The 288358-nt window shown below is 42.7% G+C and overlaps 1 protein-coding gene across 1 annotated transcript; it reads right to left on the bottom strand.

Annotated features, from left to right (window-relative positions):
* Positions 1–333: 333 nt before the first annotated feature.
* Positions 334–115771, bottom strand: STX3 (syntaxin 3). The gene is made up of 11 exons (XM_073684595.1): positions 115392–115771; positions 43074–43151; positions 42823–42922; positions 42182–42256; positions 41927–41994; positions 38955–39063; positions 31857–31930; positions 17422–17559; positions 17002–17112; positions 15663–15788; positions 334–8729 (listed from the first exon to the last, which is right to left on the bottom strand). Exons 1-10 carry the CDS (start codon positions 115419–115421, stop codon positions 15702–15704), a joined length of 870 nt encoding a protein of 289 aa, XP_073540696.1. The 5' UTR covers positions 115422–115771; the 3' UTR covers positions 334–8729; positions 15663–15701.
* Between the last annotated feature and the right edge of the window lie 172587 nt (positions 115772–288358).

Raw genomic sequence — 288358 nt, forward strand, 5'->3', positions numbered from 1 at the left:
GAGCCTGTTGCAGTAAAATGTGCAAAATGTATTAAGGAATTAAGTGGCTCTTAATGGATTTGGCACATATTTCACTTTACATGCAACAGTGAAAGAAATGTACTCCAGTACATGGACTAGAATATATTTGTTGCTATAATTTACGCCAACTTCTAGCATAAATTTTGAACTTGTTGGGCCATGCTAGGCCACACCCATCAGAATAAGTCCCACCCACTGTTCAAAAAGTTGGTTGAGCCGGCATAAAAACGGCTTTGTATGGTGTTGCTGCTGCTTAATATAATAAGTTGCCCTAAGTGAGACCGATCCAGAACTGAACACACAACACACTGATGCTTTCACAAATTCTTTATTAATCAATATCCAGAATGGTCTCTTTAAATTCAGCATCTGACATCTTAATCTTGATAACATGTCCTGCGGGTTTACGTTGTTCCACATCTTAATTCAAGGGGAAAAAAAATTGGCAAAATATATTTGGTAAGAGGTCTAATTTTCAGGTCCACTATAATATTCAGTAAATGTATTTGTATTGTACATTCTCTTCACCATTCACAACCAAAGCTGCATTCAAAACATTACTACTACATGCACTACTCATATAGGTGAATAGGCAGGGACTTGTCAGTCACTGTCAGCAGAGGGGAGAAGCCGCCAGGGACTGCCTGTACGACTAGTCACCCGCTCGGCTCCATCCACAGCAGCTATTAAAGAGTATGTTTTTTGCTGAAACTCGGCACCTTTTCAGAGTTGGCTGTGATCGTCCGGCAATGGCTGATACATGCCTATGGTTTGGGCAGCATGTATCACCTGTCAGGTTCCCATTAAAGAACAACTAGTAGTAATTAGAATGCAGCTTTAGAAGTAACCAGAGAAAAAGCTGTAATGCCACTCAAGCTTTCAGATGAGCAAACTATTTTTACTTAAAGGGAATCTGTTGGCAGGTTTAATCTGAGAGCAATGTATGGGCAGAGACCCTGATTCCAGGGATGTGTAACTTGCTCAGCAGTTTGCTACGTCTACCGTCTATCAAAACTGCATCAAGCAGTCCAGTAAGTGACACATCACTGGAATCAGGGTTTCTGCCCCTACATCATGTTGCTAGATTCTATAGCAAAAAACTTGGTGATAGATTCCCTTTAACACCATGTATATAGGTGTAAAGAAGTCCCGTGACCAGGTCAAAAGTGGGCTTTTTTTTCTCCTCTTATATTCTCACTGCTCCCCTGAGTATTTAGTTTTGTCTTTTTTTGTTAAATCTGCCATCGAGTTCCAGAGATATGGGCCTTTGTATTTAATTTTTATGTTCTTTACCAAACGAGGGGGTTTGTAAAGACCAATAAAAATTAGTACTAAATAAAACGGCCCATATATCTGGAATGTATGACAGACTTTGAAAAAAGAAAAACGCAGTACTCGGGAAGAGCTGGAATAAATAAGAGGAAAAACGGCCCACTTTTAACCTTATGACAGGTCTACTTTAACAACCAAAGTCCATATAACCTAGATTTACAGGTGTATAGTATTGGCAATGCAGCTATAACGACGTCCACTAGCACATAATACATAGTCCCAATCAGAAATAACTTAATATGTACACATCTACATAAATAGTTCATAGAGCGATATGTGCTACCCCAACGCCCTCACCTCAGCCAAAGATTCCTCCGATTGTGGAAGCTGTGATGATGATGAGGATCACACAGCAAATCAGAATCATTATCTTCTTCTGCAGCATGGAAAACGTCAGAAAAGGCAAAGCTCAGAATAAAGTGACAGAACGAGACCACCCAGTCATCCACACAGGCAGCTTCAGGTTTGAGGGTCAACAGGGTCCGTGCACCAAATGGACCTCACACGGACAGCGCACTGACCTATGTCAATCAGGTTGCTACTTCATGTGAATGATTACCTTGCACTAGTCTGTTTGCAGATAAAACATGCTAGTGTGAATTGTGGCAAACAGCTTGTGAGGATCCGCAGTATGCGTAATCCCACGGCACTGCCCACAGACATAGTGACGTCTGCAATTAGTAGAGACCCGTGAATTACCACCGTCATCTAAAATCAGCCTTAACCTTTTGAAAAAATCACCCAATGCTATACTTCATTTGTTCCCTGCAGGGCAAAAACCACTGTGTGCAGGTACTTGCTCCTTCATATATCCCTGACAGATCAGATCGCATACACATATATCGTGCAGGCAAAGGTATGAATGGAAAGGACCTCTTTGAAACCTGAAAATGGTTGTGTGGACATAAAGACGAAGAATCACTTATTAAAGGGGGTTTCCACTTTGATCTCCATGGCAAAAATTAAAGGGATTATACCAACTTTGGCAGTACCTTTCCAATTGCTGGGGTTTTGACCGCTCACCAATCCAAAGAACCAGGACTCAGAAGAGCTCCATGTGCATGGAGTGGTGGTCGATCATGCGCGCCTCGTTCTGTTCATTCTTAATGGGAGTGCAGAAGAGCAGCCAAAAAAAGCTGTGCTCGGCAGTCTCCAGCGGTCCCTTAGAGAATGAACAGAGGTGCGTATGATCGACCACGGCTCCATTCACACAGAGCCCTGGTTCTCGGGATCAGTATGGGTCAAAGAGATCGGGAGGTTGATAGAGGATAACTTCCAAACTTTGTACAACCCCTTTGACAACATTCTATAGTCTATACTAGTTTATTGTATCTAAGCAAGCCCAGATAATTCATCACTGCCATGTTAGTGAAAGACACAGGAGATAAACATCCCCTTTAAAGCAAACATAGATTTTAACACCGCATACTGAGCTGAAAAAAAAAAGGCCATCTTTTTTCTCCAGAATAATGCCACTTTTGCATAGTATTGTAACTGTCAGACTGTAATACCAGGTACAACCTATTGGCAAGAGTGGCGCTCTTTCTGAAAATAAGCAGAGCCTTTTTCCTAATCTACAAAGAGAGGATTGCACAAGACTGAAGAGAAGGGGGGAGGGCTTGTTCCTTCATTTAGTATATGTTTTTATATTCTACAATATATACAAATGTACAAAAACGTAACGAGCATGGGGTTTACTGATGGGGGAAGGGAGAAATAGACTACAGATATACAAACTTCTCTTAATAGATATATTCAGAAATGGGTTCAAGTGTGCAGAGTATGAACAGTCGCACTGGACGTTGTATGTTTACCTGGCTACCTAATCTATGGCCTGGACTTTCCTGACTACTCAAATAAGGTTCTCCTTGCCTTCAAGACATTTTTTGGCCCCTAAGCTATAAATCACCAGAGGGTGACACTTGAGCTTTTCCCTAACCCTATATATCCCTGCACAGTGAACACTTTCTAAGCCAGGGTGAGTAAGGCTAGGAATACACAGCAACATGTTTATAGCCGAAGACAATAGTATGGGTCTTTACAGTTGCAATTTGGCTTGGAAAAAAAAAACACAGATATGTTGCTGGTACGTTTCAGGAGGTAGTTCTGGAGGCACAACAGGACCTTATTGACATTAAAATGTGCAATGTTTGAGCGTCACATGTAGCTATATCGCTGTAGCCTAATGTAGATGTATGGATGTTACGTTTAAAGAGAACTTGTCACTTACCCCAAAAAATGTAGTTGAATTCCTTGTAAAAATCCCTGAACTCTTTTCTGTTTTGCACTGTGTCATTACATTGGAGAGATATTCACGTTTGTGTCTTCTGGAGGGTACTATGTGAAATCTCTGGTTTGCAGTCCAGCTTGGTATTTCTTCAGAGTCTTCTCTTGGGGCGTACACTTTCACCTCTCCCTCTCAGATGCATCACAGCTTTGGAGGGAGTAGTGAAAGCGTACACCCCCAGAGAAGACTGGTTTGCAGTCCAGCTTGGCATTTCTTCAGAGATTTCACATACCGTGCTCTAGAAGAAACAAACGTGAACATCTCTGCAATGGAGCTACAGCACAAAACGGAAAAGAGAAGCAGATTCTGGGGAGCTTAGGGATTTTTCTAAGGTATTTAACTTGATTTCTTTGAGCAAGTGACAGGTCCTCTTTAAACCTTCTTCTTATGGATTAAGAGAGTAAGACTGACAAACTTTAGGAAGATATTTCTTGGTAATAGACTTCTTTGATGTAGGAGAATCAGACCCTGCAATAGGTATGGTACAGTGCAGTTTTATACAAGGTGCTCCTTTAAAGTTATCTTCATTTAAATATGTCCACAGGGTGGCGCTGTCTGTTTCTGTTGAGACATTCTATGCCTTATATAATTGCCTCAGTATATGAAAACACAGAACCGACCCTGTTTATGTGTAATTTATTGTGTAATTTGTTATCAATTGACACAGCTTAACTACAACTTACTGAATGTCTGTGAATATTAGACATAATACTTCACCTGCTAAACACCGGCAGGACTGTGAGGGTATAAAAACCCTGTCATTTTTCATTCTAGGACACAAACATCAAACAGCGCCACAGTGGCCACAATATTCCAGTCACTTGCCTACAGTGCACAACTGAAGCTCTGCTTTATGTGTATCTTATTTCCATTTAATTACTATATGGGAAGGTCAAGTAGGAGTTCAGGATTCAGCAACCTACTAATAATGCCGGTTATGTCAGTAACCCCCCATGTGTACGAGCCCAGAATGTACTACATACCATATTTCCCTGCGTGATGTGAGAGATTAGGAATGTTCACAGTAACTACTTTTATTGTCTGTTACCCTCTAACCCACCAAACCTAAAATACAGGTTATGCTAGTCTAAAAATGTACTTAACATTCCTTCATAACTCCAATCAAATATTCTAGTCACAAACAAATTAGACGTTTTCTACCCCGTTTGTTATATTACTGGCTATAATTATACTTCTTCTCTTACTAATGCCTGACAACAATATTGTGAACATGTGGCAGTAGTCCTGTCTGCTTGTCAGGTCTTGTACATGTGGGATAGGAAGGAGACCGCTACATTTACTGTAGTGTCAAAGTGTTATTGTCTTTATCCGTTCTTTGATAAAACCAGTAGCTCCCATAGTGGTCATATCTGGTCATTTGTTCAAGGGGTTATAAAATGGCCAATATTACAAGCTGCCATCCATCCTCGACACGTATCAGGATGGAGTGCTGTCTGAATAAAAACAGTTTGAGATGTGTCTCAACTGTCAGAGGAGCAGCATCATGAGCTGATCGGCTCACTCAGCTGTATAGCAGGAATCTGTCAAGAGAAAAGATTAACTTGTCCTCAGTAGAGTGAACAGAATGGGCTATGATATCTTTACTTCAGTCCTCCTTCGTGCCCAATCTCTGTGCCTTGCTGTAAATCTAAGGAGGACTGAGGCTGGAGAAAAATAGCCTGCTCTGCAGGACAAGTTTTCTTTCTGTCTTGCTGCTGTCCTGCTCCATGGCTGAGAGAGCACATCTGGCCACGATGCTGCTCCTCTGACAGTCGAGACATGTCTTGAGCTGTGTTTCTCAAGTCTGCAACCCATTCACACAAGTGACAAGGACGGCTTGCAGCTTGAAATAGGTCACAGTGGCCATTTTTATTACATTCTGGGGGAAATCTTAATGTCTAAGAAGAAGTAGGAAAAAAGTTCTATGCTGCTTTCCTAGCATTAGTAAATAATACATGAGCATTAAAGAATCTTTCACAAAACTTCTCATTAGAATGGCTATTCCCATTTCTGCCTTTCATGGCCGAAATGGGAATAACTGCTTCAAGGTACAGGCCACCAGAGGTGCAGTGTTGCCATCTTCACTTTTTGTTTTTTTCTGGACAACTTATCAAAAATTCATGGACAGATAATATTTTTTATGGGAACATTGGAAAATAATATTAAATCATTATGATTATAACTGATCCGTGTTTACAGCCCATAATTCACAGACATTGGCTGCATCATTCACTGTGAACTGTAAAATGATGATAATTACAGCCAAAATAATCTGTATAAGTTTCTTCAGCTTCAAAAAAATAACAGACGCCTTCATTTTTTTTTACGGACATGGAAAAAAGTTCCCTATTTTTACGGACTGTCCTGGAACTTTTTGATGGTTGGCAATCTAGCAGAGGTGGTGTTACAGTGTTTGTGTAGCTCCCATAGAAATGACTAGGAATTAGGCAAACAGCGAGCTATGCTGTTTTCACAACTCAGAAGTTACATCAAAAGAATAGCACACTGCGCTATGCCATTTCCATAACTCCATTCCCTACGAGTTACATGAACAGTGTACTTCAGCTGTTTCCATAGCCCCAATTGTGGTGGCCGAAATCTAGAAGTAGTTATTCCTGTTTCAGCCATGAAAGGCAAAGATGGTAATGGCTTATTAAGATCAGCCACATATTACTACTGTATCAGATGTTAATACAAGGTAAAGTTGCGGATGGCCATATTGGAACTGTAGCATTGTTGCTTGAACTAGACAACAAAAAAATCCCACTTTGGTAGTTCTGTATTTCACATAGTGCAACTAAGTAATGTGCGTAGCTTATAGGAAAGCAAATATCTATTTTGTAGTTCGCCTGCATCTTTTATAATCCACCCGTTACCTCTCATTATATAACGGCCATCATTTTCCACTTTCTTATCTATTTTGCCTGTGGTGCCGGTAACTACCGTAATGAGGCCACTCTTCACATTTGAAGTCATCAGTGTAATAAAAGACTTTTATCCCAGACTGCGAAGGATTGTCAAGCTTAATATATTTGATTGCCTTTATAGTGTAATGAGAAATAAGTGGTTCTGATTACACCCAATAATAGAATTATATCCTAGTCTTGATGATCCCTCACTACTTGGAAGAACTGGTGAAAATCTTGAATCTTTCATTGATGACTTCTGTGAAAACTGATCCTCCTTCACGAGATTTTGGGTAGAGGAAGTCAGGCCCATCCACCTCAAAAACATTTCAGGGCAGTAACAGAGAACTTAAATAGCTGAGTATATTTCCTTGCACCAAACTTTTTACGCAAATTTGTAAATTTAGACCTCAATTTGTTTTTTTCAAAGTGACTTTTCTTTTTTGTCTTTTGGTATTTGTTTTCTTTTTTTGTGACAAGTCCTTCAAAATGGTGAATCTTGGTTGGAGTATTTTGCTCAAAATCCAAGATACTTTCTTTTCTTGACCTTTTCTGAGCACAAATGTAACATGATCCTTTAAAATTATGCACATTAGTATTTAACTGTGCAAAAATAAAATCAGACAGATTGTATACTTTAGTAGGGTACTGGAGTGCAATTGCTCAAATATTTGTGTCATTTCTAAAAAGTTGTAAAAAATGATTAGACTAACACATTTGGATTGAGAAAACTGCGGCCACATTGTCGAACAAAAATAGACAGAACCAAGTGAAATTATCTTTTAAAAAAGTACAAATTAAATAATGCATATGGTGCAAAGAAAAGTCACTATTAGGGCTCATGCAGATATCCATGCAACTTGGCCTGAGCACGGACCGCAATGCACTAACTGGCCGTGGGACTCCCGACCTGAGCATGACAACCTATATTTCTATGAGGCTTTCGCGCTCAGATCAGGAGACCTGCGGCCAGTCAGTGCATTGTGGTCTGTGCTTGAACCGTGTTACATGAACGTCTGCATGAGCCCTTAGAACCATTTTTACTCCAGAATAACGGCACAAAGACTTTGGGCCACAGTCTTGCCCTATGAAGTACATTGCCAGTCCATCTCCAAGCTGTTATGTCTGGCAGTCTGGTTGCTAGGAGAAAATCACCTAATAACCACAGTTTTTACACTGCAGATGTCTTGTAGTACATACCTAGAAACTAGTCTGTCTCAGATTAGTCAGGTCTTTGGGTTAAAGGTGTATTCCCATCTCCAAGATCCTATCCCAATATGTTGTAGGTATAATAATAATACGATTAACACCTCCAATTAGGAATGTAGTATAATTTTTCTGATTTGTTCTGTCTCTTTCCTCATGTGCAGGGCATTGCAGGACCTTAGGTATCCATGGTTACGACCACTGATATAGTGACAGTTAGCTAGTTGCTAGTGGTCGTAACCATGGATACCTTAGGTCCTGCAATGCCTGCACATGAGGAAAGAGACATAGCAAATCAGAAAAATTATACTACATTTCTAATTGAAGGTATTTGCTAATATAATTATTATATCACGTACTACATCTTGGAGATGGGAATACCCCTTTAAGGCAGATTTATAACTGAACTGAGGGCAGAGACGTGTCATGAAACAACATACAGTTAAAGAAATCATAAGTAGTCTGTAGTTAAAAACAAGTCACCTCTTTCCAGGTAACTGATAAGGCTCAAAATACTAATCTTGATCAAACATATTAATAATTTAACATTTTTGCTTAACGTTACAACTTAGTCTTCACACCATCTATCACTAAAATCCCCACAGTCAATGTCCAGCATGAGAAACAGCTTCTTGTTTGGCACATGCCTATATGGTTTCCACAAAATGCCCTTAATAATTGAGCACCTTGTGGTTCAGTGTCTCTTTGTAAAATATACAGAAATAATGTGAGGTACAATGTCCTATCCTTCTCCCGCTTTATAATTCTGGACAGTAGAGAATGAAGAAGCCACAAACACAAGGAGAAAACATGGGTCCACAAGTTCCAGGTAGGAGGGAGCTTTCCCGAAGGTTGGAGCATGGATCCTTCTACTGGTGGTGAAAAAGAGGTAAACCTGGGTGGTGAAGCAGGTGAAGTCTAGGAGCAAGTTAGGATCAGTAGCATGGAAGGATTAGGTTCATGAATGGAGTGTTACACTAGGGATGAAGGAAAACAAGAAATGTTACAGAAAACTACATGACACTCTACGACATGTTTCAAGTTCTCATCTAAGATCTGTAACCTTCAAAGACCAAATAATTCTCAGGTGTCTGCATCAATGGTCTAGAAACATTACCACACTTTATTATGATGCGTTATAAATGGCAAAGAATCCATACACTTAAAGATAGGGTTACACATGACCTGTTATCAGCATCCTGACTTCAGAAAGATACATCCTTTCTTGGTGGTGGCTAAATTTGAAAGTCAGAAACCAGGTGGTGTCCAACCATCCATATTGGTCAGGGGACAATCAGGTCAGGTCTTTGGCCAGGATGTACCCTGTGCTATTTTTGCCCAACCTTACAGTTATATGAAAAAGTTTGGGCACCCCTATTAATCTTAAGCTTAATGGTTTATAAAAATTGGTGTTTTTGCAACAGCTATTTCAGTTTGATATATGTAATAACTGTTGGACACAGTAATGTTTCTGCCTTGAAATGAGGTTTATTGTACTAACAGAAAATGTGCAATCTGCATTCAAACAAAATTTGACAGGTGCATAAGTATGGGCACCTCACCAGAAAAGTGACATTAATATTTAGTAGATCCTCCTTTTGCAAAAATAACAGCTTCTAGTTGCTTCCTGTAGCTTTTAATGAGTTCCTGGATCCTGGATGAAGGTATTTTTGACCATTCCTCTTTACAAAACAATTCCAGTTCAGTTAAGTTTGATGGTCGCCGAGCATGGACAGCCCTCTTCAAATGATCCCACAGATGTTCAATGATATTCAGGTCTGGGGACTGGGATGGCCATTCCAGAACATTGTAATTGTTCCTCTGCATGAATGCCTGAGTAGATTTGGAGCAGTGTTTTGGATCATTGTCTTGCTGAAAGATCCATCCCCTGCGTACTTCAACTTTATCACTGATTCTTGAACATTATTGTCAAGAATCTGCTGATACTGAGTGGAATCCATGCGTCCCTCAACTTTAACAAGATTCCCGGTGCCGGCATTGGCCACACAGCCCCAAAGCATGATGGAACCTCCACTAAATTTTACTGTGGGTAGCAAGTGTTTTTCTTGGAATGTTGTGGTTTTTTGCCGCCATGCATAACGCCTTTTTGTATGACCAAACAACTCAATCTTGGTTTCATCAGTCCACAGGACCTTCTTCCAAAAAGAAATTAGCTTCTCCAAATGTGCTTTTGCATACCTCAGCCGACTGTTTGTGGCGTGCTTGCAGAAACGGCTTCTTTCGCATCACTCTCCCATGCAGCTTCTCCTTGTGCAAAGTGCGTTGTATAGTTGACCGATGCACAGTGACACCATCTGCAGCAAGTTGATGCTGCAGCTCTCTGGAGGTGGTGTGAGGATTGTCCTTGACTGATCTCACCATTCTTCTTCTCTGCCTTTCTGATGTTTTTCTTGGCCTGCCACTTCTGGCCTTAACAAGAACTGTCCCTGTGTTCTTCCATTTCCTTACTATGTTCCTCACAGTGGAAATTGACAGGTTAAATCTCTGAGACAGCTTTTTGTATCCTTCCCCTGAACAACTATGTTGAATAATCTTTGTTTTCAGATCATTTGACAGTTGTTTTGAGGAGCCCATGATGCCACTCTTCAGAGGAGATTCAAACAGGAGAACAACTTGCAAGTGGCCAGTGTAAGTAGCTTTTCTCATGATTGCATACACCTGGCTATGAAGTTCAAAGCTCAATGAGGTTACAAAACCAAAAAAATTGCTTTAGTAAGTCAGTAAAAAGTAGGTAGGAGTATTTAAAACAAGAAAATGATAAGGGTGCCCATACTTATGCACCTGTCAAATTTTGTTTGAATGCAGATTGCACATTTTCTGTTAGTACAATAAACCTCATTTCAAGGCAGAAACATTACTGTGTCCAACAGTTATTACATATATCAAACTGAAATAGCTGTTGCAAAAACACCAATTTTTATAAAACATTAAGCTTAAGATTAATAGGGGTGCCCAAACTTTTTCATATAACTGTATGATGTTTCACATAGAGCACAATATAATCCAACCTTTCAGTTCTCAGAGTAATATTACTTTAAGGTTCTCATATAACTAGGACATGTGGTTGCATCCTTTCCAGTTACAATTTTAAGAAAAAAAACTACAAAATGGAGAAGACTAAACTGCAATATAATTTGTTCAATACATTGTATTAAGCCATAGTGCACATTAACATCGATGAGGGATATTAAATGAAGGATGTTTGATACAGGAACAAATGTCCGGTTGTACACTATAAAACCTGGAGACCCACCATTATGAAGGTGCTGGTACATGTAAAACAGGGATGTCAAACTTAAAACACACAGAGAGCCAAAATGAAAAACTTGGACAAAGTCACAAGCCAACCAGTATACAGTATAATGGGCCTGACATAGTCCTCCATACAGAATAATAGGCCCCACATAGTCCTCCATACAGTATAATGACCCCACATTGTCCTCCATACTGTATAATGGGCCCCACATAGTTCTCCATACAGTATAATGGGCCACACATAGTCCTCCATACAGAATAATGGGCCTCACACAGTCCCCCATACAAAATAATAGGCCCCCACAGTCCTCCATACAGTATAATGGGCCCCACATATTTCTTCATACAGAATAATGGGTTTCACATAGTGCTCTATACAGAATAATGGGCTCCACATAGTCCTCTATACAGAATAATGGTCCCACAAAGGGATGGTGGTTCTGGTCTTGGGGGCCAAATATAACCACCCTGAGGGCTACATTTGGCCCACGGGCCGGAGTTTGACACGTGTGATGTAAAAAACAAGTATAGGATCATAAGTGAATCCACCAGATGAATACAATAACAACGGTGTGGTCTATAAATAATGTAAATCAAGATAAAATCAAGGATCTAAACATTCAAATAAATCTGTGTAATGTAGAGAAAATTTTAATTGTAACATGTCTGAAAAATGTATCCCCACATTTGAGCATGACGATACACTTCTAGCTTCTCAGCCTCACACTGTATTCCATACCTAGCGGCATCTTCTCCTGGCTGATTGACAGGTCATTTTCTCTGGTACATCACTATGTTTTTTTCAAGGAACTTGCTAATCAGCCATGGGAGGGTGCTGCTAGGGAACAGGGCCGGCTGCAGGTTTTTGTGGGTGCCGGGCGAAAGAGTCTCAGTGGGCCCCTTTAACACATTCATGATGCACAGATACTGCAGAGAAATGTATATATATAGTACAAGGCCAAAGAATTCACTTCTTACATTACATGAGCGATATCTATTGTAAATTCCACAATAGCTCAGAAAACTGGCGAATCGCTCCATACAGAATACTGGCCCCCATAAAATGCTCCATACAGGATACTGACCCCCATATAACGCTCCATACAGGATACTGGCCCCCATATAACGCTCCATACAGAATACTGGCCCCCATATAATATAATGCTCCATACAGGATACTGGCCCTCATATAACGCTCCATACAGGATACTGGCCCCCTTATAACGCTCCATATAGGATACTGGCCCCCTTATAACGCTCCATACAGGATACTGGCCCCCTTATAACGCTCCATACAGAATACTGGCCCCCATATAACGCTCCATACAGAATACTGGCCCCCATATAACGCTCCATACAGGATACTGGCCCCCATATAACGCTCCATACAGAATACTGGCCCCCATAAAATGCTCCATACAGGATACTGGCCCCCATATAACGCTTCATACAGGATACTGGCCCCCTTATAACGCTCCATACAGGATACTGGCCCCCATATAACGCTCCATACAGGATACTGGCCCCCTTATAACGCTCCATACAGGATAGTGGCCCCCTTATAAGGCTCCATACAGAATACTGGCCCCCTTATAACGCTCCATACAGGATACTGGCCCCCATATGACGCTCCATACAGAATACTGGCCCCCATATAACGCTCCATGCAGGCTGCGCCCCCACATAATGCTCCACGCAGGCTGTTCCCCCCACATAATGGCTTATGCAGGCTGTTCCCCCCAAATAATGCCCCACATAGGCTGTTCCCCCCTTATAATGCAGGATGTCAACCCCCCTTATAATGCCCCATGCAGGATCTTAACCCCCCTTTAATGCCCCATGCAGGATGTCACTCCCCCCCCATATAATGCCCCATGCAGGATGTCACTCCCCCCCCTTTTAATGCCCCATGCAGGATGTCACTTCCCCCCCTTTTAATGCCCCATGCAGGATGTCACTTTCCCCCTAACCCTTTTAATGCCCCATGCAGGATGTCACCCTCTCCCTCCCTCCTTTATAATACCCCATGCCTCCATATATTAAAAAAAAAAAAAAAATCTAATACTAACCTCATTTCTCACCTGCTGCCGCTGCTCCGGACTCCTCAGCGTCGCCGGCGTCTTCCCGCTCCGTGCTGTGATGGCTCAGGAGAGGGCGCAGTTTAAAGACATCATTGTGCCCTCTGACCTGAGATGTCACAGTCAGAGGACGCGGAAGACACCGGAGCTGCTGCGGAGGCACGGGGAGAGGTATGTATTGTTCAGGCTGTCAGGGCCCTGAGAAAACGGGGGGGGGGGAGCGGGTGCTGACACCGCTCTCCTCCGCTCACGGGTCCCATAGCGCGGCGGCGTACACGATGGTGAGTGGGCCCCCCCGCCTGCTCAGGACCCCAGCACTTGCCCGGGTGCTGGTGCCGGGCCTGCTAGGGAATACAGCGTGAGGCTGAGAAGCATGAAGGGCATTCACTTCCAGACAACTCCAAATGTGAGTTCCCTCTGCTGGAGCAATTCTTAGAGGTCATCAAGGGATTGACCTATTTTTTTTAAGGGCTACACAATCGTATTTAATGGTTTGAGGGGTAAAACATTCTGACAGGTTCCCTTTCAAAGGCCGAAATTGATGGTAACCACTAAGAAAATAAGATCACATAATACCAGGAATGTGGTTCACAACCAAGACCACCCCATTGACTGTAGCTTGATTTACATTAGTCATAGACCACAGCATTGTTATTTTATTCATCTGGTGGATTCCTATACTTGGACTTTACATGCACTAGCACCTATATAATAGTGGATCTCCAGTTTTATAGTGCACAACTAGACATTCTTTCCTATATCATACATCCTCGTTTTAAGCCCCTTCCCGACATAAGAAGTAATAGTTTACTGAGCCCGCACCAAACCAGGTACATGCCAGCTGTTATACAGAGAATTATATAGCCAGGTAATTTTTATTGCACAATGAATGCCGTAAAGACAAAACCCTAAAAACAATTGCACAATTGCATTTTTTGTGCTGCTTCACCGCACCTGTTTTTCAGTACATTGAATGGTAAAATGAATGATGTCATTGAAAACTATAACTTGTCCTGTATAAATACAACTTCCCATACTTCTATGTGGACAGAAAAATACAAAGGTCTTAGAAAAAGGGGAGGAAAAAACTAAAGTGCAAAAAATAGAAAATTGCTATTGTCGAGAAGGGGTTAATAACTCATTTTTTTATTATTATTTATATTACTCACTTGTATAGCGCCATTAATTCCACAGCGCTTTACAGACATTATGTGCACTGTCCCCATTGGGGCTCATAATCTACATTCCCTATCAGTATGTCTTTGGAGTCTGGGAGGAAACCGGAGAACCCGGAGGAAACCCACGCAAACACCGGGAGAACATACAAACTCCTTGCAGATGTTGTCCTTGGTGGAACTTGAACCCAGGACCCCAGCGCTGCAATGCTAACCACTGAGCCGCCGTGCTGCCCAATATATTACAATATTATAATGTGAAATATTATATTATATAATATTCCTCATTGATTTTAATCAAATTTATTGAATATATATTGCAGTATAGTCTCCTCCATTTTGGAGGTTGTTGTCTTATTTTTCACTTGGCTGGTTTGCAGTTTTAATGATTTAGGCATTGAGTGTGGGGTCAAGGGAACAAGATATGGGTGCCCTGGCCATAGAGGCAAGTTGTGCCCTCATCACGAGTGACCCTGGACAACATCAAGTGGCCGCATGTTTGATAGAGTAACACGCATTACTCTATCAAACATGCAGCCATAGAGACGTGTTCCTCATTGAAGGGACATCGCTCCTTCAAGCACATTAAGTCCCCTGATGAACCTAGCTTCCATTTCCTGGGAGAAAAGCATTGAGATGGGCTTGTTTTGTATCCTATAAGATTAAGTACACTAGCTTATCTATGTTATGGTCTGCTTTATCTATTCTAAGCTCAGATCACTTTCGCCTTTTATAACTGTGCAAGGAGATAAGTGTTAATGTGAACTTAGACTGCACATCGCGCCTTAATACAATTTTGACATAAAAGCCGGATATTATCTCTTTCTATGACTTATTATTTTGACGGCTGAATATGTCGGCACTATATTCAACTATTCTGCTGTCTCTTTTTAGAGTTCACTAGAATAGATACAAATTTACCGCCTGTTTACTCCTAGAGCCTATAACCTTGTGATATTATGGTCATGGGTCACATATAAGCTACTATGTTGCACTTTAATAGTTTAGTGATGGTGGTGGTCTTTTGTTAGTTAATCCATATTAGGGTCACTCATGGATAGCCAATGTTGAGCGGGGGCGCCGTGTCGAACTTAGGGTACAAACCTCCGTGGTAAGGTAGGGTGAATGAGGGTGAATACACTCGCCCCACCCTTTAGAATTTTCCCCTTTTATTTCTGGTTATTATACTATAAGACTGATACTAGTAGTGACCCTACTGAGCGTTTTCGGAAGATATGGTAATTTTAATCGTACAATCAAAAGTTATATTTTAGGAGTTTTTCTCCCTTTTTGGTTATAATTCTAATTATACTCCGTTGTTTATACTTTGGTTAATACCACATTCCTGCTTTCCCAAAATCCAATAAAGTTCTCTACTTACAATTGGGTTGTGTTTCCCCCAAACATCACGGTCATAATCTCACTTCTTCAGTCCCACAGATAAGCCGATAATCAGGGCAATAATTGCTAGTAGAATAATTACCACCACAATAATTATGATCATTTTCTGGAGGGAGGCAATATCATGAGAGGGATGAGTAATTGATTACAAAAATATCACTTACACCCATAGTCATGTGTCGGCCACAATTAAAAGTGTTATGTACCAGGCTGCCACTCATAGTACAAATGGTTAAAACATTTTCATTATCTGAATTTTCATGACAATTTTTGTGGATCTTTTTTGATATTTTATAAAGTAATTACTATTCAACCCTATGAGTGTAGCCACAATAATACATTGTACGAAGGTATATCTATTAAACTTTCCAACTAGAAGTATGAAAGTCAATTATCCTATTGGACACTCGTAGGTTAGATAAATTATCGGTGTGCCTACGGGCAGTCAGAGTCTTATATACAAGTGCATGGCGTGATTCATCTATAGGCCACATGTCCACTGGTCAGGGCATTCCTCACTTACGTTCAAAAACCTGGTCTAACATGTATGTCCCAGCATGCAGTGGATAGTGGAGAGAAGTGAAGGTCCAAGAAGTGCTGTATTTGCCATAGATATGATAGACAAAAGAAAACAACATACAAAATGAAGGACTGACGGAAGGAAGGACAAGCACTGCAAAGTATTTTTCCACCTAAGAGACACAGCTAGGATCTGAACCCGGACATCAGGTTAACCACATTGCAATGTGATGTCCTACTGACAAAACAAGTTGTCAAACTAGATGCTAAGGGTGTGGAGGATGTTGCTTCAGGGGAATTCTCACCCGCCTGGCCTCACTCTGGTATTTTACTGCTTTCTTTGTGTCAGCCACTGCTCGTTCCACAAAACCCACCGACTCATCCATGTTATTTTCTATGCGATCTATAAGAGCACCCTTCACGAAGGAAAGAAAGAAAAAAAGGAATAGGCAGACAAAAGCAGGAGGATAGAGGTGTACAGGAGTATGATAGAAGGATGGCGGGTACAAGACATGTGGTAGACAAGCATTGGTTAGGACAGGTAGGAAATTGTATGGAGACGTGGAAGATCCAAGGTGGTGAGCATGTGTAGATAATGAGGGAAAGGTGCAGAAGCAGGATGTAGAGAGTTAGAAGAAGAAGTGTACAAATACATAAATATGGTGAGATATTGTGCAGCCATATAACAAGGTACTGTCAACGGTCTTCTACATGGACCTTCCCTGAATCTCAAAACCCTTAGTTGTCATAAATATATTGCGGTACTATTTTGTCAGTCATCTGGCGACTCTTCTCCTCACCTTTCGTGCTTTATTCTGGTATTTTACAGCTTTTGTGGTTTCAACACGTGCTTTCTCTACATGGTCCACTGCCTTCATGACGTTGATCTCTATATTATCTGTCACTTCCCCCTGAAATAAACAGAATGCTTTAATAAATGTAGCCGGAGAATATTCATTCAGGAGAAGGAATGCAGAGAGCGACAGAAATGTAATTACCTGAGCTGTGTCGAGCCTCAGTCCCCAAGCAGAGCATTAAAGATAGAAAACAGGACACAACTGAGACATCCCACAATACATACCTTTCTAAAGGATCTTTAAGAAACAGCATTTTTTCCCCATATAGACTACCAAGAAGTTCATGTAACTTCACCCCCATATGTCATCTATGTTCTCATGGTCTCTGTCCTTGTAAATTAACACATTAACCCACATGGTTACCTGGTTCTCAACCAACATGGCAATGTCCAGGAACATATCATGAAGTTCTTTCAAGCTGCTCTCCAATCGTACAATATCATTATGCCGGGATTCAATCTCGCTTAAAGCCTGACGGGATATCTGTGAGTCATTAATTATCTGAAAATAATAGAAATAACCTTTATATTAGTGTCTACCAGTACACATGATTGAAACCATGGTCACAGAGTGATGTATTCCAAATAAAGGGTAATTCAAATATTTTTTTTTACAGTTTTCAATGCCTAGGAAAATATATTATGACTTTTTTTAGTTCTCCTAAGGGATTTGTTTTAGCTTATGAACTATTTCTTGCAATACGTTTGGATTGCAGTATATAGTGAAATTAGTCATTTCTTATGAAGCCTTGGGATCGTGCCACTTTAATACTGCTGTCAGAGATATTACAGCAATATTTAAGTGGTTAAACTGCAGCGATTCAAGCAAACTCTGATCCCTGCCTTGAGAGGCAGGCGGTGCTGGCTGTATAACACAGCTGGAACCCGTGGCTTCATACAGCTGCACCTCACGTGCACCGTACATGTACAGTCGTGGCCAAAAGTTTTGAGACTGACACAAATTTGGGTTTTCAGAGTTTGCTGCCTCAGTGTCTTTAGATCTTTTTGTCAGATGTCTCCATGGTTACTGAAGTACAATTATCAGAATTTCATAAGTTTTTACACTTTTATTGACGAATACATCAAGTTTATACAAAGACACAATATTCACAGTGCTGTCTCTTATTTTTAAAGACTTCCGTTTTTTCGTCCTGGCAGCTGGATATCAGCTTCTGGGCCAAATCCTGACTAATGACAGCCAAGTCTTGTCTAATCAGTGCTTTCAGTATATCACAATTTCTGTGCTTTTATTTCTCCACCCGCATTTTGAGGATTGACCACAGGTTCGATTGGGATTGAGCTCTGGGGAGTTTCCTGGCCAGTAACCCAAAATGTAACTGTTTTGTTCACTGAGCCCCTTAGTTATCACTTTTGCATGGTCTCTATCATGCTGGAAAAAAAGCATTAATCACTGACCAAATTGCTCCTGGATCATTGGGAGAAGTTGTTGTTGGAGGATGATTAAATACTATGTTTTATTCTTGGCAGTGTTCTTAGGGAAAATTGTAAGTTAGCCCACCCATGAATGAAAAGCCCCCACACATGAATGGTCTCAGGATGCTTTATTGTTGGCATGACACAGGACTCATGGCAGTGATCACCTTTTTTTCTCCAGGCAATCATTTTGAAGAAGCTTCATCAGAGAAAATAACTTTGCAATAAGTATAGGGATTGGACTGCAGAAGACTGAGGTAAAGTTATTTTCTCTGATGAAGCCCCTTTCAGACTCTTTGGAACATCTGGAAGAATTATTCCCCAGAACAGAAAAGGTGAGCGCTGCCATAAGTCCAGTATGGGGCTGGAGGCAAATGGAATTAGGTGGAAGCCCCTCATGACTGGGATTGGATGGGAGGGACAATTTAAATAATGCAGGGACTTCTCTTAGGGTGGCCATTGGCTATTGGAAGAAGAGGGGTATTTAGGGAAAAATGAGGGAAAGAGGGGCCATCTTGGGTCAGTGACGCTGTGAAGTGAACACACACACACTGATAACTCCCCCTCCACCGTTTTGAAGATACTTCTTGTAAAGCGTGGAATCCCTGCTGGATCAGCTGCAGGCAGAGGCAGGACTGCGGGGCAAGGTATGGCTGCGGGAGCAGCTTTCAGCCATGTTCATCGGAGGGCCGGCCCGTAATGAAGAGGCCACCAGGCAGGTGAGGAGAGCGAGGCACCCAAAGTGGCTAAGCCCCGAAGTGACACCTCGAAGCAGGCGACGGCTCAGGAGCCTCACCAGGAACCCTGAGGGCTGTGAGTCCAGGAGCGCAGCTTCCACTCGGTGCTCCTTTGGCAGGAATCCTCCCAGCTAGCCTGCTGCGGCGGGAGCGAGTAGGCCGCGGCCTGTTCCGGTGGCGCGGCCTGCAGCTTCCAGATCTTCAGTGCTGGGGACAGCAGCGGTGGACGCACCTGGCAATGCTCCGTTCGAGGCGCCCACCAAAAGGACCTGTAGAGGACGTTGCCAGGCTGGGGAATCGTGGAAGCGGGCGGGCTGCACATGGACGAGAAGGTGCGGCCTGGCTACTCCGGACGCCGGGGATCCACAGTGACAGCAGGCACCAGCGAGGATCGGCCTGGCAGGGGAACTTCAGCTGGCAGGTGCCAGCAGAGGACAGCCACGGCAGGGCCCTCAGGACATTTGGCGGGAAATTTGAATCGGGATGCTACTGGCAGAAGAAGTGGATCACGTGCACCTGCAGGGGTTCTGGCTCCTCCTGGTGGCATTGCTACCAGTGTGGGGGATCAGTATTTTCGAGTGGAAGCTGACGAGATCGATTCAGGAGAGGAACATGGGGATAAAGCGGAACATCTGGATGCTGGACCTACCGCTGGCGGGATCACAGACAAAATGTCACAAATTTTATCGAGGATGGAGGGTAGTTCGGTTGGGGGGGTCATGCTTATCCCCAGAGGTAGCATGGTTATCGACGCCAGCGGCATCAGCAATTGGGGGTATAGAGATAGCCGAGACGGTGGTAAGTAGTGAGGGGTTTCTACAGGTGTGTCAGTGTCAAGTCAGACCGAGATAGATAAATCTGACCCAATTATGCTCGACGATAGAGCAAAGGGAGAGGTTTATGTCTGTTTCGAGGGGCTATTGGGGGCACATTTAAAAAAAGAGGTGAGGGAAAAATTTGTAGGGATGATGTGGACATATTTTCACTTTTGTCTCTTGAAAAATTTAACCCAGACAAGGGCAAAAAAGATGAAAGCAAAAAGGAGGAGGAGGAAAAGCGGAGGTGGCGATTCATACCGAAGACGTTTGTAAGTTGGCTGCAGGCATTTGCAATTTTAGTGAACATGATGTGGGAAAAGGCGCCTGCTAATTGCTCAGGTTTAATTTTCTATATGGACTCCATAGGGGAGGCACACCGACCTTATGGGGGGCAAGCATGGTTAAGATATGATGAGCAGTTCAGGAAAAGGAAAGCTGTGCGGCCGAGTATTCGGTGGGACCAAAAGGATATAGAGCTTTGGTTAAAAGTAATGGCTTCTTCTAACATAGTTTTTTAAGGTTGAAGGAAGACTAAGTCCATCTAGTTCAACCCATAGCCTAACATTCCATCCTAACCGAAACAGTCAGAGTCATCTGGGTATGGGCAGTCCTTTCCCAGGAATACTAACAGTGGGAGCCAGTCAGATTCCGCAGGGGGTTCTGGTCAGGGCACACAAGGAGCTGAGGACAAGATGGGAGCATGCTGGCAGTTCAATGACGGTCAGGGCAAATACGGGACCAACTGCAAGTTTAGGCACGTGTGCTCACACTGTAGTGGAACTTCACACGGGGCAGCAAACTGTTTTAATAAAGGAAAAGGCAAGGGATCAGCCAGTGCTAGTCAAGGGGGTGACTCCAGTGAACCATCTCGCGATGGCCCCCTTTCTAAATAGGCTCCCTTTTTTAAGGTAAGTTCGTAAGGTTTTTGGATTTCGCCCCCTGGTTATCAAGTCCCCTTTTCTCTGAAAAATTTGCATTCGGCTTCAGAGTATCATTTGGTGGCTTTGCCCCTGAGCTATGCTCAGTGGTTTATACATCATTTGACGCGGTGGTGCGATGGATGCGTAAGTGCGGGCCGGGGGCTTTGCTATCTAAGACAGACATTGAATCTGCTTTTAGGTTGTTGCAGGTGCACCCGGATAGTATCAAGTTATTGAGTTGTTATTGGAACGGAGAGTTTTATTTGGACAGATGCTTAACCATGGGTTGCGCTATTTCATGTTCTTTATTTGAAACCTTTAGTTCATTCTTGGAATGGGTAATGAAAGACGATTCAGCACTCCAGTCTGTAAACTACTACCTGGACAACTTTTTGTTTATAGGTCCTCCGGAGTCGTCGGTTTGTCATAGTTTGTTGGCAACTATGGAATGGGTAGCAAATCATTTCGGGGTTCAGCCAGCAAAGGAGAAAACGGAAGGCCCCAGTACTTAGTTATGTTCCCTTGGTATTCTGACTGTTTCGGTTAGGATGGAATGTCGGTTGCCCAAGTTATGTTTGTTAAGGCTGAAAATTGAAAGGATACACAGACTACGGAAGGTAATGTTGAAGGATTTGCAATCCCTTTTAGGTAGATTACATTTTGCATGCAGGATCCTACCTATGGGCAGAATTTTTTGTAGAAGATTGGCATGAGCGACGGCAGGTGTTAGGGCTCCGCATCACTCATTTGTTTGAACAAGGAGCACAGGGATGATTTGTTGATCTGGAGGAAGTTTTTGGAGAGCTATAATGGATGGTCTTTGATTCAGAACAAGGTTGTAGACAGTTTTGATTGAGAGATTTTTGCGGACGCGGCAGGCAGCGCAGGTTTTGGAGCCTATTGGAAAGAGTGGTGGTGTGCTGGTGAATGGCCAGTGGCTTGCAAAGAGCACGGGTATCTAAAAAATTTGCCATTGTTAGAACTGTTTCCAATAGTTGTGGCTGTTTCAATATGGGGTGAAGCTTTTAGGAAAAGGAAGGTGAGATTTCATTGCAACAATATGAATGTTGTTGGTATTATTAATAGCCTTTCGGCTTCTTCTCCGCTGGTAATTAAGTTGGTTAGTGAGTTAGTTTTACGTTGTCTGGAATTGAATGCATGGGTGTTGGCTGTTCATGTTCCTGGGATTCAAAATTCCATTGCGGATGCGTCATCTCGTTTTCAGTGGGATCGTTTTTGTATGGTGGCACCCAAAGAAGACATCAATGGAGAGGAGTGTCCTTTGCATCTATGGAAGCTGGTTTTGGAAGAGCAGGTCAATTAATACGGAATTCATTGTCGACTCAGACCTGGGCTTCGTAAAAGGCAGTGTGGCGAGTGTGGATCGGTTGGGTCGAGTATTGGGGTAATGTCATATCAGACGAAGATAGGATGTTAGCAGTTTTGTTTTTGATGGGCAGAGTAGTGGATTTGGGTTTGACAGTAGCAAAGACTAATAAGTTTGTAGAAGGCCCTGCTTTTGGTTTTAAGATGCAGGGAGCTAATGATGTAACGAAGTTTTTCTTTGTTAGGCAGGCGTTGAAAGGTTTCAGGAAGGGGAGGGTGGTAAAAGATCAGTGGAGACCGATTTCTTTTGAGGTATTGGAAAAATTAGGCATAGTATTAGAAGGAATTTGTAGTTCTAAGTTTGAGGTGGCTCTTTTGGCGTTTTCTATGGCCTTTTTTGGTGCTTGTTTGGGCAGGTGGTTTGTTTGCAGAAGATGTTAACTGTTGGGTTGGGGGAATTGAGTTTTGGGTTCGTAGATTAAAATCCGATCAGTTAGGAAAAGGGAGGCATGTAGTGTTAGGAGGGGTCAACGGGGCATTGATGTGCCCCAAGAGGTGTTTAGCGAGCTACTGACAGGTTTGTTCAGGCAGAGTTGGCCCGCTTATCTGTCATGTTGATGAGGGTTATTTATCCCGTTTCCAATTCACAGCAGTCTTAAAAAGGCGTTTGCAGGAACTGGGTCTCGACCCTTCCGTATATAGTTCCCATTCTTTTCAAATTGGTGCTGCTACGGAAGCTGCAAACAGATGTTTGGGCTCTGAGGTTATGAGGCGCATCGGTAGATGGAGCTCGAGTCGTTATTTGTCTTAATGTTAGAAGTTGATTAGTCTGGGGCAATGTTAACAGTTGTTGTTGTGGTTGTTGGTTAATTGCTTAATTTTCTTTTATGGTTATTTTACAGATGTTGTCCCATTGTTAACCTGGATTTTTGGACATTGGGGGGCGTTGCGTGCCGATATCAGGCCGGACATTAGGCAACTAGGTTTCGGAAACGATAGAGTGATAATCAGGTGGTTGTGATTTAGAGGCATGGTATGGAGTAGAGTATAGCCTGAATTAAATAAAGCAGATAGATTGAATAGGATGTTTTGGTGCTGCATATGGGTGGGAACGATCAAGGGGCAAGACCAGTGAAGGAACTGATGCGCGACATCTGTTCTGATCTGCTGCGGCTGTGGACATCTTTTACGGGTGTCTTAACAGTCTGATCTGAGATCGTCCCGTGAAAAACATGGCGGCTGGCACGATCTGTAAAAGGGATCAATAAGGCCAGAGTAAAATTAAATAGGGCGATCTTGTTACAAGGAACGGGGGTATTAGTGTTCGGCACCACGAATTGGAATCTGGAGATGGGAGTTTTTGGCTCAATGATGGAGTGCACTTGAATGCAATAGGAATTGATTTGTGGGCACTTGCTCTTCAAGAAGGTATTGAAAGAGCTTTGGCGGTGGTGGGTTACTCACGAGTCTGAGGTGTCAGGACTGTTCATGGTGGCGGGGAGTGGGGGTCCTTGGAGTTGTATTATTGGTGTGGAAGTAATTATATTGGATAATTCACTCATGACTGGGATTGGATGGGAGGGACAATTGAAATAATGCAGGGGCTTCTTTTAGGGTGGTCATTGGTGGTTTGAAGAAGGGGGCGGAGGATGAAGGGGTATTTAGGGAAAAATGCTTGAAACGCTAAGAAGCTGAAAGTAAGAGGAATTGCTTGCATTCTCCCTAATGTACATGGATGCAATGTTGCAAAACGCTTATCGCAATTAGAATGCAAATGGATCTGGACACTTAATACTGTCCACCCTGTGGACTTGAATGAGATCTGCAGCTTTGCGCCATTTCTTTAATATAATCTTAGTTAATTTAATATGGTCTTGTGCAGCAATTGTCTTTCAAAACACTTATAATATATTTCTGTTTTAAATATTAACTTTTCATTCTTAGATTAGTTTTTGGCACTTTTTTCTTGTCTTGTTTCATTGTTCTTTTATTCACTTTGTTTCTTCCAGTTTAAAGGGGTTCATGAATCCTGGAAAGAATTATGCACCCATGCACTTTATGAGCAGTTCTGGTACTGATGTCTGGACCGAATTTATAGATCTTATACAATACACGGCGTGGGGAGGAATGCACTTGGCACTTTATTTTATATTTATAGTTAAATTATAATAATATATGTGTATTTAATTCATCATAGTCCCTTATATGGAAAATCAAACTTTTATATTATATATTCTCCAGTGTATACTGCTGCTTGTGAATTTTGCATGGTCACTTTAATTAATATCTAACATTGTACAGTATTGAAATTGTATTGTGTATATTTATATGATTGTATATCTGAATTTATAGTTATATTTATACAGCTTATGGGTGTACAATTAGATATTATCCTTACATTGTTCTGCATAAACATTCAATTTATTTATTTGTTGATCCCTGCTGTTTTTGTTCGCTTTGTGACTCAGTGAGAGTTGTTTTTTTTGTTTTTTATGCCCCTGCCCTCCAGGGAATAGATTACCGTGCATGTGCGCAGACCCAGTCCAGACCCGCAGGTCCTGTAGCTCACCGTGTCTTTATCTGATCCAGGTCCGTGTTACGTGACCGGGCTGCGATCATGTGACCTGTCACGTGTTTGGGCTTTGCTCGCGTCACCCGGCCTGTTCCGTCAGATGACGCGGCAGAGGGCGGGATCTTGTGGACTCTGTGACACGATCTGCGGCAATTAAAGGCGTTCCCTCCCTGACGTGGGGGCGTTTGATTTGATGGGGCTAATATATAAGGTGCCTCCTGCTGATCTAACGCCAAGCCCCCTGACGAAGGCTATGTTGCCGAAACACGTGTAGGGACCTGGCGTTGGTGCAGCAGGAGGGGATGGCTACAGGTATGTTGTTTCTTAATCTGGCTGGTTAATTATAACTGGGGATTTATTATTATATTAGTGCACTAATCATTTTGTGTATAGCACTATTAATAACATTACTATACCCCATTGTGTATTACATTTGAGCCTGGCCATGATCTATTTAATTAATGTAAACTACATCCTCCTCTGCTATCTGACGCAACAGCATTGCTCTGTGGTTACTTCCCTGTCTTGTTGATTGATTGTGTAATTTTTGCACCAATAAATTTATTTTCACCATATTGTCTTTTTTGCTTTTGGTTTCATTTTATGTATTTTAGCCATGGTTAAAAAATATTTTGCTCGACTGCCTACTTAAAAATTTCTTACACATCTCTTTTGGCGTATATTCTACGCATAAATTGGTATTATTATACCCTGTAATGTGTTGTGCCAACAGTAAAGCATCCTGAGACCATTCATTTGCGGGGGCTTTTCATCCATGGAGGGGGCTCACTCATAATTTTCCCTAAGAACACTGCCATGAATAAAGAATGGGATCTAAACATCCTCCAAGAGCAACTTCTCCCAACAATCCAGGAGAAATTTGGTGATGAACAATGCTTTTTCCAAAATGATGGCGCAACATTTCACAAGGCAAAAGTGATAACTAAGTCGCTCAGTGAACAATACATTGAAATTTTGAGTCCATGACCAGGAAACACCCCGGATTTCAATCCCATTGAGAATTTGGGATCCTCAAAAACACAGAAATTGTGATAAACGCTAAGCACGGATTAGACATGGATGGGCTGTCATCAGTAGGATTTGGCCCAGAAGCTGATATCCAGCTGCCAGGGCGAAGGGCAGAAGTCTTGGAAAATTAGGAACAACACTGTATCTATTGAGTCTTTGTATAAACGTGATGCATTTGTCAATAAAAGTGTAAAAATTGTAATTGTAATTGTACTTCTGTAACCACAGAAACAGCCGACTAAAAGATCTAAAAACACTAAAGCAGCAAACTGTGAAAACCCAAATTTGTGTCAGTCTCAAAACTGTTGGCCATGACTGTACTGCAAATGTCAAGAAGGGGTTAAGGGGATGATCTGAAGAAGGCCGCCTAAGCATGACTGCCACCACATTAGAAAGATGTTTTCTTAAACTGTGAAAAGTTGGTGAAATAACTGGTCATACTGGTTATTATTTGATATGTTATCTGTTCTATATTGCAAACTAGAGAAATGTATGCGGTTAATGTGTTTCTATAAAACTGGCCATCTCAGCTACAGTTGTGTTCAAAAGTTTACATACCCCGGCAGAATTTTTCCTTTCTTGGGCTTGTTTCAGAGAATATGAATGATAATAAAAAAAAAATTTCTCCACTCATGGTTATTGGTTGGGTGAAGCCATTTATTGTCAAAATACTGTGTTTTCTCTTTTTAAATCTTAATAACAACCAAAAACATCCAAATGACCCTGATCAAAAGTTCACATACCCCAGTTCTTAATACCGCGTATTGCCCCCTCTAACTACAATGACAGCTTGAAGTCTTTTGTGGTAGTTGTGGATGAGGTTCTTTATTTTCTCAGATGGTAAAGCTGCCCATTCTTCTTGGCAAAAAGCCTCCAGTTCCTGTAAATGCCTGGGCTGTCTAGCATGAACAGCGCGCTTGAGATCTCCCCAGAGTGGCTCAATGATATTGAGGTCAGGAGACTGAGATGGCCATTTCAGAACCTTCACTTTGTTCAATGACAGGTCGACTTGGCCTTGTGTTTTGGATCGTTGTCATGTTAGAACGTCCAAGTATGTCCCATGCGCAGCTTCCGGGCTGATGAGTGCAAATTTGCCTCTAGTATTTGCTGATAACATGCTGAATTCATCTTTCCTTCAAACTTTACCAAGTTTCCTGTGCCTTTGTAGCTCACACATCTGCAAAACATCAGCGATCAACCTCCGTGCTTTACTGTAGGAATGGTGTTCCTTTCATCATAGGCCTTGTTAGCCTCTCTCCAAATGTAACGTTTATGGTTGTGGCAAAAAAGTTCAATTTTGGTCTCATCACTCCAAATTACCTTGTTCCAGAAGTTTTGAGGCTTGAATTTCAGCTGATGTTATATGTGGGTTTTTCTTTGCATCCCGAACAATTTTCCTGGCAGTTGTGGCAGAAATTTTTGTTGGTCTAACTGACCGTAGTTTGGTTTTTACAGAGCCCCTGATTTTCCATTTGTTAATCACAGTTTGAACGCTGCTGACTGGCATTATCAATTCCTTGGATATTTTTTTGTATCCCTTTCCTGTGTTATACACTTCAACTACCTTTTCCCGTAGATCCGTTGACAATTCTTTTGCTTTCCCCATGACTCACAATCCAGAAACGTCAGTGGCTGGATGAAAGATGCAAGAGTCTGTCTGGATCCCAGAAACTCACTCAGCTTTTATGCACACACACTGATTACAAGAAAACAGGTCACAGGTAAGGATTTTACTTTTAATAGCTATTCAAACTCATTTATGTCAAATTGTGTGCATTTTATCAGGCCAAAATCACCAGGGTATGTGAACTTTTGATCAAGATCATTTGGATGTTTTTGGTTGTCATTAAGATTTAAAAAGAGAAAACATAGTAGTTTGACAATAAATGGCTTTGCCCAACCAATAACCATGAGTAGAGAAAAAGTTTTTTTGTTATCATTCATATTCTCGGAAACAAGGCCAAGAAAGGAAAAATTCTGCCAGGGTATGTAATCTTTTGAGCACAACTGTATTATGTGTATAGTAAGCCAGGCAAACCATCCAGTGGTATTTATATGCTGTGTAACCTGTTAGGGATTGTATGTAAAATGTTACAATGCCTTGAAGGGGGATTCCCTTCTAGATCCTACTCCAATATGTGGTAGGTGTAATTATAATATTAGCAAATACCTCCAATTAGAAATGTAGTATAGTTCTTCTGATAACCTGTCACTTACCTCATGTGCAGGGCATTTCTTTAGCTTAGGTATCCATGGTTATGACCACTCATATAGTGACAGTTTGTAGCGAATCAGAAGAAGTATACTACATTTCTAATGGGAGATATTTGCTAATATTATTATTACACCTACTACATACTGAAATAGGATCTTGTAGATGGGAATACCTCTTAAAACATTCTCTGCGATTTTAATGTATATTGCAAAAGATGGTTCTGTAGAGTAGCAGAGGTCACATGTGCGGGGGGCCAGAGTGTATAAGCTTGGGCTCAAGTCTACATAATAACCAGTGACCACACCTTGTGGTTAGTTGGAGGTAGTTAGAGCAGTAAGACTATGCACACAGAGGGCCTGATTAATTATTGCTTTTGTGCCTTTTGTGTCTAGTTTTTAGTGGTTGTAACCTGTTTTTTTATTTGTGCTAAATTTTTCTTTTTTTTTTATCTTTTTTATATGTGTTAACTTGTTTTTTTTGTAAATTCCAAAATGTTGGCGTGTTTTTCTTTTATTTCCAGATGTTTGTGGACAAATCAATTTCAACTTTTTAAAAAGTCACAATTTTTTTTATAATCCATTATACTGGAGTAATTTTATGCACAACCAACAGTTTTTCATAAATTTTGCAACGTTTCAGTTAAACATACGACCTTTTGTTCTACGGTGAAAAACAAAAATAAAGAGCATTATGAAGAATTTGGCGCAAAAAATAAATATAGAAAAAATGGTAAACAAAAAGACAAAAAAACGCAAATCATGATTTTGTTCTTGAGGGTTTTTTTAGGCTTTCACAAATGATACGTTATGTAGTGGAAACCACGTCATGAAACTCTTCTTTTTTTAGGAAGTATTTAAAGCATTTTTTACAAGAGTTTTTGTTTTTGAAGCATTTTTGCAGCCTTTTGATTGTGTTTAGTTTGTAATAAATTCCATCAGAAAACGATTCAAAGATATGGCATGCAATTTTCTTTAATCTACCAAGCAGTTTTTTTAAAACCTGAAGTCGAAAAAAATGTACAAAAGACTGACATATATGACCAACAAAGTGGTTTTTTATTATAAATGAAAAGGAGGTGTCTTTTAAGCAGACACGCTCCAAAAAACTCCTAAAAAAAACCTCTATGCATATACTGAGTACTGAGACTGGAGGTTGATACAGAAGCAGAGACCAGCACTGGAGATACCCTGAGGACTGCTCTAGACAGCTGTTGGAAAAATCCATGTATTGAACAGTGACCCTAACAGTAATGAATGGTTATAGGACACTCCCTGATCACTGTTGTGATTGCTTACCAAGTGCAGATATGCCTGTAAAGTGACCTGCCAAGTAACGACCGAATTGGGGGTAGAAACCCTAATGCTACGTTCCCAAGATGAGCATTTGGTGAGTTTTTGATGTTTCAGATTTTCTGCACCTATTAAGTAAATTAGGTGACTTGTGCTTTTTTTCATTGCGTTTTTGAGTGCGTTTTTTTTACTACGTTTTTAACACTGCAGATGTGTCTCTTTTCGGCATGTCATATTTTAAAGGGGTTGTCCACTACTAGGACAACCCCTTCTTGATCAACATGTTTGGCCCCTATAAAGTAAAAAAGCTTACACTCACCTCCTGTGCCAGTGCCGTTCCAGCGGTGTCAGAATTCGCGTTCCCGGGGCTCTCGTGCGGTTGTTATGACACATGAGCCTGGTGCCGAATCACAGCGGATTCTGTAGAATTGAACATGATGAGGAAGTCCGGGATCAGCTGATCTATGACTTCCTCTTCATATTCCATTCGTAAGGAAGCAGGGCCAGTGACGCCAGCGCTGATAGGGTACCGGGCTCACGTGTCATTTCAACTGCACGAAAGCCCCCGGACTGCGAGTGCTGACACCGCTGGAACGGCGCTGGCACAAGAGGTGAGTATAGGCTTTTTTATTTTATCGAGGGTAAGTGTGAGGCATGAGTAGGGGTTGTCCAAGTAGTGGACAACTTCTTTAAATAAATGCCTAAAGAGAAACAATAGGTGGGTCATCTGCGCTGATGATGGAGATCCGAAATAATGGTCCAGGATACAAAGTAGACTTCATGCGGTTTTATTATCAACACATTTCAAAGTTCTCATCCTCAACGCGTTTGATAAAGACTTTGAAACTCATTGATAATAAAACCGCATCAAGTCTACTTTGTATCCTGGACCATCATTTCGGACCTCCATCAGATGACCCACAGATGACCCACCTATTGTTTCTCGTCTGGCATCTCCACGGTTTTTCAACCTGTGGAGCTGCAGCAGCTGACAAATTTAAGCTTGATCCTTGTGTGAGACAACTACACCAGGTGAGCAATTCCCTGGACCATACTGTCCTTTATCATAGGATCAGAACCAATTGTGCTTTTTGCGCCTTCGTTTTTTCCAATAAGTTTTAAATAAAGCTGCTTTGTCTTTGTAATTCCTGGTATTTGGCTTTGACAAAACTTTATTGATACAGCCATGTGTAGATTCCATGCATTGTTAGTGCATTTCCACAGCAGAAATGCACTAAAACACATATGTATTTTTTTGGGATCTAACGCAATTCTATGGGGATAATCAGCACATAACTCAGCATATCCGCATGAGAAATTGACATTTTGTGCATTTCAAACACACGCCGCTGGTCAGTTCACGCTGCGTAAAAAAACAACACAGTGGGCATGAGAGTTCTGGAAATCCCATACGCTTTGCTAGAACTGTAAGAAGCAGCAAAAATACATAGCGTCAAAAGTTCATCAAATACTCATCATGGAAAGAAAACCTTAAAGTCAATATCGACCCTTTAATGTTCCATGCACCATGAATTAGGACAAAAAAACAAAGCAGACACTCCATTTACAGACACGTGTTTTAATTATGATTGGTGCCCCTCCATTAGGTGGCGCTAGAGTTCTAGTCCCTTTCCTCTCTGAAGAGGATATTTGCATATCTCCCAGAGCAGCATTGTATGAACTATAAGTCTCCTTACACCTGCTTGGCACTCTCCACAAAGAGAAATATTCCCACTTATACCTCCCCTGTTAGAGGCCCCTCAATTAGACAAATCAGATCTCCTTCTTCGCACTGATGAAGGGCAAAGACCCATAAGCACGTCTGAAAAATTAAGTGTCTGGTTTGGCTTATCAAAAGTTATGTGGCAAGGTTTTATAAAGGGTCGATATTGACTTTTAGTATTGCTACCCCTAATAGGTGGCACTAGAGTTCAAGTCTGAAGAGGAGATATTTGCACTATTAAAGAGTGTGACTGTCAAGCTTGCGCCCTCACTGAGTAACTGCTACTTCAAATGCACCACACAAAATATTAACCCACATACAAAATGACCTCCAATCCATCTTTAATACAGCTCATATACCAACAATTAAAGGGAACCTGCCTGAATCAGGTGCAGCTGACTCGATTTCTGGCTGCATTATTACATGCAGGTATGTGTTACAGAGTGAAAAGCTGTTCAGCGACTTTGTGTCTGTGTATCTTCCTATGTACATGGTAACATCTAAATATTCCTTTTCTGTGACTTATAGAAAACCCTCTCCAGGTGGTTATCAGTCTCAGCAATAAAAAAAATGAGTGTACAGTATATTGTGCCATGCTTTCTACATGGGAAAAACTAGTAAACCTGCCCAAGAGATACTGAAGCACAATCTGTTATAGACACAAGTCAGTGTGAGCCTGATATTATTCATCCCTTTTAAATAATCTTAGTTCTGCTCGTTAATTCTAGAGCCTCACCCCAGACGTAAAAATATTTGGATTTCCACTTTCAAGCATTTCTTCCAGTTCATCATCTGTTGTATTTTTGCCAGCTGGAAAACAAGACATAATTATAATGATATTCCACTATACATACAGTACGTATACACTATACATTCAATTATTTCCAGAAATTCTGTACTTGCATTGACAGTGTTGCAGCAGAAAAGACATGACCACTATTTTAGATTATCTCATCCACATTTTAGTTATATGGTCATAATGCTATACAAGGTCACTGTGGAGAAGCTGCATCTCACAGGCTACTATATTCCATGATGGATTCATAAGATTGAGATATATATATATATATATATATATATATATATATATATATATATATATATATATATATATATATATATATATATATATATATATATATATATATATATATACACACTGCTCAAAAAAATAAAGGGAACACTCAAATAACACATCCTAGATCTGAATGAATGAAAAATTCTCATTGAATACTTTGTTCTGTAGAAAGTTGAATGTGCTGACAACAAAATCACACAAAAATCATCAATGGAAATCAAATATATTAATCAATGGAGGCCTGGATTTGGACTCACCCCCAAAATTAAAGTGGAAAAACACACTACAGGCTGATCCAACTTTGATGTAATGTCCTTAAAACAAGTCAAAATGAGTCTCAGTATTGTGTGTGGCCTCCACGTGCCTGTATGACCTCCCTACAACGCCTGGGCATGCTCCTGATGAGGTTGCGGATGGTCTCCTGTGGAATCTCCTCCAACATGGCACATCAATGCGAGCTGTGGCATGAAGGTTTGCTGTGTCTGTCAGCGTAGTGTACAGAGGCTGGAGGCTCTACCAGGAGACAGGCCCCTACACCAGGAGATGTGGAAGGGGCCGTAGGAGGGCAACAACCCAGCAGCAGGACCGCTACCCCCGCCTTTGTGCAAGGAGGAACAGGAGGAGCACTGCCAGAGCCCTGCAAAATGACCTCCAGCAGGCCACAAATGTGCATGTGTCTGCACAAACGGTTAGAAACCGACTCCATGAGGTTGGTATGAGGGCCCGACGTCCACAGATGGGGGTTGTGCTCACAGCCCACCACTGTGCAGGACGCTTGGCATTTGCCACAGAACACCATGATTGGCAAAGTCGCCACTGGCGCCCTGTCCTCTTCACAGATGAAAGCAGGTTCACACTAAGCACATGTGACAGAGTGCCTGCAACATCCTTCAGCATGACCGGTTTGGCAGTGGGTCAGTAATGGTGTGGGGTGGCATTTCTTTGGAGGGCCGCACAGCCCTCCATGTGCTCGCCAGCGGTAGCCTGACTGCCATTAGGTACCGAGATGAGATGCTCAGACCCCTTGTGAGACCATAAGCTGGTGCAGTTGGCCCTGGGTTCCTCCTAATGCAGGACAATGCCAGACCTCATGTGGCTGTAGTGTGTCAGCAGTTCCTGCAAGATGAAGGCATTGAAGCTATGGACTGGCCCGCCCGTTCCCCAGACTTGAATCTGATTGAGCACATCTGGGACATCATGTCTCGCTCCATCCACCAATGTCACGTTGCACCACAGACTGTCCCGGAGTTGGCGGATGCTTTAGTCCAGGTCTGGGAGGAGATCCCACAGGAGACCATCCGCAACCTCATCAGGAGCATTCCCAGGCGTTGTAGGGAGGTCATACAGGCACCTGGAGGCCACACACAATACTGAGCCTCATTTTAACTTGTTTTAAGGACATTACATCAAAGTTGGATCAGCCTGTAGTGTGTTTTTCCACTTTAATTTTGGCGGTGACTCCAAATCCACGCCTCCATTGGTTAATAAATTTGATTTCCATTGATGATTTTTGTGTGATTTTGTTGTCAGCACATTCAACTTTGTACAGAACAAAGTATTCAATGAGAATATTTCATTCATTCAGATCTAGGATGTGTTATTTGAGTGTTCCCTTTATTTTTTTGAGCAGTGTATATATAATAGGCAGATGTACCACCATGGCCTGCAGCGTCTCTGGACTTGTCTTCCATCAAACAAATCTGGGATGTCATTGGTCGGCAATTGCAAAGGCAGCTGTCAGCAGCGGATCTTGATTACTTCTGTGCCCAAGTACATTCAGAATGGCCTAACATCCCTCAGACGTCCATTAGTAACCTCACTGATAGCATACCAAGGTGTGTAAGTGCGTGTATATCTTTATGTGGTGCTTGGAGCTGAGAGCTGTTTATGATTGGGGAATGAAGAAGAGGTACATGCCCCAGTGCAAACTCTCTTAGACAATGAAAATTAACTCACTACGTGCCAAATACTTTGATTGCTAATATCTCTGCAACGGAGATGCGAAATAAAAAAAAAAGTGTTTTATTCTGCTCTGCAGTCACAATTACATTATGTGTCCAGCTCAACATGAAAAATTTGGTGAAAGGTCCAGTTTAATGAAATTGGCTGTATACTGGGGGGTCATTGTACTGCTGTAGAAAACATTTGGAGCCAATCAAACGCCTCCCTGATGTTATTCCATTATGGATATGTATTGCTGAGCATTAAAGACCAGGGGAGGAGTCCTGAGGAGATAATTTGCATATTCCCACTGCATTTTGGGGTAAGTGAAGAGTCTCCGCGAGCTCAAAGAACACTGGATTTTGGCTGTTGGAGCTGAAAAGAGGACATCGGTAAACCCGGGGAGGAGTCCTGAGGCATTTTGAAGCTTTTTTTTTAAGCTTTTTTCACTGTTTTCAGAACATTAACAATAAGAACATGGAAGAGTCCAGGAGCCATTTGGTGAGCTGCATATCCTGCTACATGTTCACAGACTTGCCAGTGGAAAAGCCAAACTTCACATGCCAGAAATGCAAGCTTGTGTCCCTGTTGGAGGAAAAGTTGCGAAATCTAGAAGAGAGGTTAACTACCTTGAAAATCATTAAGGAAGGTGAAGAGTTCTTAGACAGAGCAGAATTATCTCTTCATGATTCAGAAAGAGAAGAAATTCGAACTGCACCTGACGAAACAGAGGAATGGAAGCATGTGACCCACAGAAGCAGGAGGATCGAGAGGCAGTCAGCACCCATACTGCTCAGGAACCAGTACCAGGCTCTCACACAGGAGAACCATGAAGAAATACAGCAAAATAAGACTTTGCCAGCAATGAATAACCTTGTAAGCCCTCAGAATCCTCCTGGATGGAGAAAGAAGAATGTTGTGAAGAAAAAACGGAGAGTGGTGGTCATGGGGGATTCCCTGTTAAGAGGAACAGAGGCCGCTATCTGCAGACCAGACATAACCTCAAGAGAAATGTGCTGTCTTCCAGGAGCAAAAATTAAAGATGTGTCTGACAGGATATCAAGACTCTTCAGACCTACAGATCACTACCCATTCCTGCTAATACATGTGGGGACAAATGACACCGCAAGAAAGGACCTGGAAACCATCTGCAGTGACTTTGAAGACTTAGGCAAGAAAGTGAAAGAATTGGGAGCGCAGGTGGTCTTCTCATCCATCCTCCCAGTGGATGGCCATGGAACAATGAGGTGGAATAAGATTCTACAGGTGAACAACTGGCTACGTCGATGGTGCCGTCAACAAGGATTTGGATTTCTGGATCACGGAATGAATTACCTATACGATGGACTACTTGCTAGAGATGGGGTGCACCTTACGAAGACTGGAAAACATGTATTTGGAAGTCGCCTTGCTACACTCCTCAGAAGAGCTTTAAACTAGAACAATGTGGGAAGGGAAGCAAAAGGCCAGAAAAAGCCATACAGCTGACAAATACTATTGAGATCTCTGCTACTGGAAGTGGAAAGGAAGAACAAAGACAAAACAATTTAAATAATAAAAATATGGGAGGAAGAGAAACCAATCACAAACTAAAATGTTTTTATACAAATGCACAAAGCATGGGCAACAAACAAGGAGAATTGGAACTACTAATGCAGGAAAAGGAATATGATGTCATTGGAATCACTGAAACTTGGTGGGACGATACACATGATTGGAATAAAAGGCTAAAAGGATACAACTTATTTGCAAGAAACAGACTTGATAAACGAGGAGGAGGTGTTGCATTGTATGTTAGAAAAGCGTATATATGCACAGAGATTGAAGCTTCAGAGACTGGGAGTTCTGTGGAAACTGTTTGGGTAAGAATACAAGGAGAGAACAACGGAAAGGACACCATTGTAGGCATTTACTACAGGCCACCTGGGCAAGCTGAAGATATGGATGAACTCTTTATGTATCAAATGACCAAGTTCTCCAAAAAATATGACATAGTGGTCATGGGAGATTTCAACTATCCAGACATTTGTTGGGAATCTCTCTCAAGTAAAACTAACAGGTCAAGCAAATTCTTATCCTCTCTTGCTGACAACTTTATCTTCCAAAAGGTAGGGGAGAAAACAAGGGGATCTGCTACTTTGGATCTAATCCTTATAAACAGGGAGGAAATGGTTGAGGAGGTAAAGGTGGCTGGGTCCCTAGGAGGCAGCGATCATGCTATTATAGAATTTTGGATAACTAGAGGAGGAAGACATGTGAAGACTCAAACTTCAAGGTTAGATTTTAGAAAGGCAGATTTTAAGAGACTCAGAAAGAGAATAGGAGGGATCCAATGGCTGGATGTCCTTAAGGACAAAAATGTCCAGGAAGGATGGGAAATTTTTAAAAATGAGATTCTCAAAGCACAATCGTTAACAATCCCGAAAAGTAGGAAGAATGGGAAGCATTTAAGGAAACCAGGATGGATGAACACAGAACTTAAACACATGCTAAAAAGAAAGAAAGAAATGTTTATTAAATGGAAAGAGGGAGGCATATCTAAAGAAGATTATAATGCAGTCTGCAGATCCTGCAGGGCACGTATCAGGTTAGCTAAAGCTGACAATGAATTAAGGCTTGCAAGAGATGTCAAAAGCAATAAAAAAGGATTTTGGGGGTATGTCAAAAGTAAAAGAAAAGTCAAAGATGCTATAGGATTTTTACAGGATGAAAATGGAGAAATGGTAAGAGAGGATGTTGAGAAGGCCGAACTTTTTAATTCCTATTTTGCATCTGTTTTCTCTCAGAAAGAAAATGTAACATCAACTGATCTTCACTGTCCTTTTAAAGGAATAGAGGAATCCAAGTTATCTGTAAACAGAAAGATTGTGAGGGAATATTTAGCTAACATAAATGAGTTCAAGTCTCCAGGTCCAGATGAATTACACCCCAGAGTACTGAAGGAGATCGTAGAAGAAATTTTAGAACCACTCTCCATAATCTTTGAAAATTCTTGGAGAACAGGAGAAGTCCCAGAAGACTGGAGAAGAGCAAATGTTGTTCCTATCTTCAAAAAGGGGAAGAAGGTGGACCCAGGGAACTATAGGCCGATGAGTCTGACTTCTATACCAGGAAAGATCTTTGAACAAATTATTAAACAACATGTATGTAAGTACATGGATAAGAATGAAGTGATTAACCAGAGTCAGCATGGGTTTGTAACTAACAAGTCATGTCAGACTAACTTAATTTCCTTCTATGACAGAATCACTGACTGGGTGGATCAGGGAAATGCTGTAGATATAGTATATCTTGACTTCAGCAAAGCATTTGAGAAAGTATCTCACACCATCCTTATTGAAAAAATGACCAAGTATGCAATGGACCAGGCAACTGTTAGGTGGATTCATAACTGGCTTAGTGATCGGACTCAAAGGGTGGTTGTAAATGGCTTCACATCCAGCTGGATGAATGTCTCAAGTGGGGTACCACAGGGCTCCGTCCTGGGATCTGTATTGTTCAACATCTTTATCAATGATTTAGATGAAGGAATTGAGGGTAAACTGATTAAATTTGCTGATGACACAAAGCTAGGAGGGATAGCTAATACTAGAGAAGAGAGAGAGAGGATTCAAAAAGACCTAAATAAACTGGAGCAGTGGGCAGCAACCAACAGAATGGTTTTTAACAGGGAAAATGCAAAGTACTACATCTGGGCAATAAAAATGAAAAAAGCATATACAGAATGGGAGAAATAGAGCTAAGCAACAGTACATGTGAAAAAGACTTAGGTATACTAATAGATCATCGACTGAACATGAGTCAACAGTGTGATGCAGCAGCAAAAAAGGCAAATACAATTCTGGGATGTATTAACAGAAGCATACAGTCTAGATCACGTGAAGTCATTATCGGTGTTTACTCCTCTTTGGTCAGACCTCATCTGGAATACTGTGTACAGTTTTGGGCACCACATTTTAAAAAAGACATAGACAAACTGGAGCAAGTTCAGAGAAGAGCGACCAGAATGGTGACTGGTCTGCAAACCATGTCCTATGAGGAACGGTTGCAGGATTTGGGAATGTTTAGCTTGCAAAAAAGAAGACTGAGAGGAGACTTAATAGCTGTCTACAAATATGTCAAGGGCTGTCACATTGTAGAAGGATCATCTTTATTCTCATTTGCACAAGGAAAGACTAGAAGCAATGGGATGAAACTAAATGGGAGGAGACACAGATTAGATATTAGAAAAAACTTTTTGACAGTTAGGGTGATTAATGAGTGGAACAGGCTGCCACGAGAGGTGGTGAGTTCCCCTTCAATGGACGTCTTCAAACAGAGGCTGGACAGACATCTGTCTGAGATGATCTAGTGAATCCTGCTTTGAGCAGGGGGTTGGACCAGATGACCCAGGAGGACCCTTCCAACTCTACCATTCTATGAAAGACACCATTAATCCTGACCAGATCTCCAAACTTACACCTCCATCATTCTTCACGGTGGTTAGTTCTCCTTGGAACAATCTCCCTGCTGAGTTCCTTCAAAAACTGTGTATAAGTGTAGCTAGAGGAATTGATGCTGTTTTGAAGACCAAGGGCGGTCACACTAAATATCAAACTGATTTATATTTCCCTTTTGTTCACTCACTTTGCATTTTGTAAATTGATAAAAATAAACTAACATTTCTGTTTTTTAAATCATTCTTACTTTGTAACATTTTTCTACACCTGCCGATATACAGTATAAGCAATAAGCTCTACGTTCAGTATATTAGATACAAGTAAATCTGTAAGAGTTTATTACAGAATAAGTAGCCAAAACATATGGGCAACTCACTGATTTCCAGCTGTCTTTGGATCCGTCCTTTGCTTCGCTCCCTGAAATCAACCTGAGCTTCATTGTACTTTGTCATAACATCCACAAATTTCCGGGCAAGAACAGAATGCTGTAGAGAAGACAGGCAATCAAAGTTAAACAACTGACAGATGTGTGATGCCCAAAGGGCGTAATTATAGTGGTTCCAGGAGTTGCAGTCGTACCTGGTTCCTGGAGCCTAGTGGAACCCAAAAGGTCCGCTTGGCCCATATAAGTAGACCAATTCTATTAAACACATTGATAGTTGGGGCACTGATGGAGATTTTGCAAGTTATGCCACTGCAGATGATTCCTCAATGAACTGTCACTGGCTAATGCAGCAAAGTAGCAAAGATCCGGCAGTAAGCTATCCAATTTGGAGCCAAACAATTGCAATTCTTATAGGAAATTTTACAAATACCCTATTAGATATTATTGATTACATTTTCTGTATGCTCATCCAGAGTAAGGCAAGGGTAATTGGGCAGATTAAGGGCTCTTTCACACTTCAGTATTTACGTCACGTGTGGTGACAGTTTCCATACGTACCGGAGACACTGACACGTAGACCCATTCAAATGAAGGCAGATGTGCACATATCAGTGTATTTCCACGCACCGTGTGTCAGTGTGCTCCACACGCTGACATGTCCGTTTTTGGAAGACAGCATGGATCACATGGACCCATTCAAGTCAACGGGTCCGTGTAAACACGTACCGCACGCGGATGCCATCCTTGTGACACGTAACGGCGCTTGGAAATCAGTGTACAGTTAGCGCTGTTCCGAAGCGCCGGGTGCTGAATGCTGCCCTCATCATGGTCCACTGCCGGCGCTGCAATCAGCACCAGCAGGGACAATGACGAGAGTAGTAGTCTACTCCCAATGTCTCCACCTGTAAAAATAAGAATTAAATAAAAAAACTTATACTCACCTGTCCTAAGTGTCCCCCGCTGTAATCTTTGCGACTGATCGCAATGAGGAGCTGGGTAGAATGACCGCTCCGGCGAGCGACCCCCGGAACAGCGCTCAGTTAGTGACAGGACACCGCTCATGAGATCAGCGCAGCTCTGCAGCCCGCTCACTGCAGGAGTCATTCTCCCCAGCAACTGAGTGTGAGCAGTCACATGGATTACAGCGGTGGACACTTAGGACAAGTGAGTATAAGGATTTTTTATTTTACTCTTATTTTCACAGTAGGACACTGCGGGAGCAGACTACTACTACCCTCATCATTGTCCCTGCTGGTGCTGATCACATAACATTAACAGAAATAAACACTTGAAATAGATCACTCTGTTTGTAATTACTCTATATAATATATGAGTTTCACTTTTTGTATTGAAGAACTGAAATAAATTAACTTTTTGATGATATTCTAATTTAGTGAGATGCACCTGTACATAGACTGGGTTCTCCTTTCATGCATTATAAATGCTTGCTTAGTGGCTGATTATAGATGTTATGATCTGCTACAAGAAGTAAGGAAAGATAGGAAAGCTGCCCCTACGATAGGACTAAGCTGATTCCCTACGATGCAGCGGGCAACCTGTTCCTTGTGAACAGACCCACCTTAATCCTCGGCTAGTCTGAACGCAGACCTATAGATATAAGGAAGGGGTCCCTAAAAGTACTAAGGACTGGGACAAAATTGGACACCTCCTAGCAGAAGTTGTAGCGGAGCAAAAAGACAAACAGACAAAAATACTTAGAGGTCAAATGACCAAGCAAACTATAGAGATAGGTACAAAGCACCTGGCTAGATTAAGAGTCAAAGTAACACTGAAGTCCAGCAAAGCCAGAAGGGCGGAGCTGGAATAAATAGGCCGCAGGTCACGTGACCACAAATAGAAAAAAACTAACAGGAGGGTTCTAACAATAGAAGACAGACGTGCTTGTTTGCAATGTGACTGCACCACAGTACAGACTCGCAGGACCAAGCACGCTCTGACTGCACAGCTGAGGCCATGGCACCACTATCAGTATTTGGTCAGTATTCGGTCAGTATTTTTTCTCAGGAGTGGGAGCCAAAACCCTCCCTAGGAGGAAATGTAGGAAAAGAGAACTAAAAACTATTAAGGGCATTAATGACACCTTCTGGCAGGATATTTTTAATCTAGCTGAGGCTCCTGAATGGCAACTTGTCATTACTGTGACTCCCAGAAGTTGATCAGCTGGCCACCCCTGCTATATAGTCGTATTGTATGTCTATTTCTAAGGAACCTACATAGGAACATTTTATAGACAGTGCTAGATTTAGGGATGTAATGTGGGTGACGTAGACAACTCTGCCTTTGTCTGATCAATACACGTCCTGGTTTATACCACAATAACCTGATTATAGTTAAAGGCGTTTTCCCACGAACAAAAGTTGATTTTAATCAATAGATTTTGGAGTAATGATAACTTCCACAATTGGATGTGTTTAAATAAAATGTTCCTGTGCTGAGATAATCTTATAAAATGTGCCTCTGCTGTGTACTGTGTAATGGCTGTGTCTGACTGTACAGGGACATGGTCTGATCATATCACAGCTCCTGGGCAGGGGAGGACGCAAAAGAATATACAGACAGAACAGCAGGGGATCACAGATGATTCTTTTTGTGAGGTAAAGCATTTCCCTGCCTGTTTTAAACAATGTTTAAATGTCAAAGAAAGAATCAGCTGTGATCTCCTGATGTAATGTCTTTTTTACTCTCCCCCTCCCCCCTACCCAGGAGCTGTGGTATGATCAGACCATGTTCCTGTATGGTCAGACACAACCATTACTCAGTACAAACCAGGGGCACATTTATAAGATTATCTCAGCACAGGAACATTTTATTTAAACACATCCAATTGTGGAACTTATTATTATTCCAAGATCTGTTGATTAAAATTAACTTTTGTTCGGGACAACACCTTTAAACTATACTGAATAAGACCACGATCCAGAATCATTCTTTATGTGCCATACCTGCGATTTCCGTATTCGAAGGTCGGCAGAGGACTGTATGGAGTCCTGTTCTATGGACTGTTCCATTGCTGGAAAGAGAAGATAAGAGCTTAGATTAGGCTGAAGTTCTAAAGAGGAGAACAATATATCCATCTACCTCCAATCAGTTAAGCTACATGTCATTGAGAGAACACAACAGATTAATGACTACCATACATTGCAGAGGAGGTGACATTGGCTAGCCTATAATGGTAATTGGACACACAAAGCACTCACACTTTAAACGTGACCTGACGCTGTTTGCAGCTTTCTTGATCTCTACTGTCAAGTTCTCCAATTCATCCTTCGTTTCTTCAAGAGGAAGAAAATATCAAGTTATAAATATCAAGGTGGACGTATTAGGACAGTATCAAAAAAGACATCTAGAAATCCAAAACTGACCCTCAGGTTTCTGTCTCAGATTTGTCAATAAATGTTGCATCACTTTTTTTTGTCCAGTGCAGAATTTAAGTCTTTGGGCGCAGGCAGACGGCCGTATAACACAGACAACGGAAGCATCGCAATGCTCGGACTTGCCGTCTGCTCTCCTGGCCTGAGCGTGGCAGCTGCATAGAAATACCTGCAGTCATGCTCGGGTCAGGAGAGCCAACGGCCAGTCTGTACATTGTGATGCGATCGTCGTCCATGTAATACGACCATATGACTGCGCCCTTTGGTGGAAAAATCTCCATCATGTGAACTACAGTCCAGATTTCCATTGAAAGCAATAGGAGGTAGTTTTCACAGATTTTATCCCAGAATATAACTAAGTCTTCCCCAACTAGTAAAGTGTCAGAGGTCAAGTTTTTGATCATTGAATGAGCAAGAGTCACCTAATCTGCAGACTCTACAGTCCTATATATAAGGGTATTACACACTCTGTTCAGGTAGCGGAGCTGAGAGGATCACACTGTGCAGTCTCTTCGTCTCATTAACACTCTCAGAGATCTTCTCGATGTTCTGCCGGGTCTCCTCAATCTAAAAATAGTGAACGTAGAGAACATGGGAGATTTAGTGTGAACAATAGGAAAAAATGTAACCAGGAAAATGACAGTAGATTATAAAGTCCTATATAAACCATTATATACGAGGACATACTGTGTAAGCATAAGCACAGAGTGTGTCTCACCTGAGCAAAGAAATCGTCCATAAAGGCGGCATTGTCGATGGAGATGTCAACTTCATCTGTGTCGTCTGTGTCTTGAGTCTACAATGCAAAAAACTGCAGTGTTACAGACATGCCCAGCACTTTCCAGGTAATGACAAGGGTAAAAGGACAAGAGCTATATGTGCCATAGGGAACGTGTATGTCATGTGGACGGTGAGCCAGACAGATTTGTGATAGATAGTATACAGTCATGGCCAAAAGTTTTGAGAATGACACCAAAATTATATTTTCACATGATCTGCTGGTCTCTGGTTTTTATTAGTGTTTGTCTGATGTTTATATCACATACAGAAATATAATTGCAATCATATTATGAGTACCAATAGGTTATATTGACAGTTAGAATGAGTTAATGCAGCAAGTCCATATTTGCAGTGTTGCCCCTTCTTCTTCAAGACCTCTGTAATTCTCCCTGGCATGCTCTCAATCAACTTTTGGACCAAATCCTGACTGATCGCAGTCCATTCTTGCATAATCAATGCTTGCATTTTGCCAGAATTTGTTGGTTTTTGTTTGTCCACCCGTCTCTTGATGATTGACCACAAGTTCTCAATGGGATTAAGATCTGGGGAGTTTCCAGGCCATGGACCCAAAATCTCTATGTTTTGTTCCATGAGCCATTTAGTTATCACCTTTGCTTTATGGCAAGGTGCTTCATCATGCTGGAAAAGGCATTGTTGGGCGCCAAACTGCTCTTGGACGGTTGGGAGAAGTTGCTCTTGGAGGACATTCTGGTACCATTCTTTATTCATGGCTGTGTTTTTAGGCAAGACTGTGAGTGAGCCGATTCCCTTGGCTGAGAAGCAACCCCACACATGAATGGTTTCAGGATGCTTTACAGTTGGCATGAGACAAGACTGGTGGTAGCGCTCACCTTTTCTTCTCCGAATAAGCTGTTTTCCAGATGTCCCAAACAATCGAAAAGGGGATTCATCAGAGAAAATGACTTTGCCCCAGTCCTCAGCAGTCCACTCCCTGTACCTTTTGCAGAATATCAGTCGGTCCCTGATGTTTTTTCTGGAGAGAAGTGGCTTCTTTGCTGCCCTCCTTGAAACCAGCGCTTGCTCAAAGAGTCTCCGCCTCACAGTGCGTGCAGAAGCACTCACACCAGCCTGCTGCCATTCCTGAGCAAGCTCGGCACTGCTGGTAGTCCGATCCCACAGCTGAAACAGTTTTAAGATACGGTCCTGGCGCTTGCTGGTCTTTCTTGGGCGCCCTGGAGCCTTTTTGACAACAATGGAAGCTCTCTCCTTGAAGTTCTTGATGATGCGATAGATTGTTGACTGAGGTGCAATCTTTGTAGCTGCGATACTCTTCCCTGTTAGGCCATTTTTGTGCAGTGCAATGATTGCTGCACGTGTTTCTTTAGAGATAACCATGGTTAACTGAAGAGAAACAATGATACCAAGGTACCAGCCTCCTTTTAAAGTGTCCAGTGATGTCATTCTTACTTAATCATGACTGATTGATCCATTAACACAGGTGTGGGTGTTGATGAGGACAGGGCTGGCGATCAATCACTAAAACGATGTTAGCTGCTCCTTTTAAGGCAGGACTGCAATGATGTTGAAATGTGTTTTGGGGGTTAAAGTTCATTTTCTGGGCAAATATTGACTTTGCAAGTACAGTAATTGTTGTTAAGCTGATCACTCTTTGACATTCAGGAGTATATGCAAAATGCCATTACAAAAAATGAAGCAGTAAACTTTGGAAAAATTACTATTTGTCTCATTCTCAATACTTTTGGCCATGACTGTAGATAGAGAGATGTTCTCCCCGTGTTTGTGTGGGTTTCCTCCGGGTTCTCCTGTTTCCACCCACACTCCAAAGTCATACTGATAGGGAATCTAGATTGTGAGTCCCAATGGGGACAGTGCCCATAATGCCTGTAAAGTGCTGTGGAATTAATGGTGTTATATAAGTGAGTAATATAAATAAACAAAACTCAGCACTCCGTCTAGAAGCAAAAAAGTGGAGTTTTGTTTATTCACCCATAGGGTTATAGGATCGTTTTGGCTTCGCAGAAAGGAAGGCTCAGTATTGTGTTTGGAGCTAAAACATTGCTATAACACTGCGGGGCCGATTCATTAAACTTTTACCCCAGAAAAAGTCATAAAAACTTGGAAGTGTCACAAAAAATTGGCGCAATGCAGAATTGCACAGAAAATGTTGCATCTTTTTCTGTTTTGTATAGCAGAAATGCTACTTCATTCTCTGTGTACCACCTACCGTTTTATTTTTTTAGATAGATAGATGATAGATGGATGGATGGATATATGGATAGATAGTCAGATGATAGATATATATGGGATAGATATATATAAGATAGATAGGTGTGAAATAGATATTGGATTTACAGCCAGCATTAGGGGTATATGATCAGTGTAGGACGCATCAGCAAATCTTGGTGGAAGGGACATGATTATGTCACTTAATGTATCACCTCTGTTGGTTACCGACAATTGGTGATGATAACTTGTGCTCCACGGTTTCTATATGAAGTAACCTCAGTCCTGTGATGTGTCCAGCCCAGTCACAAGCAGTCGTTCCATGACTCATGGCAGGAGTCTCGTGATCAGGGTAAATCTCCTCGTCATCCTGACGGGTTCTGACAGTGTCAGATGTGTGGTGTTACTCTAACTAGTAGCCAGTTCCTGACTGCTCCCCAGCCTTGCAGGTTGTAGTTCATTAGAAGCCTCTGCTTTGGGCCAGATGGTCAGTGGATAATCCCCCTAATACCTATAACACGTTATTAAGGTTTTTACTGTTTGGCGGGGGAAGGGATAGCGTTGGAGCTTTAAACAAAGACAGGGAACCTACATGATATAAAGAGACAAAGCTAATCATGGTATCACTCAAAATCTATGACTACAGTCTAATAAAGGGGCACGAAATGCCAGTATAGATAAATTCGCAAGTAGCGGAAGGAATGACCATGAGGATACATTTAACTTTTATCCAACAAGCAATGCAATGTAGAGCAAACAAGCCCTCCTTGCCACGCAAGCCCTCCAATCCAAGGATATGATGATCCACTCCCACTCTTATATTTACTGGTCCAACTCTACTACAGACAATGTCATATGTACAAGTTCCAGAAAAAAAGACAACCTGAATGAAAAATATCAAATAATTTTAGATTTTATGAAAATTATTATTTTTCTAGTGCCAAAGCTGACATGTTGCAAAGTACAACTTCCACTCTATTTTATCGTCATTACTTGGAGTTCTGCATTGCCGGATCCAGCAGAGGAAAATGGAGAGGATCAGGGCAGTGCCATCCAGGTAATATGCTCCGAGACATATCTACATTTCAGTCTCCTAGTAAATACGATTTTGACGATAGGTGATCACTGTTCATTATTCAGTTTTGTCTGTGGAGTTATAAATTAAGAACATCACCTAACCTGTCATTTTCAGTCCTACCAGGATCGATTATCTGTTAATTATCCTTTATGTGGAGCACACTAATGATCTTCGAAATCTTCAATCACGATCAATGTTGTATGCAAATGATTACGAACAGTTCATTGTTTAAGACACATAGAAATGCTATGCACGGGTCATGAAGAAGAACCCAAAAAACTCAAGGCATGCATAGAATTTCCATAAGGAACTCATTTTCCTGGCACTACTCACAGCATCAGTAACATTATGAGACCTTCATGAAGTAACCTTGATCATGCTTATATACAGTACTTCTCTACAAATTCAAAGAAAGTACAGACAGATGGACATTGTAACAAGCAGAAAGAGGTTCCTGGGAGCCAGTGCACTATATTGGGGAAAAGTTTAAATATAGGATGTGAAGCAGTCAGAGCTGAGGTATTAGTGCGCTCCCCAAGTGAATAATGTGTGTACATCACTGAAGTCAGAGCATCAAATTGTTTCACAGGACCTGGTCCATTGGCCGCATCAGTACTTTGTGGCAGCTGGATGGGAGTCCTGAGAACTGCCTAATACCTCCTTGTTCTTCTTTTGATTAGCCGGATTGGCACAATATCATTGCTGCGGTGTGATGCACATGTGATGTTGCGCCTGCCTGGCTAATCAAAAGAAGAAATGAGGATTTCATCAGGTAAGAGGTGGTTCTCACCACTCCCATACAAGACTGATGGACTAGGTCCTGTGAATCAATTCTCACCAACTCCAGTGGTGACAATAGACATCCTCGCGTGGTAGAGCTGAAAAGAGACATCTCAGAATAAGAGAAGAGCAAGTGGGGGACTCTTTGCTCAACCACAAGATAGCATACTCTGCAGCAACTTCAAGGTGGTTGGGATTAAGTGTTTTGTGGCTGGGATTATTTGTTGTTCTCTGAGAAATCTTACTGGACAGAACAGGAAGAGGAAATACAAGCCATGAAGGCCAAGCCCTGGCAGAAGAACCTGGCAGCATTGAGAGGACACCTGGTGTACTGAGGACACGACAGAAAGACTGTATTGCACCAACAGATAATGCTAATTAATCCAGCTCCAGAAATGCTGGAAATCCAGTTACATTTGTTATTAGAGACTTATAGGTATATAGGTTTTCCCAATTTCTGGTAGTTACCAGAGACAGATATATAGTTCTATTCTGAGACGTTTTGGCTATTGCTAAGCGACTGTGCCCAACTGTCACCAGTTGCAATATTACCGTGCTGGGTTTTCCTGAAATGCAACCATTGCACATGTATTTTTAAAGTGCTAGAAATTCACTAAAGAAAGAGTTATTTACAACCAAGCGTTCTGAGTTTGCTTAATTGACCTGTCCAATATTTTTTTACTTTGACGTAGTAAATTCTACAAATAGAGCATATCGGAATGTAAAACTTACATCATGTCTATTCTGTGTATTCTAAGTCAGCGCTGGGTGCAGCACTGTGTCTCTAGGTGGCCACACATTATACTGACACTGTAATACGTGACTGAAATAAAAAAAGCTTGATATTGCCCATTTTTCTTGTTATTTGGAATCCAATAATCTGACATCAAACTGAGTAAGGCTATGTGCTTGTGGCATCTTTCTCAGGCCATGGCCCCACTATCAGTATTTTTTCTCACGAGTGGGAGCCAAAATCAGGAGTGGGTGATAAATGCAGAATTGGTGACTTGTTTCTATTAAACAACCCCCGAGAAAAAATACTGCCCGAATACTGACCAAATACTGATAGTGGGGCTGTGGCCTCAGGCTCAGAATCCACCTGAAAAATGCCACAAAAGTGGCCCATAAAATGTACGTAATACACAGCAATGTCAAACGACATGTTCTGTCTTTTGGCACGTATTGAACCACTTCTGGGCTCAGAAACCCTGAAGTGGTTAAAAGAAGTGACATGCCCTTTCTTCCTAGCAGAAGCTGCCAGCTCTTTATATTAAATAATACAGAGTAAAAGATGATGGCGGTGGAGCTAGCAAATCCGATAATGAAGCCGCGTCAGGAAAAAGCCCTCTGGTGTTTTCTTGAAGCTGCTTCGCCTGGAATACTTGGCTGGTGCGTCACCATGTACAAGACACCATGTGCACTTAGCCTTAAAGTGCTTTTTACACATTGAGTTTTTTACCACTTTTTTACCACCAAAAATGCAATAGCAAGATATTAGCCTGAAGTTGATGAGCTAGGAAATATAGAATACACTATTCGGGAGTAAGTTTATGTGCAAACGATGCAGAAATGCTCCGGATTTTTTCTGAGCGTTTCTGCATCTCCCTGGCAGGAAAAAAACACATGCGGATTGTACATGCGGATTGTACATGCGGATTGTACATGCGGATTGTACATGCGGATTGTACATGCTTTTTCCTGCCAGGGACATGCGGATGTGAAGCGTTCTTCACTTTCATTTCCGCATGCGGGTTGACAAGCGCTTCCCAAGCGATTTTAGCATCACTTGGAAAGTGCTTGTCAACTTCACACTATATAAATCCATGCAACCGGCATGGATTTATATAGTGTGTGAATGTCAAAAAATAAAAAATAAATATATACTTTACCCTCTGATGGCCTGCTTCGCTCGGTCCCGGCTACCGGCAGTGAAGACTGAAGGAACTGCTGACGTCAGCGTCACGTGACCCGTCACATGACTCTGACGTCAGCGAAGGTCCTTCTTCATTCAACCAAGAAGTGCGGGGAATCAAGCAGGAGCGCTGAGCGGGCCGTCAGAAGGTGAGTATATATATATTTTTTTTATTTTATTCTTTTTTTTTTAATGGTACCTGGGTCTGGATGAGAGTCCTCTCATCCACACCCGGGTACCATCCGCACATTAGACCGCATGAAAAGTGCATCAACATATACAGTGATGCGGATTCCATGCGGTCTAATGCAAGTCAATGGCGCTAAAAAAGCAGCGTTTCTGCAAAATTAATTGACATGCTGCGGATTTTTGAGCGCAGCGTTTACGCTACGGAAAAATCCGCATCATGGGCACAGCACATGCGGATTTCAATTGGGGAACATTGCTGCCCTTCTACCATGCGTTTTTCATGCGTTTCCGCGGCGTTTACGCAACTGCAAAAACGCTGCGGAAACGCATTAAAAACGCATCGTGTGAACTCAGCCTTAGGCTGTGTGCCCACGTAGCATTTTTCAAGCGTATATGCTGCGGAATTTCCGCAGCGTAAACGCTTGAAAAACGCATGTAGATCCGCACCCCATGGTCCCCAATGGGATTCCGCAAGTTCTATGCACATGCTGCGGATTTTTCCGCAGCGTTTATGCCGCGTTCAAAAATCCGCAGCATGTCATTTAATTTTGCGTTTCCGCAAGCGGAATTGCCTTTATCCAATGCATAAAAAACGCAAGGCAATTCCGCATGTGGAAAACGCGTGATAAACGCGCGAAAAATGCGCGATAAACGCGTGCGGAATTCCGCATGTGTTTTTCCGGGAGAGGACTTGCATTTATGCAGCAGAAATTTTCTGCTTCATAAATGCAACGTGGGCACATAGCCTTACAGAAACAGCATGCGCTTAGCCTAAGGGTTAGTGCCCACGCAGCAGATTTGATGCAGAGCGTTTTTGCCTCTCTCTGGCAGAAAAAAACGCATGCAGATTTACATGCGTTTTTTCTGCCAGAGAGAAGCGTTTTTTCAGCGTTTTTACATGCGTTTTCGCATGCGTTTTTTCAAGCACTTTTCCAAGCGATTTTAGCATCACTTGGAAAAGTGCTTGACAAGTTGGTCACATTATATAAATCCATGCAACCGGCATGGATTTATAGTAATGTGCCCAACTTAGATGCTTTAAATGCTGCATCTATAGTAAAAAAAAGAATTAAAAAGTTAAAAATAAAAAAAACCTGTATACTCACCTCTCTGGTCTCCTCCCAGCGGCGATCCTCTCTCCTTGGCGTCCCGCGGTGTTCTTGCAGGACCTGCGGTGACATCATTTAGTCAGCTGATGGTCATGCGACCATCACCTGACCGCTGACGTCAGTGGTCGCGTGACCATCAGCTGATAAAATGACGTCACCGCAGGTCCTGCAAGAACACCGCGGGACGCAGAAGAGAGAGGAACCCGGCCGGGAGAAGACCGGAGAGGTGAGTATAGAGTTTTTTTTTATTGTTATCTTTTTTATTTCTTTTTTTCACCGCGTGGTAGCCAGGATGAAGAGCAGTTGTAGTCTCCTCTTCATCCTGGGTACCACACGCACCGCGATTACGCCCCAAATTCGCGGCCATTGAATTTAATTGAAACACAGCAAATCCACATATACCAAACGGGTTTGCTGCGTTTCAATGTTTCTCAATGGCCGCGAATTTGCGGCGTAATCGCGGTAGAAATGGTCATGCTGTGTTTTGCAAACCAATGCAAATTCCGCGCGCTAATTAGCGCATCATGTGCACAGCACATCCGAATTCACATTGCTTTGCATGGCAGACGGTTTTACAAGCGCTTTCGCGGCCGTAAAAACGCTACAAGAACGCTATGTGGGCACATGGCCAAACTCAGCTGTGAACGTAGCTCAACCTCTAGTGGGTTTTTTCTATTTATTTTTTGGGTTTTAAAGTTTATGCACCATTCACTGTGCACAGCATACATAGCATTTTATCTTTATTCTGTATGTAATTATGGTGATACCAATCTTATAAAGTTTTTTAATATTATTACTACTTTTGCACAAGAAAAATACTTTTTTCTAATAAAAAAAATTGTTTTGTGCTGGTCTCGCCATGTTTTGAGAGCTGTAATTTTAAAAATTTATTTTGTTGACAAAGGTTTTTTTCTTGACTGATGAACGTTTTTTTGGTACATACAGGTGCTTCTCACAAAATTAGAATATCATCAAAACGTTAATTTATTTCAGTTCTTCAATATAAAAAGTGAAGCTCATATATTATATAGAGTCATTACACACAGAGTGATTTATTTCACGTGTTTATTTCTGTTAATGTTGATGATTATGGCTTACAGCCAATGAAAACACAAAAGTCACTCCTGTTTTTTTGCACCCAATCCTGAGAAAAAATACTGACCAAATACTAATAGTGGGGCCGTGGCCTTAATAAGAACATCAGCTTGACACACAAAAAAACAAGCTACCACACAGCTCAATTGACAGAAAAATAAAGAAGTTACTGGTCTCAAAAAATGACAACACAAACCAAATTCATTTATTTTTTTCTACAACTTCTGATTTTTTTTTTCACCATTAAAATAAAAAAAATTATATATATATATATATATATATATATATATATATATATATATATATATATATATATATTTTTTTTTTTTTTTTTTTAAATTTATTTATTTTTTTGTAACATTGTTATTGTACTAACCTAAACACTAAACGTCATTTTTACCACACAATGAAAGCCGTAAAAACAAAACCCAAAAATCAATGACTGAATTGCAGGTTGTTGTTTTTTTATAAAATAAAAATATAATAGAAAATGTATTGCTTTTGGAACAAGAGGAGTAAAAAATTAAACTGCAAAAGCTAAAAGAAGTGATTCAGTTCACTGCAAAAAAGGGGCTGAAGCAAAACCCTAAAAGAGAACCTGAAAACATTAGCCCTCCTTCACCAAACTTTATAGTTGGAACTAGTGATGAGCGAGCACTGAAATGCTCGGGTACTCGTTGCTCGGATCGAGCAAATTGAAATACTCGAGAGCTCGACTCGAGCAACGAGCCCAATGTAAGTCTATGGGAAACTCGAGCATTTTTCTGGCGGCCCCCCGGAGGTCTGGAGGGGGCCTAAAAATTGCACAAGTCGATGGCAACAGTGCTCAAATGATATGGGAACAGCATGGGCAAGACCCCTGGAATCATCTCTGACTCCCAGGTTACTGCTGTGAACAATGTCAGAGTATTACGCCACTTTTACTCGCTCACATTAAACATACTAAAACGAAACCAAAATGGATTTTCCTGGGAAAAATGTTAAGGAACATCCTTTCCAGGGTAATGACTTGTATATAAGGCAAAATAAATAAACAAAAACAAAAATTATCCTCCACACCTTCGGCTATGTTCACACGTAGTGTTTTTGTACTTTTACATTGCTTTCAACGGTGAAAAATACATTTACCAGTAAATGTAATTTTAACATTTTACTACTTTATCTGTCCATGCGATGTGTGAGACATGATCAGACACATCCTGTTTCATTTATCAAGAAGGGACTCTGAAAGTCACAAAGCCTATTTTTATAGGGCCATCAGGCGGCCCTTACTATTGTTGAAGGGCCAGCAGTCGGCCCTCACTATTGTTAGAGGGCTATCAGTTGGCTATGCTTTGTTGTTCCAGTTAATAAGGAGAGGGTCTCCTATACTGTTAGAGTGTATGCAGTGACTTCCAGGCCTGCCCTAAATTTGGAAAAAAAAACAATACCTCTTTGAAGAGACATAGAGGGCCTGATTTAAAAAAATAATTTCTCATTATTAAGGAGCAGGTCTCCTATACGGTTATTGCATATGCAGTGACTGAAAGGGCTGCCTAAATTTTGAAAAAACCCCAATACAAATTTAAAGACACATAGAGGAGGGCCTCAGTTAAAAAAATGTTCCCATTATAAAGGAACGGTTCTGCTATACAGCTATTGCGTATGCAGTGAGTACAATGGCTGCCTAAATTTTGGGAAAACCCCAATACTAATTTAAAGACACATAGAGGAGGGCCTCAGTTAAAAAAATGTTCCCATTATAAAGGAAAGGTTCTGCTATACAGCTATAGCATATGTAGTGACCGCAACGGCTGCCTACATTTTGGAAAAAGCCTAATACCCCTTTGAAGAGACATAGAGGAGGGCCTCAGTAAAAAAAAAAATTCCCATTATAAAGGAGCAGGTTTCCTATACTGGTAATGCCCATGCAGTGACTCCAAGGGCTTGCAAAAAATTGGATGCACTCCAATACCCCTTAGAAGAGACATAGAGGAGGGCCTCAGTAAAAAAAAATTGTTACCATTTTTAAGGAATGGGTCTCCTATAAAGGTAATGTGGCTAAAAAACATTTACCCCTGGGGGTATACATGAACATACTGTATATCATACAGAATGTTAGACGTAGGCCTCTAAAAAAAATTCCTACGGGCATCACAAACACCCTTAAAAAAAATTATGTGGGTGTTGCATCACGGTCACCCTGGTGATATGGTGGTGGAGGATGAGGAGAAGGAAGACAATAATAGCCCAAATCAGGAAGTGTAAACACATGTCTGGGTGTGAAGAAGTGCATGGGAAGAGACTTCCCAAAAAAAGCCACTGGATTTGACTTTATGTTCCGCTGCTATCATCCGGTGGCTGTTGAAAAGTCTGGCCCAATCCAGCCCTTGTTCATTTTTATAAGAGTCAGCCTGTCAGCATTTTCAGTTGACAGGCGGATGCGTCTATCAGTTAGTCTATCAGTTATAATGCCACCGGCGACACTAAAAACCTGCTCTGACAAAACGCTAGCAGCAGTGCAGGCCAGGACCTCCAAGGCATAGAGAGACAGTTCATGCCACGTGTCCAGCTTGGATACCCAATAATTATGAGGCACAGAGGAATCACGGAGGACGCTGGTATGGTCGGCAAGGTACTCCTTCACCATCTTCACAAACTTTTCCCTCCTTGTCAGAATACCCCGCGAATCAGGGCCTGGGAGGGTCTGAGAAAACTGTCCCACACCTTTGACAGTGTTCCCCTGCTTCTGTTGCATCGTATTTGTATCTCCCTCTCCTGTACTCCTTGGTTGTCCAAGGAACTCTGACCTCTGCCGCCAGCGTTTTCAGATGAGAATTTTTTTAATATTCCCGCAGCAAGTGCCTTCTGGTACTGCAACATTTTACTAGACCTCTCCACCACTGGAATGAGAGATATAAAGTTCTGCTTGTAGCTTGGGTCTAGAAGTGTGACCAACCAGTAATAATTGTTGGCCAAAATGCATACAACGTGAGGGTCATGGGAAAGGCAGCGGAATATAGTCAGCCATGTGTGCCAAACTGCCAACAGCCAATTTTTCCCTGTCCTGAACAAGAGGACGACTGTCCATGCTCTCCTCCTCATCCTCATTTTCCCTTTCCTTATGCCATCCACGCCAAATAAACTGTATGAATGTGGTGTGCGTAGAACCGACTGAAGCGCAGGAAACCAACTCCTGGTCCTACTCATCCTTTTCCTCCTCCTCCCCATTAGCACCCAATCTGTGGTGGGATGAGGTGAGGCTGGCCTGTGTGGCATCACCCATCCTTGCTCCATCTCATCGTACTGCACCTGGAATGCCTCCTCTTTACTTGTGAGCAGCGAGCATTTCAGAAGACAGAGAAGCGGGATGGTGACGCTAATTATGGCATCATCGCCGCTCACCATCTTGGTGGAACCCTCAAAGTTTGGGAGGACGATAAAAATGTCTGACATCCATGCCCACTCCTCATTTCTTGTGTGCAGAGGTTGACCTGAATGCCGACGGGTGTGCTGAAGATGGTACTCAAAAACTGCCCTCTGCTGCTCAAAAAGCCTTCCCAACATCAGCAACATTGAGTTCCAATGCTTGGTGACATCACACACCAGTCGGTGAGCTGGAAGCTGCAAACGCTGCTGAAGCACGACGAGGGCGGCGGAAGCTATAGGTGACTTTCTGAAATGGGCACACACGCTGCATACATTGACAAGCAGATCAGGCAGATCCAGGTAGGTTTTGAGAAACCGCTGAACCACTAGGTTGAGCACATGGTCCAGGCATGGTACGTGTGTGAGGTTGCCTAGCTTCACAGCCGCCACCAGATTAAGGCCATTTTCACACATGACCATGCCTGGCTGTAGGTTCAGAGGTGAAAGACACAGATCTGCCTGCTCTGTTAACAACAACAACTCTTCAGAGGTGTGTGGTTTGTCCCCTAAGCATATTAGCTACAGCAGTGTCAGTTGCCGTTTGGCTGAGGCAGTGCGGCCAGTTTCCGACTGATGTGGTCATTTTGGACATAGAGGCTGAGGAGGAGGTACAAAAGATGTAGAATGTGGGGGCAACCCTGATTGACCTAGGACCCGCAATCCTCGGTGTCAAGAGGACGTGTTCCGTCCCAAGGTCCGACTGGATCCCGGCTTCCACTATATTAACCCAGTGTGCCGTCAGTGAGATGCACTGTCCCTGCCCACAAGCACTTGTTCACGTGTCTGTGGTTAGATAGACCTTCCCAGTAACTGCGTTGTTGAGGGCTCGGCTAATGTTCTGGGACACGTGCTTGTGTAATGCAGGGATGGCACACTGGGAGAAATAGTGGTGGCTAGGGACTGAGTACTGAGGGACGACCGCTGCCATCAAGTTGTGGAAAGCTTCTGTCTCCACGAGCCTAAAAGACAACATTTCGAGTGCAAGCATTCGAGAAATGTGTGAGTTTAGTAGTGTGGCCTGTGGGGCGTTGGCTGCGTATTTGCAGATGTTGCAAATGGCCTTTTTGGGGTTATCTGGACATCTCTTAAAAAACAACCAGACTCGGGAAGACCTAACAGTTGTACTGGCAACTTCCGTCGAGTTGGTGTTCCGGGAAACAGTTGCCCGCCTTATGTCTGTGGCCACCACACTGCTTGTTCTTGCCTGTTGTGGTGCTACGCCTCCCTCCCCCTGTGTGCTGCTGTCCTCGTTCTGCAGGACACCTTGCCAGGTTGGGTCAGTGACTTCATCGTCCACCACCTCGTCTTCCACTTCCGCACCCTGGTCCTCCTCCTGACTTTCTGCCAATTGTGTCTCATCATCATCCACCTCTTGCAACAGTAATTGTACTTTCCCACTGTCGCCTTCGTGTGACCGTGGCTGCTCAAATATTTGGGCATCACTACATGCAATCTCCTCTTGCCCCGCTTGAAGCTGGCCAAGCGAGAGGCCCAAATCTATAAATGGAAAAGTGAACAGCTCTTCAGAGTGTCCAAGTGTGGGATCAGTTATCTCCAGTCACTTGTCATGGTGGGAGGAAGGAGAATCAGAGTGAGGAATATGTGGTCCAGAATCACGGCTACTGAGACTTGACCGTGTGGAAGACAGGGTGGTGATGGTGGTGGTAAAGTGACTGGAAGCATTATCTGCTATCCAACCAACAACCTTTTCACATTGCTCTGGCTTCAAGAGTGGTGTTCCGCGGTCCCCTAGTAATTGGGAGAGGAAGGTAGTTTGACATGATGTGGGTGTTTGTTGTGCTCCCTCAGCAGGCACAGTTTCATCTTTCCCACGGCCACTGCGTGCACCATTATGTCCACTTCGCCGTCCCTTGTCACGCGCCCTTACCATTTTAAATGGAGTATAATATTTGGCACGTCCCACAGAATGTCTGAATTATTACCGCAGTAATATGCGATGACGTGTGACGACCACGGTTTTAGGCAGTGGCCTTGTAGAATGGTATTAGTCAGCGACCAAGAGTGAATAAGTTCAATAAAGCACAGATGGCTGACTTTAAATGGAGTTGAATATTTGGCACGTTTCAAAAATGTCTGAATTATTAATTATTACCGCAGTAATATGTGATGACGTGTGACGACCACAGTTTTCGGCTGTGGCCTTGCAGTATAGTATTGGTCAGCAATCAAGTCTGAATAGGTTCAATAAAAACGCAGCTGGCTGACTTTAAATGTAGTGGAATATTTGGCACGCTCCACAAAATGTCTGTATTATTACTGCAGTAATATGCGATGACGTGTGACGACCACGGTTTTAGGCTGTGGCCTTGTAGTATAATATTGGGCAGCGACCAAGTGTAAATTGGTTCAATTAAAAACAGATGGCTGATTTTAAATGGAGTGGAATATTTGGCACGCTCCAAAAAATTACATGATTATTACCACATGTGAATAAAATAAAAAAAAATCTGGCTGTATTCTGCTAACAAGGAAATGAAGCAGTAAAATGGAGTACTGTATTGCTTTTTAAGCAAATAATCAGGATTAAGAGCAAAAAAAAGATAGCCCTGATATGTAGGGCTATGTAGATATGTAACAGCAGCAGCAGACAGAACGTGCACAGAATGTGCAATAGACCCTATTTTGCTGTATGCACTGCCACAAACCCTGCCGGCCTGCCATGTTGTGGAATACCTATACTAACTAATAAACAAGCAATTCTGTCCCTCACTTAGCAGCACCTCTCCCTACTCTGCCTGTTTCCGGGGTAGACTGTGACGAGTATAGGGTCACCAGGTCTTATATAGACTCGATGATGCTATGCGGCCACCTAATCACTGTAATGCCATAACCAACATGGCTTCGGCATTACAGTGAGAGGCAGGCAATCCTTGCATGTTCATTGGCTCTCTAAACAGCGCCAAACATACAGGGCGGAGACCCGAGCTCCCGCCCGAGCATTCCAGAAATAATCGAGGAGCGCCGAGCATCTTGTGCAGTCAGCAATGATATTTTTCCCCCATTTGTCGAACTTGGAATAGTTCATCAGACTATAGCCACAGCCCTGGTATTTGGTCAGTATTTTTTCTCAGGAGTAGAGATGAGCGTTGTTCTACTTGAACTGTTCGCCAATCTCAAATTCGAGCTGTTTTGGGCGGTGTTGGAGCCGTTCGGCGAACACGAACAATTTGAGAAAAATTCGGCTGTTCGAGGTTATGTTCGATAACTGTTCGTGCACCAAAATCATAACTGGATTTTTTCTCAGTAATGATGAAAATTAATGTTAATACGCAGTTTGAGTGTACAGCGGGGTGGGGGGAGGGGCAGGGGATGGATCTCTGCAGGAATAATGAAGATCTCCATTTTTTTTTCTCTTTCCCGCATTTACAGTGGGGAGGTGCAATCTGTCAGACAATCAGCAGCGCACACACGGAGCGAAGTGCATTTTTTCACACAAGCAATGGCATGTGTCATTGGCAGTGTATGTCACATGTCCTTGCCCTATAAGACCAAGCCATTTTCCCCGTCGCCACCATTTTCTCACTGCTGCAGCTGCGTGTTAGACGGCACCGCTGTTGCTGTGTGCGCTATACCTTGTTAATTTCAAGCCAATTTTCGCACAAATCTACAGATAGCTTGGGAGTAGGGAATAGTTGTGATTGCAGTCCTTTTAAGGACTAGGTTACAGCATTTCCTACGACTTTTATCAGGCAGGTCTGTGCTCTTAAATAGATAGATTGTGGGAGTAAAGACTAATTGTAATTGGAGTCCTTTTCAGGACTAGGTTACATCAGTTCCTATCAGTTTTTGCCAGGCAGGTCTGTGCCAGTGCTGTGCAAGTTTTTTTCACAGCATTTGGCTGAATCTAGCAAAGCTAATCCTTTTTGGCCTATTGCAGAGTGTGTTAGTCAGTGGAGTAGCCTATCTGTGTTGCAAGATATACCACCTGTGTATAGAATACCAATTTTTTTACTGCACCTAGTGAAGTAAAATCTTTTGGGCATAGCATCATTCTATTAGTCCATCTATACTGACCTCCATCAGGTTGCAAATTGAATATAATTTTTTTCTGCATCTAGCTCTGAAAAAATATTGGGCTTCTAGCTGTGTGTGGGACTTGTTGTATTAGTCCATCTATACTGACCTCCATCAGGTTGCAAACTGCATATATTTTTTTCTTCATCTACCTCTGAAAAAATATTGGGCTTCTAGCTGTGTGTGGTACTTGTTCTATTAATCCATCTATACAGACCTCCATCAGGTTGCAAACTGAATATATTTTTTTCTGCATCTACCTCTGAAAAAATATTGGGCTTCTAGCTGTGTGTGGGACTTGTTGTATTAGTCCATCTATACTGACCTCCATCAGGTTGCAAACTGAATATATTTTTTTCTGCATCTACCTCTGAAAAAATATTGGGCTTCTAGCTGTGTGTGGGACTTGTTCTATTAATCCATCTATACAGACCTCCATCAGGTTGCAAACTGAATATATTTTTTTCTGCATCTACCTCTGAAAAAATATTGGGCTTCTAGCTGTGTGTGGGACTTGTTGTATTAGTCCATCTATACTGACCTCCATCAGGTTGCAAACTGAATATATTTTTTTCTGCATCTACCTCTGAAAAAATATTGGGCTTCTAGCTGTGTGTGGGACTTGTTCTATTAATCCATCTATACAGACCTCCATCAGGTTGCAAACTGAATATATTTTTTTCTGCATCTACCTCTGAAAAAATATTGGGCTTCTAGCTGTGTGTGGGACTTGTTCTATTAATCCATCTATACAGACCTCCATCAGGTTGCAAACTGAATATATTTTTTTCTGCATCTACCTCTGAAAAAATATTTGGCCTTCTAGCAGTGTGTGGGACTTTCTCTATTAGTCCATCTATACTGACCTCCATCAGGTTGCAAATTGAAAATAATTTTTATCTGCATCTAGCTCTGAAAAAATATTTGGCCTTCTAGCAGTGTGTGGGACTTTCTCTATTAGTCCATCTATACTGACCTCCATCAGGTTGCAAATTGAATATAATTTTTTTCTGCATCTAACCCAGCCAATAGTTTTGGCCTAATACCACAGTTTGGCCACTCAGCTCTGCTCGGTTCCCATCCATTGTTTTTTTGTGCAAACAACTCCAGAGTTGTTAATTAGTTAACCACCAAAATGAGTGGAAAAAGGCCTGCTGCTGGTGGAAAGGGGAATAGGCGTGTTGGGAAGGGGAAAAAAGGTTGTGTTCGTGGGGTAGGTGTTAAAGCAACAGTAACATCTGCAGAAGAAAGACCATCTTCCAGCCAAACTAAAATGTCTACTTCTTTTAGCGGACAATGTGATAAGATCCCTTTCTTACGGCCACGCCAATCGCTACAAATTCCAGATGAGGCACAAAAACAGCAGGTGCTTCAACGGATATCAAGTGCTCCTTTAAGTGGGCTCTCCTCCACATCAACTTCAACATCACAAATACTCCAGTCCTCAAAGGTGTCACCCCAATCGCACTTGCTTCCTCACAGCTCCCAAATCTCCAGCTGCCCGTCTGAGTATGAGGTAGAACAGATGGTTGAGTCTGCAGAGCTGTTTACTCATACTATAGCCTGGGAATCAGAGGTCGACTCCAGCGCTTCTGTGAATCCAGACGAGGAAATGATCTGCACTGATGCCCAGAATCTTTATGAGTCGGATCCAGGACCAGACGCAGAAGGTTCTGACCATAATGTAGACCCTCATTCCCAAACTGTAACTCCTGTTGGTGGAGACAATGAGGAAGACGATGATAAGACTCAAATACCTGATTGGAGCGACAACTTTAGTTTTTTGTCAGGGCAGGAACAGGTTGGCTCTGAGGACGACGGGTGTGATAACGCACAGGGTGATGATGATGAGGTTGGAGATCCCACTTACTGTCAACCCACAGTCAGCCAAGAGATGAGGTCAGCAGAGGAGGTGGAGGAAGATGCTAGTGACGACGAGGTCAGGTTGCGCCTTCCTGGACAGAGACGTAGTACTGGAAGCACGTCAACAACTGCATCCTCAAACACAACTCTGCCTCTCACCACAAGTCGTGGTGGCTCTTCAGGTCACATGGGTGCTAAGCCTTGCATAGACTGGGCATTTTTTCAGATCGATAAAGATGACCCAACTCGTGTTATCTGTAACATTTGTCAGCAAAAGCTAAGTAGAGGCCAAAAAATACATAGTTTGAGTACTTCATGCATGAACCGGCACATGGACATGAAGCATAAGTTGCAGTGGGAAGCTCAGTGTGCTACAATGCGGCCTAGCCGGCCGGGCCAACCACCGTCTGCCATATCTTGTGCATCCGCGGCCTCTTCATCCTCTGTGACTGGGGGGACAGCAGTCACACCTGTTTTGGGGCGCAGACCTGCCACCTCTTTACCCGCAACAGCCAGCGTGATTGGCAGGTCATCATTTTCTTTGGAGGTGGTAACACCAGCTGGTGTTGAGCGCTGTCCGACATCGATAGCACCACCTTTGGATCAAGGCAACCTAACATGTCCGCCTGCATCTTCCTCACAGACCGGCAGTTTGCCGGGGACACCCTTATCAACCCCGTCTAAGCACAATAGCCAGCCCTCGGTCCCTCAGATGTGGACAAGTAAAAGACCATTTCCTCCTAGCCATGAGAAAGCTAAGAGGTTGAATTTCACCATCTGCAAGTTCTTGGCTACAGAAATGCTGCCTTTCCGCCTGGTGGACACAGAGGATTTTCGAGACCTTATGTCCGTCGCAGTGCCCCAGTACCAGATGCCCAGTCGGCACTACTTCTCAAAGAAAGGTGTGCCTGCGCTCCACCAGCATGTCGCACACAACATCACCGCTTCTTTGAGAAACTCTGTGTGTGACAGGGTGCATTTCACCACAGACACTTGGACGAGTAGGCATGGACAGGGGCGTTACATGTCGCTGACTGGGCACTGGGTAACTATGGTGACAGCAGGACAAGGGGCTGCTGTCCAAGTCTTGCCGTCCCCACGAGTTGTGCGTCAATCCTCTTTATGTCAAAGTTCCTCCACTGCTTCTGCCTCCTCAACCTCCTCTCGGTCTTCCACCTGCACCCAAAGCCTGTCTGGTCATGCCACAAGCTTTCTAACTGCGCAGAAGGGATCCTGCACACCTCCTTACTATGCTGGCAGTAGGGCTCAACGTCATCAGGCGGTTTTTACATTGAAATGTCTGGGAAATGTGAGTCACACAGCTGAGGAGTTGTGGTCAGCTCTGGAGAACCAATTTCATGAATGGTTGTCTCCACTGGACCTGAAACCAGGGAAGGCCGTGTGCGACAATGCTGCAAACCTGGGTGCGGCCCTTCGCCGGGGCAATGTCACACACGTGCCTTGTATGGCTCACGTGTTGAACCTGGTTGTCCAGCAATTTTTAGCCCACTATCCCAGACTAGATGGCCTTCTGCAGAGGGCACGGTCGCTGTGTGCTCACTTTCGCCATTCGCATCCCGCAGCTCAGCGACTTACATCTCTACAGAAGTCGTTGGGCCTGCCACTTCACCGGCTAAAATGCGATGTGCCTACCCGGTGGAATTCAACTCTGCACATGTTGCAGCGACTGTGGCAGCACCGACAAGCCCTGGTGCAATACGTTCTGACGTATAGCCTGGGCCAACGAGATCCAGAGGTGGGGCAAATCACGCTGGAGGAGTGGTCTCAGATCAGGGACCTATGCACCCTTCTGCACAGTTTTGAAAAGGCGACGAAGATGTTTAGTGCTGACGATGCCATTATCAGCATGACTATTCCGGTGATTTACATGCTGGAGCACATGTTAAACAGAATTCGGAATCAGGTGGTGGCACAAGAGGAGGTGGAGGAAGTAGAGGAGGAGGAGTTGTATGCGGAAGGGCTAACATCTGCAAGGTCCAGACGGTCGGCAGCACCAAGGCGGCAGGCATGTGAGGGTGGGGGAGATGGTTTTACCAGGGCGCATGGTAGCAGCCAAACTAGTGAGGAAGGTGCAGGAGCCCAGGAAGAAGTGGAGGACGAACTGATGGAAGACTCATCAGATGAGGGAGACCTTGATCACATTTCTGTTGTGCGAGGTTGGGGGGAGAGGACAGAGGAAGGAAGCATGATTGTTACCTCGCCACCAACACAACAGGGACTTGGTGCTCCTGGATGCGCAACACACATGAGTGCCTTCTTGCTGCACTACCTGCAACATGACCCTCGAATTGTGAGAATTAGAAATAATCCTGACTACTGGGTTGCCACACTGTTAGATCCCCGGTACAAAAGTAAATTTGCAGAAATTATTCCTGCCATAGAAAGGGATGCACGCATGCAGGAGTATCAGCAGAGACTGTTGCAGAATCTTACATGTGCTTTTCCACAAAATACCAGTGGTGCACGTAGTGAATCTCACAGTTCCAACTTGCCAACCGTGGGACCGTCAAGTGTTCAGCACTCAAACCGTAACAGAACCACAGTATCTGCTGGTAACATCAATTTTGCGGAATCATTTCACCACTTTTTTAGCCCATCCTTTGCAAGGCCACAGGAGACAAGAAGTCTGACACATAGTCAACGCCTAGAGACGATGGTACAGGAGTATCTCCAAGTAAACATTGAAGCCACGACTGTGTCACTGGACCCTTGCTCTTTTTGGGCTTCCAATCTGGATAAATGGCCGGAGCTAGCCACTTACGCCTTGGAGATCTTGTCATGCCCCGCAGCCAGCGTTCTGTCTGAACGTGTGTTCAGCGCTGCTGGTGGTGTGCTGACAGATAAGCGCACGCGGCTCTCCACTGATAATGTAGACAGACTCACGTTCATAAAGATGAACAAATCATGGATCCGAAACGACTTTTCTACCCCTGTGTCATCCTGGGGAGAGTAAAAGCTTGATGATTGGTTAAAATCACCCTACCAACCGTTTTAAGCTTTCAAATTACTAATCATGTTTATCTGTATCTTGGCTGGAAAATAATTTGAGCTTTGTAGCAGTGTGCAGCACTGATTCTATTAGGCCATCTATAATAAGCTCCACCAGATTTAAAATTACTAATCATGTTTATCTGTATCTTGACTGGAAAATAATTTGGGCTTTGTAGCAGTGTGCAGCACTGATCCTATTAGGCCATCTATACTAAGCTCCACCAGATTTAAAATTAATAATAATTTTTAGCTGCATCTAGCCCGGAAAATAATTTTGGGGCTCCGAGATGCGCAAGACACATAAGTGCCTTCTTGCTGCACTACCTGCAGCATGACCCTCATATTGTCAGAATTCGAAGTAATCATGACTACTGGGTTGCCACACTCTTAGATCCCCCAAACTTTTCGATCAACCTTTTCATTTTAATAAAGACCAAAAAAATGGTCATTTTTGAAATTATAAGCATTAGCAGGTTGTTAGAAACTGAAATCAAACAGTTTTCAACTCAAAACTTTATTCTAGGTGATGTTACATTTTCACATAGGACCCCTTGTTCGAAAGGAGCTTCTGAACTCTCTCGTCCATTGAATTTGTCAGGTTTTGGATGGTTTCTGCTTCAATTGTTTTGCATGAGGACAGAATACCCTCCCAGAGCTGTTACTTAGATGTGAACTGCCTCCCGCCATCATAGACACTCCTTTTAATGATGCTCCAAAGGTTCTGAATGGGGTAGAGGTCAGGGGAGCATGGGGGTCACACCATAAGTTTGTCCCCTTTTATGCCCATATCAGCCAGAGATGCAGATGTTTTATGTGCAGCATGAGATGGTGCATTATCATGCAGAAAAATGATCTTGCTGTGAAATACACGGTTCTTCTTCTTGAACCATGGCAGGAAGTGCTGTTTGAGAAAATCCACATACATTATGGAGTTCATCTTTAGCGCCTTCAGGGATCCTAAAGGGGCCGACAATCTCTCTCCCCATGATTCCAGCCCAAAACATTACTCCACCTCCTCCTTGTTGGCGCTGTAGCCGTGTTTGCGTGGGGTGTCCATCAACCAGCCATCCTCCACTCCATCCATCTGGACCATCGAGCGCTGCACGGCACTAATCCGTGAACAAAACAGTTTTGAAATCAGTCTTCATGTAATGTTTGGCCCACTGGAGCCGTTTCTGCTTGTGTGAAGTGGATAGAGGAGGTCGACAGGATGGCGTATGCACAGCTGCAAACCTCTGAAGGACCCTGCATCTTGTTGTTCGGGGGACGTTGGAGGCACCAGCAGCTTCAAAAACTTGTCTGCTGCTATGACAAGGCTTTTTTGCCGCTGCTCTTTCAACCTGACGTAATTGCCTGTAGGAAAGAGTCCTCAATTTGCCCTTATCAGCACGCACACGTGTGTACTGTGAATCAGCTACATACTTCTTGATTGCCAAGACATTTCATCCTGATCATCGCACAATGTTGATTGTAGTCATGCCTTGACCTAAACACTCCACAATTTGTTGCTTCTCAGCAGCCGACACATCCTTTTTCTTTCCCATTTTGGCAGAAAATGTAGGCTGCTTAATAATGTGAGACAGCCTTCTTAAGTAGTCTTGCCTTTCATTGGACACACCTGCCAAACTAATTAGCACAGGTGTCTGCAATTGCTTACAGTGATATAAAGAGCTCTGACACACATCACCATCAATGAGTTTAACTGACAAACAAACAAATTCTTCCCTTATCACTCCTAAACACTTTTTGCATAATAATTTGGAACACAGTGTACATGTGCTTTTCCACAAAACACCAGTGGTTCACGTAGTGAATCTTACAGTTCTAACTTGCCAACCGTGGTCTGTATGGAGTAGTTCAATAAAGGGCCCAAAATTAAGATAACATAGATGGGAGAGGTCTCTATGAATAGGAATTCCTAAGTATTTGATACCCTGTGAGGGCCAGGCAAAGGGAAAGTTGGACTGGATGGAATCCTATATGGATTTGGGGAGGGAGACATCGAGGGCCTCAGACTTCGCTGCATTGATTTTAAAATTTGACCATGTAACAAAGTGATCTATTTCAGCCATAACAGCATGGATGGATATATGTGATTGAGTGATATATACTAGGACATCATCAGCAAATAGAGAGCACTTGTACTCGGTGCCTCCCACCTCAATCCACCTAATATTGGGGTTATGGCGAATTGATGAGAGCAGGTGCTCCGTCACTAGGATGTATAAGAGAGGGGACAGAGAACATCCCTGCCTTGTCCCATTGGTGATTGTGAAAGGTGATGAAAATGTTCTGACGCGCCCCCTGGGCCTTGGGACACCCGGAGCCGGACCCTTTTTGGTGGATGCTGGTGGTTGTAGTCTCCGTGGCGGCAACCCGGTTCCGTGGCTCACGGCGGTCAAACCAGTGGCGGAACTATTTATGTGGTTTTGATGTTTAAATGTCCGACTACGCCACCCATGGATTGCAGTCAGAGTGAACCGCCGCTCCAGGGCAGACCGCTGAGGCTGGTGTTGTGGGTGCAGCAGAGCGTAGCATAACTCCCCACGGGAGGAGTATAGCCTCAGGGCAGTGTATGCGGAGGATGGGGGTGATGGTGCAGGGCAGCAGCAGTAATGACACGGAGTCAGTGATGCAGTCCAGGGCCTTTACTCACAGTTCTTATTATCCAGACCACGTCTGCAGGTAACGGCTGCCCACGTCGTACTGTGCTCACCAGGTGAGGGGCTCAGACAACTCCCAGATAACTTTGGAGTGCTTCACAGGACCCCCTTTGTGTGTCCTTTGTCTGGCCTTTCTTACCAACCCTTCTGTCCGGCTGCCTCGGGCCTCCTCTTGGTAAACTTGGCGCCAGTTTCCCTGACCCTATGTGGTGCCTTCCTAGCGGGTGTAGCGAGGGGCTGCGCCACATAAAATGTCACAGCCTCCTGTTTCTAGCTGAGGGTCGTTTCCTGCCTCCACTAGTTTCGGGGACCGGTCTCCCCCTTTGGCCTGACCCCTCCACGCAGGTGGATTCGGGCGTGCGGTGGCGACTCGCCCGTCCACACCCCTGAGATCCCTTCGTTCCTCGTTCCTGGAGCCTTCTCCGCTCCTCTTCCTTCCTTCTCCCTCTTCCAGGCCTGGGCCTCTGTTACTAGGCCCGCCTCCGGAGCAGAGCTCATGCAGAGCCCCTGCTCCCTGCCACTTCTGCTCAGACTTCTCTGCACTGAACTAAGATGGTGCCCACCTTTTATACTCCCTTCTCAATGCACCCAGGAACTGCTTCCTCCCTGCTCCTGCAGTACAGGGTTCCCCTTCCTCAGTGTTCCCTCCCCCCACTCCAGCCAGGGACAGGGACTGTCGTGCCCATCTCAGGGGCATATTGGTCGCCCTGCCCCACGGCAATGTGGTGTAATGCATGCAGGTGTCGGGTCCTGATCCACACTACATCCTTACCTGAGAGTGAGATATCACACCTCTGGGTGAGGTGCAATACCTCTGTAGCAACCGAGCCCTCAGGGTGCTACAGTTCCATTTATCTTCAGCCTAGGTGACGTATTGCGATACAGGGCCGTGATTTTGGCTATAAAAGGGTCCCCTAGACCCCTACCTCAAGCTTTTTAAGAGAATCATATATGACGTGCCAGGAGACTCTATGGAATGCTTTCTCAGCATCCAACGAGAGTATCTAATTACAAATTTTTAACTGCATCTAGCCCAGGAAATACTTTGTGCCTAGTAGCAGGGTCTGCTAGTCAGCGGATTATGCCGGCTGTTAAGCAAGCTACACCACCTGTAGTTTGGACACTTCATTTTTTCAAAGGAAATGCTTCGGGACCACGGGATACTCAGTGAAGAGCATCAGGAGGCACCCCAAGGCATAGGGGCTCGGACTGGCAGTAGGATGCCTTGCGGTGGACAGCCGAGCTCGATCCTTATAAAAGCTTTTTAACTGCAGCAGCTTTATTGGACACTACTGGAGCTGGAATTACGCGGCTGCTGGCATGAGACTTGCCCTCCAATAGATCCTTGTAAATGGATTTAAAGTGTATTTATTCAAATTAGAGAGACAATTTAAATTAAAAAGCTTAGAGCTGCCTCCACCACAGGGGGGCTCGCTCGACCCACCAGCGGACAGGCACCAGTATTGGGAGAGGGGGGCTGGCCGTCAGGGTTCACCGCGGCTCTGGCACAAACCCGGCGACACGGAGGTGGCACGGGCAGGAGCGGACTGAACGTGTCGGCTTCTCACTTTTTGGATTTTAGAAGGGCATGACGTGCCTATATCTGTGTCTCCCTCTCCTTTTACTCCTCCACCTCTTTTCTTTTCGCATGACTATATGTACTTGTCACTTTTCCATGTGTTAGTTGTGTCTTCTGAGCAGTTTGTCAGCTTTTGGACACCTTTGAAGGTGTTTTCTATGTGTTTCTATGTGTTTTTGTTTGCCTGCCATTGGTTTTAACGGTGTTCGAAGGTGTTCGACGAACAGTTCGACGAACAGTTCGGCGAACAAACGGGTGTTCGACGAACCGAGCCGAACTCGAACACTACGGGGGTGGCTCAACACTACTCAGGAGTGGGAGCCAAGACCAGGAGTGGGTGATAAATGCAGAATTGGTGACTTGTTTCTATTATACCTTTTCTCTGATTGTTTCTCACCTGGTTTTGGCTCCCACTCCTGAGAAAAAATACTGATCGAATACTGACCAAATACTGATAGTGGTGCCGTGGCCTACCAGATAGAGAAGAGCGATTTGTCACTCCACAGAACACATTTCCATTTCTTCAGAGTCCAGTGGTGGCATGCATTACACCACCCCATCCGACGCTTTACATTGTGCTTGGTGATCTAAGGCTTCCATGCAGACATTTGACTTTGGAAATCCATGGCATGAAGGTCCCAGAGAACAACTTCTTGTGCTGATGTTAGTGCCAGACAAGGTTTGAAACTCAGCAGTTATTAGTCATCTCTCGGCAACCTCACTCGGTAACTTGACCTCCAATGAAGATGCGGCAGAAAACGATTTGCACAGACTTCCCTCACTGTTCCATTTGTAGGAGCACACTGACTCTCATCACCTCTTTTCATTTGGCGCATTATAGTTGTTTAGTCATTTGCCTATTTTTTGGTATTATTTTCTATGTTTACATCTATAGATTGAATTTCATATTTTTTGTGCAAGGGAAATTTAACTGTGTTTTTCCACAGATACCACCTTGGATTCATTTGGTATTACGAGATCTCATTTCATTGCCAACAACACTATTTACTGGCTCCTGTAAATGTGGCTCATGAGTAGTGTTGAGTAGACCCTGGATTATGGTGTTCTCTCTTATTTGGGTTTAGGCTAGATGGTATAGGCATGGGTTCATCCAGACCAAGATTGATTATATTGGATGTGCACTAGATTTTCCTTCCTTTTTAAGTGTATCCTTCTTTTTGGGGGCTTTAACTCTTTGGTTCTACACATTAGTTGCACTCCATTTTGAGATATAAATGTTGTGCCCACTTCTGTGTTGGTAGTTTGCCCATTCTGTAACATTACATGGTCTATCACTTTTACGTTGAGTTGTTTTGGATCCTGTTTGCTTCCACTTTTCAGTAAATACCACTCACTGTTGATTGTGGAATATTTAAGAGAGACAAAATCTTATTACATTACCACTCTTACATTCAGTGAGCTCTTTAGAATGAGCCATTCAATCACAAATGCTTATTACCAACAATTGTATGCTTCCAACTTTGTAAAATGCATACCTGCCTGCTTGATTTTATACAACTATGGCATGGGACTACATGAAAAACGTACATATACTGTATACAGTACAAACCAAAAGTTTGGACACACCTCATTTAAAGATTTTTCTGTATTTTCAAGACTATGAAAATTGTACATTCACACTGAAGGCATCAAAACTATGAATTAACACATGTGGAATTATATACTTAACAAAAAAGTGTGAAACAACTGAAAATAGGTCTTATATTCTAGGTTCTTCAAAGTAGCCACCTTTTGCTTTGATGACTGCTTTGCACACTCTTGGCATTCTCTTGATGAGCTTCAAGAGGTAGTCACCGGAAATGGTCTTCCAACAATATTGAAGGAGTTCCCAGAGATGCTTAGCACTTGTTGACCCTTTTGCCTTCACTCTGCGGTCCAGCTCACCCCAAACCATCTCGATTGGGTTCAGGTCTGGTGACTGTGGAGGCCTGGTCATCTGACGTAGCACCCCATCACTCTTCTTCTTAGTCAAATAGCCCTTACACAGCCTGGAGGTATGTTTGGGGTCATTGTCCTGTTGAAAAATAAATGATTGTCCAACTAAACGCAAACCGGATGGAATAGCATGCCGCTGCAAGATGCTGTGGTAGCCATGATGGTTCAGTATGCCTTCAATTTTGAATAAATCCCCAACAGTGTCACCAGCAAAGCACCCCCACACCATCACACCTCCTCCTCCATGCTTCACGGTGGGAACAAGGCATGTAGAGTCCATCCATTCACCTTTTCTGCGTCGCACAAAGACATGGTGGTTAGAACCAAAATCTCAAATTTTGACTCATCAGACCAAAGCACAGATTTCCACTGGTCTAATGTCCATTCCTTGTGTTCTTTAGCCCAAACAAGTCTCTTCTGCTTGTTGCCTGTCCTTAGCAGTGGTTTCCTAGCAGCTATTTTACCATGAAGGCCTGCTGCACAAAGTCTCCTCTTAACAGTTGTTGAAGAGATGTGTCTGCTGCTAGAACTCTGTGTGGCATTGACCTTGTCTCTAATCTGAGCTGCTCTTAACCTGCGATTTCTGAGGCTGGTGACTCGGATAAACTTATCCTCAGAAGCAGAGGTGACTCTTGGTCTTCCTTTCCTTGGGCGGTCCTCATGTGAACCAGTTTCTTTGTAGCGCTTGATGGTTTTTGTAACTGCACTTGGAGACACTTTCAAAGTTTTCCCAATTTTTCAGACTGACTGACCTTCACTTCTTAAAGTAATGATAGCCACTCGTTTTTCTTTACTTAGCTGATTTTTTCTTGCCATAATACAAATTCTAACAGTCTATTCAGTAGGACTATCAGCTGTGTATCCACCTGACTTCTGCACAACACAACTGATGGTCCCAACCCCATTTATAAGGCAAGAAATCCCACTTATTAAACCTGACAGGGCACACCTGTGAAGTGAAAACCATTTCCAGTGACTACCTCTTGAAGCTCATCAAGAGAATGCCAAGAGTGTGAAACGCAGTCATCAAAGCAAAAGGTGGCTACTTTGAAGAACCTAGAATATAAGACATATTTTCAGTTGTTTCACACTTTTTTGTTAAGTATATAATTCCACATGTGTTAATTCATAGTTTTGATGCCTTCAGTGTGAATGTACAATTTTCATAGTCATGAAAATACAGGAAAATCTTTAAATGAGAAGGTGTGTCCAAACTTTTGGTCTGCACTGTATATATATATATATATATATATATATATATACACACATACACATATATACACATACAATATTTGATATGTTATCTGTTCTATATTGCAAACTAGAGAAATGTGTGTGGTTAATGTGTTTCTATGAAATCGGCCATCTCAGCTACATACAGTTGTGCTCAAAAGTTTACATACCCCGGCAGACTTTTTGCTTTCTTGGTCTTGTTTCAGAGAATATGAATGATAACAAAAAAACTTTTTCTCCACTCATGGTTATTGGTCCACAGTGACTACTCGGCACCTGCGCAATAGAGCACTGTGGCACTGTGCTCAGCCAAACAGGCCCAGGAGGAGACAAAGTGCGCTCCCTGTGAGCCGCACTTTGCGCATGTGCCAGGAGGTCAGGGGAAAAAGCGCACGTCACAGGGAGCTATGACATGCGGGGAGGGGGGGGAAATATGGTAAACGTTGACATAGGCGGGGAATTGGTGGAATAATAAGCGGATGGGCGGGGATAGCTTGGCATCCGGGGGACGCCAAGCCTGTGAAAAGCCAAGGCGATAAAACTACATTTCTCTGCATTCAGACCTCTACTATGGGCCATACAGGTATGTATAGATTTATTTTTCTATACCCTGTATGCCCATGGTAGAGGTCTGATATCGCCCGGGGGGGGGTGACAGATTCCCTTTAAAGGGGTTCTCTGGTTTAGAAATCTCATATCCGCTATTAGGGCATTCTAGATTATTTCATTAAAGAGACAGTCCAGTGATTTCAATAATCATGCCTTACTTCATCCTAAAACTAAATTGCTAAGTCAGCAATGAGGGACATTGGGGATATTTTTTTAAGATTGTTATAATTTCTATATACAAATTAATGTTAACCAAAGCCAGCAGTTACTTACAATCTATGCGGGCTTCCCTAACACCCCCAGAGGTTGTGGTGGGGGGGAAATATGATCAGATTTTGAACTGTTGACTTATGAAGTATCCTTCTGTACACCTAATGAATAAACTGATCCAAAATCTCAAGTTTTCAAGACGGTTGGGTGTGACACAAAAATGCTCATTACAGTGTTCATGCTATTGTATGTGTGTGGACAACCATAGAGTGGCTAGATATGGGCTTTCGATTAAGTCTTTAAAAATCAATTTCATACCTCACCATAATTTGGATGTTAAAGTCTCTAAAGGGTTCCAAATTTATTCAGAACCCTATTGTAAGCAACAGATTATAAACTATTAGCAGATGGTCTTCACAACTGAGACAGAAGCTACTGACAAACATTATGCTTAGGTGTCTGTCAGCCTATCTGAAAAAAAGGCTATTGTTATGGAGGAATAAAGATTAGACAAGAATTAATTTTCATGTCTTATTCTTTTGTTTCCCCTAGAACTCTTCTTTTGACGCAGCTTTTGGGATGGTTACTTTAGTTAAGTACAACTTGCAAGAGACAATACAAGCAGGGTCAAGAATCAGACATTCTAAAATAATCTCTCTCAAAAAAAAAAAAAAAAAAATTACATATATATATATATATATATATATATATATATATATATATATATATATATATGTATATATATTACACACATCTATATGACTATATATATATATATATAGTATACATATATATAAAATATAAACTGATAGTCATCTAGAAACCTTGCAAGAACATTAATGCATATGTAATCGCTCTTTTTGCGGGACGATTTTACAAATTTCAATGCCAGATTTCACAGTATACCTTGGTTCATTGCTGCTTTCTCGAAACGTCAACAACTGAGATACCTCAAATGGTTAAGGAACTTGAATATGAACTTTCTGGGTTTCTGAACTCTTCTTTGCTGAAGTCCAGAACCAGCTCTCTCATGGATTGCAGAATAGCAGAGAACACATTTGCTTGATTATGATTTTGATGCACCCTCTTTGAGGTAGGCATTAACGTTAGACAACCTCCTAATTGCTGAGAATGTTTAATTGCCACAAAATGTTTTTAAGACATTTGTTCTTTTTGGCCGATTATATAAGAAGTAAACATTTGTATTGAGTCTCTGACCCATCTATATTTTCCAGCTCTGCTCCAAAGTAAATAATTGATAAGTTCAGTAAATAACAGTCTCCAGGTATGCAGAGTTATTGCTGGCACAATCAGTCCTGTATGAGCTCACAAGTTTCTCATTCAGGCATTTAATAAGCAGGTCTACTTATCAGTCATCAAAGTTCAAACAGTAGGAATCAATGGAAAGACGTAGGTCATTCATTGCACCAATCATCAGGTTCTACTGATCAATATACAAGTGGTTTAGTGTTTCACTATAATAAGACATACCTCCATGCCAGTTAAATCACCATTTTCGGGAAAACCATAGGCTGTTTGAAACAAGAATTTGAATTGTGACTACAAGAAAGGCAGTCTGAGCACAACTAGTACACGATAGTAGCTTTAGGCTGTGTGCCCACGATGCGTTTTTTTAAGCGCTTCCGCAGCGGCAGAAACGCTTAAAAAACGCGTGGTAGAAGGTCTGCCATGTTCCCCAATGATAATCCGCATGTGCTGTGCACATGCTGCGGAAATATCCGCAGCGGATTATCATTGCGGAAAAAAATGCAGCACTATCAATTATTTTGCGGAAATGCTGCGTTTTCGCCGCCATTGACTTGCATTGGAACGCGCCAATTCCGCAAGACTGCATCTGTACTTGTGTAATTGGCGCGTTCTAATGTGCGGATGGTACCCGGGTGTGGAGGACAGGAGCCTCTCCTCCACACCCAGGTACCATTAAAACCTGTAAAAAAAAGAATAAAATAAAAAATAAATATATATTTAACTTCTGGCGGCCCGCTCTGCGCTCCTCCTTGCTTCCCGGCACTTCGCGGTGGATTGAAGGACCTGCGCTGACGTCAGAGTCATGTGACGGGTCACGTGACGCTGACGTCAGCAGGTACTTCAATTCACCGCTGCCGGCAAGGGAGAACGGAGTGAGCGGGACACCGGGGGCCATCGGAGGGTAAATATATATTTATTTTTTTATTTTTTTACCATTCTTTACAGTCACACTATATAAATCCACGCCGGTTGCATGGATTTATATAGTGTTACCAAGTTGTCAAGCACTTTCCAAGTGATGCTAAAATCTCTTGGAAAGCGTTTGATAACCCTCATGCAGAAATGCCAGTGAAGAACGCTTCACATCCGCATGTCCCTGGCAGGAAAACGCATGTACAATCTGCATGTACAATCCGCATGTACAATCCGCATGTACAATCCGCATGTGTTTTTTTTCTGCCAGGGAGATGCAGAAACACTCAGAAAAAAATCCTGAGCATTTCTGCATCGTGGGCACATAGCCTTAGACAATTTCCCAAGTATAAGTTACTTGGTCTTGAGACTTATAGTCATATTGGTTTGCCCTATTAAAAGTTTCATAGACTAGATTGGTCTTCTAACTAAACTGGTAACTCTTCCAGTTCTCTCCCTGATAGATCTTAAGATCTATCATAAGATGTTATTGTTCTGCTTATTTGTTGTTTAGGGTAAATGAAGGTCTAGAAAGACATTCAAATAGAACTTTGTGAAAAGGCATTCTAATTCTGAAGTTACTATGTTTCCAAAGATGTACTTTTACAAGGAAAAGAAGTCCACTAGCCATCTACAGTATATCAGGTAAACTTACTAGTGGTGATCGAGCACTAAAATGCTTGAGCGCTTGGTACTCGATTCGAGCAGGTCGGACGCTCGGACGGGCTCAACTCCAGTAACGAGTATAATGAAAGTCAATGGGAAACTCAAGCATTTTTCCAGAAGACCCCAACAGGAGGGCTGGGGGGGGCAGGAAAGTCGCTGAAATGGATGGAAACAGTGCTCTAATGGAATGGGAACAGGTAGCTGCAGGGAACACTATTGCCAGAGTGTTACTCCACTTCTACAGACTGACATACAAAGCTGAAGATAACATGGATTTTACAGGAAAAAGTGTTAGGAAACATTCTTCCCTGTATAATAACTTATATATGAGGTAAAATTAAGAGAAAAAACACAAACCCCTCCCCCAATCCCCCCCAAAAAATGCCACCTCCACCCCTCATTAGTTGGGCCATCTCTCACCATATTTCCCAGTCGCCCATGACTACAGTAGAGGACATAATAGAGGGGGAAATAAAACTACACCCACCGGTAGTCACCAGTAAATGTAATTTTAACATTTTACTACATTATCTGGGCATGTGATGTGATCAGAAGGAAGAGGGACTTAAATACACCCTGTATTAGACATAAAGGAGGCCTGATACACATTCTGTTACAATTGTTAGGTAGTGAGACTCCTAGACTCATAAATAGTGTTGAGCCACCCCCGTAGTGTTCGAGTTCGGTTCGGTTCGTCGAACACCCGTGTGTTCGCCGAACTGTTCGTCGAACACCTTCGAACACCGTTAAAACCAATGGCAGGCAAACAAAAACACATAGAAACACATAGAAAACACCTTCAAAGGTGTCCAAAAGCTGACAAACTGCTCAGAAGACACAACTAACACATGGAAAAGTGACAAGTACATATAGTCATGCGAAAAGAAAAGAGGTGGAGGAGTAAAAGGAGGGGGAGACACAGATATAGGCATGTCATGCCCTTCTAAAATCCAAAAAGTGAGAAGCCGAGACGGCCAGTCCGCTCCTGCCCGTGCCACCTCCGTGTCGCCGGGTTTGTGCCAGAGCCGCGGTGAACCCTGACGGCCAGCCCCCCTCTCCCAATACTGGTGCCTGTCCGCTGGTGGGTCGAGAGAGCCCCCCTGTGGTGGAGGCAGCTCTAAGCTTTTTAATTTAAATTGTCCCTCTAATTTGAATGAATACACTTTAAATCCATTTACAAGGATCTATTGGAGGGCAAGTCTCATGCCAGCAGCCGCGTAATTCCAGCTCCAGTAGCGTCCACTAAAGCTGCTGCAGTTAAAAAGCTTTTATAAGGATCGAGCTCGGCTGTCCACCGCAAGGCATCCTAGTGCCAGTCCCAGCCCCTATGCCTTGGGGTGCCTCCTGATGCTCTTCACTAAGTATCCCGTGGTCCCGAAGCATTTCCTTTGAAAAAATTAAGTGTCCAAACTACAGGTGGTGTAGCTTGCTTAACAGCCGGGATAATCCGCTGACTAGCAGACACTGCTACTAGGCACAAAGTATTTCCTGGGCTAGATGCAGTTAAAAATTTGTAAGTAGATACTCTCGTTGGATGCTGAGAAAGCATTCCATAGAGTCTCCTGGCACGCCATATATGATTCTCTTAAAAAGCTTGGGGTAGGGGTCTAGGGGACCCTTTTATAGCCAAAATCACGGCCCTGTATCACAATACGTCACCTAGGCTGAAGATAAATGGAACTGTAGCACCGAGGGCTCGGTTGCTACAGACGTATTGCACCTCACCCAGAGGTGTGATATCTCACTCTCAGATAAGGATGGAGTGTGGATCAGGACCCGACACCTGCATGCATTACACCACATTGCCGTGGGGCAGGGCGACCAATATGCCCCTGAGATGGGCACGACAGTCCATGTCCCTGGCTGGAGTGGGGGGAGGGAACACTGAGGAAGGGGAACCCTGCAGTGCAGGAGCAGGGAGGAAGCAGTTCCTGGGTGCATTGAAAAGGGAGTATAAAAGGTGGGCACCATCTTAGTTCAGTGCAGAGAAGTCTGAGCAGAAGTGGCAGGGAGCAGGGGCTCTGCATGAGCTCTGCTCCGGAGGCGGGCCTAGTAACAGAGGCCCAGGCCTGCAAGAGGGAGAAGGAAGGAAGAGGAGCGGAGAAGGCTCCAGGAACGAGGAATGAAGGGATCCCAGGGGTGCGGACGGGCGAGTCGCCACCGCACGCCCGAATCCACCTGCGTGGAGGGGTCAGGCCAAAGGGGGAGACCGGTCCCCGAACTAGTGGAGGCAGGAAACGACCCTCAGCTAGAAACCGGAGGCTCTGACATTTTATGTGGCGCAGCCCCTTGCTCCACCCGCTAGGAAGGCACCACATAGGGTCAGGGAAACTGGCGCCAAGTTTACCAAGAGGAGGCCCGAGGCAGCCGGACAGAAGTGTTGGTAAGAAAGGCCAGACAAAGGACACACAAAGGGGGTCCTGTGAAGCGCTCCAAAGTTATCTGGGAGTTGTCTGAGCCCCTCACCTGGTGAGCACAGTACGACGTGGGCAGCCGTTACCTGCAGACGTGGTCTGGATAATAAGAACTCTGAGTAAAGGCCCTGAACTGCATCACTGACTCCGTGTCGTTACTGCTGCTGCCCTGCACCATCACCCCCATCCTCCGCATACACTGCCCTGAGGCTATACTCCTCCCGTGGGGAGTTATGCTACGCTCTGCTGCACCCACAACACCAGCCTTAGCGGTCTGCCCTGTAGCGGCGGTTCACTCTGACCGCAATCCACGGGTGGCGTAGTCGGACATTTAAACATCAAAACCACATAAATAGTTCCGCCACTGGTTTGACCGCCCTGAGCCACGGAACCGGATCGCCGCCACGAAGACTACAACCACCAGCATCCACCAAAAAGGGTCCGGCTCCGGGTGTCCCAAGGCCCAGGGGGTGCGTCAGAACATTTTCATCACCTTTCACAATCACCAATGGGACAAGGCAGGGATGTCCTCTGTCCCCTCTCTTATACATCCTAGTGACGGAGCACCTGCTCTCATCAATTCGCCATAACCCCAATATTAGGTGGATTGAGGTGGGAGGCACCGAGTACAAGTGCTCTCTATTTGCTGATGATGTCCTAGTATATATCACTCAATCACATATATCCATCCCTGCTGTTATGGCTGAAATAGATCACTTTGTTACATGGTAAAATTTTAAAATCAATGCAGCGAAGTCTGAGGCCCTCGATGTCTCCCTCCCTAAATCCATATAGGATTCCATCCAGTCCAACTTTCCCTTTGCCTGGCCCTCACAGGGTATCAAATACTTAGGAATTCCTATTCATAGAGACCTCTCCCTTCTATGTTATCTTAATTTTGGGCCCTTTATTGAACAATTCCATACAGACCACGGTTGGCAAGTTAGAACTGTAAGATTCACTACGTGAACCACTGGTGTTTTGTGGAAAAGCACATGTACACCGCGTTCCAAATTATTATGCAAAAAGTGTTTAGGAGTGATAAGGGAAGAATTTGTTTGTTTGTCAGTTAAACTCATTGATGGTGATGTGTGTCAGGGCTCTTTATATCACTGTAAGCAATTGCAGACACCTGTGCTAATTAGTTTGGCAGGTGTGTCCAATGAAAGGCAAGACTACTTAAGAAGGCTCTCTCACATTATTAAGCAGCCTACATTTTCTGCCAAAATGGGAAAGAAAAAGGATGTGTCGGCTGCTGAGAAGCAACAAATTGTGGAGTGTTTAGGTCAAGGCATGACTACAATCAACATTGTGCGATGATCAGGATGAAGTGTCTTGGCAATCAAGAAGTATGTAGCTGATTCACAGTACACACGTGTGCGTGCTGATAAGGGCAAATTGAGGACTCTTTCCTACAGGCAATTACGTCAGGTTGAAAGAGCAGCGGCAAAAAAGCCTTGTCATAGCAGCAGACAAGTTTTTGAAGCTGCTTGTGCCTCCAACGTCCCCCGAACAACAAGATGCAGGGTCCTTCAGAGGTTTGCAGCTGTGCATACGCCATCCTGTCGACCTCCTCTATCCACTTCACACAAGCAGAAACGGCTCCAGTGGGCCAAACATTACATGAAGACTGATTTCAAAACTGTTTTGTTCACGGATGAGTGCCGTGCAGCGCTCGATGGTCCAGATGAATGGAGTGGAGGATGGCTGGTTGATGGACACCCCACGCAAACACGGCTACAGCGCCAACAAGGAGGAGGTGGAGTAATGTTTTGGGCTGGAATCATGGGGAGAGAGATTGTCGGCCCCTTTAGGATCCCTGAAGGCGCTAAAGATGAACTCCATAATGTATGTGGATTTTCTCAAACAGCACTTCCTGCCATGGTTCAAGAAGAAGAACCGTGTATTTCACAGCAAGATCATTTTTCTGCATGATAATGCACCATCTCATGCTGCACATAAAACATCTGCATCTCTGGCTGATATGGGCATAAAAGGGGACAAACTTATGGTGTGACCCCCATGCTCCCCTGACCTCTACCCCATTCAGAACCTTTGGAGCATCATTAAAAGGAGTGTCTATGATGGCGGGAGGCAGTTCACATCTAAGCAACAGCTCTGGGAGGGTATTCTGTCCTCATGCAAAACAATTGAAGCAGAAACCATCCAAAACCTGACAAATTCAATGGACGAGAGAGTTCAGAAGCTCCTTTCGAACAAGGGGTCCTATGTGAAAATGTAACATCACCTAGAATAAAGTTTTGAGTTGAAAACTGTTTGATTTCAGTTTCTAACAACCTGCTAATGCTTATAATTTCAAAAATGACAATTTTTTTGGTCTTTATTAAAATGAAAAGGTTGATCGAAAAGTTTGGGGGATCTAAGAGTGTGGCAACCCAGTAGTCATGATTACTTCGAATTCTGACAATATGAGGGTCATGCTGCAGGTAGTGCAGCAAGAAGGCACTTATGTGTCTTGCGCATCTCGGAGCCCCAAAATTATTTTCCGGGCTAGATGCAGCTAAAAATTATTTTTAATTTTAAATCTGGTGAAGCTTATTATAGATGGCCTAATAGGATCAGTGCTGCACACTGCTACAAAGCCCAAATTATTTTCCAGTCAAGATACAGATAAACATGATTAGTAATTTGAAAGCTTAAAACGGTTGGTAGGGTGATTTTAACCAATCATCAAGCTTTTACTCTCCCCAGGATGACACAGGGGTAGAAAAGTCGTTTCGGATCCATGATTTGTTCATCTTTATGAACGTGAGTCTGTCTACATTATCAGTGGAGAGCCGCGTGCGCTTATCTGTCAGCACACCACCAGCAGCGCTGAACACACGTTCAGACAGAACGCTGGCTGCGGGGCATGACAAGATCTCCAAGGCGTAAGTGGCTAGCTCCGGCCATTTATCCAGATTGGAAGCCCAAAAAGAGCAAGGGTCCAGTGACACAGTCGTGGCTTCAATGTTTACTTGGAGATACTCCTGTACCATCGTCTCTAGGCGTTGACTATGTGTCAGACTTCTTGTCTCCTGTGGCCTTGCAAAGGATGGGCTAAAAAAGTGGTGAAATGATTCCGCAAAATTGATGTTACCAGCAGATACTGTGGTTCTGTTACGGTTTGAGTGCTGAACACTTGACGGTCCCACGGTTGGCAAGTTGGAACTGTGAGATTCACTACGTGCACCACTGGTATTTTGTGGAAAAGCACATGTAAGATTCTGCAACAGTCTCTGCTGATACTCCTGCATGCGTGCATCCCTTTCTATGGCAGGAATAATTTCTGCAAATTTACTTTTGTACCGGGGATCTAACAGTGTGGCAACCCAGTAGTCAGAATTATTTCTAATTCTCACAATTCGAGGGTCATGTTGCAGGTAGTGCAGCAAGAAGGCACTCATGTGTGTTGCGCATCCAGGAGCACCAAGTCCCTGTTGTGTTGGTGGCGAGGTAACAATCATGCTTCCTTCCTCTGTCCTCTCCCCCCAACCTCGCACAACAGAAATGTGATCAAGGTCTCCCTCATCTGATGAGTCTTCCATCAGTTCGTCCTCCACTTCTTCCTGGGCTCCTGCACCTTCCTCACTAGTTTGGCTGCTACCATGCGCCCTGGTAAAATCATCTCCCCCACCCTCACATGCCTGCCGCCCTGGTGCTGCCGACCGTCTGGACCTTGCAGATGTTAGCCCTTCCGCATACAACTCCTCCTCCTCTACTTCCTCCACCTCCTCTTGTGCCACCACCTGACTCCGAATTCTGTTTAACATGTGCTCCAGCATGTAAATCACCGGAATAGTCATGCTGATAATGGCATCGTCAGCACTAAACATCTTCGTCGCCATTTCAAAACTGTGCAGAAGGGTGCATAGGTCCCTGATCTGAGACCACTCCTCCAGCGTGATTTGCCCCACCTCTGAATCTCGTTGGCCCAGGCTATACGTCAGAACGTATTGCACCAGGGCTTGTCGGTGCTGCCACAGTCGCTGCAACATGTGCAGAGTTGAATTCCACCGGGTAGGCACATCGCATTTTAGCCGGTGAAGTGGCAGGCCCAACGACTTCTGTAGAGATGTAAGTCGCTGAGCTGCGGGATGCGAACGGCGGAAGTGAGCACACAGCGACCGTGCCCTCTGCAGAAGGCCATCTAGTCTGGGATAGTGGGCTAAAAATTGCTGGACAACCAGGTTCAACACGTGAGCCATACAAGGCACGTGTGTGACATTGCCCCGGCGAAGGGCCGCACCCAGGTTTGCAGCATTGTCGCACACGGCCTTCCCTGGTTTCAGGTCCAGTGGAGACAACCATTCATGAAATTGGTTCTCCAGAGCTGACCACAACTCCTCAGCTGTGTGACTCACATTTCCCAGACATTTCAATGTAAAAACCGCCTGATGACGTTGAGCCCTACTGCCAGCATAGTAAGGAGGTGTGCAGGATCCCTTCTGCGCAGTTAGAAAGCTTGTGGCATGACCAGACAGGCTTTGGGTGCAGGTGGAAGACCGAGAGGAGGTTGAGGAGGCAGAAGCAGTGGAGGAAAAATGACATAAAGAGGATTGACGCACAACTCGTGGGGACGGCAAGACTTGGACAGCAGCCCCTTGTCCTGCTGTCACCATAGTTACCCAGTGCCCAGTCAGCGACATGTAACGCCCCTGTCCATGCCTACTCGTCCAAGTGTCTGTGGTGAAATGCACCCTGTCACACACAGAGTTTCTCAAAGAAGCGGTGATGTTGTGTGCAACATGCTGGTGGAGCGCAGGCACACCTTTCTTTGAGAAGTAGTGCCGACTGGGCATCTGGTACTGGGGCACTGCGACGGACATAAGGTCTCGAAAATCCTCTGTGTCCACCAGGCGGAAAGGCAGCATTTCTGTAGCCAAGAGCTTGCAGATGGTGAAATTCAACCTCTTAGCTTTCTCATGGCTAGGAGGAAATGGTCTTTTACTTGTCCACATCTGAGGGACCGAGGGCTGGCTATTGTGCTTAGACGGGGTTGATAAGGGTGTCCCCGGCAAACTGCCGGTCTGTGAGGAAGATGCAGGTGGACATGTTAGGTTCCCTTGATCCAAAGGTGGTGCTATCGATGTCGGACAGCGCTCAAGACCAGCTGGTGTTACCACCTCCAAAGAAAATGATGACCTGCCAATCACGCTGGCTGTTGCGGGTAAAGAGGTGGCAGGTCTGCGCCCCAAAACAGGTGTGACTGCTGTCCCCCCAGTCACAGAGGATGAAGAGGCCGCGGATGCACAAGATATGGCAGACGGTGGTTGGCCCGGCCGGCTAGACAGCATTGTAGCACACTGAGCTTCCCACTGCAACTTATGCTTCATGTCCATGTGCCGGTTCATGCATGAAGTACTCAAACTATGTATTGTTTGGCCTCTACTTAGCTTTTGCTGACAAATGTTACAGATAACACGAGTTGGGTCATCTTTATCGATCTGAAAAAATGCCCAGGCTATGCAAGGCTTAGCACCCATGCGACCTGAAGAGCCACCACGACTTGTGGTGAGAGGCAGAGTTGTGTTTGAGGATGCAGTTGTTGACGTGCTTCCAGTACTACGTCTCTGTCCAGGAAGGCGCAACCTGACCTCGTCGTCACTAGCATCTTCCTCCACCTCCTCTGCTGACCTCATCTCTTGGCTGACTGTGGGTTGACAGTAAGTGGGATCTCCGACCTCATCATCATCACCCTGTGCGTTATCACACCCGTCGTCCTCAGAGCCAACCTGTTCCTGCCCTGACAAAAAACTAAAGTTGTCGCTCCAATCAGGTATTTGAGTCTTATCATCGTCTTCCTCATTGTCTCCACCAACAGGAGTTACAGTTTGGGAATGAGGGTCTACATTATGGTCAGAACCTTCTGCGTCTGGTCCTGGATCCGACTCAAAGATTCTGGGCATCAGTGCAGATCATTTCCTCGTCTGGATTCACAGAAGCGCTGGAGTCGACCTCTGATTCCCAGGCTATAGTATGAGTAAACAGCTCTGCAGACTCAACCATCTGTTCTACCTCATACTCAGACGGGCAGCTGGAGATTTGGGAGCTGTGAGGAAGCAAGTGCGATTTGGGTGACACCTTTGAGGACTGGGGAATTTGTGATGTTGAAGTTGATGTGGAGGAGAGCCCACTTAAAGGAGCACTTGATATCCGTTGAAGCACCTGCTGTTTTTGTGCCTCATCTGGAATTTGTAGCGATTGGCGTGGCCGTAAGAAAGGGATCTTATCACATTGTCCGCTAAAAGAAGTAGACATTTTAGTTTGGCTGGAAGATGGTCTTTCTTCTGCACCTACCCCACGGACACAACCTTTTTTCCCCTTCCCAACACGCCTATTCCCCTTTCCACCAGCAGCAGGCCTTTTTCCACTCATTTTGGTGGTTAACTAATTCACAACTCTGGAGTTGTTTGCACAAAAAAACAATGGATGGTAACCGAGCAGAGCTGAGTGGCCAAACTGTGGTATTAGGCCAAAACTATTGGCTGGGTTAGATGCAGAAAAAAATTATTTTTAATTTGCAACCTGATGGAGGTCAGTATAGATGGACTAATAGACCAAGTCCCACACACCGCTAGAAGCCCAAATATTTTTTCAGAGCTAGATGCAGAAATTTTTTTTATTCAATTTGCAACCTGATGGAGGTCAGTATAGATGGACTAATAGACCAAGTCCCACACACTGCTAGAAGCCCAAATATTTTTTCAGAGCTAGATGCAGAAAAAAATTATTTTTAATTTGCAACCTGATGGAGGTCAGTATAGATGGACTAATAGACCAAGTCCCACACACCGCTAGAAGCCCAAATATTTTTTCAGAGCTAGATGCAGAAAAAAATTATTTTTAATTTGCAACCTGATGGAGGTCAGTATAGATGGACTAATAGACCAAGTCCCACACACCGCTAGAAGCCCAAATATTTTTTCAGAGCTAGATGCAGAAAAAAATTATATTCAATTTGCAACCTGCTGGAGGTCAGTATAGAAGGACTAATAGAACAAGTCCCACACACTGCTAGAAGCCCAAATATTTTTTCAGAGCTAAATGAAGAAAAAAATTATTTTTAATTTGCAACCTGATGGAGGTCAGTATAGATAGACTAATAGACCAAGTCCCACACACTGCTAGAAGCCCAAATATTTTTTCAGAGCTAGATGCAGAAAAAAATTATTTTTAATTTGCAACCTGATGGAGGTCAGTATAGATGGACTAATAGACCAAGTCCCACACACTGCTAGAAGCCCAAATATTTTTTCAGAGCTAGATGCAGAAAAAAATTATTTTTAATTTGCAACCTGATGGAGGTCAGTATAGATGGACTAATAGACCAAGTCCCACACACCGCTAGAAGCCCAAATATTTTTTCAGAGCTAGATGCAGAAAAAAATTATATTCAATTTGCAACCTGCTGGACGTCAGTATAGAAGGACTAATAGAACAAGTCCCACACACTGCTAGAAGCCCAAATATTTTTTCAGAGCTAAATGAAGAAAAAAATTATTTTTAATTTGCAACCTGATGGAGGTCAGTATAGATGGACTAATAGACCAAGTCCCACACACTGCTAGAAGCCCAAATATTTTTTCAGAGCTAGATGCAGAAAAAAATTATTTTTAATTTGCAACCTGATGGAGGTCAGTATAGATGGACTAATAGACCAAGTCCCACACACCGCTAGAAGCCCAAATATTTTTTCAGAGCTAGATGCAGAAAATTTTTTTATTCAATTTGCAACCTGATGGAGGTCAGTATAGATGGACTAATAGACCAAGTCCCACACACTGCTAGAAGCCCAAATATTTTTTCAGAGCTAGATGCAGAAAAAAATTATTTTTAATTTGCAACCTGATGGAGGTCAGTATAGATGGACTAATAGACCAAGTCCCACACACTGCTAGAAGCCCAAATATTTTTTCAGAGCTAGATGCAGAAAAAAATTATTTTTAATTTGCAACCTGATGGAGGTCAGTATAGATGGACTAATAGAACAAGTCCCACACGCTGCTAGAAGCCCAAATATTTTTTCAGAGATAAATGAAGAAAAAAATTATTTTTAATTTGCAACCTGATGGAGGTCAGTATAGATGGACTAATAGACCAAGTCCCACACACTGCTAGAAGCCCAAATATTTTTTCAGAGCTAGATGCAGAAAAAAATTATTTTTAATTTGCAACCTGATGGAGGTCAGTATAGATGGACTAATAGACCAAGTCCCACACACCGCTAGAAGCCCAAATATTTTTTCAGAGCTAGATGCAGAAAAAAATTATATTCAATTTGCAACCTGCTGGAGGTCAGTATAGAAGGACTAATAGAACAAGTCCCACACACTGCTAGAAGCCCAAATATTTTTTCAGAGCTAAATGAAGAAAAAAAATATTTTTTATTTGCAACCTGATGGAGGTCAGTATAGATGGACTAATAGACCAAGTCCCACACACTGCTAGAAGCCCAAATATTTTTTCAGAGCTAGATGCAGAAAAAAATTATATTCAGTTTGCAACCTGATGGAGGTCAGTATAGATGGACTAATAGAATGATGCTATGCCCAAAAGATTTTACTTCACTAGGTGCAGTAAAAAAATTGGTATTCTATACACAGGTGGTATATCTTGCAACACAGATAGGCTACTCCACTGACTAACACACTCTGCAATAGGCCAAAAAGGATTAGCTTTGCTAGATTCAGCCAAATGCTGTGAAAAAAACTTGCACATCACTGGCACAGACCTGCCTGGCAAAAACTGATAGGAACTGATGTAACCTAGTCCTGAAAAGGACTCCAATTACAATTAGTCTTTACTCCCACAACCTATCTATTTAAGAGCACAGACCTGCCTGATAAAAGTCGTAGGAAATGCTGTAACCTAGTCCTTAAAAGGACTGCAATCACAACTATTCCCTACTCCCAAGCTATCTGTATATTTGTGCGAAAATTGGCTTGAAATTAACAAGGTATAGCGCACACAGCAACAGCGGTGCCGTCTAACACGCAGCTGCAGCAGTGAGAAAATGGTGGCGACGGGGAAAATGGCTTGGTCTTATAGGGCAAGGACATGTGACATACACTGCCAATCACACATGCCCTTGCTTGTGTGAAAAAAAGCACTTCGCTCCGTGTGTGCGCTGCTGATAGGCTGACAGATTGCACCTCCCCACTGCAAATGCGGGAAAGAGAAAAAAAAATGGAGATCTTCATTGTTCCTGCAGAGATCCATCCCCTGCCCCTCCCCCCGCCCCGCTGTACACTCAAACTGCGTATTAACATTAATTTTCATCATTACTGAGAAAAAATCCAGTTATGATTTTGGTGCACGAACAGTTATCGAACATAACCTCAAACAGCCGAATTTTTCTCAAATTGTTCGTGTTCGCCGACCGGCTCGAACACCGCCCAAAACAGCTCGAATTTGAGATTGGCGAACAGTTCGAGTAGAACAACGCTCATCTCTACTCATAAAGTCTATGCATCAAGTGCATGGGCTGCCAAAATGAGAAAGAAGAGGGACGCCGATACACCCTGTAATAGACATAAAGGTAAAAGGTAAAAGGGCTGCAAAAAATTCGAAGGAGGGACTGTAATACACAATGGAAGGCACATAGAGGAGGACCTCAGAAAACATTTCTTTTCCCATTTATAAGGAATGGGACTCTTAGACTGGTATAGCCTATGCAAGTGCTGTAAAAAATTTACTCCTGGGGTGTGTGTGTATATATCTATATATCTATATATATATATCTATATCTACTAGCTATTTAACCCATTCTACGACCGGGTTGCGAGCATTTTTATTGGTACATTTTAAATTATATTAATGGCGCCGGAGTCAGCACGTCTGCATACCGCGCTATCCTGCGCCATTTTTTAAAGACACTGTCTGCGAATTCGCATATACTGTGTCTTCAATAAACCGCTGTAGTGCGATTTGCACACATGCTGACTCTGGCGCCTCAATGTGCAGGCGCCACCCATCCCGGCTTTGGACAGAAGGACGCGTCCAGCATATATAAGATGTACTGAGAATACAGAGGGGTGTACTCACTTAAGGGAGCACTGTATATATAACGTACTGAGAATACAGGGGGGTGTACTCACCTACGCTGAGCACTGTATATATAGCATACAGAGAATACAGGGGGTGTACTCACTTACGCTGAGCACTGTATATATAGCATACAGAGAATACAGGGGGTGTACTCACTTACGCTGAGCACTGTATGTATAACATACTGAGAATACAGAGGGGTGTACTCACTTACGCGGAGCGCTGTATATATAACATACTGAGAATACAGAGGGGTGTACTTACTTACGTGGAGCGCTGTATATATAACATACTGAGAATACAGAGGGGTGTTCTCACACTGAGCGCTGTACATATAATGTACTGAGAATACAAGAGGGTGTACTCACTTACGCTGAGCGCTGTATGTATAATGTACTGGGAATACAGGGAGTGTACTCACGCTGAGTGCTTTATTTATAACGTGCTGAGAACACAGGGGGGTGTACTCACTTATGCTGAGCACTGTATCTATAACGTACTGAGAATACGTGGGGAGAACTCACGCTGAACGCAGTCTATACAAGGTACTGAGAATACAGTGGGGTGTACTCACTTACGCTGAGCACTGTATGTATAATGTAATGAGAATACAGGGGGGTGTACTCACTTACGCTGAGCGGTCTATATAACGTACTGAGAATACCAGGGGTGTACTCACTTACGCTGAGCGCTATATGTATAACGTATACAATACAGGGGGTGTACTCATGCTGAGCGCTGTATGTATAATGTAATGAGAATACAGGGGGGTGTACTCACTTACGCTGAGTGCAGTATATATAACATACTGAGAATACAAGGGGTGTACTCACTTACGCTGAGCACTGTGTATATAAGGTACTGAGAATACAGGTGGGTGTACTCACACTGAATGCTGTATGTATAACGTACTGAGAATATGTGGGGGGTGTACTCATGCTGAGCGCTGTCTATTTAACATACTGAGAATACAGGGGGTGTACTCACGCTGAACGCTGTATGTATAAAGTACTGAGAATACAGGGGGTGTACTCACTTACGCTGAGCCCTGTATCTATAACGTGCTGAGAATACAGGGGAGTGTACTCATTAATGCTGAGCGCTGTATATATAGTGTACTAATAATATGGGGGTGTACTCTTTCTCTCTCTTCCTGGACATATTGCTGTCATGGTGCCATTCTGAGCATGCTCAGTCTATAGAGGCTTCGGACAGAAGAACACAACCCCGGTTATATGAAATAGAGATAAATATATACATATATATATGTATACATATATATATATATATATAAGAGAAGTGTAGAGTTAGGCCTCATAGACATCCTGTAAAAATTATGAGGGACGGCATCATACACACCCTGGAAAAATTAAGAGCGAGGGTTGCATGATGACCCTATAAAGATGTTGAGTGAGGGCCGTCTGGTCGGCTAGGTACTCCTTCACCATCTTCAAAAACTTTTACCTCCTTGTCACACTATCCCACGCATCAGGACCTGGGCGCTGGGAGGGTCTAATAAAGCTGTCCCAGATGGGCCTGCTTCTGTTGAGTCTGGCTTGTGTCTCCCTCGTCTCTCCTCCTTGGTTGCCCAAGGATCTATGACCGGGACATAAAGTCAGTCATATATGGCAGACTCCCAACAGGCAAGACTTCCCTGTCCCCATCAGGAGGATGACTTTCCATCTCCACCTCTCCCTCTTCAGCTCAACCATGCTGAACAGACAGGATGAAGCTGGTGTGGGTAGTACTCTCTGATGCACAGGAAACCATCTCCTGTTCCTTCTCCTCAGGGTCCTCCTCCTCATTATCACCCAACCCGCGCTGAGAAGACGAGATGAGGCTGGGCTGGGTAGTATAACCCTGTGTACTTTCTTCCTCCATCTACACCTGGTCCACATCCAAAGCTTCATCTTCAGTTCTGAGCAGCATATGTTTGAGTAGACACAGAAGTGGGATGGATGATTTCTCAAAGTTTTGTAGCACCTCACAATTGTCAGACATCCATGGCCACGCGTTGATTGTTGTGTGAGGAGGCTGACCGGAATACCAAGAGGCATGTTGTAGTTGGTATTCAACTACTGCTGCTCACAAATCTGTGCCAACATTTGTAATGTGGAATTTCAGAGCGGGGTCATGTCGCACATCAGTCGGTGAGCTGGCACTTGCAAGTGCTGCTGCAGCACTGCCAGACCGGCGGCAGCTGTAGCTGACATGTGGAAATGGGCGCACACGCTGCAGATCTTCACAAGTAGCTCAGGCAAATCTGGATAGGCTTTCACAAACCGCTGAACCACTAAATAGAGCTCGTGGGCCAGGCATGGTATATGTGAGAGCTTGCCAAGCTTTATAACTGCCACCAGGTTATGGCTTTATCACACGTGACCATGCCTGGTTGTAGGTTCAGCGGCGAGAGCCACAGATCTGTTTGGTCTGTTATACCTTTCAACATCTCTGCAGCGGTGTGTTGTTTGTCACCTAAACAAATTAGTTTCAGCAGAGCCTGTTGCCGCTTCACTGAGGCAGTGCTGCAGTGCTTCCAGCTTGCGACTGATATTGAGGACGACGTGCTCCAAGATGACAATTCAGAGATGGAGGATGAGGAGGAGGTGCAGGAACTGGTTTAGGATGTGGGAAAAATCCTGATGCAAGTAGGGCCTGCAATCCTCAGCGTTGGTAGCACGTGTACCGTCCCATCGTTGGTAGAACGGGCACATGTCGGTCATTAAAAGGGTTTTCCACTATTAGGACAACCCTTTCTTGAGCCTGGCTCCCAATCAGCACTGACGGGGACAGTGAGACGCCAGTGCTGATTGAATGCCAGGCTCACATGTTACAACAACCGCAAGAGAACCCCGGGGCCACGAGTACCGACACTGCTGGTACAGCACCGGCATGGGAGGTGAGTATAGGATTTTTTATTTTATCGGGGTCAAACATTTAGATCCTAATAGTGGACAACACCTTTAAGTGGACCTTTCCAGTAACTGCATTGTTCACGGCACAGGTGATGTTATGGGACACATGAGGTGTAAGGTGCGGACGGCACACTAGGAAAAATAATGTTGGCTGGGAACCGAGTACCATGGGACAGCTGCCGCCATGAGGTTTGCGGAAAGCCTCAGTGTCCACAAGCCTAAACAGCAACATTTTCAGGGCAAGCAGTCTGGAAATGTGCCCGTTTAGTGTTTGGGCCTGTGGATGGATGGCTGAGTATTTTCGCTTGCGTTCCAAGGCCTGGGGTAGGGAAAGCTGAACACTGGACTGGGGCAAGGAATTGCACGTGGTTGCTGATGGTGCTTGCGAATGTGCAATGACAGATGCAGGGCAGGAGGCATCTGAACAGAGGATTGGCAAGCATAGCACAAGGGAAGAGGCAGTAGTGTCACCTGCAGACACTGATTGTGGATTGTGGATCCAGGCGTTCAGCCCACCTAGTCGACTGCAAAGATGACATGTGCCTGAGCATGTTGGTGGTCGTCAGGCAAGAAGTGGTCAGGCCCCTGCTGAGCACATTCTTTTATCATCCGCACTTTCTTTAAAAAAACGCTGGGGAACACCTAACCCATGGCCTGGGAACTTGCTGCGTGTGGGTGCTCTTGGGAACCGTTACCCGCCTTTTCCCTCTGGCCACCCCACTGACTGCTGCGGTTCCCTCCACCCCTGAGCTGCTGTCCTCGCTCTGCATGGCACCTTCCCAGATTGGGTCAGGGACTTCATCGTCCGCCACCTCGTCTTCAACTTCAACATTTGGTCCTCCTAACTTGTTGACTTAACGACATTACTTGTTGGCAACTGTGTATCATCATCATCTACCTCTTGAGACACTAATTGCCGTTCCCCACAGTCGTCTTCTTCTGACCATGGTTGCTGGTTGGGCATCACTATACATGATCTCCTCATGTCCCTCTTGAAACGTGCAGGGTGAAAGGCCAGAATCAGTACAGTTGAAACCAGAAGTTTACATACACTATATAAAAAGACACATATGCATGCTTTTCTCAATAGCTGACATGAAATCAGAATAAATCTTTCCCGTTTTAGGTCAATTACCATAATTTTTAATATTTGCCAAATGCCAGAATAATGAGAGAGAATGTTTTAAGGCATTTTTATTACTTACTGCAAAGTCAAAAGTTTCAATACACTAAGATTACTATGCCTTTAAACAATTCTGGACTGCCCATATGATGATGTCATGTGTTTGGAAGCTTCTTTTTTGGCAATATCTGAGTTAATTAGAGACACAACTGTGGATGTATTGTAATGTACACCTGAAACAACAGCTTCTTTGTGTAGCATCATGGGAAAGTCTAAAGAAATCAGCCAAGATATCAGGAAGAGAATTGTGGACTAGCACAAGTCTGGCTCATCCTTGGGTACAATTTCAAAATACCTGAAAGTGCCTCGCTCATCTATACAAACAATTATACGCAAGTACAAACAAAATGGGAATGTCCAGCCATCATACCGCTCAGGAAGGAGGCAGGTTCTGTGTCCCAGAGATGAACGTGCTTTTGTCCGACATGTGCACTTCAACCCAAGGACAATAGCAAAAGACCTTGTGAAGATGATGATGGAAGATGGGAAGATTGTGTCAATATCCACATTGAAACGAGTACTGTGTCAACATGGGCTGAAAGGCCACGCTGCCATGAAGAATCCATTACTCCAAAGATACATAAAAAAGCCGGATTAATGTTTACAAATGCACACAGGAACAAAGACCTTCATTTTTGGAGACATGTCCGGTGGTCTGATTAAACTAAAATTGAACTTTTTGGGCATAATGACCAAAGTTATGTTTGGAGTAAAAAGGGAGAAGCTTGGAAGCCTAAGAACACCATCCCAACTGTGAAACATGGGAGTGGCAGCATAATGTTGTGGGGTTGTTTTGCTGCAGGAGGGAGTGGTGCACTTCACAAAATAGATGGCATCATGAGAAAAGAAGATTATGTGGCAATATTGAAGCTACATCTCAAAACATCAGCCAGGAAGTTAAAGCTTGGGTCTTCCAAATGGACAATGACTCGAAGCATTCTGCTAAAATGGTAACAAAGTGGCTTAAGGATAACAATGTCAATGTTTTTCGTATTGAAAATTGATGGGCAAAGCTGAAAAGGCAGGTGCGAGCAAGGCGACCTGGATCAGTTACACCAGTTTTGACCCAAGTCATTCAGTTTATGGGCAATGGTACAAAATACTAATGAATTGTATGTAAACTTTTGACTTTGAAGTAAGTAATAAAAATGCCTTAAAACATTCTCTCTCTCTCATTATTTTGGCAAATATTAAAAATTATGGTAATCCTAGTAGACCTAAAACGGGAAAGGTTAATTCTGATTTCATTTCAGATATTGCTAAAACATGAATATATATGTCTTTTTATATAGTGTATGTAAACTTCTGGTTTCAACTGTAAATGTAAAGAGCTCCTCGGAGTGTCCGTGTGTGGGATCACTTGTCTCCTGGGACTAGCCATGATGTGTAGAGGAGGATCAGGGTGAGGATTATGTGGTCCAGACTCTTGGCTAGTGACACTGAACCGTGTGGAAAACAGGGTGGTGATGCAAAATATACTGGAAGTATTATCTGCCATCCAACCGACTACCTGTTTGCAGTGTTCTGGAGTGGAGTCTTTGGTCCCCCTGCAAAGTGGGACAGAAATCTAGGTTTCGTGGATGAGTGTGTTTGTTGTGTTCCAGCAGAAACCACACTTTCACCTGGATCACGGCCATTCCCTCGGTCTCTGCATTCACCATCAGCAGCACGTCCACTTCCCTGTCCCTCACTGCACACCTTTCACATTTTGTATTAGGTAAATAATAAATGTCAGGTAACAGTGGTTTTACTAGAGAAAACAATATATGTAGCCCTGAAAAGGACAGTTGTTTTTAGGTTTCAGCAGAAGTATAGCTATAGGACTGTAAGGCAATAAACCATGCCTATAGGGCCATTTAATAAAAAAAACTATCCAACAGCTATCCTTACACAGAATGCAGGTAAGGCTGCGTGCCCACGATGTGTTTTTCAAGCGTTTTTGCTGCGGAATTTCTGCTGCGGAAACGCTTGAAAAACGCTTGGTAATATGTGCCCCATGGTCCCCAAATGACAATCCGCATGTTCTGTGCCCATGCTGCGGAGTTTTCCACAGCGGATTTTATATGCGGAAAAATTCGCAGCATGTCCATTATTTGTGCGTTTATGCATGCGGAATTGCCTACTCAATGTATTAGAAAAACGCATGGCAAATCCGCATGTCAAAAACGCTTCAAAAACGCGTGTAAAAATCCGCACGCGTTTTTAATGGCAAGGACATGCAGAAATGAAGCGGAAATTTTCCGCTTCATTTCTGCATCGTGGGCACATAGCCTTACAGTGATTTCACTAGAGAAACGAATATATGTAGCCCTGAAAAGGATAGTTGTTTTTAGGTTTCAGCAGCAGTATTCCTATGGGAATGTAAGGCAATAAACAATGCATATAGGCTCTCTCTAAACTAAGTTCTCCCTCGTATGACAACTCTCCCTGAACTGCTTCCTAAGGACAGCATGCCGAGCATTGCATCGGCCTTATATAAGACCCCATGATGCGATGCGGCAGGCCAATCACAGACATCTCTTTCTAAATAACCAAATAAAAGTGGCACAGATATGATGAAATCTGAAACTTTCATTTTCCCACAGACTTATATTGGCACTAAACAGAGCATACATACAATGACATGGAAGTTCCTAAATAAACCATTTTCAAGCACTGTAAACATGGAAGTGACTGTTTGCTGAGAATCAAGGTGTTCCTACAAGACAGACAATAGACTGTTTTTAGGCTGACCATGATAAGTCTGTTGTTTGTATTATGGAAAATTGACACAAATTAAGGTTTTAAATTTGTTTGTTTTCAGTGAATATATATATACATTCATACATATATATTCACTGAAAACAAGAGTCAATACTCATCTTTACTAAGGAGGACATTTGATCAAATGGACAGGTAGGAGTACAACGTTGTATATAACAGTAATTTGCAACTAGCCTACAAGCCCTTCAATAGAACTGAGTGGCTGACTTTATCTTTCCATTTAGAATAACACTGCAATGTCCACCTTCTGCTTGGGTATAATAGAAAATATCCAAAAACATAGCCTATTTCATGATGTTATTTAGAAAAACTAGAGATAATCGAACCTTTTGAAATTCAAATTTGTTAAGTTCGTCAAAATGACCTCACCATAGAAACACATGGAACCCCGGTAGTAACAAATACCCCTTTTAATAACACATTGTACTGACAGTCCAAAAATTGTTAGTTATTTACAATCAGGCAGACCGTTCTTTGAAGTACACTAATTTAAGCTGACAGTGTCGCTGTCAGAGGTAACATCATCCTGCTGTGACTGAGATGAGCAATGTGTCATATATTCTATAACACCCTCCAGCTTCCTCTCCATTAATACACTTGCTGGAAGCAAAGGAGGCCAATTTTAATCGGTGTTTGATAGTATTACTGCCTGGACGGATGGTGCGAGTAGTGGTAGTTGTTCTTCTGCTGCGAAAAGCTCCCACGTTATTAGCCATGGCAAGGGTTTTTTTCTTTTACACTGCTACATTCATTGCCATGTTTTCTTTTATTATACACTTTGTAGAACATTAGAACTTACTTTTGACAATCTTTTCAACCCCAGTTATTCAACACTTAACAAAAAGAACATAATAAATGCTAGAACGGTAGATAAAAATGTGGCATAAGGCCAAAGTATAGGTGTGCTCTGTACGATAGTCAAAATGGACTACTAAAATTGGGGTGCAAAAGCAGACATGCACAGTTAAATGTTTAGATTGTTTTATTTTTTTTCTCTGCAGTATGTTTAAAACAAAATTCAACACCCTTCCTAAAAATTATGTAATAATAAATTCTATATAGGCACAAGACAAAAAACCAGCACCTGCAACAAGGCTCTGTATTGGTGTGGCATGTATGGATGTAAAATTTGATTAGTAAAATAGATGTGCAAAAAAATTTGTTTACACACACTTTGTAAAGTAGATAGTTGCAGTTAAATGTCCATATTTTGGAGAATTTTCTTTTGTACTTTTAAAAAACAATTATTCCCGCCTTCACAAAAAGAATTGCTCAAAATATGCAAAAATTCTGTACCGTCATTTTAACAAACCAGAACAACTTCTCTGACAGACAGCGACTTCAGATTTTTCTTCCTGTAAGAAACATTATGCTGCCTTGCCTCTGCTTTCAATTGCATTAATAAATGTGTAATTTTAATTTAAATGCCAACCTCACCATATCACTGATCAATCACTGTTACTGCTGATGCTAGCAGATCTCCTATCTCTCTATCCTCCTATAAATTGAATCTCTATATTATTCACGGACTGCTAAACCCATCTTCAGTGCTGCAGTTGTGCAACATACTACCATCTGGAGTATTTATTCAATGTTTTAGGGCTTTCTCGTCCTATCTCTATTGCTGAGCTGTGGTCGCAGTCATCCCCTCACTATCCTAAATAACCCTAAAGTAGCTGCTGCATTCCCTGCCTCTGCTTTCATACAGGCTATGATATTCCTTCCTGATTGGCTGTGCTATACCATGTATTGGGATGGCTGCAAGGCATTTTGGTGGAGCCTACGTGGTTGTGCCTGTGGTCATGTCAGTCATCTGTGGCTGATGCAATCTTCTGCAATGTGTAAAATGGAAGCGGGCAATTTTTTTGCGATTTGCATTAATCAAATTGCTATCTGTTTGAATTCGCCAGGACTTGCTAATTTCATAAAATCAATCACAAATTTTATTAGGACTAATTTTAGCTTAGAAAGATGCCAAAGCCATGCTATGAGATACCTAACCAACTTCATGGCATGGCTTTGCCATCTTTTTAAGTTAAAATTAGTCCTAATCATAAGTAGAAGCACAGAAATCTCATAGCAGCAGTGAAGCAATGCCAAATCAGGTTAAATAGTGAACAGTCCCTTTAAAATTTACAATGACAGACTGTATGTTTTAGTTACACCCATGTTTGTCTGTACGTATGCAGGCAGCTTTGTTTATTCAGTCAGCTATAACTGAAAACCCTCCATGTGGAATCACATGCTTCATGTGGTCAACTACATCTAGTAAACCAAGCAATACCTTAAAGGCAACCTGTCAGCTGATTTTCGTTACTCGAACCACTGCCAGCATAAATCTGGTTCCTGCATTTTAAGCATCTATGATGAAAAAGCATGGCCAGAAACAAGATAACTAATCCAAGAGGTACGTCTCTGCTGACTTCTTCCCGCACAAGAATCAATTGAGAGTAAAACATATACAGTGTCATACCCCATGAACTTTTCCACATTTTTTTTTACATAAAACCCACAAGCTTAAATGTATTTTGCATTTAGCCCCAAAAGTTCTACTTTGGTCTCATCTGACCTAAGCACCTTCTTCCACATGCTATGTAGCAGACACAGCTAGCATGCGCAAGTAGGTGCTCTGGTCAAACGAGACCAAAGTAGAACTTTTTGGGGTAAATACAAAACGCTATATGTGGTGTAAAACTAACACTTCACATCACTTTGAAAACACAATCTCCACTGGCAGCATCATGCTGTGGGGATGCTTTTGTGCAACCTGGCCTGGATGCCACAAATATAATAAAGCTGTGTCTGAGAGCAAGGGGGAGGTCCTCTAGTCAAGGACCATTAGCATGCAGCACCTCCTGTCCTAGGCCAGTAGGGGGAGCAGGCTGCCCCTATAAAAGCTGGAGCTGGGGGCAGGGTTAGGAAGAACTGGACAACCTGACTCTGGATTGAGAGGTGTCCCAGAGCAGGGACAGACAGTTGTGTTGCAGCCTAAGAGGACGTGTGGCAGTAGGAGAGCCACGAGCCAGGGACAAGAGGCGAAGTGAGCCTGTCCTGGCAGATAAAGAAACTAATCTACCAGACTTTGGTGTCTGAAGCTGGGAGGATTCCAAAGTCCTACAGCAGATAACCAGTCCACAGGGACTGTATGTTCCGTGGCCTAAGAAGCCCGGAGGCTCCGCCACAGCAGAAGGGACCAGCAAAGCCGTACCAGGCCGGGAGTAGAAAGGGACCCAAGTTGCAAGCCATACGGGCGAGAGGACACGGTGAGCTCGGGAACGTGGGCTGTTCCACTACAAGGAGGGAAATAGCCAGAAAGAGCACAGAGAGCACGGTAGGCCTACACCCTCACCCTGACCAGGGTCAGCTTCCCACTTGTTCTCAGACATCCAGGCCGCCTCCTAGCCGGGCCTGTTTCTGGGTCATTTTACCTGTTCTAATAAAGACCCTGAACGGTTTAAGAGGCCTCCGTTTCCTGGCTATCGTGGTCGGAATCATCCCCTCCATCATCCATTATATATACTGCCCTGGGGCCATACTCCTCCCGTGGGGAGTTGAACTATTCAGTGCTGCACATTTATATCAGCCCCAGCGGTCTGCACTGCAGCGGCGGTTAGCCCTGACCGCAATCTACGGGTGACGTAGTCGGACATTGCAAAGCACATAGTAGACTACCACTGGTCTGACCACCCTGAGACACGGACCGGGTTGCCACTACTACCCCCATCATTGCCCTGTTGCCCGGATCCGAGTGCCCCACGGCCCAGGGGGCAAGTCAGCTTTGGCGTAGTCGGCAGGATTGTAACCAACCTGCCACAAACGGGTATTGCGTGCCTGAAAAAGATTGTACACGTACCTGAAGAATAGGTTTCCAGCAATCCGGAGCCGTTTCCCGCCATTTTCAGCCGTCTCCCGCCATCTTCCGTCGTTTTCCCGCCATCGGACGCCATCTTCAGGACGCCGCGTGGGAAGAAGAGGGGCGTAGACGTCCAAACCGCGTGAGACCCGAAGCTCCGCCCCACGCACCGACGCTGCGCAAGGTCCTGGAAGGGAGAGAGAGCGACGCTGACGTCACCAGGACGCGACGCAAGGTCCTCGTCCGGAGCAGCACCAGCGGAGCCGCGGCCTACAGAAGAGGATCGGCGGAAGGTAGGCCACGCTTAACTAGGGGGGAGGAAGATGACGGACGCGGAGGGACCTTCTACCACCAGCGCCGCTGCAGCAGCGGTGATGCCATTTTCCCTGCCTTACATCCCTGGAGCGGCCTGGCTGCCCAAGTATTCAGGGGAGCCCCATGCACTAACTGACTTTAAGGAAAGGCTGTACAGTTTGTTCCAAGTTTACCCCCTGACAGAGGAACAGAGGATTAGCATACTGACTGTTAGAACCTTGCTCTTAGGTTTTTTTTCCTTTGCTGGTCACATGACCTTGTTGGCCTATTTGGTCCTGCTCCGCCCTTCTGGCTTTGCTGGACTTCATTGTATATCTACTTTCTAGCTAGCCTGTGCTCTGTGTCTTGCTCTGTTAGTTTGCTTGGTCTACTGACCTCTATGTTCTATATATTTTGTTTGTTCGTCTGTCTGCTACTATTTCTGTTAGGAGGTGTCCCATATTCCTCCCAGTCCTTAGTACTTGTAGGGATTCCTTCCCCACATCTATAGGTCTCCGTACAGACTAGCTTAGGACTTTAGCAGGTCTGATCGCAGGATCAGGTCCCCTGTTACATCGTAGGGATTAAGCTGAGTTCTATCGTAGGGACAGATCTCCTCTCTTTCCTTAGCTCTGGTAGCAGAACATAACAGTAAGTCCAGCCAGCAAATTCTCTAAGGAAAGATTTTTCTGTTCCATCATGGTGTCGGTTCAGGATTTGGTTCATCGCCTGCAGGGACTCTCTCTGGAGGTGGCCGAGCTCCGTCAGCACGTGAGTAACTGTCCTGGAGCACATTTCTTGGAGCCTAAGGTATGTTTGCCGGATTTATTTTTTGGTGAACACCGAGAATTTTTTTCATTTAAAAATGCTTGCTTATTGTATTTTCGTTTGAGACCTAAGTCCTCTGGGAATGAATCCCAGCGCGTAGGGTTCATAATGTCACTTTTGCGCAAAGAGCCTCAGGAGTGGGCCTTTTCTTTGCAACCTAGTGATACATGCTTCAGATCAGTGGATAGTTTTTTTTCTGCTTTGGGACTATTATACGATGATCCTGACCGTGTCGCATCAGCTGAGACTGAGTTGAGACGTTTAAAACAGGGATCAGGTAATGTGGAAAAATATTGTACTCATTTCCGTCGTTGGTCTACTCAAACAGGGTGGAACGATTCTGCTCTGAAAAGTCTATTTCTTGCTGGGCTCAGTGAAAGCATATACAGAATGGGAGGAATAGAGCTAAGCAACAGTACATGTGAAAAAGACTTAGGTATACTAATAGATCATAGACTGAACATGAGTCAACAGTGTGATGCAGCAGCAAAAAAGGCAAATACAATTCTGGGATGTATTAACAGAAGCATACAGTCTAGATCACGTGAAGTCATTATCGGTCTTTACTCCTCTTTGGTCAGACCTCATCTGGAATACTGTGTACAGTTTTGGGCACCACATTTTAAAAAAGACATAGACAAACTGGAGCAAGTTCAGAGAAGAGCGACCAGAATGGTGACTGGTCTGCAAACCATGTCCTATGAGGAACGGTTGCAGGATTTGGGAATGTTTAGCTTGCAAAAAAGAAGACTGAGAGGAGACTTAATAGCTGTCTACAAATATGTCAAGGGCTGTCACATTGTAGAAGGATCATCTTTATTCTCATTTGCACAAGGAAAGACTAGAAGCAATGGGATGAAACTAAATGGGAGGAGACACAGATTAGATATTAGAAAAAACTTTTTGACAGTTAGGGTGATTAATGAGTGGAACAGGCTGCCACGAGAGGTGGTGAGTTCCCCTTCAATGGACATCTTCAAACAGAGGCTGGACAGAAATCTGTCTGAGATGATTTAGTGAATCCTGCTTTGAGCAGGGGGTTGGACCAGATGACCCAGGAGGTCCCTTCCAACTCTACCATTCTATGATTCTATGAAAGGGTTAAAGACCTGCTAATTGCTTATCCTACACCTGAAGATTTGCAACAGGCTATGCAATTAGCTATACGGGTGGATAGAAGACTGCGTGCAAGGGTTAATGAGAGCAAATCCTCTGCTATGTCAGTTTCTGGTTATGAGAATGTGTGTACTAACAGTGGTGAACCGATGGAGATTGGATCGGTGGCACCTCGCTCTCAAGAAAAAGACCGTCGATTTTCTGAAGGCTTGTGTTTCTATTGCGGAAAATCTGGTCATTTGATTAAAGGCTGTGAGCTTCGTATGAAGAAAGAAAAAAAAATGGTCAGTCACGCCCGTATTGCCTGTTTAAATTCCAAGGGTATATTTTTAGCTGCTTCCACGATTGCTCAGAAAAAATTAATGGAATTTCGGGTGTTTGTTGATTGCGGGTCTACTCTGAATGTAATTGATGGGGGATTCGTGGAAAGACTCAATTTAAAACCTGAACCTTTATCATCCCCCATTGCTGTGGTTTCTGTGGATGGTTCCCCTTTGAAGAATATTACTCTCAAGGTCTGTGAATTTCCTCTCACTATTAATGGTGTTCACCATGAGAAATTGGATTTGGTAGTGTTGAATAACTTGCCTTCTCCAGTAATATTGGGATTGCCCTGGTTAAAATTTCACAATCCTGTACTGGATTGGTCTACCAGTGAAATTAAATCCTGGAGCCATAAATGTTATGACAAGTGTTGTAACGGGCGTATTGCAGCTTTGGATAGGGGAGAATTGCCTGTTCCTATTCAGGATTTTTGGAGAGTTTTTTCTGAGAAGGAATCGCAGGTTTTGCCTCCCCATAGAGAATATGATTGTTCTATTGAATTTGTCCCTGGAGCGACTTCCTAAAAGTCGTTTATTTAACCTTACTATTCCTGAGAGGAAGGCTTTGGAGGATACATACAGACAAGTTTGGCCGCCGGTCACATTAGGCCCTCTAAGTCTTCTGTGGCGGTTGGATTTTTTTTTGTAAAAAAAAAGGACGGCGGTTTACGTCCTTGTCTGGATTTTCGGGAGATTAACAAAATTACTGTACGCAATCCTTACCCACTGCCATTGATTCCTGATCTGTTTAACCAGTTAATGGGGGCCAAGTGGTTCTCTAAAATTGACCTTAAGGGGGCATACAATCTGTTGCGCATGAAGGAGAGTGACGAATGGAAGACTGCTTTTAACACTCCTGTGGGTCATTTTGAGAATCTGGTTATGCCTTTTGGTCTTACTAATGCTCCTGCATTTTTTCAGAATCTGATTAATGACATCCTTAGACCTTTGATCGGCAAAAATGTGGTTGTGTATTTGGATGACATTTTGATTTATTCGCCGGATCTGGAGTCTCATTGGCGGAGCGTGCGTGAGGTATTACAGTTATTAATGGACAATTCGCTTTTTGCTAAGCTGGAGAAATGTGAGTTCGCTGTACAGAGAATTAGTTTTTTGGGCTACATTATCTCCAGCAAAGGTTTTGAGATGGATCCGGTTAAGGTTCAGGCTGTGCAGGAATGGCCTAGGCCTATTGGTTTGAAATCGATACAGAGGTTTTTGGGTTTCGCCAATTACTACAGAAAATTCATAAAAAATTTTTCTAGTATTGTCAAACCTCTGACTGATCTCACCAGGAAAGGTGCTGATGCGGTTCAGTGGTCTTCTGAGGCCATTGAAGCTTTTGTGTATCTCAAGGAGAGGTTCACCTCTGCTCCCATCCTTATGCAGCCTGATGTTACTAGGCCGTTTTTGGTTGAGGTTGATGCTTCCTCTGTGGGGGTTGGCGCAGTATTGTCTCAGGATAACGGGGATGGATTACATCCCTGTGCTTTTTTTTCAAAAAAATTTTCGGAGACTGAACTGAATTACGATATTGGTAATCGGGAATTATTGGCTATTAAACTCGCATTTGAACACTGGCGCCACTTCTTGGAAGGTGCGGAATTTCCCGTTCAGGTTCTTACGGATCATAAAAATCTGATATATCTTGATGCTGCTGACGCGCCCCTGGGCCTGTGTCGCGCTGCGTTGCGCACGCGGGAGCTTACCCGGAGCCGGATCTCTTGAGGGTTGTAGTCTCGTGGCGGTGACCCGGTCCGTGCCCAGGGAGTCAAACTGAGCGGCGATGTAACAGCGGTAGATGTAGGACGACTACGCCACCCGTTGAATGCAGCTATGGAGCTGCCGCTGCAAGACAGTCCGCTGAGGCCGGTGGATGGATGGTGCAGCGTAGATGGTATAACCCCCAACGGGAGGGGTATGGCCTCAGGGCAGCAGATGTGGATGATGGGGGTAGCAGGAACCACTCAGAGACGGTGCGGTGTAATTCAGGGTCTTTACTGGTAACAACGATAGACCCTCCCGGAGTACTTTCTAGTGAACGGGGCCTGGTCAGTCCTTGAGCAGATGGGATCTCCCCTGGCCAGGCGGAGTTGTAGGCCTCCCAAACTGACTGTACTCTTCTGGCTACCTTGCTAGAAGCGGATATAAGTAGCCCACGTCCCTGAGTGTACCGTGTGGTGCTCACCCGTATGGCCGGTGACTCGGGGCCTTCTAATGGCTTCCGCTCCACGATGGCGGTGCTGGTCCCACGCGTGTGACCGTGCCTTCGGGTTTCTGGGCCTGAGGACCTGAAATCCCCTGCCGGTCGGCTTCTGCTGCTGGGTAAGAGTTAGTCCCCACAGCCTCGGACGCCGGGTCCGGTAAGAAAGCTTCTCAGTCAGGGCGAGCTCTGCAGCTGCCAGCCCCTGACTCGTAGTAGTATTGCTCCCACTGAGCTTCTGCTGTTTCTTCCTGTGACTGTTTCTTGTCTCTACTCTCCTTGACTGACTAACCCTGCCTCAGCCCAGGGTTTATACAGGGGAAGTTCTTCCCCTCCCAAGACTGGGCAGGAGGTGTGGCATGCACAGGATCCCTGACCAAAGGACCTCCCACCTGCTCTCAGACATAACATTACATTACTGTGGAAAACCAGACCCCTGGGGTGCCACACTGCCAAGCGCCTGAATGCCCGTCAGGCTAGGTGGGCACTGTTTTTCTCGCGGTTTAATTTCTCCATTACTTACATCCCTGGTACTAAGAATGTTAAGGCGGATGCCTTGTCTCGCAGTTTTTCTCCCATAGTCGGTGCTGAGAAAGAGGAGAACATTTTACAAGAAGGTGTTGTGATAGCTGCTTTGGACTCCGTTTTGGAAAATGAGATTCTTAAAGCACAGGAGAATGCCCCTTCTAACACTCCTCATGGGAGGTTGTTTGTGCCTGGGACCTTTAGGAGAGATTTGTTTGTTGAGTGTCACGAATCTCGGTTGGCAGGTCATCCCGGAATCTCTGAGACCAAGAGACTGGTGGGTCGCAGTTTTTGGTGGCCTGGATGGCAGAAGGAAGTCATTAAGTGGGTGCGTCAATGTACTATATGTGCTAGATCTAAGTCCTCACATACTCCTGCTGCGGGGTTGCTTTGTCCTTTGGAGGTTCCCAATGCTCCTTGGACACATTTGGCTATGGACTTTATAACTGACCTTCCCCCCTCTGAGGGTTTTACTGTCATCTGGGTGGTCGTGGACCGTTTTAGCAAGATGTGTCACTTGGTTCCTTTCGTCAAACTGCCCTGCGCTAAAACTCTCGCTAAGGCCTTTGTCAAGGAAATTGTCAGACTTCATGGCGTTCCTACTGACATTGTTTCTGATAGGGGTCCTCAGTTCGTGGCTCGTTTTTGGCGTGCCTTTTGTGATAGGTTGGGAGTTCATTTGTCGTTCTCGTCCGGATATCATCCTGAATCTAATGGCCAGACAGAAAGGAAAAATCAGGATGTTGAGCAGTTCTTGCGTTGTTTTGTGGCAGACAATCATGAGGGGTGGTCTGAGTTTCTGCCACTTGCTGAATTTGCTCTCAACAATCATACATCTTCTTCTGCTGGTTGTTCGCCTTTTTTTGTTGTTCTGGGAGACATCCGTCATTTGGGTCGTTCTCCAAGTTGGGATCTGCCGTGCCTGAGGAGGAGAATTTTTCCGGTGATTTGGAGAGAGTTTGGACGGATGTGCGTGGTAATCTTCAGGAGGCCAACAGAAAATCTAAAGACTACTTTGATAGGAAACGACAGGAGGTTTTGTTCGCTGTTGGTGACATGGTTTGGTTGTCCTCTAGGAATCTGCGGTTGAGGATTCCTTCAAAGAAATTGGGTCCCAAGTTTGTAGGGCCCTTTAAGGTGCTTCAGGTTGTCAACCAATCTGCTGTTAGGTTGGAGGTTCCTACCTCCTGGAGAATTAATCCGGTATTTCATGTCTCTCTGTTGAAAAAAGCTGTTGTATCGGATTGTGACGCCTCTGCCTCTGTTCCTCCGGTGGTGGAGGACGGGGAATATGAAATTTCTCGCATCCTTACCTCTAGACGGTATAGAGGTAGTTTGCAGTATCTTGTGGCCTGGAAAGGTTTCGGTCCCGAGGATAACTCTTGGGTGAGGTCGGATGATGTTTCCGCGTCCAGACTTATCAGAGCGTTTCACAGGAGATTTCCTGATAAGCCTGGTCCTAGGGGATCCGGAGGATCCTCTTAGAAGGGGGGGTACTGTTAGAACCTTGCTCTTAGGTTTTTTTTCCTTTGCTGGTCACATGACCTTGTTGGCCTATTTGGTCCTGCTCCACCCTTCTGGCTTTGCTGGACTTCATTGTATATCTACTTTCTAGCTAGCCTGTGCTCTGTGTCTTGCTCTGTTAGTTTGCTTGGTCTACTGACCTCTATGTTCTATATATTTTGTTTGTTCATCTGTCTGCTACTATTTCTGTTAGGAGGTGTCCCATATTCCTCCCAGTCCTTAGTACTTGTAGGGATTCCTTCCCCACATCTATAGGTCTCCGTACAGACTAGCTTAGGACTTTAGCAGGTCTGATCGCAGGATCAGGTCCCCTGTTACATCGTAGGGATTAAGCTGAGTTCTATCGTAGGGACAGATCTCCTCTCTTTCCTTAGCTCTGGTAGCAGAACATAACACTGACAGGGCAGTTAACTGGCGCAGCCCAGCGGGAGGTAAAGTCATGGCCCGCTGAGGAGAAAAGGACCGTAAAGGACATTCTGGCCCGGCTGCGGGGTACCTTTGATACATGTACCTCCGCTGAAATTAAAATGCGGTTCTATGGATGTAAGCAGCAGGCACAGGACAGCATCAGAGACTATGCCCTAAATTTGCAGGAAGCCTTGAGAGCCATCAAACAAGCTGACCCTGGCAGCGTGCAGGATACGGATAAGCTACTAACAGAACAGTTCATAGAAGGTCTGCTGTCTAGCGCCCACAAGACCCAGCTGTGCCTCATGTTCTTTCAGAACCCTGATCTGACCTTTGCCCAATTCAAGGACAGGGCCATAAGGGTGCTCCGTGAACCCGCAACCAGTGGCGCTATAAACCCCCGGCGCCCTGCTCTCACTTACCACCAGGAGGCGGCGCCCTCCTCTATGGACTCTGTGGGGGCCGATGCACAGGCCCTGAACCAAGCCCCGTCGAAAGATCTGCACCACCAAGTCAAGGAGCTGACCAGGAGCGTCGCGGCGTTGACCAGGACCATCCAGGCGTTACAAGTGGACCCGTCAAGACCCATCGAGTTGGCTTCAAGTCCGGAGGATGCCCCGTGGCGTCGACAGAGGAGGACCGCTACGCAGAGGATGGACAGTGCATTTGCCGTCGATGCAACCAGCCCGGACACATTTCCAGGTACTGTAATTTAAACGGGTCCAACCTGGGGCAGAGGGCCAACCCCCAGGCATAAGATCACCAGGCCCTTACAATTGGCGTAATAAGTACGTTGGGGGGTGCCCGGTTTTACCCGTGGTGCTGGACGGTATCCCCATGAGCGCCTTGCTGGATACCGGGTCGCAAGTAACTACTATCCCTTATGTACTTTTTAAGCAGTATTGGACTGATGCTGATATAACACGGTATCCAGACAGTGACTTGAGCATCATCACCAGTAATGGCTTGCCCGTGCCGCAGATGGGGTTCAAGGAGATGACCATTAAGATTGGTAAAGTTGAACTGCCGGCACAGGGAGTGATAATTGTGGACATTGACCGTCGTGAAAGTCACCCTAAAATAACTGTGGGTACTAACGTGATTGAAAATTGTCTTTCAGAGGTAATTGTAATTCTACAACAGGTGGCGGTGAATGCTAGTTCCAGCCAACAGAGAGTCCTCAACAAAGAGATAAAAGCCCTGATGAGATGGCAGCAGGTAGAACTGTCTGGTGGTGAGATCGGTAGCGTAAGAATGAGCGACCCATTCCCCATTTCCATGCCTCCCAAAAGTGAAATGATGATCTGGTGTCGGACTGCGATCGGGTTGAGAGGTAGAGACTACCAAGCCATGGTAGAACCCGTGTACTCAGACAGCAGGCCCGCCATTTTGACAGGCCGGGGGGTGGTTGATGTCCGTCATGGGAGGGTGCCCGTTCGCATTCTCAACATTGGGGAGAGGGAGGTACACTTACCCCGATACGCTACGCTTGCCAAGTTGTTTGCTGTTGAACACAGAGCTATCAGGGCCGTGGAACCTTTGCCTCCATCTCCACAGGCGGAGGGTAATGGCTACCAGAAACAAAAGGAGGACTGGTGCCAGAAACTCCATGTGGGTGCTGACTCCACTCCCCTGCACCAAAAACAGGGAGTCTACCGGGTGGTTCAGGAGTACGAGAGAATTTTTAGTAAGCACCCGCTAGACTTCGGCAGAGTAAAAGGGATAGAACACCATATCCACACGGGGAGCCACCCACCAATAAAAGAGAGACACAGGCCTGTACCCCCTGCGCATTATCAGAACGCCAATGGTATGCTGAGGGAAATGAAAGAAGCTGGGGTCATTAGAGATAGCTGTAGCCCCTGGGCAGCCCCCTTGGTTCTGGTAAAAAAGAAAGACGGCACCATGAGAATGTGCGTGGACTATAGACAAATCAACCGTATCACCCACAAAGACGCATATCCGCTGCCTAGAATAGAGGAGTCTTTAGCCGCACTAAAATCAGCTAACTTCTTGTCTACTTTGGACCTTACTAGTGGGTACTGGCAGGTTCCTGTGGCAGAGGCTGACAAGGAGAAGACCGCCTTCACCACCCCGATGGGACTGAGCGAGTTCAACTGTATGCCCTTCGGGCTCTGCAACGCACCAGGGACCTTCCAGAGGCTGATGGAATGCTGTCTAGGGCACCAAAACTTCGAGACGGTCCTCCTTTACCTGGATGACGTGATCGGCTATTCGAAGACTTACGAGGACCATCTAAAGCACCTGGCCAAGGTGTTCGAAGCCCTGGCTGGCTATGGCCTGAAGGTGAAACCATCAAAATGTCACCTGTTGAAACCAAAAGTCCAGTACCTAGGGCACGTGGTAAGTGCAGAAGGAGTAGCCCCCGACCCTGACAAGGTCACGGTAATCAGGAGCTGGCCAAGCCCCTCGAACATCAAAGAAGTGAGGCAGTTCCTCGGGTTGGTAGGCTACTACCGAAGGTTCATCCCCGGGTTCACTAAGATGGCAGCTACTATGCAGGACCTCCTGATAGGACAGTCTAAGTCCAAAAGCCAAAAGCCACCCTTCAAGTGGGATAAACCGGAAGAGGAGTCCTTCCGCCAGTTGAAGATGGCCCTCACAGGGGATGAGATCCTGGCCTACCCTGATTATGGCCAGCCTTTTATTCTCCACACAGACGCCAGTAATGTGGGACTGGGAGCCGTACTGTCACAAAACCAACAGGGCAGAGAAAGGGTGATCGCGTACGCCAGCCGGAAGCTGAGGCCCACCGAGAGGAACCCGGAGAATTACAGCTCCTTCAAGCTAGAATTCTTGGCGGTGGTGTGGGCAGTAACGGAACGCTTCAAGCATTACCTGGCCTCCGCAAAGTTCACTGTGTACACGGACAACAACCCATTAACACACCTAGACAGTGCAAGACTTGGTGCCCTGGAACAGCGGTGGATGGCCCGTTTCTCCAATTATGACTTCATGATAAAGTACCGGGCAGGCAAAACCAATGGCAACGCTGACGCCCTGTCAAGAATGCCTCACTTACCTGAAGGTGACGAAGACCCAGAAGAGCTGGAGGAGGTAGAACTCCCCGCGTTTCACCGGTATGGAGCCGCTCAATACTCCCACCGCGTGAAGGAGGAAGATTTAACAACCGTTATGATCAATCCCCTACCTCACCACAGCTGGGCCGAGACCCAAGATAGTGACCCTGCAATCCGCCTGGTGAAAGATCTGCTGACCCAGGAAGATGCCCGCTTAGATCCGGATGCTCCAGAGGAAGCCAAACAACTATGGAAAGAGAAGAGCAAGCTGTTCCTCTATGAAGGCAAGCTGTGCAGAAGACTTGTCAACCACTGGACACACGAGCTGACCTGGCAAGTCGTGGTCCCAAGGCGGGATGCAGCTATGGTCCTGGGGGCTTACCTTGACAGAGCGGGGCACTTCGGTTGGAAGAAACTGGAGTTCCTGCTAAGAGGACGGTTCTTTTGGGTCGGCATGAGAGGGGCTGTAGAGAAGTGGTGCAGGGACTGTGGCCCTTGTAACTTAAGGAGAAAAGACCGCACCAGCCAGAAGACACCCTTGAAGCCCATCGTCACCCAGCAGCCTCTTGAGCTGGTAGCTCTGGACCACATCAAATTGGCTCCAAGCCGGTCAGGATACATCTATGCCCTGACAATCGTGGACCACTATTCCCGTTTTCTAGTGGTGGTCCCGGTAAAAGACTTGACAGACCAAACGGCGGCCAGAGCCTTCCAGCAATACTTCTGACGTCCACACGGGTATCCGGAACAGGTCCTGACGGACCAGGGTCCAGTGTTCGAGGCTGAAATCTTCCAAGAGTTCTGCAACCTCTATGGCTGTAAGAAGATTCGGACAACGCCTTACCACCCACAAACCAACGGGATGTGTGAGAAAATGAACAATATAGTCATTGATCTCCTGAAGACGTTGCCCCTGGAGGAATGCAGCCTGTGGCCAGAAAAACTGCCGGACCTGATAGACTTATACAACCATATCCCGGTGAATGCTACAAACTGCACCCCGGCTTACCTGATGCGAGACAGACAAGGTAAGCTGCCCATAGACCTGGAGATGAGAGTCCTAATGCCTGAGGACACCTCCCCGGATGCGGACTGGGATACGGAAAGGCGACTGCAGTACAAGAAGGTACAGGAGGGTGTGGAGAAGAGCCTGGCCCTGGTGAGAGAAAGGCAAGAAAGACTCTTCAACCAACACGCCCCTGCTGGTCCCCTAGAACCTGGTGAGCAGGTCCTGAAGCGAAAGAGAAGGCTACATAAGTTGGACGACCAGTGGGAAAGGGAACCCTACACCGTACTGCAGTCTGATCACAACAACTCGAAGGTGTGAGTGATCACCAAGGATGGAGGAGAAACCACTAGTACCGTCTCCAGAGACCACCTAAAAAGGTGCCCCGAGCAACTCCGTAGTGCAGAAGAGGATCAAAGTGACCTTGAACCCGCAGAGGACAAGGAAGAAATGATCAGCACCATTCTCGGAGAGTTCCCTCAGTCCTGGACTCGAATAAACGATGCCATAGTGGTACCCGTCCTGCATTTCCTGCAACCGGATCAGGAACAACCTACACCAGAGCCGGAAGGTGAAGAAGAGCAAGCAGTTCCAGAGGCAGAAGAGGCGGTACCAGCAGCCCAGAAGAATCAACCCTCTGCTGACAGTGAGCCTGCCATGCCTGTGGTAAGCCAGAGGACCCGCAGACAGCTGCCTACCCTGCCTGTAAGTCTAGCCAGTGACTGTACCCTAAATGGTAGTGAAGAAAACCAGGTTAGACCACCACCAGTGGGTTACGCTGGTCAACCAGGAGCACAAAGGGGAAGATACCCGCTCGCTGGAGAATATAGGGTGCACTAAAACTGTAAACAACCCTGTTGCCAAGTGTTGAAATGTTTGCAAAGTTACATGCATGATTAGTAATTGTGTATTTCAGCTTCTTACAGTTACCGTACGGGCTCAAAGGTTATGAACTTTTAATAACCGGGACTTTGTATGGACTGCGTTTGGAGCCTGACCAAGGAATGAACTAAGACTGTAAAGGACTTGGGGCTAGGACAGACCCCCACCTGGTTAAGGCTCCCCGTTGTGTTGGTGAAATGGACACCTGGTCACAGACCACACTGTGACCTTAAGAACTCAACCTGTGCATCGTTTGTCTTTGCTTGCCTAATAATGTTTTTATGGTCATGCATATTACTTGTTTCTTGTTTAGTGCCGGAGTACTACATTTTACTAGGGGGGAATGTGTCACCCTGGCCTGGATGCCACAAATATAATAAAGCTGTGTCTGAGAGTAAGGGGGAGGTCCTCTAGTCAAGGACCATTAGCATGCAGCACCTCCTGTCCCAGGCCAGTAGGGGGAGCAGGCTGCCCCTATAAAAGCTGGAGCTGGGGGCAGGGTTAGGAAGAACTGGACAACTTGTCTCTGGATTGAGAGGTGTCCCAGAGCAGGGACAGACAGTTGTGTTGCAGCCTAAGAGGACGTGTGGCAGTAGGAGAGCCACGAGCCAGGGACAAGAGGCGAAGTGAGCCTGTCCTGGCAGATAAAGAAACTAATCTACCAGACTTTGGTGTCTGAGGCTGGGAGGATTCCAAGTCTTACAGCAGATAACCAGTCCGCAGGGGACTGTATGTTCCTTGGCCTAAGAAGCCCGGAGGCTCCACCACAGCAGAAGGGACCAGCAAAGCCGTACCAGGCCGGGAGTAGAAAGGGACCCAAGTTGCAAGCCATAGGGGCGAGAGGACACGGTGAGCTCGGGAACGTGGGCTGTTCCACTACAAGGAGGGAAATAGCCAGAAAGAGCACAGAGAGCACGGTAGGCCTACACCCTCACCCTGACCAGGGTCAGCTTCCCACTTGTTCTCAGACATCCAGGCCCCCTACTAGCCGGAACTGTTTCTGGGTCATTTTACCTGTTCTAATAAAGACCCTGAACGGTTTAAGAGGCCTCCGTTTCCTGGCTATCGCGGTCGGAATCATCCCCTCCATCATCCATTATATATACTGCCCTGGGGCCATACTCCTCCCGTGGGGAGTTGAACTATTCAGTGCTGCACATTTATATCAGCCCCAGCGGTCTGCACTGCAGCGGCGGTTAGCCCTGACCGCAATCTACGGGTGACGTAGTCGGACATTGCAAAGCACATAGTAGACTACCACTGGTCTGACCACCCTGAGACACGGACCGGGTTGCCACTACTACCCCCATCATTGCCCTGTTGCCCGGATCCGAGTGCCCCACGGCCCAGGGGGCAAGTCACTTTTCTTCAGCAGGGACAGGGAAGCTGGTCGGAGCTGATGGGAAGATGGATGGAGCTAAATACAGTGCAATCCTGGAGGAAAACCGGTTAGAGGCTGCAAAACACTTGAGACTGGGGCACAGGTTCACCTTCCAGCAGGACAATGACCCTAAACATACTGTCAGAGCTTCAATGGAATGGTTTAGATTAAAGAAGTTGGCCACTACTTTTAAATATCCATAGGATAGAGCATCAATGTCTGATCGTCTGGGATCCGGCACCCCCGCCGATCAGCTGTTACAGGTGTTGGTGGCAGCGGCTGCTGGCCTGACGTGCTTTCTTGCAGAGCTTGGCCATCTAGCTGTAGTGACCACCGTGGGATACTGCACATCTGCCTCCTATTCAATTCAATGGAGGCAGATGTGTAGTACCTCGTGGTGGCCACTACAGCTAGATGGCCAAGCACCGCAGGTAAGAACTTTCGTCAGGCAGCCACCGCTGACACCGATAACAGCTGATCGGCGGGGGTGAAGGACCTCAGCCAATCAGACATTGATGCCCTATCCTCGGATAGGGAATGAATGTAAAAGTACTGGCCAACTTTAACGCATATTCATGTGTGTGAGCGGCCCAGTCACAGACCAGGCCAAAATCCCATTGAGAATCTGTGGCAAGACTTGAAAATTACTGTTCACAGACTCTCCATCCAATCTCACTGTGCAAAAAAAAAAGGACAAAACATTTCAGCATCTGGATGTGCAAAGCTGGTAAAGACATACCCCAAAAGACTTGCAGCGGTAATTGCAGCTAGAGGTGGTCCTGCAAAGCATTGACTAAGGATGAATACAAATGCACGTCATAATTTTCAGATTTATATTTTTAAAAGAATTATCATTATCATTTCCTCACACTTCACAATACTTAGTACTTATTGTTGGTATATCACATAAAATCCCAAGAAAATACATTTGAATTTGTGGGTGTATGAATACTTTTTGGGGCGGCCTTTGATTCATGTTGACCGTAGGTCCATGCTCCACCATTTACTTCAGGAGGCCACAGGATGTCTTAGCAACGTGTCTTGCCAGGGATCCAGGGCACATGTTATTTCTTGACTCTGCCCGCACCAGGAGCAGGAAGACAGGGGACATCTTGCAGTCTGTGCCCGATGCAGGTGGCGAGCTGAAGAGATGTCACCATGTTGCCTGTGCTGGGCGCACACTGCAGGTAGTAGGAAGATCAGAAATATCTAAACTGGTTATTTTTATATATATATATTTTTTTAAATTTGCACAAATGGGTTATAGGAGGACCATTATGTGGAGCCCAAAGACAGCATGCTGTGCATGTAAGCCAAATGTACAAAGTAAGCCATTAGAAATAAGCACATAAGAAAGCATTTGAGATTAACAATTGGTGGGTCGGCTGCCGAATAAGCTTTGTCTCCCTCCTGTGGGCCTGAGGAGATGAGCTCCGGCTAGTCCGACCTCTTTCCTCTGAGCAACTTCTATAAACCTCTTTTTATGAATAATCAAAGCAACGTTGGAAAAATGGTAAATGAAGTAATGTCAACCTTCTCTAACCAAAAGGATTGGATGGAGGTGACATTTGCCAAGATGGAGGATTGTAATGATAAGACCAACACCAACAGGCCAGGTGGTCTGAATTTCATTTCTATTATAGAGACACCTTTGATTTTTGTACCATTATTCAATACTTTTTAGCTACTACACTATTAACAGTTTCCCTCACTATGAAAATCTAGTTTATAACCAACTAATCTAGAACAGCAGGGTCGTCAGGCTTTTCTCATCACATGACCACTCTGATCCAGGAGGTGGTCGGAGATCCCCTTTATCCAGTTTACTCTTGTAGATTAAATTGATTAGTAGGTCAGCTGGCCATGTGTAATGCTGTGCTCCGATACGTGATGCTCATTCTTACAAATCCACCAACAAGCCAGATATGTATATGACATTCATGACTTTTAACATTTCATTTTTTGCTCCTTTATGTAATTTTTATATAAGAGTAAATACAAATGAAATACTCTTTTTTGCTAACATGATGTGATAAATATCATCGCCACAAATTCCTCAATGGGCTGCTTTTCCCATCCCATCCACTGAAAGGCCACATATCCACACATAGCGTAAAAAAACTCCTGACAGAGTATCGCACAATTATTATTTTTTTTACATTGCTCATCTCACACCAGTCATCACAGGTTATATTGATCCATGACAAAAATTGTGGCAGCTCAGTGGTTAGAACTGCTGCTTTGCCAGCACTGGCGTCCTGGGTTCGACTACCACCAAAGACAAAGAGTTTGTATGTTCTCCTTGTTTTTTGTGAAGGATTATTCCAACAATTCAAAGACATACTGATAGGAAATGGCATATTGTGAGCCCCATTGGGAACAGTGATGAGGATGTCTGTATGGCGCAAGTACAATAAATAAAACTGCTATCTGTGGTGATAAGGAGGCAGAAACTGACGGAAAGATGACAAAAGGGAACTCTTCTCCGTTTATTTTTTCTTCTTAGGTGCCGAAATTATTATTAATCTTGACATCTAAAGCGTTAAATAGACAGGATCTAAGTTTTCTAAGGAGGAATTAAACACTGGTTGACATACAGTATTTCCTTACAGATTACACCAATGATTGTTGAAAGTCCCAGTAACACGACACCTGGTGATAAACTTACCATCTGGGCATCTAAATAGTCGAAAATCCCATTAACAGGAAATCATGAAAACAAAATTTGTAATTGAGCCATTAACAGTTTATATCGCTAGTTATTCAGGAGCTAGAGGGGAGAAGCCGAAATGTTTGAGCACCATTGGTTTTACCATTCTTACAAACAAGGTGGCTGAAGATACTACTGCATACACTCTTTATTAGGGACACCATCCTCAATACATGCTATTTGTACTATAAGATATATCATTTCTAAGTATATATACTGTATATATATATATATATATATATATATATATATATATATATATATATATATATATATATATATATATATATATATATAACTTCTATGAATCATAAAATGAACAGTTCTAGAGTAAATTCCACGTCCCTATTCTAATACATGCAAATGATTCTTGCATCTATAGTGACATTCTGCCCTAGATGGTGATGTAATGGTGCCACACACCATACTTCTCATATATCTTATCCAGGAGAACCCATCCATTTCAAGTCAACGTAACATCACTAGATGCTGCTAACTATTTAATAGTCCAACTGCAATAGAAATCAATCAGCTTTGTAAAAAATGAAGACTTGGGCAAAGCAAGAACTTGAGATGCGCTGACTCAATCTCAGCCGGCTACAGATTTAGTGGACGCAGTCATAGATGATTAATAATTGTGCAACTTGTGATCTGTGGCCGAGACTGTCTGCCTGAAGTCATCAAGTTTCCATAGCCCTATAATTTAATTGATGGACGTTGACTTGAGCAAAATTATGACTTTAAAAGATTTAAGAAATGTATAGCTTAGATATAAAGGGGAAGTATAATGAGCGGAGTGAGTTTTTACCCATTTACTGCCATATTTACTATTAATCTACAACTGGAAGAGTTGATGCTACTTTTAATGGGCAATTATGTGGGTAGATTTGTGGTATTTCATATTAGGGTGTTGTCTGCAGTTCAGGACTGTGTGGTGTAGTAGTGTCACATATTGTGACTGACCCTGGGATTTCACAGCGGCAGAACTTGTCCGACTGGTTCCCAACTGATCAGCATCAACTCCCATTCCAGGACCAGTCCATGTTTCACTCACCGCTTTCAGCTGCTCCAGTCGGTCCTTCATGGTGCTGAAGGTCTCTAGTTGGTCACTAGTTGTCTCTCTGATTTATTATGTCCAGGGACTGTCCAGGATCAAAACTTGAATGAGATGATTTGTACTCTCTGCTCCTCTATAACTCCCATTCTTCTTGACCTCTTGAAGGACCAGACAAGATCCAATCAAACAATGTCTCTCTAGGTTTCAATGTCTCTCGCTTTCGTTCTCTTTTCACAGTCTTGCTGTCTGATCTGGTTGTCCTGTGTTCAGTTAATTCCCTTGCAGTCTCTGTGTTACACTGATCTGGTGTGTCACATACACACAACTCCTCCCTAATCCTACCAGGAAGAGAGCTAGGGGGAAGGAAGGGAGGGAGGGTGATGGTGTACAGAGACTGGGAGAGATGACCTCACCTCTTACCTGAGCAGGTGTGTATGAGTGGAACCGCCCACATCCAGCCACGCAGCTCGCTATACAGGGAAGACACCGAGCTAATAATATCATACCTGGGAAATTGGGGCAGATCTTTCAGAAAGGTTACAACTGATAACTACTAGTGGCAATGAACACTCCTTTTCTTCTTCAATGCCAGTTTCAGAGAACACAGTAATTCTTCATGACGAAGTACATAATTAGGGTATGTGCACACGATCCGGACAGGCAGCGGTTTGGACGCAGTATACTTTATGCTGCATTCAAATGGCTGCGCTATACTGAACGCAGGTGAATCCGCATGTGTCACTGAACCATGCGGATTCACCGCATTCAATACATTGTACTGATCTAATTTCTCTTGCGGAGACTAGTGAGTCTGCAAAAGAAATTGACATGCTGCTGTGCTGCGGCAATATTAAGATTAAACACTTTTCTCCTTTCTTTAAAAAGAAAAATAGAAAAAAAAATTACCAAAACTGCACATATTACCTTTGAGGCCCCATCAGAATGCCACTGTCTCATGCCACAATGTGTACCCATCATGCAGAATGGAGAATTCATAATCCTCTAAAGTCCAAAAAATATTCTTTGTCTGTTTATGAACAGGAATAAATAAATAAGATCTATCTATCCATCCCATATTATCTATCTATCTATCATCTACCTATCTATCTATTGTAAGGTTTTGAACTCACTCGGCTGCGATTGAGGTAGGCACACAAAGCATTTTCGTCAGAGTATCCAGGCTGGTTTATTTTGACAGCATAAACCGTTCATGAAGCAAACACAAAACAGCCTTTTCCGGCACAAAAAGATATAGCAGAAAAAAAGTCAAAATAACAAGTCCATATACAGCACGGCCTCAGCCGTTTAAATGAAGTGCTTTTCTTGGATTTCAGCAGGTCTGAGCAGCACATGCAAGGCCCTGTTCACCTTGCAAAACACACAGAGTGAGACTGGCGCAGCTGCCTTAAATCAGACCTTACAAGACCTGGACTGGAGGTAAGTGAGCAGCTGATCCCCCCCCAGCTCTTTCAGCTGCTTGTAAAAACCCCCATTATACCTCTCAGCACTATGTGTGCTGCAGCCTGCTTTTCAGAGTTCTACATCACCAAGACTTTGTACCTTGGGGACACATACCACCCGTCCACGACCTTACATATTCCCCCCTCTTCCCAAACCCAGGGGGCTTGGCACCTTCTGCCAACATACAATAGACCCTTGACAGGGCATCAGCATTCCCATGTTGTTTCCCAGGCCTATGCTCCACCTGGAAACTAAAATCCTGTAGGGCTATGAACCACCTAGTTACCCGGGCATTGTTCCCCTTCTTTTCTCGCATCCACCTCAGTGGGGCATGTACCAACACTAATCTGAACCTTCTACCTAACAGGTAATATCTCAGAGTGTCCAACGCCCACTTGATGGCTAAACATTCTTTTTCCACTATGGAGTAGTTCTTCTCACACGCGGACAACTTCCGACTGAGGTACATTACTGGGTGTTCCTCTCCATTAATCTCCTGGAACAAGACTGCTCTCAGCCCGACATCCAATGCTTCTCTCTGGACAACAAACTGTTTGGAGAAGTTAGGCGCCACCAAGACTGGCTGTTTACAGAGGACCAGTTTTAGTTCCTGGAAGGCCGCCTCAGCTTCCGGGGACCACTTAGCCATAGCCGACTTCGTCCTTTTCAGAAGATCTGTCAGCGGGGCGGCTATCAGGGCAAAGTTAAGGTGAAATCTTCGATAGTAGCCCAGGATGCCTAGAAATACCCTGACCTGCTATTTCGAGATGGGCTGTGGCCAGTTCTGGATCTTCTCAACCTTATTTATTTGTTGCTTTATTTCCCCTCTACCAACCACATAGCCCAGATACTTGGCTTCCTCCATCCCCATAGCACATTTCTTTGGGTTGATGGTAAAGCCCGCCTTCCTTAGGGTGTCAAGTATGGCTTGAACTTTGCGCAGGTGACTTTCCCAGTTCTGGCTGAATATGATGATGTCATCTAAGTAGGCCGCTGCATACTTTTTGTGGGGTGCTAAGATCCGGTCCATGGCTCTCTGGAAGGTGGCCGGAGCTCCCTGCAACCCAAACAGCATTCTGACGGTTTGATAACATCCATCTGGCGTCGAGAAGGCCGTCTTCTCTTTGGCCTCTTTGGACAAGGGAATTTGCCAGTATCTTTTGGTGAGATCCAGGGTGGTGATGTACCGAGCGGGTTCTAGCTTTTCAATAAGTTCATCTACCCTAGGCATTGGGTAGGCGTCAAACTTCCAGACCTCGTTTAGCTTCCTATAGTCGTTGCAAAACCACCATTCTCCATCTGGTTTCAGCACTAAGACTATGGGATTGGACCAGCCACTCTTGGACTCTTCAATGACTCCTAGGTTAAGCATCCGCTTCACTTTTTTTCGAGATCACATCTCTGCGGGCCTCTGGGATCCGGTGCGGTTTTAGGTTGATGCAAATATGAGGCTCTGTGAGTACCTCATGCTCTATGACCTGAGTGAACCCTGGAAACGCCGAAAACCAGTCTTTATTTCGCTGTGGCAACTCTTTGCACTCTTTCTTTTGGGCGCATGACAGCGACACTGCCACCTTGACTGCTTTCATATCGATGTTAGCCTCAGCCACTAAACAGGGAACTTCCATGGGCTTCCTATCTCGCCATGGCTTAATCAAGTTAACATGGTAAATGTGGTAGGGCTTCCTCTTCCCCGGTAGGTGGATTTTATAGTTGACTTCCCCAACTTTCTATACCATCTCATAGGGACCCTGCCACTTGGCCATGAACTTGCTCTCTACTGTGGGCACAAGCACTTGATCTCCTTGGTTGAACTGTCTCACCCTGGCCGACCTATTATACACCCTGGACTGTGCCTCTTGTGCCTTGAGGAGGTGCTCCTTTACAATGGGCATCACGTTGGCTATCCTCTCTTGCATCTGGGCAATGTGTTCCACCACGCTGCTATAGGGAGTGGTCTCAGCTTCTCAGGACTCTTTCGCCACATACAGGAGTCCTCGGGGGTGTCGGCCATAGAGTAGTAAAAATGGTGAGAAAACTGTGGAAGCTTGAGGAACTTCCCAGATGGCGAACAACAGATAGGGAAGCAGACAGTCCCAGTCTCGGCCATCCTTTTTCACTGCTTTTCTCAACATTGCCTTCAAGGTTTTGTTAAACTCTACCAGTCCGTCCGTCTGGGGATGGTACACGGAGGTTCTCAGTTGTGCAATCTGCAGTGTCTTGCACAATTCACTCATGACCTTCGACATAAATGGAGTTCCTTGGTCTGTGAGGATCTTCTTAAGCAACCCCGTTCTGGAAAATATGTGGACTAACTCACAGGCTATACACCTGGAGGAGGAGTTTCGTAGTGGTATGGTCTCCGGATACTATGTAGCATAATCCAATACCACTAGGATATACTGATGCCCTCAGGTGGACTTGACCAGGGGCCCCACTAGATCCATAGCTATGCGTTCAAATGGGACCTCGATGACAGGTAGCGGTACTAGGGGACTGCAGAAGTGTGCCACCGGGGAGGTTAGCTGGCATGTGGTGCAGGAACGACAATATCTCATTATTTCTCTGTAGCAACCTGGCCAGCAGAATCTCTGGAGAATCTGTTCCTGAGTCTTATCTGCTCCCAGGTGACCACCCAACACATGGGAATGAGCCATGCGTCTATAGGACCCTGGCACTAGCAACTCCTCTATTATCTCACCCCTTGGCTTTGTTACTCTGTACAGCAAATCCCCATTCACAGCAAAATGAGGGAACCGACTGTTGGCCCCCGGTTCCCGAGGCACTCCGTTTAACACGGTAACATTTTTGAATGCCCCTTTCAAAAGTTAAATCCCTGAGTTGGGCAGTTCCAAAGTTTCCCTTGGACACCTCCAGCTCAGGGATATTGGCCTCAGGGGATGCTACCTCATCCTCATCGCCCACAAACACACACATGGGAAACTCATCCATTACAGCCTGTGGCGAGGTTTCTTCAGGGGTGATCTGGCTGTTGTCCGAGCAACCAGGCATCCCCGCTTTCCCCCACATGTCCCAGAATAACGCAAAGTCCCGTCCAATTATTATGGAATGCAATAAGTCCTTAACGACCCCCACTTCATGAGATGTGGTGCAACAGTCCGTGTTTACATCCACCAGGGCCACAGGATAGTTTTTAGCATCCCCATGTATACACTGGACATCCACCACCTTCCCAGGAACCAGCCGATGAGGGAGTGTGGCCCTTATCAGAGTCACCAAACTTCCTGAGTCTAACAGTCCAGACACTTGCACCCCATTTACGGACACTGAGCACACCTGAGGGCCCTCACCATGTTGAGGAACTGCGCTGCAGGTGGGACAGGCCAAATAGGAGCAACGCCGGCCTATGTTGCAGAACATTGGCCATTGGCTCAGAATTCATGGGACACCGGGCATCTATATGGCCAGGGGCATGACACCTCCAAGGATGGAATAGGCCTGATTATCCAGCTGCGATTCAGCTGCCTCCTGGGACTTTGGACGCCCACTCAGTGAAGATTTAGTCCTCTTCTTTTGGGAGCCCCAGAATGGTGACCTAACCCCTGCTTCAACACCCAGGGAATCCTCTACCGCCCGGTACCTCTATACTAGGCCCACTAGGTCGTCTGCATTTGGGGATCTCCCTGGGCAACCCAGGACTGAATTGGCTTGGGCAGTGTGTGGATAAACCAATCCATGACCACTCTCTCGACCATCTGGGCTGGGGAACAAGACTCTGACTGCAGCCACTTCTGTACCAGGCGCAGAAGATCAAACATTTGTGATCAAGGAGATTTGTCCCTGTGGAAGTCCCAGAGGTGGACTAGTTGTGCCCTGACTGCGAGGGCTACGCCCAGCCGCGCCTGGTTCTCAGCCTTAAATTTGCTATACTCCTTAGCATCCTGCAGGGCCAGATCAAAGTACGCCTTCTGTGGTTCCCCGGTCAGGTATGGCGCTAGAACCTCCGCCCATTGCTCCAGTGGTAGCCTCTCACAGTCCGCCACCCTCTCGAATATGGTCAGGAACGCCTCGACGTCATCCCCCGGAGTCATCTTTTGCAATGCCCCTCTCACGGTTTTCCTCACCTGGGTCTCGTCGCTTCGGCTTGGAGGTGGGGTGGTTGCCCTGTCACGGATCACCTTGGCTGCTTGTGCATCTGCTGCTGCTGTTTCTGCTGATGCTGCTGGAGATTAGCCTGCACTAGTTGCTTTATCAGCTCCTCCATGCTGCCGGACGACCCTTGCTGGCTGGCGGCCTTCACCCAGGACATATACGGTTTTCTGTAGCAATGATAAAAAGAAAAGAGATGCGCTGCAAACCACTCATAAAATTCCAAAAGAGTGATTCCTACCTGCCTTAGAGAAAATGGTAGTCCAAATGAAGATATACGCATGCAGCTTCCAGGGGTCCTTTGAAGAAGTCACAACTGCAACTAGAGGTGATGGACAAGTGCCGGAGTCTGTAGAACAAGCCGTGAGTGTTGCAGAAAATGGGTTCAAATGGCCGGAGATACAGGGCTGCAGAGACTCTCAGAGACTCGGGCTTTCAGGTACATGCAGCAGTTGCACTAGGTGGATACAGGAATGAAGATCATGGGTGAGAAGGACTGCAGACAGCCTGATAGGTGTGCCGGTCGGTCACACCTGCGGGACAGCTGATAATCAAGGATGTGAGCGCTTAGTATCTGTGTGACGTCACAACAGCTGCGGGATTCCACTGAGGGAAAAAAGTCCAGCGCTTATCCAACGCGTTTCCGAGGTCACGGCCTCCCTGTACTTCTGCATGTCACATTACACTTTTAGGGGACAGACGGATGCTCTTATCCATCAGGTCACCAGCAGCAGCGCTGAATACACATTCTGAGAGAACACTGGCTGCCTGGCATGACAAAACCTCCAAGGCGTGACATTTTTCCATTTTTGAAGACTGAAATGCAAAGGGGTCCAACGTCCCCCGATGGCATTGATATTGAGCGTGAGATACTTCTGCACCATACTCTCCAGTTGTTCACTATGTGTCAGACTTGTACTCTGTTCTGCTGGTGCATGGGCTGGTCTAAAAAAATGTGTGAAATGACTCACAGAAATTTCTTCTGCCAGTGTTAATGCCAGTGCATTGATGACTTGATGTTCCCGGAGTTGGAAGTCTAGAGCTGCGATGCATCCTGTGTGCCTCACTGCTGTCTTGGGGAAAACAACTCTTAAGATTGTATACCAGCGTGTTTCGATACTCCCATGAGCGTGGAGAGGGGGTGAATATTCATACCCTTTAATAGCAGGCAGACGCGATCGCCCGGCAGCAGCAGGAGCCGCGCTGCTGATACACTGTGTACCGCTATTAAGTAGCATGAAATTTTGGAGGAAAAAAGTGCGTCTTATAGTCCGAAAAATGCGGTAAGTAAATTAGAATACTTTATAACAACAGCTTGACAAATGTTTTTAAAATCCAAAATGTTGGCCTACTGAAATGTGTGTTCAGTAAATGCACTCAATGCACTCAATACTTGGTCAGGGCTCCTTTTGCATCAATTGCGGCATCAGTGTGGCGTGGCATGGAGGCGATCAGCCTGTGGCACTGCTGAGGTGTTATGGAAGCCCAGGTTGCTTTGATAGCAGCCTTCAGCTCGTCTGCATTGTTGGGTCTGATGTCTCTCATCTTCCTCTTGACAATACCCCATAGATTCTCCATGGGGTTAAGGTCAGGCAAACTTGCTGGCCAATCAAGAACAGTGATAATGTTGTTTTTAAACCTGATATTGGTACTTTTGGCAGTGTGGACAGGTGCCAAGTCCTGCTGGAGAATGAAATTTCCATCTCCAAAAAGCTTGTCAGCAGAGGGAAGCATGAAGTGCTCTAAAATTTCCTGGTAGATGGCTGCGCTGACTTTGGTCTTGATAAAACACAGTGGACCTACACCTGCAGATGACATGGCTCCCCAAACCATCACTGATTGTGGAAACTTCACACTAGGCCTCAAGCAGCTTGGATTGTGTGCCTCTCCACTCTTCCTGCAGACTCTGGGACCTTTCCAAATGAAAATTGGAACTCTAGGACCTTGTGGAGAGTGTCAATGACTGCCTTCTGGACATCTGCCAAGTCAGCAGTTTTCCCCATGATTGTGGAGCCTACTGAAACAGACTAAGGAACCTTTTTAAACGCTTAGGAAGCCTTTGCAGGTGTTTTTTGTTAATTATTGTAATTTACTGAGATAATGATTTTGTGTTTTCATTGGCTGTGAGCCATAATCATCAACATTAACAGAAATAAACACTTGAAATAGATCACTCTGTTTGTAATGACTCTATATAATATCTGAGTTTCACTTTTTTTTATTGAAGAACTGAAATAAATTATCTTTTTGATGATATTCTAATTTAGTGAGATGCACCTGTATGTGTGCCAAAAAACACCTAACTGTTTATACCGTTCAGGACGCTGTGGCCCACGCTCACGAGCCCAGGGGTATGAGTTGACGGAGAACAGTGCTGCATCACCCACTCACCAGTGTACCAGAGATCAGCTCCTGCTGCACAGTCAGCTCCCAAATCGAAGTGTGGCGGGACCAAGTGGGAGGGGAGAAGGAGACTGTCTCATCCAAACTCACTCCACTGCACTCCACCAATGTAGTGGAGATCGACTCCCACTAAACTAACCTGTGTGTTTGATTCAGCAGCTGCTTCACCAATCTGTGACCGGCCTCCTCTGCTGCATTCACCGCCCACATCAAATATCTATACGAGGATGTACAGCAGGATGTGGGCATACACAAAGGGACACATTGCTTTGTTCTGGGTATTTTGTGTTTTCGAAATAGCTGGTGCATTACCACTTTTATTTCTAATTCCACCAAGTAATTTTCGCAAACATGGAGGTTAAAGTCGGCAGTCACTCTATGTGAATGTAGACTTTTGAATCCTCACAGCAAGTGCACTGCACACTGTGAAGATTCTCTGGCGCCGGCAGCGAGGAAATATTTGCATACAAGCGGGCCCACTTTGACTAAACTTCCACGACCTCTCTCGATACAAGTGAATTGAGTGAGGCAGGTCATGTCTAGTCAACTAACCGTAACTATGCAAATTGTATTCTCCAGGTCACCTGGACACCCGCTCCCTGCACTGGCACTGGAGGGTCCTCACAGTGTGTGGTGCGCATGCTGTAAGGATTCAAAAGTCAGAAGTCATATAGGGTGACTGCAGACTTTAACCTTCAGCCTGGATAACCCCTTGCATTTTCAATTACAGTCGCCCCAGACTATATACTATAGAGCATATTATATTAGTTTAATTCTTGAATACAGGGGACAATATTATATAAAACCCTGGTTGCCTTGTGTGGTTTGTACTGAATAATGGATATTGTTAGAATGACATACATATCCTTTACAGGACATGGAACTGGTTTCAAGCAGCAACTATGGAACGTTGTGCCCGTCTGATGTGCTGGAACACCTTCTGCAACACTACATACATATTCCATGTATTTCAATTCCTTGTTTTAGTTCGGCACTATCTAAGGATTAGTTACAGAAATTTTATACAGATAATAATCACATACGATGAATTCTAGAAACAGTTCTTTTTCAGGAGTCTCATTATGTAGGAGTAGTCTTGTTATGGTGATTGGAGTATAATTGCAGTTATACTCTTATCCATAGGGAGCAGTATTATAGTACTTATATTCTTGTCTTTTGGAGATTGTGTTATACTAGTTCTATTCTTTTCCATAGAGGACAATCTTTTAGTAGGGATATTCTTATACATATGATGCAGTATTAATATAATTACATTTCTCTTCAATTCGTAGCAGTTTTAGTATTCTAATAGCTGCAGTATACTACTTTGGACCCATGAGAGACATGTATGATAGAAGGTTTGCCTTGTTGGTACATACAAATTGGTCAGTTTGTGCACTGACTATAGCAGTAATGCAGTCCAAATTTGATATTTTCAATGTCTGCACACATATTGACTCTTATAGAGGCGGCTGTATTGTTTGGTTTATATTTTATGCAGTCATAGCAGCTTGCACCTGTTCACACTTTTCTGTTAGTACCAGTCAGTGTTAGTTTTTCTTTGTTGTATACAAAGTTATATTTTTGTTCATAGAAGGCAGTATTTTTGTGGCTTGATTCCTATACATAGATGACATTAATAAAATAGTTATATTTTTAAATATATATTTCTAGTAGTTATATTCTAGAACATGAGTGCTGGTGGCTGTATTATAGAAGTGATATTTTGGTACATAAGTATTTGTCTCTGTGGATAATGGCTGCATGGGCTGTAAATTTTCACCAATTTTTAAATTTGCTAATACAGAATTATACTCATTTATTCTTTGAATACCTGTACATTCCAAATAAAAAAATATAATAATAAAATCAGTGTTAATCATATATAAATTAAATTAAATTATGAGCAAAAAGCAGCCTTGACTGGAATTACCCTTAAGCCTTTTATAGATTTACTGTGATTATATTATAAAGTCCAGTAATACGTAGACAATAATATAACACAAAAGTTCCTATTCAGCTTCCAGTTTCCTGTTATGAAGCAGCTTCCTGGACTCCTGTCACTATTTGGCCAAATGTCTTTCAATTCAGATCAGCAAATTATGAAAGGAAATGTACAAGAGCACTATTTCCTGAGCGGAATGTGTTCATGTCACCTTGGATTTTAAGTGATGCTCGTGATCATTTGTTCAGATCTAAAGGTAACTGTGCTCACCGATATATATCGAAGATGACATTTATTCTCACCTCCGGATCATCTCTCACTTCCCACCGACATTCTCCTCCTTGCCGTGTGCTGTGACGCTGCTTTTCTTCTATCCAGCTTCACCCCATGGATCTCTAGTCCCGTTTTTTATGGCTACTAATGTAAACGCTGAGGTCAAGAGCAGAGTATATAAATAAACATCAATTTACAATAATGACCCCTAACTGCTTATAGTATTGTTTTACTCTATGCCTATTGTTGCAAAATAGCTTCATCCTGTTACAAAAATAGTTTGATCACACCTCTTAATTTGGTATCTTTATTATTGTGCTTCCTGTTATCTACTTCTATTATTCTATTCTGTGTCCTTTCTTCCCGGGGATGTCCATAGGAGCATGTTCAGATCATGGATGCCTTGGCTTCATCTGACTGAGGTGGCCTATCAATCATGGTTCTCTACTTTCAGGTGATGCCCTGTTGAGTCACTTGATTACATCCCTAATCTATTTCTCCCTCTTTCTGGTGTGCTATAAGATACAGGTAATATTTCAGAAAATAATTAGTGAGGAACGAGCGTGCTCGCCACTGCTCAGTACTTGCCCGAGCATCTCACTGATCAACATGCTCGGCGAGTATTTCCGGGATGCTCGGACGAGAGATCGGGTTCCCGCACAGCCAATTAACATGCAGGAATTGCCTGCCACTTACTGTAATGCCGTAGCCATATTGGTTGTGGCATTACAGTAATTGACTGGCCGCATAGTGTCATCTGGTTTATATAAGACCTGGTGACCCTATGCTTGTCACAATCTACCCTTCAGACAGGCAGAGTAGGGAGAGCTGCTGCTGAGTGAGGGAGAGATTTGGCGGTTTAATAGTTAGGGATAGGTATTCCACACCAGGATACATATTCATCTGAACTAACAGTCCTTCTGAGGACTAATCCAGCTGCATATATGTAGCACCCTGAGGATTCGGCTGCTACAGGGGTATTACACCTCAAGCCAGAGGTGTGGTATTCCACTCCCGGGTAAGGATGGAGTGTGGAACTGAGCTAGTAGGCTGCATGCACTACATACATCCCATTTCCGGGGGACAGAACGACGGTACTCCCACCAGTATATGTGCAGGTACGACAGCGTCTGTCCCTGGCTGGAGTGGGAGGGGGGTGGAACATCCCAGTAGTGTAGGGGCAGATAGGGGGAGTAGTCTGGGTAAAGCTAGGAGCTCATTGGGTGCTGGTCACCTGGGCTCACACATAGAGGGAGTATATAAGGTGGGCACCATCTTAGATCAGGGTTCAGTTCAGGCAGGAGGAGAAGAGCAGAGGAGCTCAGCCAGGAGGGCTGACAGGGAGCTGTGGCTCCGGCTGGGCCCAGCTCCAGAACAGAGCCTGCTGAGAGAGAGAGAGAGGAGTCAGAAGGACCCAGAGAGAAAGACAGAAGGAACCCCAAGAACCCAGAAACAGACCAGAAAGGGTGAAGGGTTGGCGGACACGGGTAGCGGAACCCAAGCTGGCAGAGGCAGAAGTAAACCTTAGCCAGGAACCGGAGGTCGTGGTCGGGATCTGCCACGACCCTCACCAAATCCACCAGAAAGGCACACCAAGAATAGGGTCAGGGAACCCAGAGGAGGTTTGACCACCAAGAGACCCGAGGGAGCCGGCCAAAGGTGGATCCCTGGTGGGAACGGCCAGGAGGAAGAGAGAGAGACAGGGAAGCTCAGGACCACGCTCCGGACTGCCTGGGGGTTGGCCGAGTCCAGGACCTGGTGGACGCAGCACGGCTCGGGTGGTCACTCAAGGCCAGAGTGACTAAAGCAACATCAGTGAGTAAAAACCCTGAAACTGCATCTCCTGACTCTGCCTCTCCTTCCTGCATCATCACAACCCCCATCATCTACACCTGCTGCCCTGAGGCCATACCCCTCCCGTTGGGGGTTATACCATCACTGCTGCACATATACCACCGGCCTCAGCAGACTGCTCTGCAGCGGCGGCTTCAAAGCCGCACTCAACGGGTGGCGTAGTCGACACTTAACAACATCTACAAAGACTGCCACACACTTAGTTTGACACCCTGGGCACGGACCGGGTCACCGCCACAAGGACTACTACCCCCATACAGATCCGGCTCCGGGTATCCCCTGAACATGGCCCAGGGGGTGCGTCATAAACACTGCTCAAAAAAATAAAGGGAACACTCAAATAACACATCCTAGATCTGAATGAATGAAATATTTTCATTGAATACTTAGTTCTATACAAAGTTGAATGTGCTGACATCAAAATCACACAAAAATCATCAATGGAAATCAAATTTATTAACCAATGGAGGCCTGGGTTTGGAGTCACCCCCAAAATTAAAGTGGAAAAACACACTACAGGCTGATCCAACTTTGATGTAATGTCCTTAAAACAAGTCAAAATGAGGCTCAGTATTGTGTGTGGCCTCCACGTGCCTGTATGACCTCCCTACAACGCCTGGGCATGCTCCTGATGAGGTTGCAGATGGTCTCCTGTGGGATCTCCTCCCAGACCTGGACTAAAGCATCCGCCAACTCCTGGACAGTCTGTGGTGCAACGTGACGTTGGTGGATGGAGCGAGACATGATGTCCCAGATGTGCTCAATCGGATTCAGGTCAGGGGAACGGGCGGGCCAGTCCATAGCTTCAATGCCTTCATTTTGCAAGAACACTCCAGCCACATGAGGTCTGGCATTGTCCTGCATTAGGAGGAACCCAGGGCCAACCGCACGAGCATATGGTCTCACAAGGGGTCTGAGGATCTCATCTCGGTACCTAATGGCAGTCAGGCTACCTCTGGCGAGCACATGGAGGGCTGTGCGGCCCTCCAAAGAAATGCCACCCCAACACCATTACTGACCCACTGCCAAACCGGTCATGCTGAAGGATGTTGCAGGCAGCAGATCGCTCTCCAATGTGTCTCCAGACTCTGTCACGTCTGTCACATGTGCTCAGTGTGAACTTGCTTTCATCTGTGAAGAGCACAGGGCCCCAGTGGCAACTTTGCCAATCCTGGTGTTCTGTGGCAAATGCCAAGCGTCCTGCACGGTGTTGGACTGTGAGCATAATCCCCATCTGTGGACGTCGGGCCCTCATACCACCCTCATGGAGTCGGTTTCTAAGCATTTGTGCAGACACATGCACATTTGTGGCCTGCTGGAGGTCATTTTGTAGGGCTCTGGCAGTGCTCCTCCTGTTCCTCCTTGCACAAAGGCAGATGTAGCGGTCCTGCTTGTAGCATCGGCGTCCCAGCCTCCTGCTAGGCAGGGATGCTGTTCCCCTCACCTCTCCGCTCCGAGCCCGGCGTCCTCCTCCCGCTCTGCTGGCAGCGCGCTCCTTCCCGGCCACGGTGCTTAGGGCGCGCGAGCTCCCCCCTCTTAAAGGGGCCGCGCGCGCCGTCCTAAGGAGTCCCCGGCCAATGGCCGGAGGACTTCACCATATATAAGGCACCTCCTCCAAAATGGAGGTGCCCGAGCAATGTTGTTGCACTGTTCACTACTCTGCTTCAGCCCTCAGGTCCCGTTTCCAGTTACCTGCCAGATTGCTGTCTGATTCCTGCCTGTTATCCGCTTACCTGCTTGCTAGCCTGAGGTCCGACGGTCTGCCTTCCGACATCTGTCAGTCTGTCTATGGACCAGCTTGCCCGCTCACCTGGGAGTGCCCACCTGCTACCTGCCTGCTAGCCTACCTGGAGGCTCCGCCGTCACGTGCTGTGACCACCTGCCAGTCCAGAGACTCTTGCCCGCTCACCTGGGAGCGCTCATCTGCTACCTGTCTGCTAGCCTACCTGGAGGCTCCGCCGTCACGTGCTGTGACCACCTGCCAGTCCAGAGACTCTTGCCCGTTCACCTGGGAGCGCTCATCTGCTACCTGCCTGTTAGCCTACCTGGAGGCTCTGCCGTCACATGCTGTGACCACCTGCTTATCCAGAGACTCTCGCCTGCTCACCTGGGAGCACACATCTGCCATCTGCCTGCTAGCCTACCTGGAGGCTCAGCCGTCACAGGTCGTACCTACCCTTTACCCAGAGACTGTCCCGGTCACTTGCCGTGACCTCCTGCCCGTTTACCCAGAGACTGTCCCGGTCACTTGCCGTGACCTCCTGCCCGTTCACCCAGAGACTGCCCCGGTCACTTGCTGTGACCTCCTGCCCGTTTACCCAGAGACTGTCCCGGTCACCTGCTGTGACTACCTGCCTGTCTTCCCTGGTCGCCACCCGCTTCCTTACAAGGACCGCCCCCTTGTATAAGTTGCTCAGAGGTTCCGCCTCCCAGACCCGTTACACTGCTGCTGGGTTGTTGCCCTCCTACGGCCCCCTCCACGTCTCCTGGTGTACTGGCCTGTCTCCTGGTAGCGCCTCCAGCCTCTGGACACTACGCTGACACACAGCAAACCTTCTTGCCACAGCTCGCATTGATGTGCCATCCTGGATGAGCTGCACTACCTGAGCAACTTCTGTGGGTTGTAGAGTCCGTCTCATGCTACCACGAGTGTGAAAGCACAACCAACATTCAAAAGTGACCAAAACATCAGCCAGAAAGCATTGGTACTGAGATGTGCTCTGTGGTCCCCACCTGCAGAAACACTCTTTTATTGAGTGTGTCTTGATAATTGCCAATAATTTCCATCTATTGTCTATTCCATTTGCACAACAGCATGTGAAATTGATTGTCAATCAGTGTTGCTTCTTATGTGGACAGTTTGATTTCACAGAAGTTTGATTTACTTGGAGTTATATTGTGTTGTTTAAGTGTTCCCTTTATTTATTTGAGAAGTGTATTAATCCTGGTGATAGCAGGAGTTAGGCAGGCAGAGTTTGTGGACATTGTATACAGCACAATAGGTTCCACTGCACGTTCAGTCTGCTGCTGCTGTTAGAGATATCCATAGCCCTAGATATCAGGACTCTTATTTTTTTGCTCTTAATCCTGATTATTTGCTTAAAAAGAAATACAGTACACCATTTTACTGCTCTATCTGCTTGTTAGCAGAATACAGTCAGATTTTTGTGATTTTATTTGCATTGCTGTATAGTGGAAGCAGAGAAACTTTTTCATCATCAGACGTGATCCCATATTACTGCGGTAATAATACAGACATTTTGTGGAGCGTGCAAAATATTACACTCCATTTAAAGTCAGCCAGCTGTGTTTTGTTGAACCTATTCACACTTGGTCACTGACCAATACTGGCTAAAACCGTGGTCTTCACACGTGATCCCATATTACTGCGGTAATAATACACACATTTTGTGGAGCGTGCCAAATATTACACTCCTTTTAAAGTCAGCAAGCTGTGTTTTGTTGTACCTATTCACACTTGGTCGCTGACCAATACTATACTACAAGGCCACTAGCTAAAACCACGATCGTCACATGTGATCCCATATTACTGCAGTAATACAGACATTTTGTGGAGCGTGCCAAATATTACACTCCATTTAAAGTCAGCCAGCTGCGTTTTTATTAGAACCCTCCTGTTTGTTTTTTCCATCATGTGTTTTGCGGTCACGTGACCACCTGCCTTTATATTCCAGCACCGCCCTTTTGGCGGTGCTGGACTTGAGTGTTGTTTGACTGTTTTTCTAGCCAGGTGCTTCTGTGCCTATCTCTGTCAGTTCGCTTGGTCCTTCTGGGACCTGTAGTACCTTTTGTCAGTTTGTCTTTTTGTGTTCTGCAACTACTTCTCTGTTTAGGAGGTGTCCCATTTTTGTTCCAGTCCTTAGTTCTTTTAGGGACCCCTCCCCTTATGCTATAGGTCTTCGTTCAGACTAGCCGAGGACTAAGGCGGGTCTGTTCGCTAGGAACAGGCAGCCCGCTACATCGTAGGGATTCAGCTTAATCTTAATGTAGGGACAGTTTTCCCCCATCTTTCCTTAGTACTTTTTGCAGATCATAACAGTAAGTCCAGCCCAAAAATAAAAACTAAAGGAAAGAAATTCGGGGATCAGTATGGCTTCCGTCCAAGTTTTGGCTCAACGCTTGCAGGGATTGTCTCTGGAGGTAGCCGAGCTCCAGCAACACGTGAGTAGCTGTTCTGGAGCGCATTTTGTGGAACCCAAGGTAGGACTGCCTGATATTTTTTATGGTAAACAGAAAGATTTTTTTTCCTTTAAAAATGCTTGTTTGTTATATTTTCGTTTGAGACCAAGGTCCTCTGGGAATGAATCACAGCGCATTGGTTTTATTATGTCACTTTTGCGCAAAGAACCACAGGGGAGGGCCTTTTCTCTCCAACCTAATGATCCATGCTTAAGGTCTGTAGAAGAATTTTTTTTGGCTATGGGTCTATTATATGACGATCCTGATCGAATCTCATCTGCTGAGGCAGAACTCAGGCATTTGAATCAGGGGTGAGGTGATGTTGAAAATTATTGCACACTCTTTAGAAGATGGGCTTCAGAAGTCAAATGGAATGATCCTGCTCTGAAATGTCTATTTCTTGCTGGTCTGAGTGAAAGGGTTAAGGATTTGCTAATTTCATTCCCTGCACCTGAGACTCTGCAGGATGCCATGCAATTAGCTGTTCTTGTGGATAGGAGACTGAGATTTAGGCAGAATGAGGTAAAGACTCCTGCAATGCCAGGTCCTAGTCCCCAGAAAATCTGCTCTGACGGCGGAGAACCGAAGGAGGTTGGGGCGAAGTTGCTCTCCTCTCAGGAATGAGACCGGAGGTTCGCCGAGGGATTGTATCTTTATTTTGGTAAAGCTGACCATTTGATTAAGTATTGTGAGCTCCATTTAAGTAAAGAAAAAAGAAAGGTCAGTTACGCCCGTATAGCTTGTTTAGGCTCTGCAGGAGTATTTCTTTCAGGGAGTACTACTTTGCAGGAAAATTTGATTGAATTTCAGGTATTTGTGGATTGTGGTTCAACACTTAATGTGATTGAGAAAGAGTTTTTGGAAAAACTTAAATTGAAATCCAAACCTTTGTCATCACCTATTTCTGTGATTGCAATTGATAACACTCCCTTGAAATGTATTACTCACAAGGTTGCTGCATTTCCCCTCACTATCAATGGAGTTCACCAAGAAATTTTGGACTTGGTTGTATTAGATAATTTATCCTCTCCAGGTCGTTCTAGGATTGCCTTGGTTAAGACTGCACAATCCTTTACTGGACTGGTCTACTAATGTGATTAAGTCTTGGAGTCCGAAGTGCTATGATAAATGTTGTAATGGTCGCATTGCGGCTGTGGAAAAAGGGGAATTACCGGTACCTATTCAAGATTTTTGGAGGTTTTTTTCAGAGGAGGAGTCGCAAGTTTTACCTCCTCATAGGGATTTTGATCACTTGTTTAATCTGACTATCCCTGAAAGAAAGGCCTTGGAGGAGTACATACAGACTAGCCTGGCTGCTGGTCACATTAGACCTTCTAAGTCGCCTGTGGCAGTTGGATTTTTCTTTGTTAAAATAAAGGACGGGTGTTTACGTCCATGTCTGGATTTTCATGAAATTAATAAGATTACCGTAAGCAATTCCTACCCATTGCCATTAATTCCTGTCTTGTTTAACCAGTTGGTGGGGGCCAAGTGGTTCTCTAAAATTGATCTCCGGGGGGCATACACTTTGTTACGAGTGAAGGAGGGTGATGAATGGATAACTGCTTTTAACACTCCGGTAGGTCATTTTGAGAATCTGGTGATGCTTTTTGGCCTTACCAATGCACCTGCATTTTTTCAGAACCTTATTAATGACATCCTGAGACCTTTGATAGGTAAGAATGTGGTTGTGTATTTGGATGACATTTTGATCTATTCACCAGATCTAGAGTCCCATTGGCAGAGTGTATGTGAAGTTTTGCAGTTGTTGAGTGATAAATCACTCTTTGCTAAGCTGGAGAAATGTGAGTTCGCTGTGCAGAAAATTAGTTTTTTTGGCTACATTGTCTCCAGCGAGGGCTTTGAGATGGACCCGGTGAAGGTTCAGACTGTGCAGGAATGGCCTAGACCTATTGGTTTGAAATCTATACAGAGATTTTTGGGTTTTGCCAATTATTACAGGAAATTCATTAAGAATTTTTCTGTAATTGTTAAGCCTCTAACCGATCTCACCAGGAAAGGTGCGAATACGTTCAGTGGACTACAGAGGCCATTGAAGCGTTTAAGTATATCAAAGAGAGGTTCAGTTCTGCCCCTATCCTTATGCAGCCTGATGAGACCAAGCCTTTTTTGGTCGAGGTCGATGCTTCATCGGTGGGGGTCGGAGCAGTTTTGTCTCAGGAGAACAGGGATGGAGTACATCCTTGTGCCTTCTTTTCGAAACAATTTTCGGAAACTGAACTGAATTATGATGTTGGAAATCGGGAGTTGCTGGCTATTAAACTCGCGTTTGAACATTGGCGTCATTTTTTGGAAGGCGCTAGATTTCTTATTCAGGTTTTCACAGAACATAAGAATTTGATCTATCTGGATGCTGCCAAGCGCTTGAATGCCCATCAAGCTAGGTGGGCACTTTTTTTTTCTCGGTATCATTTTTCTGTTACCTATATCCCTGGTACTAAGAATGTTAAAGCCGATGCTTTATCTCGCAGCTTCTCTCCTACGGTCGGTGCCAAGGAGGAGGAGAGCATTTTACAGAAAGGAGTTGTGGTGGCGGCATTGGACTCCGTTTTGGAGAATGGGATTCTGAAAGCTCAAAATGATGCTCTATCTAACACTCTCCATTGGAGGTTGTTCGTGCCTAGAAACTTTAGGAGAGATTTGTTTGTGGAGTGTCATGAGTCTCGGTTGGCAGGTCATCCAGGAATTTCGGAGACTAAGAGACTTATCAGTCGCAGTTTTTGGTGGCCTGGATGGCAGAAGGAAGTCATCAAGTGGGTGCGTCAATGTACGGTGTGTGCTAGGTCAAAGGCTTCACATACTCCTGCTGCGGGGTTGCTTTGCCCTCTGCAGGTTCCTAGTGCGCCTTGGACGCATCTCACAATGGATTTTATTACTGATCTTCCTGTGTCCGAGGGTTTTACTGTCATCTGGGTGGTAGTGGACCGTTTTAGTAAGATGTGTCATTTGGTTCCATTCATTAAGTTGCCCTGCGCCAAGACACTCGCTAAGGCGTTTGTTAAGGAGATTGTCAAGCTTCATGGCGTTCCCACAGATATTGTTTCTGATAGAGGACCTCAGTTTGTGGCTCGCTTTTGGCGTGCTTTTTGTGACAGGTTGGGAGTCCATTTGTCATTTTCGTCTGGGTATCATCCTGAATCTCTTGAACAGACTGAAAGAAAGAACCAGGATGTAGAACAGTTTTTGCGTTGTTTTGTGGTGGACAATCAAGAGATGAGTTTCTCAGAATTTGCTCTTAACAATCATACATCCTCCTCTGCTGGGTGTTCTCCTTTTTTTTGTTGTACTGGGAGACATCCGTCTTTTGGTTCGTTCTCCAAATTGGGGTCGGCGGTGCCGGAGGAGGAGAACTTTTCCGGTGATTTGGAGAGAGTGTGGACTAATGTACGTTGCAACCTTCAAGAGGCTCACAAGAAGTCCAAGAAGTATTTTGACAGGAAACGTAAGGAGATTTTGTTTACTGTGGGTGACATGGTTTGGTTGTCCTCAAAGAACCTGCGGTTGAGGATTCCCTCTAAAAAACAGGGTTCTAAGTTTGTGGGTCCATTTAAAGTGCTTCAGGTTGTTAACCTGTCTGCTGTCCCTACTTCCTGGAAGATTAATCCTGTGTTTCATGTTTCCTTGTTGAAAAAGGCTGATGTATCAGATAGGGATTCCACTGTCACAGTTCCTCCTGTGGTGGAAGACAGCGAATATGAAATTTCTCGTATCTTGAATTCTAGATAGCATAGAGGGAGATTACAGTATCTTGTCTCCTGGAAGGGTTTCGGTCCCGAAGGTAACTCCTGGGTAAGGGCGGATGATGTCTCTGCTCGTAGGCTTGTTAGAGCTTTCCACAGGAGGTTTCCAGATAGGCCTGGGCCTGGGGGATCTAGAGGATCCTCATAAAAGAGGGGGCACTTTTAGAACCCTCCTGTTTGTTTTTTCCATCTTGTGTTTTGCTGTCACGTGACCACCGGCCTTTATATTCCAGCTCCGCCCTTTTGGCTGTGCTGGACTTCAGTGTTGTTTGACTGTTTTTCTAGCCAGGTGCTTCTGTGCCTATCTGTCAGTTCGCTTGGTCCTTCTGGGACCTGTAGTACCTTTTGTCAGTTTGTCTTTTTGTGTTCTGCAACAACTTCTCTGTTTAGGAGGTGTCCCATTTTTGTTCCTTGGTTCTTTTAGGGACCCCTCCCCTTATGCTATAGGTCTTCATTTAGACTAGCAGAGGACTAAGGCGGGTCTGTTCGCTAGGAATAGGCAGCCCGCTACATCATAGGGATTCAGCTTAGTCTTACTGAAGGAAAGTTTTCCCCTATCTTTCCTTAGTACTTGTTGCAGATCATAACAGTTTTGTTGAACCTATTCACACTTGGTCGCTGACAAATACTATACTACATGGCCACTGGCTAAAACCGTGGTTGTCACACGTGATCCCATATTACTGCGGTAATAATACAGACATTTAGTGGAGCGTGCCAAATATACTCCATTTAAAGTCAGCCAGCTGTATGTTGTTAAACCTATTCACACTTGGTTGCTGACCAATGCCACATCTATAAGGCCAGTACCTAAAACCGTGGTCATCAGACATGATCCCATATTATTGTGGTACTAATCTTGAAATTTTTGTGATCGTGTCAAATATTATACTCCATTTAAAGTCTGACAGTTGTGTGTTGTTCCAAACTATTCACACTTTGTGCTGACAAATACCATACTACAAGGCCATTGTCTAAAACAATTGTCATCAGACGTGATCCCATATTACTGCGGTACTAATCCTGAAATTTTTGGGAGCGTGTCAAATATTATACTCCATTTAAAGTATGGCAGCTGTGTGTTGTTGAACCTATTCACACCTTGTCGCTGACCAATAGCATATTACAAGGCCAGTGCCTAAAACCGTGGTCATCAGACGTGATCCCATATTACTGCGGTAATAATCCTGAAATTTTTGGGAGCATGTCAAATATTATACTCCATTTAAAGTATGGCAGCTGTGTTTTGTTGAACCTATTCACACCTGGTCGCAGACTAATACTAAGTGTTCTATAAGGCAAGTGGCTAAAACCGAGGTCATCAGACGTATCAGGTATTACTGCAGTAGTAATACTGAAATTTTTAGGGAATGTGTCAAATATTATACTCCATTTAAAATATGGCAGTTGTGTGCAAACCTATTCAAAGATGGTCGCTGACCAATACCGTATCTGTGAGCAATGTTGTCAGAGTATTACGTCACTTTTACAGACTGACAATAAAACATACAAAAACAAAGCTAAAATGGATTTTCCTGTAAGAAATGTTAAGAAATATTCTTTGCAGGGTCATGACTAGTATATTAGGCCAAATAAAAAAAATATATAAAAACACAGCAAGATCTTTATTATAAAAACCAGACTCGCCAATGTAACCTCTTAATTCTTGCAAGCTTCAACACAATGTTCACAAGGTAGACAGCAGCGGTGGTCGGTCCCCTAGACAAAGAGCAAACTCCTTCATGATGATAAAGGCCATCATCTCCTTAGCTTGCTGGTACTTTTCTGTGGAAATGAGCTTGTCTCCAACCAACCATGAATATCCAGTGAATGGCACGCCATGGTTTGGTATTAGCACACAGTACCAGAAGCAAAGCCATCCACAATTTCCATATCTCAGGAATTTTATTTGGTAGACTGGCTACCCAAACATTAGTTTCTCACAAAGGAGCTGGAGACACTGAGTGGCAGTAGGTGCAAGTTTCTCCAACATGACCTGTTTGTTAGATATCAGAGGGAGAACAGAATTGGGCTTTTCCAAGGTGCCAGTTTGCATCTTAAGCCTTGTAGATTGCTAAAGCCAGTCCACAGTAAAAAGCAGCCATAGAGTGTCCGGGAACCTTCACACAGACTTTTTTTTAGCCAGGACTGCTTCTCGGTGAGAGTTGTATTTCACCACAGCCATATTCTTTAGCTCAATGAAAGGACTGGCATAGATAGAGGGAAACCGTATCTACTCTGGCTGTCATTTCTCCCATGAAGTCCTCTAATGTTGCTTGTTTCATAAGCAATGGCAACCCGTCCAACATCACCTCACACTTCTTGGTGCTTCGACACACAAAGATCTTTACGCCTTGAATTCCATGACGACGGAGTTGGGCAATGGCCTGATCTTCAATGCATTTTGAGAAATAACGTGCATAAGCAAAGACACGGTTTAGGCCACTGAAGGTCATCATTAAGCGAAACTCATACAGCTTTCCTACAGGCTGAAAGAGGGGTATCAAAACTTCCAAGACAGATAAGACTTCCCTGTCCTCACCAAGAGGACGACTGTCCATGTTCTCCTCCTCATCCTCTTCCTCCTCATTATCACCCAATCCACGTTGAGATAAGATGAGGCTGGGCTGTGTAGCATCACCATGTATAGCTCCCTGCTCCACCTTCAATGCCTCCTTTTTAATTGCGAGCAGTGAGCATTTCAGTAGACAGAGAAGCGGGATGGTGACGCTAATTATGGCACCATCGCCGCTCACCATATTGGTGGAGTCCTCAAAGTTTTAGAGGACGGCACAGATGTCAGACATCCACGCCTACTCATCAGCTCTTATTGTGCGGAGGCTGACCTGAATTCCAACGGATGTGTTGAAGCTGGTACTCAACAACTGCCCTCTGCTGCTCACAAATCCTTCTCAACATCTACAACGTTGATTTCCAAAGTGTGGTGACATCGCACACTAGTCAGTGAGCTGGAAGCACTGCCAGGGTGGCGGAAGCTGTGACTGACTTTCTGAAATGGGCACACCGCTGCCTACTTTCACAAGCAGCTCTGGAAGATTTGGGTAGGTTTTGAGAAACCACTGAACCACTAAGTTGCTCGCTCATCACTAATGTGTACACCTTTATGGAGAACAATATCAGCACCAAAGAATGAAAAGATGAAATGTAGCCTGCTTTATATACCACGGTAGTAAGAAAACCAATTTCGATTTTATCATGTGTACCCCTGTGAGAACAATATCTGCACCAAAGAATTAATTTCACTAGAGTAAAGCTAGTATAATGGGGACCGAAACTTCTTCCACTACAGTCAACCCAGCAGATGGAGACCCAACCAGGAATGTTCACATTTCCCTAAATTAGGGCCTGACACCACCGAAGTGGCATCAATTTCAGTAGAGTAGAACTAGTATAATGGGGACCGACACTTCTTCCACTACAGCCAACCCAGTAGATGGAGACCCAATCAGGAGTCTTCAAATTTAAAAAAAATAGGGGCAGACACCACCAAAATGGCATCAACTTCACCAGAGTAGAAACAGTATAATGGGGACCTACACATCTTCCACTACAGCCAACCCAGCAGATGGAGACTCAACCAGGAGTGTTCACATTGCCAAAAATTAGTGTTAACATCTGCAGCAGCAGCAACAGCAGGCACAGAAGCCACACTAAAGATATCATAGACTGAAATTAAACAATATGAATGCAGCACACTAAAAACTACAACATCGACTGGCCTGTACAGTCTGTGATTGGGGTGCGAAAGTCCTTGGAGATCCATGACTTGTTTATCTTGATGAAAATTAGGCAGTCTACACTTTCAGGGGACTTATCCACTGATCCGCTTAAGTGCTTATCCATCAGGACACCACCAGCAGCGCTAAAGACATGTTCTAAGAGATCATTGGCTGCCGGGCATGATAAAACCTCCAAGGCGTGATAGGCAAGCTCAGGCCACTCATCCATTTTTGAAGACCAAAATGTCAAAGGGTCCAAACCCTCCCTGATGGTATTGACTTTGAGTTCTAGATACTCCTGCACCATCCTCTCCAGTCGTTCACCACATGTCAGACTTATACTCTGTTGTGCTGGTGCACAAGCTGGTCTACAAAATATGTGAAAGGACTCAGAAATTGCTTCTGCCATTTACATTGCTGCTGCTGCTAACATTTTGGCGTTGACAAATTGACGTGCAGGAGGTTGGCAGTGTAGAGCTGTGATGCACACTGTGTGCCTCACTTCTGTCTTGGGGAAAACCTGTCTTAAAGGTTGTATAAAAGCGTGTTTCGATAATCCAGAATTCGCGGGTCCCTTTTCAGGGCGGGAAGCATCTAGCAAAATTTACTCATAACGTGGATCTAACAGAGTGCCAACCCAGTAGTCAGCACTATTTCGAATCATAACTATATGGGGATCATGTTGCAGCAAGAAGGCACTCATATGTTGGGCTCTTCCATGAGGTTCAAGCCCATGCTGTGTTGGTGGCTGGGTAACTTTGATGCATGTTTCCTCCGTCCCCCCCCAACCGCAAACAACAGAGAGGGGATGATTATCCTCTTCATCTCCTGACAGTTGCTCGCCCATCACCTCTTCCTCCTCCTTTTGTTCCTCCTTGCACCTTCACTAACAGTTTGTCTGATATTACCAGACCCCCTCGATCGCAGCAATGCACCCTCCCTTGGCACTCTAAGATGTCGCCTACTGTATCAAGTTAGTAAGAAAAGAAAGTATTTTTTATGTGTGAATGAGGCCTGTATAACATAAAAGATATGCTCTAAACAATTTCAAACTGAGATTTCCAATCCTCTATCAAGTTAATAAGAGAATAAAGTATTTTTTTAGTGTGGATGAGGCCTGTATAACCTAGAAGATATGCTCCAAACAATTTCAAACTGAGATCTCCCCTACTGTATCATGTTAGCAAGAGAAGACAGTATTTTTTAGTGTGGATGAGGCCTGTATAACATAGAAGATATGCTCCAAACAAATTCAAACTGACATCTCCCCTACTGTATCACGTTGGTAACGGAAGAAAGTATTTTTTTAGTGTGGATGAGGCCTGTATAACAGACGATATTCTCCTAACAATTTCAAACTGACATATTCCCTACTGTAACATGTTAGTAACAGAAGAAAGTATTTTTTTGTGTGGATGAGGCCTGTATAACATAGAAGATATGCTCCAAACAATTTCAAACTGAGATCTCCCCTACTGTATCATGTTAGTAACAGAATAAAATATTTTTTATAGTGTGGATGAGGCCTGTATAACATAGAAGATAAGCTCCAAACAATTTCAAACTGACATCTAGCCTGCTGTATCACGTTAGAAACAGAAGAAAGTATTTTTTTGTGTTGATGAGGCCTGTATAACATAGAAGATATGCTCCAAACAATTTCAAACTGGGATCTCCCCTACTGTATCATGTTAGTAACAGAAGAACGTATTTTTTAGTGTGGCTGAGGCCTATATAACATAGAAGATATGCTCCAAACAATTTTAAACTGACATCTAGCCTGCTGTATCACGTTAGTAAAAGAAGAAAGTATTTTTTTACTGTGGATGAGGCCTGTATAACATAAATGATATGCTCCAAACTAGTGATGAGCGAACATGCTCTCCACTGCTCGGTACTCGCCCGAGAATCTAACTGCTCGAGATGCTCGGCGCTCTGCGAGTATTTCCAAGTTGCTCGGGCGGGAGCTCGGGTCCCCTCCCTACATGTTTGGCCCTCTTCCTTGTTTGGAGCAAGGAACCATACAGGGTGATTACACACAGCCCAGCCTCATCTCATCCCAACGTGGATTGGGTAACAATGAGGAACAGGAGGAGGAGGAAGAACAGGAGCTAGTTTCCTGCGCTATAGACGGTCATACCGTCTGTTCAGCGTGGATGGCCTGAGGACACGGAGGAGGAGGAAGAGGAGAGCATGGTCAGTCGTCTTTTTGGTGAGGACACGGAAGTCTTGCCTCTTTGCAGTCTGACACACATGGCTGAGTTTATGTTACGCTGCCTTTCCCGTGACCCTTGCATTGTCCAAACTTTGGGAGACAGTCATTACTGGTTGGTGACGCTTGTAGACCCATGCTACAGGGAAAACTTTCTGTCTCTTATTCCCTTGCAGGACAGGCCTAATGAAATGGTGCAGTTCGAGATGACCCTTGTTGCGGAATTATTAAAAAAATTCCCATCTGAAAAAGCTGGCGGCAGAGGTCACAGTTCGTTGGACAACTAAGGAATACAGAGACACAAATGCAATCCAGCAGAGGGAGGGGAACACTGTCAAAGTTCTGAGTTTTCTCAGACCCTCCCATCGCACAAGCCCTGAGGCGCCAGGTACTCTCACAAGGAGTGCAAAGTTTCGGAAGATGATGAGGGAGTACCTTGCCGACCTTACCAACATCCTCCGTGATTCCTCTGTGCCTTATAATTATTGGGTATCCATGCTGGACATGTGGCAAGTAGTGATGAGCGAGCACTAAAATGCTCGGGTACTCGTTGCTTGGGTCGAGCAAATTGGAATACTCAGGTGCTCGATCCGAGCAATGAGCCCAATGTAAGTCTATGGGAAACTCGAGCATTTTTCATGCGGCTCCCTCCGGCGGTCAGCAGAGGGCCTAAAAATTGCCCAAATCGATGGGACAGTGCTCAAATGACATGGGAACCGCATGGGGAAGACCCCTTGAAGCATCTCTGACTCCCAGATTACTGCTGTCAGCAACGTGGTCAGAGTATTACACCACTTTTACGGACTTTGTCCGTACTCGGTCTCCAGCGGCCACTATATTTCCCGTTATCGCCTGCGCCTTCCACAAGCACGGGTCCCACAACATTACCCGTGCCCTCCCCAGTGCACTTACTGGGAAGGACCGCCTAACCACAAACACGTGGACAAGTGAATGTGGCCAGGGACGGTACGGAGCCAGTCCACAACTTTTTTGGCTGAGAGTTGTATTTAGCTCGGTGAAAGTACTGGCATAGAGGGAAACCGCATCTACCCTGCGTGTCATTTCTCCCAGGAAGTCCTGTAAAGCTGCTTGCACTTGAAATGTGGCCTGAACATTACTGCTGGTACTTTTCTGTGGGAATTTGCTTGCCTCCTACCAGCCTGGAAAATTTCCAGCAAACTATGGTACGAGCAAACCATGGTATTAGCACTGCCCCCAGTACCAGTAGCGAAGCCATCCCCGATTTCCTTCTCAGGAATTTTATTTGGTAGACTGAGTGGCTGCCCAAATACATTTTCTCACAAAGGAGCTGAAGATAGAGTGGCAGTAGGTGCAAGTTTCTCCAGCCTGTTAGATATTAGAGGGTGAACGGCAGCACATTGGATCAGTGGTTAGCACTGAAGCCTTGCAGCACTGGGATCCTGGGTTCAAATCCCAGCAAGGACAATATCTGCAAGGACTTTGTATGTTCTCCTCGTGTTTGCGTGTGTTTCCTCCTCAGTAAAAAAGCAGCCATAGAGTGTCCGGGAACCTTCCCACACACTTTTCTTAGCCAGGACTGCTTCTCAGCAGGGTTGGACGGTCCCACCAGAGAATCCTCGGGTGTGCCTTGGCTTCTACCTCAGGAGAGTTCATGATAGTGCTAACTTTGCAGCTGCTATGGGGCCCTTGAGCGGGTGAGAAAGGTTAGCCCTCAGAATCAAATCCTCTGGTGGGCACAATGTTTCTCAATCTGAAACAGCTTCTCAGTGGGAGTTGTATTTCACCACAGCCATATTCTTTAGCTCGGTGAAAGGGCTGGCATAGAGGGAAACCATATCTACCCCGTCACCAGGTTCCACCCATTGTCACACACAACCATGCCTGGCTGTATGTTCAGCGGTGAGAGCCACAGATCAGGCTGCTGTGTTACAGCTTTCAACAACTCTGCTGCGCTGGGCGGTTTATCAATTAAGCATGTTATTTTCAGCACAGACTGTTGCCGCTTGGCCAAGGCTGTGCTGCAGTGCTGTCAGCTTGTGACTGATGTGATCATTTCGGAGATGGAGGAGGAGGTGCTGAACAATGTGATTACATTGAGGTTAAATTGGTGACGCTGTTTTTTTATACTAAAGAAAGATCCTATTGTTTTGGGGGTTTTTTACGTTATTTTTTAAGACAAATGCATTCACCGGGAAATGTCATTTTAACATTTTGCAACCTTATCTGGCAATGTGGTGTGTGACACATCATCAGACACATCCCGTTTTATTTATGATGGAGGGACTCTGAAAGTCATAAAGCCTATTTTTACAGGGACATCAGAAGGCCCTTACTATTCTTAAAAGGCCAGCAGTCGGCCGTAGCTATTGTTAGAGAGCCATCAGTCGGCTATGCTTTGTTGTTCCCATTATTAACAAGTGGGTCTCCTATACTGTTATTGCGTATCCAGTGACTGCAAGGGCTGCCAAAAATTTAGACGCAACCCAATACCTCTTTGAAGAGACATAGAGGAGGGTCTCAGTAAAAAAAATGTTCCCATTATAAAGGAGCGGGTCTCCTATAGTGGTAATGCCCATGCTGTGACTGCAAGGGCTGCCAAAATTTGGGAAAAACCCCACTAAGAATTTAAAGACACATAGAGCAGGGCCACAGTAACAAGGTACGACATGTTCCCATTAGAAAGGAGAGGGTCTGCTATACAGTTATAGGGTATGCTGTGAGTCCAACAGCTGACCAATTTTAGGAAAAACCCCACTAAGAATTTAAAGACACACGGAGCAGGGCCACAGTAACAAGGTACGACATGTTCCCATTAAAAAGGAGAGGGTCTGCTATACAGTTATAGGGTATGCAGTGAGTCCAGCAGCTGACCAATTTTAGGAAAAACCCCACTAAGAATTTAAAGACACACAGAGCAGGGCCACAGTAACGACAAATTCCCATTAGAAAGGAGAGAGTTTCCCATAGTGTTGGCCTATGCAGTGAATGCAAGGGCTGCCAAAAATTTGGAGGCACTCCAATGCCCCTTGGAAGAGATGTGGAGGAGGGCCTCATAAAAAAATGTTCCCATTATAAAGGAGTGGGTCTCCTATACTTTTAATGCCCATGCACTAAGTGTATGGGCTGACAAACATTTACCCCTGGGGGGTATACATGAACATACTGTATAAAAAATAAATTTTCACGGGCATCATAAACACCCTTTAAAAAAATTATGTGGGTGTTGCATCATGGACCACGGTCACCCTGGTGATATGGTGGTGGAGGATGAGGAGAAGGAGGAGAACAAGAGCAAATAGGCTAAATCAGGAAGTGTATACCCATGTGTGGGTGTGAGAAGGTGCATGGGAATACACCTCCCAAGAAAAGACACTGGATTTGAGTTTATGTTACGCTGCTATCATTCGGTGGTGTTGAGAAGTTTGGCCCAATCCAGCCCTTGTTCATTTTTATAAGAGTCAGCCTGTCAGCATTTTCAGTTGACAGGCAGATGCGCTTATCAGTTATAATTCCACCAGCGGCACTAAAAACCCGCTCTGATAAAACGCTGGCGGCAGGACAGGCCAGGACCTCCAAGTCATAGAGAGCCAGTTCATTCCACGTATCCAGCTTGGATACCCAATAATTATAAGGCACAGAGGAATAACGGAGGACGTTGGTACGGTCGGCAAGGTACTCCCTCAGCATCTTCCCAAACTAGCTAAAATCTCTCAGTATCCAGGAGCAGCATCAGGAGAATCCTCTCTGTGCTGTTATACTGACAAAATGGTGCTAAAACAACATGTCCGCTCTTTATATAGAGAGGAACATGTGATTTCAGCAGCCAGTGGCACAAGCCCTTGTGTCTGGACATTGTGGATGGTTCCTGCGCCCTGATTAACTTTATGTGTGCAAGTTGCGGCTAGCCACTTGGTTCCTGCGGCTAGCCGCAACTTGCACACGTAAAGTTAGGACTAAAAAAAAGATTACAAGCACTCCGCTCCTCTGAGCTCCTACAGCCCCTCTCTTCATCAAACACGTCCTCCCTGCTCATCATACACCACCACTATCCTACCCAAAGTGCTAAAAATACTTTAGTGGCAACGCAATAATTTTTTGATGATTTTAAGAAAAAATGCTCGTGTCACGAATTCGAATGTGCCATATTTGTGCCGTCTTTGGAACATATTCGTTCATCTCTACTAAGGACTGGCCATCATTAACAATGCCTGACACCTAAGGACTGGTAATCAGTAACAATGCCTGATGCCTAAGGACTGGCAATCAGTAACAATACCTGACGCTTAAGGACTGGCCATCAGTAACAATGCCTGATGCCTAAGGACTGGCCATCAGTAACAATGCCTGATGCCTAAGTACTGGCCATCAGTAACAATGCCTGATGTCTCAGGACTGGCCATCAGTAACAATACCTGACGTCTAAGGACTGGCCATCAGTAACAATGCCTGACGCCTAAGGACTGGCCATCAGAAACAATGCCTGAAGCCTCAGGACTGGCCATCAGTAACAATACCTGACGCCTAAGGACTGGCCATCAGTAACAATGCCTGACGCCTAAGGACTGGCCATCAGTAACAATACCTGACGCCTAAGGACTGACCATCAGTAACAATGCCTGACGCCTAAGGACTCGCCATCAGTAACAATGCCTGATGCCTCAGGACTGGCCATCAGTAACAATGCCTGACGCCTAAGGACTGGCCATCAGTAACAATGCCTGACGTCTAAGGACTGGTGATCAGTAACAATGCCTGACGCTTAAGGATTGGCCATCAGTAACAATGCTTGACGCTTAAGGATTGGCCATCAGTAACAATGCCTGACACCTAAGGACTGACCATCAGTAACAATGCCTGATGCCTAAGGACTGGTGGTCATCAGTAACAATACCTAACGCCTAAGGAATGTCCATGAGTAACAATGCCTGGAGCCTAAGGACTGGTCATCAGTAATAATGCCTGACGCCTTAGGATTGGTCATCAGATTTTGAAGGCTTACGGATACAAAGCGTCCCCCAGTAATCTCAGTACACAGGGCCATATAGAAAGTTTCCTACAGTTCTGTCATATACACAATGCTCCCTACAGTGAAAAGTAAAAAAAAAACTCCACAGTAAACAGTACAAAAAAATAGTCCTACTAAAGTGCCTTATAGTAATTAATGATACATTACTGCCTCCACAAAAACGATTAGATACAAATATATAAACATGTCTACATTTTCTTAGTATTGCTTCTATAAAATAGTTATACAATTACCAAATAACACATTCTATACTGTTACTAAACAACACTCACCATTCCAAGACCAATATACCAATAATACTACTATACATTGCAAAGTAATGCCGTCACACCAAGACCATATATTATCACCACATATAACCACCATCCTGGTACTGAGCAAAACCCACAGCACCAAGATAACTGGTTTTGCATCGCAAATCAGAAAAAAATCTGCGACGTGTGAACTTAAAGTACCTATCTCCTCCTTTGTGCGCCCCTCACACACACACAAAGATAACATGAATGTCCATCTCTGTCTCCTCCATATAATGGTTATGCTTATGACCTACTTTATGGCTTTACGTACTATAATAAAACACCTCATAGTGCAGGGATAGTGAATACAGTACAGGGATAAATTCACAGTGATGTCACAGTTAAGGGGCACTATACATAGTGATGTCACAGTACAGGAGCAGTATACATAGTGATGTCACAGCACAGGGGTAATATACATAATTATGTCTCAGTATAGAAGTAGTATACATAGTGATGTCACAGTACAGGGGTAATATACACAGTGATGTCACAGTACAGGGGTAATATATATATAGTGATGTCACAGTACAGGGGTAAAATACATAATGATGTCACAGTATAGGAGTAATATACATAGTGATGTCACAGTATAGGAGTAATATACATAGTGATGTCACAGTACAGGGGTAAAATACATAGTGATGTCACAGTATAGGAGTAATATACATAGTGATGTCACAGTATAGGAGTAATATACATAGTGATGTCACAGTACAGGGGTAAAATACATAGTGATGTCACAGTATAGGAGTAATATACATAGTGATGTCACAGTACAGGGGAAAAATATGTAGTAATGTCACAGCACAGGGGTAATATACATAATGATGTCACAGTACAGGGGTAATATACATAGTGATGTCACAGTACAGGGGTAATATACAAAGTTATGTCTCAGTATAGAAGTAGTATACATAGTGATGTCACAGTACAGGGGTAATATACATAGTTACGTCTCAGTACAGGGGTAATATACATAGTGATGTCACAGTACAGGGGTAATATACATAGTGATGTCACAGTACAGGGGTAATATACAAAGTTATGTCTCAGTATAGAAGTAGTATACATAGTGATGTCACAGTACAGGGGTAATATACATAGTTATGTCTCAGTATAGAAGTAGTATACATAGTGATGTCACAGTACAGGGGTAATATACATAATGATGTCTCAGTATAGAAGTAGTATACATAGTGATGTCACAGTACAGGGGTAAAATACATAGTGATGTCACAGTATAGGAGTAATATACATAGTGATGTCACAGTATAGGAGTAATATACATAGTGATGTCACAGTACAGGGGTAAAATACATAGTGATGTCACAGTATAGGAGTAATATACATAGTGATGTCACAGTATAGGAGTAATTTACATAGTGATGTCACAGTATAGGAGTAATATACATAGTGATGTCACAGTACAGGGGTAATATACATAGTTATGTCTCAGTATAGAAGTAGTATATATAGTGATGTCACAGTACAGGGGTAATATACAAAGTGATGTCACAGTACAGGGGTAATATACATAGTTATGTCTCAGTATAGAAGTAGTATACATAGTGATGTCACAGTACAGGGGTAATATACATAGTTATGTCTCAGTATAGAAGTAGTATATATAGTGATGTCACAGTATAGGAGTAATATACATAGTGATGTCACAGTATAGGAGTAATATACATAGTGATGTCACAGTACAGGGGTAATATACATAGTTATGTCTCAGTATAGAAGTAGTATATATAGTGATGTCACAGTACAGGGGTAATATACAAAGTGATGTCACAGTACAGGGGTAATATACATAGTTATGTCTCAGTATAGAAGTAGTATACATAGTGGTGTCACAGTACAGAGGTAAAATACATAGTGATGTCACAGCACAGGGGTAGTGTACATAGTGATGTCACAGTACAGGGGTAATATACATAATGATGTCTCAGAATAGAAGTAGTATACATAGTGATGTCACAGTACAGGGGTAATATACATAATGATGTCACAGTATAGGAGTAATATACATAGTGATGTCACATTATAGGAGTAATATACATAGTGATGTCACAGTATAGGAGTAATATACATAGTGATGTCACAGTATAGGAGTAATATACATAGTGATGTCACAGTACAGGGGTAAAATACATAGTGATGTCACAGTATAGGAGTAATATACATAGTGATGTCACAGTACAGGGGTAAAATACATAGTGATGTCACAGTATAGGAGTAATATACATAGTGATGTCACAGTATAGGAGTAATATACATAGTGATGTCACAGTATAGGAGTAATATACATAGTGATGTCACAGTACAGGGGTAAAATACATAGTGATGTCACAGTATAGGAGTAATATACATAGTGATGTCACAGTATAGGAGTAATATACATAGTGATGTCACAGTATAGGAGTAATATACATAGTGATGTCACAGTACAGGGGTAATATACATAGTGATGTCACAGTACAGGGGTAATATACATAGTTATGTCTCAGTATAGAAGTAGTATATATAGTGATGTCACAGTACAGGGGTAATATACAAAGTGATGTCACAGTACAGGGGTAATATACATAGTTATGTCTCAGTATAGAAGTAGTATATATAGTGATGTCACAGTATAGGAGTAATATACATAGTGATGTCACAGTATAGGAGTAATATACATAGTGATGTCACAGTACAGGGGTAATATACATAGTTATGTCTCAGTATAGAAGTAGTATATATAGTGATGTCACAGTACAGGGGTAATATACAAAGTGATGTCACAGTACAGGGGTAATATACATAGTTATGTCTCAGTATAGAAGTAGTATACATAGTGGTGTCACAGTACAGGGGTAATATACATAATGATGTCTCAGAATAGAAGTAGTATACATAGTGATGTCACAGTACAGGGGTAAAATACATAGTGATGTCACAGTACAGGGGTAATATACATAATTATGTCTCAGTATAGAAGTAGTATACATAGTGATGTCACAGTACAGGGGTAATATACATAATGATGTCACAGTACAGGGGTAAAATACATAGTGATGTCACAGTATAGGGGTAATATACATAGTGATGTCACAGTACAGGGGTAAAATACATAGTGATGTCACAGCACAGGGGTAATATACATAGTGATGTCACAGTACAGGGGTAATATACATAATGATGTCTCAGAATAGAAGTAGTATACATAGTGATGTCACAGTACAGGGGTAATATACATAATGATGTCTCAGAATAGAAGTAGTATACATAGTGATGTCACAGTACAGGGGAAATATACACAGTGATGTCACAGTACAGGGGTAATATATATAGTGATGTCACAGTACAGGGGTAATATACATAATGATGTCTCAGAATAGAAGTAGTATACATAGTGATGTCACAGAACAGGGGTAATATACATGATGATGTCTCAGAATAGAAGTAGTATACATAGTGATGTCACAGTACAGGGGTAATATACACAGTGATGTCACAATACAGGGGTAATATATATAGTGATGTCACAGTACAGGGGTAAAATACATAGTGATGTCACAGTACAGGGGTAAAATACATAGTGATGTCACAGTATAGGAGTAATATACATAGTGATGTCACAGTATAGGAGTAATATACATAGTGATGTCACAATAGAGGAGTAATATACATAGTGATGTCACAGTACAGGGGTAAAATACATAGTGATGTCACAGTATAGGAGTAATATACATAGTGATGTCACAGTATAGGAGTAATATACATAGTGATGTCACAGTACAGGGGTAATATACATAGTTATGTCTCAGTATAGAAGTAGTATATATAGTGATGTCACAGTACAGGGGTAATATACAAAGTATTGTCACAGTACAGGGGTAATATACATAGTTATGTCTCAGTATAGAAGTAGTATACATAGTGGTGTCACAGTACAGGGGTAATATACATAATGATGTCTCAGAATAGAAGTAGTATACATAGTGATGTCACAGTACAGGGGTAATATACATAGTGATGTCACAGCACAGGGGTAATGTACATAGTGATGTCACAGTACAGGGGTAATATACATAATGATGTCTCAGAATAGAAGTAGTATACATAGTGATGTCACAGTACAGGGGTAAAATACATAATTATGTCTCAGTATAGAAGTAGTATATATACTGATGTCACAGTACAGGGGTAATATACATAGTGATGTCACAGTATAGGGGTAATATACATCGTGATGTCACAGTACAGGGGTAAAATACATAGTGATGTCACAGCACAGGGGTAGTATACATAGTGATGTCACAGTACAGGGGTAATATACATAATGATGTCTCAGAATAGAAGTAGTATACATAGTGATGTCACAGTACAGGGGTAATATATATATAGTGATGTCACAGTACAGGGGTAAAATACATAGTGATGTCACAGTACAGGGGTAAAATACATAGTGATGTCACAGTATAGGAGTAATATACATAGTGATGTCACAGTATAGGAGTAATATACATAGTGATGTCACAGTACAGGGGTAAAATACATAGTGATGTCACAGTATAGGAGTAATATACATAGTGATGTCACAGTATAGGAGTAATATACATAGTGATGTCACAGTACAGGGGTAATATACATAGTGATGTCACAGTATAGGAGTAATATACATAGTGATGTCACAGTATAGGAGTAATATACATAGTGATGTCACAGTACAGGGGTAATATACATAGTTATGTCTCAGTATAGAAGTAGTATATATAGTGATGTCACAGTACAGGGGTAATATACAAAGTGATGTCACAGTACAGGGGTAATATACATAGTTATGTCTCAGTATAGAAGTAGTATACATAGTGATGTCACAGTACAGGGGTAATATACATAGTTATGTCTCAGTATAGAAGTAGTATACATAGTGATGTCACAGTACAGGGGTAATATACATAGTGATGTCACAGCACAGGGGTAATGTACATAGTGATGTCACAGCACAGGGGTAATGTACATAATGATGTCTCAGAATAGAAGTAGTATACATAGTGATGTCACAGTACAGGGGTAATATACACAGTGATGTCACAGTACAGGGGTAATATATATAGTGATGTCACAGTACAGGGGTAAAATACATAGTGATGTCACAGTACAGGGGTAATATACATAGTTATGTCACAGTATAGAAGTAGTATACATAGTGATGTCACAGTACAGGGGTAAAATACATAGTGATGTCACAGTATAGGAGTAATATACATAGTGATGTCACAGTATAGGAGTAATATACATAGTGATGTCACAGTATAGGAGTAATATACATAGTGATGTCACAGTACAGGGGTAAAATACATAGTGATGTCACAGTATAGGAGTAATATACATAGTGATGTCACAGTATAGGAGTAATATACATAGTGATGTCACAGTATAGGAGTAATATACATAGTGATGTCACAGTACAGGGGTAATATACATAGTGATGTCACAGTACAGGGGTAATATACATAGTTATGTCTCAGTATAGAAGTAGTATATATAGTGATGTCACAGTACAGGGGTAATATACAAAGTGATGTCACAGTACAGGGGTAATATACATAGTTATGTCTCAGTATAGAAGTAGTATACATAGTGATGTCACAGTACAGGGGTAATATACATAGTTATGTCTCAGTATAGAAGTAGTATACATAGTGATGTCACAGTACAGGGGTAATATACATAGTTATGTCTCAGTATAGAAGTAGTATATATAGTGATGTCACAGTATAGGAGTAATATACATAGTGATGTCACAGTATAGGAGTAATATACATAGTGATGTCACAGTACAGGGGTAATATACATAGTTATGTCTCAGTATAGAAGTAGTATATATAGTGATGTCACAGTACAGGGGTAATATACAAAGTGATGTCACAGTACAGGGGTAATATACATAGTTATGTCTCAGTATAGAAGTAGTATACATAGTGGTGTCACAGTACAGGGGTAATATACATAATGATGTCTCAGAATAGAAGTAGTATACATAGTGATGTCACAGTACAGGGGTAAAATACATAGTGATGTCACAGTACAGGGGTAATATACATAATTATGTCTCAGTATAGAAGTAGTATACATAGTGATGTCACAGTACAGGGGTAATATACATAATGATGTCACAGTACAGGGGTAAAATACATAGTGATGTCACAGTATAGGGGTAATATACATAGTGATGTCACAGTACAGGGGTAAAATACATAGTGATGTCACAGCACAGGGGTAATATACATAGTGATGTCACAGTACAGGGGTAATATACATAATGATGTCTCAGAATAGAAGTAGTATACATAGTGATGTCACAGTACAGGGGTAATATACATAATGATGTCTCAGAATAGAAGTAGTATACATAGTGATGTCACAGTACAGGGGTAATATACACAGTGATGTCACAGTACAGGGGTAATATATATAGTGATGTCACAGTACAGGGGTAATATACATAATGAGGTCTCAGAATAGAAGTAGTATACATAGTGATGTCACAGAACAGGGGTAATATACATGATGATGTCTCAGAATAGAAGTAGTATACATAGTGATGTCACAGTACAGGGGTAATATACACAGTGATGTCACAATACAGGGGTAATATATATAGTGATGTCACAGTACAGGGGTAAAATACATAGTGATGTCACAGTACAGGGGTAAAATACATAGTGATGTCACAGTATAGGAGTAATATACATAGTGATGTCACAGTATAGGAGTAATATACATAGTGATGTCACAGTAGAGGAGTAATATACATAGTGATGTCACAGTACAGGGGTAAAATACATAGTGATGTCACAGTATAGGAGTAATATACATAGTGATGTCACAGTATAGGAGTAATATACATAGTGATGTCACAGTATAGGAGTAATATACATAGTGATGTCACAGTACAGGGGTAATATACATAGTTATGTCTCAGTATAGAAGTAGTATATATAGTGATGTCACAGTACAGGGGTAATATACAAAGTGATGTCACAGTACAGGGGTAATATACATAGTTATGTCTCAGTATAGAAGTAGTATACATAGTGGTGTCACAGTACAGGGGTAATATACATAATGATGTCTCAGAATAGAAGTAGTATACATAGTGATGTCACAGTACAGGGGTAATATACATAGTGATGTCACAGCACAGGGGTAATGTACATAGTGATGTCACAGTACAGGGGTAATATACATAATGATGTCTCAGAATAGAAGTAGTATACATAGTGATGTCACAGTACAGGGGTAAAATACATAATTATGTCTCAGTATAGAAGTAGTATATATACTGATGTCACAGTACAGGGGTAATATACATAGTGATGTCACAGTATAGGGGTAATATACATCGTGATGTCACAGTACAGGGGTAAAATACATAGTGATGTCACAGCACAGGGGTAGTATACATAGTGATGTCACAGTACAGGGGTAATATACATAGTGATGTCACAGTACACGGGTAATATACACAGTGATATCGCAGTACAGGGGTAATATATATAGTGATGTCACAGTACAGGGGTAAAATACATAGTGATGTCACAGTACAGGGGTAATATACATAGTTATGTCTCAGTATAGAAGTAGTATACATAGTGATGTCACAGTACAGGGGTAAAATACATAGTGATGTCACAGTATAGGAGTAATATACATAGTGATGTCACAGTACAGGGGTAAAATACATAGTGATGTCACAGTATAGGAGTAATATACATAGTGATGTCACAGTACAGGGGTAATATACATAGTGATGTCACAGTATAGGAGTAATATACATAGTGATGTCACAGTATAGGAGTAATATACATAGTGATGTCACAGTACAGGGGTAAAATACATAGTGATGTCACAGTACAGGGGTAATATACATAGTGATGTCACAGTACAGGGATAATATACATAGTGATGTCACAGTACAGGGATAATATACATAGTGATGTCACAGTACAGGATTAGTATACATAGTGATGTCACAGTACAGGGGTAATATAAATAGTGATGTCACAGTACAGGGGTAATATACATAGTTATGTCTCAGTATAGAAGTAGTATACATAGTGATGTCACAGTACAGGGGTAATATACATAGTAATGTCACAGTACAGGGGTAAAATACATAGTGATGTCACAGTACAGGGGTAATATACATAGTGATGTCACAGTACAGGAGTAGTATACATAGTGATGTCACAGTACAGGGGTAATATACATAGTGATGTCACAGTACAGGGGTAATATACATAGTTATGTCTCAGTATAGAAGTAGTATACATAGTGATGTCACAGTACAAGGGAAAAATACATACTAATGTCAGAGCACAGTGGTAATATACACAGTGATGTCACAGTACAGGGGTAATATACATAGTGATGTCACAGTACAGGGGTAATATACACAGTGATGTCACAGTACAGGGGTAATATACACAGTGATGTCACAGTATAGGAGTAATATACATAGTGATGTCACAGTACAGGGGTAATATACATAGTTATGTCTCAGTATAGAAGTAGTATATATAGTGATGTCACAGTACAGGGGTAATATACAAAGTGATGTCACAGTACAGGGGTAATATACACAGTGATGTCACAGTACAGGGGTAATATACACAGTGATGTCACAGTACAGGGGTAATATACATAGTGATGTCACAGTACAGGGGTAATATACATAGTTATGTCTCAGTATAGAAGTAGTATATATAGTGATGTCACAGTACAGGGGTAAAATACATAGTGATGTCTCAGTACAGGGGTAGTATACATAGTTATGTCTCAATATAGAAGTAGTATACATAGTGATGTCACAGTACAGGGGTAATATACATAGTTATGTCTCAATATAGAAGTAGTATACATAGTGATGTCACAGTACAGGGGTAATATACATAGTGATGTCACAGCACAGGGGTAGTGTACATAGTGATGTCACAGTACAGGGGTAATATACATAGTTATGTCTCAGTATAGAAGTAGTATATATAGTGATGTCACAGTACAGGGGAAATATACATAGTGATGTCACAGTATAGGGGTAATATACATAGTGATGTCATAGTACAGGGGTAAAATACATAGTGATGTCACAGTACTGGGGTAATATACATAATGATGTCTCAGAACAGAAGTAGTATACATAGTGATGTCACAGTACAGGGGTAATATACAAAGTGATGTCACAGTACAGGGGTAATATACATAGTTATGTCACAGTATAGAAGTAGTATACATAGTGATGTCACAGTACAGGGGTAAAATACATAGTGATGTCACAGTATAGGAGTAATATACATAGTGATGTCACAGTATAGGAGTAATATACATAGTGATGTCACAGTACAGGGGTAAAATACATAGTGATGTCACAGTATAGGAGTAATATACATAGTGATGTCACAGTATAGGAGTAATATACATAGTGATGTCACAGTATAGGAGTAATATACATAGTGATGTCACAGTACAGGGGTAATATACATAGTGATGTCACAGTATAGGAGTAATATACATAGTGATGTCACAGTATAGGAGTATTATATATAGTGATGTCACAGTACAGGGGTAATATACATAGTTATGTCTCAGTATAGAAGTAGTATATATAGTGATGTCACAGTACAGGGGTAATATACAAAGTGATGTCACAGTACAGGGGTAATATACATAGTTATGTCTCAGTATAGAAGTAGTATACATAGTGATGTCACAGTACAGGGGTAATATACATAGTTATGTCTCAGTATAGAAGTAGTATACATAGTGATGTCACAGTACAGGGGTAATATACATAGTGCTGTCACAGCACAGGGGTAGTGTACATAGTGATGTCACAGTACAGGGGTAATATACATAGTTATGTCTCAGTATAGAAGTAGTATATATAGTGATGTCACAGTACAGGGGTAAAATACATAGTGATGTCACAGTACAGGGGTAATATACATAATGATGTCTCAGAATAGAAGTAGTATACATAGTGATGTCACAGTACAGGGGTAAAATACATAGTGATGTCACAGTACAGGGGTAATATACATAATTATGTCTCAGTATAGAAGTAGTATATATAGTGATGTCACAGTACAGGGGTAATATACATAGTGATGTCACAGTATAGGGGTAATATACATAGTGATGTCACAGTACAGGGGTAAAATACATAGTGATGTCACAGTACAGGGGTAATATACATAGTGATGCCACAGTACAGGGGTAATATACATAGTGATGTCACAGTACAGGGGTAATATACATAATGATGTCTCAGAATAGAAGTAGTATACATAGTGATGTCACAGTACAGGGGTAATATACATAATGATGTCTCAGAATAGAAGTAGTATACATAGTGATGTCACAGTACAGGGGTAATATACACAGTGATGTCACAGTACAGGGGTAATATATATAGTAATGTCACAGCACAGGGGTAAAATACATAGTGATGTCTCAGTACAGGGGTAATATACATAGTGATGTCACAGTACAGGGGTAATATACATAGTGATGTCACAGTACAGGGGTAATATACAAAGTTATGTCTCAGTATAGAAGTAGTATACATAGTGATGTCACAGTACAGGGCTAGTATACATAATGATGTCACAGTACAGGGGTAATATACATAGTTATGTATCAATATAGAAGTAGTATACATAGTGATGTCACAGTACAGGGCTAGTATACATAATGATGTCACAGTACAGGGGTAATATACATAGTTATGTCTCAATATAGAAGTAGTATACATAATGATGTCACAGTACAGGGGTAGTATACATAGTTATGTCTCAATATAGAAGTAGTATACATAGTGATGTCACAGTACAGGGGTAATATACATAGTTATGTCTCAGTATAGAAGTAGTATACATAGTGATGTCACAGTACAGGGGTAGTATACATAATGATGTCACAGTACAGGGGTAATATACATAGTGATGTCACAGTACAGGGGTAATATACATAGTGATGTCACAGTACAGGGGTAATATACATAGTGATGTCACAGTACAGGGGTAGTATAAATAGTGATGTCACAGTACAGGGGTAATATACATAGTGATGTCACAGTACAGGGGTAATATACAAAGTTATCTCTCAGTATAGAAGTAGTATACATAGTGATGTCACAGTACAGGGGTAGTATACATAATGATGTCACAGTACAGGGGTAATATATATAGTTATGTCTCAATATAGAAGTAGTATACATAGTGATGTCACAGTACAGGGGTAGTATACATAATGATGTCACAGTACAGGGGTAGTATACATAGTTATGTCTCAATATAGAAGTAGTATACATAGTGATGTCACAGTACAGGGGTAATATACATAGTTATGTCTCAGTATAGAAGTAGTATACATAGTGATGTCACAGTACAGGGGTAGTATACATAATGATGTCACAGTACAGGGGTAATATACATAGTGATGTCACAGTACAGGGGTAATATACATAGTGATGTCACAGTACAGGGGTAATATACATAGTGATGTCACAGTACAGGGGTAATATACATAGTAATGTCTCAGTATAGAAGTAGTATATATAGTGATGTCACAGTACAGGGATCAAATACATAGTGATGTCACAGTACAGGGGTAATATACATAGTGATGTCACAGTATAGGGGTAATATACATAGTGATGTCACAGTACAGGGGTAAAATACATAGTGATGTCACAGCACAGGGGTAGTATACATAGTGATGTCACAGTACAGCGGTAATATACATAATGATGTCTCAGAATAGAAGTAGTATACATAGTGATGTCACAGTACAGGGGTAATATACACAGTGATGTCACAGTACAGGGGTAATATATATAGTGATGTCACAGTACAGGGGTAAAATACATAGTGATGTCACAGTACAGGGGTAATATACATAGTTATGTCACAGTATAGAAGTAGTATACATAGTGATGTCACAGTACAGGGGTAAAATACATAGTGATGTCACAGTATAGGAGTAATATACATAGTGATGTCACAGTATAGGAGTAATATACATAGTGATGTCACAGTACAGGGGTAAAATACATAGTGATGTCACAGTATAGGAGTAATATACATAGTGATGTCACAGTATAGGAGTAATTTACATAGTGATGTCACAGTACAGGGGTAATATACATAGTGATGTCACAGTACAGGGGTAATATACATAGTTATGTCTCAGTATAGAAGCAGTATACATAGTGATGTCACAGTACAGGGGTAATATACATAGTTATGTCTCAGTATAGAAGTAGTATATAAAGTGATGTCACAGTATAGGAGTAATATACATAGTGATGTCACAGTATAGGAGTAATATACATAGTGATGTCACAGTACAGGGGTAATATACATAGTTATGTCTCAGTATAGAAGTAGTATATATAGTGATGTCACAGTACAGGGGTAATATACAAAGTGATGTCACAGTACAGGGGTAATATACATAGTTATGTCTCAGTATAGAAGTAGTATACATAGTGATGTCACAGTACAGGGGTAATATACATAGTTATGTCTCAGTATAGAAGTAGTATACATAGTGATGTCACAGTACAAGGGTAATATACATAGTGATGTCACAGCACAGGGGTAGTGTACATAGTGATGTCACAGTACAGGGGTAATATACATAGTGATGTCACAGTACAGGGGTAATATACATAATTATGTCTCAGTATAGAAGTAGTATACATAGTGATGTCACAGTACAGGGGTAAAATACATAGTGATGTCACAGTACAAGGGTAATATACATAATTATGTCTCAGTATAGAAGTAGTATATATACTGATGTCACAGTACAGGGGTAATATACATAGTGATGTCACAGTATAGGGGTAATATACATAGTGATGTCACAGTACAGGGGTAAAATACATAGTGATGTCACAGCACAGGGGTAATATACATAGTGATGTCACAGTACAGGGGTAATATACATCATGATGTCTCAGAATAGAAGTAGTATACATAGTGATGTCACAGTACAGGGGTAATATACATAATGATGTCTCAGAATAGAAGTAGTATACATAGTGATGTCACAGTACAGGGGTAATATACACAGTGATGTCACAGTACAGGGGTAATATATATATAGTGATGTCACAGTACAGGGGTAAAATACATAGTGATGTCACAGTACAGGGGTAAAATACATAGTGATGTCACAGTATAGGAGTAATATACATAGTGATGTCACAGTATAGGAGTAATATACATAGTGATGTCACAGTACAGGGGTAATATACATAGTGATGTCACAGTATAGGAGTAATATACATAGTGATGTCACAGTATAGGAGTAATATACATAGTGATGTCACAGTACAGGGGTAATATACATAGTTATGTCTCAGTATAGAAGTAGTATATATAGTGATGTCACAGTACAGGGGTAATATACAAAGTTATGTCACAGTACAGGGGTAATATACATAGTTATGTCTCAGTATAGAAGTAGTATACATAGTGATGTCACAGTACAGGGGTAATATACATAGTTATGTCTCAGTATAGAAGTAGTATACATAGTGATGTCACAGTACAGGGGTAATATACATAGTGATGTCACAGCACAGGGGTAATGTACATAGTGATGTCACAGTACAGGGGTAATATACATAATGATGTCTCAGAATAGAAGTAGTATACATAGTGATGTCACAGTACAGGGGTAAAATACATAATGATGTCTCAGAATAGAAGTAGTATATATAGTGAAGTCACAGTACAGGGGTAATATACACAGTGATGTCACAGTACAGGGGTAATATATATAGTGATGTCACAGTACAGGGGTAAAATACATAGTGATGTCACAGTACAGGGGTAATATGCATAGTGATGTCACAGTATAGGAGTAATATACATAGTGATGTCACAGTACAGGGGTAATATACATAGTGATGTCACAGTACAGGGGTAATATACATAGTTATGTCTCAGTATAGAAGTAGTATATATAGTGATGTCACAGTACAGGGGTAATATACAAAGTGATGTCACAGTACAGGGGTAATATACATAGTGATGTCACAGTACAGGGGTAATATACATAGTTATGTCTCAGTATAGAAGTAGTATACATAGTGATGTCACAGTACAGGGGTAATATACATAGTTATGTCTCAGTATAGAAGTAGTATATATAGTGATGTCACAGTATAGGAGTAATATACATAGTGATGTCACAGTATAGGAGTAATATACATAGTGATGTCACAGTACAGGGGTAATATACATAGTTATGTCTCAGTATAGAAGTAGTATATATAGTGATGTCACAGTACAGGGGTAATATACAAAGTGATGTCACAGTACAGGGGTAATATACATAGTTATGTCTCAGTATAGAAGTAGTATACATAGTGATGTCACAGTACAGGGGTAATATACATAGTTATGTCTCAGTATAGAAGTAGTATACATAGTGATGTCACAGTACAGGGGTAATATACATAGTTATGTCTCAGTATAGAAGTAGTATATATAGTGATGTCACAGTATAGGAGTAATATACATAGTGATGTCACAGTATAGGAGTAATATACATAGTGATGTCACAGTACAGGGGTAATATACATAGTTATGTCTCAGTATAGAAGTAGTATATATAGTGATGTCACAGTACAGGGGTAATATACATAGTTATGTCTCAGAATAGAAGTAGTATACATAGTGATGTCACAGTACAGGGGTAATATACATAGTTATGTCTCAGTATAGAAGTAGTATACATAGTGGTGTCACAGTACAGGGGTAATATACAAAGTGATGTCACAGTACAGGGGTAATATACATAGTTATGTCTCAGTATAGAAGTAGTATACATAGTGATGTCACAGTACAGGGGTAATATACATAGTTATGTCTCAGTATAGAAGTAGTATACATAGTGGTGTCACAGTACAGGGGTAATATACATAATGATGTCTCAGAATAGAAGTAGTATACATAGTGATGTCACAGTACAGGGGTAAAATACATAGTGATGTCACAGTACAGGGGTAATATACATAATTATGTCTCAGTATAGAAGTAGTATATATACTGATGTCACAGTACAGGGGTAATATACATAGTGATGTCACAGTATAGGGGTAATATACATAGTGATGTCACAGTACAGGGGTAAAATACATAGTGATGTCACAGCACAGGGGTAATATACATAGTGATGTCACAGTACAGGGGTAATATACATAATGATGTCTCAGAATAGAAGTAGTATACATAGTGATGTCACAGAACAGGGGTAATATACATAATGATGTCTCAGAATAGAAGTAGTATACATAGTGATGTCACAGTACAGGGGTAATATACACAGTGATGTCACAGTACAGGGGTAATATATATAGTGATGTCACAGTACAGGGGTAAAATACATAGTGATGTCACAGTACAGGGGTAAAATACATAGTGATGTCACAGTATAGGAGTAATATACATAGTGATGTCACAGTATAGGAGTAATATACATAGTGATGTCACAGTAGAGGAGTAATATACATAGTGATGTCACAGTACAGGGGTAAAATACATAGTGATGTCACAGTATAGGAGTAATATACATAGTGATGTCACAGTATAGGAGTAATATACATAGTGATGTCACAGTATAGGAGTAATATACATAGTGATGTCACAGTACAGGGGTAATATACATAGTGATGTCACAGTACAGGGGTAATATACAAAGTGATGTCACAGTACAGGGGTAATATACATAGTTATGTCTCAGTATAGAAGTATTATACATAGTGGTGTCACAGTACAGGGGTAATATACATAGTGATGTCACAGCACAGGGGTAATGTACATAGTGATGTCACAGTACAGGGGTAATATACATAATGATGTCTCAGAATAGAAGTAGTATACATAGTGATGTCACAGTACAGGGGTAAAATACATAATTATGTCTCAGTATAGAAGTAGTATATATACTGATGTCACAGTACAGGGGTAATATACATAGTGATGTCACAGTACAGGGGTAATATACATAGTTATGTCTCAGTATAGAAGTAGTATACATAGTGATGTCACAGTACACGGGTAATATACACAGTGATATCGCAGTACAGGGGTAATATATATAGTGATGTCACAGTACAGGGGTAAAATACATAGTGATGTCACAGTACAGGGGTAATATACATAGTTATGTCTCAGTATAGAAGTAGTATACATAGTGATGTCACAGTACAGGGGTAATATACATAGTGATGTCACAGTACAGGGGTAAAATACATAGTGATGTCACAATATAGGAGTAATATACATAGTGATGTCACAGTATAGGAGTAATATACATAGTGATGTCACAGTACAGGGGTAAAATACATAGTGATGTCACAGTATAGGAGTAATATACATAGTGATGTCACAGTACAGGGGTAATATACATAGTGATGTCACAGTATAGGAGTAATATACATAGTGATGTCACAGTATAGGAGTAATATACATAGTGATGTCACAGTACAGGGGTAAAATACATAGTGATGTCACAGTACAGGGGTAATATACATAGTGATGTCACAGTACAGGGATAATATACATAGTGATGTCACAGTACAGGGATAATATACATAGTGATGTCACAGTACAGGAGTAGTATACATAGTGATGTCACAGTACAGGGGTAATATACATAGTGATGTCACAGTACAGGGGTAATATACATAGTCATGTCACAGTATAGAAGTAGTATACATAGTGAAGTCACAGTACAGGGGTAATATACATAGTGATGTCACAGTACAGGGGTAATATACATAGTAATGTCACAGTACAGGGGTAAATTACATAGTGATGTCACAGTACAGGGGTAATATACATAGTGATGTCACAGTACAGGAGTAGTATACATAGTGATGTCACAGTACAGGGGTAATATACATAGTGATGTCACAGTACAGGAGTAGTATACATAGTGATGTCACAGTACAGGGGTAATATACATAGTGATGTCACAGTACAGGGGTAATATACATAGTGATGTCACAGTACAGGGGTAATATACATAGTGATGTCACAGTACAGGGGTAGTATACGAAGTTATGTCTCAGTATAGAAGTAGTATACATAGTGATGTCACAGTACAAGGGAAAAATACATACTAATGTCAGAGCACAGTGGTAATATACACAGTGATGTCACAGTACAGGGGTAATATACATAGTGATGTCACAGTACAGGGGTAATATACACAGTGATGTCACAGTACAGGGGTAATATACACAGTGATGTCACAGTATAGGAGTAATATACATAGTGATGTCACAGTACAGGGGTAATATACATAGTTATGTCTCAGTATAGAAGTAGTATATATAGTGATGTCACAGTACAGGGGTAATATACAAAGTGATGTCACAGTACAGGGGTAATATACAAAGTGATGTCACAGTACAGGGGTAATATACACAGTGATGTCACAGTACAGGGGTAATATACACAGTGATGTCACAGTACAGGGGTAATATACATAGTGATGTCACAGTACAGGGGTAATATACATAGTTATGTCTCAGTATAGAAGTAGTATATATAGTGATGTCACAGTACAGGGGTAAAATACATAGTGATGTCTCAGTACAGGGGTAGTATACATAGTTATGTCTCAATATAGCAGTAGTATACATAGTGATGTCACAGTACAGGGGTAATATACATAGTTATGTCTCAGTATAGAAGTAGTATACATAGTGATGTCACAGTACAGGGGTAATATACATAGTGATGTCACAGCACAGGGGTAGTGTACATAGTGATGTCACAGTACAGGGGTAATATACATAGTTATGTCTCAGTATAGAAGTAGTATATATAGTGATGTCACAGTACAGGGGAAATATACATAGTGATGTCACAGTATAGGGGTAATATACATAGTGATGTCATAGTACAGGGGTAAAATACATAGTGATGTCACAGCACAGGGGCAAAATACATAGTGATGTCACAGTATAGGAGTAATATACATAGTGATGTCACAGTATAGGAGTAATATACATAGTGATGTCACAGTATAGGAGTAATATACATAGTGATGTCACAGTACAGGGGTAAAATACATAGTGATGTCACAGTATAGGAGTAATATACATAGTGATGTCACAGTATAGGAGTAATATACATAGTGATGTCACAGTATAGGAGTAATATACATAGTGATGTCACAGTACAGGGGTAATATACATAGTGATGTCACAGTATAGGAGTAATATACATAGTGATGTCACAGTATAGGAGTATTATATATAGTGATGTCACAGTACAGGGGTAATATACAAAGTGATGTCACAGTACAGGGGTAATATACATAGTGATGTCTCAGTATAGAAGTAGTATACATAGTGATGTCACAGTACAGGGGTAATATACATAGTTATGTCTCAGTATAGAAGTAGTATACATAGTGATGTCACAGTACAGGGGTAATATACATAGTGCTGTCACAGCACAGGGGTAGTGTACATAGTGATGTCACAGTACAGGGGTAATATACATAATGATGTCTCAGAATAGAAGTAGTATACATAGTGATGTCACAGTACAGGGGTAAATTACATAGTGATGTCACAGTACAGGGGTAATATACATAATTATGTCTCAGTATAGAAGTAGTATATATAGTGATGTCACAGTACAGGGGTAATATACATAGTGATGTCACAGTATAGGGGTAATATACATAGTGATGTCACAGTACAGGGGTAAAATACATAGTGATGTCACAGCACAGGGGTAGTATACATAGTGATGTCACAGTACAGCGGTAATATACATAATGATGTCTCAGAATAGAAGTAGTATACATAGTGATGTCACAGTACAGGGGTAATATACACAGTGATGTCACAGCACAGGGGTAATATACATAGTTATGTCACAGTATAGAAGTAGTATACATAGTGATGTCACAGTACAGGGGTAAAATACATAGTGATGTCACAGTATAGGAGTAATATACATAGTGATGTCACAGTATAGGAGTAATATACATAGTGATGTCACAGTACAGGGGTAAAATACATAGTGATGTCACAGTACAGGGGTAATATACATAATGATGTCTCAGAATAGAAGTAGTATACATAGTGATGTCACAGTACAGGGGTAAAATACATAGTGATGTCACAGTACAGGGGTAATATACACAGTGATGTCACAGTACAGGGGTAAAATACATAGTGATGTCACAGTATAGGAGTAATATACATAGTGATGTCACAGTACAGGGGTAATATACATAGTGATGTCACAGTACAGGGGTAAAATACATAGTGATGTCACAGTATAGGAGTAATATACATAGTGATGTCACAGTATAGGAGTAATATACATAGTGATGTCACAGTATAGGAGTAATATACATAATGATGTCTCAGAATAGAAGTAGTATACATAGTGATGTCACAGTACAGGGGTAAAATACATAGTGATGTCACAGTACAGGGGTAATATACATAGTGATGTCACAGTACAGGGGTAAAATACATAGTGATGTCACAGTATAGGAGTAATATACATAGTGATGTCACAGTATAGGAGTAATATACATAGTGATGTCACAGTACAGGGGTAAAATACATAGTGATGTCACAGTATAGGAGTAATATACATAGTGATGTCACAGTATAGGAGTAATATACATATGGATGTCACAGTATAGGAGTAATATACATAGTGATGTCACAGTATAGGAGTAATATACATAGTGATGTCACAGTACAGGGGTAATATACATAGTTATGTCTCAGTATAGAAGTAGTATTTATAGTGATGTCACAGTACAGGGGTAATATACATAGTGATGTCTCAGTATAGAAGTAGTATACACAGTGATGTCACAGTACAGGGGTAATATACATAGTGATGTCACAGCACAGGGGTAGTGTACATAGTGATGTCACAGTACAGGGGTAATATACATAATGATGTCTCAGAATAGAAGTAGTATACATAGTGATGTCACAGTACAGGGGTAATATACATAATTATGTCTCAGTATAGAAGTAGTATATATAGTGATGTCACAGTACAGGGGTAATATACATAGTGATGTCACAGTACAGGTGTAAAATACATAGTGATGTCACAGCACAGGGGTAGTATACATAGTGATGTCACAGCACAGGGGTAATATACATAATGATGTCTCAGAATAGAATTAGTATACATAGTGATGTCACAGTACAGGGGTAATATACACAGTGATGTCACAGTACAGGGGTAATATATATAGTGATGTCACAGTACAGGGGTAAAATACATAGTGATGTCACACTACAGGGGTAATATACATAGTTATGTCACAGTATAGAAGTAGTACACATAGTGATGTCACAGTACAGGGGTAAAATACATAGTGATGTCACAGTATAGGAGTAATATACATAGTGATGTCACAGTACAGGGGTAATATACATAGTTATGTCTCAGTATAGAAGTAGTATTTATAGTGATGTCACAGTACAGGGGTAATATACATAGTGATGTCTCAGTATAGAAGTAGTATACATAGTGATGTCACAGTACAGGGGTAATATACATAGTGATGTCACAGTACAGGGGTAATATACATAGTTATGTCTCAGTATAGAAGTAGTATACATAGTGATGTCACAGTACAGGGGTAATATACATAGTGATGTCACAGTACAGGGGTAATATACATAGTGATGTCTCAGTATAGAAGTAGTATACATAGTGATGTCACAGTACAGGGGTAATATACATAGTGATGTCACAGTACAGGGGTAATATACATAGTTATGTCTCAGTATAGAAGTAGTATACATAGTGATGTCACAGTACAGGGGTAATATACATAGTGATGTCACAGTACAGGGGTAATATACATAGTGATGTCTCAGTATAGAAGTAGTATACATAGTGATGTCACAGTACAGGGGTAATATACATAGTTATGTCTCAGTATAGAAGTAGTATACATAGTGATGTCACAGTACAGGGGTAATATACATAGTGCTGTCACAGCACAGGGGTAGTGTACATAGTGATGTCACAGTACAGGGGTAATATACATAATGATGTCTCAGAATAGAAGTAGTATACATAGTGATGTCACAGTACAGGGGTAAATTACATAGTGATGTCACAGTACAGGGGTAATATACATAATTATGTCTCAGTATAGAAGTAGTATATATAGTGATGTCACAGTACAGGGGTAATATACATAGTGATGTCACAGTATAGGGGTAATATACATAGTGATCTCACAGTACAGGGGTAAAATACATAGTGATGTCACAGCACAGGGGTAGTATACATAGTGATGTCACAGTACAGCGGTAATATACATAATGATGTCTCAGAATAGAAGTAGTATACATAGTGATGTCACAGTACAGGGGTAATATACATAGTGATGTCACAGTACAGGGGTAATATACATAGTTATGTCACAGTATAGAAGTAGTATACATAGTGATGTCACAGTACAGGGGTAAAATACATAGTGATGTCACAGTATAGGAGTAATATACATAGTGATGTCACAGTATAGGAGTAATATACATAGTGATGTCACAGTACAGGGGTAAAATACATAGTGATGTCACAGTACAGGGGTAATATACATAATGATGTCTCAGAATAGAAGTAGTATACATAGTGATGTCACAGTACAGGGGTAAAATACATAGTGATGTCACAGTACAGGGGTAATATACACAGTGATGTCACAGTACAGGGGTAAAATACATAGTGATGTCACAGTATAGGAGTAATATACATAGTGATGTCACAGTACAGGGGTAATATACATAGTGATGTCACAGTACAGGGGTAAAATACATAGTGATGTCACAGTATAGGAGTAATATACATAGTGATGTCACAGTATAGGAGTAATATACATAGTGATGTCACAGTATAGGAGTAATATACATAATGATGTCTCAGAATAGAAGTAGTATACATAGTGATGTCACAGTACAGGGGTAAAATACATAGTGATGTCACAGTACAGGGGTAATATACATAGTGATGTCACAGTACAGGGGTAAAATACATAGTGATGTCACAGTATAGGAGTAATATACATAGTGATGTCACAGTATAGGAGTAATATACATAGTGATGTCACAGTACAGGGGTAAAATACATAGTGATGTCACAGTATAGGAGTAATATACATAGTGATGTCACAGTATAGGAGTAATATACATATGGATGTCACAGTATAGGAGTAATATACATAGTGATGTCACAGTATAGGAGTAATATACATAGTGATGTCACAGTACAGGGGTAATATACATAGTTATGTCTCAGTATAGAAGTAGTATTTATAGTGATGTCACAGTACAGGGGTAATATACATAGTGATGTCTCAGTATAGAAGTAGTATACACAGTGATGTCACAGTACAGGGGTAATATACATAGTGATGTCACAGCACAGGGGTAGTGTACATAGTGATGTCACAGTACAGGGGTAATATACATAATGATGTCTCAGAATAGAAGTAGTATACATAGTGATGTCACAGTACAGGGGTAATATACATAATTATGTCTCAGTATAGAAGTAGTATATATAGTGATGTCACAGTACAGGGGTAATATACATAGTGATGTCACAGTACAGGTGTAAAATACATAGTGATGTCACAGCACAGGGGTAGTATACATAGTGATGTCACAGCACAGGGGTAATATACATAATGATGTCTCAGAATAGAAGTAGTATACATAGTGATGTCACAGTACAGGGGTAATATACACAGTGATGTCACAGTACAGGGGTAATATATATAGTGATGTCACAGTACAGGGGTAAAATACATAGTGATGTCACACTACAGGGGTAATATACATAGTTATGTCACAGTATAGAAGTAGTACACATAGTGATGTCACAGTACAGGGGTAAAATACATAGTGATGTCACAGTATAGGAGTAATATACATAGTGATGTCACAGTACAGGGGTAATATACATAGTGATGTCACAGTACAGGGGTAATATACATAGTGATGTCTCAGTATAGAAGTAGTATACATAGTGATGTCACAGTACAGGGGTAATATACATAGTGATGTCACAGTACAGGGGTAATATACATAGTTATGTCTCAGTATAGAAGTAGTATACATAGTGATGTCACAGTACAGGGGTAATATACATAGTGATGTCACAGTACAGGGGTAATATACATAGTGATGTCTCAGTATAGAAGTAGTATACATAGTGATGTCACAGTACAGGGGTAATATACATAGTGATGTCACAGTACAGGGGTAATATACATAGTTATGTCTCAGTATAGAAGTAGTATACATAGTGATGTCACAGTACAGGGGTAATATACATAGTGATGTCACAGTACAGGGGTAATATACATAGTGATGTCTCAGTATAGAAGTAGTATACATAGTGATGTCACAGTACAGGGGTAATATACATAGTTATGTCTCAGTATAGAAGTAGTATACATAGTGATGTCACAGTACAGGGGTAATATACATAGTGCTGTCACAGCACAGGGGTAGTGTACATAGTGATGTCACAGTACAGGGGTAATATACATAATGATGTCTCAGAATAGAAGTAGTATACATAGTGATGTCACAGTACAGGGGTAAATTACATAGTGATGTCACAGTACAGGGGTAATATACATAATTATGTCTCAGTATAGAAGTAGTATATATAGTGATGTCACAGTACAGGGGTAATATACATAGTGATGTCACAGTATAGGGGTAATATACATAGTGATGTCACAGTACAGGGGTAAAATACATAGTGATGTCACAGCACAGGGGTAGTATACATAGTGATGTCACAGTACAGCGGTAATATACATAATGATGTCTCAGAATAGAAGTAGTATACATAGTGATGTCACAGTACAGGGGTAATATACACAGTGATGTCACAGCACAGGGGTAATATACATAGTTATGTCACAGTATAGAAGTAGTATACATAGTGATGTCACAGTACAGGGGTAAAATACATAGTGATGTCACAGTATAGGAGTAATATACATAGTGATGTCACAGTATAGGAGTAATATACATAGTGATGTCACAGTACAGGGGTAAAATACATAGTGATGTCACAGTACAGGGGTAATATACATAATGATGTCTCAGAATAGAAGTAGTATACATAGTGATGTCACAGTACAGGGGTAAAATACATAGTGATGTCACAGTACAGGGGTAATATACACAGTGATGTCACAGTACAGGGGTAAAATACATAGTGATGTCACAGTATAGGAGTAATATACATAGTGATGTCACAGTACAGGGGTAATATACATAGTGATGTCACAGTACAGGGGTAAAATACATAGTGATGTCACAGTATAGGAGTAATATACATAGTGATGTCACAGTATAGGAGTAATATACATAGTGATGTCACAGTATAGGAGTAATATACATAATGATGTCTCAGAATAGAAGTAGTATACATAGTGATGTCACAGTACAGGGGTAAAATACATAGTGATGTCACAGTACAGGGGTAATATACATAGTGATGTCACAGTACAGGGGTAAAATACATAGTGATGTCACAGTATAGGAGTAATATACATAGTGATGTCACAGTATAGGAGTAATATACATAGTGATGTCACAGTACAGGGGTAAAATACATAGTGATGTCACAGTATAGGAGTAATATACATAGTGATGTCACAGTATAGGAGTAATATACATATGGATGTCACAGTATAGGAGTAATATACATAGTGATGTCACAGTATAGGAGTAATATACATAGTGATGTCACAGTACAGGGGTAATATACATAGTTATGTCTCAGTATAGAAGTAGTATTTATAGTGATGTCACAGTACAGGGGTAATATACATAGTGATGTCTCAGTATAGAAGTAGTATACACAGTGATGTCACAGTACAGGGGTAATATACATAGTGATGTCACAGCACAGGGGTAGTGTACATAGTGATGTCACAGTACAGGGGTAATATACATAATGATGTCTCAGAATAGAAGTAGTATACATAGTGATGTCACAGTACAGGGGTAATATACATAATTATGTCTCAGTATAGAAGTAGTATATATAGTGATGTCACAGTACAGGGGTAATATACATAGTGATGTCACAGTACAGGTGTAAAATACATAGTGATGTCACAGCACAGGGGTAGTATACATAGTGATGTCACAGCACAGGGGTAATATACATAATGATGTCTCAGAATAGAAGTAGTATACATAGTGATGTCACAGTACAGGGGTAATATACACAGTGATGTCACAGTACAGGGGTAATATATATAGTGATGTCACAGTACAGGGGTAAAATACATAGTGATGTCACACTACAGGGGTAATATACATAGTTATGTCACAGTATAGAAGTAGTACACATAGTGATGTCACAGTACAGGGGTAAAATACATAGTGATGTCACAGTATAGGAGTAATATACATAGTGATGTCACAGTACAGGGGTAATATACATAGTGATGTCACAGTACAGGGGTAATATACATAGTGATGTCTCAGTATAGAAGTAGTATACATAGTGATGTCACAGTACAGGGGTAATATACATAGTGATGTCACAGTACAGGGGTAATATACATAGTTATGTCTCAGTATAGAAGTAGTATACATAGTGATGTCACAGTACAGGGGTAATATACATAGTGATGTCACAGTACAGGGGTAATATACATAGTGATGTCTCAGTATAGAAGTAGTATACATAGTGATGTCACAGTACAGGGGTAATATACATAGTGATGTCACAGTACAGGGGTAATATACATAGTTATGTCTCAGTATAGAAGTAGTATACATAGTGATGTCACAGTACAGGGGTAATATACATAGTGATGTCACAGTACAGGGGTAATATACATAGTGATGTCTCAGTATAGAAGTAGTATACATAGTGATGTCACAGCACAGGGGTAGTGTACATAGTGATGTCACAGTACAGGGGTAATATACATAATGATGTCTCAGAATAGAAGTAGTATACATAGTGATGTCACAGTACAGGGGTAAAATACATAGTGATGTCACAGTACAGGGGTAATATACATAATTATGTCTCAGTATAGAAGTAGTATATATAGTGATGTCACAGTACAGGGGTAATATACATAGTGATGTCACAGTATAGGGGTAATATACATAGTGATGTCACAGTACAGGGGTAAAATACATAGTGATGTCACAGCACAGGGGTAGTATACATAGTGATGTCACAGTACAGGGGTAATATACATAATGATGTCTCAGAATAGAAGTCGTATACATAGTGATGTCACAGTACAGGGGTAATATACATAATGATGTCTCAGAATAGAAGTAGTATACATAGTGATGTCACAGTACAGGGGTAATATACACAGTGATGTCACAGTACAGGGGTAATATATATAGTGATGTCACAGTACAGGGGTAAAATACATAGTGATGTCACAGTACAGGGGTAATATACATAGTTATGTCACAGTATAGAAGTAGTATACATAGTGATGTCACAGTACAGGGGTAAAATACATAGTGATGTCACAGTATAGGAGTAATATACATAGTGATGTCACAGTATAGGAGTAATATACATAGTGATGTCACAGTACAGGGGTAAAATACATAGTGATGTCACAGTATAGGAGTAATATACATAGTGATGTCACAGTATAGGAGTAATATACATATGGATGTCACAGTATAGGAGTAATATACATAGTGATGTCACAGTATAGGAGTAATATACATAGTGATGTCACAGTACAGGGGTAATATACATAGTTATGTCACAGTATAGAAGTAGTATACATAGTGATGTCACAGCACAGGGGTAGTGTACATAGTGATGTCACAGTACAGGGGTAATATACATAATGATGTCTCAGAATAGAAGTAGTATACATAGTGATGTCACAGTACAGGAGTAAAATACATAATTATGTCTCAGTATAGAAGTAGTATACATAGTGATGTCACAGTACAAGGGAAAAATACATAGTAATGTCACAGCACAGGGGTAATATACACAGTGATGTCACAGTACAGGGGTAATATACATAGTGATGTCACAGTACAGGGGTAATATACATAGTGAGGTCACAATACAGGGGTAATATACATAGTTATGTCTCAGTATAGAAGTAGTATACATAGTGATGTCACAGTACAGGGGTAATATACATAGTTATGTCTCAGTATAGAAGTAGTATACATAGTGATGTCACAGTACAGGAGTAAAATACATAGTGATGTCACAGTACAGGGGTAATATACATAGTGATGTCACAGTACAGGGGTAATATACATAGTGATGTCACAGTACAGGGGTAATATACATAGTGATGTCACAGTACAGGGGTAATATACATAGTTATGTCTCAGTATAGAAGTAGTATATATAGTGATGTCACAGTACAGGGGTAAAATACATAGTGATGTCTCAGTACAGGGGTAATATACATAATTATGTCTCAGTATAGAAGTAGTATATATAGTGATGTCACAGTACAGGGGTAAAATACATAGTGATGTCACAGCACAGGGGTAGTATACATAGTGATGTCACAGCACAGGGGTAATATACATAATGATGTCTCAGAATAGAAGTAGTATACATAGTGATGTCACAGTACAGGGGTAATATACACAGTGATGTCACAGTACAGGGGTAATATATATAGTGATGTCACAGTACAGGGGTAAAATACATAGTGATGTCACAGTATAGGAGTAATATACATAGTGATGTCACAGTATAGGAGTAATATACATAGTGATGTCACAGTACAGGGGTAATATACATAGTGATGTCACAGTATAGGAGTAATATACATAGTGATGTCACAGTACAGGGGTAATATACATAGTGATGTCGCAGTATAGGAGTAATATACATAGTGATGTCACAGTATAGGAGTAATATACATAGTGATGTCACAGTACAGGAGTAAAATACATAGTGATGTCACAGTACAGGGGTAATATACATAGTGATGTCACAGTACAGGAGTAGTATACATAGTGATGTCACGGTACAGGGGTAATATACATAGTGATGTCACAGTACAGGGGTAATATACATAGTTATGTCTCAGTATAGAAGTAGTATACATAGTGATGTCACAGTACAGGGGTAATATACATAGTAATGTCACAGTACAGGGGTAAAATACATAGTGATGTCACAGTATAGGAGTAATATACATAGTGATGTCACAGTACAGGAGTAAAATACATAGTGATGTCACAGTACAGGGGTAATATACATAGTGATGTCACAGTACAGGAGTAGTATACATAGTGATGTCACAGTACAGGGGTAATATACATAGTGATGTCACAGTACAGAGGTAATATACATAGTTATGTCTCAGTATAGAAGTAGTATACATAGTGATGTCACAGTACAGGGGTAATATACATAGTGATGTCACAGTACAGGGGTAATATACATAGTGATGTCACAGTACAGGGGTAGTATACAAAGTTATGTCTCAGTATAGAAGTAGTATACATAGTGATGTCACAGTACAAGGGAAAAATACATAGTAATGTCACAGCACAGGGGTAATATACACAGTGATGTCACAGTACAGGGGTAATATACATAGTGATGTCACAGTACAGGGGTAATATACATAGTGATGTCACAATACAGGGGTAATATACATAGTTATGTCTCAGTACAGAAGTAGTATATATAGTGATGTCACAGTACAGGGGTAACATACAAAGTGATGTCACAGTACAGGGGTAATATACACAGTGATGTCACAGTACAGGGGTAATATACACAGTGATGTCACAGTACAGGGGTAATATACATAGTGATGTCACAGTACAGGGGTAATATACATAGTGATGTCACAGTATAGGAGTAGTATACATAGTGATGTCACAGTACAGGGGTAATATACATAGTGATGTCACAGTATAGGAGTAATATACATAGTTATGTCTCAGTATAGAAGTAGTATATATAGTGATGTCACAGTACAGGGGTAATATACAAAGTGATGTCACAGTACAGGGGTAATATACATAGTTATGTCTCAGTATAGAAGTAGTATACATAGTGATGTCACAGTACAGGGGTAATATACATAGTTATGTCTCAGTATAGAAGTAGTATACATAGTGATGTCACAGTACAGGGGTAATATACATAGTGCTGTCACAGCACAGGGGTAGTGTACATAGTGATGTCACAGTACAGGGGTAATATACATAATGATGTCTCAGAATAGAAGTAGTATACATAGTGATGTCACAGTACAGGGGTAAAATACATAGTGATGTCACAGTACAGGGGTAATATACATAATTATGTCTCAGTATAGAAGTAGTATATATAGTGATGTCACAGTACAGGGGTAATATACATAGTGATGTCACAGTATAGGGGTAATATACATAGTGATGTCACAGTACAGGGGTAAAATACATAGTGATGTCACAGCACAGGGGTAGTATACATAGTGATGTCACAGTACAGGGGTAATATACATAATGATGTCTCAGAATAGAAGTAGTATACATAGTGATGTCACAGTACAGGGGTAATATACATAGTTATGTCTCAGTATAGAAGTAGTATATATAGTGATGTCACAGTATAGGAGTAATATACATAGTGATGTCACAGTATAGGAGTAATATACATAGTGATGTCACAGTACAGGGGTAATATACATAGTTATGTCTCAGTATAGAAGTAGTATATATAGTGATGTCACAGTACAGGGGTAATATACAAAGTGATGTCACAGTACAGGGGTAATATACATAGTTATGTCTCAGTATAGAAGTAGTATACATAGTGATGTCACAGTACAGGGGTTATATACATAGTTATGTCTCAGTATAGAAGTAGTATACATAGTGATGTCACAGTACAGGGGTAATATACATAGTTATGTCTCAGTATAGAAGTAGTATATATAGTGATGTCACAGTATAGGAGTAATATACATAGTGATGTCACAGTATAGGAGTAATATACATAGTGATGTCACAGTACAGGGGTAATATACATAGTTATGTCTCAGTATAGAAGTAGTATATATAGTGATGTCACAGTACAGGGGTAATATACATAGTTATGTCTCAGAATAGAAGTAGTATACATAGTGATGTCACAGTACAGGGGTAATATACATAGTTATGTCTCAGTATAGAAGTAGTATACATAGTGGTGTCACAGTACAGGGGTAATATACAAAGTGATGTCACAGTACAGGGGTAATATACATAGTTATGTCTCAGTATAGAAGTAGTATACATAGTGATGTCACAGTACAGGGGTAATATACATAGTTATGTCTCAGTATAGAAGTAGTATACATAGTGGTGTCACAGTACAGGGGTAATATACATAATGATGTCTCAGAATAGAAGTAGTATACATAGTGATGTCACAGTACAGGGGTAAAATACATAGTGATGTCACAGTACAGGGGTAATATACATAATTATGTCTCAGTATAGAAGTAGTATATATACTGATGTCACAGTACAGGGGTAATATACATAGTGATGTCACAGTATAGGGGTAATATACATAGTGATGTCACAGTACAGGGGTAAAATACATAGTGATGTCACAGCACAGGGGTAATATACATAGTGATGTCACAGTACAGGGGTAATATACATAATGATGTCTCAGAATAGAAGTAGTATACATAGTGATGTCACAGTACAGGGGTAATATACATAGTGATGTCACAGAACAGGGGTAATATACATAATGATGTCTCAGAATAGAAGTAGTATACATAGTGATGTCACAGTACAGGGGTAATATACACAGTGATGTCACAGTACAGGGGTAATATATATAGTGATGTCACAGTACAGGGGTAAAATACATAGTGATGTCACAGTACAGGGGTAAAATACATAGTGATGTCACAGTATAGGAGTAATATACATAGTGATGTCACAGTATAGGAGTAATATACATAGTGATGTCACAGTACAGGGGTAAAATACATAGTGATGTCACAGTATAGGAGTAATATACATAGTGATGTCACAGTACAGGGGTAAAATACATAGTGATGTCACAGTATAGGAGTAATATACATAGTGATGTCACAGTATAGGAGTAATATACATAGTGATGTCACAGTATAGGAGTAATATACATAGTGATGTCACAGTACAGGGGTAATATACATAGTGATGTCACAGTACAGGGGTAATATACAAAGTGATGTCACAGTACAGGGGTAATATACATAGTTATGTCTCAGTATAGAAGTAGTATACATAGTGGTGTCACAGTACAGGGGTACTATACATAATGATGTCTCAGAATAGAAGTAGTATACATAGTGATGTCACAGTACAGGGGTAATATGCATAGTGATGTCACAGCACAGGGGTAATGTACATAGTGATGTCACAGTACAGGGGTAATATACATAATGATGTCTCAGAATAGAAGTAGTATACATAGTGATGTCACAGTACAGGGATCAAATACATAGTGATGTCACAGTACAGGGGTAAAATACATAATTATGTCTCAGTATAGAAGTAGTATATATACTGATGTCACAGTACAGGGGTAATATACATAGTGATGTCACAGTACAGGGGTAATATACATAGTTATGTCTCAGTATAGAAGTAGTATACATAGTGATGTCACAGTACACGGGTAATATGCACAGTGATATCGCAGTACAGGGGTAATATATATAGTGATGTCACAGTACAGGGGTAAAATACATAGTGATGTCACAGTACAGGGGTAATATACATAGTTATGTCTCAGTATAGAAGTAGTATACATAGTGATGTCACAGTACAGGGGTAATATACATAGTGATGTCACAGTACAGGGGTAAAATACATAGTGATGTCACAGTATAGGAGTAATATACATAGTGATGTCACAGTATAGGAGTAATATACATAGTGATGTCACAGTACAGGGGTAAAATACATAGTGATGTCACAGTATAGGAGTAATATACATAGTGATGTCACAGTACAGGGGTAATATACATAGTGATGTCACAGTATAGGAGTAATATACATAGTGATGTCACAGTATAGGAGTAATATGCATAGTGATGTCACAGTACAGGGGTAAAATACATAGTGATGTCACAGTACAGGGGTAATATACATAGTGATGTCACAGTACAGGGATAATATACATAGTGATGTCACAGTACAGGGATAATATACATAGTGATGTCACAGTACAGGAGTAGTATACATAGTGATGTCACAGTACAGGGGTAATATACATAGTGATGTCACAGTACAGGGGTAATATACATAGTTATGTCTCAGTATAGAAGTAGTATACATAGTGAAGTCACAGTACAGGGGTAATATACATAGTGATGTCACAGTACAGGGGTAATATACATAGTAATGTCACAGTACAGGGGTAAGTTACATAGTGATGTCACAGTACAGGGGTAATATACATAGTGATGTCACAGTACAGGGGTAATATACATAGTTATGTCTCAGTATAGAAGTAGTATACATAGTGATGTCACAGTACAGGGGTAATATACATAGTGATGTCACAGTACAGGGGTAATATACATAGTGATGTCACAGTACAGGGGTAGTATACAAAGTTATGTCTCAGTATAGAAGTAGTATACATAGTGATGTCACAGTACAAGGGAAAAATACATACTAATGTCAGAGCACAGTGGTAATATACACAGTGATGTCACAGTACAGGGGTAATATACATAGTGATGTCACAGTACAGGGGTAATATACATAGTTATGTCTCAGTATAGAAGTAGTATACATAGTGATGTCACAGTACAGGGGTAATATACATAGTTATGTCTCAGTATAGAAGTAGTATACATAGTGATGTCACAGTACAGGGGTAATATACATAGTGATGTCACAGTACAGGGGTAATATACATAATGATGTCTCAGAATAGAAGTAGTATACATAGTGATGTCACAGTACAGGAGTAAAATACATAATTATGTCTCAGTATAGAAGTAGTATATATAGTGATGTCACAGTACAGGGGTAATATACAAAGTGATGTCACAGTACAGGGGTAATATACATAGTGATGTCACAGTACAGGGGTAATATACAAAGTGATGTCTCAGTATAGAAGTAGTATACATAGTGATGTCACAGTACAGGGGTAATATACATAGTTATGTCTCAGTATAGAAGTAGTATACATAGTGATGTCACAGTACAGGGGTAATATACATAGTGATGTCACAGTACAGGGGTAATATACATAGTGATGTCTCAGTATAGAAGTAGTATACATAGTGATGTCACAGTACAGGGGTAATATACATAGTGATGTCACAGCACAGGGGTAGTGTACATAGTGATGTCACAGTACAGGGGTAATATACATAATGATGTCTCAGAATAGAAGTAGTATACATAGTGATGTCACAGTACAGGGGTAATATACATAATTATGTCTCAGTATAGAAGTAGTATATATAGTGATGTCACAGTACAGGGGTAATATACATAGTGATGTCACAGTACAGGGGTAAAATACATAGTGATGTCACAGCACAGGGGTAGTATACATAGTGATGTCACAGCACAGGGGTAATATACATAATGATGTCTCAGAATAGAAGTAGTATACATAGTGATGTCACAGTACAGGGGTAATATACATAGTGATGTCACAGTACAGGGGTAATATACATAGTTATGTCTCAGTATAGAAGTAGTATACATAGTGATGTCACAGTACAGGGGTAATATACATAGTGATGTCACAGTACAGGGGTAATATACATAGTGATGTCACAGTACAGGGGTAGTATACAAAGTTATGTCTCAGTATAGAAGTAGTATACATAGTGATGTCACAGTACAAGGGAAAAATACATACTAATGTCAGAGCACAGTGGTAATATACACAGTGATGTCACAGTACAGGGGTAATATACATAGTGATGTCACAGTACAGGGGTAATATACACAGTGATGTCACAGTACAGGGGTAATATACACAGTGATGTCACAGTATAGGAGTAATATACATAGTGATGTCACAGTACAGGGGTAATATACATAGTTATGTCTCAGTATAGAAGTAGTATATATAGTGATGTCACAGTACAGGGGTAATATACAAAGTGATGTCACAGTACAGGGGTAATATACAAAGTGATGTCACAGTACAGGGGTAATATACACAGTGATGTCACAGTACAGGGGTAATATACACAGTGATGTCACAGTACAGGGGTAATATACATAGTGATGTCACAGTACAGGGGTAATATACATAGTTATGTCACAGTATAGAAGTAGTATATATAGTGATGTCACAGTACAGGGGTAAAATACATAGTGATGTCTCAGTACAGGGGTAGTATACATAGTTATGTCTCAATATAGCAGTAGTATACATAGTGATGTCACAGTACAGGGGTAATATACATAGTTATGTCTCAGTATAGAAGTAGTATACATAGTGATGTCACAGTACAGGGGTAATATACATAGTGATGTCACAACACAGGGGTAGTGTACATAGTGATGTCACAGTACAGGGGTAATATACATAGTTATGTCTCAGTATAGAAGTAGTATATAAAGTGATGTCACAGTACAGGGGAAATATACATAGTGATGTCACAGTATAGGGGTAATATACATAGTGATGTCATAGTACAGGGGTAAAATACATAGTGATGTCACAGCACAGGGGTAAAATACATAGTGATGTCACAGTATAGGAGTAATATACATAGTGATGTCACAGTATAGGAGTAATATACATAGTGATGTCACAGTACAGGGGTAAAATACATAGTGATGTCACAGTATAGGAGTAATATACATAGTGATGTCACAGTATAGGAGTAATATACATAGTGATGTCACAGTATAGGAGTAATATACATAGTGATGTCACAGTACAGGGGTAATATACATAGTGATGTCACAGTATAGGAGTAATATACATAGTGATGTCACAGTATAGGAGTATTATATATAGTGATGTCACAGTACAGGGGTAATATACATAGTTATGTCTCAGTATAGAAGTAGTATATATAGTGATGTCACAGTACAGGGGTAATATACAAAGTGATGTCACAGTACAGGGGTAATATACATAGTGATGTCTCAGTATAGAAGTAGTATACATAGTGATGTCACAGTACAGGGGTAATATACATAGTGATGTCACAGTACAGGGGTAATATACATAGTTATGTCTCAGTATAGAAGTAGTATACATAGTGATGTCACAGTACAGGGGTAATATACATAGTGCTGTCACAGCACAGGGGTAGTGTACATAGTGATGTCACAGTACAGGGGTAATATACATAATGATGTCTCAGAATAGAAGTAGTATACATAGTGATGTCACAGTACAGGGGTAATATACACAGTGATGTCACAGCACAGGGGTAATATACATAGTTATGTCACAGTATAGAAGTAGTATACATAGTGATGTCACAGTACAGGGGTAAAATACATAGTGATGTCACAGTATAGGAGTAATATACATAGTGATGTCACAGTATAGGAGTAATATACATAGTGATGTCACAGTACAGGGGTAAAATACATAGTGATGTCACAGTACAGGGGTAATATACATAATGATGTCTCAGAATAGAAGTAGTATACATAGTGATGTCACAGTACAGGGGTAAAATACATAGTGATGTCACAGTACAGGGGTAAAATACATAGTGATGTCACAGTATAGGAGTAATATACATAGTGATGTCACAGTATAGGAGTAATATACATAGTGATGTCACAGTACAGGGGTAAAATACATAGTGATGTCACAGTATAGGAGTAATATACATAGTGATGTCACAGTATAGGAGTAATATACATATGGATGTCACAGTATAGGAGTAATATACATAGTGATGTCACAGTATAGGAGTAATATACATAGTGATGTCACAGTACAGGGGTAATATACATAGTTATGTCTCAGTATAGAAGTAGTATTTATAGTGATGTCACAGTACAGGGGTAATATACAAAGTGATGTCACAGTACAGGGGTAATATACATAGTTATGTCTCAGTATAGAAGTAGTATACATAGTGATGTCACAGTACAGGGGTAATATACATAGTTATGTCTCAGTATAGAAGTAGTATACATAGTGATGTCACAGTACAGGGGTAATATACATAGTGATGTCACAGCACAGGGGTAGTGTACATAGTGATGTCACAGTACAGGGGTAATATACATAATGATGTCTCAGAATAGAAGTAGTATACATAGTGATGTCACAGTACAGGAGTAAAATACATAATTATGTCTCAGTATAGAAGTAGTATATATAGTGATGTCACAGTACAGGGGTAATATACAAAGTGATGTCACAGTACAGGGGTAATATACATAATGATGTCTCAGAATAGAAGTAGTATACATAGTGATGTCACAGTACAGGAGTAAAATACATAATTATGTCTCAGTATAGAAGTAGTATATATAGTGATGTCACAGTACAGGGGTAATATACAAAGTGATGTCACAGTACAGGGGTAATATACATAGTTATGTCTCAGTATAGAAGTAGTATACATAGTGATGTCACAGTACAGGGGTAATATACATAGTGATGTCACAGTACAGGGGTAATATACATAGTGATGTCTCAGTATAGAAGTAGTATACATAGTGATGTCACAGTACAGGGGTAATATACATAGTGATGTCACAGCACAGGGGTAGTGTACATAGTGATGTCACAGTACAGGGGTAATATACATAATGATGTCTCAGAATAGAAGTAGTATACATAGTGATGTCACAGTACAGGGGTAATATACATAATTATGTCTCAGTATAGAAGTAGTATATATAGTGATGTCACAGTACAGGGGTAATATACATAGTGATGTCACAGTACAGGGGTAAAATACATAGTGATGTCACAGCACAGGGGTAGTATACATAGTGATGTCACAGCACAGGGGTAATATACATAATGATGTCTCAGAATAGAAGTAGTATACATAGTGATGTCACAGTACAGGGGTAAAATACATAGTGATGTCACACTACAGGGGTAATATACATAGTTATGTCACAGTATAGAAGTAGTACACATAGTGATGTCACAGTACAGGGGTAAAATACATAGTGATGTCACAGTATAGGAGTAATATACATAGTGATGTCACAGTACAGGGGTAATATACATAGTGATGTCACAGTACAGGGGTAATATACATAGTGATGTCTCAGTATAGAAGTAGTATACATAGTGATGTCACAGTACAGGGGTAATATACATAGTGATGTCACAGTACAGGGGTAATATACATAGTTATGTCTCAGTATAGAAGTAGTATACATAGTGATGTCACAGTACAGGGGTAATATACATAGTGATGTCACAGTACAGGGGTAATATACATAGTGATGTCTCAGTATAGAAGTAGTATACATAGTGATGTCACAGTACAGGGGTAATATACATAGTGATGTCACAGTACAGGGGTAATATACATAGTGATGTCTCAGTATAGAAGTAGTATACATAGTGATGTCACAGCACAGGGGTAGTGTACATAGTAATGTCACAGTACAGGGGTAATATGCATAATGATGTCTCAGAATAGAAGTAGTATACATAGTGATGTCACAGTACAGGGGTAAAATACATAGTGATGTCACAGTACAGGGGTAATATACATAATTATGTCTCAGTATAGAAGTAGTATATATAGTGATGTCACAGTACAGGGGTAATATACATAGTGATGTCACAGTATAGGGGTAATATACATAGTGATGTCACAGTACAGGGGTAAAATACATAGTGATGTCACAGCACAGGGGTAATATACATAGTGATGTCTCAGAATAGAAGTCGTATACATAGTGATGTCACAGTACAGGGGTAATATACATAATGATGTCTCAGAATAGAAGTAGCATACATAGTGATGTCACAGTACAGGGGTAATATACATAATGATGTCTCAGAATAGAAGTAGCATACATAGTGATGTCACAGTACAGGGGTAATATACACAGTGATGTCACAGTACAGGGGTAATATATATAGTGATGTCACAGTACAGGGGTAAAATACATAGTGATGTCACAGTACAGGGGTAATATACATAGTTATGTCACAGTATAGAAGTAGTATACATAGTGATGTCACAGTACAGGGGTAAAATACATAGTGATGTCACAGTACAGGGGTAAAATACATAGTGATGTCACAGTATAGGAGTAATATACATAGTGATGTCACAGTATAGGAGTAATATACATATGGATGTCACAGTATAGGAGTAATATACATAGTGATGTCACAGTATAGGAGTAATATACATAGTGATGTCACAGTACAGGGGTAATATACATAGTTATGTCACAGTATAGAAGTAGTATACATAGTGATGTCACAGCACAGGGGTAGTGTACATAGTGATGTCACAGTACAGTTGTAATATACATAATGATGTCTCAGAATAGAAGTAGTATACATAGTGATGTCACAGTACAGGAGTAAAATACATAATTATGTCTCAGTATAGAAGTAGTATATATAGTGATGTCACAGTACAGGGGTAATATACAAAGTGATGTCACAGTACAGGGGTAATATACATAGTTATGTCTCAGTATAGAAGTAGTATACATAGTGATGTCACAGTACAGGGGTAATATACATAGTTATGTCTCAGTATAGAAGTAGTATACATAGTGATGTCACAGTACAGGAGTAAAATACATAGTGATGTCACAGTACAGGGGTAATATACATAGTGATGTCACAGTACAGGGGTAATATACATAGTGATGTCACAGTACAGGGGTAATATACATAGTGATGTCACAGTACAGGGGTAATATACATAATGATGTCTCAGAATAGAAGTAGTATACATAGTGATGTCACAGTACAGGGGTAATATACACAGTGATGTCACAGTACAGGGGTAATATATATAGTGATGTCACAGTACAGGGGTAAAATACATAGTGATGTCACACTACAGGGGTAATATACATAGTTATGTCACAGTATAGAAGTAGTATATATAGTGATGTCACAGTACAGGGGTAAAATACATAGTGATGTCTCAGTACAGGGGTAATATACATAATTATGTCTCAGTATAGAAGTAGTATATATAGTGATGTCACAGTACAGGGGTAAAATACATAGTGATGTCACAGCACAGGGGTAGTATACATAGTGATGTCACAGCACAGGGGTAATATACATAATGATGTCTCAGAATAGAAGTAGTATACATAGTGATGTCACAGTACAGGGGTAATATACACAGTGATGTCACAGTACAGGGGTAATATATATAGTGATGTCACAGTACAGGGGTAAAATACATAGTGATGTCACACTACAGGGGTAATATACATAGTTATGTCACAGTATAGAAGTAGTACACATAGTGATGTCACAGTACAGGGGTAAAATACATAGTGATGTCACAGTATAGGAGTAATATACATAGTGATGTCACAGTATAGGAGTAATATACATAGTGATGTCACAGTACAGGGGTAATATACATAGTGATGTCACAGTATAGGAGTAATATACATAGTGATGTCACAGTACAGGGGTAATATACATAGTGATGTCGCAGTATAGGAGTAATATACATAGTGATGTCACAGTATAGGAGTAATATACATAGTGATGTCACAGTACAGGAGTAAAATACATAGTGATGTCACAGTACAGGGGTAATATACATAGTGATGTCACAGTACAGGAGTAGTATACATAGTGATGTCACAGTACAGGGGTAATATACATAGTGATGTCACAGTACAGGGGTAATATACATAGTTATGTCTCAGTATAGAAGTAGTATACATAGTGATGTCACAGTACAGGGGTAATATACATAGTAATGTCACAGTACAGGGGTAAAATACATAGTGATGTCACAGTACAGGGATAATATACATAGTGATGTCACAGTACAGGAGTAGTATACATAGTGATTTCACAGTACAGGGGTAATATACATAGTGATGTCACAGTACAGGGGTAATATACATAGTTATGTCTCAGTATAGAAGTAGTATACATAGTGATGTCACAGTACAGGGGTAATATACATAGTGATGTCACAGTACAGGGGTAGTATACAAAGTTATGTCTCAGTATAGAAGTAGTATACATAGTGATGTCACAGTACAAGGGAAAAATACATAGTAATGTCACAGCACAGGGGTAATATACACAGTGATGTCACAGTACAGGGGTAATATACATAGTGATGTCACAGTACAGGGGTAATATACATAGTGATGTCACAATACAGGGGTAATATACATAGTTATGTCTCAGTACAGAAGTAGTATATATAGTGATGTCACAGTACAGGGGTAACATACAAAGTGATGTCACAGTACAGGGGTAATATACACAGTGATGTCACAGTACAGGGGTAATATACACAGTGATGTCACAGTACAGGGGTAATATACATAGTGATGTCACAGTACAGGGGTAATATACATAGTGATGTCACAGTACAGGGGTAATATACATAGTGATGTCACAGTATAGGAGTAATATACATAGTGATGTCACAGTATAGGAGTAATATACATAGTTATGTCTCAGTATAGAAGTAGTATATATAGTGATGTCACAGTACAGGGGTAATATACAAAGTGATGTCACAGTACAGGGGTAATATACATAGTTATGTCTCAGTATAGAAGTAGTATACATAGTGATGTCACAGTACAGGGGTAATATACATAGTTATGTCTCAGTATAGAAGTAGTATACATAGTGATGTCACAGTACAGGGGTAATATACATAGTGCTGTCACAGCACAGGGGTAGTGTACATAGTGATGTCACAGTACAGGGGTAATATACATAATGATGTCTCAGAATAGAAGTAGTATACATAGTGATGTCACAGTACAGGGGTAAAATACATAGTGATGTCACAGTACAGGGGTAATATACATAATTATGTCTCAGTATAGAAGTAGTATATATAGTGATGTCACAGTACAGGGGTAATATACATAGTGATGTCACAGTATAGGGGTAATATACATAGTGATGTCACAGTACAGGGGTAAAATACATAGTGATGTCACAGCACAGGGGTAGTATACATAGTGATGTCACAGTACAGGGGTAATATACATAATGATGTCTCAGAATAGAAGTAGTATACATAGTGATGTCACAGTACAGGGGTAATATACATAATGATGTCTCAGAATAGAAGTAGTATACATAGTGATGTCACAGTACAGGGGTAATATACACAGTGATGTCACAGTACAGGGGTAATATATATAGTGATGTCACAGTACAGGGGTAAAATACATAGTGATGTCACAGTACAGGGGTAATATATATAGTGACGTCACAGTACAGGGGTAATATACATAGTTATGTCACAGTATAGAAGTAGTATACATAGTGATGTCACAGTACAGGGGTAAAATACATAGTGATGTCACAGTATAGGAGTAATATACATAGTGATGTCACAGTATAGGAGTAATATACATATGGATGTCACAGTATAGGAGTAATATACATAGTGATGTCACAGTATAGGAGTAATATACATAGTGATGTCACAGTACAGGGGTAATATACATAGTTATGTCTCAGTATAGAAGTAGTATTTATAGTGATGTCACAGTACAGGGGTAATATACAAAGTGATGTCACAGTACAGGGGTAATATACATAGTTATGTCTCAGTATAGAAGTAGTATACATAGTGATGTCACAGTACAGGGGTAATATACATAGTTATGTCTCAGTATAGAAGTAGTACACATAGTGATGTCACAGTACAGGGGTAAAATACATAGTGATGTCACAGTATAGGAGTAATATACATAGTGATGTCACAGTATAGGAGTAATATACATAGTGATGTCACAGTACAGGGGTAATATACATAGTGATGTCACAGTATAGGAGTAATATACATAGTGATGTCACAGTACAGGAGTAAAATACATAGTGATGTCACAGTACAGGGGTAATATACATAGTGATGTCACAGTACAGGAGTAGTATACATAGTGATGTCACAGTACAGGGGTAATATACATAGTGATGTCACAGTACAGGGGTAATATACATAGTTATGTCTCAGTATAGAAGTAGTATACATAGTGATGTCACAGTACAGGGGTAATATACATAGTAATGTCACAGTACAGGGGTAAAATACATAGTGATGTCACAGTACAGGGGTAATATACATAGTGATGTCACAGTACAGGGGTAATATACATAGTTATGTCTCAGTATAGAAGTAGTATACATAGTGATGTCACAGTACAGGGGTAATATACATAGTAATGTCACAGTACAGGGGTAAAATACATAGTGATGTCACAGTACAGGGGTAATATACATAGTGATGTCACAGTACAGGAGTAGTATACATAGTGATTTCACAGTACAGGGGTAATATACATAGTGATGTCACAGTACAGGGGTAATATACATAGTTATGTCTCAGTATAGAAGTAGTATACATAGTGATGTCACAGTACAGGGGTAATATACATAGTGATGTCACAGTACAGGGGTAATATACATAGTGATGTCACAGTACAGGGGTAGTATACAAAGTTATGTCTCAGTATAGAAGTAGTATACATAGTGATGTCACAGTACAAGGGAAAAATACATAGTAATGTCACAGCACAGGGGTAATATACACAGTGATGTCACAGTACAGGGGTAATATACATAGTGATGTCACAGTACAGGGGTAATATACATAGTGATGTCACAGTACAGGGGTAATATACATAGTGATGTCACAGTACAGGGGTAATATACATAGTGATGTCACAGTATAGGAGTAATATACATAGTGATGTCACAGTATAGGAGTAATATACATAGTTATGTCTCAGTATAGAAGTAGTATATATAGTGATGTCACAGTACAGGGGTAATATACAAAGTGATGTCACAGTACAGGGGTAATATACATAGTTATGTCTCAGTATAGAAGTAGTATACATAGTGATGTCACAGTACAGGGGTAATATACATAGTGATGTCACAGTACAGGGGTAATATACATAGTTATGTCTCAGTATAGAAGTAGTATACATAGTGATGTCACAGTACAGGGGTAATATACATAATGATGTCTCAGAATAGAAGTAGTATATATAGTGATGTCACAGTACAGGGGTAATATACATAGTGATGTCACAGTATAGGGGTAATATACATAGTGATGTCACAGTACAGGGGTAAAATACATAGTGATGTCACAGCACAGGGGTAGTATACATAGTGATGTCACAGTACAGGGGTAATATACATAATGATGTCTCAGAATAGAAGTAGTATACATAGTGATGTCACAGTACAGGGGTAATATACATAATGATGTCTCAGAATAGAAGTAGTATACATAGTGATGTCACAGTACAGGGGTAATATACACAGTGATGTCACAGTACAGGGGTAATATATATAGTGATGTCACAGTACAGGGGTAAAATACATAGTGATGTCACAGTATAGAAGTAGTATACATAGTGATGTCACAGTACAGGGGTAAAATACATAGTGATGTCACAGTATAGGAGTAATATACATAGTGATGTCACAGTATAGGAGTAATTTACATATGGATGTCACAGTATAGGAGTAATATACATAGTGATGTCACAGTATAGGAGTAATATACATAGTGATGTCACAGTACAGGGGTAATATACATAGTTATGTCTCAGTATAGAAGTAGTATTTATAGTGATGTCACAGTACAGGGGTAATATACAAAGTGATGTCACAGTACAGGGGTAATATACATAGTTATGTCTCAGTATAGAAGTAGTATACATAGTGATGTCACAGTACAGGGGTAATATACATAGTTATGTCTCAGTATAGAAGTAGTATACATAGTGATGTCACAGTACAGGGGTAATATACATAGTGATGTCTCAGTATAGAAGTAGTATACATAGTGATGTCACAGTACAGGGGTAATATACATAGTGATGTCACAGCACAGGGGTAGTGTACATAGTGATGTCACAGTACAGGGGTAATATACATAATGATGTCTCAGAATAGAAGTAGTATACATAGTGATGTCACAGTACAGGGGTAATATACATAGTGATGTCACAGTACAGGGGTAATATACATAATTATGTCTCAGTATAGAAGTAGTATATATAGTGATGTCACAGTACAGGGGTAATATACATAGTGATGTCACAGTATAGGAGTAATATACATAGTGATGTCACAGTATAGGAGTAATATACATAGTGATGTCACAGTACAGGGGTAATATACATAGTGATGTCACAGTATAGGAGTAATATACATAGTGATGTCACAGTACAGGGGTAATATACATAGTGATGTCACAGTATAGGAGTAATATACATAGTGATGTCACAGTATAGGAGTAATATACATAGTGATGTCACAGTACAGGGGTAAAATACATAGTGATGTCACAGTACAGGGGTAATATACATAGTGATGTCACAGTACAGGGGTAATATACATAGTGATGTCACAGTACAGGTGTAAAATACATAGTGATGTCACAGTACAGGGGTAATATACATAGTAATGTCACAGTACAGGTGTAAAATACATAGTGATGTCACAGTACAGGGGTAATATACATAGTGATGTCACAGTACAGGAGTAGTATACATAGTGATGTCACAGTACAGGGGTAATATACATAGTGATGTCACAGTACAGGGGTAATATACATAGTGATGTCACAGTACAGGGGTAATATACATAGTTATGTCTCAGTATAGAAGTAGTATACATAGTGATGTCACAGTAGAGGGGTAATATACATAGTGATGTCACAGTACAGGGGTAATATACATAGTGATGTCACAGTACAGGGGTAGTATACAAAGTTATGTCTCAGTATAGAAGTAGTATACATAGTGATGTCACAGTACAAGGGAAAAATACATAGTAATGTCACAGCACAGGGGTAATATACACAGTGATGTCACAGTACAGGGGTAATATACATAGTGATGTCACAATACAGGGGTAATATACATAGTGATGTCACAATACAGGGGTAATATACATAGTTATGTCTCAGTATAGAAGTAGTATATATAGTGATGTCACAGTACAGGGGTAACATACAAAGTGATGTCACAGTACAGGGGTAATATACACAGTGATGTCACAGTACAGGGGTAATATACACAGTGATGTCACAGTACAGGGGTAATATACATAGTGATGTCACAGTACAGGGGTAATATACATAGTGATGTCACAGTACAGGGGTAATATACATAGTGATGTCACAGTACAGGGGTAATATACATAGTTATGTCTCAGTATAGAAGTAGTATATATAGTGATGTCACAGTACAGGGGTAATATACAAAGTGATGTCACAGTACAGGGGTAATATACACAGTGATGTCACAGTACAGGGGTAATATACATAGTGATGTCACAGTACAGGGGTAATATACATAGTGATGTCACAGTACAGGGGTAATATACATAGTGATGTCTCAGTATAGAAGTAGTATATATAGTGATGTCACAGTACAGGGGTAATATACAAAGTGATGTCACAGTACAGGGGTAAAATACATAGTGATGTCACAGTACAGGGGTAATATACATAGTGATGTCACAGTACAGGGGTAATATACATAGTGATGTCTCAGTATAGAAGTAGTATATATAGTGATGTCACAGTACAGGGGTAATATACAAAGTGATGTCACAGTACAGGGGTAAAATACATAGTGATGTCACAGTACAGGGGTAATATACACAGTGATGTCACAGTACAGGGGTAATATACATAGTGATGTTACAGTACAGGGGTAATATACATAGTGATGTCACAGTACAGGGGTAATATACATAGTGATGTCACAGCACAGGGGTAATATACACAGTGATGTCACAGTACAGGGGTAATATACATAGTGATGTCACAGTACAGGGGTAATATACATAGTGATGTCACAGTAGATGGGTAATATACATAGTGATGTCACAGTACAGGGGTAATATACATAGTTATGTCACAGTACAGGGGTAATATGCATAGATATGTCACAGTATAGAAGTAGTATACATAGTGATGTCACAGTACAGGGGTAATATACATAGTGATGTCACAGTACAGGGGTAATATACATAGTAATGTCACAGTACAGGGGTAAAATACATAGTGATGTCACAGTACAGGGGTAAGATACATAGTGATGTCACAGTACAGGGGTAATATACATAGTTATGTCTCAGTACAGGAGTAGTATACATAGTTATGTCACAGTACAGGGGTAATATACATAGTGATGTCACAGTACAGGGGTAATATACATAGTTATGTCTCAGTATAGAAGTAGTATACATAGTGATGTCACAGTACAGGGGTAATATACATAGTAATGTCACAGTACAGGGGTAAAATACATAGTGATGTCACAGTACAGGGGTAATATACATAGTTATGTCTCAGTATAGAAGTAGTGTACATAGTGATGTCACAGTACAGGGGTAATATACATAGTGATGTCACAGTACAGGGGTAGTATACATAGTTATGTCTCAGTATAGAAGTAGTATACATAGTGATGTCACAGTACACGGGTAATATACAAAGTGATGTCACAGTACAGGGGTAATATACACAGTGATGTCACAGTACAGGGGTAATATACACAGTGATGTCACAGCACAGGGGTAATATACACAGTGATGTCACAGTACAGGGGTAATATACATAGTGATGTCACAGTACAGGGGTAATATACATAGTTATGTCTCAGTATAGAAGTAGTATATATAGTGATGTCACAGTACAGGGTTAATATACAAAGTGATGTCACAGTACAGGGGTAATATACATAGTGATGTCACAGTACAGGGGTAAAATACATAGTGATGTCACAGTACAGGGGTAATATACATAGATATGTCACAGTATAGAAGTAGTATACATAGTGATGTCACAGTACAGGGTAAAATACATAGTGATGTCACAGTACAGGGGTAATATACATAGTTATGTCTCAGTATAGAAGTAGTATACATAGTGATGTCACAGTACAGGGGTAATATACATAGTAATGTCACAGTACAGGGGTAAAATACATAGTGATGTCACAGTACAGGGGTAATATACATAGTGATGTCACAGTACAGGAGTAGTATACATAGTGATGTCACAGTACAGGGGTAATATACATAGTGATGTCACAGTACAGTGGTAATATACATAGTGATGTCACAGTACAGGGGTAATATACATAGTTATGTCTCAGTATAGAAGTAGTATACATAGTGATGTCACAGTACAGGGGTAATATACATAGTTATGTCTCAGTATAGAAGTAGTATACATAGTGATGTCACAGTACAGGGGTAATATACATAGTGATGTCACAGTACAGGGGTAGTATACATAGTTATGTCTCAGTATAGAAGTAGTATACATAGTGATGTCACAGTACAGGAGCAGTATACATAGTGATGTCACATATAGGAGTAGTATACATAGTGATGTCACAGTACAGGGGTAATATACATAGTTATGTCTCAGTATAGAAGTAGTATACATAGTGATGTCACAGTACAGGGGTAATATACATAGTGATGTCTCTGTATAGAAGTAGTATACAAAGTGATGTCACAGTACAGGGGTAAAATACATAGTTATGTCACAGTACAGGAGTAGTATACATAGTGATGTCACAGCACAGGGGTAGTATACATAGTGATGTCACACTGCAGGGGTAATATACATAGTGATGTCACAATACAGGGGTAGTATACATAGTGATGACACAGTACAAGGGTAGTATACATAGTGATGTAACAGTACAAGGGGAGTATACATAGTGATGTCACAGTACAGGAGTAGTATACATAGTGATGTCACAGTACAGGAGTAATTTACATATGGATGTCACAGTATAGGAGTAATATACATAGTGATGTCACAGTATAGGAGTAATATACATAGTGATGTCACAGTACAGGGGTAATATACATAGTTATGTCTCAGTATAGAAGTAGTATTTATAGTGATGTCACAGTACAGGGGTAATATACAAAGTGATGTCACAGTACAGGGGTAATATACATAGTTATGTCTCAGTATAGAAGTAGTATACATAGTGATGTCACAGTACAGGGGTAATATACATAGTTATGTCTCAGTATAGAAGTAGTATACATAGTGATGTCACAGTACAGGGGTAATATACATAGTGATGTCTCAGTATAGAAGTAGTATACATAGTGATGTCACAGTACAGGGGTAATATACATAGTGATGTCACAGCACAGGGGTAGTGTACATAGTGATGTCACAGTACAGGGGTAATATACATAATGATGTCTCAGAATAGAAGTAGTATACATAGTGATGTCACAGTACAGGGGTAATATACATAGTGATGTCACAGTACAGGGGTAATATACATAATTATGTCTCAGTATAGAAGTAGTATATATAGTGATGTCACAGTACAGGGGTAATATACATAGTGATGTCACAGTATAGGAGTAATATACATAGTGATGTCACAGTATAGGAGTAATATACATAGTGATGTCACAGTACAGGGGTAATATACATAGTGATGTCACAGTATAGGAGTAATATACATAGTGATGTCACAGTACAGGGGTAATATACATAGTGATGTCACAGTATAGGAGTAATATACATAGTGATGTCACAGTATAGGAGTAATATACATAGTGATGTCACAGTACAGGGGTAAAATACATAGTGATGTCACAGTACAGGGGTAATATACATAGTGATGTCACAGTACAGGGGTAATATACATAGTGATGTCACAGTACAGGAGTAATATACATAGTGATGTCACAGTACAGGGGTAATATACATAGTTATGTCTCAGTATAGAAGTAGTATACATAGTGATGTCACAGTACAGGGGTAATATACATAGTAATGTCACAGTACAGGTGTAAAATACATAGTGATGTCACAGTACAGGGGTAATATACATAGTGATGTCACAGTACAGGAGTAGTATACATAGTGATGTCACAGTACAGGGGTAATATACATAGTGATGTCACAGTACAGGGGTAATATACATAGTGATGTCACAGTACAGGGGTAATATACATAGTTATGTCTCAGTATAGAAGTAGTATACATAGTGATGTCACAGTACAGGGGTAATATACATAGTGATGTCACAGTACAGGGGTAATATACATAGTGATGTCACAGTACAGGGGTAGTATACAAAGTTATGTCTCAGTATAGAAGTAGTATACATAGTGATGTCACAGTACAAGGGAAAAATACATAGTAATGTCACAGCACAGGGGTAATATACACAGTGATGTCACAGTACAGGGGTAATATACATAGTGATGTCACAATACAGGGGTAATATACATAGTGATGTCACAATACAGGGGTAATATACATAGTTATGTCTCAGTATAGAAGTAGTATATATAGTGATGTCACAGTACAGGGGTAACATACAAAGTGATGTCACAGTACAGGGGTAATATACACAGTGATGTCATAGTACAGGGGTAATATACACAGTGATGTCACAGTACAGGGGTAATATACATAGTGATGTCACAGTACAGGGGTAATATACATAGTGATGTCACAGTACAGGGGTAATATACATAGTGATGTCACAGTACAGGGGTAATATACATAGTTATGTCTCAGTATAGAAGTAGTATATATAGTGATGTCACAGTACAGGGGTAATATACATAGTGATGTCACAGTACAGGGGTAATATACACAGTGATGTCACAGTACAGGGGTAATATACATAGTGATGTCACAGTACAGGGGTAATATACATAGTGATGTCACAGTACAGGGGTAATATACATAGTGATGTCTCAGTATAGAAGTAGTATATATAGTGATGTCACAGTACAGGGGTAATATACAAAGTGATGTCACAGTACAGGGGTAAAATACATAGTGATGTCACAGTACAGGGGTAATATACATAGTGATGTCACAGTACAGGGGTAATATACATAGTGATGTCTCAGTATAGAAGTAGTATATATAGTGATGTCACAGTACAGGGGTAATATACAAAGTGATGTCACAGTACAGGGGTAAAATACATAGTGATGTCACAGTACAGGGGTAATATACACAGTGATGTCACAGTACAGGGGTAATATACATAGTGATGTTACAGTACAGGGGTAATATACATAGTGATGTCACAGTACAGGGGTAATATACATAGTGATGTCACAGCACAGGGGTAATATACACAGTGATGTCACAGTACAGGGGTAATATACATAGTGATGTCACAGTACAGGGGTAATATACATAGTGATGTCACAGTAGATGGGTAATATACATAGTGATGTCACAGTACAGGGGTAATATACATAGTTATGTCACAGTACAGGGGTAATATGCATAGATATGTCACAGTATAGAAGTAGTATACATAGTGATGTCACAGTACAGGGGTAATATACATAGTGATGTCACAGTACAGGGGTAATATACATAGTAATGTCACAGTACAGGGGTAAAATACATAGTGATGTCACAGTACAGGGGTAAGATACATAGTGATGTCACAGTACAGGGGTAATATACATAGTTATGTCTCAGTACAGGAGTAGTATACATAGTTATGTCACAGTACAGGGGTAATATACATAGTGATGTCACAGTACAGGGGTAATATACATAGTTATGTCTCAGTATAGAAGTAGTATACATAGTGATGTCACAGTACAGGGGTAATATACATAGTAATGTCACAGTACAGGGGTAAAATACATAGTGATGTCACAGTACAGGGGTAATATACATAGTTATGTCTCAGTATAGAAGTAGTGTACATAGTGATGTCACAGTACAGGGGTAATATACATAGTGATGTCACAGTACAGGGGTAGTATACATAGTTATGTCTCAGTATAGAAGTAGTATACATAGTGATGTCACAGTACACGGGTAATATACAAAGTGATGTCACAGTACAGGGGTAATATACACAGTGATGTCACAGTACAGGGGTAATATACACAGTGATGTCACAGCACAGGGGTAATATACACAGTGATGTCACAGTACAGGGGTAATATACATAGTGATGTCACAGTACAGGGGTAATATACATAGTTATGTCTCAGTATAGAAGTAGTATATATAGTGATGTCACAGTACAGGGTTAATATACAAAGTGATGTCACAGTACAGGGGTAATATACATAGTGATGTCACAGTACAGGGGTAAAATACATAGTGATGTCACAGTACAGGGGTAATATACATAGATATGTCACAGTATAGAAGTAGTATACATAGTGATGTCACAGTACAGGGTAAAATACATAGTGATGTCACAGTACAGGGGTAATATACATAGTTATGTCTCAGTATAGAAGTAGTATACATAGTGATGTCACAGTACAGGGGTAATATACATAGTAATGTCACAGTACAGGGGTAAAATACATAGTGATGTCACAGTACAGGGGTAATATACATAGTGATGTCACAGTACAGGAGTAGTATACATAGTGATGTCACAGTACAGGGGTAATATACATAGTGATGTCACAGTACAGTGGTAATATACATAGTGATGTCACAGTACAGGGGTAATATACATAGTTATGTCTCAGTATAGAAGTAGTATACATAGTGATGTCACAGTACAGGGGTAATATACATAGTTATGTCTCAGTATAGAAGTAGTATACATAGTGATGTCACACTACAGGGGTAATATACATAGTGATGTCACAGTACAGGGGTAGTATACATAGTTATGTCTCAGTATAGAAGTAGTATACATAGTGATGTCACAGTACAGGAGCAGTATACATAGTGATGTCACATATAGGAGTAGTATACATAGTGATGTCACAGTACAGGGGTAATATACATAGTTATGTCTCAGTATAGAAGTAGTATACATAGTGATGTCACAGTACAGGGGTAATATACATAGTGATGTCACAGTACAGGGGTAAAATACATAGTTATGTCACAGTACAGGAGTAGTATACATAGTTATGTCACAGCACAGGGGTAGTATACATAGTGATGTCACACTGCAGGGGTAATATACATAGTGATGTCACAATACAGGGGTAGTATACATAGTGATGACACAGTACAAGGGTAGTATACATAGTGATGTAACAGTACAAGGGGAGTATACATAGTGATGTCACAGTACAGGAGTAGTATACATAGTGATGTCACAGTACAGGAGTAGTATACATAGTGATTTCACAGTACAGGGGTAATATACATAGTGATGTCACAGTTAAGGGGCAGTATACATAGTGATGTCACAGTACAGGAGTAGTATACATAGTGATGTCACAGCACAGGAGTAGTATACATAGTGATGTCACAGCACAGGGATAGTATACATAATTATGTCTCAGTATAGAAGTAGTATACATAGTGATGTCACAGTACAGGGGAAGTATACATAGTGATGTCACAGTACAGGGGTAGTATACATAGTGATGTCACAGTACAGGGGTAGTATACATAGTGATGACACAGTACAAGGGTAGTATACATAATGATGTCACAGTACAGGAGTAATATACATAGTTATTTCTCAGTATAGAAGTAGTATATGTAGTGATGTCACAGTACAGGGGTAATATACATAGTTATGTCTCAGTATAGAAGTAGTATACATAGTGATGTCACAGTACAGGGGTAATATACATAGTGATGTCACAGTACAGGGGTAATATACATAATGATGTCTCAGAATAGAAGTAGTATACATAGTGATGTCACAGTACAGGGGTAAAATACATAGTGACGTCACAGTACAGGGGTAATATACATAGTTATGTCTCAGTATAGAAGTAGTATATATAGTGATGTCACAGCACAGGGGTAGTGTACATAGTGATGTCACAGTACAGGGGTAATATACATAGTGATGTCACAGTACAGGTGTAATATATATAGTGATGTCACAGTACAGGGGTAAAATACATAGTGATGTCACAGTACAGGGGTAATATACATAGTTATGTCACAGTATAGAAGTAGTATACATAGTGATGTCACAGTACAGGGGTAATATACATAGTGATGTCACAGTACAGGGGTAATATACATAGTGATGTCACAGTACAGGGGTAATATACATAGTGATGTCACAGTACAAGGGTAAAATACATAGTGATGTCACAGTACAGGGGTAATATACATAGTGATGTCACAGTACAGGGGTAATATACATAGTGATGTCACAGTACAGGGGTAATATACATAGCTATGTCTCAGTATAGAAGTAGTATACATAGTGATGTCAGAGTACAGGGATAATATACATAGTTATGTCACAGTACAGGAGTAGTATACATAGTGATGTCACAGTACAGGGGTAATATACATAGTGATGTCACAGTACAGGGGTAATATACATAGTTATGTCTCAGTATAGAAGTAGTATACATAGTGATGTCAGAGTACAGGGATAATATACATAGTTATGTCACAGTACAGGGGTAAAATACATAGTGATGTCACAGTACAGGGGTAATATATATAGTGATGTCACAGTACAGGAGTAGTATACATAGTGATGTCACAGTACAGGGGTAATATACATAGTGATGTCACAGTACAGGGGTAATATACATAGTGATGTCACAGAACAGGGGTAGTATACATAGTTATGTCTCAGTATAGAAGTAGTATACATAGTGATGTCACAGTACAGGGGTAATATACATAGTGATGTCACAGTACAGGAGTAGTATACATAGTGATGTCACAGTACAGGGGTAATATACATAGTGATGTCACAGTACAGGGGTAATATACATAGTTATGTCTCAGTATAGAAGTAGTATACATAGTGATGTCACAGTACAGGTGTAATATACATAGTGATGTCACATTATAGGAGTAATATACATAGTGATGTCACAGTACAGGGGTAAAATACATAGTGATGTCACAGTACAGGGGTAATATACATAGTGATGTCACAGTACAGGAGTAGTATACATAGTGATGTCACAGAACAGGGGTAATATACATAGTGATGTCACAGTACAGGGGTAATATACATAGTTATGTCTCAGTATAGAAGTAGTATACATAGTGATGTCACAGTACAGGGGTAATATACATAGTAATGTCACAGTACAGGGGTAAAATACATAGTGATGTCACAGTACAGGGGTAATATACATAGTGATGTCACAGTACAGGAGTAGTATACATAGTGATGTCACAGTACAGGGGTAATATACATAGTGATGTCACAGTACAGGGGTAATATGCATAGTGATGTCACAGTACAGGAGTAGTATACATAGTGATGTCACAGTACAGGGGTAATATACATAGTTATGTCTCAGTATAGAAGTAGTATACATAGTGATGTCAGAGTACAGGGGTAATATACATAGTTATGTCACAGTACAGGGGTAAAATACATAGTGATGTCACAGTATAGGGGTAATATATATAGTGATGTCACAGTACAGGAGTAGTATACATAGTGATGTCACAGTACAGGGGTAATATACATAGTAATGTCACAGTACAGGGGTAATATACATAGTTATGTCTCAGTATAGAAGTAGTATACATAGTGATGTCACAGTACAGGGGTAATATACATAGTGATGTCACAGTACAGGGGTAATATACATAGTGATGTCACAGAACAGGGGTAGTATACATAGTTATGTCTCAGTATAGAAGTAGTATACATAGTGATGTCACAGTACAAGGGAAAAATACATAGTGATGTGACAGTACAGGGGTAATATACACAGTGATGTCACAGAACAGGGGTAATATACATAGTGATGTCACAGTACAGGGGTAATATACATACTGATGTCACAGTACAGGGGTAATATACATAGTTATGTCTCAATATAGAAATAGTATATATAGTGATGTCACAGTATAGGGGTAATATACAAAGTGATGTCACAGTACAGGGGTAATATACACAGTGATGTCACAGTACAGGGATAATATACATAGTGATGTCACAGTACAGGGGTAATATACATAGTGATGTCACAGCACAGGGGTAATATACACAGTGATGTCACAGTACAGGGGTAATATACATAGTGATGTCACAGTACAGGGGTAATGTACACAGTTATGTCACAGTACAGGGGTAATATACATAGTGACGTCACAGTACAGGGGTAATATACATAGTGATGTCACAGAACAGGGGTAGTGTACATAGTGATGTCACAGTACAGGGGTAATATACATAGTTATGTCTCAGTATAGAAGTAGTATACATAGTGATGTCACAGTACAGGGGTAATATACATAGTGATGTCACAGTACAGGAGTAGTATACATAGTGATGTCACAGTACAGGGGTAATATACATAGTAATGTCACAGTACAGGGGTAATATACATAGTTATGTCTCAGTATAGAAGTAGTATACATAGTGATGTCACAGTACAGGGGTAATATACATAGTTATGTCTCAGTATAGAAGTAGTATACATAGTGATGTCACAGTACAGGGGTAATATACATAGTGATGTCACAGTACAGGGGTAATATACATAGTGATGTCTCAGTACAGGGGTAATATACATAGTTATGTCTCAGTATAGAAGTAGTATATATAGTGATGTCACAGTACAGGGGTAATATACATAGTGATGTCACAGTATAGGGATAATATACATAGTGATGTCACAGTACAGGGGTAAAATACATAGTGATGTCACAGTACAGGGGTAATATACACAGTTATGTCACAGTACAGGGGTAATATACATAGTGATGTCACAGTACAGGGGTAATATACATAGTGATGTCACAGTACAGGGGTAATATACATAGTGATGTCACAGCACAGGGGTAATATACACAGTGATGTCACAGTACAGGGGTAATATACATAGTGATGTCACAGTACAAGGGTAATATACATAGTGATGTCACAGTACAGGGGTAATATACATAGTTATGTCTCAGTATAGAAGTAGTATATATAGTGATGTCACAGTACAGGGGTAATATACATAGTTATGTCACAGTATAGAAGTAGTACACATAGTGATGTCACAGTACAGGGGTAATATACATAGTGATGTCACAGTATAGGAGTAATATACATAGTAATGTCACAGTACAGGGGTAAAATACATAGTGATGTCACAGTACAGGGGTAATATACATAGTGATGTCACAGTACAGGAGTAGTATACATAGTGATGTCACAGTACAGGGGTAATATACATAGTGATGTCACAGTACAGGGGTAATATACATAGTTATGTCTCAGTATAGAAGTAGTATACATAGTGATGTCACAGTACAGGGGTAATATACATAGTAAAGTCACAGTACAGGGGTAAAATACATAGTGATGTCACAGTACAGGGGTAATATACATAGTGATGTCACAGTACAGGAGTAGTATACATAATGATGTCACAGTACAGGGGTAATATACATAGTGATGTCACAGTACAGCGGTAATATACATAGTTATGTCTCAGTATAGAAGTAGTATACATAGTGATGTCACAGAACAGGGGTAATATACATAGTGATGTCACAGTACAGGGGTAATATACATAGTGATGTCACAGTACAGGGGTAATATACATAGTTATGTCTCAGTATAGAAGTAGTATACATAGTGATGTCACAGTACAAGGGAAAAATACATAGTAATGTCACAGCACAGGGTTAATATACAAACTGAGGTAACACTGCAAGGGTAATATACATAGTGATGTCACAGTACAGGGGTAGTATACATAGTGATATCACAGTACAGGGGTAATAAACATAGTTATTTCTCAGTATAGAAGTAGTATATATAGTGATGTCACAGTACAGGGGTAATATACACAGTGATGTCACAGTACAGGGGTAATATACATAGTGATGTCACAGTACAGGGGTAATATACATAGTGATGTCACAGTACAGGGGTAATATACATAATGATGTCTCAGAATAGAAGTAGTATACATAGTGATGTCACAGTACAGGGGTAAAATACATAGTGATGTCACAGTACAGGGGTAATATACATAGTTATGTCTCAGTATAGAAGTAGTATATATAGTGATGTCACAGTACAGGGGTAATATACATAGTGGTGTCACAGTACAGGGGTAAAATACATAGTGATGTCACAGCACAGGGGTAGTATACATAGTGATGTCACAGTACAGGGGTAATATACATAATGATGTCTCAGAATAGAAGTAGTATACATAGTGATGTCACAGTACAGGGGTAATATACACAGTGATGTCACAGTACAGGGTAATATATAGTGATGTCACAGTACAGGGGTAATATACACAGTGATGTCACAGTACAGGGTAATATATAGTGATGTCACAGTACAGGGTAATATATAGTGATGTCACAGTACAGGGGTAAAATACATAGTTATGTCACAGTACAGGGGTAATATACATAGTGATATCACAGTACAGGGGTAATATACATAGTGATGTCACAGCACAGGAGTAATATACATAGTGATGTCACAGTACAGGGGTAATATACATAGTTATGTCTCGGTATAGAAGTAGTATACATAGTGATGTCACAGTACCGGGGTAAAATACATAGTGATGTCACAGTACAGGGGTAATATACATAGTTATGTCACAGTATAGAAGTAGTATACATAGTGATGTCACAGTACAGGGGTAATATACATAGTGATGTCACAGTACAGGGGTAATATACATAGTGATGTCACAGTATAGGGGTAATATACATAGTGATGTCACAGTACAGGGGTAATATACATAGTGATGTCACAGTACAGGGGTAATATACATAGTGATGTCACAGTACAGGAGTAGTATACATAGTGATGTCACAGTACAGGGGTAATATACATAGCAATGTCTAAGTATAGAAGTAGTATACATAGTGATGTCACAGTACAGGAGTAGTATACATAGTGATGTCACAGTACAGGGGTAATATACATAGTTATGTCTCAGTATAGAAGTAGTATACATAGTGATGTCACAGTACAGGGGTAATATATATAGTGATGTCACAGTACAGGGGTAATATACATAGTGATGTCACAGTACAGGAGTAGTATACATAGTGATGTCACAGTACAGGGGTAATATACATAGTGATGTCACAGTACAGGGGTAATATACAGAGTAATGTCACAGTACAGGGGTAGTATACATAGTGATGTCACAGTACAGGGGTAATATACATAGTGATGTCACAGTACAGGGGTAATATACATAGTGATGTCACAGTACAGGGGTAATATACATAGTTATGTCTCAGTATAGAAGTAGTATACATAGTGATGTCACAGTACAGGGGAGGTATACATAATGATGTCACAGTACAGGGGTAATATACATAGTGATGTCACAGTACAGGGGAAGTATACATAGTTATGTCTCAGTATAGTAGTAGTATACATAGTGATGTCACAGTACAGGGGTAATATACATAGTGATGTCACAGTACAGGGGTAATATACAGAGTAATGTCACAGTACAGGGGTAGTATACATAGTGATGTCACAGTACAGGGGTAATATACATAGTGATGTCACAGTACAGGGGTAATATACATAGTGATGTCACAGTACAGGGGTAATATACATAGTGATGTCACAGTACAGGGGTAATATACATAGTTATGTCTCAGTATAGAAGTAGTATACATAGTGATGTCACAGTACAGGGGAGGTATACATAATGATGTCACAGTACAGGGGTAATATACATAGTGATGTCACAGTACAGGGGAAGTATACATAGTTATGTCTCAGTATAGTAGTAGTATACATAGTGATGTCACAGTACAAGGGTAATATACATAGTGATGTCACAGTACAGGGGTAATATACATAGTTATGTCTCAATATAGTAGTAGTATACATAGTGATGTCACAGTACAGGGGTAATATACAGTACATAGTGATGTCACAGTACAGGGGTAATATACATAGTGATGTCACAGCACAGGGGTAATATACATAGTGATGTCACAGCACAGGGGTAATATACACGGTGATGTCACAGTACAGGGGTAGTATACATAGTGATGTCACAGCACAGGGGTAATATACATAGTGATGTCACAGTACAGGGGTAATATACAGTACATAGTGATGTCACAGTACAGGGGTAATATACATAGTGATGTCACAGCACAGGGGTAATATACATAGTGATGTCACAGCACAGGGGTAATATACACAGTGATGTCACAGTACAGGGGTAATATACATAGTGATGTCTCAGTATAGAAGTAGTATACATAGTGATGTCACAGCACAGGGGTAGTATACATAGTGATGTCACAGTACAGGGGTAGTATACATAGTGATGTCTCAGTATAGAAGTAGTATACATAGTGATGTCACAGTGCAGGGGTAATATACATAGTGATGTCACAGTACAGGGGTAATATACATAGTGATGTCACAGTACAGGGGTAATATACATAGTGATGACACAGCACAAGGGTAATATACATAGTTATGTCTCAGTATAGAAGTAGTATACATAGTGATGTCACAGTACAGGGGTAGTATACATAGTGATGTCACAGTACAGGGGTAATATACATAGTGATGTCACAGTACAGGGGTAATATACATAGTGATGTCACAGTACAGGGGTAATATACATAGTGATGTCACAGTACAGGGGTAATATACATAGTTATGTCTCAGTATCGTAGTAGTATACATAGTGATGTCACAGTACAGGGGTAATATACAGTACATAGTGATGTCACAGTACAGGGGTAATATACAGTACATAGTGATGTCACAGTACAGGGGTAATATACATAGTTATGTCTCAGTATAGTAGTAGTATACATAGTGATGTCACAGTACAGGGGTAATATACATAGTGATGTCACAGCACAGGGGTAGTATACATAGTGATGTCACAGTACAGGGGTAATATACATAGTGATGTCACAGCACAGGGGTAATATACATAGTGATGTCACAGTACAGGGGTAGTATACATAGTGATGTCTCAGTGTAGAAGTAGTATACATAGTGATGTCATAGTACAGGGGTAATATACATAGTGATGTCACAGTACAGGAGTAATATACATAGTGATGTCACAGTACAGGGTTAATATACATAGTGATGTCACAGTACAGGGGTAATATACATAGTGATGTCACAGTACAGTGGTAATATACATAGTGATGTCACAGTACAGGAGTAATATACATATTGATGTCACAGTACAGGAGTAATATACATAGTGATGTCACAGTACAGGGGTAATATACATAGTGATGTCACAGTACAGGAGTAATATACATAGTGATGTCACAGTACAGGGGTAATATACATAGTGATGTCACAGTACAGGGGTAATATACATAGTGATGTCACAGTACAGGGGTAATATACATAGTGATGTCACAGTACAGGGGTAATATACATAGTGATGTCACAGTACAGGGGTAGTATACATAATGATGTCACAGTACAGGGGTAATATACATAGTGATGTCACAGTACAGGGGAAGTATACATAGTTATGTCTCAGTATAGTAGTAGTATACATAGTGATGTCACAGTACAAGGGTCATATACATAGTGATGTCACAGTACAGGGGTAATATACATAGCTATGTCTCAATATAGTAGTAGTATACATAGTGATGTCACAGTACAGGGGTAATATACAGTACATAGTGATGTCACAGTACAGGGGTAATATACATAGTGATGTCACAGCACAGGGGTAATATACATAGTGATGTCAGAGCACAGGGGTAATATACATAGTGATGTCACAGCACAGGGGTAATATACATAGTGATGTCACAGTACAGGGGTAGTATACATAGTGATGTCTCAGTATAGCAGTAGTATACATAGTGATGTCACAGCACAGGGGTAGTATACATAGTGATGTCACAGTACAGGCGTAATATACATAGTGATGTCACAGTACAGGGGTAGTATACATAGTGATGTCTCAGTATAGAAGTAGTATACATAGTGATGTCACAGTACAGGGGTAGTATACATAGTGATGTCACAGTACAGGGGTAATATACATAGTGATGACACAGCACAAGGGTAATATGCATAGTTATGTCTCAGTATAGAAGTAGTATACATAGTGATGTCACAGTACAGGGGTAATATACATAGTGATATCACAGTACAGGGGTAATATACATAGTGATGTCACAGTACAGGGGTAATATACATAGTGATGTCACAGTACAGGGGTAATATACATAGTGATGTCACAGTACAGGGGTAATATACATAGTTATGTCTCAGTATCGTAGTAGTATACATAGTGATGTCACAGTACAGGGGTAATATACAGTACAGAGTGATGTCACAGTACAGGGGTAATATACAGTACAGAGTGATGTCACAGTACATGGGTAATATACAGTACATAGTGATGTCACAGTACAGGGGTAATATACATAGTGATGTCACAGCACAGGGGTAGTATACATAGTGATGTCACAGCACAGGGGTAGTATACATAGTGATGTCACAGTACAGGGGTAATATACATAGTGATGTCACAGCACAGGGGTAATATACATAGTGATGTCACAGTACAGGGGTAGTATACATAGTGATGTCTCAGTGTAGAAGTAGTATACATAGTGATGTCACAGTACAGGAGTAATATACATAGTGATGTCACAGCACAGGGGTAATATACATAGTGATGTCACAGTACAGGGGTAGTATACATAGTGATGTCTCAGTATAGAAGTAGTATACATAGTGATGTCACAGCACAGGGGTAGTATACATAGTGATGTCACAGTACAGGGGTAATATACATAGTGATGTCACAGTACAGGGGTAGTATACATAGTGATGTCTCAGTATAGAAGTAGTATATATAGTGATGACACAGTACAGGGGTAATATACATAGTGATGTCACAGTACAGGGGTAATATACATAGTGATGTCACAGTACAGGGGTAATATACAAAGTTATGTGTCAGTATCGTAGTAGTATACATAGTGATGTCACAGTAGAGGGGTAATATACATAGTGATGTCACAGTACAGGGGTAATATACATAGTTATGTCTCAGTATAGTAGTAGTATACATAGTGATGTCACAGTACAGGAGTAGTATACATAGTGATGTCACAGTACAGGGGTAATATACATAGTGATGTCACAGTACAGGGGTAATATACATAATGATGTCACAGTACAGGGGTAATATACATAGTGATGTCACAGTACAGGGGTAATATACATAGTGATGTCACAGTACAGGGGTAATATACATAGTGATGTCACAGTACAGGGGTAATATACATAGTTATGTCACAGTACAGGAGTAGTATACATAGTGATGTCACAGCACAGGGGTAATATACATAGTGATGTCACAGCACAAGTGTAATATACATAGTTATGTCTCAGTATAGAAGTAGTATACATAGTGATGTCACAGCACAGGGGTAATATACATAGTTATGTCTCAGTATCGTAGTAGTATACATAGTGATGTCACAGTAGAGGGGTAATATACATAGTGATGTCACAGTACAGGGGTAATATACATAGTGATGTCACAGTACAGGGGTAATATACATAGTTATGTCTCAGTATAGTAGTAGTATACATAGTGATGTCACAGTACAGGGGTAATATACATAGTGATGTCACAGTACAGGGGTAATATACATAAAGAAGGGGGCTGGAAGCAAGTGTAACTAGAAGGAAGCCCCACATGACCGGGATGTGCCAGGACGGTGTAATTTTAATCCCAATATCCGGATTGGTTATAAGCCTGGAGGGGCGGGCATTGGAAGGGGCTAGGGAGATATAATAAGGTTAAAGTGCGGGAAAACGGTCAGTCCAGGAAGGAAGTCAGCGGGGAAAGTTGCAGAACTCAAAAAAAAAAAAAAAACTACAACTTTCCCATTGTTTGAGTACACTTACCAATCTTATGGAAACCGTTGATTCCCTGATCACCAAGCTGAGGGAGGCTGCCAGATCCAGGCGTGGAGGGTGGCTTGAGTCCCAGCTGTCTGGATTGCTGGGGAATGCCGGAGCAGAAGATTCTCCGTTGGGATCCGGAAGAAGCGGCAGGAGGACGCAGCCCCCCCCCCCCCCCCGAGAGGCTTTCCCCGGGGATGGTTAGTACGGGCAGCAGGCGCAGGCTGCGGAGCCCCTCATGGGACCCTGCGTCCGGTGAGCATGCTGGCGGAACCCCCCGCCAGTGCGCCCGCCGCGGCAGGAATCCGCCCAGCCGGCCTGCGGGCTCCTCCAGCATCGGGTCGCGGTCCGCGACTGAAGTGCCCCGCTCAGCTGTAGTGCGGCCTGCTCCGGCGGCGCGCCGCAATAGCAGAGCCCGGGCCGCGCTGCAGCCGCGTCATCATCCGGGGGGCGGGGCTTCACCGGAAGTGCGGCCTACGTCACTTCCGGCCCCGGCGTCATGTGACAGGGGCGTTCAGGAAGTGAGCGGTGGGCGCATGGACACACCCCCCGCAGCAGGAGTCGGCGATTCACGACGCCGCTTGCCCATAAGAAAACGGAGTGCCAGAGCGGATGAAGGGACCAGAGGGACCACCAGCACGGCAGGCGCACCTGGCGATGTACCAGTCGGGGTGCCTGCCAGAAACATCAGCCGAGGGATACAGCAGCGCAGGTGCACGGGCAGGCAGCAGTAATTCGAGGACCTGCTGCCAGGCTCGAGTCGGCACATCCAGGGCGGTGGAGCGGCGGGAAGCAGCATGGGGCTGCCTGGCAGTCACCCACGGACCACCACGGATCGGGCTAGGGAGTCCGGGTCTGGAAGTCGCGGAGTGCCACGGATGGCGGGGAGGACCAGAGCCGGGACTGACGGGAGACGATCGGCGGGGACATCGGCACGCGCTCAGGTCCCCCTTGGTGACGAGGAGGCCAGGGGCGCGGGCCTTGAGCAGCAGCAGGAGTCTGGCGAATCGGAGTGTGGCGAGGATCAAAGCGAATCCAGGATTCATCAGGACTCGGGACGTTCGGCTGGCAGGGACACAGCACCTGCGCAGCTTGGTGAGCATGCGTCCATGTATTGTTTGTCGCCCGCTGGGTCATTAGTGGATGGGGGAGGTGATAGGCAGTTGGCTGGGCCCAGCGGGGAAAATACTAGGGGAGGTCGTGGGTCAGATGTAGTGGGTCTTAGGGACATTTTGTTTAGCATGTCGCAAATTTTGGCTAGAATAGACGGTGGTGGAGTTAATCAAGGAGGTTTGTTACCTGCGGCGGCGTGGGTACCTAGTCAACCGGTGTTGTCGCAGGTGGGGAGCGAGTCGGCCAGGTCGGCGGTTAATGCAGCCGGGACACCTTCTGGGGCATCGGTTTGCGTACAGACAGAGAAGGACAAAGCGGATACCGTAAAGCTGGATGATAGGGCAAAAGGGGAGGTATATGTGTGCTTTGAGGGGCCGTTGGGGGCACACTTAAAAAAAAAAAAAAAGAGAGAGGTAAAGGAAAAGTTTGGCGGGATGACTAAGTTGAAATTTTTTCCCTTCTTCCGCTGGAAAAGTTTAATCTGGATAAGGGTAAAAAGGACGATAGTAAAAAAGAGGAAGAAGAGAAACGTAGGTGGAGGTTGATTCCTCAGACGTTTGTTAATTGGTTACAGGCTTTTGCAATATTGGCTAGTGTTATTGGGGAAAAAGCTCCGGATAATTGCTCAGGTTTATTTTGCTACCTTGATTCTATTGGGGAGGCTCATCGTACTTATGGGGGTCAGGTGTGGTTACGATATGACGAGCAATTTAGGCAGAGGAAAGCTGTCCGCCCGGAGATCAGATGGGATCAAAAGGACATTGGGTTGTGGTTGAAGGTTATGGCCCCACTGAGGTATGGGCAGTCCTTTCACGGGAGCAACAGTAGCGGGAATCAGTCAGCAGGACACGGGGGAAGTAGTCAAGGGGCACACAGCACAAAAAAATGAAGCGGGAACTTGCTGGCAATTTAATGACGGCCAATGCAAGTTCGGGACCTCCTGTAAATTTAAACATGTGTGCTCCCATTGTAACGGAAGTTCGCACGGAGCATCAAAATGCTTTAAGAAGGGTAAGGGAAAGCCGACAGTGGGTACTGGTCAAAGGGGTGACTCCGGTGAGGGTTCACGCGATGGCCCCCTTTCTAAGTAGGTATCCGGATCAGTTGAAGGCTAAGGTCATTGCGGATGTTTTTTTTTTTTTTTTGGAAGGGTTTAGAATCCCTCCTCCTGATCATGAGGTCCCCTTTTTCAGTTAAAAATTTGACGTAGGCTTCCCTTCATCCGGAAGTGGTTAGTGTGAAGTTGGCTAAGGAGGTGGAATTGGGCAGGATGGCTGGACCGTTTCAGGAATTGCCTATTAGCAAGGTGATCATCTTGCCGTTGGGGGTTGTGCCCAAGAAAGAGCTGAATAAGTTTCGCTTAATTCAGCATTTGTCGTACCCGAAGGGGCTTTCGGTTAATGATGGTATTGCGCAGGAGTTGTATTCGGTTGAATATACATCATTCGACGCGGCGGTGCATTGGGTACGGAGATACGGGCCAGGCTCGTTGCTAGCTAAGACTGATATCGAGTCAGCCTTTAGGTTGTTTCCAGTTCACCCGGATAGCATCCCGTTGTTAGGTTCTTTTTGAGAAAGGGAGTACTATGTGGATAGGTGTTTGCCAATGGGTTGTGCGATTTCGTGTTCTTTGTTTGAAACGTTTAGCTCCTTTTTGGAATGGGTAGTGAAGAGCCTGGCTTCTGTTAAGTCAGTCATTCATTATTTGGATGACTTCTTGTTTATAGGCCCCCCGCAATCGTTGTTGTGTAGGAATTTGTTAGGTACTATGGTGTGGGTAGCGGAGCATTTTGGCGTGCCGTTAGCAGAAGAAAAAACGGAAGGACCTGGCACCATTTTAAGTTTTTTGGGCATTGTAATTGATACCGAAAGAATGGAGTGTCGGTTACCGGATGATAAATTGAGTTTGCTTAAGCAGGAGGTTGATAGGATCAGGAAGTTGCGCAAGGTTACCCTGAGGGAGCTACAGTCGCTGGTAGGGCGTTTGAATTTTGCTTGCAGGATTATGCCAATGGGCAGAATATTTTGTCGCAGATTGTCAGGAGCGACAGCAGGAGTGCGCGCGCCACATCATTTCATTCGCCTTAATAAGGACCACAAGGAGGATCTAAAAGTTTGGAAATTGTTTTGGAAAGTTATAAAGGCAGGTCAGTAATCCAGCAGGAGTTCTTGAACAGTTTTGATTGTGAGATATTTACGGATGCGGCAGGAGGTGCTGGTTACGGGGCCTACTGGAAAGGGCGGTGGAGCGTTGGCGAGTGGCCGAAGGTGTGGAAAGAGAGGGGTCTTACGAGGAACTTGGCATTTTTCGTTATTGTTTCCTATTGTTGTTGCGGTTACTATTTGGGGAGAGTGTTTCACCAACAGGAGAATTCGGTTTCACTGCGATAACATGGGAGTGGTGTCTGTCATCAACAGTTTGTCGGCCTCGTCTCCGCCTGTGATTAGGCTGCTGAGGGAACTAGTACTTTGTTGTCTTAAGCTGAACGCTTGGATTACAGTGGTACATGTTCCAGGTGTACAAAATTCCATAGCAGATGCCTTGTCTCGTTTTCAGTGGGATCGTTTTCGGACGCTAGCTCCAGAGGCAGAGGACGTGGGACAGGAATGCCCTTCGCGTTTGTGGCAGCTGGTTATGGAAGAGCGGGACGGTTAATACGGGAGTCCATCACAAGGCAGACCTGGGCATCATACGAGGCATCGTGGCGAGTATGGCAAAGTTGGATTATGCAGTGGGGTGTGATGGAGAGTGATAGAGATAGAGAGATGGCGGTGTTGTTTCTCGTGGGAAGGGCAGCGGAGAGCGGTTGGTCGGTTTCAAAAGTTGGGAAGTTTGTTGCAGGTTTAGCGTTTGGTTTTAAATTGCAGGGGATGAAGGATGTTACGAAGTCCTTTTTAGTGAAGCAAGCTCTCAAGGGCTTTAGGACAAGAGGTAAAGAGTTGGATAAACGGAGACCGGTAACCTTTAGTATTTTGGAACGTTTGGGTTTTGTATTGGATAAGATTTGTTGTTCAGTTTTTGAAGCCACACTATTTAGGTTGGCTTTTTCATTGGCGTTTTTTGGCGCGCTGAGAGTAGGTGAATTGGTGGCACCAAGCAGGAATAAGGTTGGGGGTTTGTTTGGATATGAGTGGTCGAGATGGGGGTATTGAATTTTGGATTAGGGGGGGAAAAGACGGATCAATTGGGCAAAGGTAAACGAGTAATATTGGGTGAGGTTATGGGATCTTTTCTTTGTCCTAGAAGATGTTTATTGGCTTATTGGCAGGTTTGGTCAGGGTGGAAGGGCCCATTATTGTGTCATGAAAATGGAGACTTTTTGTCACGTTTTCAATTCATAGCGGTGTTTAAAAAGGGGATTGCTGAGCTGGGCCTTAGCCCTGAGGTATACGGGTCACATTCATTCAGAATTGGTGCGGCATCGGAAGCGGATGGCTTGGGGTTAGGCAAGGATGTGATAAAACGTATTGGGAGGTGGAGTTCTGATCGTTACCTGTCTTATGTAAGGCATTAGGTATGCGGTCTTAGGTAATTTGCCTTTTGAGATTCAAATACCTTTTGGTTGTCTTGTTGCTGGTGGCGTCCCGTTGTTAGTTTGGATGCTAGGACACTCTTTCGTCCATTGGGAGCGGTGAGGGCGGACTTGAGGCCGGACGGTAGGCAATTGGTTTTTAAGCAGGGAGCAAGCGGTGGTTCGGTGGTTGGGTTTTCGAGGGATGGTTTGGAGAAGGGTGCTGCCAGAATTCCATAAAGCAGCTCGTTTGGATCGGGCGCCGGATATTTTGGTGGTGCATATGGGGGGAAATGATTTGGAGGGCTCGGCCGGTCAGGGAATTGATGAGGGACATTCGAATCGATCTGTTAAGGTTATGGACATCTTTCCTGAGGTGTTGATAGTGTGGTCTGACATTGTGCCCAGAGGAAAATGGAGGGAGGCCAGATCATTGAAGGGAATTAATAGGGCACGTATAAAGTTGAACAGAGCTATATCAGCTTTTGTTACCAGGAACGGGGGAGTAAGCGTGCGGCATCTTGATCTGGAAGGGGGAGTTGGAGATTTTTGGGAAAAGGACGGCGTACATTTGAATGATATTGGCATTGATTTATGGGCATTGGCCATACAGGAGGGGATCGAAAGGGCTTTTGCGGTGTTGGGGCGCTCACGAGCCTGAGGTGGTCAGGGCTGTTCGTTGGTGGCGGGGGGTGGGGTTCTTGGAGTTGGCACAGAAGTGTCGGTGGAAAGAATATTGGATAATCACAGGCAGTGCCTTGATTAACCGGGGTGATCTGGCATTTGGTTTTGGGCTCTGGACGGGGTTTTACCCTGGGAGCTTTTGGTGCCCTTGAGCTGGTGATGGACGGCTGAGGGTAATATGGTGGTTCGAGTTCGGTTTAATTTATGCCAGATCTAATTTTAACTCCAAGAACCCTCCCTTCTTATTTATTTTATAACACTGTTAATATGTTAATGTTGTTTGTTAATAAAATGGCCGCTGTGGCCAAATTTATCCAAAGAAATACAGGTGCAGTGTTTTTATTTGGTGGGGGAAGGTGAGTGCTGGAAGGTGGGGGCATGTTGATCCATGGAACCTGTGTTGGCAGTACACGGTCATGATGTCACAGTACAGGGGTAATATACATAGTGATGTCACAGTACAGGGGTAATATACATAGTTATGTCACAGTACAGGAGTAGTATACATAGTGATGTCACAGCACAGGGGTAATATACATAGTGATGTCACAGTACAGGGGTAATATACATAGTGATGTCTCAGTATAGAAGTAGTATACATAGTGATGTCACAGTACAGGGGTAATATACATAGTGATGTCACAGTACAGGGGTAATATACATAGTTATGTCTCAGTATAGTAGTAGTATACATAGTGATGTCACAGTACAGGGGTAATATACATAGTTATGTCTCAGTATAGAAGTAGTATACATAGTGATGTCACAGTACAGGAGCAGTATACATAGTGATGTCACAGTACAGGGGTAATATACATAGTTATGTCTCAGTATAGAAGTAGTATACATAGTGATGTCACAGTACAGGGGTAATATACATAGTGATGTCACAGTACAGGGGTAATATACATAGTTATGTCTCAGTATAGTAGTAGTATACATAGTGATGTCACAGTACAGGGGTAATATACATAGTGATGTCACAGTACAGTGGTAATATACATAGTTATGTCTCAGTATAGAAGTAGTATACATAGTGATGTCACAGTACAGGGGTAATATACAAAGTGATGTCACAGTACAGGGGTAATATACATAGTTATGTCTCAGTATAGAAGTAGTATACATAGTGATGTCACAGTACAGGGGTAATATACATAGTGATGTCACAGTACAGTGGTAATATACATAGTGATGTCACAGTACAGGGGTAATATACATAGTTATGTCTCAGTATAGAAGTAGTATACATAGTGATGTCACAGTACAGGGGTAATATACATAGTTATGTCTCAGAATAGAAGTAGTATACATAGTGATGTCACAGTACAGGGGTAATTTACATAGTGATGTCACAGTACAGGGGTAAAATACATAGTGATGTCACAGCACAGGGGTAGTATACATAGTTATGTCTCAGTATAGAAGTAGTATATATAGTGATGTCACAGTACAGGGGTAATATACATAGTGATGTCACAGTACAGGGGTAATATACATAGTGATGTCTCAGTATAGAAGTAGTATACATAGTGATGTCACAGTACAGGGGTAATATACATAGTGATGTCACAGTACAGTGGTAATATACATAGTGATGTCACAGTACAGGGGTAATATACATAGTTATGTCTCAGTATAGAAGTAGTATACATAGTGATGTCACAGTACAGGGGTAATATACATAGTTATGTCTCAGTATAGAAGTAGTATACATAGTGATGTCACAGTACAGGGGTAATATACATAGTGATGTCACAGTACAGGGGTAGTATACATAGTTATGTCTCAGTATAGAAGTAGTATACATAGTGATGTCACAGTACAGGAGCAGTATACATAGTGATGTCACAGTACAGGAGTAGTATACATAGTGATGTCACAGTACAGGAGTAGTGTACATAGTGATGTCACAGTACAGGAGTAGTATACATAGTGATGTCACAGTACAGGAGTAGTGTACATAGTGATGTCACAGTACAGGGGTAATATACATAGTGATGTCACAGTACAGGGGTAGTATACATAGTGATGTCACAGTACAGGGGTAGTATACATAGTGATGTCACAGTACAGGAGTAGTATACATAGTGATGTCACAGTACAGGAGTAGTATACATAGTGATGTCACAGTACAGGAGTAGTATACATAGTGATGTCACAGTACAGGGGTAATATACATAGTGATGTCACAGTACAGGGGTAGTATACATAGTGATGTCACAGTACAGGGGTAATATACATAGTGATGTCACAGTACAGGGGTAATATACATAGTTATGTCTCAGTATAGAAGTAGTATACATAGTGATGTCACAGTACAGGAGCAGTATACATAGTGATGTCACAGTACAGGGGTAGTATACATTGTGATGTCACAGTACAGGAGTAGTATACATAGTGATGTCACAGTACAGGAGTAGTATACATAGTGATGTCACAGTACAGGGGTAATATACATAGTGATGTCACAGTACAGGGGTAGTATACATAGTGATGTCACAGTACAGGGGTAATATACATAGTGATGTCACAGTACAGGGGTAGTATACATAGTTATGTCTCAGTATAGAAGTAGTACACATAGTGGTGTCACAGTACAGGGGTAATATACATAGTGATGACACAGTACAAGGGTAGTATACATAGTGATGTCACAGTACAGGGGTAATATACATAGTTATGTCTCAGTATAGAAGTAGTATACATAGTGATGTCACAGTACAGGGGTAATATACATAGTTATGTCACAGTACAGGAGTAGTATACATAGTGATGTCACAGCACAGGGGTAGTATACATAGTGATGTCACAGTACAGGGGTAATATACATAGTGATGTCACAGTACAGGGGTAGTATACATAGTGATGTCACAGTACAGGGGTAATATACATAGTGATGTCACAGTACAGGGGTAATATACATAGTTATGTCTCAGTATAGAAGTAGTATACATAGTGATGTCACAGTACAGGAGCAGTATACATAGTGATGTCACAGTACAGGGGTAGTATACATTGTGATGTCACAGTACAGGGGTAATATACATAGTGATGTCACAGTACAGGGGTAGTATACATAGTTATGTCTCAGTATAGAAGTAGTATACATAGTGATGTCACAGTACAGGAGCAGTATACATAGTGATGTCACAGTGCAGGGGTAGTATACATAGTGATGTCACAGTACAGGAGTAGTATACATAGTGATGTCACAATACAGGGGTATTATACATAGTGATGACACAGTACAAGGGTAGTAAACATAGTGATGTCACAGTACAGGAGTAGTATACATAGTGATGTCACAGTACAGGAGTAGTATACATAGTGAAGTCACAGTACAGGGGTAATATACATAGTGATGTCACAGTTAAGGGGCAGTATACATAGTGATGTCACAGTACAGGAGTAGTATACATAGTGATGTCACAGCACAGGAGTAGTATACATAGTGATGTCACAGCACAGGGATAGTATACATAATTATGTCTCAGTATAGAAGTAGTATACATAGTGATGTCACAGTACAGGGGTAGTATACATAGTGATGTCACAGTACAGGGGTAGTATACATAGTGATGACACAGTTCAAGGGTAGTATACATACTGATGTCACAGTACAGGAGTAGTATACATAGTGATGTCACAGTACAGGGGTAATATACATAGTGATGTCACAGTACAGAGGTAAAATATATAGTTATGTCTCAGTATAGTAGTAGTATACATAGTGATGTCACAGTACAGGGGTAATATACATAGTGATGTCACAGTACAGGAGTAGTATATATAGTGATGTCACAGCACAGGGGTAATATACATAGTGATGTCACAGTACAGGGGTAGTAGACATAGTTATGTCTCAGTATAGAAGTAGTATACATAGTGATGTCACAGTACAGGAGCAGTATACATAGTGATGTCACAATACATCAGTAGTATACATAGTGATGTCACAGCACAGGGGTAGTATACATAGTTATGTCTCAGTATAGAAGTAGTATACGTAGTGATGTCACAGTACAGGGGTAATATACATAGTGATGACACAGTACAGGGGTAATATACATAGTGATGTCACAGTACAGGGGTAATATACATAGTGATGTCTCAGTATCGAAGTAGTATACAAAGTGATGTCACAGTACAGTGGTAATATACACAGTGATGTCACAGTACAGGGGTAATATACATAGTGATGTCACAGTACAGGGGTAATATACATAGTGATGTCACAGTACAGGGGTAATATACATAGTGATGACACAGTACAGGGGTAATATACATAGTGATGTCACAGTACAGGGGTAATATACATAGTGATGTCTCAGTATCGAAGTAGTATACAAAGTGATGTCACAGTACAGTGGTAATATACACAGTGATGTCACAGTACAGGGGTAATATACATAGTGATGTCACAGTACAGGGGTAATATACATAGTGATGTCACAGTACAGGGGTAATATACATAGTGATGTCACAGTACAGTGGTAATATGCATAGTGATGTCACAGTACAGGGGTAATATACATAGTTATGTCTCAGTATAGAAGTAGTATACATAGTAATGTCACAGTACAGGGGTAATATACATAGTTATGTCTCAGTATAGTAGTAGTATACATAGTGATGTCACAGTACAGGGGTAATATACATAGTCATGTCTCAGTATAGTAGTAGTATACATAGTGATGTCACAGTACAGGGGTAATATACATAGTGATGTCACAGTACAGGGGTAGTATACATAGTTATTGTCATGAAAACAACACCCACTCTTGGGTCAGACCTTGCAGCTCTCTGGCGCCCCCTTATCCTGCTGGTCAAACACGATATTGACAGAGGATAAGCACGGGTGCAGCTGCTCTAATTTATGTCGACTATTGCGGCACGTGATGTGACAGGACGTATATATACCACCAGTTCCTTCCAGGAACGTATATATACCTCCGACCAGCCACCCTCAAACCACAATATCACATAAATACTGGTATACTGCCACCACCGATCGCTTAACAGGTGGATCGGGTACCTGGTAGGTAACGTGAATTAGCGGGTGAGGAACGTGTTTGCTCGACATAGGACAAGAAGAACGAAACTGGTAAATAATAATGATTTACTCCCAAAAGGGGGCAGTGTTTACAAAAGATATACAAGATATTATAAAAGAGACAATTTACATGTATGCATAAACAGTTATTAAAATAAAAGGGATAAGTAATAGCAAAACCTGCTTCACAAGGTGATGGTCTCAGATTCTGTGGGGGGGACGGCTCCCCGGAAATTAGAGGTGATTCTTCTTACGCCGCGTGATGTGCGTGCGTTAGACGTCCCTGAGAAGAATGACCTGAAAATGGCCGATTTGCTTTTTAGTAAGCAGCCAAAACTCTGGGGAACACCCCTTATTTACCTTACAAGGGGGGCTCGGCTTTGCGAGCCCACCCAGCTGCAGAAGACCTAAAAAATCCTTCAGATTCCATATCTTGGTGTGGGGGGGTCCCACATCCAAGAGGGAGATATCATCGGGACCGTCACCAATATTCATGAAGATAGATATTAAATATGAAACCTCTATGACGCTCAGAAGCTCAGAATCCATTATCTCAGTTCCCGGTCATTCCTCAGTTATGCAAGTTATACTATTGTAATGGGAAAAAGGTAAGCATTCAAAAAACGTGGTTCCGATGTTTCTGTCAGACCTGTGCGTGATTAAAATTGGCATAAAACGTTTGTACAATTAAACAATGGGATTTTTTTTGGAGGGATTTTCCGGTTTGTACCAGCGCTTGCCCTGGACTGAGGTTTTATGGCGGGTCATAAAAATTCCTGGTTTGGGGAAAAGCAAAAGTGAGTTCTATTTCTTCACTTACAAACAGATAGGGGGTGGTTTTTTTTTTCATTTTTTAAAACTCGGGCAAAAATACCTTTTGCCTGACAGTTATGTCTCAGTATAGAAGTAGTATACATAGTGATGTCACAGTATAGGAGCAGTATACATAGTGATGTCACAGTACAGGAGTAGTATACATAGTGATGTCACAGCACAGGGGTAATATACATAGTGATGTCACAGTACAGGGGTAAAATACATAGTGATGTCACAGTACAGGGGTAATATACATAGTGATGACACAGTACAAGGGTAGTATACATAGTGATGTCACAGTACAGGGGTAATATACATAGTTATGTCTCAGTATAGAAGAAGAAGTATACATAGTGATGTCACAGTACAGGGGTAATATACATAGTGATGTCACAGTTAAGGGGCAGTATACATAGTGATGTCACAGTACAGGAGTAGTATACATAGTGATGTCACAGCACAGGAGTAGTATACATAGTGATGTCACAGCACAGGGATAGTATACATAATTATGTCTCAGTATAGAAGTAGTATACATAGTGATGTCACAGTACAGGGGTAGTATACATAGTGATGTCACAGTACAGGGGTAATATACATAGTGATGACACAGTACAAGGGTAGTATACATAGTGATGTCACAGTACAGGGGTAATATACATAGTGATGTCACAGTACAGGGGTAATATACATAGTGATGTCACAGTACAGGGGTATTATACATAGTTATGTCTCAGTATAGAAGTAGTATACATAGTAATGTCACAGTACAGGGGTAATATACATAGTTATGTCTCAGTATAGTAGTAGTATACATAGTGATGTCACAGTACAGGGATAATATACATAGTTATGTCTCAGTATAGTAGTAGTATACATAGTGATGTCACAGTACAGGGGTAATATACATAGTGATGTCACAGTACAGGGGTAGTATACATAGTTATGTCTCAGTATAGAAGTAGTATACATAGTGATGTCACAGTACAGGAGCAGTATACATAGTGATGTCACAGTACAGGAGTAGTATACATAGTGATGTCACAGCACAGGGGTAATATACATCGTGATGTCACAGTACAGGGGTAAAATACATAGTGATGTCACAGTACAGGGGTAATATACATAGTTATGTCTCAGTATAGAAGTAGTATACATAGTAATGTCACAGTACAGGGGTAATATACATAGTTATGTCTCAGTATAGAAGTAGTATACATAGTAATGTCACAGTACAGGGGTAATATACATAGTGATGTCACAGTACAGGGGTAATATACATAGTTATGTCTCAGTATAGTAGTAGTATACATAGTGATGTCACAGTACAGGGGTAATATACATAGTGATGTCACAGTACAGGGATAGTATACATAGTTATGTCTCAGTATAGAAGTAGTATACATAGTGATGTCACAGTACAGGGGTAATATAGATAGTGATGACACAGTACAAGGGTAGTATACATAGTGATGTCACAGTACAGGGGTAATATACATAGTTATTTCTCAGTATAGTAGTAGTATACATAGTGATGTCACAGTACAGGGGTAATATACATAGTTATGTCTCAGTATAGTAGTAGTATACATAGTGATGTCACAGTACAGGGGTAATATACATAGTGATGTCACAGTACAGGGGTAATATACATAGTTATGTCACAGTACAGGGGTAATATACATAGTGATGTCACAGCACAGGGGTAGTATACATAGTGATGTCACAGTACAGGGGTAATATACATAGTGATGTCACAGTACAGGGGTAATATAGTGATGTCACAGTACAGGGGTAATATACATAGTTATGTCTCAGTATAGAAGTAGCATACATAGTGATGTCACAGTACAGGGGTAATATACATAGTGATGTCACAGTACAGTGGTAATATGCATAGTGATGTCACAGTACAGGGGTAATATACATAGTTATGTCTCAGTATAGAAGTAGTATACATAGTAATGTCACAGTACAGGGGTAATATACATAGTGATGTCACAGTACAGGGGTAATATACATAGTGATGTCACAGTACAGGGGTAATATACATAGTGATGTCACAGTACAGGGGTAATATACAAAGTGATGTCACAGTACAGGGGTAATATACCTAGTTATGTCTCAGTATAGTAGTAGTATACATAGTGATGTCACAGTATAGGGGTAATATACATAGTGATGTCACAGTACAGGGGTAGTATACATAGTTATGTCTCAGTATAGAAGTAGTATACATAGTGATGTCACAGTACAGGGGTAATATACATAGTAATGTCACAGTACAGGGGTAAAATACATAGTGATGTCACAGTACAGGGGTAATATACATAGTGATGTCACAGTACAGGGGTAATATACATAGTGATGACACAGTACAAGGGTAGTATACATAGTGATGTCACAGTACAGGGGTAATATACATAGTTATGTCTCAGTATAGAAGTAGTATACATAGTGATGTCACAGTACAGGGGTAATATACATAGTTATGTCTCAGTATAGTAGTAGTATACATAGTGATGTCACAGTACAGGGGTAATATACATAGTGATGTCACAGTACAGGGGTAATATACATAGTTATGTCACAGTACAGGGGTAATATACATAGTGATGTCACAGCACAGGGGTAGTATACATAGTGATGTCACCGTACAGGGGTAGTATACATAGTGATGTCACAGTACAGGAGTAGTATACATAGTTATGTCACAGTACAGGGGTAGTATACATAGTGATGTAACAGTACAAGGGTAGTATACATACTGATGTCACAGTTCAGGGGTAATATACATAGTGATGTCACAGTACAGGAGTAGTATACATAGTGATGTCACAGTACAGGGGTAGTATACATAGTGATGTCACAGTACAGGGGTAGTATACATAGTGATGTCACAGTACAGGAGCAGTATACATAGTGATGTCACAATACAGGAGTAGTATACATAGTGATGTCACAGCACAGGGGTAATATACATAGTGATGTCACAGCACAGGGGTAGTGTACATAGTGATGTCACAGTACAGGGGTAATATACATAATGATGTCACAGTACAGTGGTAATATGCATAGTTATGTCACAGTACAGGGGTAATATACATAGTTATGTCTCAGTATAGAAGTAGTATACATAGTAATGTCACAGTACAGGGGTAATATACATAGTTATGTCTCAGTATAGTAGTAGTATACATAGTGATGTCACAGTACAGGGGTAATATACATAGTTATGTCTCAGTATAGAAGTAGCATACATAGTGATGTCACAGTACAGGGGTAATATACATAGTGATGTCACAGTACAGGGGTAGTATACATAGTTATGTCTCAGTATAGAAGTAGTATACATAGTGATGTCACAGTACAGGGGTAATATACATAGTAATGTCACAGTACAGGGGTAAAATACATAGTGATGTCACAGTACAGGGGTAATATACATAGTGATGTCACAGTACAGGGGTAATATTCATAGTGATGACACAGTACAAGGGTAGTATACATAGTGATGTCACAGTACAGGGGTAATATACATAGTTATGTCACAGTATAGTAGTAGTATACATAGTGATGTCACAGTACAGGGGTAATATACATAGTGATGTCACAGTACAGGGGTAATATACATAGTTATGTCACAGTACAGGGGTAATATACATAGTGATGTCACAGCACAGGGGTAGTATACATAGTGATGTCACCGTACAGGGGTAGTATACATAGTGATGTCACAGTACAGGAGTAGTATACATAGTTATGTCACAGTACAGGGGTAGTATACATAGTGATGTAACAGTACAAGGGTAGTATACATACTGATGTCACAGTTCAGGGGTAATATACATAGTTATGTCACAGTACAGGAGTAGTATACATAGTGATGTCACAGTACAGGGGTAGTATACATAGTGATGTCACAGTACAGGGGTAGTATACATAGTGATGTCACAGTACAGGAGCAGTATACATAGTGATGTCACAATACAGGAGTAGTATACATAGTGATGTCACAGCACAGGGGTAGTATACATAGTTATGTCTCAGTATAGAAGTAGCATACATAGTGATGTCACAGTACAGGGGTAATATACATAGTGATGTCACAGTACAGTGGTAATATGCATAGTGATGTCACAGTACAGGGGTAATATACATAGTTATGTCTCAGTATAGAAGTAGTATACATAGTAATGTCACAGTACAGGGGTAATATACATAGTTATGTCTCAGTATAGTAGTAGTATACATAGTGATGTCACAGTACAGGGGTAATATACATAGTTATGTCTCAGTATAGAAGTAGCATACATAGTGATGTCACAGTACAGGGGTAATATACATAGTGATGTCACAGTACAGTGGTAATATACATAGTTATGTCTCAGTATAGTAGTAGTATACATAGTGATGTCACAGTACAGGGGTAATATACATAGTTATGTCTCAGTATAGTAGTAGTATACATAGTGATGTCACAGTACAGGGGTAATATACATAGTTATGTCTCAGTATAATAGTAGTATACATAGTGATGTCACAGTACAGGGGTAATATACATAGTGATGTCACAGTACAGGGGTAGTATACATAGTTATGTCTCAGTATAGAAGTAGTATACATAGTGATGTCACAGTACAGGAGCAGTATACATAGTGATGTCACAGTACAGGAGTAGTATACATAGTGATGTCACAGCACAGGGGTAATATACATAGTGATGTCACAGTACAGGGGTAAAATACATAGTGATGTCACAGTACAGGGGTAAAATACATAGTGATGACACAGTACAAGGGTAGTATACATAGTGATGTCACAGTACAGGGGTAATATACATAGTTATGTCTCAGTATAGAAGTAGTATACATAGTGATGTCACAGTACAGGGGTAATATACATAGTTATGTCTCAGTATAGTAGTAGTATACATAGTGATGTCACAGTACAGGGGTAATATACATAGTTATGTCTCAGTATAGTAGTAGTATACATAGTGATGTCACAGTACAGGGGTAATATACATAGTGATGTCACAGTACAGGGGTAGTATACATAGTTATGTCTCAGTATAGAAGTAGTATACATAGTGATGTCACAGTACACCAGCAGTATACATAGTGATGTCACAGTACAGGAGTAGTATACATAGTGATGTCACAGCACAGGGGTAATATACATAGTTATGTCTCAGTATAGTAGTAGTATACATAGTGATGTCACAGTACAGGGGTAATATACATACTGATGTCACAGTACAGGGGTAATATACATAGTGATGTCACAGTTAAGGGGCAGTATACATAGTGATGTCACAGTACAGGAGTAGTATACATAATTATGTCTCAGTATAGAAGTAGTATACATAGTGATGTCACAGTATAGGAGTAATATACATAGTGATGTCACAGTATAGGGGTAATATACATAGTGATGTCACAGTACAGGGGTAATATACATGGTGATGTCACAGCACAGGAGTAGTATACATAGTGATGTCACAGCACAGGGATAGTATACATAATTATGTCTCAGTATAGAAGTAGTATACATAGTGATGTCACAGTACAGGGGTAGTATACATAGTGATGTCACAGTACAGGGGTAGTATACATAGTGATGTCACAGTACAAGGGTAGTATACATAGTGATGTAACAGTACAAGGGTAGTATACATAGTGATGTCACAGTACAGGGGTAGTATACATAGTGTAAGGCAGCGCTAGTCAACATACTGGTGGATACTCGCTGCACCGGGTCAATTAAAGCACACCAGCCACGTTTTTCCAGTTTTCACACTCCAGCAGTTTATTATACATCATAACTGCTATAACCGAGCCCAACTCAGTGGCTCACCGACATATTACATATAATGTCCAGGAGCCTTTCAAGTGGCAGACAGGCCCACTTAGCATCAGTTACAGCCCCCCTTATAGAAATGTTCACATCAATCAGTGATTTTACCTTCGCCGGGTTTTAGCTGATTCAGACTTGTTTTGCCACCACTGTGGCTTTAAGGCTTCCCAGATGGGGGTCTCCAGCCCTCGTTCCTTCAAAGGCTACTGGTATGTGGTCTCACCTCACATCCAGCCTTTGCCTTCAAGGACTCTTGCCTTCCAAGCCTCTGGCCCTCCAAGGCTACTGGGATCACTTACACCTAAGGATCCAGCCTCCGCCTTTCAGGCTTCACCAGGCTTCAATAGGCCTCACCAGGCCTCACACTCTAGCGGTTTCCCACATGGGAACAGGCCTCACGCCTTACACACCAGTCTCAAAACTAACAGGGTTTATATATCTTCCAACGCACACAGGACCTGTGCTGATGTCACAGTCATGTGATCAGACATTCTGTGTGCACAGGACCTGTGCTATGTCACAGTCATGTGACCAGTCACCTGAGGGGGAGGTACATGGTCAGCCAAAACACATCCTGGACCATTACCGTAATGCCACAAGCCGCTGCATTACATATCCACCCCTCTGTTCAAACTTGTGGGGTTGAACACATAATATACACAATCACATTATAACCCCCAGTTCACACAGAGACCATGTACTTGACAATTGCGCTGCTCAGCCCCTGGAACATTAGTCATCGACATTAACCCATTCCTTAGGGACCTACCATCTGTCATTGTCACTGACTTAGTCAAGTCACCTTTCCGGGTTGTAACCTTGTCAGACCTCCCCCGCTCCCAGCGGTCAGTCCTAACCTTGTCAGACCTCCCATGCTCCCAGCGGTCAATACAGCAGTGTGACTCACATGCCCTGGTATCTAAGGTCCGGTTCGACTCCGTACTGTCCCGTCCTCTATTGGGTCGTTTGTATGGGCCACTCAAACCTGAGTTTCTGGAGGTCTCACTACCTCTAAACCCACGCCCACTACTCTCAGGACATCTTGAAAGGTCCCTAACTTCAGCTGTATCTGTTCTGTTATTTAGGGGGCCCTTTCTCTGTCTGGTCTCACAATTTCTAGACGGCTGCCACTTTCTGCCGCTCAGGCGATTCTGTCTTTCCACTCGCAGTCTAGCGAGATTCAACTGTTCTACCTCTCGCAGGTAGGTCACTCGGTACTCCATCAGCATGCGTATATATGCAAGACTTTCTTCCGTTCCTCCAGCGGAGAATGACACCATGCCGTCCTCATTTGGTATCCAGTCCTGTCGATCACGTGGACTGCTTACTCTCATCACACCAGACTTCTTTACCATCATCTGCATGGCTCGGCCATTTCTCCCAATGAGCTTTCTCACCAGAACATGAGGCACCCGGATGACCTCTTCCCGCAGACTGTGAGCTTTTCTCATAAGCTCCAGTTGTCTAACGGCTTGTTCCGTCTTCAACCGGAGAAACCGCTTCATGCGAATACATCGCCAGTGTATGTCACTTAGGATCGCCACCCTCTTCACTGTGACTTTGGTCGTGGACAGGACCACCAGCTGTTTAGCTTCTGAGGTAGAGTACACCTCACAGGCTCCCACGGCCTTCTTAAACTCTTCATGCACGGACTCACTGGTGCATTCTTCTCTCAAATCCTCGGGTACATCTATGAGGCATTTGTACCGAGACGTTTCTGTCTCACCAGGGGTTTCCAGACGATCAACCAGCTCAGGTTTCAGGGACAACTGACTTTCAGCTTCTTCACCCTGTAGGCTTCCCCTGAGCTGACTCACATCTACAACTTCAAGAATTTTCGTCTTGACCACTCCCATTTCATATTTATCTTCTATTGACACTCTCTTAGCTCTCCTCAGGTCCACCTTCTCATGGTATAAGGGAGTGAGTTGAACTTGTTTGCCCTTTTCCTTCTCCAAGGAGGCCTCGTTCACTGAGTGATACCTTGCCAGGCGACTTTTGAGCCTGAAAACTTCTTCCTCTAGCTCAGCTACTCGCCTCTCAGCAACCCATCTCTGAAGCTCTTCCTGCTTCAGCTGTTCATTTAACAGTAGAGTTCTCTCAGACCTCTCTGTCTCCAATGCGCCCACTGGGCTCTCAACAGTCAGTCTCTCAAGCTTCTCTTGCTTCCAATGGGCTTGTAGCGACTCCTTGAGCTCCTTGATCTCGGCTCCTGCATCCACCGAATCATCCGAGCTCGCATTACTCGAGTAGGTATCTATTTCATACCTCCCATCTCCAGTGGCCAACTCCTGGCCCTGGTACGTGGCATCTCCGATAGACTCCTCCATCTTTTTCCGCTCAGCTTCCATCTTGCTGATTCTTTCCTTAAGGCACGTCTCTGCCCTCTGGAGATTATCACAGAATGTCTGCAGCTCCTTCACCTGAGCTTCCAGACCTAGGGTCTTTCTGTGGAGATCACCATTTTCATCACGGGTGTCCTGCAGAGTGGTCTCAACCATTTGGTGCATGTGCTCTGCATCTGCCTTATCATCCTCTAGTTTTTCTTTAACCCTGAGGAGATCCTCATAGTCTCTTTTAATTTGTTGCAGTTCCCCACTGTGTTCACCATATTCCTTCTTGGATTCACACAGCTCCCGGTTGAACGGATCGCGCAGTCGTTCTAGGTTTTGTTCACGCCCAGAAAGTTCATCCTGCAGCGCCTCCTTCTCAAGCTTCAACTGCAAAACCTCCTCCTTGGTTTTGCGGCCGTCCTCCTTAATTTCCTGGAACATTTCCTTCCATTGGTTAATTTCCTCGTTGCTTCCCTCCAGGTCTCGCTGTAAGTTCCTCACAACCTGGTATATTTTCTGCCGTTCAGACTCCGGGTTCCGCTGGTCTGAGGACACGTTCTCCAGGTTTTCCCATAGTTGCTGTACGTCACTCTGACACTACTGCCTGATAGGCTCCAGCTCTTTGTCATGACTGGCCGCCTCCTCTTTCAGGGCTGTCAGATCCTGATCCTTCTGTCTCAGTACTGTACCGGAGGTTGCTACTGGCAACGTCACCTCTTCTTATGCCTCTAAAGGAGAATCCACACTTGAAACAAAGGCACACAGTACTACATTTTCTTTATTTTCACTTGCAGCAAAGACTACAGGAGCAACGTTTTTGTGGCCCTTGCGCCGTCTACGACGAGAGGGGGACTCTCTCCCCTCGTCTAGCCCCTCCTGACTGACCTCTCTTTCTACTTTCATAGTGTCACCGTCAGCTACGGGGTCTGTGTCACTCCCCATGGTTTTGTGAACTACCAGGTCACCTCCCACTTTGAAGTCAACCCCTTCTACTGGAGCTACCCCGTTATCAACGGTCAAATCGTCATTTTTAGGCGGTACCAACCCACAACCAGTAACAAATTTTGGTTTTCTATACTCTACGCTCTTGTGAAAATCCGCCCCCTTTTGAGACTCCGCCCCCTTGTGGACACCCACACCTGTAGGGGGAATTTTACAAAAAAAATCAACAATAGTCTTAGGACTCAGTTCACAACATCTCTTACCACCTCCCCGGGCACTCTGGGACAATACTGGGACCCCCGGAGAGTTCATAGAATGGTCCACTGCCGCCATTCTATACGGTGCCCACAGCTCCTGCGGTTTCTGCACCATGTCCTGTAGACGTTTCTCAAAATACCTGCTGCGGTTTTAACCGCTCAATAGCTTCATTTTCTTTTACTGCTCCATTCAAAGCCATCGCGGTACACTATTCACACTAGACACTTCACCGCTTTCCCCGGAAAAATTTTCGTGGCCCCGCCGAGCCACAGCAAACCAGGTTTGAGTGCGAGGACAATTTTCGTAACCCCGACGAGTTCCAGCAAACCAGGTTTGAGTGCAAGGACAATTTTCGTAACCCCGCCAAGTTACAGCCAGATGCTTTAATTTTCGTGACCCCGTCAAGCCACAGCAAACCAGGTTTGAGTGCGAAGACAATTTTCGTAACCCCGCCGAGTTACAGCAAGATGCTTTAATCTTCGTGACCCCGCCGAATCATAGCAAGATGCTTGTATCCACACTCGTCGTCCTGTGCCGTTGCCCCTAGCAACCGGGCTGCAGTTGCCCCTGGCAACCGGGCTGCAGTTGCCCTCATTCTCGAACCACATGTAAGGCAGCGCTAGTCATAATACTGGGGGATACTTGCTTCACCGGGTCAATTAAAGCACACCAGCCACGTTTTTCCAGTTTTCACACTCCAACAGTTTATTATACATCATAACTGCTATAACCGAGCCCAACTCAGTGGCTCGCCGACATATTACATATAATGTCCTGGAGCCTTTCAAGTAGCAGACAGGCCCACTTAGCTCCAGTTACAGACCCCAGCAAAGTCACTTATACAAATGTCCACATCAATCAGTGTTTTTACCTTCGCCGGGTTTTAACTGCTTATTCTGCCACCACTGTGGCTTTACGGCTTCCCAGATGGGGGTCTCCAGCCCTCGTTCCTTCAAAGGCTACTGGTATGTGGTCTCACCTCACATCCAGACTTTGCCTTCCAGGACTATTGCCTTCCAAGCCTCTGGCCCTCCAAGGCTACTGGGATCACTTACACCTAAGGATCCAGCCTCCGCCTTTCAGGCTTCACCAGGCTTCACCAGGCTTCAATAGGCCTCACTAGGCCTCACACTCTAACGGTGTCCCACACGGGAACAGGCCTCATGCCTTACACACCTGTCTCAAAACTAACAGGGTTTATATATTTTCCAATGCAAACAGGACCTGTGCTATGTCACAGTCATGTGACCAGTCACCTGAGGGGGATGTACATGGTCAGCCAAAACACATCCTGGACCATTACCATAATGCCACAAGCCGCTGCATTACAATAGTGATGTCACAGGACAGGGGTAGTATACACAGTGATGTCACAGTACAGGAGTAGGATACATAGTTATGTCTCAGTATAGAAATAGTATACATAGTGATGACACAGTACAAGGGTAGTATACATAGTGATGACACAGTACAGGGGTAGTATACACAGTGATGTCACAGTACAGGAGTAGTATACATAGTTATGTCTCAGTATAGAAGTAGTATACATAGTGATGACACAGTACAAGGGTAGTATACATAGTGATGACACAGTACAGGGGTAGTATACATAGTGATGTCTCAGTACAGGGGTAGTATACATAGTGTGTCACAGTACAGGGGTAATATACATAGTGATGTCACAGTACAAGGGTAGTATACATAGTGAGGTCACAGTACAGGGGTAGTATACAAAGTGATGTCACAGTACAGGGGTAATATACATAGTTGTCAGGCAAAAGGTATTTTTGCCCGAGTTTTAAAAAATGAGAGATGTTTTAAAAAAGAAAAAAAAAAAACCCACCCCCTATCTGTTTGTAAGTGAAGACATAGAACTCACTTTTGCTTTTCCCCAAACCAGGAATTTTTATGACCCGCCATAAAACCTCAGTCCATGGCAAGCACTGGAACAAACCGGAAAATCCCTCCAAAAAATCCCATTGTTTAATTGTACAAACGTTTTATGCCAATTTTAATCACGCACAGGTCTGACAGAAACATCGGAACCACGTTTTTTGAATGCTTACCTTTTTCCCATTACAATAGTATAACTTGCATAACTGAGGAATGACCGGGAACTGAGATAATGGATTCTGAGCTTCTGAGCGTCATAGAGGTTTCATATTTAATATCTATCTTCATGAATATTGGTGACGGTCAAGATGATGTCTCCCTCTTGGATGTGGGACCCCCCCACACCAAGATATGGAATCTGAAGGATCTTTTAGGTCTTCTGCAGCTGGGTGGGCTCGCAAAGCCGAGCCCCCCTGTAAGGTAAATAAGGGGTGTTCCCCAGAGTTTTGGCTGCTTACTAAAAAGCAAATCGGCCATTTTCAGGTCATTCTTCTCAGGGACGTCGAACGCACGCACATCACGCGGCGTAAGAAGAATCACCTCTAATTTCCGGGGAGCCGTCCCTCCCACAGAATCTGAGACCATCACCTTGTGAAGCAGGTTTTGCTATTACTTATCCCTTTTATTTTAATAACTGTTTATGCATACATGTAAATTGTCTCCTTTATAATATCTTGTATATATTTTGTAAACACTGCCCACCTTTTGGGAGTAAATCATTAATTATTTACCAGTTTCTTTCTTCTTGTCCTATGTCGAGCAAACACGTTCCTCACCCGCTAATTCACGTTACCTACCAGGTACCCGATCCACCTGTTAAGCGATCGGTGGTGGCAGTATACCAGTATTTATGTGATATTGTGGTTTGAGGGTGGCTGGTCGGAGGTATATATACGTTCCTGGAAGGAACTGGTGGTATATATACGTCCTGTCACATCACGTGCCACAATAGTCGACATAAATTAGAGCAGCTGCACCCGTGCTTATCCTCTGTCAATACCGTGTTTGACCAGCAGGATAAGGGGGCGCCAGAGAGCTGCAAGGTCTGACCCAAGAGTGGGTGTTGTTTTCGTGACAAATTGGTGGCAGCGGTGGGATCATAGGACATTAGTGATCTGGTTTGAGCAATCATTCCTCTCACTAAAAACTTGCACAAAAGTTTTGAAGATCGAACTCAGTGTTTATTAGATCTGAGACAATACTGTATGTGTAGCAGTTACCCCTACCCTTCTTCGCTTTTTCTTTTCTATTTTTATTTTGGTGATCATGGTCGTAGTTGGGGAGTCCTGGTATCACCAGCAGAAAAAGGACACTCTTACTGGAATATGTATAACCAAAGGCATTGACCCCCACGGCAAAAGCAAAGAACAAATGATTTCTGAACTGTTACAAGATGCTGCAGAGCCCGTCCGACAGCAGAGCCCTGATGAGGGGGCGGCCAGCCAGGGCCCGGATGGTGTTGCTGCCGGGGTCCAACCGGTGATTGCCAGCCATACCCGCAACCAGGGTAGTGTGGACCCCCACCTGCAGATGGCCTTGGAGGAGCTCGCCACAGACAATCATGATGGACGACTGGAGCTGATCCTGAAATTCCAGGAGCGGGCTGAGCGACAAGCCCAAGCTGACCGAGAGGCTGCGGAGCGACAAGCCCAAGCTGACCGAGAGGCTGCTGAGCGACAAGCTGACCGAGAGACTGCTGAGCGACAAGCTGACCGACAACACCAGCTGGAGCTAGCCCGGATTCAGAAGGAGTCGCCCTCTACGCAGACCCGTGAGTCCAACAGTGCCAGCTGCTTTAAACCTCGTCCTGAGCACTTCCCTGTGATGGAAAAGGATGGGGACTTGGACACATTTCTGCGAGGCTTTGAAAAGGCCTGCAGGCAGTATCAGCTGCCCATGGACCAATGGGCAAGATATTTGACTCCAGGGCTCAGAGGAAAAGCTTTGGAGGTGTTTGCTTCCCTCCCTCGAGAGCAGGATGGAGACTATGAGGCCGTCAAGCAGGCCCTGATAAAAAAGTACCAGCTGACTCCGGAGGTTTACCGGAAAAAATTCAGAACCCTCCAACGTGGACCACAGGACACCTACCGTGATGTGGTAGACGGGCTCAGAATCAACTTTGAGCAGTGGATCCAAGGACTGTCAGCGACCACCTTTGAGCAGCTAAAGGACCTGATGGTGAAAGACCAGTTCCTGCATCTGTGTCCGACTGAGGTACGGCAGTTCGTGATGGATCGGGAGCCACCTGATGCCAATAAAGCAGCGCAGATCGCAGACACCTACGAGGCCAACCGGAGACCAGAGGTGCGGAAGCCGGTCGTCGCCAGCTGGAAAGGGGGTAAGCCATCAACCACCATCCATGCCCCTGCCAGCCGACCTTCCGGAGGCCTTTTTCCCGTTGCCAAGGCCCTGCCTGCATCCGATGCCCGCAGGTGTTATTCCTGCAACCAGACTGGTCATCTCAGCGCCACTTGCCCAGAGAAGCAGAGGAAGAACCCCCCATCCAAGGCCCCAGGGCCTAATGCTTCAGTTCTTTTGGTGGGTGGGCCGGTTGGGAGGGCCTGTGAAAACTTTCAGTCTGTCAGGGTGGGGGACACTCTCACTGTAGGCCTCAAGGACACTGGGGCCGAACGAACCCTCATCCGACCCGAACTGGTGTCCCCTGAAGCGCTTATTCCAGGAAAGACCCTGACTGTCACTGGGATTGGGGGCGTCCGATGCCCCTTGCCCATGGCCCGGGTTTTTATTGATTGGGGTGCAGGGAGTGGGGTGAAGGAAGTGGGAGTATCCAAAAACCTACCTGCAAATGTTTTGTTGGGAACTGATTTGGGGAGGATGTTTGCTTATTATGTCCCTGACACCCCTCCCCGATCTGATACGGTTGGTAAGGTTAATGCTAATAATGTGAATGTCAATGCTTTACATGATGATGGTGATGATGATGATGATGATGATGATGATGATGATGTTGTTGTATTGGAAGGTGCAGGAGAACTCAGCCATGTCACTCTGCGGGGTGATGTTGCTGAGGATCCCCTAGCAGGAGCAAATGTCAGTGCCAAGGGTAATGGGGAGAGGCACGAGGACCATGAAGCAGGTGGTGCTGTGCCAGTGACCAGTGTCACAACAGAAGGTGACCTGGCTGATGGTAGCTGCCGCATACGTAGCACTGTGCCTGAGGTAATGGAGGATGATGGAGAAGTAGTTCTCATGGCCTCTCAGGCTAATGAGACGGTGTTATTCCCCGGGGAGACGGCCTATATAGCCGCTGTTACCCGCAGTCAGAGTGCCCAGAATGCAAGTAACGCCCTGCCTTCTGGACCCTCCTCGGACAGAGGAATAACAGGATCAGGTATGGACCCAGAGCCGGTCCCAGAGGGTCCCAGTGAGGACGTGGCCTTAACCTCACTTCTGGCTTCCTCCAGCCAGGAGTTTCAGGCAGCTCTGCACTCAGATGATAGCCTGGAGACGTTAAGGAGCCTCGCGGAGAAACCCACCTCCGAGTCGGATAAGGAGAGGGTATTCTGGGACCAAGGGAGGTTGTACCGGGAGACAGTTCCCTGTACACCCCAACAGGAGTGGCTGAGGGAAAGACAGCTGGTCGTCCCCTACCCATTCAGGGATGAGTTGTTGCGGATCGCCCATGAAATTCCACTCGCTGGACACTTGGGGGTTAGCAAAACCAAGGCCCGGCTGTCTCATCACTTTTATTGGCCCAAAATGAGGACAGATGTGGTGAACTACTGTCGCTCCTGTACCACGTGTCAAAGAGTGGGAAAGTCAGGGCCGGCCCCCAAAGCCCCCCTGATCTCTTTGCCAGTGATAGAGGAGCCTTTCCAGAGGATTGCTGTGGACATTGTGGGACCACTGGCCATACCCAGCAGCTCTGGAAAACGATTCATCCTTACCGTGGTAGACTATGCTACCCGGTATCCGGAGGCAGTAGCCCTGTCCTCAATTAGGGCGGATAAGGTGGCGGACGCCCTCTTGGCCATCTTTTCGCGAGTAGGATTTCCCAGGGAGATGCTTACCGACCAGGGGACTCAGTTCATGTCACGCTTAATGGAGGCCCTATGTAAGAAAATGCAGGTGCAGCATCTGGTATCGAGTGCGTATCACCCACAGACCAATGGTTTGTGTGAGCGATTCAACGGTACCCTCAAACAGATGTTAAAAATGCTGGTTGAGACCCAGGGTCGCGACTGGGAGCGTTACCTCCCACACCTGCTATTTGCTTACAGAGAGGTTCCACAGGCCTCGACGGGGTTCTCCCCCTTTGAGCTCCTGTATGGCAGGCGTGTCCGAGGACCCCTTGGGTTGATAAGGGAATTCTGGGAAGAAGAGCCGAGCTCCCCAGGAGTGTCCATCGTGGAGTATGTCATGCGCTTCCGTGACAAGATGCAGACCTTGACGCAGTTGGTGCATGACAACATGGCGCAAGCCCAGGCTGACCAGAAGAATTGGTACGACCAGAACGCCCGAGAACGGACCTACCAGGTGGGTCAGAAGGTGTGGGTGCTGGTCCCCGTACCAAAGGACAAGCTTCAGGCGGCCTGGTAAGGCCCGTACGTCATTCACCAACAGCTCAACCCGGTGACCTACGTGATCACCCTTGACCACGAGCGGGGTAGGCGGAAGGCGTTTCACGTTAATATGATGAAGGCTCATCAAGAACGTGGAACCTGCGTCCTACCGGTCTGCAACCTGCCCGAGGATGGGGAGGATGACCCCCTCTTGGACATGCTCGCCCAAGCGAAGGCCAGCGGGTCCCTAGAGGATGTAGAGCTAAGCGACTTGCTATCCGCAGACCAGAGGTCTCAGATGCAAGCAGTGCTGAAACCCTTCCAAGCAGTGTTCACCAACCTGCCTGGCAGGACTGAAGTGGCGGTCCATGAAGTGGACACCGGGAATCATGCCCCACTCCGGCGGACAGCCTATCGAATCTCCGACGAGGTGCAGCATGTCATGCGCCAGGAGGTCGAGGAGATGCTGCAGTTGGGGGTGATTAAGCGGTCCAAGAGCGCGTGGGCCTCACCTGTAGTCCTGGTGCCTAAGAAGGACCGGACCACCCGGTTCTGTGTGGACTACAGGGGGCTCAACGCTATCACCGCCTCTGACGCACAACCAATGCCACGCATTGAGGAGCTGCTGGAGCGGTTAGCCAGCGCGAGCTATCTCTCCATTATGGATTTGAGTCGGGGATATTGGCAGATTCCCTTGAGCCCCGGGGCTCAGGAGAAGTCCGCCTTTATCACCCCCTTCGGATTGTATGAATCCACGGTCATGCCCTTCGGTCAACCACCTGCTCCAGGGACTGGAGAGGTACGCAGTAGCGTACCTGGATGACATTGCCATCTTCAGTCCCACCTGGGAGGATCACCTCGAGCATCTGCAGCAGGTGCTCGGGCGCATTCACCAGGCGGGCTTGACCATCAAGCCGGGAAAGTGCCAGATGGGCATGAACGAGGTCCACTACCTGGGGCACCGGGTAGGTGGGGGTACTCTGAAGCCAGAGCCTGGGAAGGTGGACGCTATCGTGTCCTGGCCCACCCCCAGGACCAAGAAGCAGGTGCAGTCCTTCTTGGGCACCGCAGTGTACTATAGACGCTTTGTGCAGGACTATAGTAGCCTTGCGAAGCCCTTGACAGACCTCACCAGGAAGAGCCTACCCCATTCCATCAAATGGACGGATGAATGCGAGGTGGCCTTTAGGGCTTTGAAGACTGCCCTGAGCAGCTCTCCTGTACTAAAGGCGGTCGACGGCACACGGCCACTCTTAGTACAGACCGACGCCAGTGAATTTGGCCTCGGTGCTGTACTCAGCCAGGTCGACTCGGGGAACCAAGAACACCCCGTGTTGTACCTAAGCCGGAAACTGCTGCCGAGGGAAGTGGCCTATTCCACCATAGAGAAGGAGTGCCTGGCCATTGTATGGGCCCTCAACCGCTTACAGCCTTACTTGTACGGGCGCCCCTTCACTGTCGTGACTGACCACAACCCCCTGAGTTGGCTGCACACCATGTCAGGTGCCAACGGAAGGTTGTTACGCTGGAGCCTCACCCTCCAGCAGTACGACTTTACCGTTCAACACCGCAGGGGCAGCGAGCATGGCAATGCCGATGGGTTGTCCCGGCGAGGGGAGCCTCCAGACATACGCTTGGAGGAGTACCAGAAGGTCCTACCTCCATAGCGCAGTCAAAAAGGGGGAGGTGTCAGGCAAAAGGTATTTTTGCCCGAGTTTTAAAAAATGAGAGATGTTTTAAAAAAGAAAAAAAAAAAACCCACCCCCTATCTGTTTGTAAGTGAAGACATAGAACTCACTTTTGCTTTTCCCCAAACCAGGAATTTTTATGACCCGCCATAAAACCTCAGTCCATGGCAAGCACTGGAACAAACCGGAAAATCCCTCCAAAAAATCCCATTGTTTAATTGTACAAACGTTTTATGCCAATTTTAATCACGCACAGGTCTGACAGAAACATCGGAACCACGTTTTTTGAATGCTTACCTTTTTCCCATTACAATAGTATAACTTGCATAACTGAGGAATGACCGGGAACTGAGATAATGGATTCTGAGCTTCTGAGCGTCATAGAGGTTTCATATTTAATATCTATCTTCATGAATATTGGTGACGGTCAAGATGATGTCTCCTTCTTGGATGTGGGACCCCCCCACACCAAGATATGGAATCTGAAGGATCTTTTAGGTCTTCTGCAGCTGGGTGGGCTCGCAAAGCCGAGCCCCCCTGTAAGGTAAATAAGGGGTGTTCCCCAGAGTTTTGGCTGCTTACTAAAAAGCAAATCGGCCATTTTCAGGTCATTCTTCTCAGGGACGTCGAACGCACGCACATCACGCGGCGTAAGAAGAATCACCTCTAATTTCCGGGGAGCCGTCCCTCCCACAGAATCTGAGACCATCACCTTGTGAAGCAGGTTTTGCTATTACTTATCCCTTTTATTTTAATAACTGTTTATGCATACATGTAAATTGTCTCCTTTATAATATCTTGTATATATTTTGTAAACACTGCCCACCTTTTGGGAGTAAATCATTAATTATTTACCAGTTTCTTTCTTCTTGTCCTATGTCGAGCAAACACGTTCCTCACCCGCTAATTCACGTTACCTACCAGGTACCCGATCCACCTGTTAAGCGATCGGTGGTGGCAGTATACCAGTATTTATGTGATATTGTGGTTTGAGGGTGGCTGGTCGGAGGTATATATACGTTCCTGGAAGGAACTGGTGGTATATATACGTCCTGTCACATCACGTGCCACAATAGTCGACATAAATTAGAGCAGCTGCACCCGTGCTTATCCTCTGTCAATACCGTGTTTGACCAGCAGGATAAGGGGGCGCCAGAGAGCTGCAAGGTCTGACCCAAGAGTGGGTGTTGTTTTCGTGACAATAGTGATGTCACAGTACAGGGGTAATACACATAGTTATGTCTCAGTATAGAAGTAATATACATACTGTAGTGATGTCACAGTACAGGGGTAAAATACATAGTGATGTCACAGTACAGGGGAAATATACATAGTGATGTGACAGTACAGGGGTAATATACATAGTTATGTCACAGTACAGGGGTAATATACATAGTTATGTCTCAATATAGAAGTAGCATACATAGTGATGTCACAGTACAGGGGTAAAATACATAGTGTTGTCACAGTACAGGGGTAATATACATAGTGATGTCACAGTACAGGGGTAAAATACATAGTGATGTCTCAGAATAGAAGAAAACACTTGGGCCAACATATCAGAGAACTCACGAGTCAGTGGTGACAACACAAACCAGTTCACCACTCATAATCGTGAGTAAAGCATTGCCTACTCAGGGAGCAAAATGAAAAACCGCGAAAATGAGTATAGATGGCATAAAAACGTTAAAGTTTATTAGTCAGTTAAAAAATGTACAAAAATGATAATGCAAAATGTATAGACATATATCAATTTAGAGACAATAGGTGAATATTGGATCACAAGAAAAAGAAAGAAAAGGAAAACCCCCATAACATCTTCAAAACCCCTCGTAAGGCTGTATTACAAAGTGCACTGTGTGCAGACAAAGTCCACAGGGGGAGAGAGGGAGAAAAGAGAAAAAGGGGGATAAAGCAGAAAAGAAAGCATAAGAAAGGTGGAATCAGAGGGAGAGCATATAGTCACAATCAGGTAACTGGAGTATAATACCCCTTACATGTAATTCCGAGATACCGGAGTTGAAAGTGAATCAGGGCACTCACCAAGCTGATTGATAGCTCTCACAGATGTATAGGGCACAGGGAGGCAAACAATAGACATCCACCAGGGGCCTCGACGTGCGTTTCGCGTTTAGCTTTATCAAGAGGCACGTAGTATGTAGTAGATAAGGACCTAGATATATAGGACGTTACAAAGTCACGTGAGCGATCATGTGATCACTTTCATGTAGCTGTCACGAGGGCCGGCCGTTACGGCGCATGCGCCGGGGTCACAGCGGTAACAGCAGTCGCGTGTAATCCATCATGGCACGCGCACGTGCCGGAAGTGTCAACTGACAACATCCAGGGGTGCGACGTTGCCATGGAGATGGACACTCGCGGGTGCCGGCCGCGATTACCCAGCGCAAGGAGGATATTTAGCCCCTAGGAATAAACCTCTAGGGGGAAAGGAAGGATGCCCCAGGGCACCGGGAGCGAAACATAGCCCAGGGTCAAGTCAGGCGCAGAAAACGAACATGTGAAGACCAGAGCATAGAAAACGTAAATTGCCCAAATGGATCGACTCCACAAGTATAAATGAACATCTATTCAAGACTAAAGTGGTTAGAAAAAATAAGGAAAAATCATAAAAATGAGGAGAAACCAAGATGTTCGTTGAGCCCCCGCGGTGAAAGAGTATCAAGAGTAGTGATCCACCTGGCTTCCTTTTGCGCCAAAAGGCGTTTGGCGTTCCCTCCCCGGGAGCTCATATGCACCACGTCAATGCCACAAACCCTCAAGGATCGAGGGTCACAATTATGGGCAGATTTAAAATGTCGTGGCAAGGTCTTAAGCTCCCGGGGATCAGGGGTCGCCCTAGCTGCAATAATGTCCCTAACATGCTCGCGAACTCTGACTCTCAGCTCCCTAGATGTAAGACCTACATAGATAAGTCCGCAGCCACATGTAGCATGGTAGATGACATGTGTAGTGCTACAAGAAATATGGTGGCGGATGTTAAAGTTACGGGAGCCATCAGAGTTCGCGAACATGGTAGTGCATGGGACATTAGTGCAGGCGGCACAATGGCCGCAAGGAAAGGTCCCCAAGGTGGGACCACGGGAGCCAAACGGGTTTCTCCCCGAAGGAAGGTAGTGACTGGAAACCAGAAGATCCGCTAGGGTGTTGGATCGTCGAGGTGTCATGCATGGAGACTCCCCAATATATTCCCTCAGGGAGGGCTCCGTACCCAATATATCCCAATGTTGGGAGAGGATACGCCGCACCCCACACCACTCAGAGTTAAATGTGGAGATGAAGCGGATCCTCTCCGAACCTTTTCGTCCATCAGAGGGAGGGGGATAGATGAAGTGATCATGGGGGGTATTCCGTGCCCTCCTGTAGCCGCGGCTGACACATCGATTGCTGTACCCCCTGCATTTGAAACGTTCGGCTAAATCCGAAGCACGTTTCTCAAATCTGAAATTGGTCGAGCAGATCCGCCTCACCCTGAGAAACTGCCCGATCGGGACGGCCCTGATAGTGGAAGAGTCATGTGCAGATGTAGCATGGATGAGGGAATTCACAGCAGTGGGTTTCCTAAACAGATCGGGTTGGACACGACATTCAGCATCCACTTCTAAAGTAATGTCCAAAAAAATCGATCTGTCTAGAACTGTACTTATAGGAAAGCCTCACTGTTTGAATTCAATACAGCCATAAAGTCCTCGAGCTCCCCGACAGTCCCCTGCCAGAAAAATAGGATATCGTCTATGTATCTCATCCACGACACGACATGGTCCACGCCCCGTATCCCCTCATCGCCAAACATGTCCCTCTCCCATGCGCCCAGGAAGAGGTTGGCGTATGAGGGGGCACAGGCTGCCCCCATTGCCGTGCCGTGGGTCTGAAGATACACCCTATCCTTAAACAGAAAATAGTTATGGTAGAGGACAAATTCAAGGAGCTCGAGGATAAAATCTCTCGAGGAGCCGTCCAGATCGGAACCGCTCAGGAAGAGGCGGGCCGCCTCCAAACCTAGACTATGATTAATGCATGTATACAGGCTTTCGACGTCGGCCGTGGCAAGGAGGGTATCATGAGTAAGGAGGACGCCGTCAACCCGAATCAGGACGTCCGTCGTGTCTTTAATTTAAGACGGGAGGGTCTCGACTAGCGGTCGAAGGTGGTTATCAATATATTTACATATGGGGCCACATAGACCCTCCAGCCCCGACACGATCGGACGTCCTGGGGGGTTGACGGCGTCCTTATGGATTTTCGTAAGAAGATAGAAGGTAGCCGTTTTAGGGAAGCGGATGGTAAGTGCCTCAACGGTCCTTCTATCAATCAAACCCCGGTCACAGGCTCGACCTAAAATACCATGGAGTGCGTCGGAGAAAGAGGCCGTGGGATTGTATGTCAACCTAGTGTACGTTTGGGTATCTCTAAGTTGGCGTAGGGCCTCCCTCTCGTATACGGAGCAGGGCCAAAGAACAACATTGCCTCCCTTGTCCGCTGGCTTAATGACAATATCGGGAAGTGATTGTAATTCCCGAAGAGCCGTGCGCTGTGAGTAGGAGAGATTGTCGTGACGTCTCCGTGTAGGGAGGCGTTTCAAATCATTCGACACCAGACGCACTAACAATTCTATCGCCGGGCTCAGGGACAAGGGAGGGAATCTTGTGGACCTGGGGTGTCTCGTTTGTAATGACCCACCTGTCGATGGTTGCTCCAGCTAAGCTCAAACAACTTAATGACGAGGTGGACCTTGAGTGCCAGAAATGGGTCAAGGAGATTCACACTAATAAATTACAAGAACTACGTCGTGATATCAACGATAAGCAAACCGGATCTGTATATAAATGGCGCAGTATGAACGCCAGATCTCGGTCGAGATCCCGTCAGAACTACCCCTCGCGGGTAATATACAGGGGTAATATACATAGTGATGTCTCAGAATAGAAGTAGTATACATAGTGATGTCACAGTACGGAGGTAATATACATAGTGATGTCACAGTGCAGGGGTAATATACATAGTGATGTCACAGTACAGGGGTACTATACATAGTTATGTCTCAATATAGAAGTAGTATACATAGTGGTGTCACAGTACAGGGGTAAAATACATAATGATGTCTCAGAATAGAAGTAGTATACATAGTGATGTCACATTACAGGGGTAATATACATAATGATGTCTCAGTATGGAAGTAGTATACAAAGTGATGTCACAGTACAGGGGTAATATACATAGTTATGTCTCAGTATAGAAGTAGTATACATAGTGATGTCACAGTACAGGGGTAAAATACATAATGATGTCTCAGAATAGAAGTAGTATACATAGTGATGTCACATTACAGGGGTAATATACATAGTGATGTCACAGTACAGGGGTAATATACATAGTGATGTCACAGTACAGGGGTAATATACATAGTGATGTCACAGTACAGGAGCAATATACATAGTGATGTCACAGTACAGGGGTAGTATACATAGTGATGTCACAGTACAGGGGTAGTATACACAGTGATGTCACAGTACAGGGGTAATATACATAGTGATGTCACAGCACAGGGGAAGTATACATAGTGATGTCACAGTACAGGGGTAATATACATAGTTATGTCTCAGTATAGAAGTAGTATACAAAGTGATGTCACAGTGCAGGGGTAATATACATAATGATGTCTCAGAATAGAAGTAGTATACATAGTGATGTCACAGTACAGGGGTAATATACATAGTGATGTCACAGTACAGGGGTAATATACATAGTTATGTCTCAATATAGAAGTAGTATACAAAGTGATGTCACAGTACAGGGATAATATACATAGTGACATCACAGAACAGGGGTAATATACATAGTGATGTCACAGTACAGGGGTAATATACATAGTGATGTCACAGTACAGGGGTAATATACATCAATAAGTCTCAGTATAGAAGTAGTATACATAGTGATGTCACAGTACAGGGCTAGTATACATAGTGATGTCTCAGTATAGAAGTAGTATACAAAGTGATGTCACAGTACAGGGGTAATATACATAGTGATGTCACAGTACAGGGGTAACATAAAAAGTGATGTCCCAGTACAGGGGTTATATACATAATGATGTCTCAGAATAGAAGTAGTATACAAAGTGATGTCACAGTACAGGGGTAATATACAAAGTGATGTCACAGTACAGGGGTAATATACATAGTTATGTCTCAGTATAGAAGTAGTATACATAGTGGTGTCACAGTACAGGGGTAATATACATAGTTATGTCTCAGTACAGGGGTAATATACATAGTGATGTCACAGTACAGGGGTAATATACATAGTGATGTCTCAGTATAGAAGTAGTATACATAGTGATGTCACAGTACAGGGGTAATATACATAGTTATGTCTCAGTATAGAAGTAGTATACAAAGTGATGTCACAGTACAGGGGTAATATACATAGTGGTGTCACAGTACAGGGGTAATATACATAGTGATGTCACAGTACAGGGGTAATATACATAGTGATGTCACAGTACAGGGGTAATATACATAGTGGTGTCACAGTACAGGGGTAATATACATAGTGATGTCACAGTACAGGGGTAATATACATAGTGATGTCACAGTACAGGGGTAATATACATAGTTATGTCTCAGTATAGAAGTAGTATACATAGTGGTGTCACAGTACAGGGGTAATATACATAGTGATGTCATAGTACAGGGGTAATATACATAGTGATGTCACAGTACAGGGGTAATATACATAGTTATGTCTCAGTATAGAAGTAGTATACATAGTGATGTCACAGTACAGGGGTAATATACATCATTTAGTCTCAGTATAGAAGTAGTATACATAGTGATGTCACAGTACAGGGCTAGTATACATAATTATGTCTCAGTATAGAAGTAGCATACATAGTGATGTCACAGTAGAGGGGTAATATACATAGTGATGTCTCAGTATAGAAGTAGTATACATAGTGATGTCACAGTACAGGGGTAATATACATAGTGATGTCACAGTACAGGGGTAATATACATAGTTATGTCTCAATATAGAAGTAGTATACAAAGTGATGTCACAGTACAGGGATAATATACATAGTGACATCACAGAACAGGGGTAATATACATAGTGATGTCTCAGTATAGAAGTAGTATACATAGTGATGTCACAGTACAGGGGTAATATACATCAATAAGTCTCAGTATAGAAGTAGTATACATAGTGATGTCACAGTACAGGGGTAACATAAAAAGTGATGTCCCAGTACAGGGGTTATATACATAATGATGTCTCAGAATAGAAGTAGTATACAAAGTGATGTCACAGTACAGGGGTAATATACAAAGTGATGTCACAGTACAGGGGTAATATACATAGTGATGTCTCAGTATAGAAGTAGTATACATAGTGGTGTCACAGTACAGGGGTAATATACATAGTTATGTCTCAGTACAGGGGTAATATACATAGTGATGTCACAGTACAGGGGTAATATACATAGTTATGTCTCAGTATAGAAGTAGTATACATAGTGATGTCACAGTACAGGGGTAATATACATAATGATGTCACAGTACAGGGGTAATATACATAGTTATGTCTCAGTATAGAAGTAGTATACATAGTGATGTCACAGTACAGGGGTAATATACATAGTGATGTCTCAGTATAGAAGTAGTATACATAGTGGTGTCACAGTACAGGGGTAATATACATAGTTATGTCTCAGTACAGGGGTAATATACATAGTGATGTCACAGTACAGGGGTAATATACATAGTTATGTCTCAGTATAGAAGTAGTATACATAGTGGTGTCACAGTACAGGGGTAATATACATAGTTATGTCTCAGTACAGGGGTAATATACATAGTGGTGTCACAGTACAGGGGTAATATACATAGTGATGTCACAGTACAGGGGTAATATACATAGTGATGTCACAGTACAGGGGTAATATACATAGTTATGTCTCAGTATAGAAGTAGTATACATAGTGGTGTCACAGTACAGGGGTAATATACATAGTGATGTCATAGTACAGGGGTAATATACATAGTGATGTCACAGTACAGGGGTAATATACATAGTTATGTCTCAGTATAGAAGTAGTATACATAGTGATGTCACAGTACAGGGGTAATATACATCAATAAGTCTCAGTATAGAAGTAGTATACATAGTGATGTCACAGTACAGGGCTAGTATACATAATTATGTCTCAGTATAGAAGTAGCATACATAGTGATGTCACAGTAGAGGGGTAATATACATAGTGATGTCTCAGTATAGAAGTAGTATACATAGTGGTGTCACAGTACAGGGGTAATATACGTAATGATGTCACAGTACAGGGGTAATATACATAGTGATGTCACAGTACAGGGGTAATATACATAGTGATGTCACAGTACAGGGGTAATATACATAATGATGTCTCAGTATAGAAGTAGTATACATAGTGATGTTACAGTACAGGGGTAATATACATAGTGATGTCACAGTACAGGGGTAATATACAAAGTGATGTCACAGTACAGGGGTAATATACATAGTTATGTCTCAGTAAAGAAGTAGTATACATAGTGATGTCACAGTACAGGGGTAATATACAAAGTGATGTCACAGTACAGGGGTAATATACATAATGATGTCTCAGAATAGAAGTAGTATACATAGTGATGTCACAGTACTGGGGTAATATACAAAGTGATGTCACAGTACAGGGGTAATATGCATAGTGATGTCTCAGAATAGAAGTAGTATACATAGTGATGTCACAGTACTGGGGTAATATACAAAGTGATGTCACAGTACAGGGGAAATATACATAAGGGGAGGAGTCCTGAGGAGATAATTTGCATATTCCCACTGCATTTTGGGGTAAGTGAAGAGTCTCCGCGAGCTCAAAGAACACTGGATTTTGGCTGTTGGAGCTGAAAAGAGGACATCGGTAAACCGCGCGCCTTCCAGCGCGCGCATTTTGAAGCTTTTTTCACTGTTTTCAGAACATTAACAGTAAGAACATGGAAGAGTCCAGGAGCCATTTGGTGAGCTGCATATCCTGCTACATGTTCACAGACTTGCCAGTGGAAAAGCCAAACTTCACATGCCAGAAATGCAAGCTTGTGTCCCTGTTGGAGGAAAAGTTGCGAAATCTAGAAGAGAGGTTAACTACCTTGAAAATCATTAAGGAAGGTGAAGAGTTCTTAGACAGAGCAGAATTATCTCTTCATGATTCAGAAAGAGAAGAAATTCGAACTGCACCTGACGAAACAGAGGAATGGAAGCATGTGACCCACAGAAGCAGGAGGATCGAGAGGCAGTCAGCACCCATACTGCTCAGGAACCAGTACCAGGCTCTCACACAGGAGAACCATGAAGAAATACAGCAAAATAAGACTTTGCCAGCAATGAATAACCTTGTAAGCCCTCAGAATCCTCCTGGATGGAGAAAGAAGAATGTTGTGAAGAAAAAACGGAGAGTGGTGGTCATGGGGGATTCCCTGTTAAGAGGAACAGAGGCCGCTATCTGCAGACCAGACATAACCTCAAGAGAAATGTGCTGTCTTCCAGGAGCAAAAATTAAAGATGTGTCTGACAGGATATCAAGACTCTTCAGACCTACAGATCACTACCCATTCCTGCTAATACATGTGGGGACAAATGACACCGCAAGAAAGGACCTGGAAACCATCTGCAGTGACTTTGAAGACTTAGGCAAGAAAGTGAAAGAATTGGGAGCGCAGGTGGTCTTCTCATCCATCCTCCCAGTGGATGGCCATGGAACAATGAGGTGGAATAAGATTCTACAGGTGAACAACTGGCTACGTCGATGGTGCCGTCAACAAGGATTTGGATTTCTGGATCACGGAATGAATTACCTATACGATGGACTACTTGCTAGAGATGGGGTGCACCTTACGAAGACTGGAAAACATGTATTTGGAAGTCGCCTTGCTACACTCCTCAGAAGAGCTTTAAACTAGAACAATGTGGGAAGGGAAGCAAAAGGCCAGAAAAAGCCATACAGCTGACAAATACTATTGAGATCTCTGCTACTGGAAGTGGAAAGGAAGAACAAAGACAAAACAATTTAAATAATAAAAATATGGGAGGAAGAGAAACCAATCACAAACTAAAATGTTTTTATACAAATGCACAAAGCATGGGCAACAAACAAGGAGAATTGGAACTACTAATGCAGGAAAAGGAATATGATATCATTGGAATCACTGAAACTTGGTGGGACGATACACATGATTGGAATAAAAGGCTAAAAGGATACAACTTATTTGCAAGAAACAGACTTGATAAACGAGGAGGAGGTGTTGCATTGTATGTTAGAAAAGCGTATATCTGCACAGAGATTGAAGCAGAGACTGGGAGTTCTGTGGAAACTGTTTGGGTAAGAATACAAGGAGAGAACAACGGAAAGGACACCATTGTAGGCATTTACTACAGGCCACCTGGGCAAGCTGAAGATATGGATGAACTCTTTATGTATCAAATGACCAAGTTCTCCAAAAAATATGACGTAGTGGTCATGGGAGATTTCAACTATCCAGACATTTGTTGGGAATCTCTCTCAAGTAAAACTAACAGGTCAAGCAAATTCTTATCCTCTCTTGCTGACAACTTTATCTTCCAAAAGGCAGGGGAGAAAACAAGGGGATCTGCTACTTTGGATCTAATCCTTATAAACAGGGAGGAAATGGTTGAGGAGGTAAAGGTGTCTGGGACCCTAGGAGGCAGCGATCATGCTATTATAGAATTTTGGATAACTAGAGGAGGAAGACATGTGAAGACTCAAACTTCAAGGTTAGATTTTAGAAAGGCAGATTTTAAGAGACTCAGAAAGAGAATAGGAGGGATCCAATGGCTGGATGTCCTTAAGGACAAAAATGTCCAGGAAGGATGGGAAATTTTTAAAAATGAGATTCTCAAAGCACAATCGTTAACAATCCCGAAAAGTAGGAAGAATGGGAAGCATTTAAGGAAACCAGGATGGATGAACACAGAACTTAAACACATGCTAAAAAGAAAGAAAGAAATGTTTATTAAATGGAAAGAGGGAGGCATATCTAAAGAAGATTATAATGCAGTCTGCAGATCCTGTAGGGCACGTATCAGGTTAGCTAAAGCTGACAATGAATTAAGGCTTGCAAGAGATGTCAAAAGCAATAAAAAAGGATTTTGGGGGTATGTCAAAAGTAAAAGAAAAGTCAATGATGCTATAGGATTTTTACAGGATGAAAATGGAGAAATGGTAAGAGAGGATGTTGAGAAGGCCGAACTTTTTAATTCCTATTTTGCATCTGTTTTCTCTCAGAAAGAAAATGTAACATCAACTGATCTTCACTGTCCTTTTAAAGGAATAGAGGAATCCAAGTTATCTGTAAACAGAAAGATTGTGAGGGAATATTTAGCTAACATAAATGAGTTCAAGTCTCCAGGTCCAGATGAATTACACCCCAGAGTACTGAAGGAGATCGTAGAAGAAATTTTAGAACCACTCTCCATAATCTTTGAAAATTCTTGGAGAACAGGAGAAGTCCCAGAAGACTGGAGAAGAGCAAATGTTGTTCCTATCTTCAAAAAGGGGAAGAAGGTGGACCCAGGGAACTATAGGCCGATGAGTCTGACTTCTATACCAGGAAAGATCTTTGAACAAATTATTAAACAACATGTATGTAAGTACATGGATAAGAATGAAGTGATTAACCAGAGTCAGCATGGGTTTGTAACTAACAAGTCATGTCAGACTAACTTAATTTCCTTCTATGACAGAATCACTGACTGGGTGGATCAGGGAAATGCTGTAGATATAGTATATCTTGACTTCAGCAAAGCATTTGAGAAAGTATCTCACACCATCCTTATTGAAAAAATGACCAAGTATGCAATGGACCAGGCAACTGTTAGGTGGATTCATAACTGGCTTAGTGATCGGACTCAAAGGGTGGTTGTAAATGGCTTCACATCCAGCTGGATGAATGTCTCAAGTGGGGTACCACAGGGCTCCGTCCTGGGATCTGTATTGTTCAACATCTTTATCAATGATTTAGATGAAGGAATTGAGGGTAAACTGATTAAATTTGCTGATGACACAAAGCTAGGAGGGATAGCTAATACTAGAGAAGAGAGAGAGAGGATTCAAAAAGACCTAAATAAACTGGAGCAGTGGGCAGCAACCAACAGAATGGTTTTTAACAGGGAAAATGCAAAGTACTACATCTGGGCAATAAAAATGAAAAAAGCATATACAGAATGGGAGAAATAGAGCTAAGCAACAGTACATGTGAAAAAGACTTAGGTATACTAATAGATCATCGACTGAACATGAGTCAACAGTGTGATGCAGCAGCAAAAAAGGCAAATACAATTCTGGGATGTATTAACAGAAGCATACAGTCTAGATCACGTGAAGTCATTATCGGACTTTACTCCTCTTTGGTCATAGAATCATAGAATCATAGAATGGTAGAGTTGGAAGGGACCTCCTGGGTCATCTGGTCCAACCCCCTGCTCAAAGCAGGATTCACTAGATCATCTCAGACAGATGTCTGTCCAGCCTCTGTTTGAAGACGTCCATTGAAGGGGAACTCACCACCTCTCGTGGCAGCCTGTTCCACTCATTAATCACCCTAACTGTCAAAAAGTTTTTTCTAATATCTAATCTGTGTCTCCTCCCATTTAGTTTCATCCCATTGCTTCTAGTCTTTCCTTGTGCAAATGAGAATAAAGATGATCCTTCTACAATGTGACAGCCCTTGACATATTTGTAGACAGCTATTAAGTCTCCTCTCAGTCTTCTTTTTTGCAAGCTAAACATTCCCAAATCCTGCAACCGTTCCTCATAGGACATGGTTTGCAGACCAGTCACCATTCTGGTCGCTCTTCTCTGAACTTGCTCCAGTTTGTCTATGTCTTTTTTAAAATGTGGTGCCCAAAACTGTACACAGTATTCCAGATGAGGTCTGACCAAAGAGGAGTAAAGACCGATAATGACTTCACGTGATCTAGACTGTATGCTTCTGTTAATACATCCCAGAATTGTATTTGCCTTTTTTGCTGCTGCATCACACTGTTGACTCATGTTCAGTCTATGATCTATTAGTATACCTAAGTCTTTTTCACATGTACTGTTGCTTAGCTCTATTCCTCCCATTCTGTATATGCTTTTTTCATTTTTATTGCCCAGATGTAGTACTTTGCATTTTTCCCTGTTAAAAACCATTCTGTTGGTTGCTGCCCACTGCTCCAGTTTATTTAGGTCTTTTTGAATCCTCTCTCTCTCTTCTCTAGTATTAGCTATCCCTCCTAGCTTTGTGTCATCAGCAAATTTAATCAGTTTACCCTCAATTCCTTCATCTAAATCATTGATAAAGATGTTGAACAATACAGGTCCCAGGACGGAGCCCTGTGGTACCCCACTTGAGACATTCATCCAGCTGGATGTGAAGCCATTTACAACCACCCTTTGAGTCCGATCACTAAGCCAGTTATGAATCCACCTAACAGTTGCCTGGTCCATTGCATACTTGGTCATTTTTTCAATAAGGATGATGTGAGATACTTTGTCAAATGCTTTGCTGAAGTCAAGATATACTATATCTACAGCATTTCCCTGATCCACCCAGTCAGTGATTCTGTCATAGAAGGAAATTAAGTTAGTCTGACATGACTTGTTAGTTACAAACCCATGCTGACTCTGGTTAATCACTTCATTCTTATCCATGTACTTACATACATGTTGTTTAATAATTTGTTCAAAGACCTCATCTGGAATACTGTGTACAGTTTTGGGCACCACATTTTAAAAAAGACATAGACAAACTGGACCAAGTTCAGAGAAGAGCGACCAGAATGGTGACTGGTCTGCAAACCATGTCCTATGAGGAACGGTTGCAGGATTTGGGAATGTTTAGCTTGCAAAAAAGAAGACTGAGAGGAGACTTAATAGCTGTCTACAAATATGTAAAGGGCTGTCACATTGTAGAAGGATCATCTTTATTCTCATTTGCACAAGGAAAGACTAGAAGCAATGGGATGAAACTAAATGGGAGGAGACACAGATTAGATATTAGAAAAAACTTTTTGACAGTGAGGGTGATCAATGAGTGGAACAGGCTGCCACGAGAGGTGGTGAGTTCCCCTTTAATGGATGTCTTCAAACAGAGGCTGGACAGACATCTGTTTGAGATGATTTAGTGAATCCTGCTTTGAGCAGGGGGTTGGACCAGATGACCCAGGAGGTCCCTTCCAACTCTACATTCTATGATTCTATGATTCTATGATATACATAGTGATGTCACAGTACAGGGGTAATATACATAGTGATGTCTCAGTATAGAAGTAGTATACATAGTGATGTCACAGTACAGGGGTAATATACATAGTGATGTCACAGTACAGGGGTAATATACATAGTGATGTCTCAGTATAGAAGTAGTATACATAGTGATTTCACAGTACAGGGGTAATATACATAGTGATGTCTCAGTACAGAAGTAGTATACATAGTGATGTCACAGTACAGGGGTAATATACATAATGATGTCTCAGTATAGAAGTAGTATACATAGTGATGTCACAGTACAGGGGTAATATACAAAGTGATGTCACAGTACAGGGGTAATATACATAATGATGTCTCAGTATAGAAGTAGTATACATAGTGATGTCACAGTACAGGGGTAATATACATAGTTATGTCTCAGTAAAGAAGTAGCATACATAGTGATGTCACAGTACAGGGGTAATATACATAGTGATGTCTCAGTATAGAAGTAGTATACATAGTGATGTCACAGTACAGGGGTAATATACATCAATAAGTCTCAGTATAGAAGTAGTATACATAGTGATGTCACAGTACAGGGGTAATATACATAATGATGTCTCAGTACAGGGGTAGTATACATAATTATGTCTCAGTATAGAAATAGTATACATAGTGATGTCACAGTACAGGGGTAATGTACATAGTGATGTCTCAGTATAGAAGTAGTATATATAGTGATGTCACAGTACAGGGGTAATATACATAGTGATGTCTCAGTATAGAAGTAGTATATATAGTGATGTCTCAGTACAGGGGTAATATACATAGTTATGTCACAGTACAGGGGTAATATACATAATGATGTCTCAGTATAGAAGTAGTATACATAGTGATGTCACAGTACAGGGGTAATATACATAGTTATGTCTCAGTATAGAAGTAGTATACAAAGTGATGCAACAGTACAGGGGTAATATACAAAGTGATGTCACAGTACAGGGGTAATATACATAGTTATGTCACAGTACAGGGGTAAAATACATAGTGATGTCACAGTACAGGGGTAATATACATAGTTATGTCTCAGTATAGAAGTAGTATACATAGTGATGTCACAGTACAGGGGTAATATACATAGTTATGTCTCAGTATAGAAGTAGTATACATAGTGATGTCACAGTACAGGGGTAAAATACATAGTTATGTCACAGTACAGGGGTAAAATACATAGTGGTGTCACAGTACAGGGGTAATATACATAGTGATGTCACAGTACAGGGGTAATATACATAGTGATGTCACAGAACAGGGGTAATATACATAATGGTGTCTCAGTATAGAAGTAATATACATAGTGATGTCACAGAACAGGGGTAATATACATAGTTATGTCACAGTACAGGGGTAATATACATAGTGATGCCACAGTACAGGGGTAATATACATAGTGATGTCACAGTACAGGGGTAATATACATAGTGGTGTCACAGTACAGGGGTAATATACATAGTGGTGTCACAGTACAGGGGTAATATACATAGTGATGTCACAGTACAGGGGTAATATACATAGTGATGTCACAGTACAGGGGTAATATACATAGTGATGTCACAGTACAGGGGTAATATACATAGTGGTGTCACAGTACAGGGGTAATATACATAGTGATGTCACAGTACAGGGGTAATATACATAGTGGTGTCACAGTACAGGGGTAATATACACAGTGATGTCACAGTACAGGGGTAATATACATAGTGATGTCACAGTACAGGGGTAATATACATAGTGCTGTCACAGCACAGGGGTAATATACACAGTGATGTCACAGTACAGGGGTAATATACATAGTGATGTCTCAGTATAGAAGTAGTATATATAGTGATGTCTCAGTACAGGGGTAATATACATAGTTATGTCACAGTACAGGGGTAATATACATAATGATGTCTCAGTATAGAAGTAGTATACATAGTGATGTCACAGTACAGGGGTAATATACATAGTTATGTCTCAGTATAGAAGTAGTATACAAAGTGATGTCACAGTACAGGGGTAATATACAAAGTGATGTCACAGTACAGGGGTAATATACATAGTTATGTCACAGTACAGGGGTAAAATACATAGTGATGTCACAGTACAGGGGTAATATACATAGTTATGTCTCAGTATAGAAGTAGTATACATAGTGATGTCACAGTACAGGGGTAATATACATAGTTATGTCTCAGTATAGAAGTAGTATACATAGTGATGTCACAGTACAGGGGTAAAATACATAGATATGTCACAGTACAGGGGTAAAATACATAGTGGTGTCACAGTACAGGGGTAATATACATAGTGATGTCACAGTACAGGGGTAATATACATAGTGATGTCACAGAACAGGGGTAATATACATAATGGTGTCTCAGTATAGAAGTAATATACATAGTGATGTCACAGAACAGGGGTAATATACATAGTTATGTCACAGTACAGGGGTAATATACATAGTGATGCCACAGTACAGGGGTAATATACATAGTGATGTCACAGTACAGGGGTAATATACATAGTGGTGTCACAGTACAGGGGTAATATACATAGTGGTGTCACAGTACAGGGGTAATATACATAGTGATGTCACAGTACAGGGGTAATATACATAGTGATGTCACAGTACAGGGGTAATATACATAGTGATGTCACAGTACAGGGGTAATATACATAGTGATGTCACAGTACAGGGGTAATATACATAGTGGTGTCACAGTACAGGGGTAATATACATAGTGGTGTCACAGTACAGGGGTAATATACATAGTGATGTCACAGTTCAGGGGCAATATACATAGTGATGTCACAGTACAGGGGTAATATACATAGTGATGCCACAGTACAGGGGTAATATACATAGTGATGTCTCAGTACAGGGGTAATATACATAATGGTGTCTCAGTATAGAAGTAATATACATAGTGATGTCACAGAACAGGGGTAATATACATAGTGATGTCTCAATATAGAAATAGCATACATAGTGATGTCACAGTACAGGGGTAATATACATAGTTATGTCACAGTACAGGGGTAATATACATAATTATGTCTCAGTATAGAAGTAGTAAACATAGTGATGTCACAGTACAGGGGTAATATACATAGTTATGTCACAGTACAGGGGTAATATACATAGTGATGTCTCAGTATAGAAGTAGTATATATAGTGATGTCACAGTACAGGGGTAATATACATAGTGATGTCACAGTACAGGGGTAATATACATAGTGATGCCACAGTACAGGGGTAATATACATAGTGATGTCACAGTACAGGGGTAATATACATAGTGATGCCACAGTACAGGGGTAAAATACATAGTGATGTCACAGTACAGGGGTAATATACATAATGATGTCACAGTACAGGGGTAAAATACATAGTGATGTCACAGTACAGGGGTAATATACATAGTGATGCCACAGTACAGGGGTAATATACATAGTGATGTCACAGTACAGGGGTAATATACATAGTGATGCCACAGTACAGGGGTAATATACATAGTGATGTCACAGTACAGGGGTAATATACATAGTGATGCCACAGTACAGGGGTAATATACATAGTGATGTCTCAGTACAGGGGTAATATACATAGTGATGTCTCAGTACAGGGGTAATATACATAGTGATGTCACAGTACAGGGGTAATATACATAATGATGTCTCAGTACAGGGGTAATATACATAGTGATGTCTCAGTACAGGGGTAATATACATAGTGATGTCTCAGTACAGGGGTAATATACATAGTGATGTCTCAGTACAGGGGTAATATACATAGTGATGTCTCAGTACAGGGGTAATATACACAGTGATGTCACAGCACAGGGGTAATATACATAGTGATGTCACAGTACAGGGGTAATATACATAGTGATGTCACAGTACAGGGGTAGTATACATAGTGATGTCACATTACAGGGGTAATATACATAGTGATGTCACAGTACAGGGGTAATATACATAGTGATGTCTCAGTACAGGGGTAATATACATAGTGATGTCTCAGTACAGGGGTAATATACATAGTGATGTCTCAGTACAGGGGTAATATACATAGTGATGTCTCAGTACAGGGGTAATATACACAGTGATGTCACAGCACAGGGGTAATATACATAGTGATGTCACAGTACAGGGGTAATATACATAGTGATGTCACAGTACAGGGGTAGTATACATAGTGATGTCACATTACAGGGGTAATATACATAATTATGTCTCAGTATAGAAGTAGTAAACATAATGATGTCACAGTACAGGGGTAAAATACATAGTGATGTCACAGTACAGGGGTAATATACATAGTGATGTCACAGTACAGGGGTAATATACATAATTTTGTCTCAGTATAGAAGTAGTAAACATAATGATGTCACAGAACAGGGGTAATATACATAGTGATGTCACAGTACAGGGGTAATATACATAGTGATGCCACAGTACAGGGGTAATATACATAGTGATGTCTCAGTACAGGGGTAAAATACATAGTGATGTCACAGTACAGGGGTAATATACATAGTGATGCCACAGTACAGGGGTAATATACATAGTGATGTCTCAGTACAGGGGTAATATACATAGTGATGTCTCAATATAGAAATAGCATACATAGTGATGTCACAGTACAGGGGTAATATACATAGTGATGTCACAGTACAGGGGTAATATACCTAGTTATGTCGCAGTATAGAAGTAGTAAACATAGTGATTTCACAGTACAGGGGTAATATACATAGTGATGTCACAGTACAGGGCTAGTATACATAATTATGTCTCAGTATAGAAGTAAAACCTACAAAAGACAAAAATATATCTCATACCCTACCATCATTATATATAAATGTAAAGCAAAGTTGCATAATAAATATAGGGTACTTAGTGAACTATTTTTGATCAAAAAAAGTATACAAGCCGTCCCACCAGCGGCAAGGTGACCCTAAATTGGGACGGTACCTATACTGCCTATATTAAAAACCTTACTGTATATCAAAGTTGAAGTAATGCATATAAAAGGGTAGACAAATAGGACCGGGTCCCAACTCCAGACCACCTAGGCCCGTGGTAAGCTACATATATACTAATCAGCTCAACAAAGGGGATTCCACACCCTTAAATTGCACAGAATACAAACAAGACAAAAAAACAAGCAATGTGAACTGAGGTCTAAGATGGTAGACATGCAAGAAATAGGAGCATGTTCACACTAGCAAAAAGAAGCAAAACCTACAAAAGACAAAAATATATCTCATACCCTACCATCATTATATATAAATGTAAAGCAAAGTTGCATAATAAATATAGGGTACTTAGTGAACTATTTTTGATCAAAAAAAGTATACAAGCCGTCCCACCAGCGGCAAGGTGACCCTAAATTGGGACGGTACCTATACTGCCTATATTAAAAACCTTACTGTATATCAAAGTTGAAGTAATGCATATAAAAGGGTAGACAAATAGGACCGGGTCCCAACTCCAGACCACCTAGGCCCGTGGTAAGCTACATATATACTAATCAGCTCAACAAAGGGGATGCCACACCCTTAAATTGCACAGAATGCAAACAAGACAAAAAAACAAGCAATGTGAACTGAGGTCTAAGATGGTAGACATGCAAGAAATAGGAGCATGTTCACACTAGCAAAAAGAAGCAAAACCTACAAAAGACAAAAATATATCTCATACCCTACCATCATTATATATAAATGTAAAGCAAAGTTGCATAATAAATATAGGGTACTTAGTGAACTATTTTTGATCAAAAAAAGTATACAAGCCGTCCCACCAGCGGCAAGGTGACCCTAAATTGGGACGGTACCTATACTGCCTATATTAAAAACCTTACTGTATATCAAAGTTGAAGTAATGCATATAAAAGGGTAGAGAAATAGGACCGGGTCCCAACTCCAGACCACCTAGGCCCGTGGTAAGCTACATATATACTAATCAGCTCAACAAAGGGGATGTCTTGTTTGCATTCTGTGCAATTTAAGGGTGTGGCATCCCCTTTGTTGAGCTGACTGGTATATATGTAGCTTACCACGGGCCTAGGTGGTCTGGAGTTGGGACCCAGTCCTATTTGTCTACCCTTTTATATGCATTACTTCAACTTTGATATACAGTAAGGTTTTTAATATAGGCAGTATAGGTACCGTCCCAATTTAGGGTCACCTTGCCGGTGGTGGGACGGCTTGTATACTTTTTTTGATCAAAAATAGTTCACTAAGTACCCTATATTTATTATGCAACTTTGCTTTACATTTATATATAATGATGGTAGGGTATGAGATATATTTTTGTCTTTTGTAGGTTTTGCTTCTTTTTGCTAGTGTGAACATGCTCCTATTTCTTGCATGTCTACCATCTTAGACCTCAGTTCACATTGCTTGTTTTTTTGTCTTGTTTGCATTCTGTGCAATTTAAGGGTGTGGCATCCCCTTTGTTGAGCTGATTAGTATATATGTAGCTTACCACGGGCCTGGGTGGTCTGGAGTTGGGACCCGGTCCTATTTGTCTACCCTTTTATATGCATTACTTCAACTTTGATATACAGTAAGGTTTTTAATATAGGCAGTATAGGTACCGTCCCAATTTAGGGTCACCTTGCCGCTGGTGGGACGGCTTGTATACTTTTTTTGATCAAAAATAGTTCACTAAGTACCCTATATTTATTATGCAACTTTGCTTTACATTTATATATAATGATGGTAGGGTATGAGATATATTTTTGTCTTTTGTAGGTTTTGCTTCTTTTTGCTAGTGTGAACATGCTCCTATTTCTTGCATGTCTACCATCTTAGACCTCAGTTCACATTGCTTGGTTTTTTGTCTTGTTTGCATTCTGTGCAATTTAAGGGTGTGGCATCCCCTTTGTTGAGCTGACTGGTATATATGTAGCTTACCACGGGCCTAGGTGGTCTGGAGTTGGGACCCAGTCCTATTTGTCTACCCTTTTATATGCATTACTTCAACTTTGATATACAGTAAGGTTTTTAATATAGGCAGTATACGTACCGTCCCAATTTAGGGTCACCTTGCCGCTGGTGGGACGGCTTGTATACTTTTTTTGATCAAAAATAGTTCACTAAGTACCCTATATTTATTATGCAACTTTGCTTTACATTTATATATAATGATGGTAGGGTATGAGATATATTTTTGTCTTTTGTAGGTTTTGCTTCTTTTTGCTAGTGTGAACATGCTCCTATTTCTTGCATGTCTACCATCTTAGACCTCAGTTCACATTGCTTGTTTTTTTGTCTTGTTTGCATTCTGTGCAATTTAAGGGTGTGGCATCCCCTTTGTTGAGCTGATTAGTATATATGTAGCTTACCACGGGCCTAGGTGGTCTGGAGTTGGGACCCGGTCCTATTTGTCTACCCTTTTATATGCATTACTTCAACTTTGATATACAGTAAGGTTTTTAATATAGGCAGTATAGGTACCGTCCCAATTTAGGGTCACCTTGCCGCTGGTGGGACGGCTTGTATACTTTTTTTGATCAAAAATAGTTCACTAAGTACCCTATATTTATTATGCAACTTTGCTTTACATTTATATATAATGATGGTAGGGTATGAGATATATTTTTGTCTTTTGTAGGTTTTGCTTCTTTTTGCTAGTGTGAACATGCTCCTATTTCTTGCATGTCTACCATCTTAGACCTCAGTTCACATTGCTTGTTTTTTTGTCTTGTCTGCATTCTGTGCAATTTAAGGGTGTGGCATCCCCTTTGTTGAGCTGATTAGTATATATGTAGCTTACCACGGGCCTAGGTGGTCTGGAGTTGGGACCCGGTCCTATTTGTCTACCCTTTTTTATGCATTACTTCAACTTTGATATACAGTAAGGTTTTTAATATAGGCAGTATAGGTACCGTCCCAATTTAGGGTCACCTTGCCACTGGTGGGACGGCTTGTATACTTTTTTTGATCAAAAATAGTTCACTAAGTACCCTATATTTATTATGCAACTTTGCTTTACATTTATATATAATGATGGTAGGGTATGAGATATATTTTTGTCTTTTGTAGGTTTTGCTTCTTTTTGCTAGTGTGAACATGCTCCTATTTCTTGCATGTCTACCATCTTAGACCTCAGTTCACATTGCTTGTTTTTTTGTCTTGTCTGCATTCTGTGCAATTTAAGGGTGTGGCATCCCCTTTGTTGAGCTGATTAGTATATATGTAGCTTACCACGGGCCTAGGTGGTCTGGAGTTGGGACCCGGTCCTATTTGTCTACCCTTTTATATGCATTACTTCAACTTTGATATACAGTAAGGTTTTTAATATAGGCAGTATAGGTACCGTCCCAATTTAGGGTCACCTTGCCACTGGTGGGACGGCTTGTATACTTTTTTTGATCAAAAATAGTTCACTAAGTACCCTATATTTATTATGCAACTTTGCTTTACATTTATATATAATGATGGTAGGGTATGAGATATATTTTTGTCTTTTGTAGGTTTTGCTTCTTTTTGCTAGTGTGAACATGCTCCTATTTCTTGCATGTCTACCATCTTAGACCTCAGTTCACATTGCTTGTTTTTTTTTTGTTTTTTTTTGTCTTGTTTGCATTCTGTGCAATTTAAGGGTGTGGCATCCCCTTTGTTGAGCTGATTAGTATATATGTAGCTTACCACGGGCCTAGGTGGTCTGGAGTTGGGACCCGGTCCTATTTGTCTACCCTTTTATATGCATTACTTCAACTTTGATATACAGTAAGGTTTTTAATATAGGCAGTATAGGTACCGTCCCAATTTAGGGTCACCTTGCCGCTGGTGGGACGGCTTGTATACTTTTTTTGATCAAAAATAGTTCACTAAGTACCCTATATTTATTATGCAACTTTGCTTTACATTTATATATAATGATGGTAGGGTATGAGATATATTTTTGTCTTTTGTAGGTTTTGCTTCTTTTTGCTAGTGTGAACATGCTCCTATTTCTTGCATGTCTACCATCTTAGACCTCAGTTCACATTGCTTGTTTTTCAGTATAGAAGTAGTATACATAGTGATGTCACAGTAGAGGGGTAATATACATAGTGATGTCACAGTACAGGGCTAGTATACATAATTATGTCTCAGTATAGAAGTAGTATACATAGTGGTGTCACAGTACAGGGGTAGTATACATAGTGATGTCACAGTACAGGGGTAATACAGATAATGATGTCTCAGTATAGAAGTAGTATACATAGTGATGTCACAATACAGGGGTAATATACATAGTGATGTCACAGTACAGGGGTAATATACATAGTGATGTCTCAGAATAGAAGTAGTATACAAAGTGATGTCACAGTACAGGGGTAATATACATAGTGATGTCATAGTACAGGGGTAATATACATAGTGATGTCTCAGTACAGGGGTAATATACATAGTGATGTCTCAGTACAGGGGTAATATACATAGTGATGTCTCAGTACAGGGGTAATATACATAGTGATGTCACAGTACAGGGGTAATATATATAGTGATGTCTCAGTATAGAAGTAGTATACATAGTGATGTCACAGTACAGGGGTAATATACATATTGATGTCACAGTACAGGGGTAATATACATAATGATGTCTCAGTATAGAAGTAGTATACATAGTGATGTTACAGTACAGGGGTAATATACATAATGGTGTCTCAGTATAGAAGTAGTATACATAGTGATGTCACAGTACAGGGGTAATATACATAGTGATGTCTCAGTATAGAAGTAGTATACATAGTGATGTCACAGTACAGGGGTAATATACATAGTGATGTCACAGTACAGGGGTAATATACATAGTGATGTCACAGTACAGGGGTAATATACATAGTGATGTCTCAGTATAGAAGTAGTATACATAGTGATGTCACAGTACAGGGGTAATATACATAATGATGTCTCAGTATAGAAGTAGTATACATAGTGGTGTCACAGTACAGGGGTAAAATACATAGTGATGTCACAGTACAGGGCTAGTATACATAATTATGTTTCAGTATAGAAGTAGTATACATAGTGATGTCACAGTACAGGGGTAATATACATAATGATGTCTCAGTATAGAAGTAGTATACATAGTGATGTCACAATACAGGGGTAATATACAAAGTGATGTCACAGTACAGGGGTAATATACATAGTGATGTCACAGTACAGGGGTAATATACATAGTGATGTCACAGTACATGGGTAATATACATAGTGATGTCACAGTACAGGGGTAATATACATAGTGATGTCACAGTACAGGGGTAATATACATAGTGATGTCACAGTACATAGGTAATATACATAGTGATGTCTCAGAATAGAAGTAGTATACATAGTGATGTCACAGTACAGGGGTAATATACATAGTGATGTCACAGTACATAGGTAATATACATAGTGATGTCTCAGAATAGAAGTAGTATACAAAGTGATGTCACAGTACAGGGGTAATATACATAGTGGTGTCACAGTACAGGGGTAATATACATAATGATGTCTCAGAATAGAAGTAGTATACATAGTGATGTCACAGAACAGGGGTAATATACATAGTGGTGTCACAGTACAGGGGTAATATACATAGTGATGTCATAGTACAGGGGTAATATACAAAGTGATGTCACAGTACAGGGGTAATATACATAATGATATCTCAGTATAGAAGTAGTATACATAGTGATGTCACAGTACAGGGGTAATATACATAGTGATGTCACAGTACAGGGGTAATATACATAGTGATGTCACAGTACAGGGGTAATATACATAGTGATGTCACAGTACAGGGGTAATATACATAGTGATGTCTCAGTATAGAAGTAGTATACATAGTGATGTCACAGTACAGGGGTAATATACATAGTGATGTCTCAGTATAGAAGTAGTATACATAGTGATGTCACAGTACAGGGGTAATATACATAGTGATGTCACAGTACAGGGGTAATATACATAGTGATGTCACAGTACAGGGGTAATATACATAGTGATGTCACAGTACAGGGGTAATATACATAGTTATGTCTCAGTATAGAAGTAGTATACATAGTGATGTCACAGTACAGGGGTAATATACATAGTGATGTCACAGTACAGGGGTAATATACATAGTGATGTCACAGTACAGGGGTAATATACATAGTTATGTCTCAGTATAGAAGTAGTATACATAGTGATGTCACAGTACAGGGGTAATATACATAGTGATGTCACAGTACTGGGGTAATATACATAGTGATGTCACAGTACAGGGGTAATATACATAGTGATGTCACAGTACAGGGGTAATATACATAGTGATGTCTCAGTATAGAAGTAGTATACATAGTGATGTCACAGTACAGGGGTAATATACATAGTGATGTCTCAGTATAGAAGTAGTATACATAGTGATGTCACAGTACAGGGGTAATATACATAGTGATGTCTCAGTATAGAAGTAGTATACATAGTGATGTCACAGTACAGGGGTAATATACATAGTGATGTCACAGTACAGGGGTAATATACATAGTGATGTCTCAGTATAGAAGTAGTATACATAGTGATGTCACAGTACAGGGGTAATATACATAGTGATGTCTCAGTATAGAAGTAGTATACATAGTGATGTCACAGTACAGGGGTAATATACATAGTGATGTCTCAGTATAGAAGTAGTATACATAGTGATGTCACAGTACAGGGGTAATATACATAGTGATGTCTCAGTATAGAAGTAGTATACATAGTGATGTCACAGTACAGGGGTAATATACATAGTGATGTCACAGTACAGGGGTAGTATACATAGTGATGTCTCAGTATAGAAGTAGTATACATAGTGATGTCACAGTACAGGGGTAATATACATAGTGATGTCTCAGTATAGAAGTAGTATACATAGTGATGTCACAGTACAGGAGCAGTATACATAGTGATGTCACAGTACAGGGGTAATATACATAGTGATGTCACAGTACAGGGGTAATATACATAGTGATGTCACAGTACAGGGGTAATATACATAGTGATGTCACAGTACAGGGGTAATATACATAATGATGTCTCAGTATAGATGTAGTATACATAGTGATGTCACAGTACAGGGGTAATATACATAGTTATGTCTCAGTATAGAAGTAGTATACATAGTGATGTCACAGTACAGGGGTAATATACAAAGTGATGTCACAGTACAGGGGTAATATACATAGTGATGTCACAGTACAGGGGTAATATACATAGTGATGTCACAGTACAGGGGTAAAATACATAGTGATGTCACAGAACAGGGGTAATATACATAGTTATGTCACAGTACAGGGGTAATATACATAGTGGTGTCAAAGTACAGGGGTAGTATACATAGTGATTTCACAGTACAGGGGTAAAATACATAGTGATGTCTCAGTACAGGGGTAAAATACATAGTGATGTCTCAGTACAGGGGTAATATACATAATGGTGTCTATGCATAGTGATGTCACAGAACAGGGGTAATATACATAGTGATATCACAGTACATGAGTAGTTTAAATAGTGTTGTCACAGTACAGCGATAGTATACATAGTGATGTCACAGTACAGGGGTAGTATACATAGTGATGACACAGTGCAGGGGTAGTATACATGGTGATGTCACAGTACAGGGGTAGTATACATAGTGATGTCACAGTGCAGTGGTAGTATACATAGTGATGTCACAGTACAGGGGAAGTATACATAGTGATGACACGGTACAGGGGTAGTATACATAGTGATGTCACAGTACAGGGGTAATATACATAGTGATGTCTCAGTATAGAAGTAGTATACATAGTGATGTCACAGTACAGGGGTAATATACATAGTGATGTCTCAGTATAGAAGTAGTATACATAGTGATGTCACAGTACAGGGGTAATATACATAGTGATGTCTCAGTATAGAAGTAGTATACATAGTGATGTCACAGTACAGGGGTAATATACATAGTGATGTCACAGTACAGGGGTAGTATACATAGTGATGTCTCAGTATAGAAGTAGTATACATAGTGATGTCACAGTACAGGGGTAATATACATAGTGATGTCTCAGTATAGAAGTAGTATACATAGTGATGTCACAGTACAGGAGCAGTATACATAGTGATGTCACAGTACAGGGGTAATATACATAGTGATGTCACAGTACAGGGGTAATATACATAGTGATGTCACAGTACAGGGGTAATATACATAGTGATGTCACAGTACAGGGGTAATATACATAATGATGTCTCAGTATAGATGTAGTATACATAGTGATGTCACAGTACAGGGGTAATATACATAGTTATGTCTCAGTATAGAAGTAGTATACATAGTGATGTCACAGTACAGGGGTAATATACAAAGTGATGTCACAGTACAGGGGTAATATACATAGTGATGTCACAGTACAGGGGTAATATACATAGTGATGTCACAGTACAGGGGTAAAATACATAGTGATGTCACAGAACAGGGGTAATATACATAGTTATGTCACAGTACAGGGGTAATATACATAGTGGTGTCAAAGTACAGGGGTAGTATACATAGTGATTTCACAGTACAGGGGTAAAATACATAGTGATGTCTCAGTACAGGGGTAAAATACATAGTGATGTCTCAGTACAGGGGTAATATACATAATGGTGTCTCAGTATAGAAGTAATATACATAGTGATGTCACAGTACAGGGGTAATATACATAGTTATGTCTCAGTATAGAAGTAGTATACATAGTGATGTCACAGTACAGGGGTAATATACATAGTTATGTCTCAGTATAGAAGTAGTATACATAGTGATGTCACAGTACAGGGGTAATATACATAGTTATGTCTCAGTATAGAAGTAATATACATAGTGATGTCACAGTACAGGGGTAATATACATAGTTATGTCTCAGTATAGAAGTAGTATACATAGTGATGTCACAGTACAGGGGTAAAATACATAGTGATGTCACAGAACAGGGGTAATATACATAGTTATGTCACAGTACAGGGGTAATATACATAGTGGTGTCAAAGTACAGGGGTAGTATACATAGTGATTTCACAGTAAAGGGGTAATATGCATAGTGATGTCACAGAACAGGGGTAATATACATAGTGATATCACAGTACATGAGTAGTTTAAATAGTGTTGTCACAGTACAGCGATAGTATACATAGTGATGTCACAGTACAGGGGTAGTATACATAGTGATGACACAGTGCAGGGGTAGTATACATGGTGATGTCACAGTACAGGGGTAGTATACATAGTGATGTCACAGTGCAGTGGTAGTATACATAGTGATGTCACAGTACAGGGGAAGTATACATAGTGATGACACGGTACAGGGGTAGTATACATAGTGATGTCACAGTACAGGGGTAAAATGCATAATGATGTCTCAGAATAGAAGTAGTATACATAGTGATGTCACAGTACAGAGGTAATATACATAGTGATGTCTCAGTAGAGGGGATATACACATAGTGATGTCTCAGAATAGAAGTAGTATACATAGTGATGTCACAGTACAGGGGTAATATACATAGTGATGTCACAATACAGGGGTAATATACATAGTGATGTCTCAGTATAGAAGTAGTATACAAAGTGATGTCAGAGTACAGGGGTAATATACATAGTGATGTCACAGTACAGGGGTAATATACATAGTTATGTCTCAATATAGAAGTAGCATATGACTCGCCCCCTGGGCCTGTGTTGTGCGTGCACTTGTATGCGGGGAATACCCAGAACAGGATCGCTGGGGGTTGTAGTCTCCGTGGCGATGACCCGGTCCGTGCCCAGGGTGGTCAAACCAGTGGCCGACTTAGTAGTATTATAATTGTCAGACCACGCCACCCGTGGATTGCGGTCAGTGGGGAGATGCAGACCACTGAGGCTGATGTTGTATGCGCAGCCAAATATGGGATGACTCCCCACGGGAGAAGTATAGCCTCAGGGCAGTTGGTGTGGATGATGGGAGTGATGGTGCACGAGCGCAGCAGGAACAACTCAGAGTCTGTGCAGTGCAGTTCAGGGTCTTTACTGGTGTTATAAAGCAGACCCTCCCGGGAGTACTGGTTAGCAGTAGAGGCCTGGTCAGTCTGTGAGCAAGCAGGATCTCCCCTGGCCAGGTGAAGTTGTAGGCCTCCCCGTCTATCTGCACTCTTCCTGGCTACCTTGCTGTATGCGGGTAGAAGTAGCCCACATCCCTGAGTGTACCGTGTGGTGCTCACCCGTATGGCCGGTGACTTGGGGCCTTCTGTTAGCCTCCGCTCCACGATGGCGGTGCTGGTCCCTTGCTTGTGACCGTGCCTCCGGGCTTCAATGGCCAGAGGACCTGGAATCCCCTGCCGGTTGGATTCTGCTGCTGGACCTGGATGTCCCCACAGCCTCGGACTCCGCGTCCGGTCTTAGTGTCTTCAGCCAGGGCGAGCTATCTGGCTTCCAGCCCCTGGCACTCGCTCCTGCTCCTACAGAGCTCCTGCTGTAACTTTCCCTCTCCAGGCTCTGACTGTCCTAATCCCGCCCCAGACCCAGTTTATAAGGGCAGATTCCTCCCCTCCCAGGTCTGGGCGGGCGGTGTTGCATGCTTGAGGGCTCCTGACCAGGAGACCTCCCACTTGCTCTCAGACATAATATTTCTATTAGTGTGGTAACCAGACCCCTGGGGTGCCACTTTCCACCCTAGTGAAATTTAGTACTCCGGGACTAAACATATTTTTAAAGAAACATAAATGCAGGGTATAACAATAATAAGACAACATGAAAACGTACATTTTGTGGTCACGGCGTTTCCGTAACCGGGTGTCCATATCACCCAAGATGAAGTTTTAAGCGAGGTAGGGGACCTGCCCAAAGAAAACCCCTTGCGTTGGCCTTGGGCGTGGCTGCAAGGCTGAAGCTAGCTACTTTGGGCCGCAAGGAGGCCACGCCAGACAGGTTTTCTCTTCCGCGGCCGTCCTCACAAGAGGCACAATGTGCAACTATCTACAAAATTGTTCCGGTTATCCAGCGTCCATAACCTGTTAGTCCAAAGAACCCTGCAGGGTAACTGAGAAACATAATTAATAACAGGCAACAACAAAAACCATAAACATTTTCAAGAAATAGGTAAATTTACAGCGCATTACTTTATATTCTCCAGCGAGCGGGCATCTGACCTCTAGTGACTCTAGTGGACCTACGGAGCTTACTAACTGGTCCTGCACTACAGGGTGTAGGAGGTGTTATGGGTAAGCTGGGCAGCTGTCTGCGTACTCTTTGGCTCACTAGGGGCACGGCAGGCTCACTACTAGCAGAGGGTTGATCCTCCTGCGCTGCTGGTGTGGACTCTTCTGCCTCCTGGGCTGGCTGCTCTTCCAGCTCTACCTGGTCTTCTGTAGGCACTTGAGGGGCTGGCTGGAGAAAGGTGAGGACGGGCACCACGATAGCATTGTTTACTTGTGTCCGGGACCGGGGAAAGTCTCCGAGTACGGTGCTGATCATTTCCTCCTTTTCCTCTACGGGTTGAGGGTTTTCCTGATCTTCATCCATGCTTTGCAACTTCTCGGGGCACTTTTTCAGGTGGTCTCTGGAGACAGTGACTGTGGTCTCTCCTCCATCCCTGCTGATGACGTACACCTTTGGATTATTGTGGCTTGAGGGCAGTACGGTGTATGGGTCCTTTTCCCACTGGTCGTCCAACTTATGGAGCCGCCTTTTTCTTTTCAAGACCTGCTCTCCAGGTACCAGGGGAACAGCGGGAGCATGTTGGTTATAAGTCCTCTCCTCCCTTTCTCTTGATTGACAGAGACTTCGCTCGACGCTCTCATGTACTTTCCGGTACTGCTGCCGCCGTTCTGTATCACAGTCTGCCTCTGGCGAGGTGTCCTCGGGCGTCAGGACTCCCATATCCAGGTCAACAGGCAGCTTACCAGGTCTTGCTCGCATTAGGTAAGCCGGGGTACAGTTGGTGGAACCTACCGGGATGTGGTTATACAGGTCCACCAGATCAGGCAGTTTCTCAGGCCACAGGCTGCGTTCTTCCAGGGGCAATGTTTTTAGCAGATCTATCACCACCTGGTTCATCTTCTCGCAGAGTCCATTGGTTTGGGGGTGATAGGGCGTTGTTCTTATCTTCCGGCAGCCGTACCGGTTGCAGAACTCCTGGAAGACCTCAGCTTCGAAGGCTGGTCCTTGGTCTGTCAACACCTGTTCCGGATACCCATGTGGGCGGCAGAAACGCTGCTGGAAGGCCCTAGCTGCTTTTTGAGCTGTTAAGTCTTTGACGGGGACCACCACTAGGAACCGGGAGTAGTGATCCACGATGGTTAGGGCGTAGACATACCCGCTTCTACTTGGAGCCAGTTTAACATGGTCCAGAGTGACCAGTTCCAGCGGCTGCCTGGTGATGATGGGCTGCAGGGGAGTCCTCTGGCTGGCACGGTCCCTTCTTCTTAGATTGCACGGGCCACAGTCTCTACACCATCTCTCAATGGCTCCTCTCATGCCTATCCAGTAGAACCGTTCACGCAGCAGGAACTCCAGCTTCTTCCATCCGAAGTGCCCTGCCCCATTGTGGTAGGCCTCCAGCACCATAGCTGCGTCCGTCTCGGTACCACAACCTGCCAGATCAGTTCATGTGTCCGGGAATTGACCATTCTGCGGCACAACTTCTCCTTGTAGAGAAACAGTCTGCTTTTTTCCGTCCACAGTTGCTTGGTCTCTTCCGGAGCGTCTGGGTCCAGGCGGGCGTCAGCCTGGGTCAGCATCTCCTTCACCAGACAGACTGCGGGGTCACTGTCTTGCGTCTCCGCCCAGTTGTAGTGGGGTAAGGGGTTGAACGTAGCGGATCGCTGGCCCCTCACACGGTGGGAATACTGGGTAATCCCATGACGGTGGAACGCAGGGAGTTCGACCTCTTCCAGTTCTTCTGGATCTTCCCCTCCGTCCGGTAGGTTTGGCATCCTGGACAGGGCGTCTGCGTTGGTATTTGAGCGTCCTGCCCGGTATTTGATCGTGAACTCATAATTGGACAGGCGGGCCATCCATCTCTGCTCCAGGGCACCCAGTCTTACAGTGTCCAGGTGTGTCAACGGGTTGTTGTCCGTGTACACGGTGAACCTGGAAGAGGCAAGGTAATGCTTAAAACGTTCGATTACCGCCCACACCACTGCCAGGAACTCTAGCTTGAACGAGCTGTAATTCTCAGGGTTTCTTTCCGTGGGTCGCAGTTTTTGGCTGGCGTAAGCAATTACCTGTTCTCTCCCCTGCTGGATCTTGGACAGTACGGCTCCTAACCCGATGTTGCTTGCGTCCGTGTGGAGGATAAAGGGCTGGCTGTAATCAGGGTACGCCAGGATTTCCTCCCCCGTGAGGGCCATCTTCAGCTGGCGGAATGACTCCTCTTCCAGCTTTTCCCATCTGAAGGGTGGCTTCTGGTTTTTGGCCTTCCTAGACTGGCCTATCAGGAGGTCCTGCATAGGAGCTGCCTTCTTGGTAAAACCGGGAATGAATCTTTGGTAGTAGCCTACCAACCCTAGGAACTGCCGCACTTCCTTTATGCTGGATGGTCTTGGCCAGTCCTTAATCACAGTTATCTTGTCAGGGTCGGGAGCCACTCCGTCAGCACTCACCACGTGTCCCAGGTACTGTACCTTTGGCTTCAGTAGATGACACTTTGAGGGTTTTACCTTTAGGCCATAGTTTGCTAGGGCTTCAAACACTTCTGCCAGGTGTTCCAGATGGTCCTCATAGGTCTTGGAATAGACGATGACATCGTCCAGGTATAATAGGACCGTCTCGAAGTTCCGGTGTACCAGACAGCATTCCATCAACCGTTGGAAGGTTCCTGGTGCGTTGCAGAGCCCGAACGGCATACAGTTAAATTCGCTGAGTCCCATCGGGGTGGTGAATGCGGTCTTCTCCCGGTCCGCCTCTGCTACAGGAACCTGCCAGTACCCGCTAGTGAGATCCAAAGTAGGGAAGAAGTTAGCAGATTTTAATGCAGCTAAGGACTCTTCTATCCTTGGTAACGGGTACGCATCTTTGTGTGTGATACGGTTGACCTTCCTGTAGTCTACACACATTCTCATGGTGTTGTCTTTCTTTTTCACTAGGACTAGTGGAGCTGCCCAGGGGCTACAGCTGTCCCTAATTACCCCAGCCTCCTTCATGTCTTTTAACATCCCCTTGGCGTGCTGATAGTGTGCAGGGGGTACGGGTCGGTATCTCTCCTTTATGGGAGGATGGTCTCCCGTGGGGATGTGATGTTCTACCCCCTTTACTCGCCCAAAGTCTAGCGGGTGTTTGCTAAACACTCTCTCGTACTCCTGAACCACCTGGTAGACTCCCTGTTTTTGGTGTGAGGGAGTGGAGTCAGTACCCAAATGCAGTTGCTGGCACCAGTCCCCCATTTGTTTCTTAGAGCCGTTACCTTCCTCTGGTTGAGATGGAGGCAAGGGTTCCACGGCCTGTACAGAGTTCTGGTTTATGGTGAACAATTTGGCTAGCGTGGCATACCGGGGCAGGTGTACTTCTCTCTCCCCAATGTTTATGATGCGGACTGGTACCCTCCCATGGCGTACATCGACCACCCCCCGCGCTGTCAAAATGGTGGGCCTACTGTCTGAGTAGATGGGTTCTACCATCGCTTGGTAGTCTCTACCCCTTAGACCAATAGCTGCCCGGCACCAAATCATCATCTCACTTTTCGGGGGCATGGCAATAGGGAACGGGTCAGACATTCTCACGCTACCAATCTCACCACCAGATAGTTCCACCTGTTGCCATTTCATCAGTGCCCGGATCTCTTTCTGGAGGACACGCTGCTGGCTGGAACTGGCGTTCTTGGCAACCTGTTGCAAAATAAGAATCACCTCTGCAAGATAGTTTTCAATTACGTTAGTACCTAGGGTTATTTTTGGGTGACTCTCGCGACGGTCAATGTCCACAATGATCAGTCCTTGTGCCAGCAGTTCAACTTTACCGACCTTGATGGTCACCTCTTTAAATCCTATCTGTGGCATGGGCTGACCATTGCTGGCGATAATGCTCAGGTCGTCATCTGGGTAGCGGGTTATGTCCGAGTCATTCCAGTACCGCTTGAAGAGCATGTACGGGATGGTAGTCACCTGTGACCCAGTGTCTAGTAGGGCACTCATAGGAATGCCATCCAGTACCACAGTCAAGACCGGACGTCCCCCTACGTATTTGTCACGCCAGTTCAATGGGCCTGATGATCTTAGGCCTGGGGGTTGGCCCTCTACCCCAGGTTGTGCCCGTTTAAATGACAGTACCTTGCCATGTGTCCGGGTTCATTGCAGCGGCGGCAGATGGGTCGTCCGTCCTCGTTGTATCTGTCGCTGGGTCGTCCTCTGGCCGGTGGGGTCTTCCTCTGTCGGTACCACGAGACGTCCTCCGGTCCAGATGCCAGCTGGATCTTTCCTGGAGAAGAGACCTGTAAAGACTGCACGGTTCTGGTTAGCGCGGCTACGCTTTTGGTTAGCTCTTGGACCTGATGGTGCAGGTCAGTAGCCGGGTTGGTATCCAAAGCTTGCGCACCAGCTCCCACAGCCTCCGTAGACAATGGCACCGCCTCCTGAGGATAGGTAATAGCAGGGTGTCACGAAAACAACACCCACTCTTGGGTCAGACCTTGCAGCTCTCTGGCGCCCCCTTATCCTGCTGGTCAAACACGGTATTGACAGAGGATAAGCACGGGTGCAGCTGCTCTAATTTATGTCGACTATTGTGGCACGTGATGTGACAGGACGTATATATACCACCAGTTCCTTCCAGGAACGTATATATACCTCCGACCAGCCACCCTCAAACCACAATATCACATAAATACTGGTATACTGCCACCACCGATCGCTTAACAGGTGGATCGGGTACCTGGTAGGTAACGTGAATTAGCGGGTGAGGAACGTGTTTGCTCGACATAGGACAAGAAGAAAGAAACTGGTAAATAATTAATGATTTACTCCCAAAAGGTGGGCAGTGTTTACAAAATATATACAAGATATTATAAAGGAGACAATTTACATGTATGCATCAACAGTTATTAAAATAAAAGGGATAAGTAATAGCAAAATCTGCTTCACAAGGTGATGGTCTCAGATTCTGTGGGAGGGACGGCTCCCCGGAAATTAGAGGTGATTCTTCTTACGCCGCGTGATGTGCGTGCGTTCGACGTCCCTGAGAAGAATGACCTGAAAATGGCCGATTTGCTTTTTAGTAAGCAGCCAAAACTCTGGGGAACACCCCTTATTTACCTTACAAGGGGGGCTCGGCTTTGCGAGCCCACCCAGCTGCAGAAGACCTAACAGATCCTTCAGATTCCATATCTTGGTGTGGGGGGGTCCCACATCCAAGAGGGAGACATCATCTTGACCGTCACCAATATTCATGAAGATAGATATTAAATATGAAACCTCTATGACGCTCAGAAGCTCAGAATCCATTATCTCAGTTCCCGGTCATTCCTCAGTTATGCAAGTTATACTATTGTAATGGGAAAAAGGTGAGTGTCAGGCAAAAGGTATTTTTGCCCGAGTTTTTAAAAATGAGAGATGTTTTAAAAAAGGAAAAAAAAAAACCCCACCCCCTATCTGTTTGTAAGTGAAGACATAGAACTCACTTTTGCTTTTCCCCAAACCAGGAATTTTTATGACCCGCCATAAAACCTCAGTCCAGGGCAAGCGCTAGTACAAACCGGAAAATCCCTCCAAAAAATCCCATTGTTTAATTGTACAAACGTTTTATGCCAATTTTAATCACGCACAGGTCTGACAGAAACATCGGAACCACGTTTTTTGAATGCTTACCTTTTTCCCATTACAATAGTATAACTTGCATGACTGAGGAATGACCGGGAACTGAGATAATGGATTCTGAGCTTCTGAGCGTCATAGAGGTTTCATATTTAATATCTATCTTCATGAATATTGGTGACGGTCAAGATGATGTCTCCCTCTTGGATGTGGGACCCCCCCACACCAAGATATGGAATCTGAGGGATCTTTTGGGTCTTCTGCAGCTGGGTGGGCTCGCAAAGCCGAGCCCCCCTTGTAAGGTAAATAAGGGGTGTTCCCCAGAGTTTTGGCTGCTTACTAAAAAGCAAATCGGCCATTTTCAGGTCATTCTTCTCAGGGACGTCGAACGCACGCACATCACGCGGCGTAAGAAGAATCACCTCTAATTTCCGGGGAGCCGTCCCTCCCACAGAATCTGAGACCATCACCTCGTGGCTCAGGTTTTGCTATTACTTATCCCTTTTATTTTAATAACTGTTGATGCATACATGTAAATTGTCTCCTTTATAATATCTTGTATATATTTTGTAAACACTGCCCCCCTTTTGGGAGTAAATCATTAATTATTTACCAGTTTCTTTCTTCTTGTCCTATGTCGAGCAAACACGTTCCTCACCCGCTAATTCACGTTACCTACCAGGTACCCGATCCACCTGTTAAGCGATCGGTGGTGGCAGTATACCAGTATTTATGTGATATTGTGGTTTGAGGGTGGCTGGTCGGAGGTATATATACGTTCCTGGAAGGAACTGGTGGTATATATACGTCCTGTCACATCACGTGCCGCAATAGTCGACATAAATGAGAGCAGCTGCACCCGTGCTTATCCTCTGTCAATACCGTGTTTGACCAGCAGGATAAGGGGGCGCCAGAGAGCTGCAAGGTCTGACCCAAGAGTGGGTGTTGTTTTCGTGACAGTGAGCATTCAAAAAACGTGGTTCCGATGTTTCTGTCAGACCTGTGCGTGATTAAAATTGGCATAAAACGTTTGTACAATTAAACAATGGGATTTTTTGGAGGGATTTTCCGGTTTGTACTAGCGCTTGCCCTGGACTGAGGTTTTATGGCGGGTCATAAAAATTCCTGGTTTGGGGAAAAGCAAAAGTGAGTTCTATGTCTTCACTTACAAACAGATAGGGGGTGGGTTTTTTTTTAACTTTTCTAAAACATCTCTCATTTTTAAAAACTCGGGCAAAAATACCTTTTGCCTGACACCTCCCCCTTTTTGACTGCGCTATGGAGGTAGGACCTTCTGGTACTCCTCCAAGCGTATGTCTGGAGGCTCCCCTCGCCGGGACAACCCATCGGCATTGCCATGCTCGCTGCCCTTGCGGTGTTGAACAGTAAAGTCGTACTGCTGGAGGGTGAGGCTCCAGCGTAACAACCTTCCGTTGGCACCTGACATGGTGTGCAGCCAACTCAGGGGGTTGTGGTCAGTCACGACAGTGAAGGGGCGCCCGTACAAGTAAGGCTGTAAGCGGTTGAGGGCCCATACAATGGCCAGGCACTCCTTCTCTATGGTGGAATAGGCCACTTCCCTCGGCAGCAGTTTCCGGCTTAGGTACAACACGGGGTGTTCTTGGTTCCCCGAGTCGACCTGGCTGAGTACAGCACCGAGGCCAAACTCACTGGCGTCGGTCTGTACTAAGAGTGGCCGTGTGCCGTCGACCGCCTTTAGTACAGGAGAGCTGCTCAGGGCAGTCTTCAAAGCCCTAAAGGCCACCTCGCATTCATCCGTCCATTTGACGGAATGGGGTAGGCTCTTCCTGGTGAGGTCTGTCAAGGGCTTCGCAAGGCTACTATAGTCCTGCACAAAGCGTCTATAGTACCCTGCGGTGCCCAAGAAGGACTGCACCTGCTTCTTGGTCCTGGGGGTGGGCCAGGACACGATAGCGTCCACCTTCCCAGGCTCTGGCTTCAGAGTACCCCCACCTACCCGGTGCCCCAGGTAGTGGACCTCGTTCATGCCCATCTGGCACTTTCCCGGCTTGATGGTCAAGCCCGCCTGGTGAATGCGCCCGAGCACCTGCTGCAGATGCTCGAGGTGATCCTCCCAAGTGGGACTGAAGATGGCAATGTCATCCAGGTACGCTACTGCGTACCTCTCCAGTCCCTGGAGCAGGTGGTTGACCATTCGCTGGAACGTGGCAGGGGCATTTTTCATGCCGAAGGGCATGACCGTGGATTCATACAATCCGAAGGGGGTGATAAAGGCGGACTTCTCCTGAGCCCCGGGGCTCAAGGGAATCTGCCAATATCCCCGACTCAAATCCATAATGGAGAGATAGCTCGCGCTGGCTAACCGCTCCAACAGCTCCTCAATGCGTGGCATTGGTTGTGCGTCAGAGGCGGTGATAGCGTTGAGCCCCCTGTAGTCCACACAGAACCGGGTGGTCCGGTCCTTCTTAGGCACCAGGACTACAGGTGAGGCCCACGCGCTCTTGGACCGCTTAATCACCCCCAACTGCAGCATCTCCTCGACCTCCTGGCGCATGACATGCTGCACCTCGTCGGAGATTCGATAGGCTGTCCGCCGGAGTGGGGCATGATTCCCGGTGTCCACTTCATGGACCGCCACTTCAGTCCTGCCAGGCAGGTTGGTGAACACTGCTTGGAAGGGTTTCAGCACTGCTTGCATCTGAGACCTCTGGTCTGCGGATAGCAAGTCGCTTAGCTCTACATCCTCTAGGGACCCGCTGGCCTTCGCTTGGGCGAGCATGTCCAAGAGGGGGTCATCCTCCCCATCCTCGGGCAGGTTGCAGACCGGTAGGACGCAGGTTCCACGTTCTTGATGAGCCTTCATCATATTAACGTGAAACGCCTTCCGCCTACCCAGCTCGTGGTCAAGGGTGATCACGTAGGTGACCGGGTTGAGCTGTTGGTGAATGACGTACGGGCCTTCCCAGGCCGCCTGAAGCTTGTCCTTTGGTACGGGGACCAGCACCCACACCTTCTGACCCACCTGGTAGGTCCGTTCTCGGGCGTTCTGGTCGTACCAATGCTTCTGGTCAGCCTGGGCTTGCGCCATGTTGTCATGCACCAACTGCGTCAAGGTCTGCATCTTGTCACGGAAGCGCATGACATACTCCACGATGGACACTCCTGGGGAGCTCGGCTCTTCTTCCCAGAATTCCCTTATCAACCCAAGGGGTCCTCGGACACGCCTGCCATACAGGAGCTCAAAGGGGGAGAACCCCGTCGAGGCCTGTGGAACCTCTCTGTAAGCAAATAGCAGGTGTGGGAGGTAACGCTCCCAGTCGCGACCCTGGGTCTCAACCAGCATTTTTAACATCTGTTTGAGGGTACCGTTGAATCGCTCACACAAACCATTGGTCTGTGGGTGATACGCACTCGATACCAGATGCTGCACCTGCATTTTCTTACATAGGGCCTCCATTAAGCGTGACATGAACTGAGTCCCCTGGTCGGTAAGCATCTCCCTGGGAAATCCTACTCGCGAAAAGATGGCCAAGAGGGCGTCCGCCACCTTATCCGCCCTAATTGAGGACAGGGCTACTGCCTCCGGATACCGGGTAGCATAGTCTACCACGGTAAGGATGAATCGTTTTCCAGAGCTGCTGGGTATGGCCAGTGGTCCCACAATGTCCACAGCAATCCTCTGGAAAGGCTCCTCTATCACTGGCAAAGAGATCAGGGGGGCTTTGGGGGCCGGCCCTGACTTTCCCACTCTTTGACACGTGGTACAGGAGCGACAGTAGTTCACCACATCTGTCCTCATTTTGGGCCAATAAAAGTGATGAGACAGCCGGGCCTTGGTTTTGCTAACCCCCAAGTATCCAGCGAGTGGAATTTCATGGGCGATCCGCAACAACTCGTCCCTGAATTGGTAGGGGACGACCAGCTGTCTTTCCCTCAGCCACTCCTGTTGGGGTGTACAGGGAACTGTCTCCCGGTACAACCTCCCTTGGTCCCAGAATACCCTCTCCTTATCAGACTCGGAGGTGGGCTTCTCAGCGAGGCTCCTTAACGTCTCCAGGCTAGCATCTGAGTGCAGAGCTGCCTGAAACTCCTGGCTGGAGGAAGCCAGAAGTGAGGTTAAGGCCACGTCCTCACTAGGACCCTCTGGGACCGGCTCTGGGTCCATACCTGATCCTGTTATTCCTCTGTCCGAGGAGGGTCCAGAAGGCAGGGCGTTACTTGCATTCTGGGCACTCTGACTGCGGGTAACAGCGGCTATATAGGCCGTCTCCCCAGGGAATAACACCGTCTCATTAGCCTGAGAGGCCATGAGAACTACTTCTCCATCATCCTCCATTACCTCAGGCACAGTGCTACGTATGCGGCAGCTACCATCAGCCAGGTCACCTTCTGTTGTGACACTGGTCACTGGCACAGCACCACCTGCTTCATGGTCCTCGTGCCTCTCCCCATTACCCTTGGCACTGACATTTGCTCCTGCTAGGGGATCCTCAGCAACATCACCCCGCAGAGTGACATGGCTGAGTTCTCCTGCACCTTCCAATACAACAACATCATCATCATCATCATCACCATCATCATGTAAAGCATTGACAGTCACATTATTAGCATTAACCTTACCAACCGTATCAGATCGGGGAGGGGTGTCAGGGACATAATAAGCAAACATCCTCCCCAAATCAGTTCCCAACAAAACATTTGCAGGTAGGTTTTTGGATACTCCCACTTCCTTCACCCCACTCCCCGCACCCCAATCAATAAAAACCCGGGCCATGGGCAAGGGGCATCGGACGCCCCCAATCCCAGTGACAGTCAGGGTCTTTCCTGGAATAAGCGCTTCAGGGGACACCAGTTCGGGTCGGATGAGGGTTCGTTCGGCCCCAGTGTCCTTGAGGCCTACAGTGAGAGTGTCCCCCACCCTGACAGACTGAAAGTTTTCACAGGCCCTCCCAACCGGCCCACCCACCAAAAGAACTGAAGCATTAGGCCCTGGGGCCTTGGATGGGGGGTTCTTCCTCTGCTTCTCTGGGCAAGTGGCGCTGAGATGACCAGTCTGGTTGCAGGAATAACACCTGCGGGCATCGGATGCAGGCAGGGCCTTGGCAACGGGAAAAAGGCCTCCGGAAGGTCGGCTGGCAGGGGCAGGGATGGTGGTTGATGGCTTACCCCCTTTCCAGCTGGCGACGACCGGCTTCCGCACCTCTGGTCTCCGGTTGGCCTCGTAGGTGTCTGCGATCTGCGCTGCTTTATTGGCATCAGGTGGCTCCCGATCCATCACGAACTGCCGTACCTCAGTCGGACACAGATGCAGCAACTGGTCTTTCACCATCAGGTCCTTTAGCTGCTCAAAGGTGGTCGCTGACAGTCCTTGGATCCACTGCTCAAAGTTGGTTCTGAGCCCGTCTACCACATCACGGTAGGTGTCCTGTGGTCCACGTTGGAGGGTTCTGAATTTTTTCCGGTAAACCTCCGGAGTCAGCTGGTACTTTTTTATCAGGGCCTGCTTGACGGCCTCATAGTCTCCATCCTGCTCTCGAGGGAGGGAAGCAAACACCTCCAAAGCTTTTCCTCTGAGCCCTGGAGTCAAATATCTTGCCCATTGGTCCATGGGCAGCTGATACTGCCTGCAGGCCTTTTCAAAGCCTCGCAGAAATGTGTCCAAGTCCCCATCCTTTTCCATTACAGGGAAGTGCTCAGGACGAGGTTTAAAGCAGCTGGCACTGTTGGACTCACGGGTCTGCGTAGAGGGCGACTCCTTCTGAATCCGGGCTAGCTCCAGCTGGTGTTGTCGGTCAGCTTGTCGCTCAGCAGCCTCTCGGTCAGCTTGTCGCTCAGCAGCCTCTCGGTCAGCTTGGGCTTGTCGCTCCGCAGCCTCTCGGTCAGCTTGGGCTTGTCGCTCAGCCCGCTCCTGGAATTTCAGGATCAGCTCCAGTCGTCCATCATGATTGTCTGTGGCGAGCTCCTCCAAGGCCATCTGCAGGTGGGGGTCCACACTACCCTGGTTGCGGGTATGGCTGGCAATCACCGGTTGGACCCCGGCAGCAACACCATCCGGGCCCTGGCTGGCCGCCCCCTCATCAGGGCTCTGCTGTCGGACGGGCTCTGCAGCATCTTGTAACAGTTCAGAAATCATTTGTTCTTTGCTTTTGCCATGGGGGTCAATGCCTTTGGTTATACATATTCCAGTAAGAGTGTCCTTTTTCTGCTGGTGATACCAGGACTCCCCAACTACGACCATGATCACCAAAATAAAAATAGAAAAGAAAAAGCGAAGAAGGGTAGGGGTAACTGCTACACATACAGTATTGTCTCAGATCTAATAAACACTGAGTTCGATCTTCAAAACTTTTGTGCAAGTTTTTAGTGAGAGGAATGATTGCTCAAACCAGATCACTAATGTCCTATGATCCCACCGTTGCCACCAATTTGTCACGAAAACAACACCCACTCTTGGGTCAGACCTTGCAGCTCTCTGGCGCCCCCTTATCCTGCTGGTCAAACACGGTATTGACAGAGGATAAGCACGGGTGCAGCTGCTCTAATTTATGTCGACTATTGTGGCACGTGATGTGACAGGACGTATATATACCACCAGTTCCTTCCAGGAACGTATATATACCTCCGACCAGCCACCCTCAAACCACAATATCACATAAATACTGGTATACTGCCACCACCGATCGCTTAACAGGTGGATCGGGTACCTGGTAGGTAACGTGAATTAGCGGGTGAGGAACGTGTTTGCTCGACATAGGACAAGAAGAAAGAAACTGGTAAATAATTAATGATTTACTCCCAAAAGGTGGGCAGTGTTTACAAAATATATACAAGATATTATAAAGGAGACAATTTACATGTATGCATCAACAGTTATTAAAATAAAAGGGATAAGTAATAGCAAAACCTGCTTCACAAGGTGATGGTCTCAGATTCTGTGGGAGGGACGGCTCCCCGGAAATTAGAGGTGATTCTTCTTACGCCGCGTGATGTGCGTGCGTTCGACGTCCCTGAGAAGAATGACCTGAAAATGGCCGATTTGCTTTTTAGTAAGCAGCCAAAACTCTGGGGAACACCCCTTATTTACCTTACAAGGGGGGCTCGGCTTTGCGAGCCCACCCAGCTGCAGAAGACCTAACAGATCCTTCAGATTCCATATCTTGGTGTGGGGGGGTCCCACATCCAAGAGGGAGACATCATCTTGACCGTCACCAATATTCATGAAGATAGATATTAAATATGAAACCTCTATGACGCTCAGAAGCTCAGAATCCATTATCTCAGTTCCCGGTCATTCCTCAGTTATGCAAGTTATACTATTGTAATGGGAAAAAGGTGAGCATTCAAAAAACGTGGTTCCGATGTTTCTGTCAGACCTGTGCGTGATTAAAATTGGCATAAAACGTTTGTACAATTAAACAATGGGATTTTTTGGAGGGATTTTCCGGTTTGTACTAGCGCTTGCCCTGGACTGAGGTTTTATGGCGGGTCATAAAAATTCCTGGTTTGGGGAAAAGCAAAAGTGAGTTCTATGTCTTCACTTACAAACAGATAGGGGGTGGGGTTTTTTTTTCCTTTTTTAAAACATCTCTCATTTTTAAAAACTCGGGCAAAAATACCTTTTGCCTGACACAGGGCGCCGGTGGGTTACAGTGCTACCCGGTGCCGTTTCTCGGAGCACCCGGATGGCTCTGTCCTTGAACTTCGCAAAGTCTAGGTCAGGGTTCAGCAGGGCCATTGCACGTAACTGGGTTCGGTGGGCGTTAGACAGCAGACCCTCTATGAATTGCTCGGTCAACAGTTCGTCCTCATTCCTCATGCTGTCAGGGTCTGCCTGTTTAATGGCTCTCAGGGCCTCTTGTAAGTTTAGAGCATAGTCTCTTATACTTTCATGTGCCCGCTGTTTGCACCCGTAAAATCTGAGTTTTATTTCAGCTGAGGTGCGAGTGTCAAATGTGTCTTTCAGACGGGCTAGTATCTCTCTGACAGTCCTCTTCTTCCCAGATGGCCAGGACTTTACCTCCCTTTGGGCTGCCCCAATTAACTGGGCCACCAAGATGCTTACTTTTTGCTCTTCCGTGAGGGGGTATACCTGGAAGAGGCTGTCCAGTCTTTCCCTAAAGTCACTTAGGGTATGTGACTCCCCTGAGTACTGGGGTAGCCAGGTTGCCCCCGGGATATAGGGCATGGTGAACGGCATGACCGCAGCAGCGGTTGCGCTGGCGGTGGCTGTGGCGGTGGAGCTTCCCTATGTATCCGACATCCTACTTCCCCCCTAGTGGACCGTGGCCTACCTTGCGATGATCTTCCTCCGTAGGACGCGGCTCCGCAGTCGATCGTCGGGGTTGAGGACCTTGCGTCGCGCTCCTGTGACGTCAGCGTCGCTCCCTCTCCCTTCCAGGACCTTACGCAGCGTCAGTGCGTGGGGCGGAGCTTCGGATCTCAAGCGCTTTCGGCGTCCACGCCCCTCTTCTTCCCGCGCGGCGTCCCGAAGATGGCATCCGATGGCGGGAAGCGGCTGCTGATGGTGGGAAGACGGCAGAAGATGGCGGGAAACGACCCAAGATGGCGTCCGATGGCGGGAAACTTCACCACAGTAAGTATCTCAGTCTCTGAAGGCGGGCAGTACCCGGTGGTAGCGGGCTGGTTTGAATCCTGCCGACTACGCCAAAGTTGACTCGCCCCCTGGGCCTGTGTTGTGCATGCACGTGTATGCAGGGAATACCCAGAGCCGGATCACTGGGGGTTGTAGTCTCCGTGGCTATGACCCGGTCCGTGTCCAGGGTGGTCAAACCAGTGGCAGACTTAGTAGTATTATAATTGTCCGACTACGCCACCCGTGGATTGCGGTCAGTGGGGAGATGCAGACCACTGAGGCTGATGTTGTATGCGCAGCCAAATATGGGATGACTCCCCACGGGAGAAATATAGCCTCAGGGCAGTTGGTGTGGATGATGGGAGTGATGGTGCACGAGCGCAGCAGGAACAACTCAGAGTCTGTGCAGTGCAGTTCAGGGTCTTTACTGGTGTTATAAAGCAGACCCTCCCGGGAGTACTGGTTAGCAGTAGAGGCCTGGTCAGTCTGTGAGCAAGCAGGATCTCCCCTGGCCAGGTGGAGTTGTAGGCCTCCCTGTCTATCTGCACTTTTCCTGGCTACCTTGCTGTATGCGGGTAGAAGTAGCCCACGTCCCTGAGTGTACCGTGTGGTTCTCAACCATATGGCCGGTGACTTGGGGCCTTCTGTTAGCCTCCGCTCCATGATGGCGGTGCTGGTCCCTTGCTTGTGACCGTGCCTCCGGGCTTCTATGGCCAGAGGACCTGGAATCCCCTGCCGTTTGGATTCTGCTGCTGGACCTGGATGTCCCCATAGCCTCGGACTCCGTGTCCGGTCTTAGTGTCTTCAGCCAGGGCGAGCTATCTGGCTTCCAGCCCCTGGCACTCGCTCCTGCTCCTACAGAGCTCCTGCTGTAACTTTCCCTCTCCAGGCTCTGACTATCCTAATCCCGCCCCAGACCCAGTTTATAAGGGCAGATTCCTCCCCTCCCAGGTCTGGGCGGGCAGTGTTGCATGCTTGAGGGCTCCTGACCAGAGAAACCTCCCACTTGCTCTCAGACGTAATATTACTGTGGCAACCAGACCCCTGGGGTGCCACACATACATAGTGATGTCACAGTCCAGGGGTAATATACATAATGATGTCTCAGAATAAAAGTAGTATACAAAGTGATGTCATAGTATAGGGGTAATATACATAGTGATGTCACAGTACAGGGGTAATATACATAGTGATGCCTCAGAATAGAAGTAGTATACAAAGTGATGTCACAGTACAAGGGAAAAATACATAGTAATGTCACAGCACAGGGGTAGAATACATAGTTATGTCTCAGTATAGAAGTAGTATACATAGTGGTGTCACAGTACAGCGGTAAAATACATAATGATGTCACAGTACAGGGATAGCATACATAGTTAGGTCTCAGTATAGAAGTAGTATACATAGTGGTGTCACAGTACAGGGGTAAAATACATAGTGATGTCACAGTACAGGGGTAATATACATAGTGATGTCACAGTACAGGGGTAATATACATAGTGATGTCACAGTACAGGGGTAGTATACATAGTTATGTCTCATTATAAAAGTAGTATACATAGTGGTGTCACAGTACAGGGGTAAAATACATAGTGATGTCACAGTACAGGGATAGTATACATAGTTATGTCTCAGTATAGAAGTAGTATACATAGTGGTGTCACAGTACAGGGGTAAAATACACAGTGATGTCACAGTACAGGGATAGCATACATAGTTAGGTCTCAGTATAGAAGTAGTATACATAGTGGTGTCACAGTACAGGGGTAAAATACATAGTGATGTCACAGTACAGGGATAGTATACATAGTTATGTCTCAGTATAGAAGTAGTATACATAGTGGTGTCACAGTACAGGGGTAAAATACACAGTGATGTCACAGTACAGGGATAGCATACATAGTTATGTCTCAGTATAGAAGTAGTATACATAGTGGTGTCACAGTACAGGGGTAAAATACACAGTGATGTCACAGTACAGGGGTAAAATACATAATGATATCTCAGAATAGAAGTAGTATACATAGTGATGTCACAGTACAGGGGTAATATACATAGTGATGTCACAGCACAGGGGTAATATACATAGTGATGTCACAGTATAGAAGTAGTATACAAAGTGATGTCACAGTAAAGGGGTAATATACATAGTGATGTCACAGTACAGGGGTAATATACATAGTTATGTCTCAATATAGAAGTAGCATACACAGTGATGTCACAGTACAGGGGTAATATACATAGTGAAGTCACAGTACAGGGGAAAAATTCATAATGATGTCTCAGAATAGAAGTAGTATACATAGTGATGTCACAGTACAGGTGTAATATACAAAGTGATGTCAAAGTATAGAAGTAGTATACAGAGTGATGTCACAGTACAGGGGTAATATACATGATGATGTCTCAGAATAGAAGTAGTATACAAAGTGATGTCACAGTATAGAGGTAATATACATAGTGATGTCACAGTACAGGGGTAATATACATAGTGATGTCACAGTACAGGGGTAATATGCATAATGATGTCTCAGAATAGACGTAGTATACAAAGTGATGTCACAGTACAGGGGAAAAATACATAGTGATGTCACAGTACAGGGGTAATATACATAGTTATGTCTCAGTATAGAAGTAGTATACATAGTGGTGTCACAGTACAGGGGTCAAATACATAGTGATGTCACAGTATAGGGGTAATATACAGTACAGACCAAAAGTTTGGACACACCTTCTCATTTAAAGATTTTTCTGTATTTTCATGAGTATGAAAATTGTACATTCACATTGAAGGCATCAAAACTATGAATTAACACATGTGGAATTATATACTTAACAAAAAAGTGTGAAACAACTGAAAATATGTCTTATATTCTAGGTACTTCAAAGTAGTTACTTTTTGCATTGATGACTGCTTTGCACACTCTTGGCATTCTCTTGATGAGCTTCAAGAGGTAGTCACCGGAAATGGTCTTCCAACAATCTTGAAGGAGTTCCCAGAGATGCTTAGCACTTGTTGGCCCTTTTGCCTTCACTCTGCGGTCCAGCTCACCCAAACCATCTCGATTGGGTTCAGGTCTGGTGACCGTGGAGGCCAGGTCATCTGGCGTAGCACCCCATCACTCTCCTTCTTGGTCAAATAGCCCTTACACAGCCTGGAGGTGTGTTTGGGGTCATTGTCCTGTTGAAAACTAAATGATGGTCCAATTAAACACAAACCGGATGGAATAGTATGCCGCTGCAAGATGCTGTGGTAGCCATGCTGGTTCAGTATGCCTTCAATTTTGAATAAATCACCAACAGTGTCACCAGCAAAGCACCCCCACACCATCACACCTCCTCCTCCATGCTTCACGGTGGGAACCAGGCATGTAGAGTCCATCCGTTCACCTTTTCTGTGTCTCACAAAGACACGGTAGTTGGAACCAAAGATCTCAAATTTGGACTCATCAGACCAAAGCACAGATTTCCACTGGTCTAATGTCCATTCCTTGTGTTCTTTAGCCCAAACAAGTCTCTTCTGCTTGTTGCCTGTCCTTAGCAGTGGTTTCCTAGCAGCTATTTTACCATGAAGGCCTGCTGCACAAAGTCTCCTCTTAACAGTTGTTGTAGAGATGTGTCTGCTGCTAGAACTCTGTGTGGCATTGACCTGGTCTCTAATCTGAGCTGCTGTTAACCTGCGATTTCTGAGGCTGGTGACTCGGATAAACTTATCCTCAGAAGCAGAGGTGACTCTTGGTCTTCCTTTCCTGGGGCAGTCCTCATGTGAGCCCGTTTCTTTGTAGCGCTTGATGGTTTTTGCAACTGCACTTGGGGACACTTTCAAAGTTTGCCCAATTTTTCGGACTGACTGACCTTCATTTCTTAAAGTAATGATGGCCACTTGTTTTTCTTTACTTAGCTGCTTTTTTCTTGCCATAATACAAATTCTAACAGTCTATTTCGAAGGACTATCAGTTGTGTATCCACCTGACTTCTGCACAACACAACTGATGGTCCCAACTCCATTTATAAGGCAAGAAATCCCATTTATTAAACCTGACGGGGCACACCTGTGAAGTGAAAACCATTTCCGGTGACTACCTCTTGAAGCTCATCAAGAGAATGCCAAGAGTGTGCAAAGCAGTCATCAAAGCAAAAGGTGGCTACTTTGAAGAACCTAGAATATAAGACATATTTTCAGTTGTTTCACACTTTTTTCTTAAGAATATAATTCCACATGTGTTAATTCATAGTTTTGATGCCTTCAGTGTGAATGTAAAATTTTCAAAGTCATGAAAGTACAGAAAAATCTTTAAATGAGAAGGTGTGTCCAAACTTTTGGTCTGTACTGTACATAGTGATGTCACAGTACAGGGGTAAAATACATAGTGATGTCACAGTACAGGGGTAATATACATAGTGATGTCACAGTACAGGGGTAAAATACATAGTGATGTCACAGTACAGGGGTAGTATACATAGTTATGTCTCAGTATAGAAGTAGTATACATAGTGGTGTCACAGTACAGGGGTAATATACATAGTGATGTCACAGTACAGGGGTAAAATACATAATGATATCTCAGAATAGATGTAGTATACATAGTGATGTCACAGTACAGGGGTAGTATACATAGTGATGTCACAGTACAGGGATAGTATACATAGTGATGTCACAGTACAGGGGTAATATACAAAGTGATGTCACAGTACAGGGGTAATATACATAGTGATGTCTCCGTAAAGAAGTAGTATACATAGTGATGTCACAGTACAGGGGTAGAATACATAGTGATGTCACAGTACAGGGGTAATATACATAGTGATGTCACAGTACAGGGGTAATATACATAGTGATGTCACAGTACAGGGGTAATATACATAGTGATGTCACAGTACAGGGGTAATATACATAGTTATGTCTCAGTATAGAAGTAGTATACATAGTGATGCCACAGTATAGTGGTAATATACATAGTGATGTCTCAATATAGAAGTAGCATACATAGTGATGTCACAGTACAGGGGTAAAATACATAATGATGTCTCAGAATAGAAGTAGTATACAAGGTGATGTCACAGTATAGGGGTAAAATACATAGTGATGTCACAGTACAGGGGTAATATACATAGTGATGTCACAGTACAGGGGTAATATACATAGTGATGTCACAGTACAGGGGTAGTATACATAGTTATGTCTCATTATAAAAGTAGTATACATAGTGATGTCACAGTACAGGGGTAATATACATAGTGATGTCACAGTACAGGGGTAATATACATAGTTATGTCTCAGTATAGAAGTAGTAT

The sequence above is a fragment of the Phyllobates terribilis genome, unplaced genomic scaffold (assembly GCF_046119375.1).
Source record: "Phyllobates terribilis strain yellow unplaced genomic scaffold, ASM4611937v1 Scaffold_5__5_contigs__length_657084704, whole genome shotgun sequence".
Taxonomy (NCBI): Eukaryota; Metazoa; Chordata; class Amphibia; order Anura; family Dendrobatidae; genus Phyllobates; species Phyllobates terribilis.

Bases quoted from the DNA above. Each gene is read 5' to 3' on its own strand.
- STX3 (XM_073684595.1), bottom strand. From the start codon at position 115,421: ATGAAGGACCGACTGGAGCAGCTGAAAGCG. The intron at 42,257-42,822 runs GTGTGTAATACC...TTCCTCTTGAAG, and splicing joins AGCTCCGCTACCTGAACAGA to AAACGAAGGATGAATTGGAG. The intron at 39,064-41,926 runs GTATGGCACATA...TCTTCTCTACAG, and splicing joins TTCGAATACGGAAATCGCAG to CATTCTGTTCTTGCCCGGAA.